Here is a 225,038-nt window from a genome sequence, read left to right on the forward strand (position 1 = left end):
AGACCTCGCGAGATCATATGGCTACGAGCAAACCGTTTGACTGGTTGGCCCTCTAAAAATAACGTAGTAGATAGGCTGAAACCTGCCTTGAATGGCCTATGTTTGGGTGACCTGCAACTTTTCCCCTTCATTTCCCACAAAGTCCTAGAAACTTTAAAAAAAGTGGTAAACGTATCTCTATAGCATTTGAAATGAAGCCTGTATAAGACATGAAAAAAAGACAGAACAAGTAGATCGTAGTTCATCTCTAGTAAATGCAACTTTTGAATATTGAGGTAGAAGGATACATTTCTGTACTTGCCTGGAGAGTTATCTCCCTTAATGTTATATAGTCCCACAACTATTTTTGACTTTTTAATGTTTCAGAAACATTTACTTTGCTATTTACTATTTACTTTGAAACATTTACTGTTTACTTTGACCTGTACTATAAACTGAAAAGTTGTACACATCTAAGAAATTGTCCAGATTATTAGCAGCCATTCCTAATAACACTAAGGACAGTAGAATTAAAGAAATTACTTAAACATGAGGTGATTATTTCTCAGAAATTCAACATTCATTAATTCAACAAATATTTACAGAAGGTCTACTAGGTATTTTCAACTCTTGATCGTAGAGAGATAAGCGTAAGTAACATGGAAATTCTCTGCTCTTACCAGGTTTATAGTCTAGTATATAGTCTACCTTGGGGAGACAAATCAATAAATAATATACCAGCCAATGTGATTGGTGTTACAAAGAAAATAAAACTAGATAATTGATAATGACTGAGACAAGCTCATTAGAAGGATAGTTAAAGAAGTCCTGTCTGAGAATATCTCTCTTTCAAAGAGTAAGGGTAATATTGGAATTAGTATGGCCAGACAGGACGCCCTGCCTGCTATGTCTGTCTCCTGTGGTAAGAGACCAAATGGGAACTTGACTGGTATGATTATAGCAGTGAGCTGAAGAAATGAGTATAGATGACTTTGAATTCAAGAGACCAAGAACCACTGTATTGTGTTGTCATCCATGACACCTGAACAAAGCAATCATGGGATATTTTCATAGAAAGCTTCTGCCTCATTCCTTGTGGGCCTCTTAGAGCAGCAACAATTGTGTGAAGTGGGAAAATAACCACAGAGGATAGCACAGCAGCATAGCAGTCATACAGCTAAAGAGGAGCTTCCCGGTATAAACATCAGGAACACTTAACCTTTATTTTTCAGGAGACAGACTGTATTCCTAGAAAAATCCAAGAAGAACAGGCTACTGGTATTAAGAGAATTTAGCGGCTGAACAAAAGTAAAGAAGCTCATGTATAGTTTTCCTCTGTCTAGGCAATGTTTAGTTAGAATGGAGATGGAAAAAATAGCCTATTCACAACAGTGACCAAAAGTTAAAAAAATACGTAGGAAGGCACAGGATCTATAGGAACAAAATTATAAATTTTATTAAAGGACATAAACCAAAATCCAAATAAAAAAGAGTCGTGTTCCTGGATAGGAGGACTTAAAATCAGAAAAATGTCACTTTATGCAAAATGAAGGCAATTATAATGACAATCCTAATGTGGCTGGTTTTGCCCTACCCCCTGCCTGGGATGGGTGGATAGTACTGGGCAAGATTTTTTTAAAGTTCCTATGTTGAAGGATAACCAAGAAGATTGTGAAAGTGAAAAATAAAATTAAAGTGGGATTTGCTTTACCAAATGTTAAAATTCATTATAAAACCACTATAAGCAAGAGTGTGGTTTTGGCTCTTTATAGAGTACAGAAACAAATCCTAATAAAGACCATGATACATAACAAGGAGAGCATTTCAATTCATTGAGGAAATGGTGCTGACACAGTTGGATGTTCAGGGAATAGAGGGACCACAGAGCTAGTTCCCTGCATTATACCACATATGAAAAAATTCCAGACAGATTTAAATATAAAAAATGAATATATTTAGAGGAAATTTAGGAGAAAAGTTGTATAACCTTGAATAAGGAAGTGCGTCCTAAGCGATGTGGGAAATAAACTATAAAAAAGTCAGATACATATATTTTAAATAAAAATTATATAGCAAAAAGCATAATAAAAATTGGAAGTATATATGTAACACATAGACTAGTAAAAGGCTAATATTCCTAATATAAAAAGAACTCACATAAATTGACAATAAGAAGACAACCCCATAGAAAAATAGGCAAAGAATATGAATAGGTACTTTTCTACATGTTTTACACATAATGGATTTATCAAATCACCACAACTCTATGAGTGGATACCATTATTGTCCCAATTTTACAAATGGGTAAGCTTCACAGAGGCCAAATAATTTGAAGATTACTCCTTACAAAATGGCAAAACTAGTTCCTGAATTTATATACTTAAACACTATGTCATGCTGCCTCTTAGGTAAGAAATGCAAATGGAGAATAAGCATAAAAATATGCTCAACCTCACTAATCAATTAAATGTACTTTAAAGCAAACATGAAATACTGTTGTCTATTACATTGGCAAAAATCAAAAGAACAAACGTATTAGGGAGAATGTAGGGAAACAGGCACTCTTATTTTGATAACATGAGCCTGAATTGTCACAACCCTTGATAAAAGTAATTTGATCATGTTTATCAAAATTAAAAATATTCAGGACATTTTGATCCCCAGATGAAATTGTTCTATTTTTATTTCTTAGAATATTAGAATGTATCCATTTTTAGTTATTAGAATTAAAAGAGGAATATCCGTGATGTATTGGTGAGGATCACAGAACGATCTGTCCAGTATGATCCCATTTTGGCAAACAAAACACTGTTAGTGTATATGTGCACTTTTATATGGGCATTTTATATGTGCATACACCAGGCTGTTAAAACTGGTAACGAGAAAGGGAGTAGGTATGGGAAGACACAAGTATATTTTAAGGATGGGCTAAGATGTGAAAGAGAGAACTTTAACCAATTTTGTTTTTTCCTAACAGCCAAATTCTAGAAAAATAATTTGCCAGTGAGCCTGTGTTACTGTGGGCACCTTCAGAGTTGTGTTCCTTGAGTAGGGTATTAGATGATCACAGCTTGATGGCTTTGGGATTATCCATTCCTCTTCTTTTGGACACTGAACAGTTAGCTAACAGTAATTTCATTTCTTATGAAGACTGTTAACAGGCAAAAGGAGGTGCTGCCTTGTGGGAGCAGTTGGTTTACATTTTCATTTTAAATTTGTAAATGAAGTTTATATTTTATCAACTGGGCTCTTGTGAGCTTGATTAATGCATCACTCCACCAGGCCTGATCACCTCTCGGAAAATAATGAAACCAAGTAGGTGGACCTCCAAAGGGTCAGACTCTGGCATTGTGGCAACACTAATGAAGTCCTGTAAACTTCTCAAGGGCCAGGCATAGCCACTTTTATATTGTTTTTCCAATTCAAAGCATTTCAGTTCTTACACTCGGACCAATCTCCTAAATCCCCGCTCCCAGGCTGCTGAACATTCCTGAAGAAAAACCCCAAACCAACTGACACCTTTGCAAATGTATGGTTTCCAACTTCCGTTAACCAACCCTTCAATATGCCTCAGCAATCCCTTATTTTAGCCTCTCCTCTTCTTGCATTTTGTACCCCTCATCCTTGCTCTTAGCAGGAAACCTCACTTCATGCAGCACAAGGAAAAGGAAAAGCCATGAAGCTCAGTATCTTTCCTCACCACTGAACTACAACTTAAAACATGAGTCATCCTTAGACCTTCTCAGAGCATGAGGCAGGTCCAGGCCACTTCCAACTTGTGAGGATGTGGGCATTTTTGAATTTGGTATTGAGGAAATCATTTGCAAACACTGTGGTTTGTTTGTTAATTTTAAATAAAGTGTTTGCGTGATTCAAAAGTCAATGTGCATTTAGAGTATTCATTAAAATATCTACCTCCCATCCCTATCTCCAGCCATCTAGTTCCCCCTTCTATTCACAGCCACTGTTACCAGTTTCTTGTGTTTCTTTGAATCTTTGAAAAAAAAAATTCTAGCATGTAAAATGTGTGTATATACGTATTAACAGAAATGGCATCATAGGATACACATTTGCACCTTATTTCCCTTAATATATCTTAAAGACAGAGCCTCATTTATACAGCAGCAAAGTATTCCATTACACGATGTGCCATAATTTAACTTGTCCCCTACTGACAAATATATATGGTGATCTCAACCTTTTACTCTTACAATGCTGCAATTAATAACCTTGAATATGATGTCATTACACATGGGATTACATTTATAGGATACATTTTTATAAATGGAATTACTGGGCCAAAGGACATACGCATTTATGAGATATTGCAAAATTGCTTTCTGTACAGGTTATACCAGTTTACACCCTGTTCAGCAAGGGATGGAAATGCCTGTTTGTCCATAGATTCACCAAAGCCAAGTTATCAAACTTTTTAATCTTTACTAGTCTAAATTATATCCTTATTTTAATTTTCCTTTATATGAGTGCAGTTGAGCATCTTTTCATGCTTACAAGGCATTCCCATTTTGTTTTTTTGTGACTTGTGTTAAAACAAAATTACACTAAGTAAATTTAAAGATCAAATTGGCTTTCTTCAATGATTCATGAATTCGCAAACAGATTCATGTAGCAAACAGAAACGGGCTCTGAGGAGCCATACAAAATGGAAGGCTTCTGTAGGCAGAAGTGGGCGGAGGAAAAAGACATTTCTAACAAAGAGTAGATTGTTTCAGACAAGGTTACCTTCCTTTGGGGGAAGGGCAGGGATCCATCATGAAGATTGCTTCAGTAGGTAGTCCTGATTGGGTAATTCCAGATTAACTGGTTAAAAGTCACATTCCAGAGGCTGAAACACGAATTAAGTTTTGTTTTGCTGTCTTGGGAGCAAGTGACTCCATTTTGAGCCTGTTGTTCCTTTATTTCTTTATTTTTAACACGTATTTGTTCAAATCCTAGGTCCATTTTTCTGTTGATTCTTTTTCTTGATATGTTGGAGTTTATTAACTATTAAAGGGTAAGTCTTTGGTAGGATATAATTTGTATGATATAAACTTCCTCTTTTTAATATTTGACTTACCAATGATGGTTTTTATTATGTATTTTGTAATTTAATTTATGCTGCTGAATTTATCAATCTTACAGCTTCTGAGTTTTGAAATATGCTTAGAAAACCCTTCCTTCTCTTATGTTATTTTTAAAAATCCATTTTTTCCTAGTACATTTATAATTTTGCTTTTTAAATATTTGATCCATCTGGAATTTATTTTGACTAAGAAAAATATGGATCTATCTTTCCCCCATCTCCTCCCATTTTTCCTATCTAGTTCTAACATCATTTACTAAACAATCTGTTTTTCACTGATTTCAGATGGTTTTATTATACCTGAAATTGCATGAGAAATGTATTTCTCGTTCAATCCTGTATATTTCTGTGACTGCGTATGGTATGATAGAAAATATATTGGTCTTTATCCCTAGCTCCTGGCACAGAGCTCCTAAAACCCATGAAATTTTCATGGTGATAGGAGTATGTTTTGTTTTTCCTAAGGACCCCTTTTGACCACACCTGAGTGTATGCTGACTTTGGGGGCGGGACTAGATAGCTTCAGGATGGGGCTGGTCACCAGAAAGAGCAAACAGGTGAAGACAGGGTGGGCAGCTTTAGCTCCACCCCCTGACTCCTGGAAAGTTGGTTGGCAGGAGACTACATGAAGCTCCTTGTACCCCTCCCCCGTTACTTGCCCTGTGCTCTTCCATTTGGCTATTTTGAGTTGTATCCTTTATAAATAAACTGGTAAACATAAGTAAAGTGTTTTTCTGAGTTCCCTGAGAAGAATATCAAAACTGAGGGGGATGAGGGGTCATAAGAATCCACCAAATTTGTAGTCAGCTGGGCAGAAATGGGTAGCTTAGGCACCTGATTTGTGGTTGGTGTCTGAAGTAGAGTAGTCTTGCGGGACTGAGTCCTTAACCTTGGGGGTCTATCCTAACTCCAGGCAGTTAGCGTCAGAATTGAATTAAATTATTAGATATCCAGTTGGTGCTGGAGAATCAGAGGCTTTGGATCAGGTACAGCGTTTCCCTGAAAATAAGACGTAGCCGGACAATCAGCTCTGATGCGTCTTTTGGAGCAAAAATTAATATAAGATTCAGTCTTATTTTAACATATATAAGACCTGGTCTTATGTAACATAAGACCAGGACTTGTATAATATAATATAATACAATATGTACAACATAATACAATACAATACAATATAATATAATACCAGGTCTTATATTAATTTTTGCTCCAAAAGATGCATCAGAGCTGATGGTCCGGCTAGGTCTTATTTTTGGGGAAACACGGTAGATGGTTCTTCTCCTCTCAAAGGTTAACTTTTCTACTTCCACAGTCAGGGAGAGGTCAACACATGGTTGCTCCCTGGACAGTCCAAGAGTTTGGAGTCCCTGGGAGACTTATATTTTAGTTGAACACATCTTCACACAGATTCCTTTGTATATTTATTCACAGTTTTATTTTAAAAAGAAGCTAAGTGTTCCTGGAGGCGAGAGCTGGAGCAAACCTGGCCCTGCCAGCATGCCCCGCTCAGCAAAATACGCCTGCTGGTAACTTGACTGTCACTCTCAATGGGCAGATTAGTGAGTATGTTGTGTCTTAGGTTTGATCTTTGAGGAGTTTTACTAACCACCCTGAGATCCTTCACAAAGTATCTCCTCCAACACACACAATTCTACCTTTTGTTATATTTGTTTGTGATTTAATGCCTCTTCTTATACCGGTCATTAGTCTGTGCCCAGCTGGTTGTGTCAACATCAGAATCATCCTCTCTTGCTTTTCCCAAGTTCTTCTCCATCAATTATTCATTCCCCCCGCCCCTTCTATCTTCTCCTTACTCTTTGTGGTAGGCATGAGAATGTGCCTCTCAGACCTCCAGCTTCAGGAAACATAATTAACCTAGGGCCTCAGCTGCTGTGCTCTGAAATTCATTACTGTTATTTGTTCTGTGGCCACATTTCCCACAGGCTGCTTCTAGCCAAATGCTGAGCACATCAGCCAATAGCTGAGAACTGCTCAGATATCCGGGATATAAGGCAGGCCCATTCCTGGGATAGGAGAGACTCTCATCTGATGAATGACATTGGATCCAATGTGGGGAAGAGTCAAAAGCAGCCATGACAATGAGCAATTTTAGTCCCGACTCAAGTGGTCGACGTCTGAAACAAAAAATAATAGGCACAGAATTCCTTTTGAGATAGAAGGGCCCCTGACATCATGCAGAGTGACTGATTTTAACCCTGTAAGGCCAGGCAAGGTTAGTGTAAACCTGGATCAGGGCAAAAATAAACAAGTCTTCAGATGCCAGAACACCGGCAACCAGGCATGTGCATTCTTTCTCTCAAGAAAATGGATTACCAACTTTCTAAGTAAAGAACCACTAATTTTATCTAGAGCTGTGTTTCTCAAACATTAATGTGCATACAGATCACCTGGAGACCTTGTGAAAATGCAGATTCTAATCTAGTGTTTCTAACAGGAGGCTTGAAAGTTTGCATTTCCAGGTCATTCCCGTGCTGCTGGTCCCCAGACCAAACTGAGTACAAAGGATCTAGACAATCTCAAGAATACCAAATATACTGATTAATTGGTGGGGCAGGGAGAGGATCTCGTTCCAGAAACAATGGCATCATGTGGTTTCTTTAGCTGAACAGATATGTCCCCTTTAGGACACACAGACCCTGTGCCCAGTCATGTGACAAACACATACCAAGCGGTGACAGTATAGCTGTACTAGATGGAGGGAGGAGGGAGCACAGAGAAGAGGGAAGATGGTAAACACAACATATGAACGTCAGTAGAGTGTGATGAGAGTCACATAGCCCAGTTTTCAGACTAGTAGGGGAAGAATTCCAGAAGGAAGGGACAACATTGAGACAGGAAGTTGGTGTTTGACAGGCAAAGTGCCTGTGATTTGGGTGTGTCTGTGTGTGGGAGGTGCATTTAGGAAATAGAGATAAATACTTGCAGAGGCCAAGAGCAAAGGAAGAGCAACACTTAGTTCAGTAGTACTGGAATGAGAGGAAAATATGTCGAGGACTAAGGCCAGGGGGACAAGGCCAGGAAGGGCATTAGAGTCCATGTTTATGGTTCTGGACATTAGCTCAAGACATTCTAAAGGAAAGCACTGAATGGGAGTGACTTGATTTTAGTTTAGAAAGATCCCTCTGGCGGAACCAAGATAACAGCTGTGGGGATACAGAGAAATGTGAATGGACTTGAGAAATAGTTGCCCATATTTCACTGGTTTGACCCCAAGAAGGCGATGCATGAAACAACTGAGGAATGCTCAGACTGGAAGTCTGAAAGATGGCAGATCAGAGGAGGATGTCGGGATGAAAAGAGCACATGACTCCTATTGGAAGATACAAGGCCTTGCAGGTCTCTATGGATTGGTGTTAATGTTCTAGTGAAAGGCCTTCACCACAGAGATATACACTCTCTAGCATACCAAGTTTGATTCCTAGTTGTATTTGAAAAAAAAAAGAAGCTCTTCTAACTATTCATTTGGGAACACATCCTCATAGGAAATGTATTTGTCCATAACCTGTGGGTTGGTTTTGGTAGAGAGCTTGACCAGGCCTGCTTGACCAAGGCTTGCTCCACTAAGCTTTTAATGCTCCCAAATTTCTACTGACTTCGACCTTGAGTATGGGCATATCGCTCCAATGTTTGCCACCCATCACACCACGCACTCACACAGGCACCCATGTATGTGTTATTTCTGTTTGTCATCCTATTGACGAAATCAAACTCAACATGTCTAAAATCAGTTTCATCCCATTTACCCCCAAGCAATTCCCAATATTTACATCATTTTTGCTATAAATATTATCACTATTTTCCTTACCCCTGTAGCTTATAATTCATCTATTATGAGTCACCTTTTTTCCTTCTTTCTCATCTGCTTCTCCCTCCCCCACACCGCCCCCGACATATCTTAGTTTTAGGTAATGTTAGGTTGCAGAGACCTCCATGCTGTCTTGCTTTTTCTGATCTCTCCTATCCATTATGTATAATACTAGCATGATTTACATATTACCATTCTGGTATGTTTTATATTATAAATATCTCTCGGCTAGAATTTTATACAAATATATCAGAGTTGAAGACAATACTATGAGCAAATAAATTCCATCTAATCAGGGCTTGGTGGAGAGCGTGGGCAGAATCCTTAGTAGCTTCATAATTCTAGAAAAGTTACTTTGCCAGTCTGTGCAACCATTTCTTTATGTATAAAGTGGGGGCAATACTACCTACCTCACAGCATGTTATAAGCATTTAAAGAGTTAATATTTTTAAAGCATTTAGAACCATGCCAGACACTGTGGTAAGCCCTGAAATACCTAGAATCTGTATAGGAGTCAATAAAGAAACAATTTTGTCTAGAAAGAAAGAAAGAAAGAACATGGTTTGGAGGATCACTAGCTGAGGCCTTGAATGCAATGATATGGAGTGCCTGGTGGTGGTTAGTTAGGTTTGTGAGTAGAGGATATTAGATTAATATTGTATCTAGATGAACGTAGTAGTGGGAGGGCTGATGATCTATCCTCTTAACCAGAAACCTGAGCTTAAAACTATTGACAGAATGTTTCAAAGCCTTGATTTATTTATTGATGTTTTATATTCAAAACATTGGTTTTCACAGGCATTTGAGCCTACCTCAATGTCAATTAATTAGGTCTCAAGTAAAACAGCTGGCTCCGGAGGTTTACATTACTGTAGCTTGCATTTGTGAAAGTCACAATTTTCAAAATATGGTTAGTTCCAAAGTACATTTTTGATAAACTAGCTTGAATACTGCATTGTGGATAACAAGGTTAAATAAAGGTTCTAATAAGACAAACAGCGACAATTTAAATAAATCAGATGTTTTTGTCGAAGATTACTCTGTGATTTTCTCCAATTATTCATGACATTTCACCCATTCATATTGTGATCTGCTTTAATCGTGGAAGGAAAAAAAAAACCCTTGTCTCCTTGTTTATTCTTTGTTCTCAAGGAGATAAGCTGTTTATAAAGATACATTATTTGTTATTTAAATCACTTTTACTGAAGTTGTTTATTTCCTTGTTTCAGTTTCTAAAAATATTGCAACAATTGTAATGCTTCTTAGAGATGTCTATTCAATTCAGAGTGATTTGTACTGAAATTCTTTGCTAAATGGGCACAGGTGCTGATGTGTATAACATACTAGAGTGAGTCAAAACTAATAAATACTAAAAAAAGATAACAGAGATATATTTGTGTCAACTTTTGAAATCTGTGATTAAAAACATTTTTGACCTAAAGTCTGTTATTTGTAAAGGTCTACTTCTATATCTGCCATTTCATAAGTATTTAATAGTAGTAATAATAATAATAATGATAATAATAATAGTAAATTGGATAACACCAAAACTATAAGCAGAAAAATTGCATAATTTACATCCAGAAATCTTTCTTAGAAAATGCCCTTTAATCACTTTGCAGACTTTCAAGATCATAATTATTATATAAAAGTAATTACATTACAAGATAATTTACCTCATAGTAAAGTATCAAATTAAAGCTGAAAAGCAGTACTTGTAAACAGAATTACTTTTTTTAAAAAACTGTTGAACAGCAAAACAGGAAATTATATGTACTGCTTTTCTCTCTTTGCTATGCATAAAATTACCTCCAGAATAAATTTTGGTAATTTGACACTATAAAGCTACATGGTAATATAGCATACAGCTCTATATTACATGTCTTGCATATCAATCTACAAGCCTAAACTATGGCTTATCCTAGGTCATCAACAGGATTGATGTGAAATAAAACCAAGGGGATTTGTTATTTTAAGGGACAGTTGATTAATTCCAAGAACTAAAGCTTCAAAATCCAGCTGAGTTGATTTGGACTAAAGAAATGAAGCCTGATACCATAAATTATACTACGTATTCCTGCTGAGTAAGCCCTGGGTACTGCAAACTCAGATCTGTGGATGCACATCTCTCCCTTTGAAGTTGATGAGAATTGCTTGGCCTAAGTGAGATACATGCTGGGAAAATTGGGCCCTTACAATTGGTGTGTATAGACATTAGCGGTCTCATGACACTTTCCTTATGTGGTCCTTTAGTTTCTCCAATCTTGGTTTTGGCAGGAGACACTCAACTTTGGGATGTAACCTTGTTAAATTAGATATATGCCATGACTAGAAGATATTCATTCAGGTTTATCATCTAGAGAGTCTACATTGAGAACTTCTTTGCTATTAGTAAAGTTGGGTAAATAAAACTCACCTTGATTTAAAACTTATCCAAGTAATCTCCCCAAGATGTCCATTTGAAGACAAAACAAAACAAAACACAACACCACACCCAGCTGATTCGTTTGAGGTCTAGCTAGGCCAAATCACGGCTAATTCTGAGTGTAGATACCTGGTATAAGCACTAATACATATAAACAAATGAGTTAATATAATTTTATCATTCCATCTTTGAGTTTTGAAGACTGGCTGCATTTTAGGCCACTTTAGTTCCTCTGAACAAGCAGTCTATAGAACAACATTCACTCTATTTCATTGCCTGGATGCACTGTGTCAAATCCAACTAACCAACAAAATTAGGTTGGTTATGACCATCCTTGAGTGGCAGTCAAAATCCTATGTGGCATGGTTTACTTTTGTCTATATATAGATCTGATTTAAGGGCCAGTTGAAGAACTATCTCATTGAATAGACCAGCTTTCAGTCCATATTACTATTCAGTTAACTTCAAAAGGGGTAGTAGCTGTGTTATTTTGGGCAAATTACTTACTTTATTTCTCAGAATCATTGAGTCTTACTATGTAAAATGGCTTGGTTAAAATCAGAAGATCTTTAAGGTCCCTTGAGTCTCTAAAAATAGACTCTTTGGGTTTTAGTTCAAAGGAAGATCCTGAACTCACTTCCTTTCATGAGCACACCAAATCTATGGCTACATATAGAACAATATCCTTTAAAAATTATTTTTCTCATTAAGTCTGGATATCCACGTACATGAAGTTTATTTTTATTTTGTAATGAATGAATACTGAATACCTATCCAGTGTCAAACTTGGAACATTCTTGGAACTGCCCTGGAAATATTAAAATTCAATTACCAGGTTTTATAATTATTTTTATTGATTTTTTTTTTCTAACTTAAAAGAAGTATTAGAACACAGTTAGGAAATAAAGGGTGAAGGGAATGGATCTGTTTTCCAGTTTTTCCAAAAGAATATATATGGAGTGTGGGGACAGAGCCAGGAGTGCAGTTTCCAGGCTCTCGGCCTCACGTGGAAAGGTGCTGGCTCAGGTAGTAAATGGCCATCAACTGTGATGGGATGGCCATCAGCTGTGGCTAGTTAGCCATCAGCTGTAACCAGTGAGCCATTGGCCACTAATATAACTGCCGTGGCTACGCTAGCAGCAAAATGGGGGCTAGCAAGAAGATGGTGGCTGAGCCTGCAAGCGGCGGATTGCAGCTAGCAAGTGGGAGTCGGTTGGTTGGCAGCAAAGCGGACAGCAGGTCGCATGTCGTGTGAATCCAGCTGCCAGTGAGACTATAGTGGTATGACTCCCCCATCTATGGCTCCGTGGGTGTTCCTTTTTGGCCTCACCATGTCCTGCGTTCTTATGTGGGGAGCAGGAGCAGAGACCCCACAGGCCGCCCCACATGACAAATGGTGCAGCGAACAGGGTCTCCCACATGACATGGAGGTTCATGAAAACAAATGAGATACTTGGTAAATCATCTATGACATGTTTTCTGGGTCTAAATCATTTGAGTAATATAAGAAGATGGTAAGGTAGGTAGCAGTCGGATCTTGATTTTCTAAAAGTCCATAATAAAGAAAATATGCTTCATTCTGTAGACAGTAGGAAAGCAACGAAAGTTTCGAATCTGTGATGGGATGTGATCAAGTAGATCACATTTTTGGAAACAACTCTGACAGCAGGATGGAGCCAAGGAGAAGGAGGCAGTGCCAGTTAGGACATTAGCCCAGGAAAGACAGGAGGAAGACTCAATGATAGTAGATGGATTTAAGCCATATTAAGATGATAAATTCAATCATAGCTGGTGAAGGGTTGTATGTGAGTGGTGAGGCAAATAAATTAATTGAAGATGGCTCCGAGACTACAAATTTACATGTGGAGTTGGGGGAGATTAGAGTTAGTTGGGGGTTGCTGCTATTTTAAAAAGAAAGAGAGCAGAAGGGTATGTGGAGAAGTTATATAAGGAAAGCCTCCCTCACACTTCAACATTAGGGTAAGGGACATTTAAGAAGAAAACATATAGGTAAATGCAAGCATATTATCATATGGTTCAAGTTTTTTTAAAAAAGGATATCCTGATTAAGGGTCTTCAAAATTGGAAAACAAAAAGAACTAGTTATTTTTAATTTTTTTTGTAGAAAATAAGTAGAAATAAACTAAATATTTGAGCGTTGGACCTGACTTGAAATATTCTGTCTTTGGCCAGTCTCTAGTTATAGGTTAGACAATGTTTCGGTAAAGGAAATGGTAATTTTTGTTGGAAGGTTAACACGTATGTATTTCTTACTTATTAGAAGGAATGGACTACTTACAACAAATCTGTCTAAACTTTATATAAATTTATATTACTGAGGTTGGTATATCTTGTTTAGAAGTTCTATTTTCCATAGTTAATAAGGTACTTTGGCATATTTATTTAGCTTGTTGAAATTAAGTAATCTAAATTATACTTTTGGTTAGGAATCTTTAAACACAAATGTTGGAATTTAGAAGCCAGATATTTTCTTGTAGCTCTGAAGTGTTTTTGTTAAATTAGAAGAATATGTATTTATGAGGAACCATGTGTAATGCAAATAATGAATACATAAATAAGTGAAAAACAAGGGCTCTTGTAGTTGTGTTCCAACGACTTCTGCGATGTTGAATAAGATGGAGTTTTTTTTTAATCATCTTTAAAATGGGCTTAAAATATTAGGAACATCACTGATTTCCTGAAGCAGGTAGTCTACTTTTCTGCAGAAAGACTAAAACAGTAATAAAGTTTGCATTTTTTTTTACTAAGATTACTCATTCAGTCATCCAACAAGCATTTTTTGATTGTCTATTAACCTAGGCATTATTCTAGGCCCTGAGGATACAGCAGTGAATAAAACAGACATAAATGCCTGCCATATGAAGCTTAAATCTAGAAAGAGCAGTAAGAAGAGCTAATAAGTTAATAAATTGGTAAAGTGTGCATTATGCAGTGGTAAGTGTTGTGGAGAAAATAAAGCTGGAAAGGAGGAAAAGGAGTGCTGAGTGAGATTGCAGGATTGTAATTTTTACAGGTAGTTTGAGAAGGCCTTAGGTGGGAAACAGGAACAGCAAGAAAGCCAATGTGGTTGAACTAGAGGGAGGGGAAGGGAGAGTGGCACGAGATGAGATCAGATCGCTGGCTAGGGTCCAAGTCAGGAGGCCTTACAAGCTGTTTTCATAATTGAGTGACTGAGAAACATGCTGGCAGGAGTTAAACATAGACAGGAATGGCATGATTCAACTTAAAATTTCAAAAAATAAACCTGGCCGCTGTGTGGAGAATAGACTATAGGGGGCAAGAGTGGAAACAGAGACCAGTTGGAAGGAAATTGCAATAATCCAGGAGGTGCATGATGGTGATTTGAACCAAGGTGAGTGGTAGCAATGTTGGTGGTGAAAAGTGATTCTGGACACTTTCTAAGGTGGAGCCAATAATACTCACTGTATAACTAGTTGTGAGATGAGAGAGAAACAGGAGATCATAGGATGACTCTTCTATGATAAATGGCCTGAGCAACTGGATGGTCAGTTGTCATCTAGAGACATAGAGAAGGCTCAGATGGAGTAGCGCAAGTGGGAATCAGGTATTAGGGTATCCTCTTACCCCAACGGAAATGGTCATAAGTATAACAACAATATGAGGAAATGTGTCCTGGCTGGTTCATGCCAACGGCCTATGTCCTCTGCAGTTTATCACTGATAGTGGCCCAACGGCACCCTCTAAGATGGCAACCTGATCAATTTAGGGTTGGAAAATCATAGTGTACTAGACTGGAAAAAAATAAATCACCCATATTTATTATGGATTATCATCTCAGCTATTTAAATCCTATTTGAAATTCTGTCTTTTCTTTTAATGAGTTTCATAAATTCGCTACTTGAGGTGTTAAGGTTCAGTACTGCTTTCTTCTATTTATTTAAAAAATTTTCCCTACTTTTTTCAGGCTTTAGAGTATATTCCTTACTTCTGTAATTCTTAAATATCATTAATCCATGTTGTCCTCGGCTTTGCCTGGATTTTGGTCTTATTCCCTCTCGATTTCTATTTACAAGAGTATTTGATTAACTCTTTGTTATTTAATTTGCACATAACCTCTGTTACTAGCTAGGACAGACACCATCTTATTTTTATATATAAGGAAAACAGAAAGGGAGAGATTACGTTAGTGACAAAATCAGAACCCAAAACTATCTTCTGATTTCTATTTTCCATTGACCACTCTCTTTTCCATTTCATTATTTGTTTTATTTGTCTTTCTTTGGTTACTTTCAGTGTGGTTTTGTCTTTGAGATTAGATGCCAGAACTTGGCACTTTAGGGAGATTTTTAAATAAGGACAAGAGAATGCTTCCTGATTTTCTGATTTATTTCTATTAGTTTTTTGATACTGTTAAAATTTTCCTTTAGGTTATTTTTTGCTTTTTTATTTGATTTAGCAATTGCAGGAACAGCAGTAGCACACAATTGATGTTTTAATAAATTAGTTTATAGTGCCTCCTTAATTAGTGTTCTGGTCATAATGAATTCTCTTTAATACAACAAACGTAACCTGTTATTTCTCTCTAAGTTACCTTATACTTTTACACAATAAAGTTCATTTGCCACTTTTCTCTCTGCTTGCCTATCCATGAATGCTTATTTCACTTCCATAATTATTAAGCTGTTGGAATCCCTGATAAAAGGTAAATTTCAATGACCAAGGCAAGCAATTGTTTTCCCAGAGCAAACAAAATGTTACCTAGACCTCTCTCAAAGTCTTTTGAGTGTGATAAACATGTAAATCAAGGAAGAAACAGTTTGATTTTTCAGGTCTTTCAAAGTGTCACAACAAAAATTAGTAACACTAAATGAAAAAAAAAATCAACCATAGCATGGAGGAACAGTTTGTCCTATCAGACAATAGAATTAAAGACAGAAAACAATAAGTTTAAACGAACTTATTTTGAAAGATACAATCAAAATATTTTTTTCCATAAGTGGTTTAACAGAGTTAGTAGAGAAGTCTCCAAACTATTATACCATACTATGCTCTCCTTTTCCTGTTTCTTTGGAATCACTCTTCTATTGTGCATCAACTGCCTAACTTCCTGGAACTCTTTCTCGTACACTATTTTCATTTAGTTTCCATATAGCTGAAACTTGGCTTTCTCCTTCCTGTAGTCCAGACTTTCTTTCCTGTCTGCCTTAGCTCACTCACTCTATTCTCTGTTCTTGGAAGGTCATCTCCCATTAAAAGTTTCTAGAAGCCTTCCAGATTTCCCAGCTAAAAGTCCTCTCCTTTCACTGATTCCACAACACCTGGTAGAATCTTTTGTCGCTTTCTTCACCCATCTCAGTGGATTGCCAGCCTCTTCTGGACAGCAATTGGTATTCCCAACACACTTATCATAGTGCTTCAGTACACTTTTTGTTTAATAAAATTAGGGCAGATCACTTAGAAAGTCCTCTTTGGATACATTACCGCATGGCCACTTCATCTGCTCACTGTCCATCTTGGGCCGTTGGCTTTCCCATGTCACTTATAAATTCTTTCAAAACATTTGAGCGTATGTCATATTGAGAATGATTTATGCTATTCTAATACAGAAAACAAAAGGGGTAGAAGCACACTTCAGGTACTCTGCCAAAGACGAGTTGGGCGATGGAGGCAAAAAAATTGAGGCTACTATTTAGGGAGATGTGATGAGGTAAAAATGTTTCCTTAAAATATGAGGACCCATTGGCTTATGGCTTAGTAATCTTGGTCAAATACGCTAATCGAAAAGGCTCAGGGGTGGTTACACGTCATATATCCCAATTCCTTGAAAATATTTTGGGTTCGTCTGCAGCTGGAACTGAGCGCAGAACTGCCCAAACCCTAAGCCTAGAGCCGCTCACCCCGCCCTCGGCGCCGCCGCACTGCATGCTGGGAGTCGTAGTCCTGGCGGGCTGCTCCCGAAGGACAGAAGGGCACGCGAGTCCAGCCCGCCTCCAGGTTACAGGAGGTCGCTGTCCTGGGCTGCTCCCTTTCGTTTTCTCGCGCGGAGTCTTCCGTGAGCACGGTTGGATTTGTCTGTGCCACCGTCTCTCTTCAGGGTTTCAATAAAGTTTTCCTCTTCCTCCCCTTGTACGGAGCTCAAGATGGCGGCCTCCCGGTCGCCCTTGGTTACTCTGCGATTAGTGCAGAGCCGGCTGAGAGGGAGATGTTTTGAGTGCAGAGCCTGGGCCGCTGCTCTCGCTCCTCCGGCCACCGCCCCTGGGAACCCCTTTTGGAAAGGTCAGTGACTGTGCCATGAGTAGGCCGAGCCGACTGCAAATGACCGGGAAGCCTCGGTCAGTCACCCTCTCTTCTCGATCTCCCCCAACTGCCCTCCTCGTTTCACGGTTTTCAGAGCCCAGGTTCCCTGGAAAAGAGTTTCAGTTTCTCTTGCCCTTCTATTACTGCCTGCCGGTAAAGGAGTCCTGAGCACTGAGGGAGCTGGCCCAGAGTGTCATTTTGAGGGTCAGAGGTCGCCCCGGAGTTTGTTCCTCCAGGCTGTTAGAGAGCTAAGACCTGGTGAGCCCAGGTGTGGGAGTGCCCGAGTAGAAGAGATGCTAGTGTGGGGTTGGGGTCTGGGGACCCTTCCACCTTGCACTTTCCCAATGGTCCAGGCTGGTGACCAGGCACTGGATCTGAAAGCCACGCCTCGGACCCTGCGGGCCCTCGAGGACCTCTGGCTCTCGGGATTCTGGGAACAGAAGTCCACAAGCATTCGCAGATTGAGGAATGGACTCTTCGTGTTCTTTTCAAGTCAGTAGAGGCTTTAGTGGGGTGTGGTTTGTCACCGGGCTTGCTTCATTCATTCAACTGTTATGTGTTCATGAATGAATGGACGTATATTTTGAGTAACCAAGCCCTTAAGGAGTGGTAATTTTACTTCTCTATTTGTATATTCCCACTAAGCTGCGGGCTACTCAAACGCAAGAACGAGGTGTCATTGTTTCCTTAGATTTAGCACAGTATTTGGTGCGTGATGAGCAGATGTGTTTTGGAATGAATGAATGACGTTGTTCTTATTGTCTTTCCCATCAGCATTTATGCTTCCCCTTTTCTCATTTCCAAGCAACCCCCTCTTACATGTCTTAATAAATTGATTCTCATTGGCTGATTTAGCTAAAACTCCACCAGTCTTTGACTATTATCATCAATAGAGTTGAAATTACTACTAGAACTGTGATTATCATCTTAGGTTTTTCTGCAAAGTTTAGCATAATCCACTTCATTTGTAATGGAATATTTTGGTATCATAAGGTTTGGATCATATTATAAACTTTATTTTTAATTTTTGGAATAGGCAATAAAAGCAAGTGATACAAAATTCAAAAGGTGGAAGAAGAAATACAATAAAACATAACACTCTCTTCCACTCCTGTTTCCTAGCTGCTTAGTTTTCCTCCCAAGAGGCAACCTCTATACTAGTTGTTTACGTACGCTTGAAGAGACATTCTGTGTATGTACAAACATATAAATATATGTATTAAAAAAAATAGAAGTGGTAACACACACACTGTTCTGTTCCTTTTTATTATTTTATTTAGTGTATCTTGGAGATCATTCTATATCAATAAGTATAGAACTCTGCCTCATATTTTAAACGGTTAAAATAGAATTCCATTCTATGCATGGACCATAATTTATGAAAATTAGGATTTAAGGAACATCATCCTAATGACATATAAGATTTACTGAATTCTTATTCTATGTCATGCAATACTGAGTGCTTTCTACATAACATTATGCTGAGTGCCTTCTACATACCTTATCTCATTTAATTATTATTTGGGGGATGATGAATCCAAGATTGTGGAAGTTACATGGCTAGGTAAGTGGCAGAAATTGTGGGTTCAGGTAAAGGCTATACTTGGACGTACAACCGAACCTAAAGACTATGCTATTAACCTGTGCTCATACTGCCTTCTGCACTCAAAATTTTGCTGAGTGTAGAGATTTGATGAAAATGCAATTAGGATAGAGGTCAATTTAACTGTAACTAAAGATACTCCCTTCCCTCTTTAAATAAAAGAAAAATTTAAGTTGAAATGTTTAGTATTTAGAGTCTTACAAATTTTTCTATGACTTTCTTGATTTTTTTTTGGTTATTTACTGTTTATTTTTATATGTTATCTCCTTTTTTCATCTTTTCAAGTCTACTTACTACAGTGTAATGTGATGAAAGCAGTGGCTTCATGTTAAAAGAATAAAATAGATAAAGGAAAAGAATGAGGGGAAAGGAAGAGCGTGTTTTTAAATTTTATTTTGCATGTTCTTAACTTTGTTTTTATGTGTCATCTAAGCTTTAATGCCAGCCCTGGCTCCAAGACATTGTGGAAATTGGAACTGTGAAAACTTGAAGGGTCCTAAAATGCTGTTCATCGAAATCACCTGATTGCCTAACTTTAAACTCCTTAGGAAATACATTATGAATTCTATTTTGAGATAGGTGTATTTCCATTAATAAGATTATTAAAAATCGAAAGTGAAATTTGATATCTTATGTAATTTAAGTATATATGCTCAATTTTGATTTCACCCTTGTTTTCTTTGAGGTCTTAGTGTATCTTCATTTAATGCAACAGCTATTCAACCTCTAGACAGTTAAGGGGAAGTATTTTATTAGGAATCAGCGTGTCCATGGTGTGGGTGTTAAATGCCTCAAAATTGCTAATTCAGTTAAAGCCTTGTATTAAGTATGTGTGTGTGGGGAAAGTGAATGAAATTGAGTTCCAGCCCTTAAATAGCTCAGTCTTGGAAGGGAGATGAAATTACAATAGCTAACACTTACTGAGCCCTTTCTTTGTTCCAGGGAGTCTGCTAGCAGTTTCTCTCTCTCATAATTTAATCTTCATAAAAACTCGATATATAAAATTATTTTATGTTTGTTTTATAGATGAATAAGCAGGCATGGCCACTCAACTGGGATTTGAACCCAGACATTTTTGCCAGAACCACAAACTTAACCACTATGTTCCGCTAGCTACTTACCATAACAATGAACATTAATAACACCATGATCTAGGCCCATCTGGAATATTGAAGGACTACAGTGGAGAAAGCAGCTCTGCTTGGAGAGGGAAGGGTTTTTTAGCAAAAGTGTAGAAGGGAGCTGTACATAGTCCTAATTTGCTTATGGTCCATTCGTGAGCACAGCTAGAGATGAAGCTTGGAGGGTGGGCTGGGATCTGGTTAGAAGAGCCCTGTACACGTGTCAAGGCAATGTCAGGCTCAGTGGGATGCTGTTGGAGGTTTCTTAGGAAGTGGTCAGATTTTTTTAGCATGATTATTCTTGTGGCCACCTGAAAAACAGATCAGGAATGCCTGGGATGGGGTGGGGGTGGGGATTTGGAAGCAGGGTGATTGTTTAGAAGGAAGTGGTAATAGTTCAGGGGAAAGTGTTTTAGGGCCTCAGTTACTGCCCTGGTGAGGATGGAGAGCAGGGCAACTAAGGAGGAAATTCAGAGACATTGCTTTGATAGAATTGATAGGCTTTGGGAGAGACAAGGAAAGAGAGGAGTTAAGGTCAGTTTAGGTTTCCTAGTTTGGGTAATTTAATGGCATTGCCAAAGTACCTATCAAGGCAAACAAAACAAAAAGTAAGCCCAGGGCATTTTAGGGGGAGATCACATTTTGGATTTGTTATATTTGAGGTGTTTATGACGCTTCCAGGTAAATAAGTCCAATTAATTGTAGGAAATATGGGGATCTGGGACTAAGAAAGGAAATTTGAGGTGTTGGGGGCCCTGAGAATGGAAGAGCTTGCCTGGGAATATTTGTGGAGTGAAAAGGAGAAAGGACTGAGGTTGAGTCCTTGAGGAAAACTGACATTTTAAAGCTGAAGAATGGGAACTTGTCACGGAACAGTGAGGTCATAGGAGAACTAGGAGAGAAGCCAACGAGGAAAATGTTTCTAGGTTTTCTAAAACTGAAAATTAGCATATCTGAAATTCTATTTTATGTAAGCAAACCTTAGAATTTAAGTTTATTTCCTAGAGGCAAGGTAATGTGAGTCACATCTTGGGATTTCTTCTTCTTATAGTATCCTTCTGTATCTCAATGTTATATTTTTAGGTGTCTCTTATTAAATGATGAATCGTATTTACCTTTAGCTCCACAATCTCTTTAGTAAATGTCCACAGGAGATCTCAATTAGGTATTAATATGAGTAGAACTAATCTACCTTAGCCATATGAATTGGTATAATTTATTCATAGTATAGATTAATAGTTAAGAAAATGGGCTTTGGATGTTTATTTACCCAATTAGATGAACACTCTAAGTGAAACTTCGTGTTTTTTGGATCTCCGTTAACATTTATTATCATATTAGGAAAGAATGTTCATGTCTACTCCTGAGACTAACTATATAATGGTTGCTTTCCATTAATTTTTTTTTTTTAAAAAAACATAGCACAGCTTATTATATAAGCATAGCGAGTACCCTAGATGTAGTTCTAGAGTAGAGGATGGGGCAGATGAAATGGGTAGACCCAAGAGTAGAACTGATGGAAAGGAACTTCAAAGGGCCAGAAATGGATTATTGAGCTACTGTTTATTAGCACTACTTCATACCTTAAGAGCTTTATTCTCTTTGTTTAAGTAAATGATGACTATTTAAATGGTGTATAAATATTTTGAATTTGTCTTTTCACAAAAAGTACCACAGAAATAATGGATATTAAGGGTCTAGAAATTGGTAGTTCAGCGTTTGGGCCCAGTGCAGTATATGCTCTATGAATTCTCTGACAAAAGTTCATCTAGCTTCAGCTTGATTTCTTAGGTTACTCATGTTTTCTCTGACCTGTGACTAAGATTTGTTCTAATTTCTCCCTTTTGTATATGTCCGTTCCTGCTGTGTTTTGTCTTCCTTGCCTAAGATCTAAAGTCCTCCATTGAGGTCCCATTTCTACGCCTGCCCTACTGAAGGTACTGGAGGTACTTCAGGGTCTTTTTTTTATAACCTTCTTTCACTTCTTACTTCCTGCTTGTCCTTTCTTATTTCTTCTTTTCATCCAGATCATTCTAGAAGTTACTTTTTCAATACAGTATCTAACCTTATTCTTGACTAGGTGTGGCAGTTTTCAACAAATTTTAAAGCATAAATATAAAATTTTTAGAGTATTTCCTTCATAGCTTCTTAATGCAATTTATATCTTAAATGTAACTCCTGTAAGAGTCCATTTAATTTATTAGTTATTTTATTTTTAATATTTATTATATTTATTGGGGTGACATTGGTTAATACAATTATATAGGTTTCAAGTATACAATTCTATAATAAATCATATATATATATATATATATATATATATATATATATATATATAGTATTGTGTGTTCACCTTCCAAAGTCAAGTCTCCTTCCATCACCACATAATTGACCCCTCTTCTTCCACCCTCTTTCCCCCCTTACCCTCTAGTAACCACCAAACTGTTGTATTGGGTATATAAGTTTTTGTTTGTTTGTTGCTTTCAGTTTTACATCCCACATATGAGTGAAGTCATATGGTTCTCAACTTTTTCTGTCTGACTTATTTCGCTTAGCATGATAATCTCAAGATTCATCCATGTTGTTACAAATGGCAACATTTCATCTTTTCTTATGGCTGAGCAATATTATACTGTATATATGTACCACATCTTCTTTATCCAATCATCTGTTGAAGGACACTTCAGTTGTTTCCATGTCTAGGCCACCATGAATAATGCGGCAATGACCATAGGGGTACACATATGTAAGATTCCATTTTAAAATTCTCATTTATATATGTGTGTGAGGGTATAAAATTTAAAATAAATGAATAGAATGAAGAGATGTTACTTTTCTTTATCTTTTGAAGGAAAATAGATCCCTTACATCTCATTATTAAATAATGTATGAGCAGGGTGAATATTAAGGAGTTACTCAGTATGCTAGGCCATGCCTATAATTACTTCAGAATAGCTTTACTCAGATTTTTAGGCAGTATTCTACTGATTTGTTATCATGAAATTTAAAGTACTATTTCTTTTCTTTTGTTAAGTTACACACATTGGCACATTTAAGGTTAACTAGCTTCTAAAGGAAAAGAATGATAACCAGCAAGCATTTAGTTTTAATTTTCATAATTTTTCTACTTAAATCAAAAGCACCCTTTTAAAGTTCCTAAATCAGCCTTTTTTTTTTTTTTTTTTTTTTTATAAATAAAGTAAATCATCTCATGATGCATTCCTTGATGATGGCTTATGTTGTTTTTCTAAAGAAAGAATTTAGTTAAAATTTGATTTTCTTCTATTCTGTACTTTGTTTTTTTCATCACTGACTCAAACATAGGTCTTTAATGTCACTGGTAAATCTGACTTTTTGGTCATTGGTGACCATTGCAGTTTTCAAAAAGCAGCTGGATATTTGTCTTTTGGGTATGATTAAACATATTAGGGCATAAATGGGCTGCCTATGACCTTAGCATGGGCTTCTATCATTGTAGGAGAACATTTCTGGTCAGTGGCGACTGTTTATAGTTTGTTAAAATTAGCACATGTACAAATAACTCATGAATAATTGTGAACACAGTATTTGAATGGATGTTTAACAAATATGCATTAAAAATCTAATTACAGTAATGAAGTTTACAGCTGAAATTTTAATGCAGCCCTTTAGAAATATTAAATGTGCTTTTCCTGATTGTGCATTTTTCTCTCAGCAGTTGGGTAAACATTTTAAACTGGAAATCTAAATTCCTTATATAGTTTTGATATCATTTAACTAAGTGTGTATTCTTTTTGGCAACAATCTTCTTTCTTTTTGTGAAGAAGTGAAGCTCCTTTTATTCTATAACTGCTACTTGGACAAATTTTGATCGGTTTTTTTCTTAGGACTGGTGAACATATGGGACACCAGATGAATAATAAAATGTGACCTGGACAGACTAGATTGTGATTTTTCTTTTTAGATCTACTTTTATTTTCTTAATTTTTATTTAAAAAATTATTTTTAAATTACAGTTGACATTAACTATTATATCAGTTTCAAATGTACAGGATAGTGGTTAGACATTTATATAACTTAAGAAGTGATCCCCCCCAATAAGTCTAGTACCCACCTGAAACCAGACGTAGTTATTATAATATTATTGACTGTATGCCCTAAGCTGTACTTTACATCACTGTGACTATTTTGTAACCACCAATTTGTACTTCTTAATCTCTTCCTCCTTTTTTGTCTATCCCCCCAACCCCCTCTTATCTGGCAACCATCAAAATGTTCTCTGTATTATGATTTTGTTTCTGTTTTTTTGTTCGTTTGTTTTTTAGGTTCCACATATAAGTGAAATTATATGGTATTTGTTTTTCTCTGTCTGACTTACTTCACTTAGCATAATAATGCCTGGGTCCATCAATGTTGTCGCAAATGGTAAGATTTCATTCTTTTTTTCTGGCTAAGTAATATTCCATTGTATATATGTTCCACATCTTCTATCCAGTCGTCTATTCATGGACACTTAGGTTGCTTTCATATCTTGGCTATTGTAAATAATGCTGCAATGAACATAGGGATGCATATATTTCATCAAATTAATGTTTTGAATTTCTTTGGAAAAATACCCAGAAGTGGGATTGCTGGGTCATATGGTAATTCTGTTTTTAATTTTTTGAGGAAACTTCATACTGTTTTCCATAGTGGCTGCACCAATTTGCAATGCCACCAAGAGTGCATGAGGGTTCCTTTTTCTCCACATCCTTGCTAACACTTGTTATTTGTTGATTTTTTTGATGATCGCCATCCTGACAGGTGTGAGGTGATATCTCATTGTGGTTTTAATGTGTATTTTTCTGGTGATTAGTGATGTTGAACATCTTTTCATATGTCTACTGGCCATCTGTATGTCCTCTTTGGAGAAATGTCTATTCATGTTTTCTGCCTATTTTTAATCTGGTTATTTGTTTTTTTTGGTGTTAAGTTTTATTAATTCTTTATATATTTTGGATATATATTACATATATCCAAATATATATTACACATATAATATATATAATTATATATGTATATAATTACATAATTATTGGAAGTATCATTGGCTAATATCTTCTCCCGTTCAGTAAGTTGTTTTTTCGTTTTATTGATGGTTTCCTTTGCTGTTCAAAAAACTTTTTAATTTGATGTAGTCCCATTTGTTTATTTATTTGTTTATTTTTCCTTGCTTGAGGAGACATCCAAAAAAATATTGCTAAGAGCAATGTCAAAGAGTTTACTGATTGTGTTTTCTTCTAGGAATTTTATGGTTTCAGATCTTACTTACATTAAATGTATCTGTCTATTTATCTCAATACCATTTATTGAAGAGATTATCTTAATCTCATTGTGTATTCTTGCCTCCTTTGTCATAGGTTAATTGACCATATAGGAATGGGTTTATTTCTGGGCTCTCTATTCTGTTCCATTGATCTGTGTGCCTGTTTTATGTCAGTACCATACTGTTCTGATTACTATGGCCTTGTAATATAATTTGATATCAGGTAGTATGATAACTCCAACTTTGTTCTTCTTTCTCGAGACTGCTTTGGCTATTCGGGACCTTTTGTGGTTCCATATAAATTTTAGGATTCTTTGTTCTAGTTTTGTGAAAAATGCAATTGGTATTTTGATAGGGATTGCACTGAATATATAGATTGCTTTGGGTAGTAAGGACATTTTAACAATGTTAATTCTTCCTATCTATGAACATGGTATATGCTTCCATTTATTTATTTTTTCCTCAATTTCTTGTTTTATAATTTTCCTAGTACAGGTCTTTTACCTCCTTGGTTATATTTATTACTAGATATTTTCTTTTGGATACAATTGTAAGTGGGATTGTTTTCTTAATTTTTCTTTCGGATAGTTTGTTAGTGGTGTCTAAAAATACAATTGATTTCTGATTATTAATTTTGTATCCTGCTACTTTATTGAATTCATTAATCAGTTCTAGTAGGTTTTTGGTGGACTCTTTAGGGTCCTCTCTACATAGTGTCATGTCATTAGTTAGATTGTGTTTTGGTTTCATTCTGTAATACTGAATCAATCATTTAATTTGGTATTTCTGTTTTCTCATCTGTATAATGGGATTAATTATCCTCACTACTTTTCTTGCATGTCATTTATGAGGCTCAAATAATTTATTATATAAGAAAGTCCTATGAAAACTATAAGAAATGTTTTTTAAATGTGGGACTATGCTAGGAGTAATTGAAATATTAATGCTGAAATGCCAGAGGTGGTGGGTTCCAGTCAGTGAATAGAAATGGAATGATCTCAACACTATATAGAATTACTAAAACCATTTTAATTGGGGGAGGACTCACTTATATTAACAATGGCAAAGGGCTCGGTCTGATTTCAGTGCTTTGAATTCTAGAAAATACAGTTTTGATTTTTCTAAGATTGTTCAAAGGGCTTCTGTAGATAACCAGGGATGGTTTTTGTTCTCCTGCACTTAATTAACTCCTTTTCTCTGGATATTCTGAACATCTAGAGAGGTTCTTAGAAAATACAAATTATTACTTTTGTCATGATGTTTAAAAGAAAGCTGTTGAAATTTGATTTATAGTATGCAGGTAAGTCACTAAGGTAAAATATTTTCATTTATAAGATACTGCTTATGGATACTGTTTTCAAAGGAATTCAAGTAGTTGTGAATTATTTGCTGTGCAACAAGATATAAAGATAGCATTCATAGAATCATCGAATATTAGAGTTGAAGAGGACCTCTGGGTCATGTAGTCAAATGTCAGATGAGCATAGTATAATTTCTGCCTTAATTGTTTCTTTTTGAGGCATCCTATTCGTTTTTGGATAGCCCTAATTGTAGGTTACTTTTTCTCTGTCCTGTTGCAAAGTTTTGGTGGCCAAGTCATATTCATGTCTCACTTTAAGACTCCTAGGGCTATTAAGACAGGTCTTTCCAATTTGTATTTGATTAGTTATTTTTTTTCTATTTAAAAAATAAATTATTTTTAATTATAAAATACTATATGTACATAGAAAATGCAGAAAAGACAACTACTGTTGACTTTATTTATTATTTATTTATTTATTTATTTATTTATTTAAGGAGGGCGCAACTCACAGTGGCCCATGCGGAGATCGAACAGGCAACCTTGGTGTTATTACTAGCACCACGCTCTAACCAACTGAACTAACTGACCACCTGTTTGTTTTTAAAGTATACTTATTACAGTATAAGATTCATTTAGAAAATTATACAAATGATAAGTATAAAGCTCAGTAATTTTTTCATAAAAAAGAATAGATCTATGTAAATACAACCTAAATCAAGCAATAGAACATTCGTAGTACCTGGAAGCTCCCATTGTGCACCCTCTAAGTCACTAGCTTTTTACTCGCAGCAGTAATCAACTTCCTGATTTATACTACTACTGATTTATCCATTCATCTGTTGATGGACACTGGTTGTTTTCATGTCTTGGCTATTGTACATAATGCTGCAATGAATATGGGGATGCAGATATCTTTTTGAGGTAGTGATTTTGTTTTTATTTGCATAAATACCCAGAAGTGGAATTGCTGGATTCTGTTTCTTAGTGAATCGTAGGAATTCTTTATATATTCTGGATATGAGTTCTTTGGCAAATATATAGATTATAAATATTTTTTACCAGTCTGTGGCTTGCATTTTCAGTTTTTAATGGAGTCTTTTACTGAAAAGAAGTCTGTAATTTTAATGTAGTCCACTGATTAGTCTTTTTTTGGGTGCCCTATTTAAGGAATCTTTGTTTACCTTAGGTCATGCAGGTATTCTTAAATTATCTTTTAGAAGCTTTGTTGTTTTACTTTTCACATTTAGATCTATGATCCATTTGGAATTAATTTTTGTGTATAATGTTGGGTTGTGGTAAAGGTTTATTTTTTTTCCATGTTGTTTTCCAGTTGATCCAGGAATATTTTTTGAATAGAGATCTTTTTTCTGGGCTATTGCAGTGCCACTTTTGACATAAATCAAGTGACCATATATATGTGAGCCTCTATTTTGTTCATTGGTTCTATTCTTGTGCCAATATCACACTGTGCTAATTCTTTAGCTTTATAAGTCTTAATATGTGGCTGTATGTCTTCCAACTCCACTCTTTGTTCAAGATTGAGAAGACCTGAGCTGTCTGACCCATAGCCACTAGCCATATATGGAAACTGAGTACTTGAAATGTGGCCAATGTTACTGGGGAACTAAATTTTTAATTTTATATTTAATTTCAATTAAATATAAATTTTAAAAAAGGATACTTGATTCAGCTATTGGAAAACTTTTATTTTTAATATATTTGATTTTTTACAGCAGTTTTAGGCTTATAGCAAAATTGGCAGCTGCTCAGATTTCCTCCACACCCCCTGCTCCCAACACATCCAGAGCCTCCCGCATTAACATAAGGATTTTACTTTTTACATCCCCACCAGCAACATGAGAATTCCAATTTCTCTACATCCTCTCCAACATTTACTATTGTCTTTTTCATCATCAGCATTCTATGGGTGTGAAGTGCTATTACATTGTGGTTTTGGTTTGCATTTAATTTTCCCTAATGACTAATGATATTGACCATTTTTTCATGTGCTTCTTTAGCATTCAGATATCTTATTTGGAGAAATGTCTATGCAAATCCTTTGCACATTAAAAAAATGGGTTGTGTGTCTTATTATTGTTAAGTTGCAAGAGTTCTTTATATATTCTGGAGCCATGTTCATTATCAGACATGTGACTTGCAAATATTTTCTCCCATTCTGTGGGTTGTATTTTCACTTTGTTGATAATGTACTTTGATGCATAAAAGTTTTGATTTTGATGAAGTTTAATTTATTTTTTCTTTGGTGACTTTTGCTTTTGGTGTCATATCTAAGAAATCATTGCCTAATCCAAGGTCATGAAGATTTACAATTACGTTTTCTTCTAAGCATTTTATAGTTTTAGCTCTTACATTTAGGTTTTTGATCCCTTCCTACTGGGATTTAATGGAGATTCATTAAGTCTGAGTTTCACAGGTGATTGGGATATCCAGACAGGATTGGGCTTAGAAAATTCACATTAAGAGAGTAGATTGGGGATTGGCAAACTTTTTCTGTAAGAGGCCAGATAATAAATATTGTTGGCCTTGCAGGTCTCTGCCAAGTTTTGCATGGTCTCCGTTGCAACTGCTCAATTTTGGTATTGTAGTGTAAAAACAGCCATAGGCAATATATAAATTAATGGGCATGGCTGATTTGGCCTGCAGGCCATCGTTTGCAGAGCTCTGGACTACTAGATAAATATTCACATATATTTTCTTTTTTTGGCTTTGAATTTTTAAATATTTACATTTTAGAACCATCTGGAAACTACATTGTATGTAGTATGAGGAGATAATCTAATTTTTAATTGTCTTCCAGTTTTCCAAATGTCTCTTGTTGAATAATCTATTGCTTTCCACTGCTTAATTCATTTATCCAACAAATATTTATTGTGTGCTTTTATGCGAGGCATTGTGGTGCTAGGTTTACAGTGAATTAAACAGGTATGGGACGTTCCCTCTTGTAGCTTGCAGTCCAGTTGAGAGGGCAGAGAAAATGAACAGCAAATATATAATTTACAAGTTGGGTGATAAAAGAAAAGAACAATGATAAGACTTGGTGTGCTTTCCTCTTTTATTCTGTTAAATTATTCCATAAAGACTTCTTTTTGGAATATCTTTTCTACTCGTAGTCATTGATCTCTTTTTCAGTGTTTTAGATTTATTTTCACATCTGGTAGTCAAGATCCCCCTCATTGCTTCTTCATGATTTTCTAAGGACTTTGGATTAGGATTTTAGTAGGGCTGTATTTAATCTGTAAATTAGTTGGTGAAGAATTGGCAATGTTATAATGTTGTGCCTTTCTTTCTAATAACATTTTGTCAGTGTTTCCCAAATTTTCACTTCTGCCTTTGAGAAAGATTTCAGTTTTTTGATACAGATCTTACAAATTGATTGTTAATTTTATTCTTCTCTGTACTATACTTTCTGTTGTAATTGTAAGTGGAATCCCTTTATTTTTCTATTGTATTTTCCAACTGGTTATTGCTAGTATGTTTGAAAGATAAAGCTGTTAAAATATTTTTCCAGTATCCTTCTTCTTTGATTAAGAGGGGCCACAATCAAGCCACTGTATTTGTTCAAGTGCACAAGTGGCTTCCTGTTGCCTTCAATATTACATTCCAACTGCATATCACTGCAAGGCCCTGTGTTACCTGGTTCCTTTATATTTCTCTAGTAGCCCAACTCTTGCCCCTATCTGCCTTCCACTTTATATGGCAGCCATACTGAACTTGTTTCATTTTCTTTGGGGTGCTCTACTGTCGCTTTTCAGAGCCTTCTTTCAGGCTAATGCATCTCCTTCCCTTCCTTCCACCTTTCCCTGCCTGACTCCTCTTTTGTTCTCAGTTGAAACATCATCTCCTCTGAGGACCCTTCCTTAACTCCCTAGTCGAGGTTACTGGCTGTGGCTCTGTGATCTCTTAGCACCCTCCACTTCCCTTCCCTGCACACCCCACTTTTTATAAGTTGTTTATTCTTTTTTTTGTTGTTGTTGTATTCCTCCCCCCGCCCTCCTGCAGTGCACCTTTAGTATTTCGAGTACAGTTACACTGTCTGTCTAGCTCACCACTGGTTGTATTAAAAGATTTTAGCATAGAGCTTTGCACTCTATACCGTGTTTCCCCGAAAATAAGACCTAGCCGGACCATCAGCTCTAATGCGTCTTTTGGAGCAAAAATTAATATAAGACCCGGTCTTATTTTACTATAATATAAGACCTGGTATAATATAATATAATATAATATAATATAATATAATATAATATAATACTATATTAATTTTTGTTCCAAAAGACGCATTAGAGCTGATTGACTAGGTCTTATTTTCGGGGAAACACGGTAGATGCTTTACAATTATTTGTTGCTTGTTGAATTCTTCTGCTTAATAGGTTTGGAAGTAGCATTACGTTTTGGAACCTAAATACACCTTAGTTAAGTTTCATGTTGGTAGTTCCATCCCAGTTTTGCAGCACCAACGTCATCCTGAATCATGATTATGATCCAGCATTGGTTTGTTTTTGCGTCATCTTCATATTTGAGGGCTAGGTCACCATGTCTTCATTTAGTGCAAATATATTAATATTTTGTTCTCAAAGCTCAAAGAGGTGTTACTAAATCTTGTTTGTCAAAATTCTTAAAAGCCAAGTATATGAATACAAGGGCTTTTAGATTTATATGGAAAGGAATTTCTTCCGTCTAACTCTTCAACTTTGGGCTTTTAATAGAAAAGCTGTTGCTGCTGGTGGGTTTTGGAAGAGTGTGGAGGCAGGTTGACCGTAGAGAGCAGGCAGGGCAGAGCCTGGCAGGGCCTGAGGAGGATGGGGAGCCAGGAGGAGTGGATTGGTGGTTGCTCCAGGAGGCCTGAGTACTTAAAATGAGAGCGGCTGAGAGAGGTTTGTGTTTTGATTTTCTGTTGCCTGAGTGCAACAAAGGGGAGCCTGGCCTCACTGGTGTATGTATTATGGTGGTTTAAAGAGGGTGACGTCCTGCGGGGTTTAGAGTCACTTAGCTTCAGATCCTGGCTAGGTCATTCACTTAAGTTTTCTGACCTTTTGAGGTATTTTAGTTTTCTTATTTGTAAGGAATAATATCCCCTTCAAAAAATTTTTTTTGAGATGTAAGATAATATATAGAAAGAAAGTGCTGTTTGTGCACTGGGTGTGTAGTAGACATTTATTAGTTTTCTGTTTTCTTTATTTTTCAGAATTCTGTCACTCATGAATTTTCAAATGAATCCGAATTTTGCAAAGAAAACCTTAAAGTGTTAAAATGAAGATAAAGTATATAGCTTTTCTGGGTTACGTAAATACCTCTTATAGTCTGTTTATTTCATATAACTTCCTTAATTATTCCATTGAAGTAAACACACATAGTGCCTTAAAGTAGATTCATCACAAATTGTATCGAATACTTATTTCTGGGTATACAACTGTATGAATAATGAGTGACTAATGCAAAAACATAGTTTTCTTTACTTTGGAAACTTTAAATTTGTGCAGTCATGTGTCATCTTGCCTATCTTTATTTCTTTCCCTGGATCATAGGATATTTTTGAGCTGAGAAATCTTTACAGAATGTTTTTAAGCTGAACCCTACTTTATTGACAAGTTGTGTATAGTTTCTGCACTTTAAACCACATCTTTATTGACTTTGAGTATGAAGTTGGCATTTGGTTATCATTTAGTCTCAAGTATTAAAACAAAAAACATTAAGGACGAAGCAAACCTTTAAAATCACATTTCTTAAAGGGAAAATGCTTACTTTCTATTGAAACAGTATGGTCCACCATTTTGCTTAAGTCTCTAAAGAATATCTCTGACATACTTGTAACTACCTACCTCTGTGAAGAATTAGAAATCCATTCCAATTTAAAGCACCAAAGAACATGAAAGCCACCTAACCCCTGTGTTGTTATCACACTGGCTCTATGGAAACAGCGTCAATATAATTAAGCTTTATGACGTGTATTTGGGTTCTCCAGAGAAACAGAACCAATAGGATGTGTATACATTTAGAAAGATTTATTATAAGGAATTGGCTCACACAGTTGTGGAGGCTGACAAGTCCCGACATCCTCAGTTAGCAAACTGGAGATGCAGAGACTCAGGAGTGTTGGCGTGTGGCTCCAGTCCAAGTCTAAAGGTCTGGGAACCAGAGGAGCGACAATGTAGGTGTAGGCCAAAGACTGGCAGGGCCAAGACCCAGGAAGAACAGATGTTTACGTGTGAGTCCAAAGGCTGGAGAAAAGTGATCTCCCAGCTTAACCTCTTCCTCGCGGGAGGGCCAGCCTTTTGTTCTAGCCAGCCCTTCAACTGATTGGATGAGACTCACCCAGCTACTGGGGAGGGCAGACTGGGGAGGGCAATCTGCTTTCCTTAGTCTACTGATTCAAATGTTAGTCTCATCCAGAAACACCCTTCCAGACACACCCAGAATAATGTTTGACCAAATGTCTGGGCACCCCATGGCCCAGGCAAGCTGACGCATAAAATTAACCATCCCAACATATGTCAAGACCATGATTGTCTTCTGTGTGGCAACAGTGATTCCCCACATGTTCTTACGATGCAGCAGTCCAGGTACCCTATTTGACAAGTAAAAGTATAATACAAGCGCAGGAAGGAGTAAGTTCCTATCCTCATCTCCTTTTGAAGAGCATCACGGGAAACTTAGGCAGAAGCTGACTTTCCCTGAGGCATCATTGGCTAGGATGGTGATCACGGGCCCCACCTGCCATGGAGAATGACGTTACTGTGACTGAGAGTCAAAACGGTGGAGTCAGGAGATGGATCCAGAGGGTGTGACTCCAGAGCCCACACTCTTTCCACTGGAACATGCAGCTCCCCTGCGCCTGTGGGTACAAATGCTGGCTGCAGCACTACTGGTCGTGGGAACACGGACGGGTTACTTAGCCCTTCTGTGCCTCAGTTTGTTAAGCTTTAAAGTAGGAATAATGTTAGCACCTACCTTATACAGTGGTCATGAAGGTTAAATGAATTAGTATGTGCAAAGCGCTTAGAGAAGAACCTGGCACTTAGTAAGTCCTCAGTACAGGTTATCAGTTGTTTCTGCTGCTGTGATTAGCTGCACGATCTTGGTCAGTTTCCTTAACCTACAATACGAACTCTCTGGTCCAACTTACGTCTCTGAACTGGACTATTACAGTTTCCTAACTGGTCTCTCTGCTTCCACTTTAAAAATAGACATACTAATGGCTTTGTTGAGGTGTAATTCACATACCATACAATTCAACTTTGCATTCCTACCATCTTATTTTCTAGCGTAATCTTTAAAAAAATAAATCAAATTGTGTCACATCCCTGATCAAAGTCTTCTACTTGTTCTTAATCCTACTAATAAAACTCACAGTATTTACCATGGCTTTCAAGACTCTCCATGAACTGGTCCTTGCTCTTCTTTCCAGCTTCATCTTGTGACAGACTCCAACTTGGTCATTTAACTCTTTTTCTCCCTCAGAAAAGTGAAGCTTTTTTCTATTTTCACTTTAGGGTTTTTGCCAGAGCTCTTCCCTCTGCCTGGCATGTTCTTCTCCCAGATCTTCAGAGCCAACTCCTTTCAGCGTCCAGGTGTCAACTTAAATGTCACTTCCACAGGAAGGCTTTTCTTCAAAATCTGTCGGAGTCCCCAGTCATTCCCTAGCATAATGCTTCTCAAACTTTAATGTGCACATGAAACGTGCCATTAAGAAGAGCATAATTGCAGTTTAGTATATTATTTATTCATGCAGTGATATTAGTGAACTAGAGCATATTAGCATAGCCTGCAAGACTGCAGAACTTCAGAAGAATATTTTTGTTCTAAACTTCTCTCTTAAGATGAGAACTTAAAAATTGGGAGATATTGCTTCTTTCCCTGTCATAGTGCCCCAGCAAGCAAACATGGAGTATGTTCTAAAGCCTGCCAGACTTCCTGTAAGAAGTGTGGCAAGCACTAAACCCCAAAAGTGACACAGGACAAAAAGTGCGTGGAATCTCTGTATGCCCACAGAAAGCGGCCTTATGACAGGAAGCGGAGAGGCTGTGGTGGGCAGACTAGGCCGATTTTCTAGAAAAAGGCTGAAAGTGCAAAGGAGATTGTGCTGAGGCTTGAATGCATTGAGGCCAACTGCAGAAGTAGGGCGTGCTGGCTGTTAAGACGTGCAAGTATTTTAAACTGGGAAGAGATAAGAAGAGGAAGGACCAAGTGGTCCAGCTCTAAGCTTCACCTTTGGTTTTTATTACGAAGACAATAAAATCTTGTTTTTATATTCACGTCAAAAACAAACAAACAAACAAACAAACAAACAGGAGGGGGGAATCGAACTGAAAGCCTGAACTACTGAAAGCCTGGGGAAACTCATTTTTTTTTTCTGGGGAAAAATATAGAAGTAATTTTTAAAATACTATGTAGGCAGTTATCATAGATTATTCAGATTCTAGGACATCATGATGTCGATGAAATTTTATAGCAAATGGGCTCTGTTGTATAGTGGTATCTTCCTAAAACTTAGTTTAGGAGAGAGTGGAAATAAGGTAGAAAACTGACGTGTTAGAACAGCACAGACTTTTTGGGCCTCTAGAATCTTTCATTTATGTGTGTAGATTAGTGTGTGGATCTTCAGAATGGCATTTTCCCACTGTCCATTTGGAGTACAATAAGACAAATTAATACCAATCAAAATAATATGGCAGCAGCATCACATAATTTGTGTATACTGATGTAGGAAGAGATTTAATTTAGTGCAGCTTTGAGATGCCTTTGTGTTTCAATTTATACAGCTGCTATCCAGGCCTAAGCTGGCCAATCTCTCAGCCTTGAGTGTCTTGCCTGACTGATTCTTTCTTTCTCTCTCTTTTAAACATTGTATTATATTTTTAGAGCAGTTTTAGGTTCATAGCAAAAGTGAGAGGAAGGTACAGAGATTTCCATATACCCTCTACCCCTGACCCCTACATGCATGGACTGTTGGGTTCACTTTTGGTGTTGTACATTCTGTGCGTTCATACAAATGTATAATGACCTGTATCCATCATTACAGTATCATACAGAGTATTTTTACTGCCCCCAAACCCCCTGTGCTCTACCTATTCATCCCTCCTCCCTACTCTTACCCCACTTTGTCTACCACTGATCTTTTTACTTTCTCCATAGTTTTGCCTTTTTCAGAATGTCACATAGTTAGAAAATATCACCTTTCAGTATATAACATTTTCAAATGAGCTCTTTTACTTAGTAATATGCATTTAAGTTTTCCCATATGTTTTCATGGCGTGATAGCTCATTTCTTTTTAGCACTGAATAATACTCTATTGTCTGGATGGACCAGTTTATCCATTTACTTACTGAAGGACATCTTGGTTGTTTCCAAGTTTTGGCGATTATGAGTAAAGCTGCGATACTCATCCTTGGGCAGGTTTTTGTGTGGACGTGTTTTCAACTTCTCTGTGTAAATACCAAGTAGCATGATTGCTAGATCATATTGTAAGAGTATGTTTAGTTTTGTTAGAAATCACCAAGCTGTCTTCCAAAGCAGTGGTACCATTTTGCATTCCCGCCAGGAATGAATGGGAGTTCCTGTTGCTCCAGTCACATCCTCCTTTGTCAGTGTTCTGGATTTTGGCCATTCACATAGGTGTGCAGTGGATCTCATTGTTGTTTTAATTTGCATTTCCCTGATGACATATGATCTAGAGATTTTTTTCATATGCTTCTCAGTCATATGTTTATCTTCTTTGGTGAGGTGTCATTTTTTTTTTTTAATTGATAACTGTGCTAGGAATGTATCTGTCTCTAAGTCCCATCTTTATTATAAATTGTCTGTTAAAGTCTTTGGCCTAAGAGCATGTGAGATCTTGCTCCCCAGCATATGTCATCAGTTTGGCTCAAATAAACTCTTAAATAAATAAAGAAAAAGGTATTTGGCCCATTTTAAAAAAACAATGGTTTGTTTTCTTCATGTGTGTTTTAAGAGTTCTTTGTATATTTTGGATAACAGTCCTTTTATCTAATGGATCTTTTGCAAATATTTTCTTCCAGTCTGTGGCTTGTCCTCTAATGAGACATGGCATTGTCTTTTGCAGAACAGAAGTTCTTAATTTTTAAGAAGTTCAGCTTATCAGTTATTTCTTACATGGATTTGCCTTTGGAGTTGTAACTAACAAGTCCTCACTATACCCAAGGTCATATTAGTTTCTCCTGTGTCTCCTATGTTTCTCTTATGTTCTAGGAGTTTTATAGTTTTATGATTTACATTTAGGTCTATGCTTCATTTGAGTTAATCTTTGTGAAGCTGAATGGTCGGTGTCTAGATTCTTTTTTTTTTTTCATGTGGGTGTTTAGTTGTTCCAGCACCATTTATTGAAAAGATTATCTTTGCTCCATTGTATTGTATTTGTTCCGTTATCAAAGGTCAGTTGGCTGTGCTTTTGGAGGATGGTGATGAAGGCTGTGAAGCCACCCTAAGAGCCAGAGCTGTCTTATCCTCTCCTGTCCCACTTCCAGTTGCAATCAAATAAATGCTGTTTGTACTATAAAAACAAAAACAAAACAAAACAAAAAACTGTTGGCTGTATTTAGGTGGGTCTATTTCTGGGCTCAATATTCTGTTCCATTGAGCTCTTTGTCTATTATTTTGCCAATACCACACTGTCTTGATTATTGTAGCTGTATAGTAGATCTTGAAGTTGGGTAGTGTCAGTCCTCCAATTTAGTTCTTCTCCTTCAATATTATGTTGGCTATTCTGAGTCTTTTGTCTCCCCATTTAAATTTTAGAATTATTTTGTTGAGATCCACAAAATAACTTGCTAGGATTTTGATTGGGATTGCGTTTAATCTATAGATAAAATTGGGAAGAATTGACAATATTCAGTCTTCCTATTCATGAACATGGACTATCTCTACATTTTAAAGTTCTTTGACTTTGTTATTAGAGTTTTGTAGTTTTCCTTATAATAGATCTTGTACATATTTTGTGAGGATTATACCTAAGTATTACCAAATTTTGCCATGTATAAATGCATATTTTTTGCCCAAATTTGTGAGGGGAAAATAAGGTTACGCATTATACATGGGTAGTACTTATTCTGTATCTATTTAAATGTTTTTAATTTTTTTGTGTGTTCTTATGAGTTAAGAGTGTAACTCTAGAAATCAATAACGATATCCATATGCAGAATAATACCCTGGAATATGATAATATGTTTTGTTGAACTTATGACGAACTTGCAACGATGAAAAGTTCTTGGCTTTCTATGATGCGTAAATATCGTAAATTTGTTACTGATACATAAAATTTCTGGTACCTTGTATCTGTTCTTGTGTTTTGTAATTCTTTGTTACATAAAATTTCTTGTATTATCATATATTAAAAAATAAATGCTAAATTTATTATACAAAAAAAATGCAAAAACAAGTTCCTAAATGTAAACAAATAAAAATTTGAATTTAAAATTAAAATGCAAGATTTTTTCCCCTGAAAGTTCAGGCCAAAAACATGAGTGTGCATTAAACATGGGAGCACATTATACATGGCAAAGCACAGTAGTTCCAGGAGTTATTTTGTTGATTCTTTTGTATTTTCTACATAGACGACCATGTCATCTGTGAACAAAGATAGTTTTATTTCTTCATTCTCAATCTGCATACTATTTATTTCCTTTCCTTGCCTTATTGCATTTACTAGGACCTCTAGTATGATGTTGACAAGGAGTGATGAGAGGGAACATCCTTGTCTTATTCCTGATCTTAGTGGGAAAGCTTCTAGTTTCTCACCATTAAGTATGATGTTAGCTGTAGGCCTTTTGTATTTTGAATTTGATATGCTTTATCAGGATGAGGACATTCCCTCTTACTGAGACTTTATGTCATGAATGGATGTTGGATTTTTGTCAGATGCTTTTTCTGTACCTATTGATATGACTGTATGATTTTTCTTCTCTAGCCTGCTGATGTGATGGATTACGCTGTTTCCCGGAAAATAAGACCTAGCTGAACAATCAGCTCTAATGCATCTTTTGGAGCAAAAATTAATATAAGACCTGGCATTATATTATATTATATTATATTTATTATATTATATTATATCTGGTCTTATATTATATAAAATAAGACTGGGTCTTATATTAATTTTTGCTTCAAAAGGTGTATTAGAGCTGATTGTCTGGCTAGGTCTTATTTTCAGGGAAACACGGTACACGATCCACGATGATAGTGTATTCATCTAATTTATTTTTGAATGTTGAAGCAGCCTTGCATTCCTGGGATAAATCCCACTTGTTTGTAGTGTATAATTCTTTCTATGTATTGTTGGATTTGATTTGTTAGTATTTTCTTGAGAATTTTTGCATCTATGTTCATGAGAGATATTGGTCTATAGTTTTTTTTCCTTATAATGTTTTCTTCTGATTTTGGTATTAGAGTAATGCTAGCCTTATAGAATGAATTAGGAAGTATTCCTTCTGCTTGTATCCTCTGGAAGAGATTGTAGAGAATTATTATAATTTCTTTCTTAAATGTTTGTAGAATTTACCAATGAACCCACCTGGGACTGATGCTTTCTGTTTTGGAATATTAATTATTGATTCAATTTTTTAATAGATGTAGGCCTATTCAGATTGTCTGTTTCTTCTTGTGTGAGTTTTGGTAGCTTGTGCCTTTCAAGGAACTTGTCCATTTCATCTAGGTTATCAGATGTGTGGATTGAGTTCTCAGTATTCCTTCATTATCCTTTTTATGCCCATGAGGATTTATAGTGAGGTCCCTCTTTCATTTCTGATATTAACAATTTGTGTCCTCTCTCTTTTTTTTCCTTGTTAGCCTATCTAGAGGCTTATCAATTTAATTGCTCTATTCAAAGAACCAGCTTTTGGTATCATTGGTTTTTCTCTATCAGTTTCCTGTTTTCAATTTCATTGATTTATGGTCTAATTCTTATTTCTTTCCTTCTACTTACTTTTGATTTAATTTGCTCTTCTTTTTCTAGTTTCCTAAGGTAGAAAGTTAGATGATTGATTTTGGGTCTTCCTTCTTTTCTCATGTATGAATCATTGCTATAAATTTCCCTCTAAGCATTGCTTTTCCTGCATCACACAAATTTTGATATATTTATGTTTCCATTTTCATTTAGTTCAAAATATTTTTACATTTTTCTTGAGATTTCTTTTTTAACCCTTATGTTATTTAGAAGTGTGTTGTTTAATCTCTGCATATTTTAGAATTTTCCAGTTATCTTTCTGTTACTGATTTCTAGCTTAACTCCGTTGTAGTTTGAGAGCAGACAATTATATGATTTCCATGCTTTTATCTTTGTTAAGATGTGTTTTATGGTCCAGAATGTGGTCTTTCTTGCTTCTATATGAGCTTGAGAAGAATGTGTATCCTGCTGTTGTTGGATGAAGTATTCTATAGGTGTCAATTATAGCCAGTTTATTGATGGTGTTTTTGAGTTCAACTGTGTCCATATTGAGTTTTCTGTCTGCTGTATCTGTCCACTCCTGCTAGAGGGGTGTTGAAGTCTCCACCAATGATAGTGGATTCATCTGTTTTTCCTTAACAGTTCTGTCAGTTTTTGCCTCACATAGTTTAGTTTGATGGTTGGTCTGTTGTTAGGTGCATATGCATTAAGGATTGTTATGTTTTCTTGGAGAATTGGCTCCTTTATCATTATATAATTGCCCTTCTATATCTCTGATAACTTTCCTTGCTTTGAAGTCTGCTTTGTCTGAAATTAATATAGCTACTCCTGTTTTCTTTTTATTAGCATTAACATAGTATATTGTTTCTCTATGCGTTTACTTTTAATCTGTATGAGCCTTTATATTTAAAATCGGTTTCTTTCTTTTTTTTTACAGTGAAAAAATTTTGTATTTAAAATTAGCCATCTGTACTCAGTTTAGATGATCCCAATTTTGTTGGCAGTATCCAAAACATCATAGTCAGGAGCCAGTTGAACAAATGCCTTCTTCTCTCCATCAGGCCTGATGAGGGTGCTGACCTTGGCCACGTCAATGTCATGGAGCTTCTTCACAGTCTGTTTGATATGGTGCTTGTTGGCCTTGACATCCATCCACAATGAACACAAGTGTATTGTTCTCTTTTATCTTCTTCATGGATGACTTGGTAGTTAGGGGGAATTTGATGATGGCATAGTGGTCAAGCTTGTTTCTCCTGGGGGAGCTCTTCCGAGGATATTTAGGCTGCCTTTGGAGCCGCAGTGTCTTGGGCCTTTGGAAGGGGGGTGATGTCTGGATCTTCTTTTTTGTGTGGCTGTGGACGCCTTTCAGGACTGCTTTCTTTGCCTTCAAAGCCTTTGCTTTGGCTTCAGCTGTGGGAGGGGCAGGGGCTTCCTTCTTCACTTTTGGCGCCATCGTCGTGAAAAGCTAAAATGGATTTCTTGTAGATAACATATAGCTGGGTCTTGTGTTTTGATCCACCCTGACAATCTGTCTTTAAATTGGTACATTTATACCATTGATATTCAAATAAATTATTGATATAGTTGGATTAATACCTACCATATTTGTTACTGTTTTCTGTTTGATGCCCTTGTTCTTTGTTCCTGTTTCTGTCTTCTATTTTCTATTTTGTAGTTTTAATTGAGCATTTCATATGATTTGATTTTCTCTCCTTTCTTACCATATCAGTTATACTTTCCTTTTTTTTTTTTCCACTTTGTTTTAGTGGTTGCCCTAGAGTTTGTGATATATATTTACAACCGATCCAAGTCTATTTTCAAATACTACTACATCACTTCATGGGTAGTGCGAGTACCTTATGAGAACAAAATAATTTTAATTCCTGCTATTGTTTATCCTAATGTGGGTCTTTATTATTTCCCACCTAGAATAATAGGTTTCATAACCAGTTTCTCTGTATCCAAATTAATTTTACTTGCTGCTGCCAGTTAATCTTGAAACATAACTGCTGCGTTTTTTTTTTTGTCCCTCCACCTCCTAAAGTTGTTTAAAAAAACAACTTTGATGTTCCCTATTTCCCATGACATTACGCATTACATGTGGTAGGTACTCAATCATTTCTTGTATCAATGGTTGCATTTTGGAGAGTAGAGGGAGAGTGGTCAGAAAATGCAGGCTGGGGTCCTATTCTGGATTCCTTGGACCCCGGAATGAGGATACTATCTTTGTTGGGGATTCCAAGACTACCCCCAACTTTGGTGATTTGCTAGGAGAACTCACAGGACTCGCATGTAGTTGTACTCATAGCTACGGTTTATTATAAAGGATACGAACTACAGTCAGCAAATGGAAAAGACACATGGGGCAAAATCTGGAGAAAATTAGCCATGAGCATCTAAGAGTCTTCTCCCAGTGGTCACACAGGATATGCTTAATTCTTCCAGCAACAAACTGTGACAGCAGGTATGAAATACTGTCTGTTGGAGAAACTCATTAGGGACTCAATGCCTAGGGCTGAGGGTGGTATCATAAGCCTCTCTGCCCAGCATGTGCTGAAATTCTAGACTTGTAAAAGGAAGTTAGGTGTTTAGCACGAACCACATTGCTTGTACACGACACAAATATTTGGGCACAGTGAATCCCTCTTACCGTTTCTGGGAATGGTGGGCACCCTCTTGGAATCCCACCCAACTTTGCAAGCTGGCCTTTCTAAGGACAGTAGTAATCTCTGGCTTGCTATGTTAGCTCATTTCTGCACACTATTCATATTGAATGTGATCCTATAAGGTAGGGAAGTGACTTCAGGGGCTGCTTTGGAAAGGGAGGTAGTATGGGTGAGGGAATGAGGAAGATGTGAGAGGGCGGGACTCTGTGCCCCCCTCCCAATTTTCTCTTTAATAAATTTAGGATTCCATGGATGGTTTTATAAGAGGTACTGCTGTTCAAATTATGTTTGAAAACCACAATGAGATGAATTTCAAGCAAATTATTGATAAAATCACATTTAGATTTTAGCAAGGTCATCCCTGTAGTCGATGGATGGTTTAGAGATTGTAGTGGTGGCAAGTTTGGGGCAGGAGGTAATCAGAGCAGGGAGGCTAAGCCCCAGCTGTGGTGGTAATATGAGGAAGAAGACGGAATGGATTTGAGAGTATTTAGGATGTAAAATTCAGTAGCATTGGTGATTGGTTGAGATTCTGGATAAGGACTGGGGAAAGGGATTGTGGGATGGAGGGGAAGGAAATTAGTATTACCTTTGGGTTTCTTACTTGTTTGGCTCCAAAAATTAAAGGAGAGGGGGTGGAAAAGAGTGTTTTCCCTGTTTATGAGATTCTCAAATCTTCCAACACCTTTAAGTATCCAACAATTCAGTTCAATTCTGACACTATCTGAGTTGTAGCATCAGACCCCACAAGTGAAAGGGCCCAGTTCTACCAGACTGGCCGCATTGCAGATGCCAGCCGCAAATGGTCTGCCCCGGCTACCTACATTTCTGCATGGCCGACACAATTCAGGGGTTCCCACAAGCCCGACCCTCAGGTTCGATAATTTACTAGAAATGTCTCACAGAACTCATAAAAATATTACTTATGGTTACCAGTTTGTTATAATATTATAAAGGATACAATTCAGGAATAGCCAAGTGGAAGACATGTACAGGGAAAGGGATGGGTGCGTCCATACCCTTTTGTGGTGTTCCTCCTTCCCAGCACTTCCGCGTTCATCAACTGGGAAGCTTTCCAAATCTCATTGTTCAAGAATGTTTATAGCGTTTAATCTCCAGCCTCTCCTCCCCTCCTAGGAGGTGGGTGGGTGGGGCTGAAAGTTCCAACCCTCTAAATACTTGGTCTCTCTGGGAACCATCCCTGTCCTGAAGCTATCCTTGGGGCCCTATCCTAAATTACCTCATTAGCATAGCACAGGTGTGATAGAAAGGTGCTCATGATGAATAACAAAGATATTCCTGTGTTCAGGAAATTCCAGGGGTTTTAGGAGCCCTGTGTTAGGGATTGTGGACAATGACCATATGTATTTTTTCTTATACCACTCTGGTAAATATCTCAAATTGCTAGAAACCTTAATTGAACTCTCAATGTATTCCTCCAGTTTCAACACTGAACCCAAGCCTTGTGCTTGCTCCTGTGAGGCCCAGGATTCCAGGAGACTCTTAAATTCTTTTTTGTAGGCTGTAAGCCCCTGTATTAGTTAGGGTACAATTTAGGCCTCTGTAACAAAGATTCCCCAAAATACACTGCTTGAAATGTAAGGTAGAAGTTTATTATTCTTTTACATAAAAATCCAAGTAGGTGGGCCAGAGCTGGTTTGGCAGCTCTGCATTGTTGGAGAACTTTGCTCGGCTTTCGTCAGCATTCTGCCGTTTGTCCTCACCAGGTTGGCTCTTCTAGTGTCGTGCAGGAGACCCTGCTCGCTGCGTCATTTGTTGTGCAGGGGACCCTGCTCGCTCCACCATTTGTCATGCGGGGCGGCCTGCGGGGCCTCTGTTCCCACTCCCCACATAAGAACACAGGACATGGTGAGGCCAAAAAGGAACACCCACGGAGCCATAGGTAGGGGAGTCATACCACTATAGTCTCACTGGAGGCAGGATCCGCACGACCTGCAAGCTGCTTTCTGCTTCTCTGCTTGCCACCCAACCAACTCGACCAACCAGTGCAGCCGCAGCAGCTATATTAGTGGCCAATTGGCTAACTGGCCACAGCTGACGGTCAACCAGCCACAGCTGACGGCCACCCACCACCCGAGCCAACACCCCCCAACGTGAGGCGGAGAGCCTGGAAACTGCCCTCTGGGACTCTGTCCCCACATCTAGCTACAGTCACTGCACTTTCATTCCAGTCAGAGGGAAGGGAGGGAAAGGAAAGGGGGGTTGCCCTCGGCCTTTAGGGCATAGAAAGGCACACATTTTATCTCCCCTCCCCTCATTGGTCAGAACTGGTCTCATGGCTATCCTGGCTGCAAGAAGGCCAGGAAATGGAATGTTTAAATGGGTAGCCTTGTGCTCAACTAAAACTGCTATTCAGAAAGGGAGAACAGCTGTTAGAAGACAGCCCTGCCCTATCCCCACCTTTCATGGCTTATTTAGAAGTTTTTCCCCTCTCTTGGGAAAAAGATGGAAATAACATTATGACTTGATATTTTTCTAACGTAAGTAATTTTCATATTATTGAAACAAAGGAAACATGGGATTCAATGAAACAAGAGAAACACCGGAAATGTGCCTTCGCAAATTATTACTTTTTTTAAATATGTCAGTTTGCTGTTGTTTATTGTTGCTTCTAAAAAATAGGGAGTTATCCGCTCATTGAAACTGCCCCAGATAAGGCATGGAGTTATGACTGGACCTCACCACGGCCAATCATTTCTCTCCTAGGGAGACTGAAAAATGGATCAGAACACCACCCTGCTTAGAAATGGACATTGTTGTGTCCCAACTCTTTTTGTTCAACCTAAAGGTTATAGAAAAGGGAAGGAATCTCATAAGCAGAGGGCTAGAATCATGAGGTAATGTCTGAATGCTGTGTGGCTTTGGCTAGAAAGTAAAGGCGCAGTAGAAAACCTCGTGACTAGTCTCTACGTCTCTGCCTTGGTACTTAAGAAGCAGAATTAGGCCTAACTCACAAAAAGGCACCTGCTGTGGGCAAGAGCTGATGAACCCAGATGGCTCCTTTGATTCTGTGAAGGCAAAGCAGAGATGATAGCAGGTTAGGCTTTCTAGAAGAGGTGTTACAATTATAGCTATGGGTCTGGGGTTTATTCCCTTTTATTAAAATGAGACAACTATAAATATATTTATTGTATAAAATAGTTTTATATTATTATTTTATTAAAAATGATATTTACAACTGCTCAAATATATAAACTAGTAATTGATTAAAGGTTTCAAGGTGACCATTAAGAAACATATATGTAGAGCACTATGAAATATCTTTATTTAAGAAAGTCTAAAATTTTGCATGTATTTTTGTTTATAGGCTATGCAGTTCAGACATCGGAGAGTGTGCGTTCAGCTGCAGCGTCAGAGGCTTATACGAAAGCTTTGGCTGTTTGCCACGGACCGCTGGACCACTATGACTTTCTGATCAAGTCTCATGAGCTAAAGGACGATAAACATCAGAGAAGAGTCATACAATGTTTGCAGAAATTACACGAGGACCTTAAAGGATACAGTATAGAGGCAGAAGGCCTTTTTTCAAAGGTGAGATTTGTGTGATGCTAAAGATTGAACCAGTTAAAAGTGTAAGCATTTTATAAAATGGATTAAATGCAGCTGAGTACAATCATAAAACAGTTTGAACATTTCTCACTAGTTCCTTTACACAAGCTCTGTTGGATCCCCATATCTGACCTCTTGATGTCCCACAGCTTTCTTTCACCTGGGGTGGGGGGATTCACGTTGCTTCATGTTTAGGTAATAATTGGTGCCGTCCAGTCAAAACAAAAGCTTCTGTGCAATTCAGAGCTTTCCCCTTTCTCTCGCTCAGGCATGGCCCAGGATCAGCAGTAGACAAGGCAGGGTAGTTTGTTCTCCTTTCCCTCCTTCTCCTTTCTCTGTTTGCCTGGCTTTTCCAGGGCCGGAATGAGAGGGATGGAAGATTGGAGTGAAACAGCAGTCTCAAGTGAGCGGGTCAGGGCTTTCGGTGTCGTAGATGCTGACATGCCAGCTCTTTGTTGAGAGGCACATTGGTGGATTCTTCAGGACTCTCCCGATGTCCTCCCCGCTGCTCCATTCTTTAACCTCATATGACTCTAGGGAACACCTCGTATCACTGTATTCTGCTGGGACCCGTGGCCTTTGCACTTGGCCTTCTTGGGCGGGGTATTTTCAGGACAGCTTTAGCCAGGTCACCTTTTATGGTGTCCACTTAGGCCACAAGAAGCATCACATCTCCTTTCTCCATCCCCTACTGCACGGTAGCCTCCTGCCCTTGGACTTCTGCAGATAAGAAGCAGGCACCAGTCTGTCTTTGTCTTGTACGCTCCCTTGATCCTGAGGTCACACGTCAAGTTTTTCCATGAACTCTTCCATACCCTGCTTTGCTAGCTGCCTGTGGATGTCCTCACCTCAGCCAGCATCCAGCTGGGGAGGGGGATGCCATCCCATCCTATACTCAATCCTCATCTCTTGGATACTTCTCTTGGGGTGTCCCTGAGCTTGGCATGAGTTTATCTGGGGGAAATGCCACAGCATTTCTTACTCAGCTAACAACTTTCTACCTTGATCACTTTGGTTTTAGGACTGTTTTTGCCTTTTTTTTTAAAAAGTAATTCCTGCATGGATCTGACTAGTGCGTGCCTTCAGAGTGTAGGAGAACTTGTCTCCCCTTGTCCTTAACTTTGAGCTTTTGCTGCAATTTTGAGACGACAGGAAAAGCTCCCATTCCTTGTCCCATTTTATAAGTCAATGTCATCAGTGGTGGCATCTTCAAATTATGAAGGATATTGATAGTGATAAGGATTAGAATATGGATTTATTCATATTCAAATTTATTAGATTAGATTAATTTATTAATTCATAGTTTATTAATTCATAAATTATTAATTCATGGTTTATTAATTCATAATTTATTAGATTATGGATTTAATCTAAGAAACTAGTTTTCCCTAACTGGCCAAATCACCTCCCCCGCCTCTACTCCCACACACAAGTATTTGTTTACTAGAAGGTCTTTAGAAGAAAGGTACTGTATAACATGTGTTAATAGTACTTTATTTTAAAAGCCTACCAAAAGTAATTTTACTTTTTAGAAAGCACTGAAAATATAATTAAGCAGTTTTATTTTTATATAAAGAAAAAAGCATAGTGTTAACATCTTTTGATTAAAAGGATTATAGAGATTCACTCAGGTTACAGAAAGGAATGGAGATTTAGACTAAGACTACATTGGCACATAACAGTGACGGGCATCTCCGTGACATAGGCAGATCTCATGAAATTGAGCCGGCAGCGTCAGTGGCTCTGAAAGCTCTGACGACTTGACAGGTGCTGGTGGCAGGTGCCAGCTGATTCTTACTCCAGTGCTCTTCCAGTCATTACCTCCTCTTTTGTTCCTTATCTCCTGTGCCTATTTTCTCTTCTGTTCATTCTGCCAACTTCTAAATTCTCTCCCTGTGTCTGTGGCATAAATTCCTGAGTAAGAATCTGATAGGCCAACCAATCACTTCATCACTGTTTGGGCAGAGCTTTCACACCAGCTTTTTCAGATGCAGCTCGCCAGTGTACAGATTGGGTCTCTGCATAGGGGACCATCCAGGGCTCCTGTGAGCATGGCAGTTTCCTTCAGAAGTGGCCTGTGAGTGTAGAAGCCACTGTGATTGGCCAGTCCAGCGCAATGTTTATAGGAAAGGATGAATTATCCCTTTTGATGGCCAACCTTTCATCTTTTCCACATATTTCCAAAAGTTTTAGGTGAGTAAAGAACTAAAAAGTTTGGAAAATATAGATTGCTCGTGTATTGCATATCTAATTATAGTTTGCAATACAGGTGGTCTTCCAAATGAAAAAACAACTTGGTTATTTATGTGTCATAGCCAGGAAACAAGATGTTTTACTTAACTGGATTTTTTTGTTACCTGAGAGTTAAGTGACTCACATGAATTTTGTGTTTTGTTCCCTTTATAGTCCTCTCCCTTTTGGAAATAAAGTCTTTTTTCTTTCCTCTTCCCCACTCTATATCATCTCCGGGGTTTATTTTACTATGATCGGTGAACTTCCATCTAATCAAAAGTATCCTTTAATCATTAATTTGTCTGGTTGCCAATTCAACAGTGGTTTTTCTTTCTTTAAAATTATTGTTTGGCAAAATAAAACCAATGCATCCAAAAAAAGTATTATTGTTTGGCTTTCTTAGGAGTATTCTCCCACACTTCCAGCTTTGATTTCTAAATTGGCTATGATGGGTCTGCCTAATAAATAACCCTGGTTTTATTGTGTAGTTGTAATCTTTATTGTGTAGTTGTAAGTAGGACATTTGACATGTCAGGTAGTTTCAAATGTGTCTCATGAAACCTTGTATTTGTTAAATCCTAATGCGTATGTGAATAAATATTTAGTTGATAGATCAACATTTCTTTGTGGTAGTATTTGTCCTGTAGTTTTTTAAGCCTGCTAAATCTTCAACATTGAAAAAGACCCAATCATCTAATGTAATTTGAGTAAAACATCTATAAAAGCTTTAGTTTTTTAAGATTGTGAAGATGCCACAGACCTATTTCTTCTAAAAAATAAACACTGATATGCTGATTATCAGAGAAGAAAAGTTGGGCTATTAGGTTATCCAGTGATAGAAGAACTTTATTTATAGAATTCTTAATTTTGATTTTATGAACATTTGATTTTTTCAAAAATTTTTATTGGGGAATATTGGGGAACAGTGTGTTTCTCAGGGCCCATCAGCTCCAAGTCGTCCTTCAATCTAGTGGTGGAGGGCACAGCTCAGCTCCAAGTCCAGTTGATGTTTTTTTCAGTCGTTATCCCATGCGGGAATTGAACCAGCAATCTTGTTGAGAGCTCAAGCTCTAACCAACTGAGGCATCCGGCCACCCCTCCAGAAGCTCAGCGGCAGCTCATTATCTTCAATCTAGTTGCAGAGGGCGCAGCTCACTGGCCCATGTGGGAATCGAACCGCAACCCTGTTGTTCAGAGTTCGCACTCTAACCAACTGAGCCATCCGGCTGCCCCTGATTTTTGTTTTTAATGCAGATGTGTAAGCATTTATTACAGTAGACTTTTGTTTTTTCTCGGTTTACTCCTAAGAAATGTCTGTAATAAAGCTATGATATTAAAATAAAAGTCACCTTCTTCACAAGATACTAGTATTGTTAATTAATAAGGTAAAATTAGTGGCAGATTATTTGGCTGCTTTTACTTATCTACATAACAAGGTTTTCTCTAATAAAAATTTGGAAAAGTTACAAGCAGATGAACATGCTTATATGAGGAACAAACTATGAAGAATGAGCATGTGTGACGCTTTACTTTTGTTATCAAGTAAGACAACCAGGTTAATCTGACACATTTAATGTATGCATAATTGTTATTGTGCTGTGAGGTAATTAGGCATAAATGGTAAGTAGTTTATGTAAATCACTATAATTAGAATTACTTTTACACAGCCAAATCAAGCATTTCTGAAGTCAGGGAGGGAGAGAATTAAAAAAGAGTGTAGAGCTACTCTGAAAAATCTGTCTCCCTTAATCGGGGGTACATGGCTGCCAGGTTTTTTCATCTTTTGGGAGGAGACAGCATAGCCCGAGACCTGGGAATTGTGTGGGGTGGGCAGGTGGGGGTGGGGGACATAAAATTCCTTCCTTTTTGTCCTGCTCGCCACAAAATAATTTTCAGTTTTTCCCTATGAGAAATTATTATTTCCAACTTCTTATACATCCCACCATCTTGTATTTGGATACCTTTCCTCACCCTCCCAAGAACCATGCATACAACAGGTAGAAAAGAAGTGCCCTGCCTTCAATCCAGCTAATTCAAAGCCTTCGTGCTTTCCTTGTTCTGGCTTCTAGTGGCTGGAGGCTGTGAGTACGAAACCTGAAATGTGGACTCTATGGACCTTTCTCTCGGGAGATGATGCTTGAGGTCTGGATCCCTTCAGTTATTTATCCAAGATTCTTCAGAGAGGCCCCTCGGCAGTTTGCTGTTTTTTCCTCAGTTCCTTCCTTCTCCCTTCCAGCTAAGGGAATGAGCATGCTCTCTCCCTCCATTCCTCTTCTTAGAACAGGGATTGCCTATAGGTAAAGTAGAATGAGAAATGTGCATTAGGTAAAACTCTGATTCCTGGAACTTTTTCCTTTGGAAAATTGTAAGCAATGTTGAGAACAGAGTGGACAATATCTATAGCTATAATTTCATTAAAGACCAGAAATATTTCTAAATTATGTATTTTTTTTGTATCAAAGTTTTATGAAAATCAAAGCAAAAGCATTATGTCCTAACCTAGTGAAAGCATCTGCAAGGAATTGAGATTGGATGTCCAACTACATTGTTTTTTGAGAACTAACACATGCCAGAGACTTACTTAAATCTGAAATTTGAGAAACAGAGTGTAGTGGGCCTGCTTCAGACTCCAGAATAATTAGCCAATGTATTCAATTATATCTTAAGTTTTGTCATGGTTCCAGCAGGTGAAATTATGCTGTCAACCTAGATGAGGATGTTTTTAATAAATCCCTTAAAAACTAAATTTAAAGAAAGGGGCTATGGCCCCATTTTGTGATATTCAGAATTGGAATTTTATCTGTCATTATCAACCAAAGCTGATTACCTTGTTTATGGCAGCAGAATTATGTAGGCCATAAAGAGGCATCAGTAGCTTGGAATCTTTGATGAAATTATAGTGAGGTCTCTGGATCAGGGGTCGGCAGATATTTTCTGTAAAGGATCACATAGGATCGTTTTAGGCTTTGGGAGCCATATGATATCTGTCACAGCGACTCAGTTGCCATTGTAGTCAAAGCAGCCACAGACAATACATAAACAAATGTATTCCAGTAAATATTCATTTACAAACACAGGTGTGAAGCTGGATTTGGCCCACAGACCGTAATCTGACCCCTACTCTACATGACCGCTACTTGACAAGACTTGAGGGCTGGTGTGAGGCCATTATTTGTATTCAAGCTTCTGCTGGAACTGTACTTAGTCTAGCTTTCCTAGCTAATCTCCCATTACTTCCCTTTATATATGCCTGCCTGTAGTCAGTGGTACTATTTTATTCACTATTCCATTATATAGGCAAACAGGCAAATGGAACGAAATAGAAAGTCCCATACATGGAGACTTGATATATGATTGAGTTGGCACTGGGAATTAGTGGGAAAAAAGATCCACTATTCAAGAAGTAGAGATGAGACAATTGATTATCTACATTGAAATTACAATAAAATAAGCAAAAAATAAATTAGATAGAATTAATGCTCTAAATTTACAATAAAACTTTAAAATTTCTTGAAGAAAATACAGAGGAATACCTTTAAGTACTTGGGAAAAGAAAGCATTTGCATATACAAGATACAAAAGCCTGAATAATAAAGGTAAAGATGAATACATTTGACTATACTAAAATTTAAAACTTCTAATCAGCAAAAAGCACCACAGAAAAAGTGAAAAGGCAGACCACAGACTGGTAGAAAATATTTGCATCAAAAATAATTGACTATAGATTACTATCTGGAATATATAAAGAACTTCTACCAAATAATAGAAAAAAATTAACCCAGTAGAAAAATGGACAAAGAAGGGTCTGTTTTGGGGGGATAACTAGTGGATACCACAAAAATGGAAAAACAAATCAGAATGTATTTCTAAAATGGAGTGTTGCATAGCATAGGGATGATAAACTTCAAAATCAGGATTAACTCTGAGGAGGAGGGACACAGAAGGGGGCTTCAACTGTACCTAATGTTTTATTACTTAAATGTTGGAATAAATATGTCAAAATACGAAGATTTGATAAAGCTGGGTGGTAGGTAGGTGTTCATTGTTTTCTTCAAGTTAGCTTGTTTATAATATTCCATAGTAAACATATTTTTCAGTGTTATTCTGAGATATTTCAATAGGTTAGGTTTTTTAAAAAAAATCATTTTGAGGAAATTATCAACTTTTCTTGATAATATAATTCTAGACTCTACTATTCAGCATTTCCTTCTTACAAATAGACTGAGGAGGTTATTAACACAGTGCTCAGAAAGACAGGCATGGGAAATATCTTAGTAAGGTTTTCAGCAATGGAAGTTCTTTCCTCTTTCTGAAGTTTTGTAAGTTGAGTTTTCTTGGTCTTAAGTCTTTTTCATAAATGCCAGATGTTTCTGAGATATATATATATATATATATATATATATATATATATATATATACACACAATATGTAGGCATGTCTCCATTTAATACTGGATTTAATAAACCACACGTACGGCAATGTCTTGTCTTTTCTAGGTAACGTGCCCATTTCATGTACTGGGGAAATAATTAGCTAGTGTCTTCTTGTCATCTCAGGGAGAACTGATATCCCCAGAGTGGGCACTGGGGAAAGTGGTTCCATTGTGTAGCTGGGGAAAATAAATGATTTTCAGTTTTCCAGAAACATCTCTCATGCTTAGCTAGAAAATGTACTTCTTTATCAAGGACCCTAAGTTATTATACATAAATTCATTTCAACCAAAAGAGAGTTGGTCCTCACCAAGTGCTAGGCTCCATGCTGGGAGCCAAGGATACAGATGTGAGTAAGATTAATGGTTTCTGATTTCAGTGATACCTTATCCAGTGGAGAGAACAGTCATGAGCAGTTATTTATAACTCAGTGAATTAAGTAGGAAAATTCATGTGGGTATAAAATGCATATGAGAACAGTCTTTAAAACCCACTCTTAAAAGGATTTAAGTTGATTGTATTCTATACTGTTGTTTCACTTCTTATAATTCTCATAAAGAAATTTTATGAATCAAATTACTATTGATTTATTCTTGAAGAACCAGATTCAAAATGCGGATATATATGTTAAACTTAACAACATAAAACACACAAAATGCATATGGTATAAATTTATATATTTATTTAAGTTTGTATATATTAATTATTTGCTCCTGAAAAGGATCAATATTACTCACTATATTTAAAATAGTTTTTGAAGATTTGTTTTAAAAAGAAGCCAATTAAAAATTTTCAAGTTATTTTCAGATTTTTCTTATAGTTAAATTAAGATAAGATACTGCTCCAGGCATATAGAATGGCTTTGCCATTTCAAATGTTTTCCGATTTCTGACTTGTCATGTAGGAATTTCAGTATTACATAAATTTAGTATTATACCTGCAATAATGGACTGTTAATCATACTAAATGCAATATTTACTATCTAGAGAGAATAATAAAATGTAAATTGTGCACTTAATAAGATTAAAATTTAAATAAACTTTATACAACACCTCCTAGAATTATTATTGTACAAAAGTTCCATTTGTGTAAAGTGTACTACTTAAATAATAGCAATTTTTGAAAGTAATATTGAGAATTAAAAATTGCTATGGAAGAGAGACAAAAAAGTCTCAAGTTTCTGCTCAGGTTCAGGCTGTTCAGTAGTAGGTTTGTGTGAAGAGTGAATCAACTCTAGTAATTCAAGTAATTCTCTTACTATTTTCAGGATGTAGGGATGGTAGTGGAAAATCCAGCTCATAGGAAAGAAAATCAGGAAAACCTCTTGGTGGCTAGAAAAGTCCCTTGGCAGAAAGTATTTATGAAATAGGAAAACAGGTCTGCATTTTAAGAATTGTCCACGTGGATCCACTGGCAACAAGGACTTTGATTTGGAGGAAGAAGTGGGGAGGCAGGCATGGTAGTTGGCGTGAGAATCTGAGCAGAGGGGAGTGAGCAGATCTCAGGAGGCTGACCCGTGCGCGAAGGACAATATGTGTTGTATTTGAAAAAGCTGTGGAATGTCATAGATTGTGGTTTATATTCTAGTGCCTTCATTCTTTCCGTGAAGTCACCAATCAATTAATCTAATTCTGAATTGCTTAGATTTTCCCTTTTTTTTCAGTTATTTTTCCATAAAATCTAGGTTAGTCTGAGGTTCAGCGATGTACCTCATGAGCTCTTCACCAGATGCCTTCACAGTTGCTTTCCTGAAGATTCTCTATGAGGGTGGCATTTTTTGAGTTCCTCTTCATCACTGAAGCATCACAAAATACATCTCAGCGGACTCTCAGAGTTGTGCCCTGGTGGCTGTCAGCCTCCCCACGTGTCTGAGTGGGAGTGTAGGTTCCTACATCCATTTGCCTCTCTGTGGCTGTGTTGGTGGTCTCATTCCCTCTTTGGGGTCATTTCTTCGCTAACCTAAAAGAAACCTGGAAGGCTACTTGAGTTCTTCAAATTCAGAACCTCAGCCAGGTTCAGATGGAAGGATATTTTCCTCATCTTTCTTTTGAGGAAGTCCACATCAGTTTGGGAATTAGGCGTAAGTCCTGGACGTCGAGTGGGGAACTGGAGTAGATCATACCCAGGGTAGCTTCATCCTAACTAGTACAGAGTCAGATTAGGAGGGGCTGAACTTGGAAGGAGTGATTTGCTGAAGACATTGCCTCCTGTTGTTTGTCTCCCAGTGGCACCTATAGGCACCTATGCAAGCTTGTTGCTTGAATGCATGAGACATTAAAAAGTAATTTGCATCTTCAAATTCGGTTATAATCAGAAGTCAAGCCATTTCTTATGCTAGTTATTTTAGAAGTTTTAGCTCAAAACCCCCCCCCCCCCACACACACTTGCTAGTTATTTAGAGACTTAAATAGGCTTAATTATACTAGTAAACTGAACAAACTGTTGCATTTTAGGTTAAGAGGGTTCTTTTCATCTGCTGAAGGCATTTAGAAAAGATTTTCATTTATGGGTGCTAACATATAGTTCAGTTTTTAGTTTTTAAAGATCTTAGAAACCTGAGTGATATACTTTTATCAAAAAGTGGTCTATGTGAAGAATGATATAATGCTAGTTTTTAAAAGATGTGATTATGCTCAGCATTTCAACTGGAATCATTGTTTCTGATTCTGTCATTTTGGGAGATAATAATGGAATGGTGGAGAGAGTGGGGAGAAACAGGAAAAGTAGTAGTCCTGCCCTTGAAACAATTTGAAAATAACTTTCTTTTAACAGGACCACCCTTACTATCTATTTGTCCTAATGGAAATTCTGCCAGAGTAGCAGGTACATAGTAACCCAGAAAGGTGGAGAACATGCTATTTAATTTATAACTTTGATGAGAATCATCTTGGATTATTTTTCAACACTAGAATTTTAATATCATAAGGAACAAAGGATAAAATTACAATGATTCAATCAAAATATTTGGAATGATGGATGGCAAATGTTTACTCTGCAGTAGTTAAAGAAATAGTTTTGGTAACAGTTTTGAAAGCAGTTGTCTAAAATGCAGATATGCAGATACTTTTGGAATAATTTTAGATTCATTTCAAAAGTAAGAGTAATACAGTAATTAGTTACCGTGTCAAATTTGGTTTGGTATTTCCCCCAGCTTTTTATTTTGAAAAATTTCAACAATACACTTAAATCCACTAAGGGTTAACATTTTGTCACATTGGTTTTCTCTTTCTAAATATATTTTTTCTTTAATCATCTGAAAGTAAGTTACAACATCATAATACTTGACCCCTAGAAACATCGTTAGTATCTCCTAACAAAGATATTTTCCTGCATAACTATGAGTACTGTTTAAAATTTTTTAAATGACATTCTTTTGACACCTGCTGTTCTTATCAGCTTCCCTTTTGAGTTAGATTATTATAGTATATTTGCTACACTTGAGCTGCTCTCTCACTAGATATTGTCTTTTGATGGTAATGAGATGGGAATTTCAAGACCAGTCGAAGACTTTAGCATCCTTGTTAAATCAATGCTAAACTATATCCGGATATTATCCACACCATTTTCAGCCTTTAACTTTCATGGACTATTCTCATAATGTACTCTAATTTATAACTTTAATTTACATATGTAGCTATATATATCACTACGTATAATTCTCTATTTTTTCTTTTTATCCTCTGTCTCCTATCATTAGCCTTTTGTAAACTCCATGAAAGCAGGAACTACTTGTTCACCAATATATACCCATCACTGTATATTGTGTCATACCTATTTGTCTATCTACACATATAGAGGGTGTGAAAAAATGTATACACATTTTAAGAAAGGAAAACTGTATTAAAATTGTAATAATATATACTGGTAACAAAAGATAAATACACGTCACATTTGACTTCTGCAATTACAAGAGGTGCTCAAAGTGGTTACCATCAGCGTCCAGACACTTCTGATTATGATGAACTACTGCTTGAGCAACATTGACCAGTGTCCACTTGTATACATTTTTTTGGAACCCCCTGTATATATACATACATACATACACACACGTACACATACATACACACACACATATACATACTTATTATATTAGGGATAAAAGTCAATATTCTTTAGCTTGACATAAAATTCATTTGTTTGTTCATTCATGCCAGGCAGAAGTGACTTTGCATATGTGGCCTCAGTCTATCCTCTGAGCCCTCTCTAGCCATTTCTGCTCATACTAGGGTCACCATTTCAGCTTATTCTCCTGATTAGAGCGTCTTTTCTTTTCCTCCAGACTGGAATGACTTTTTCTATTACATGTCTGGCAAATGTCTACTCAACCTGCAAGCTCACAGACTATCTCCTGTCTATAATTTTTCCTTAATTACCTCATGCTTAGTTAATTGCTTCCCTTTTGGTTTCTTTAAGTACCTTATTCATGCTTCTCTAGCAGAGGTTTCCAATTTCTTGGCTCCTTGCATCCTAGCGTCTTTTTCACAGTGCTCCTAGGCCAAAAGAAAGACCTAACAGTTTCATTTATTAACTAACTAGATACACACCTAACTTACTAAGTGTGAATAGGTATTAAATAATTATTGCATGTGTAAATCCTAATAACCTAATAACTGTAAAATTAATTCACATACAGTGAAAGAAAATATTTGTTTCATTCTTAAGTAACCACAGTTACTTTACTAATGGGCTGTGTTTGCCTGGGGGGCAGTACACAATTTCTTAAATCTTATAGTCAGATTGGATACGCCAGTTTTAGTCTCCTGTTTCACACTGATTCTTGCACAGCACTTGCATTTTTTAAAAACATACCAACCGTTGAAAACCTAGCTTCGAAAATAAATGACATTTTTGAAAGGAATATAGACGGCGTCATCTAACATTGAAAATGTGAACTACCTGGAGCTAGTAGTTTTCCTGGTTCTTTAAAATCATTTAATTCATACATACTTGAATGTGTATTGCTAATAGACTGATCTGGGAACTTTTTTTAGCCACAGTCTCATTATCTAACTAAATTAACAGTGTTCTTTCCTATTATCTAATACTGTAGTTTAAAAATGTCATTTTACTAACGCTTGTTTAAATCTGAATCTAAACAAGGTCTACACATTGCCTGTGATTGTAGTGTCTCATAGTCTCTTTTAATCTATGGTTGGGCCCCACCTTCTTTTCTCTTTTTACCAGTGATTTGGAGAACTTTGTTTCTTTGCATTATGTTGTATTGAACATTTAGTGTCTGTCAGGCATTGTGTATTGCACTAGACACACAGTATACATTATATTCTATGCTGTATATTATATTATTTATGTTTTATTCCTCCTTCTGTTCTGAGTTCCTTGAGAGCAGGAACTCTTTTCTATTCATCATTGTATCCTCAGCACATAGCACAGAGCATATATAGTACAGAGTACATGCTCGAGAAATGTCTGTTGAATTGTACAGAAATGAAACATAGGTTAATCTGGTAAGTTTATTAATGAGAAACAGAGACTTAGGTTAAGGGGATTGTTCAAGGTTGTAGCAAAATCTCATGTTCTAAAATATTTGTTAGTGGTAAGAAATCTTAGTTCCCAAAATACAATTTTGAAATGAACCTCTGCTTTTCATTTAAATAGAAACCTAAATTGGATATGTATCCTATATTTTGGGTAGTAACAATGAGTGTATTTTGAAATGAATTAGAGAAAAGTTGCAAAGCTAAATATTATGATGTGCTTCTTGGGGTGTGTTACCTGAAAGGGCTTTCACTAAAGGTTTTCTGATAGTTCCAGTAATAAATCCTCAGAAAGATGGTGTAATGAAAACATTTTAGACTTTGGAGTCAGATTTTGAAATGCATTTCCATTTTGGTTTTGAAATCATCTATTCTGAGTCTTAATTTTGTCATCTAATAAATGGGCATGGCATTATTTCTTGAGTGGGAATATTAGTCCATGAGGTATTTTTTTTTGAAAAGAAGGTTTTGTGGTCAAATACGTTTGGGAAATGCTATCTGCATAGCTCTTCCTTGGAGAATCATAATGTTGTTAGTATAGTAAAGGCACTGAGAAATCCTGCAATAAAGAAACTTTTAGACTTTAATCCTGTGAGTCATTGTTTCTCCATCTTGAACACACACGCCTCTGTTTATATGAACACTCTGAAATATAGTATTGAAGGAATGTTTTATGCAGCATACTTTGGGAAACTACTTGCTTCACAGAAATGGTTTGATGGGAATGTAGTAAATGTTCCACCAAAGAAGTTAGGCTCTACCCCCAGTTCAGTCACATCTCCTGGATTCCGGCTTGTAAGAGAGTTTGCGCTCCTCTAAATCTTGTGCTATAAAGTTTCCAGTATGTAAATGTCTTAGGAATCTTATATTATTTTAGAATTTCCTTGGCCTTGGCTACTTTCTGTTCTAATATATTAAGAATATGTCTTTTCTCTCGCCCTTTCTGAAAGGGAAGTTTTAGGAGGTGCAATGGTTAGGAGCGTAGACTTTGGTGTCGGAAAAATAAAGAATAATCTTGATATTTCCCCAAGAGACGGCCAACCCATACTAATCTGGAGGTGGAAACAGGGAAAAGGTAGATTTATTCTTTAATCCTTTTTATATTCAAAGATCTTTTCTCTCTTAAGAATAGATACTTTCATAAATACTTTGCTTATATCGTGTTTCCCCGAAAATAAGACCTAGCCGGACCATCAGCTCTAATGTGTCTTTTGGAGCAAAAATTAATATGAGACCCGGTCTTATTTTACTATAATATAAGGCTAGGTCTTATATAATATAACAATATATAAGACCGGGTCTCATATTAATTTTTGCTCCAAAAGATGCAGTAGGGCTGATGGTCCGGCTGGGTCTTATTTTCGGGGAAACACATATTAGACCACAAACATGGCTAAGTGAAATATATTATGGCATCAGTTAGGATGCTTTCAGTTGCAAATAATAGAAAGCCTAACTGAAGCTGGGTCAAACAATACAAGTCATCCATGGGCTCACGTAGAAACCGGGCTTCTATGTGCTTCAGGGGCAGTGTCTGAGGGCTGTGGCTCTGTTTCTTTGAGATCATCTTGATTCTGCCCTCCTGCAAATCTTGGCTTTGTGTTCAGTGTGGCCTCTCTCAGAGTAGCAAACTAGCGTCGCATCTATGTGCCATACGGCCCGGAATATAAGAGCTTCTCTTTCTCCAAGCCGTGAACAACAGAACTTGGCTTGATCCAACTTGGGCCCTAAGTTCTCCCCTGAACCCATCACGCTGCTATGGAGGATGGAGCTGGGAGTGGGGTCATTGTCACCTGAAGAGCATTCTGCTGCTCAGTTGTGGAAAAGTGAAATGGAATGGATACTAGGGAGAGAAATGATGGTTGTATTTAAAGGCAACTTCCCAAAAGAAGAAAGGAATTTGAGGTATTGTTTTCTAGCAATATGGTGTTTGCACTGAACCCCCCACCCCCCGCCCCATATTTCATTAAGAAAGATCTCCTGTTCTAAGGCACTAAGAATCCTGTGGGCCTCAGACTAGGTCACCATTATTATGGCCACCATTAAAGTGCTTATCAAGCCTCTGTTTATGCGTGGCAATGGCGAAAGTAATAAACATAAGTAAGGCTGATGTGTTTTAGAATTAATGGCTATTTGAAAATGATGCAATTTTTTTTTTTTTTTGCAGTTTATGTGTCTTTTTACCTTTCTTAGCATTTCCCCTCCCCCCAAACAGAAATGTCTAACTCCATTGCTTTTAATGTGTCTATCTTTTCCCTTATGGTTTTTGGGTTTATGTCTTGCTTGTAGGACATTACACTTCAAGAGTGTAAAAATAATTCACAGAAAGACATTTATAAAGATGTTGATGAGAAGGCTTACAAGAGAAGTGAATCACTTGATGGGCCATGGTTCCTGAGAAGGTGGCAGGGGGGACTGAGATCCAGAAATTGCTAAAAGGTTGCATGGGAAGAGGGCTCATCTTCCTTTGTCACAGGAGGGAGCGAGGAAAGGATGGGTGCAGAGAGAGGGCGACTGTGATTCCATGTAGGAAGGTGAAGCTGTTCCAACCCATTGCCTTCTGCTTCATCTTTACGAGGCAGTAGGAGACATCTGCTGAAAGTGATGGGGGAAGTGTAGTTTAGCTTGAAGGGAGCCGAGAACTTTCTAGAGCATCACTGCAGAGACAGAGAGTGAACTAACCAAGGCAGCAGAATTGCTGACAATCTGGAGGAACTGGTGAGAGGGTACACTCTGCAGGGCTTTCAGACTTTTTTCAGCAATCTTCAGAAGTCTGGGTGAACATGATGGGAAGGTCAATACCTTTGTGTGAGATGTTTCTATTTTTAGGTATCCTTCCATCATTTATTTCTAATTTTATTACATTAGGGTTGGAGTACATTGATTGTTTGGAATTTATTGAGGGCTCTTTTAGGGCTTAGATATGGACTATATTTGAAATTGTGCTACATGTTCCTGAATACATTCTTGATTTGTTTGGTATAGAGTTTTAGATCCAAACTGTCTTGAGTGTACATGAATTCTGTTCAGACCTTTGAGGGGCGTGTGTTAAAAGGTGCTCGGTTCCTTTATTCATGGCGCCCCGGTTTGGATGGAAGCAGGTATCAGTAAGCACACGAAGTCTGCAGTCTTCGTTGTGAGCCAGTGGGTCTTGTGATTAGGTTTGCAGAGCAGGCAGGGAGCAGGAGCTCCTGGCGCTGTGCCCTGCACCCAGCAGATAAGCAAAGCGTTGTAGACTTGCAGTGGCTGCCCAGCGTCACGTGGCTCATAAGCAGCAGAACCAGAATTTATACCAGAGCTTTTGGATTCAACTCTAACACTCTGCTACTGTATCTTTTATGCTCAGCAAAGGTGGGTGACACGTGACCACTATCTGCCAGCGTCCTCCTTACGTTTCCCATCTGCACAATCTATATAGTGCACTGCCATTGGACTCATCAAAAACCCCTTACAGAAGGCATCATTCTACTTTATAAATTTCCTAAGGTACAAGTAACATGACAGATCTTACTCGGGTCACTAGAGAAACTTATTCACATCCACAGTTTCCAGTCTTTGTGTGATGTTAAGACTGTGCAGTTTAGGGGTCGGACACGTATCAGAGTCCTGGCAGGAAACAGTTCACAGCAGACGTTTCAAATGAAGACTGAATCAAGAGATCACTTAGGGAGTCATGGACAGGGCAGGCCTAGGGCAGCAAACAAGGCTTGGAGGGGTAAGGAGGAGCCTGAAAAGAGCTGGAGCGAGGGCATGGGGACCCGCTGGTCCTGGAGGGATGCAGCTGCACTGGAGACAGAGCGCTGAGCAGGGAGGGAACTGGAGAGAATGACCTGGCTGCTCCCTACCCCTCCCTCCTGTCTCCTGCTGGACTAGGTGCCTCCTTAAGGCTGAGCGCAGCCAGCTGCCAGCCAGCCAGCCAGCTCTGGGGTCCAGAGCAAGATGGAGGAAGCATCTGGCGAGGGGAGCCCGAGAAGAATACCCACACCGAGGAGCTGTGCCCGGGTGGAGTTCTCTGAGACAGAAGAAAAGAATTGCAGGAAATTCAAACATTAAGAAAGGAAATTTCATGGAACTGAAAAATAGGGTAAATTGTGAGAAAATATAAGTTAGGGGCATGTAAATGATGTGGGTTCCTGTGTAAGTGGGTCATCTTGAAGAAAACTACATGAACCTAACCCTCCCTGAATTCCCTATGAATAAAGAATTTAAAATTTTCTGTAACACCCATTGTATAGCCTTCTAAATAGTCTTACTTTCTTCATTCAGTCTTCTGGTTATCCCTTTAAAATATGGATTTTTAAATCCTATGCAATAATTTCAACAATTCTTAGAAGACTGAAATTTTATTAGGAGAAAACTGAGTTGCCTCTCCAAGTGAAAATATTTGGGAGTATTAATGTCTAGATAGACGATATCTAACATCATTAGAGGAATGTTCATTTTGTTTATCAATGTATTTAAAGTAAAATTGGCACCTCAAACAGTATTTATGCCATACCAGGTGTCAGTGAGCTTAGTTGTTGGAGGATCTTCTCCTGTGGAATTCTATAACAGGATCGCGTTATCTTCTAAATATTACTATAGAATATAATACAATATAACATACGTTATATATGTAATGTAGTATAATATTTGCCAAAGTCCTCTTTCAAAAATATATTGAGTTTGCGTGAGTAAACAGAAGATAGGACCCTGAGTCCTCTTTTTTTTTTTTTTTTTTTTAGCAGTATTGCGCTTTCTGTATCATCCTTTCCGCCATCTTTGTTCATTTTTTTTTTGCCTTGAACTTCATTTATTCAACATATATTGATTGTATCACGTGAACAGTACTAGAGTAGGCCCCAGACTATTCCTGTAAAATGTGTGAAGAATTATGAATTACTATGACACTCCCAGTTACCTAACACAGAATATTGCTTTCAAAAGATTTCTAATACATCGGACATACTTAGAGATTATTAGGTTCTGTGTCAGTTTTCCAACTTGAAGCTGTTCTAAAATTAAGAGCATAACACTTTTTCTGGCAAGTTGAAAACAGAGTAACCAGCATACAAGAATGGATGCTTTCCTTGTTTGTTTTCTTGACTGGCTACGCTACTGTGGTCCTGGAGCAGCCCTCCAGGTTACCAGGGCTTCCTTCCCAGGATCCTTTGTGGTTCCTGGAGGTTCTTTCTGTTGGGGAGGGTTTTTTCAGACCCTGTATGTATGAAATGTCAATTTTCCATTTTCACACTTGATGGATAGAGCAGATAGATTGAAAATCATTTTCTCTCAAATATTCAACTCTTTGTTGTTTGTGACCTGTTGTGGCACCCCCACTGCAAGTTCTTTCTGTCCCTAGTATCTGAAATTTCAAGTTTGTGACTTGGTGTGGGTCTTATTTTCCTCATTGTTTTGAACACTTAGTCTGTTCTTCCAATCTAGAAAGCAAGTCCTTCAATTCTGAGAAAAATCTTTGTATTATTCCTTTTTCCTCTATTTTCTCTTTCTGGAATCCCTTTGTATCAGGTGTTGGACCTCCTGAATTAATCCTATAATTTTCTTATATTTTTTCATCTTTTATTATTGCTGTTTATATTTGTTGTATTTTCTGGAACATCTCCTCAAGCTTATCTTCTAATCCTTTTTCTGAAATTTTATTTCTGCTACCATATTTTAAATTTCAAAGTGTTCTCTTTTGTTACTAATGTTCCCTTTTTTAAAAAATTGCATTTTGTTCTTGCTTTATAGTTTAAATAGCTTCTCTTATTTTCCCCAGCATATTAATTACATTGATTACCGTTTTATTTTTGAAGATTACCTTTGCTGTCAGTGTAGTCTGTTTCCTGTGAGTATTTCCCCCTGTATATTTGCTCTGGTCTCCAGCTTTCATCTTAGAAGATTTTTTTTTTTTTTTTCAGATCTGTTGATTCTTGGCTGTCAATTCATTTTAGTGTCTTTTCAGATACTAACAAGCTGATTGAAAGGTCCATCTTAGGTTTGTTGACTGGTGTGCTTTTCTGTAAGGTCATTTGGTAGGAACCAGCTCTATCTGTGGGAGAAACCCACATGTAAGTGCCTTTGGGCCTTTTTTTCTGGAGACTGTTCAGTTTCTTCAGAAACATTCTTCCAATCTATTGCTTAATGGGAATGAGCTAGGCTGCCATTGTTTGGGGAGCCCGTTTGGGAAAGAGAGGAAAGAATACATGGTTAGTAAGTGGTGGTGTAGGGTATGTAAACTTACGTTGTGTGATTTCAGAGCTCTCGCTTCCTCTATTGAAACTTCAGTTGGGCTTCCCAGCCTTTTTACATCAAGTTTTTCATATTTATTGTGTACAACACCCCATTTTAGTCCTGTATATGGCACAGTTAGGAACACTGTGTATATGGGGATATTTAATTATTTCCATGTTAGAGATTTATAATTTGTTCTTAATTTACAGCTTTTTTCAAGGAGAAAACCTCCAAGAGGCCTGTATGTTTATGGAGATGTTGGTAAGTGTGTTAAAACAAGTCCTGGGTAGTACAGCTTTTGCTCAGGGATAACTTCCATTTCCATCCTTCAATCCACTACCAACAAGGGAATAGGATGAGGTGAGATAAAGTACTGGGCGGGGGAGGGCGGTTATCTTAGTTTGCACTTTTATGTCTCAGAGGGTGTGCCTCGTTTAAGGCAGGATTAGTGAGCATGTCAGGGTGCAAATGTTATTTAAGGTATAAAGTGAGTTGATCCTGGGGAAGGAAATCACCTATAGATAGGTTATTAGATAATTCAGAATCTCGTTGCCCAGTGCTGTTTGACTCAGCTTACTACTTTTTTTTTTTAAAAAGCTGTTCTTTCTCACTTTTACTTTCCACTAATATTTTTACTCATAATCTAAGCCCTTATCCTCAATTTAGTTATTAGTGGACACTCTCAATGCATGAGTGATAACATTTCCTTGGTCTCCCATTTCTATACACTGGGCACAAAGATTCACATTTTCTTGGAAACTTCATGAGCTGTTGCTTACTTTCTAGATTTTCCTAATCAGTTGATGTCTGCTTCTTCCCTGACGTCCTTCTTGCTGAAATCATCTGTTTTTTTTGCTTTCCATTTTCTTTAAACAAATCTTTAAACCTCTCCTTGGTTATCCACATTCACTGATGTCATTAATGTGGCTTATACTTCACCTGGCCTTATGACTTGCCAATTATTTCTTATATTGGCATACTCAAAACTCACACTTACATGGAATGAGACCAGTTTTGTCCCAGACTAAGAAACAAGTTCCAGTCTCATCTACAGCCATATCAAAGCTACATTATGAGGGAGTGGTGGCCGAAGTTATTACCTTAGTAATATTTGTAGGACAAAAAATAAAACAGGAGTTGAAGAAATAGTGATAGTGCCTTACAGATAAAACTTCTCATCTTTAAGAAGAAGGTCCTCCCTCGTTTTCTGATTTGTTCACCGATGCCACTAAATTCCTGTTTTGCATTTACAGGTTTGGTGAACCTACTAAAAAGAGAATTGTGTAGTTCACAAAGGTGAATGATAGAGATTGCCCCTGGAATTCTTCAAGTTCTTGAAACTTACAGGTTTAAAAAATGTGAAAGAAGCTCAGACTATTCTGTTTTTTAGTTCATTGGCTAATTGGTATTATTTAGACCAGTGTATGCTTAGTTCTTATTCAGAAAGCATTTTATACCAGGTGCTTGATCAGTTTTACATGTCTGTACCTTTGGGCACTGCCAGCAGATCCCATCCTGTTGTCAGGTGTCTTTCTTTGCATCTTTGGAAACTTGCACTTCCTGTACCTTCACTTTCATGTTTAGTCATTGCTAAAACTAGCATCTTTGTTTCTCCGTTACCTCCATAAATGGAGATGGTTAGTTAAGCACAACTTCTACTTCTGCAAAATGACTTATTAAAAAAAAACCCTACAAAAGTTGTTGGATTTTAGTTTGAAAAATTCAACCATATTCTAAGTAATTGAAGAGAAGTACAATAAGCACAATTCATCTGAATACTTGAAAGAATTAGATGTGGGGCCAGCCCGGTGGTGCAGGCAGTTGGAGCTCCGTGCTCCTAATGCTGAAGGCTGCCAGTTCGATTCCCACATGCGCCAGTGCCAGATGGCTCAGTTGGTTGGAGCGCGGGCTCTCAACCACAAGGTTGCCAGTTCGACTCATCGACTCCGGTGAGGGATGGTGGGCTGTGCCCCCTGCAACTAACAACGGCAACTGGACCTGGAGCTGAGCTGTGCCCTCCACAACTAAGACTGAAAGGACAACAACTTGACTTGGAAAAGTCCTGGAAGTACACACTGTTCCCCAATTAAAAAAGAAAAGAAAAGATGTGATTACATGGGATAGTCACCAAGGCTGGGTGTATACCAACCTTTGGTTAGAAACATCTTTATAATGTAGAGGGGGAAGAAAGGGAATTCTGAAATAGGAAGTGAGGTGAACATTTTGGTGGCTATACTCAGTTTAGTTTAGAATGCTTACAAAATAGGTAATAAAAAATAGGTGAAATTCTCATTTTGGTGTGCTCTCTGGCTTGGAGAATAGCCTCCAAGTGCTTCACAAGCCCTTATTCTTTACTATTTTCCTTTTTTTAGACTTGGGAAACAGGTCTAAAAAACTCCTTATTCAATTTTAAGGAGATTTGATGGGAAAGAGGACGTCTGTTTCCTAGCGGGCCCCTTTCCCACTCCTTATTCCTGCACTTGGCTTGGGATCTGTCATGCCCACTTTATTCCCTTTTGACTAGACATGTTGAAATGACTAACTCAGGTGGACCCTCAATCCAGAGAACCCAGTAGAGTTGATATATAAACTGGAGAATTATCATAGTGTCTTAATGAAAACCGTGTTTTCATCAATAAATGCTTAGCACATCTCATGCAGAAGCCAAAAGCTGCAGTAGTAGTGTTTCGTGGCTTCATTTCTAACCTACCCCTGGCTCTAGCCGACTGCAATGATGATGACAGGGTTAATTATTTCTCAAGTACATTAGAAGAGAATAAAAGTACTTTTCTGTTTATCGGTCCCATTTCTGCTGTCTCCTGGTATAAGCTCACCCATTTCACATGGATAATTCTACCAATTAAGGTAAACTGGTTTTTTTTTTTTTTCGTTTGTTTTTTAATTGGGGAACAGTGTGTTTTTCCAGGGCCCATCAGCTCCAAGTCGTTGTCCTTCAATCAGATTGTGGAGGGTGCAGCTCAGCTCCAAGTCCAGTCACCGTTTTCAATCTCGGTTGTAGGGGGCGCAGCCCACCATCCCACGTGGGAATTGAACTGGCAACGTTAGCGCTCACGTTCTAACCAATTGAGCCATCGGCCGCCCCAAAAGGTAAACTGGTTTTAAGATTAGGAATTGGGAAGCAAAAGTTGGCTGGGCTTGGAGACCGTGATGGAGGACACCGTGGTCAGCGGTGCAAAGGGCACCACTACAGGGGACCCTCATGTAGTCATTTTTGACTCCCTAACTATAGACTTGAAAGTTAGAGCATAAAGCAGGTTAGGTTTTACAAATTACTCTCAGCAAGAATCGTCTTGAGAAAAATACAAGGTTTTACTTAGGATTCTGTAGAGACTAAAGCAAAATGGTACCACAGGTAAAATTTAGTGTTGTTTTCTTCCCTTTTGTCAATATTTCTTGTCCTCATTCTTCCATTCACTTAACAAATGTTTATTGAGCATCTGCCTTGCGCAGGCAGTGTGTTATTTCTGGGAATGTAATGATGAATAAAACAGATGCAGCCTTTGCTCACCCTGTTACAATGGCTTTGAAACACTTATGAATGTCACTCACAGTAAGAAATATCTTTTACATCCTGACCCAGTGTATGAGTGTACACACACACACCTGAAAAATAGTTTCACTGAAAGAAAACTTACCCTTATATGCGATGTATTTTGATATTTTATATTTTATTGCATTTAGTCTAGGTAACATTTTGCAAAATTGTACTATAAATATCAGAACCAGGATATTGATATTGTTACAATTCACAGATCTGATTGAAATCTCTCCAGTTTTACCTGCACTCATTTATGTGTGTGTGTTTAGTTCTATACAGTTTATCACCTGTATAGGTTCCTGTATCCATCACCATAGTCAAGACACTGAACAATTCTATTACCACAAGAATCCCTTGTGTTGTCCATAATTTTATAACCATGCCTACTCACCATCCATTTCTACGTCCTGGCAACCAGTAATCTGTTCTTCATTTCTAAAATTCTGTCATTTCAAAATTGTTATATAAATGGAAAGATATGTAATCTTTTGAGATTGGCTTTTGTCCCCTCATAATTCCTTGGAGATTCACTCGAATTGTATGTATAATTATTTCTGGAAATTGTTCACCTTACAGCTTCCTGGTGGCCATTCTTTGCCTCATATCATGGACTATCACCCTACACTTGAGCAGCTAGTATTCAGCCAAGGACTCCAGAGTACCCACATGTTGGTTTTGGGGGCTCTTTCATTACATAGCTTCCTCCTCTTTAGAACTTTGCGTTGCAAATTGCCCCTGTGTTGGACTCCTATAATTCGGATTTTTCTTAGCCCAGCTCAGCCAGACCTGGGTGTTTTACTTGGATTCCCACTTTCTGTGCATGAATCTGGAAGATGTCTTCATGCCAACACCTGGAGTGATTTAGAGCTCATCTTATTTTTCCCTTCTCTCAGGGATCAGAGCCTTGTCTTGCTTCTTGTCCAATGTCTGAAAACATTAGTTTCATATATTTCATCCCCTTTTCTGATTGTTTATATTGGGATATCAAGTCTAGGACCCGTTATTTTCACATGGTCTGTCAAAAGTTTTCTTTGTCCTGATACACACTGCTAAGCCTTTCTTACTCCAAGATTATGCAAATGTTCACACATGTTATCTTCTGGGTCTTTCATATTTTTCAACACCTTGGATTCATCTGGAATTAATTTTGATGTGAAATGTGAGGTAGGGATCTAGTTTTAGTTTTTGCAAGTGGCTGTACTTGTCTTTTGCAATTATTAATTTTTTTCATATACACTTATATATATGTACTTAGGTCTACTTAATTGGTTTAGTTGAGTTTTTTAAAAATCTGGTACCATTCATATACAACATCTCTAATTTTGTAATATGTTTTTATTATGTAGTTCTTCTCCCTTTCCTCCTTGCTTCCCTCAACCTTTATTAATTGCTATTTATCTTTTTTAAAGAATATTTTTGAAACCTCTTGTATTATCCATGTGGGTGAATTTTTAAAAGTGTGGTGGGTGTTTATTTTGTTTTATTCAAATGTTAAGTACCTTCTATTTTCTTCCGTTAATCTTAGACCTTATGTATCATGCCATATCAGTACACAGTGACCTATATCATTCATTTTACTGGGCATATACTGTTTTATTATGTGGATGTTCCACAATTCACTTAACTAGTTTCCTGTTGATAAGCATGTACATATATATATATAATATATATGTTATGTATCTATAACATACATTTTATATATATAATGTATATTTTTTTCTGAAAAGAAGAGAGACTTTATATTTTTTTAAATTAAATTTATTGGGGTGACAATGGTTAGTAAAATTACATAGGTTTCAAGTGTGCATTTCTGTAATACATCATCTATAAATCCCATTGTGTGTTCACCATCAAGAGTCAGTTCTCCTTCCATCACCATATATTTGATCCCATTTACCCTCTTCTACAACCCCTCTTCCCCTCTTCCCTTCTGGTAACCACTAAACTGTTATCTGTGTCTATGAGTTTTTGTTTCTTTGTTTGTTTGTCTTGCTCCTTTGTTGCTATCAGTTTTATATCCTACATATGAGTGAAGTCATATGGTTCTCAACTTTTTCTGTCTGATTTATTGCGCTTAGCATAATCTCAAGATCCATCCATGTTGCCACAAATGGCAGTATTTCATCTTTTTTATGGCAGAATAGTATTCCATTATATCTATCTATCTATCTATCTATCTATCTATCTATCTATCTATCTATCTATCTAATGTGATTTATATATCACATCTTCTTTATCCAATTATCTATCGAGGATACTTTGGTTGTTTCCATGTCTTGGCCACCATAAATAAAGCTGCAAGGAACATCGGAGTATATATATCCTGATGGATAAATGTTTTCAGACTTTTTGGGTAGATACCCAGGAGAGGGATTGCTGGGTCATATGGTAATTCTATTTGTAATTTTTTGACGAACCTCCATATTGCCTTCCATAGCGGCTGCACCAGTCTGCATTCCCACCAACAGTGTATGAGGGTTCCTTTTTCTCCACAGCCTCTCCAACACTTGTTATTATTTGCCATTCTAACCGGGGTGAAGTGATATCTCATTGTGGTTTTGATTTGCATTTCCCTAATAACTAGTGAAGTTGAGCACTTTTGCGTATATCTGTTGGCCATTTGTATGTCTTCTTGGGAGAAGTGTCTGTTCAAGTGAAGAGGAGATAGACTTTAGAATAATGTTAAGTTATTCCTAAATTGATTTTGGTTGGGATTCTATTGAACTTTGAAATAATTTAGAGAGCAAAAATATCTTTATAGTGTTGATTTTGGTTCTGAATATTTTAAAACCTTTTGATAGATAATGACAAATTGACTTCCTACCAGATGTATGTCAGAGTGCTTACAAGTATTTTCCCACATCCTCACCAACGTAAAAATGGTGTATCATTGGTGTTTTAATTTGTATTCCTTTTATTTCTGATGGAATTAAACTTTAAAAAATATGTTTAAAGCTATTATATTTTTGTATCCTTTGAATACTCATGTTTTTTGCACATTGATCATCTTTCCCCCCCGTTAATTCTGTATTGTTCAGTACTCTTTCATTTTTGGGGGGAAAAAAGGCAGTTGAATTAGCTGAACCGGGGGAGGAATTTAATATTTGGTTTAATTGTTAAGTAATGATCTGAGCTTAAGTAATATTTTAGGTGCTTCTCTCTGTGTCCCTCCCTTTCCCTTCTCTTTCATCTTTTGGTTGTGCTTTCCTTATTGTTAGCTTCATTCTTGGTAAGAATTTTTTGATGTTATAGGAAAGATAGCTCCTGGGATCTTGTAGATTGTACTCTTAAAAGGAGAAGGGATGATTCTCGTTCTCAGAATCCATACTAACTACCCCCACAGAAGCTGACCTAATTGGGTCACATGCCTGTGGCAGGGACAACCATAGTGTACAGGGTCATGGGGTATTTTTATTGGCCCCCTCTGTGATTGATACTCTCATAGAATCATACTAAGTATTAATAGAAATGTTTTCATAAGGAAGAGATTTAGGACAGACAAAAAAACATGTCCATTGTAGTTTCTAAGAGCTCTTTATATCTTAGAGATATATAAGTTTAAACTCCCGAGTTCATGAGGGCAGGGATTTTTGTCAGTTTTGTTCACTAGCATATCCTAAGCACCTGAAATAGGACCTCACACATGGTAGGCATTCAGTAAAACTATATTGAATAAGTGAATAAGGATATTAATTTTATTTATGGTGATTTTGATGTTCAGGAGATTGAATTTCTTTGAACCTTCTGAACATCAAAATCACCATAATAAAGATTAATGTAATCACCATAAATAAATGTAATAATAATAATTAATGTAATCATCATAAATAAAATTAATGTGGTTTCATGTAGCCTAATCTATCAATCTTTTCCTTTATGATTTCCTTTTTCTTTTCTTTTTTTTGTGTTTTTTGTTTTTCCCTTTTATATCTAGAAACTTTTTATATGATGGTCTTGTTATATTTTAAGCCCATTTTAATAAAAGCGTTAGCACAAAGATTACATTGAAATATATATTGTTCACTTTTTTGGTTAGATAATTTATGACTTTTTTCTCGATATGTAGGTATACTATGCTTTATGCAGCAAAATTTGAACTTTATTGATTTACCTTTTTTTTAAGGTAAATATAATGATTTAAAATTTGCTGCCACTCACTATATAAAAAATATTGTATTGAATATTTTTGTAAAATATTACTTTTCAATCTAACTGGCCTCTTCATTAAAAATCTGTTTAGTAAGTTATATTTTTAGGTACAAAAAACTTGCTGGCAATTCTAATTGCACAGGCCCAAGGTCACCTCATGGAATGGAGGAAAGCCCAAAAGATTTGCGACTCAGATCTCCCTTCCTGAGTTGCAGCTCCTGGGAGGAGAGCATGGGCACTGGCGGGTGGTGGGAGAAGCAGCAGGAAGGATGAGAGACAGGACCAGCCTGCTCTGGGCTGGCCTGCCGAGGAATGCTTGGTGTGGATCACGCTTGTGAACTGCCCGTCCCGAAAGCTCTGGGCTTTCTGCTAGAGAATAGGCTTTCTGTGCGTGCCCGTGTTAAATGCCCAGGCAGTTGACTCTTCAATTACTAATGCAATCATAGCGGTTAAAAGTTTCAGAATGTTGAAAATTAGATAATTTAATGATAAGGGTTGACTGTATCAGAATTTCAAGTAGGCCTCATTTTGAAAGACCTATGTTCTCAAGATTTTTCAAAAAGTGTTATAATTGGCAATTCTCCAGCTCTAACCTACATCTATTATTTATTTTCAGTATTTATGTTAGATAGTAATCTTTATTTTCTTCTTTTTCTTTTTTGAATTTTCCCATAGTGCCTAAGACAGTTCCTCATGCTTAGTAATGGCCCAATAAATAGTTACTTAATTACTTTATTTATACTGGTGCCTTTGGGAAGAGAAACAGAACAATGAATAATCTCTAAATCTTGTCAGTTTATGAACATAGTTCTTTGGGGGAAATAGCCCCTGTAATGTTAACTAAATGTTGTATTTCCTAAAAACAGGATTTTAACAGTAAAGAGTAATATCAACATTTTATGTTTAGCTAGTTTAACATAAAAAATAAACACTCCTTTCTAAAAAAGTAACATAGTCTTAAGCTTTCGAGTAGAAGAGTGTGGTTTCATTATCCCAAAGCTAATGAACAATCATTAGAGCAATCAGTAATACTGTTTAATAATATTCTTTTCTGTTTTTTTCAAGGTACAGGGAAAACAATGGTGATGGACATGTTTTATGCGTATGTGGAAATGAACAGGAAAAAGCGGGTTCATTTTCATGGTTTCATGCTAGATGTTCACGAAAGTAAGTTAATGATCTGGAAGAAGTAATTTTTCAGTGGGCAAACACTACACAATAGTTTTCCTCATCTTTTAAAATTCTTAATATTTTAATTGTTTAAAACATAGAATTTTGCTTAAAGTAAGATTTTATTTGGCTTCATTTGATTTGTGCTATATTGAAAGAATTAGTAATGTGTCCAGAGTTAGTCCTAGAAACAAATCAGAACTTCCAAATAAGAGAACAGAGGTTGCTGTATAAAGGTTAGGTATTTCCTCTTTCTATTAAGGATCAGTCAGAAATGTTAAAGTCTCACCTGTTTCAAGAAGTTATTCTTGATGAGGTCCTTTCTGCTGTGTCACCTTAACATGTTGGCATTCCGTTTGTACTTGTATGTATGCTTTATTGCTTTGCCAGTGTTCTTAAGTTATTTCATTTTTGCATTGTCTGCTGTCAGCTACACTATAACCTCTCCAGGGCAGAAACAGTGTGTTTTTATTCTAATACTGTCAGCATTTAGTACACATGTAATGAATGAAGTGGGACTGACTCTAGTGTATTAGGCTGTTGACAAGGGAACACCTTGAGTAGATCCACATAGGGCAGGACCACCTCCTCTGCCCACATCCCTGAAATTCTCAGGACTGTGCTGCCCTATTGATCACCTAGTGACCATCTAGTCATGCAATCACTATCACTTTGTCATCTGATTGCAGCATAGAGATGGTATGACCCACAAAGTATCCGTACAACCATGGGACTATAATCATATGTGAACAACTTATTTTTGAGTAGAGGAAAATACAACCAATTCCAATAATCACATTTGCTTGTATGTGGAATTTAAACTTCATTTTTATGTTTACACAGAAGTTTCATTTGAAGATTTAAAAAACATGGTATAGTTGTCTAAAATGTACTATTAATACAATAGTTGATTTTGTGTTCAATTTCATCCATTTAAGGAATACACCGCCTTAAACAGAGTTTACCAAAGAGGAAACCAGGATACATGGCTAAATCATACGATCCAATAGCTCCTGTAGCTGAGGAAATCAGCGAAGAAGCATGTCTCTTATGTTTCGATGAATTTCAGGTAAGGAAAGCTGTTTCATAGATGTAGCGTGGTATACTGAATGAAGTGTGAAGGTTTAAAGTTTGTTCCTGATTTTATCATTGTTTTATAAATTGATTTGACACACTATCTCTTACTATGCGATAGCACACCACAGCTTGCACAGGGCAGATATGGCCTGTCTGCTTTTATACGGTCAGTGGGAAAAGAGTAGTTTTTTATTTTTAAAGGGTCATTAAAAAAAGGAAAAGAAAATGCAACAGAGGCCATATGCAGTTTGCAAAGCCTAAAATATTTACTATTTAGACTTTATAGGAAAAGTTAGCCCACCCTGATATTCTACTCAATGGGTTCACATTTCCCCGCACCACAATGGAGATGATGTAATGATTACAAAACAGTGTCTTTAAAGATGTTTGAGTTTTAAGTGTTATGTAAAAAAACAAGTGATTCACACATTTCATTTAATCCTTACAACTTATCTGTGCTAAAGGGACGGAATTGTCTTAGTTGAACTTTTAAAGTTTCTTCTAGTTTTAAGATTCTTTGCAATGTGCATTTAAATTGGTAGTAAGTTATTTCCTGATCTTTATTTCCTAGGAGAGCAAATATGGCATGAAAGCAAACACTATGTCTTATGCTTATTCTATATCCTATGTCATGCCCAATGTAGTAATAATAATAATGATAGTAGAAACTGTAGGTTAAGAATTATTTCCTCTTTATTTGACTGCTTTCTTTAGTAGTTCTGAAATGTAATCGTTGATTTTTCTATAATGTTTGTCATAAAAGCGACTGATTATTGGCATGAAAATAGAAAAATCTACAAGTACTGAGTATAAGTTTAAAAATAGAGCTTCACACCAAAGCTTTTGAAAACTATTTCTGGAGTTGAGTGCAAAAATTCCTGTGTCTGATTGCCTAGAATAAAGGCCCAGAGAACTTCCAAGGGTAGAAAACTGAAAATCATGTGTGCCTGCTCTTTGCCCTGGGTGAGTCACATAGCGTGTTTCATGTTTGTGATGAAGTGAGGGAATTACCCTAGTTGAGTTTTAAAATTTCTTCCCATTTTAAGATTCTCAGAAATGATGCATTTAGAGTGGTAGTGTGTTACTTCCTGTTCTCCTGTGCTTGAAAACCTGGGTTAGTGGAAATAGGATGTGGTCAGGGCGCCTTTATCCCAAATGAGGCAGTTTGATCCACATAGCTAACAACAGTCTTGATTTAGAAGAGAAAGAGGAATTTTCGCCAGGAGTTGTGTTACACTGAACCAACTGGGGAGGAGAAATATTTACTTTCTCCCCTCAGTGTTAAGACAGCCTGGCATTCACCCTTCGCATTGCAGAAGTACAAAGGTCTTCAAAAGAAAGGCTTATGGAAAAGAGACGTCTCTGGCGGCTCTGAAAAGGTGTGTTAAGCCCTCCAGATGTGGCGCTGCAGACAGAGGAGGGCCTCATGTGGTCCTAAAAATACCATAGCAGCTAGTTGACAGTTGTGCCGCCTTCGACAACAAAAGTCAGGGATGAATCAATGAAGACCATCTCTCTTGGTTTCTCATTTATGAGTCTCTCAAATTATTTCTAAATAAAATTGAATTGGCACTGTTAAATTTTTGATTAAGTTAAAAGTTTTTAAAGTATGTCAATATCCAACCTTTGTAAAATGAATCATGGTTTACAACGTATTTTTACATCCTTAGTTCATTTAATTCTGTAAAGTAGTAATTATTACTGTCTTCATCATGTAGATGAGGAATGTAAAGCATCAGAATTGCCCATGTAGCATGTAAAAAATCATTAGCTTTAACTTAAAAAAATGTAAATGTTAAATAGTCAGAGAGATGATTGGCATATCGACATAATGACCATTGGCAAGACTATTTCAGAAGGTTAGGAAACAGTGGAAACCTGGCCGTGCAAAGGAGATGCTGAGAAGATTTATAACCAGCAGGGCCAAAGTACCCATTAGGCGCAACAATCATAGTACTTAGGGCCCATGATACTTTTAGGGTCCCATGAAAATATTTTAATTTCTTTTAAAATTTGAAGAAAAATGAATATATCAGTCATGAATCCAGCCTGTGTATGTCTGTATCTATATTATACTTGTCTTATACCAACAGTTATCAAATGTAATTTATGTATATTTACTTAATTGATCTGTGCTCCCAAAGATGAACGTGCCTAGGGCCCATGAAAGTCATAACGCTGCTCTGTGAGTGAGGTCCCAACAGAAACCTGTCTGCTTGCTCTGGGCATGCTCCACTGAGTTCAGATTTCAGAAGGCTGATACACGGGTGGGAAGAAGGAAACAAAAGCAACTATCAGGATACTAATGTTTGAAATGAGTTGAGTCTTGCAAAAGAAATGCAGGCAACAAAAAGGATTTTTCAACTTACATAATAAATAAAAGGGAGATCAAGGGGGAGACAGGCCTCTTGCTAAAAAATGTTGCTTGCTCACAAATAGAAAGGGATGTGATGGCGCTGTCTGTCATCACCTGCCCCATCCAGAGTTGGTTTGATGTTCATTCATTTACTCATTCATCCCAGTTGCTTTAAAGAGTCTTATGCTATACCAATGTCAAGTGTCTTGAACAGTTTTTGAGAATGAATGATTGCATAATGAATGAATGAATAGACAGGACCTTATCTGTTCCAGTCACATGGACCATGTCTGGACATCTGATCTATGAGTAGCTAGTCTACAAGCTTGTCAACAAACTTGGACATGTGTTGTGTAGCTTGGGGATTGGGCCAATCATATACTCTCTCTCTCTCTCATGTATTTGAACCAAAAGGCACAGAGGGCAGTTCCCGCTTAGTAATGAGACAGGACCAAAGAGTCACAGGAAGTAAGTGAATCACAGTACGGGGAGGAGTGGTAGGCTGCTCCCTAGACAGCAGCTGAACTCTCCAGAGCTACTTCTAATCCCGGGCCAACCTCCAGCTCCAGTTCCCCGGAAGTGTCATCAGTGCAGTTCCTGTCCTGGAGTCTTCTGTAAACTCCTTTCCTTTTAGCTGAATCTCCTGTTTCCTGCAAATAGCCTTAATGAGAGTGGAGCTATTCAACTCATGTTTGGCTCCTGTCTTCTATGTCAAGAAGGATTTCCCTGTGATCTATAAAAGACAACATAAATAGAAGTGCTGTGAGGAAATGTCACCTTCCTTAATATAAAATTTATCTCCAATGGAAAGAGAATTACCTGATGAACTAAAGCCCAAGAAATCCAGAGATGGGGTATTTACCCGGGTGCTTTTGGTTGCAGGCAACAGAAAACCCAACCTAAAAGGACTGAAACTTTAAGGCAGGGGAGATATGCTGCATAAAATAGTGTCGTGCCCTTGCTCAGACCCTCCTGCTTCCGCACCGACTTTCTCTCCTATACTTTCAGCCTTGCTCATTACTCCCTACTCTTTCCAATCTTACTTTCTTCATAGATTAGGAAACCATAGCTCATAGTGGGTGCTACACCAAATGCTTCTTTCTCACCGGGGCTCTGGAAGAAAATGTGTGCAGAGATGATAAAAAAATACTGAATGCCAAATCAATTGCTTTTATTTGATTCTGAATTTCAGTGTATCATTCTCGAATGTTAGTGTTGACAACACGAGAGACCCTCTTCCTGGAGCAAGGTGGCCTGAATGTCCTAGAATGAAAAATGTTAATAGTCTTGTCCTTTTATTTCCTCTACAATTCCAAACTTGGACCTTGGAGCTTACCATTTTATTCAAGAAAGGCCAATATCTGCATGTACCCATTGTTGTGACGAGCCAGAGAAAGCAAGCGTACAAGGGCAAGAATGTGCCCCCTGCAGGCAGAGGTGATCACTGAGCAGAGCCCGGATGTCCTGGATGGTCTGCTGCTGGTCTTAGAGAAGCTCCGCTAGGACACCAAAACTGGATTGTTACAAATCCCACTCTCTTCTTGTCCTCCTTTTCTAGAATTCAAAAGGGAAAGGGCTATCCCCAAATATTGTTGCACCAGCACTCAGATACCCAACATCCACACAATTTAGAACAAGCAAACCGATTTGGAACAGTATTCTCCAGATACTCATCAGAATTGTCCAGATCTTTGCACAATTATCTCTTTAATGAGAACTCTCCCTACACCCTCCTTAAAATTACAGTTTGCAATTGATCTCCACACTCCCAGTGCCCCTTACCTTTCTTTTTCCATAACATATATCACCTTTGAACATATATATTTACTTAGTTATTATGTTTACTATTCATTATACATATTTTTCCATATAAATGTAAACTTGAGACAGGAATCGTTGTTTTGCTAATTGATGTATCTCAAGTGTCTTGAACAGTTTTTGAGAATGAATAATTGCATAATAATGAATGAATGAATAAATAATCCTAGTAACAAATAATAACTATTGAAGTAGTCCCTCAACTAAGTCTCACTTCCCTTAAATATAGTAACAACCCACTGTTTTTTCCTGTTAACATGCTGAATTATCTTAACACTTTTGCCTAATTTAATAGGTATCTCATTGTTTTAATGTGTATTCCTTTAAGTAATAATATGGTTGAATTTTTTCCATGTTTGTTTACTTACTAATTAAAAGCCATCTTTTATGAACTATTGGTTTGAGGCAATGTCCATTTATTAGAATGCTTGCATTCTATCATGATATTCTGTAATATTAGCTACTGTTTACTGAGTGCTTTCTATGCTGTACATTATTATATCCACAGCTAAAATTCTATACAGCTATACATAAATAATATAGAATTATACTGACATGCATACCATACATAGATAATAGTCATAGTTAACATTTCTTGAGGATTTATTATATATATCATAACCATCTTGTAAGTACTGCCTTCATATAATGAGGAGATGAAGGATCAGAGAAGTTAAGTAACTAGTCCAAAGCTGCACAGCTGGTAACTCAGTTTGAATCCATCATCAGTCCTCTTATTCACTAGTAGTAACAGCTGTGTTATATGTTCTCCTTGGTATATGGTATCTTCTATTATGTCTTTAAATATATAGATCTAGAGCTGGGTGGGCTTTTAGTAGATGTTTTAATGATAGAACCTAAAAATTATCCTTAAGCCTATTAATCCTAGTACAACGCATTATTGATTTACTAGAAAAGAAGTTTTAGGCACTTTAATCTTAACGACAATATGTCTACAATCACCACTTTACTTTTAAAATTGAATCCTATTAGTAGTCTTGATTTTTAACTAGCCTTTAGGTGGTGTTGCTATAACATTTATTTTACTACGGAGATGAATGGGAATTGTGGCTGCTTAAAAACAAGAATATATTCTTTCTTTTTTGTGCTTTTGAATTTAAGGCATATTTAAGACTATGTTTTGGTAGCATCCTGAAGATATTAGATATTAGATTCTGAAGATATTAGAATACTGAAGAAAACCGATAAAAAAAAATGTTATTTCTTCCTGTCTGTTTTTAGGGAGACTGGATAGATGTTTTACTAATATGGTTCAAAAAAAAAAAAAGAGAGAAAGATTTCTGATGAGCAGAATATCATGCAAAATTCTCTATAAGCTATCAATATCATTTAAAAAATAGTTTTGACCGTTTTTATAAAACAGGAAAGCTATTAAAAGCTGCTAATAAAAAATAGGTGCTTATTTTTGTGCTAATACTAATTACTGATAATGCATGCTTATGTTTGTCACTCATTACATGGCACTGTACCAATCAGTGAATGACTGAGACTCAAGCACTTACACATGTAAATTAACTATTAGATTTTTTTTTTCTTTTTTACTTAAGTGAGTCATGATGGAAAGCAACTCTAGGTCATAAAAAAATCTTTTCTCTTTAATGCTAATGAAATGTCTCCACTCGCTGTATTAGCCGACTACCCTTATTGGTAATCTGTAGCCTTCTCTTTTGTTCCTGCTAGTAATGAAATGCTGGGTGCTGAAAAAGCCTGCTCTTCAAGAATGTGTAGCCAATTGTCTTCTGTTCACTTGTACTGTAAAATTATTGTTCCCCAGCAAAGTGGAACAAGTATGGGGACAAGTTCAAAAGAGTATACATTGGCACCCGACTACCCTGAGTGACTCCTGCTTTATTAATTAGCCATAGCTTCTCCAAGTTAATTTACTCTGATAGAGCAAAACCACTCCATAATACAAAAACAGCAGATGATAATTCAACCACAAGTCTTTATTGTTTGCTTTCACCGATTTTCAGTTTAAACCTTTGCACTGTGTTATAAGCTAAATGTCCCTTCACTTTTCTGAACCTTAGGGCACAAAAGCTGTTTTAAATTTTTTGGAAAACATCAGTGAGATGGTCAAATGACCATTTTTATTCTCTAAAATTGGGCAATGTTTAATTGATAACATTCTTTTTAAAAGTCGTGTATTGGGAATCTGATTTAAAAGTGCGGTTTCTTCTAAAAATTGTAAGCTCCTTCTGTCCTCTCATCACAAATGCCACTGGTGTTTAAGCATTTGAAAAGGGCCTTCTCTGTGAGTGTTTTTGCGGAAGCAAAATTTGACAGTGATTCTAAGCTCCAAATTAATTAATATTAGTACCGCTTTCCTTTTCATTTCAATCACTGCTTTGTAAGCTCCCAAAGTCTTTTTAATTTAAGAGCCTTCAGTAGTTTTTTAGTTAATGTTTTAAAATTATAGCCTGAGACAGAAAAGAAAGATCTGTACATTCCCATATCCTGGTCTTGTTTTGTTTTGTTCAAGTGGGAAGGAAATAATTGAACTTTTAAGTAAGATATCAGCTGTAAAGAGGAAAAAAAAGTGTTTGAGACCTGTCCACGCCAGGTTGTTGTTAGTTGTGTTATAACCAGTTAGTTGGTAACTTTTAGTATTTTGATCTAATTTGAAAGAATTCCACTAGTTTCTATGTACTCTAACATGGTTTAAAAATAACAATTTGATATTCATTGTGTGATACATTTAATGAATATGAGACAACTTTTATTGAGATTATCTAAAATGTGCTATTAAAGAAAGATCAAAACATTTTTACATCGGGAGTATCTAAAATCCATGTTATTATAGTCATACGGTGCAATGATTAACATCAACCTTCATAATACATTTATTTTTGAAGTCATCTTCCTTCCCTCCTTAATTTCTGCATTCCTTTGTGATTTTTAAAAGCTTTTTCAAAAGTCATCATTAAGCTTATTTGCTAATTGTGGATTTTTAAAAATAATTTTGGAAAACATCCATCGTTATATGTATCTGTGTACTTAAATTAGATGAAATAGTTTTATCTGCATGATGCATTTCTTGTTTTGTCAGAAGTCATTTTTTTAAAGCACTGTGTTAGCCATTCTTGTAAGTTTTTTTAATTTTTTAATTTTTGTGTGTGTAGAAGGAATATTTGTGTTTGCGAAGGTTCGCAGACGCTGGCTGTGCTGGAAGTGACTGCAGTGCCTTTTGATTATTCATGGACAGTAATAGAAGGCACTTAAAAAGAACAATGAAATTGCTTATTTTTGTGATGGGCCATCTGTTGAATTGTTTTGTGCAACAATTGCACAATAGTATCTATGTCATATCATTCTATTTTCAACAGCAGCTGATTATGTCTCACTGGCTACTTGTCCTTATTTCTAAAGTTCCATGACCATTTAAAGTCACCTTTTCAGCGACCTTTGCCAGAAAGGTATTAGAAATCTCAGAACAGCCTGTGTATTTTTTTCTCTCTCCGTTTTTTTTTCCTTCTTTTTTTTTTTTTTTTTTGGAGGCGAGGGACTGTGTTGGGAGTACTACGTAGGAGGAGGGAGTTGGTCATGTTAGTGCTAATTAATTAGACTTCCTAAATGTTCAGGACAATTATCTATGCTTTCCACCTGTAGTTCTATGAAAGAAGTTTATATAGAGCCATTTGATAATTTGCGTAGAAATGATAGGCTTGCAAAAAAGGAGAGTCAAGTTTAAAAGACTACTTACTATACAGCCTTTCGTGGTTTTAATTATCTACTCTTTTCTTCATGATGATAATTAGAATTTTTCTCTTGGAATTCATTTCCATCGTGTAAGAAAAAAAAAAGATGGGCCATTAGCAAGTTTGTTAGAGAAGTGAAATTAAAATAAAACAAATGTGTTGTTGTCCATAGGTCACTGACATTGCTGATGCCATGATTCTGAAACAGCTTTTTGAAAATCTGTTCAAAAATGGGGTCATCGTTGTGGCAACATCCAACAGGCCACCAGAAGGTAAACACAAACACTGTGTTAATCTCAGCGAATTAGGTGGAAACTAACAAGCTTTTAAAAATCCATAATTTTGTACTTATTTTACTGTGTTAATAAATCTGATGACTTTGCTTAGGATTAGTTTTATAATTCACTTAGTCTGAAAAATCAGTCGGTATTTGTATTTGAATAATGTTCGTATTCTTGGCAAGCTAAATCCAGGTGACTGCCTGTCTTTGATGCACTTGCTGTTTTTCTCTGAGTGTTAGATATGTCCTATGTGCATATCAAAGAAGGCAGGCATTTCTAACTGATTTTTATGGACCATAAAAGACACGCAATGAAATGAAAGGCAAAACTCCTAATTAAATTTTAGAAAAAGACTTACAGCTCACTTGCATAAATAGTTTCTAATACTTCATTTATCATTTCTAAAGCACTTGTGGCTTATTAGGAAATTTTTTGAGAAGTAAAATACAAGTAATATTTAGATAAAAATAACAAGTTTGAAATTTAGTATCTTTCGGCTCATCATGTGGTCAGTTGAGGTCTAAGGAACCAAAAATAATATTTTTTTGCATTCGTAATATTAATATCTTTCTGCCTGGAATGCTCTTCCACCAGATATCTGTAACGCCAAGTCTTTACCTCCTTTAGGTCTTTGCTGAAAAGTGACTTTGCCAATGAATCCTAGACTTATCTCCCTATTTGAATATCTCCCTATTCCCTTTTTTCTGTCACTGCTTCTCCTTACCTGCTCTATTTTTTCCCTGTTGCACATATGGACCCACCATATACTTTATTTACTATATTTATGGTTTATTGTCTGTCCCCTTCCGGGAGGCAAAAGCTTTGTGAGGGCAGTGACTTTTATTTCTGCTGTTCACAGATGTATTCTAAACATCTAAAACAGTGCCTAGCACATAGAAGGATTTCAGTAAATAGTCTTAGAATGCGTGTTGAATGGATGCGTATTTAAAAAGGGTCTCTCTGGCTGCAGTATTGAGAATAGACTGTGGGGATGAGGTTTCACGGTTAGAAGTTAGGAGACAATTTAGGAGATGGTTGCAACAATCCTGAGGGGAGATGTTGGAGCAGTGAACGTGGTGAGAGTGGTCAGATGCTGGATATATCTTGTAAGTAGAGCCAAAAGATTTACTGCTGGAATGAATATAGAGTATGAAAAAAGAGAGAGAGAGAGGGATAAAGAATGACTCAAAGGTTTTAGCCTCAGCAATTGGAAGCATGAAGTTGCTGTTTACTGAGATGGTGAAGACTACAGGCAAAGCAGATTTGGGGAGGGAGGTGAAAGTAAGGGTTCTGTAATGATGAGGCAGATGCATATAAGAGTTTGGATTTCAGTGGAAATGTTTGGACTAGAGATATAAATTTGGGAGTCATCAGTACTAAAGGAAGCTGGAAAGAGCAGCCAGTGAGGTAAGAAGAGAACCAAGAGTGTCTAGCGAAGAAAGGGAAAGTGGTACAAAAAGGAGGGTTGATCACCTTTGTTAAAAGCTACGAGGAGGTGAAAATGAGGGGGAGAATTGACCGTTGGAATTGGTCATATGGAGTTCATTGGTGAACCTGAGAAGAGCAAAATAATAGAGTGTGTATTTTTTTTAAATAAGCATGTCACATTGATGACATATTGAATTTGTAATCTAATACATACAGATCTTACTTTGTGAACTGCTGTCAAACTAGGTTGCTCTCATTCTTTATTTGTGTAGTTGATTTCTTTTTCTTGCTATTACATTTCAGCTTATTAGTTTGTCTGCATTGTTCCATTGAATTGATTTATGTTGATATATTTTTGAAGTATGATTTTAAAATAAATTATCTTTAGCCACCCCTATTAACTATGACATTTATAAACTTGATAATCATACTTCTATATCTTCAGCCGTTCATTAATTAAAATGTGTGAATAAATAAGACCAAGTTTAGACCTCTGTAGTATACTACTAGAGGCCTTATTTTAGGGAGCCATCAATTAATTAATACTTTTGGATCCAGTTATTCAAATAACTATAGTTATGTCTAACCTACTAGAGAATTATGAATGATTTTGTCAGATTCATTTGTTAAAATCCTTAATGTTAGCATCATGTGATGCATTATTGTAGCAACCCTATGAGCCATGGCGGTGAGCTTTTTAATATTAGATCATCTGTCTAAATGAAAGTGAGACTTGACTCTACACTAGCTGACTGGTTGACTTAACAGTGTCATCTGTATTACCCTAAATTATTCAGTGAAAAACTATGTTCATAAATAGCAAGATGCTAAAACAAGCCTGGAAGCCCTCCCCTAGCAAAGACTATTGAAAGGAAAATTGCAGTTGGCTGTTCAGGCTACTGCAATGTGGTAAACTGAGGCAAGACAACCACAAGGAGAGGTTAAGGAACATTCTGGAGCTCAGAGCTTTGTAGGAGTGAACAGACTTACAAGCCCACAAAGGTAGCAAGCAGAAATCCAAGGTGGGGCCACCCTTCTGTAGAAGAATGAAAATTCAAGGTGCAGAGTTACAAAAATTGAGCATTAGCCACAAACTTAAAGAAAGTCTTTTCTCAATATAAACTGTAGAAGAGATGCTTGTCATACACCAGATTTTTTAGCCATGACAAACAGTCATCATAAATATCTTAATATTTTAATGTAAAGAAGAGGGCATATCTGTATATATAAATAAATGCATATTTATATATAAATATAATTTTATATAATATAAAGAAAATTGCATATCTATCATTATGTAAATAATACATCTATTTATATATAGAAATAGAAATAGTTTTATAGGTGAAGAAATAAGACTCAGAGAGATAAAGTATGGATATAGGAAAAGGCAAAACTATAGGGCAAAGAATGGATCAGTGGTTATCAGGCTGGAGTGAGGAGGTGTTTGACTTCAAAGGAGCAACACAAGAGAATTTTTGGAGATGATGGAACTGTTTTATATCCTGATTGTGGTGATAGTTACATGTGGTAAAACTCATAGAACTGTACATCCCCCCAACAGTTAATTTTACTGCATGTAGATCAAAAGCAAATCACATGGCTAGTGAGTGGGAACACAGGGACTAGAACCTAGGTTTCGTGGCTCTTAACACTTTGCCCTTTATATTTTCTCCTTGTTGGTCATCACTGATCTTTGTGTACCCTGTCCCAAATAAGGAGTGTCCCCTTTTCCGACCATCAAAATGCATTCAGCTTTTACTCTAGGTAACAGATTTTAATTGAGAGCACCCAGAAAGGTGGTGGTTGTCGTTATTATTATTTATTATTATTATTTAAGGAGGACGCAGCTCACAGTAGCCCATGAGGGGATTAAACAGGCAACCTTGGTGTTATTGGCACCACGCTCTAATCAACTGAGCTAACCGGATTTTAAATAGCATCTACTTATTCTCAGAATGTTACAAGAGGTGGGGGAAGAAACTTCCTGGAGGAGGGCTGAAGCAAAGCCCAATGGCTGGAGAGAAAATGGCCCATTTGGGGAATTGAAAGGTAGCCAGTGAGGCTGGAGGGCAGCAAAGGAGGGGAAGTAGGATGCAGTGAGGTACAAAATGAATCTGGAGAAGTGAGAGCTAGACCTTATAAAGCACTCATTAGTGTTCTGAATTTTATTCTGAGAGAAATGAGAAGTCATTGAAGTGCTTTAAGCAGGGACTGACAAGATTGGAGTTGGAAATAATCACTCTGGTTATAGTGTGGAGATGGGTAATGGCATGGGGTGCAGTGATTTGGTGGCTTCTGGGAGACATGTTAGGAGGCTGCTGCAGTACACTGGGAAAGAAATGATGATGGCGTGGTGTAAGGCAGTGCTTCTCTACTGGGGTGCTCTTTTGCCCAGCAGGGGATATTTGGTCACGTTTGAGACATTTTCAGTTGTCACAACTGGGGAAGGGGACAAGAAGTAGGTGCTGCTACTGGCATCTACCGTGTTTCCCTGAAAATAAGACCTAGCTGGACGATTAGCTCTAATGCGTCTTTTGGAGCAAAAATTAATATAAGACCCAGTCTTATTTTACTATAATATAGAACTGGGTATCATATCATATCATATCATATCATATCATATCATATCATATCATATCATATCATATCGGGTCTTATGTTACTTTTTGTTCCAAAAGATGCATTAGAGCTGATTATCTGGCTAGGTCTTATTTTTTGGGAAACAGGGTAGTCGGTAGTCAGAGACCAGGGCTTCTAATAAAATACCCTATAATGGACAGGGCTGTCCCCTACAACAAAGAATTAACTACCCAAAAATGTCAGTAGTGCCGAGGTTGGGAAACCCTGATATAAAGTGATGCCAATGGATATGGAGAAGATAGATTTGAAAGATATTTAAGAGGTAAAATGGATAGTACCTGGTTATAGGTTGGCTATTGAGGAAATGGGAAAGGACAGTTTCTAAACTTCTGGCTGTACAACTGTGTGGGTGGTCGTGCCTGTCATTCAATAAATACAGAAAAATCTGGCGGTTAGAGGTCCAGAAGATATTGCCCAGCGTAGAAAAGCATGTATTTTTTTTTCTTCCTCCATTAATTTTTCAGCTTCTTTGTTTAAATTGTTTTTCAATTCATTCATCTCATTCCCTCCAGTTCTAGTTACAATACATCAATTTCATGCACCAGATAAGCTTGCTTTTAGCAACTAAGTAACTTAATTGTCAACTCACACATATGAATTAATTTTATCAGAAAATGATCAGAAACTTTAATAAATAATTTTAATAGACAATAATTGATAGGCAAGTCAACAACAGAAATTAGGAAAAGCAACATCAGAATTTAGGAATGTAGGAGAGAAAATAGTTGTGGTGGGGACTGGTCTGGGAAAGTCCTGTAGACGAAAAGAAAGGGAAGCAATACTTGAGGAGGTGACGGGAATAAGGTACCAAAGAGTGACTGCCTGTATGTCACCATTTTTTCTAAATTCTAACTCCTCCGCTGCTTGTGTCCATGGCCTCATCCTCCATACACCGTGTGGTTGTTGAAACCCCGAACTAGTGTCAGCTTACGATTGCTCCTCTAGCTTTTAGCTTCCTATTTGGTGGTTTCTAGGGATTGTTTTCCTACTTTCTTGCAAGCTCAAAAATGTTTAGTATATTTTAAACAACATCTCGAGCACAACACTTGTAGTGCTACTATTTTATATTTTCTAGGATAATCTGGCTAAGGCTCTTTAGAGAGGATCTTGGATCAGAGGAATGGGAAATTGCTGGAAATTTTTCAGAGAAAATAAATCTAGAGAGAGTGTGTATTCAATTTCTTATTTTTATAAAATCTCAAGTAAATTATTTATTTAGCAATTTTGTCACTTAGGTATATACTTTACATGGCCTATGTACATATTTTTACTTTTGGAAGATTATATTGTCAGGTCATTAGAAGAGCCAGAAACAAAAATCCACAATTAAAAACTCATACAGTATATGCTACTCACTTTTTAGGTTCTGAAATAAGATTTTGTTAATTCTATGATATTCTAGTAGGGGAAAATAATATTGTAAGATTTAAGTGCATGGAGACCCTAACAATAAATTAATAATAGACTGGTGGATTAAATTAATTAAAATGGAAATTAATAATTAAACTTAATTCAATCAAAAATAAGAATACATTTTTATGGAGAATTAAAATATGTAAGTTGAAATGACTATGCTTCTTTGACAGTGAAATGCAAAGTGCTAAAAAGAAAAATGTCCCCTCTTGACTGAACATAGAAGAACTTGAGAACAGTGCATTCTGGACTTTCTCATTTTTAATTTATTATTTGCTATAATGAAAATGCTACAGCTAGCATTAGCATGTCCAAGAATAATCTTGTGTTACTTGAATTATCAGGCAACAACACTATGAGATCCTTCCTCAAGCCAACCTACCCATAGTAGTAAATAAAAAGCTGGATATCACTAGAAAGTTGGCTAACATTTATGTGCGTGTGCACTAAATGACACACAATAATGTAATTAATCATATTAATATTTCTAGGCAGAAAAATCCAGTGATGTTCATGAAAAAAGCTGAAAGAGCATTTGGCAAAATTCAACATCTTTCTTGAAAGAATCATGCCATAAAATTTAAAAAGATGGATAGTTTCTTAACACGATACCAAATATATGTATATCAGTTCTGAAGTCAGAATTATGCTTAGTGGAGACACTGGTATTTCTGTGACAAGTGTGAGCAAGCTAAGGATGCCAACTATCACTTTTTAACATTGAACTACAGAACGGACAGAAAGATTATAAGAACAACTTGGTGACAGTGAGGGGAACGAAGGAAAAACCGTATATTTTGATTACAGGTATTCACCAAGATTTGTCATACCACTCCTTTTTCAAGGTTATGTAAAAAACAAAACAAAACAAAACAAAAAACTGAAACTTTAATATGGGAACAATAAGTAGGAAAGAGAAGTAAGTATCAGATAATTTCTGTTTTCTGTTCTTTAAAAAGCAGGAAAATACAGACTCTGAGATGTAGATCTAATCTGAAAGAAGACAATAGATTGAGTTGAAAACCTGTTTACTGAGAAATCAGCTGAAATAAAAAAGTTAAATGAGATAAGAAAAGATTAAATTAATTGAATTAAATAAATTAAAATCAGCATTAGAAGCACTAAAGTGTAGACTTGAAACTAAAGAAAATGAAATCAGTGATGTAGAAAAACAACTTAGGAAGCTCTGCCAGCGTGTAGAAATAGAATAAAGAAAATAAAATAATGAAAAAAGTAAATAAGTCTCCTGGAGGAAACAAGTCTTAATGTGAACTTATTCAAAGGAAATGTTTGAAATAAGAAAGCTGATTATAACAATGAATTGAGTGTAAATGAATAGTATTTGTAGTTACTGCTTGCTTGTATATTTGTAAATTTTGTTTCCCTTGGAGAGGAAGTGTACAGATCCGGAGTGACAGTGTCATCATTAGTGGCACTGATAACTAGGGAAATACACCATCAAGTATTTTAGAATTTAAGATATGCCTTCCACTTTTACAAACCTTTTGTTTGTAAAAACAAAAGGTCAGAGAAAAATATTCCTTATAGCAAAAGCTAGAAAGCAGAAGAAACAGCAAAAAGGATGAGTAAAAAGCATGAAACAAGATCAGACATGTCAATGACAGGAAATATAAGTGGGTTAAGTTTCCCTGTTACAAACTAAAACTTCTGCTATGGCTGAGTAATCTCCTAGCTGAATGACCTTCCTGCAGACAGCAACAATAAATTCTGGACAAAATACATAACACAATTATCTGAAAGTCCTAGAGAGTGGAAAAAAGCAGGCAGATTCTAGAGAGGAGACAAAACTTGGAAGAGGTCCAAAAGGGAGAGAATTTCCTGATTTTTAAATGGCTATCAGCTTTAGACGAGGTAAAGTCAATGCTGCATCAGGTGTCTGAAATTCTGATGGAAAACCTATAGGTATCTGGCCTGAAGAACCAGCTGACAGAGTTTGGGGCAAGCACTATTGCTGAAAAATGAAAAGTAAATTCCAGAGAGAACTAGATCGATGTAGCCCCAAGTTCTGTGTATAAATCTTGCCCAAATCTCTGGCTGACCTCTGAACCGTACATTTACAGGGTAGATTTCAAGGACAGGGTACTGATCTGATATTTGAGTTTGTAGTTTGAGTCTAATCAGGGCAATTTTTTTGCTAAAACAGAAATATCAACACTCTTCAGAAAATGAAACAGAGTCCACAAGGTCCAGGATACAATTCCAAAGTGACAAATGAGGAAAATATGACCCATCCTCAAGGAAAAAAGAAAAACCAAGATGAACCCCAATATAACATATTGGAATTAGCAGATAAGGACTTTAAAGTAACAATTATTACTGTAATTTTGTTGAGGAAATGAGGTAAAGAAAATATATTCCTAATGAATGAAAAGATAAGAAGTCTCAGCAGAGAAATAGAAACGATAAAAATTACCAAATTTAAGTTCTAGAACTAAAAAAGGCAAGAACTTATATAAAGGTTCACTTGATATGAGCTTAGTAGCAGAATGTGGATAACAGAGCAAAGAGCCAAAGAACTTGAAATTATCCAATGTGAAGAACAGAGAGAAAATGATAGAAGAAAAGAAACAACCTTCACAATTTGTAGGCTATAACAAGTATTCTAACATATTTCTGATTGGAATCTCAGAAGGCAAGGAGAGAGAATGGGGCAGAAAATCTTTTGAAGAAATAATGACTGAAAATTTTCCAATCTAGGGAAAGACATAAATTTACAGATCCAAGAAGCTCAGTGAACTTCAAGCAGAATAATACAAGAAAACCCTGCTTAGGCCTATTGGAGTCAAACTGCTAAAAACTTAAGGTAAAGAGAAGATCTAGAAAGCAGCCAGAGAAAAATGGCATGTTCTGATGACTTACATTAGACACTATGGAGACCAGAGATTGGAAAAACATCTTTAAAATGTGGGGGGAAAATTATCAACCTAGAATTTTATATCCAATGAAAATTTCCTTAAAGAATGAAGACCAAATACATTCTGAGCTCAAATAAAACCATTAGGTTGGTGCAAAAGTAATTGTGGTTTAAAAGGTTAAAAATAATTTCAAAAACCACAATTACTTTTGCACCAACTTAATAAAATAATTGATCAACGTCAGACCTGCACTACAAGATACTCTAAATGAAGTTCTTCAGGTACAAAGGAAATGATACTAGACAAACACTTGACTCCTGAAGAAGAAATGAAGAGCAGCAGAAACGGTAAATATTGGGGTAAATATAAGCAACTGGTGATTCTTTTTAATTTCTTAAAAATAGAAATGATTGTTTTATGTGAAATTATAACATTGTCTTGTGTGGTTCATAATGTGATTCATGACACCATGGCAATAGGATTAAGTGAGGAGTTTAGATGGATTTATATGGACACAAGGCTTCTACATTTTTTGGGGAAAGCAGTATGATATTAATTCTAAGCAGAGTTTGAAAATCTAAGGATACATATTGAATCCCTAGTATCACAACTAAAATAAAGGCCAATAGAAAAATTGAAAAGGAATTTTAAAATATATTCAAATAAACCAAAAAAGGCGGGAAAAGAACAGAGGGGACAAAAGTAAATAAAATAATAGACCTCACTATTAAATGTTAATGAACTAAACATTACAGTTAAAAGGTGGAGATTATCAGAGTGGATTAAAAATAATCAAGAGATGTAATTTAAATATAAACATAGATTGAAAGTAAGTTGATGCAGAAAGATAAATCATACAAACAGTAACGATACAAAGGCTGACATGGGTTTATTAATGTCAGATTAAATTGTCTGCGTCAGGCACCCCTGGTCCCTGTGACCCCTCCCAGGGAATGCTTGTCTGGGCTTAGCCTTTCTTCCTCAAGTCATAGCAGCAGTGGGCCTGTGCCTCTGATTCCTGGGCCATGGTACCGGAGTTTGTCTGCTAGGGATTACAGTTGTAGGTAAATCAAGCATGATATGGTGGTTTGTGGAAAATAGTTTTGAGCCTCAGATCAGTTCAATAGCAGGGCACTTTTTGTCTAGTACCAAAATGAGCTACATAAATTCCTAATGTGGAATATAGCTGCCCAAGAATGATATTTTTGTCTTATCAGAAATGTACTGTTATAGTTGGCTTCAGCTATAATCATTTATGATATCAAATAGAAGAAATATTTCCAACTTAAGGAATCAATTAAGAGCTCTTTGTCAACAAGGCCCATCTAATTAATTTTGTAGTTGACGTTGCAGGGACTAAGAGTGCTATTATCTCAAAAGGGAAGTTATGGAAAGAGATGCTAAGGACCACACTTACTCATCCATATGATTCTTGTAGAGATCAGTGCAAAAACCACACGGAACTTAAATGAATTCTTAAAGAACTTTGTTGAAGAATTCCGTCCACTCACACCAGCACCCCATCTGGTAATAATAAGGGCTTCAGACTCCCAAGACAACATTAATAATCAAAGTGAAAGCTTTTGTTGACTCACCCTCAGCCATTCGCACTTGATCATGAAATAGTTCTGAAAGTTAACAGAAGGGTTGGGGTCTTTGCCACTAGTTTTTGCTTGGCTGGTTTTGGGTCTTCTTCAGGTACAAAGCATTCCTAGAAATATGCAACTCTGTTCTCTCATTGAAGACTCCAGTCAAGATATTTAAGTCCATTGATGCCTATTATAAAAAGAAATCCTGGTACGAAAACTATATCATTGGTGTTTGACCTTGCTGAAAATGAATATATATGTATATAGATGGTAGTATTTTTGTAATCAAGATTTTATGTAACATTTTATAAAGTTTCTCTTTCATGGTTCTTAAAAAAAAAGACCCAATGGAGTCCATAATTTCCTAGAATTCTCATAACACAATATTAGCAAAGCAAATCTTGCAATATATAAAAAGGATAATACAATCATGACCATGTAGGGTTTATCTTAGGAATACAAAATTTATTTAAAGTCTGAAATCAATCAGTGTCATCTATATTAACAGAATAATGGATAAAAATAATATGATTATTTCAATAAATACAGATAAAACATTTGACAAGATCCATTCATTATTAAATGCTAGGGTTAGCATTTTGTTTAAAAAGCCCACCAAGTAGGAAAAGAAAAAAATTTCCTTAATCTGATAAAGAGCATCTACCAAACCATCTACCAAAACCCAGTAAATATGTTTAATGGTGAAATATTGAACATTCTCCCTCTCAGACAGGGAACAAAGCAAGGATGCTTACTGTCTCATTTCTAGTCAGCATAATATCAGATGTCCTAGTCATTGAAATAAGGCAAGAAAACAAAGCACATAAGTAATGGAAAGGAAGAACTAAAACTGTCTGTTTTTGCAGAAGACACTATTTACATCTGCAAAACCTCCAAATAAGTTCATAGAGCTAATATGTTAATTTAGCAATCACAGGTTACAAAGTTAAATGCAAAAATCAATGATATTTTGTATATTTGTAGCAAATAATTAGAAAATGATATAAAACAACTTTTTACAATAGCATCAAAAATATAAATTAGAAATAAATTTAGCAGAAAATCTGTAATACTGCTTCACTGAAAAATACAAAATATTGCTGGGAGAAACTAAGAAGATCTAAATAAATGGAACGATATATTTCTTGTATTGAAGCATTCAGTATTGTAAAAAGGTCACTTCTTTGCAAATTGATCTATAGATTCAGTGCAATCACAGTCATAACCCCAGCATGCTTTTTTTGGGGGGGGACAGAAATTAACAAGTTGATTCTAAACTTTATATGGAAATGAAAAGTACCTTGAATGAGCAAAACAATCTTTAAAAAGGACAACAAATTTGAAGGACAAACAATAGCTGATTTTAAGTCTTATGATAAAGCTACAATGATTAAGATGTATGGTACTGGCATAAGGATAGAACAATTAATCAATGGAGACTAATGATTTGGTGGTAGGCAAAGGTTTCTTAGACAAGTCACGGAAAGAAATACCATAAATAAAAATTGATAAATTAGACTTTAACAAAAATTTAAAACTTCTGCTGCTCCAAAAGCACCTTAATAAAATGAATAGGCAAAGCATAGACTGGGAGAAAAGATTTGTAAATCATATATTTGACAAAGGGATGGTATCCAGAATATATAAAGAAACCCTAAAAGTCAATAATAGAAAGACAAACAACCCAATAACAATTGGGCCCAATTTTGAAAAGGCACTTCTTTTGGCTAGTAGGTACATGCAAAAATGCCTTTCTTCAATAGTTATCAGGTAAATGCAAATTAAAAGCACAATGAAACATCATGCTATATACCCACCACAAAAACTAAAATTTAAAAGACTTGAAAAACCAAATATTTATGAGGATGTGAAGTAACTAGAACTCTCAGACACTGGATGGGATGTAAAGTGTAAGACATACTTTGGAAAAAAGTCTTGTACAAAAATGGTCACAGCAGCTTTATTTACAATAGCCAATAACTAGAAACAACTCAGATATTTATCAATTGGAAGATGGATAAACAAACTGGCCTATTCTATAAAATTGAATATTGTTCACAATCAAAAGTAATGGGCATGTAACAACATGAATGAATTTCAGAAACATTAGGCTGAGTTAAAGAAGCCATACACAAAAGAATGTGTACTCTATAATTTTATTTTTATGAGGTTTTAGAAAAGGTTTTATGGTCTCCTTCAGGGATTATAGGATATATCTTTAATTGACCACAGTTTACCTTCAAGTGACATACCACTTGAAGTATAGTGTAAGAACGTTAGGCCAGTATATACCCATTTCTCTCCTTGCAGTCTTTGTGCTATTGTTTTTATACATTTTACTTCTAAATATGTTATAAATCCCACAATATATTATTATTAATTTTGTTTTAAATAGTTATCTTTTAAAGAAGTTTCGATAATAATTTTAAAAGTCTCATATTCACCCACTTTTCTGGTCCTGTTGCTGCCTTTGTAAAGCTGCCTTTGAACCCCCACCCCTATCAAAATGACTAGCTTCTTGCTCTGTGTATTATACTTGTACTGTGTGTGTGTGTTTTTTTACTTACTATCATAGGTATGGTCTGGTTGTGTCTGTCAGCTGTGATAAGCCCAACAGGTTGCAATATAGTTCTGGAAAAGTCTACAATTTTTAACATTATTAAACTTTATCCTATTAAACTTTAACATTATTGACTTTATCCTAGGTATACCAATTACTGTCTAGGGATTCCCCAAATTATTTTAAAAACTCTGAATATTAGTTTATCTGGAAAATGTAGTTAGAAATATTTGCGTTGTAGGGTTATAATGATTTGTGTACAGTGCCCAGCATATTACCTGGATCTTAGCAGACATCCTGTAAATCTTAGTTCCTCCTTTTATTTGTCTTTTGTCTTTATCACTCATTTCAATGTAGACACATAGTAGGAATTTATGAATGTATGTTGAATTGAATATAAAACTATAATATACCATCAAATGGGAACATTTAATTAACTATATTATCTACACATTTAGTAAAATACTGTTTGAACTCCAATTAATTAAAAAAAAATAAACTAAGTAACTGTTGCTGTTTAAATTCTCTAAAGGTACCATTTTCTTTTAATCTATACCTTCTATAAAAGAAGAATCTCCTGGAAGGATAAATCACATTGGTTTCATAAAGTTATATAATTATTTTATGTTCATTTATAAGAAAGCTCCTTTTAATTACCTGTCTTAAAAGTTTTCCTTACTCTAAACCAATATGTATTTGTATAAATAAATGTTATTCACCCTGTTGGTTTTGACACTTGGGTTTTTAAAGAAAAGATCTGCATATCCATGTGCATCTCCAAAGTATTTCTGTAGTTCCTTGTAATTACTTTAAAAATCCTCTTTGCATATATTTCATCTTGTAAGTATTATTACAGTTATTCACTGTGGAGAATGTAGAGGTCCTTACACCAGTCTCAAAAAAATGAATGTCCCATAATTCCAGTATTCTATCTTATATATCAAGTGCTCATTTAGCTCTGTTCAGAGATAATTTAAAAATTGTAGGCAAGAACTTATGTTGAATTTTTGAATAGTGTTTAGTAAATAATGACAAACGTTGATATAAATGTATTATAAAATCTTTACGTCTAAGAAAAATAATATTAAGCAACCAATATTAAAATTTTTTGGTAGCTAAATCACATTTCAGGAGATGGATCTATTGCATTGATAATTAGCATATTATTTGAATTGCAAAAGAACCTCTTCAATTTAATGAGTACAGTCCTTTTTCACTTAAGTGTCCTATGAAAACTTAAAGGTTTTCAAGACAATTGAATTATGTTTAGAATTTTGTTTAGAAAATACTTTTCAGAGCATAAAGTTTGAACTATACATACTTGTAAAGGCTGTTTTTTTTTTTTAAGTTAACCCTTTAAAAAGTTAAATCTTGAACACTTAAAGGCATTGTTATTCTACTTTAACTTTGCTGATGAGTGGAAATCTTTTAATCAAGAATATTACAAGTGGGCCTTTACATCTCTCTTTGCCATTAACCTACGAAAAGGAACATGCTTGTTAAGTTACATCTCAGAGCCTTATATGCCCATTAAAGAGACATTACTCCATGAGTCTAAAAGGTTACCTTAACACAGGTGAACTTTCATTCGTGTAATATCTTAATTTTAATTCTATAACGTCGTGTTCTTTGATATTCACTAATGTTGTATATTCTTCCCCAATAATTTTTTTAAGACAATAATATACATTTTTTACTTAAAATTTATCGGAGTGACAATGGTCAACAAAACTACATAGGTTTTAAGTGTACAATTCTATAATACATTATCTAATGTATCGCATTATGTGTCAGTGAACCCAATAAAATTTAAAAGAACTTGTTGAGTCATAATTGACATACAATTTAAAGGATACAGTTTAAAAAATATTGAAGCATACGGGCGGCTGGTTGGCTCAGTGGATGGAGCGTGGTGCTCAGAACACCAAGGTCGCCGGTTCAAGTCCCACATGGGCCAGTGAGCTGTGCCCTCCACTATTAGATTGGAAACAACGACTTGGCTTGGAGCTGAGCTTCAACTAGATTGAAAAAAACAACGACTTGACATCCTGGAAAAACACACTGTTCCCCAATATTCCCCAATAATAATAAAAAATTAAATATTGAAGCATGTGTATATATATATATATCTGTAAAATCACCACCACAAACAATATAATGAACATTTCCATTGCACCCCAAACTTTCCTCATCCCTTTTTTCATCTTTCTCTCCCATCCCTGCCCCACATCCCCCTTTTATAGGCAGCCGCTGATTTTCTTTCTGTTACTATAGATTGGTTGGCTTTTTTCTAGTTTTATATAAATGGAATCACACAGTATGCTCATTTCTTTCTTTTTTTTTTTGGTTTGACTTTTTTTTTACTGCATAATTATTTTGAGATTCATCTATTTTGTTATGTGTATGAATAGTTTATCCTTTTTATTTCTGAGTAGTATTTCATTGTACAGATATGCCAGTTTATCCATTCACCTGTTGGACTTTTGGATTGCTTGCAGTTTTTGGCTATTATAAACAAAGTTGCAGTTCTTAGCTGTCATGAATAGTTATTATGAATAAAGGACAGGGTATTTTATTTTATTTATTTTTTATTAGTATCAGGTGTACAAAACAATGTGATAGTTAGACATTTATACCCCTCACAAAGTGGTACTCCCCGCCACAATCTACAACCCCTCTGACATCGTATATAGCTGTTACAGTTCAGTTGACTCTATTCCCTATGCTGTACTCCACATCCTGTGACTATTTATATATATATATATATATATATATATATATATATATATATATATATATATATATATATGTATATTTAATTATAGTTGACATTCAATATTATTCAGCTTCAGCTTCAGGTGTCAGACATTTACACAGCCCATGAAGTTGTCTCCCTAATAAGACAAGTGCCCATCTGACCTCCTATAAAATCTTTACAACTTTATTGATTATGTTACCCAAACTGTATTTCATATCCCTGTGACTATATTGTGATTACTAATTTTACTTTCTAATCCTTTTACCTTCTCCCCCATCCCCACCCCCTCCATGGCTGGTCAACTCTTATCAGGTATCAACATTTTTTCTTTCCCAGCAACTTGGTAATTACGAAAGTGAAAATACCTAACTTGAAACCCTACATTTCCCCTATTTTAATCATTCAAGGTATTGATTATAGGAAAGAAAACATTTAATTTTGAATTTTGAAATACTTACAGCCTGGTCAGCTTTATTATCTTTTATAATATACCTAAATAAAAAATTTAAATAACAATTAAAGCCTCTAGTGCTTAATTAACCAAAGAGCTTATGCAAATACTTTCTTCACTATAATGATGTATGATGAATATTTTTCTAAAGAGAATAAATGTTTCCTAATGATATTTTATTTCTGTAAGTAAATGTGGCGGTTGAATTCTTTCTTAGTTATCAAATTTTCTTTAAACATAGAAATATAGACAGAGTCCCATAATATGATACTTTAAGAAAAATTGAGACACACAAGCTAATTTGTGTTTTTTATTATTTAGAAAACTTTATACTGTTCTCATTTTTATAAATACTTTATTTTTAAAAATCTCATTACTGTATAGAGTTGACTTTTAAACGGAATATTTTATATGTAATAAAACTTCAACCTCTTGAGAGAATATCCGAAGTCTCCATTTTTAAAGAAAAATATGCAAAACTTAAAATTTGTTGCCCCTTTCCACCTGTTTTCTCTTGATAATATATGTGTACCTGTGTATGAACATACACTGTGACACATATGTATGTATAAAACACTATTTTAAGGCAATAAATACTACCTGTTTATGATATATAATTGTATTAAATTTGTGGCCTATTAAGAATGGAGTTTTGATTTTGAGATAATTTCTTTTAAAGCAAATTGGTTTTAATGTCATTTACCTTAATGCCAAATATATAATTTTGATACAAATACATGAACAGTTCTATTGCTGTGTTTTCTTAAAAGGCTAATCTCATTACACACTTTTAATTGTGTACTGAGAACTTGTATCATATGTTAAGAAAAAGAGACTATGACTCCTTTCCCAGAATTCTATATGTTCAAATATTAAACACTTTTAAATATATCATTTTCTTATGTTGGGTTATTATTTAGGATCATTTGTGGTATCTTCCAAATTTTTAAATTGCTTTTTATTGTACTTTAAAACTAATTTGATTGAATGCCTTTTGATCTTTCTGTGATTGTTGATGTTTTCTCTTATTAAGAAGATAATAAATTTTGTGTAGTAACAGAATAGAACCAATCCTGGTTATATTTCTTCTATTTTGCTCCTTTATCTATTTTATCAGTAGAAAGCTTTATTTGTCACACTAAAATATAAGCTAATATGATTTAGGTTAAGTAAAAAGCTAATAACAATTTTTTCTTTCAGATCTCTATAAAAATGGACTCCAAAGAGCTAACTTTGTACCATTCATAGCTGTCCTGAAGGTAAGAAAAATGACTTGTTTTCACTGACTAATATACTGATTGATAATCAGGGCTTCTATAAGATTGTCATGGTATAAGATGGCATTCCAGCAGAATTCATTTTGATATTTCAATTGTAATAGCCAAAGACACGAAAGGAGAAAATAATCTTTTTTTATATAGTGTTCATTAATGTGTTCACAGGAAAAATTACAAAATATAGTCTAAATTATTGCCTAACTGAAACATTTGATAGCTTACATTTTATAAATTTTAATTGGTAGTTTGCTCATAAATATTATAGTGGAATGTTTAAACTTATACATTGATTTCTGAAAAAATGTTTAATATTCCCTGTTTCCATCAGGTTAATGGCCATTAACATGTTTCCCCAGCTATTAAAGTTGCTATTCTAGAGTATCATTATTGCAAAAATATTCTAATATATTTAAATGTGATTGCCATCAAGTTATCATGAAATTATGTCAAGTTGAGGCACATAAATATTTTAAATATTTGTGTGTATCATCACTGCATAGAGTTTAAAATAGTCTTCGTTACAATATGATTAAGAATAAAATAGCCTTCCTCTTCACTGTTATTTCAAGTAAATTTTTACATGATTATTCAATAATTCCACATTTTACCAGTATTTATTGAGAAGCTACTATGTGCAGAGCGCTACATTGAGCATAATGGATTAAATAATCATGAAAGACTATATGTTTTTTTGCTTGTAAGTCACTTAACTAGTTGGGCATACACTATGCACATAAATACCTATAACAGAAAGCAAAATGTGTTAAGTACTGAAAAGAAGCATAATTATGTGCCAAAATATAATTCCCATAATTCTTAGGTATATAATTTTTCCGAGTCCATAATAACATATCTGAAGAAAAGATAAAGTTGTATTTTTAAAAATCCCCAAACCTCAAAAATTCTTACCAAGAAGAAGTTAAAAATATTTTATCTTCAAATATTCTAAAGATAGTCAGACAATCTTTTTGAAATATACTTTAGTTGCAGTTGTTGGTGTGAAACTTTATTCCCTGTCCTATACTTAGGAGAATTCTAACATCTGTTTCCTTGACCAATTTTAGGTTCCCAGAGGATTTTCATTTCTCTGAGATATTTATAGATGTAGGGAAAATTACATTTTGAAAATTATGCTGTTAGTAATTTTTTCCCCCTTTATATTCATGTTTTGCATTTGGGGAGAAGGTAGATTTGCAGTGTTTTCTCCATGCCAGGAATCCAAAGTAAAATGATATACATAGATGCTCAAATATAAACAGGAAAACTAAGAAAAATAGGTGATAAAAATAGTATCTTCACATAGCAAAAAATACACAAAATATAAAGACAGAAGTTTCACAGAATGAAACAAGTTAAAAGTTTCTCAGAGAACTTAGTAGCTGTACTGTGTTTTAATCCCAAACCTTCTTTTTTGGCCAGTAATTTGTTAAACTTCAATGTGTAATAGGCAACTAAATTGACCAAATTGAATTTAATTTTTTTTCCTTTTTTCACCCTTAATATTTTTTTTTTTGAGGAAGGAAAACCAAATTGATGAATAATCCAAATTTGGAATCAAACAAGGTTGAGATAAATAATACACAGTTTGAAATTAAACATGAACTGAAATTCCCAGCAAATTAAATACCAGATTGGATGAGAAAAGATCTAAAATGTCTCATGTATTGCAAATACTTTTAAAAAATTAATTCCAGGTATACAAAACAGCATAATGATTAGACATTTATACCTCTCACAAAGTGATAACCCCCAATAATCTACTACCCATCTGACACTGTGGATAGCTATTATAATACCCCTGATTATATTCCTTATGCTGTATTTCTGTATTTCACATCCCGTGACTGTGTGTGTGTGTGTGTGTGTGTGTGTGTGTGTGTGTGTGTGTGTGTGTATTTAAATTCAATACTAGTTTATATTAGTTTCAGGTATATAGCACAGTGGCCAGGCATCCATATAACTTACAAAGTGTTCTCCCTGTCAAGCCCAGCACCCATCTAACACCATACACAGTTTTAAATATTTTTGACTATATTCCCATCCTGCACTTCACATCCCCGTGACTATTTTGTAACTACCAATTTGTGCTTCCTAATCCCTTCACCTTTTTCACCCATTCCCCCCAACCCTCTCCCATCTAGCAACCATCAGTTTGTTCTTTGTCTATAAGTCTATTTCTGATTTGTTTGTCCATTTATTCTGTTACTTGTTTATTTATTTATTTGTTTATATTAGCTTCAGTTGTACAAACAATGTAATAGACATTTATACCACTCACAAAGTGATAACCCCTGCCCAGTCTACTACCCTTCTGGCATTGTATATAGCTGTTACAATACCATTGACTATATTCCCTATGCTGTACTTTACATCCCGTGACTATATATATATATATATATATATATATATATATATATATATATATACACACACACACACACACACATGTTTAATTATAGTTTACATTCAATATTATTCTACTTCAACCTCAGGTGTATAGTGCAGTGGTCAGACATCCACACAATCCATGAAGTGATCCCCCGATAAGTCCAGTACCCATATGGTACCCAACATAATCTTTACAACATTATTGATTATATTCCCCATATTGTATTTCATATCCCTGTGACTATATTGTGACTACTAATTTGTATTTTCTAATCCCTTCACCTTCTCTCCCATCCCTCCCCTTCTACCATCTAGAAACCATCAGTTTTTTTCTCTGTATCTCCGAGTCTATATCTGTTTTGTTTGCTCATTTATTTTGTTCTTTAGATTCCACATGAAAGTGAGATCATATGGTATTTGTCTTTCTCAGTTTGACGTAACTTATTTCACTTAGCATCATATTCTCTAGGTCCATCCATGTCGTTGCAAATGCTAAGATTTCATTCTTTTTTATGCTCGAGTAAAACTCCATTGTATAAATGTACCACAGTTTTTTTATCCAGTCGTCTTATCGATTGGCATTTCAGTTGTTTCCATATCTTAGCTATTGTGAATAACGCTGCAATAAACCAAGGGGTGCATATTTTTTTGAATTAGTGTTTTGGATTTCTTTGCATAAATACCCAGGAATGGAATTGCTGGATCATAAGGTAGTTCCATTTTCAATTTTTTAAAGAACCTCCATATTGTTTCCCGTAGTGGCAGCATCAATCTGCAATACCACCAACAGTGCACAAGGGTTCTCTTTTCTCTACATCCTCGCCAACACTTGTTGTTTATTGATTTATTGGTGATAGCCATTCTACTATGAGTGAGGTGGTATCTCATTGTAGTTTATATTTGCATTTCTCTAATGATTAGTGACATTGAGCATCTTTTCATATGTCTGTTTGCCATCTGTATGTCCTCTTTAGAGAAATGTCTCTTCATGTCCTCTGCCAATTTTTTAATTGGGTTGTTTGGTTTTTTTTGGTGCTGAGTTGTATGAGTTTTTTTTAAAACAAATTTTGGATATTAACCTCTTATCAGATGTATCACTGGCAAACATCTTCTATTCAGTAGGATGTCTTTTTGTTTTATTGAAGGTTTCCTTTGCTGTAAAAAAACTTTTTAGTTTGATATAGTCCCACATGTTTATTTTTTCTTTTGCTTCCCTTGCCCGAGGCTATATATCAGTAAAATTAGTACTAAAGGTAATGTCTGCGAATTTACTTCCTGTATTTTCTTCTAGGAGTTTTATGATTTTGGGTCTTACATTTAAGTCTTTAATCCATTTTGAATTTATTTTTGTATGTGGCATAAGAAGGTGGTCCAGTTTCATTTTTTTGCATGTGTGTCCACTTTTCCCAGCACCATTTATTAAATAGACTGTCTTTACCCCAATGTAAATTCTTGCTTCCATTGCCATCGATTAAATGACCACATAGGCATGGATTTATTTGGGGGCTCTTTATTCTGTTCCATTGACCTATGTGTCTGTTTTTATGCTAATACCATGCTGTTTTTATTACAATAGCCTTGTAGTATGATTTGATGTCAAGTAGCGTGATACCTCCAATTTTGTTTGTATTTCTCAAGATTGCCGTGTCTATTTGGGGTCTTCTTTTATGGATCCATATAAATTTTATGATTATTTGTTCTGGTTCTGTGAAAAATGTCATTGGTAATTTGATAGGGATTGCGTTGAATCTATATATTGCCTTAGGTAGTATGGAAATTTTAACTATATTAATTTGTCCTATCCATGAGTATGGTATATGTTTCCATTTATTTGTATCTTCTTTTAATTTCTGTCTTCAGTGTCTTATAATTTTCCGAATACAGGTTTTCTACTCCCTTGGTTAAATTTATTTCTAAGTATTTTATTGTTTTTGAAGCAAATGCAAATGGGATTATTTCCTTGATTTCTCCTTCTGATAGTTTGTTATTGGTATATACAGATGCAACTGATTTCTGAATATTAATTTTGTGTCCTACTACTTTACTACATTCATTTATCAGTTCTAATAGTTTTTTGGTGGACTCTTTGGGGTTCTCTCTATATACCGTGTTTCCTCCAAAATAAGACCTAGCCGGACCAACAGCTCTAATGCATCTTTTGGAGCAAAAATTAATATAAGACTTGGTCTCATTTTACTATACTATAAGACCCGGTTTTATATAACATAATATAAGACCAGGTCTTATATTAATTTTTGCTCCAAAACATACATTAGAGCTGATGGTCCAGCTAGGTATTATTTTCAGGGAAACACGGTACTATCATGTCGTCTGCAAATAATGTCAATTTTACTTCCTCCCTTCCTGTTTGGATGCCTTTTATTTCTTTTTCTTGTCTGATTGCTGTAGCTAGAACTTCCAGTACTATGTTGAATGCAAGTGGGCATTCTTGTCTTGTTCCTAATCTTCAGGGGGATGCTTTTAGCTTTTCCCCATTGAGGATGATGTTTATTCTGTTCTTTAGGTTCCACATATAAGTGAGATCATGTGATATTTGTCTTTTTCTGTCTGACTTATTTCACTTAGCATAATACACTCTAGGTCCATCTATGTTGTTGCAAATGGTAAGATTTCATTCTTTTTATGGCAGAGTAATATTCCATTGCATAAATGTACCACAATTTCTTTTAAAAGACTTTTCACATGTAACAAAATGTCAGCCTGTTGGAGTGTACACTAGACTGGTTTTCCTGGAGTTTTTTTGGTGGGCATATGAAGTTTCTCTTGTAAAGAAAGGTTGTAACATATTAATTAAATGACATTTTGCCTAGTTACATATACCAGAGTTACTCTTCTATTTTGGCCCATTTGAGAAAAACATATAGCAGAAGTCAGTCTTAAAACAAATTATCTTATTTTTTAATAAAAGGAGATTATAAACAAGATAGAAATTAATTTTGGGACAACACAATGTAAAGTCCATTTTTCCCTATATGTTCTCCATAAACCAAGTGATAACAAGTTTGTAATTCACTACAAGAACTTGTGATTTGTTGCTTGTAGTATTAAAAAATAACAAAAACTTATATAGGCTATTAGCAAACAGCATTTTCAGTCTGACTTATTTTGCTTAGCATTATAATCTCAAGATCCATCCCTGTTGTCACAAATGGTCCTATTCATCTTTTCTTACCACCGAATAGTATTCCATTGTGTATATATACCACAACTTCTTTATCCATTCATCTATCGAAGGACATTTTGGTTGTTTCCATGTCTTGGCCACTGTAAATAAAGCTGTAATGAATATTGGAGCACTCTTGTCTTTATGTATAAATGTTTTCAGATTTTTTGCGTAGATACCCAGGAGAGGGATTGCTGGGTCATATGGTAATTCTATTTATAATTTTTTGAGGAACCTCCACACTGCCTTCCATAGTGGCTGCACCAATCTGCATTCCCAACAACAGTGTATGAGGGTTCCTTTTTCTCCACAGCCTCTCCAACACTTGTTATTATTTGTCTTGTTGATGATAGCTATTCTAACTGGGGTGAGGTGATATCTCATTGTGGTGTTTATTTGTATTTCTCTGATGATTAGTGATGTTGAGCATTTTTCCATATGTCTATTGGATATTTGTATGTTCTCTTTGGAGAAATATCTCTTCAGGTCTTCTGCCCATTTTTCATTGGGTTTTTTTTTTTTTTATTATTATTGAGTTGTATGAGTTCCGTGTATATTTTGGATATTAGCCCTTTATCGGAGGCACTGTTTGCAAAAATCTTCTCCCATTCAGTTGGTTGCCTCTTTATTTTGTCGATAGTTTCTTTTGCTGTGCAGAAGCTTTTAAGTTTGATATAGTCCCATTCATTTATTTTAGCTTTTACTTCCCTTGCCTTTGGAGTCAAATTCACAAAATGCTCTTTGAACCCAAGATCCATAAGTTTAGTACCTATGTTTTCTTCTACGCAGTTTATTGTTTTAGGACTTATGCTTAAGTCTTTGATCCATTTTGAATTAATTTTGGTACATGGTGACAGATAGCAGTCCAGTTTCATTCTTTTACACGTGGCTTTCCAATTCTGCCAGCACCATTTATTGAAGAGGCTGTCTTTTCTCCATTGTATGTTTTTTGCTTCTTGTCAAAAATTATCTGTCCATATTTATGTGGTTTTATTTCTGGGTTCTCAATTCTATTCCATTGGTCTATGTGTCTGTTTTTCTGCCAATACCATGCTGTTTTTATTATTGTTGCCCTGTAGTACAAGCTAAAATCAGGGACTGTGATACCTCCAGCATTGTTCTTTTTTCTTAATATTGTTTTGTCTATTCGGGGTTTTTTGTGGTTCCATACAAATCTGATGATTTTTTTGTTATATTTCTTTAAAAAATGCCTTTGGGATTTTGATGGGGATTGCATTAAATCTGTATATTGTTTTGGGTAATACAGCCATTTAAACTATGTTGATTCTTCCAATCCATGAGCATGGAATGTCTTTCCATTTCTTTGTGTCTTCAATTTCTTTTCAAAATGTCTTATAGTTTTCAGCATATAGGTCTTTCACATCCTTGGTTAAGTTTATTCCTACGTATTTTGCTGCAATTGCAAAAGGAATTTTTTTTTTAATTTATTTTTCTGAGATTTCATTGTTAGTACATAAGAGTGCAATGGACTTTTGTACATTGATTTTGTAGCCGGCAACTTTACTGTATTCATTGATTGTTTCTAATAGCCTTTTGGTGGAGTCTTTAGAGTTTTCTATGTATAGCGTCATGTCATCTGCAAAGAGTGACAATTTAACTTCTTCATTCCCAATTTGGATGCCTTTTATTTCTTTCTCTTACCTGATTGCTCTGGCAATGACTTCCAACACTATACTGAAAAGCAGAGGTGATAGGGGACAGCCCTGTCGTGTTCTTGAACATAGAGCAAAGGGCTTCAGTTTATCACCGTTAATTATCAGGTTAACTGAAGGTTTGTCATATATGGCCTTTATTATGTTAAGGTATTTTCCTTCTATACCTATTTTATTAAGTGTTTTAATCATAAATGGATGTTGTATCTTGTCAAATGCTTTTTCTGCATCAATTGATATAATCATATGATTTTTGTCCTTTATTCTGTTTATGTGATGTATCACATTGATGGATTTGCGTGTGTTGAACCATCCTTGTGCCCCTGAGATAAACCCCACTTGGTAGTGATGAATAATCTTTTTAATGTATTGTTGTATTTGATTTGCTATTGTTTAGGATTTTCGCATCTGTATTCATCAGAGATATTGGTCTGTTGTTTTCTTTTTTTGTGTTGTCCTTACCAGGTTTAGGTATCACGGTAATGTTGGCCTCATAAAATGAGTTAGGGAGTACTGTCTCTTCTTCAATTTTTTGGAAGAGTTTGAGCAGGATTGGTATTAGATCCTCTTTGAAGGTTTGGTAGAATTCACTAGTGAAGCCATCTGGTCCCGGACTTTTGCTTTTGGGAAGGTTTTGGATGACTGATTCAATTTCATTACTGGTGATCAGTCTGTTTAGATTTTCCAGTTCTTCATGGTTCAGCCTTGGAAGGCTATATGTTTCTAAGAACTTGTCCATTTCTTCTAGGTTATTGAATTTGGTGGCATATAGTCCTTCATAGTATTCTTGGATGATCCTTTGTATTTCTGTGGTGTCCGTGATAACTTCCCCTTTTTCATTTCTGATTTTGTTCATTAGTGTCTTCTCTCTTTTTATCTTAGTGAGTCTAGCCAAGGGTTTATCAATTTTGTTAATCTATCAAAGAACCAGCTCACATTATTTTTTTCTATTGTCGTTTTGTTCTCTATTTCATTTAGTTCTGCTCTGATTTTTATTATTTCCTTTCTTCTGCTGACCTTGGGTTTCATTTGTTCTCCTTTTTCTAGTTCTTTAAGGTGTAACATGAGGTTATTTATTGGGGATTTTTCTTGTTTCTTGAGATAGGCCTGTATTGATATAAGTTTCCTTCTTAAAACTGCTTTTGCTGCATCCCCAAAATTTTGGTAGGATGTGTTTTCATTCTCACTTGTTTCTATGTATCTTTTGATCTCTCATCTAATTTCCTCTTTGACCCAGTCGTTCTTTAAAAGCATGTTGTTTAATCTCCATGTATTTGTGTGTTTTTCCTGCTTTCTTTTTGCAGTTGATATCCAATTTCAAAGCCTGTGATCAGAGAATATGCTTGGTATGATTTCAATCTTCTTAAATTTGCTGAGGTTAATTTTATGTCCCAATATATGGTCTATCCTTGAGAATGTTCCATGTACACTAGAAAAGAATGTATAGTCTGATGTTTTAGGATGAAGTGCTCTATAAATGTCAATTATGTCCATTTCATCTAATGTGTCATTTAGGGCTGCTATTTCATTATTTATTTTCTGTTTGGATGATCTATCCATAGCTGTCAATGATGTATTTAGGTCCCCTAGTATAATTGTGTTTTGGTCAATTTCTCCCTTTAGTTCTGTTAGTAGTTGCTTGGTATATTTCGGTGCTCCCTGATTGGGGGCATAAATATTGATGACTGTTATGTCTTCTTGTTGTATAGTCCCCTTTACCATTATGAACTGTCCATCTTTGTCTCTTGTTGCCTTTTTCACCCTGAAATCTGTTTCATCTGATATCAGTGTAGCTACACCTGATTTTCTCTGGATACCAATTGCTTGGAGTGTCAATTTCCACCCTTTCACTTGGAGTCTATGCTTGTCCTTGTAGCTGAGATGTGTCACTTGGAGATAGCATATGGTTAGGTTTAGTTTTTTGTTCGAATCTGCTACTCTGTGACTTTTTATTGGTGAGTTCAGTCCATTTACATTTAGGGTGGTTATTGATATGTGAGTATTTCCTGTTATTCTATCTTTAGTTTTCTGGTAAGGCTGTGTCTCCATAGTTTCTTTGCCTTTTTGTTGTTGTCTATTATTTCTGTGTGGTGGTATTCTATGATGTTTCCCTTTGTTTCTTCTTTTGTTACAGTATGCATTTCAGTTCTGGATTTTGTTTGAGTGGTTACCCTTAAGTTTATGTAAAAGAAAGTTTGATATTTAGAGTATTCCATTTTCTTCAGCACACTTACTTTCTCCATTCCCATATTCCGTTTCAGGCTTTTACTCTCCCCCTTTTTACGTTTGATTGCCACATATTGTCCCTTTTGATGGTGGTCGAATAGCCTCCTTTAATATTTCTTGTAGAGCAGGTTGTGTATTAGAAAATTCCCTCAGCTTCTGTATGTCTGGAAAGGTCTTTATTCCTCCTTTATATCTAAAGGATATCTTTGCTGGGTATATTATTCTTGGCTCATAATTTCTCTCTTTCAGTAGTTTGAATATATGGTTCCACTCCCTCCTGGCTTGTAGAGTTTCTGAAAGATCTGATTGTATCATCTGAAAAATCTGATGATATTCTAATGGGCTTTCCTTTGTAGGTTACTGTCTTGTTTTCCCTGACTGCTTTGAGGATTCCTTCTTTGTTGTTGATTTTTGACAGCTTCAATACAATGAGCCTTGGAGAAGGCCTATTGGGGTTGAGATAATTAGGTGTTCTATTTGCTTCTTGGATTTGAGGATCCAGTTCTTTCCACAAGTTTGGGAAGTTCTCATTGACTATTTGTTTGAATATTCTATCTGTTCCCTTCTCTCTTTCTTCTGCTTCCGGTATGCCCATTATTCTTATATTGCTCTTTCTGATGGAGTCAGAAAGTTCTTGTAGAGTTGTTTCATTTCTTTTAAATCTCAAGTCTCTTTCTTCTTCATCTGTATCATTTCCAGGTTTTTATCTTCGATGTCACTGATTCTTTCTTCCATCTAGTCAACTCAACTACCTAAGCTGGCTATTTCCTTCTTAATTTCTTCTATTGAGTTCTTAATCTCCAGAAATTCTATTTGGTTCTTTTTAAAAATTTCAATCTCTTTCGTAAAATGTTCATGTTGTTCTTTGATTGTGTTTCTGAGTTCATTAAACTGCCTTTCTGTGTTTTCTTGCATCTCGTGGAGTTTTTCAAAACTGCAATCTTGAATTCTCTGTCATTTAAGTCACATAATTCTATATCTTTAAGTTCATTTTCTGGAGACTTTTCACTTTCTTTCTGAGCTGTCTTGTTGCCTTGGTTATTCATGGCAATTAATGATTTATTGTTTCTCTTCCTAGACATCTACAGGAGTGGGTTCTGCAACAGGTTGTTGGGAAGAGGTCTTTGTTTTGTTTTCCAGTATGTGTTTGTAGAATGGTTTATTTTCTCTCCAACTGCAGCCTTTCTTTCACACTGTAGTGTTATGTTTTCTCTGCACTATTCCAGCTTCTCACACAATGGGGGGATTCCCTGGAAGGCAGGCTTCTCCTCTGTTAACAATTTGCCTGGTTCATAGGGCTCCGTGTCCCTGTGGGGATGCAGAGAGCTTTTGAAGTTCCAAAGCTCTTCCTGCACCAATTTCAGAGCCCGTGTGTTTCAGCAGTTCTGTTTACTCCTGCAGGGATCCGCTCAGATAGGTGGGGACATGGGACATGGGCGGGGTGAGTTGTGAGAGGTCGCCCAGAGCAATGGCGGCGACCACCACCACAACCAGTCCTGCTTCCACAGCTCCCTCCCCTTTGCTGGAACTAGTTGGGCTGCGAATCTGTGTCTGGAGACCACAGTTCTCAGAACAGCAAATATTCTGTTCTTTTGATCTGACACTGCTACTGCTCTGCCTCTAGCACCGGGCATGTGGGGGTGGGGCAAGCTCTGGGAGGATAGGGAGGGGGCGGCTAGTCTCAGTGCCTGAGGCTTCCATTCTCTGCGGCAGTGAGGGCTTAAACCACCGTTTTCAGCCTTCTTCCTTCAGTCTTTGCTCCGAGGTCTGTGCCGTGAGCATTGGGTTCAGCTGTGTTATATGCTGCCCCCTCAGCCCTGTGGGCCATAAGCAGAGCCCTAGCAGTCCGAGTTCTTTCCTCTCCCGCAGCTGCGGTGGTTCCGGGATGCAGCGAGCTCGGAGCACTGAGCTAGGTCTGCGTCCTGCACCCGCGTGGCTCTGTCTCCGCACTTCTCCCTTCCCTCCTCCCCAGCTCGTGCAATTTGCCCACCTTTAGGTGAATTCAGTAGTGAGACTCTTCTTTGTCTTGTCTGTCTGCTGTGCAGGGAGTTCTTTGTGTAGTCATAGTTGTTCAATTTGTTGTAAATTCCAGGGGAGGTTTCAAGAGGCTCACATCACACCGCCATTTTTATACTGTCACTCCCTTATATTTTTTTATGCCGTCACTCCCTGATATTCTGAGATTTATTTTTTTTTATCTCATTTTAATCTTCTTTCCTAAATGCATTAAGGTTATTTATTTATTTTTCTGTAAATAGCTGCATCCATGAAGTTTTGATATTTAGTATTTTCCCTATCAAGTTCAAAACATTTTCTAATTTCCATTGTCTTTTCTTCTTTAACCCTGAATTATCTATAGTATTTTTCTTAATTTCCAAACATATCAGAGTTTTGTAGTTATGCTTTTGTTACTGTTTTCTTAGCAGATGCTTAATTACATTGTGGTCAGGGAATGCATTCTATGTGACTTAAGTTTTTTCAAATTTATTGAAACTTGCTGTGTGGACAATTTTGGTAAATATTCTCCATATTCTTGAAAATAATGATTACTCGCTAGTTTTTGTGTGTGATATATATGTATAACACAACACATCCATTAAATAAGGCTTGCTAATTAAGTCCTGTTCAAATCTTTACTCTTGTATATTTTTCCCATAAGTTATTGAGAAACTTATGGGAAACAGCTCCCACTGAGATTGTGAATTTATTATCTTTATAAATCTGTTGTTGACCTTAAGTATTTGGAGGCTGTGTTGTAAATCACATACATATTTAAAATTATTAAATATTGCTGTGAATGAAACTTTTTCTAATTTATTATTATTAAGTAGTACTGCTCCTTTGTTTTAAGTATAGTCATAATTGCCTGGTAAAACATTTTTATCATGTGTGCTTTCAAATCTGTATCAGATAATTCTAACATCTCTTGTCATCTTGATGTTGGTTTCTGTTGATTGTCTTTTTACATTTAATTTGAGGTCTTCCTGGTTTTAGGTTTGAATGATTTTCAACTGAAACTTGGACATGTTCATAATTTATCATGAGACTTTGGATCTTATTTTTTAATCAATATTTTATTGTGGTAAAATATATATAACATAAAATTTATCGTTTTAACTGTTTAAGTGTACAGTTCATTGGCATTAAGTACATTCACATTGTTGTGCAACCATCATCATCACCCATCTCCAGAACTTTTTATCTTTTCAGACTATAAGTCTGTATGCATTAAGTAATCACTCCACATTTTTCCTCCTCCCCCAAATCCTATGAATTTGTCATTTCTAGGTACCTCATATAATATTTGTCCTCTTGTGTCTGGCTTATTTCACTTAGCATATGTCTTCAAGATTCATCCATGATGCAGCAAGTGTCAGAATTCCATTCTTTTTAAAGGCTGAATAATATTCTATGTTTATACAATTTTGTTTACCCATTCATCTGTTGATGGACATTTTGATTGTTTCCATTTTTTGGCTATTGTGAGTAATGCTGCTGTGGACATTTGTGTACAAATGTCTGTTTTAGTCCCTGCTTTCAGTTCTTTTGTGTATATATTCAGATATGGAATTACTGGATCATATGGTAATTCTATTTTTAATTTTTTTGAGAAACTACCATTCTTTTTTCCACAGCAGCTGTACCGTTTTATATTCCTGTCAGTTTCTCCATATTCTCTTCAAGACTTGTTATTTTTTGTTTGTTTGTTTCTTTTTAAAATAAATAGCCGTCCTAATGGGTGTGAAATGGTATCTCGTAGTTTTGGTTTGCATTTCTCAAATGATTAGTGATGTTGAACATCTTTTCATGTGCTTATTGGCCATTTGTGTACCTTCTTTTTAGATCTTATTTAAACTTTCTCTGTTAACTGGCTATTTATGGCATTGTTCTGGCAGGAGAAGCAGAGGCACTGTCTTATTATTGCTAAATATAGGTAGAAGTCCAGGTTCCCCATCAGTCTCCACTCACATCTGAGTACATGGGTTCCCATCTCCACAGACATTGTGGGGATGGGAGTGAAGCTCATTTTTCGCTGGTAGGGATGAAAATTTCATCTCCCTACCTGGACTTTCTTGACATTATTCTGGCAGGAGTGTTGGGATGCCTCATTATAGCCCTGTGAGAGTATAATTCTACACTCTCCTCAGCCTTTGCTGGAATGGGTGGAGGTGGTGCCACAGTTTTTTTCTGTGTTTGCTGCAATAGAGCAGTTATTGTTTGAAAGTGTTCTCTGTTATGCTGCCATTTTCCTGGTCCTTTGGCTAAAGAGAGCAGGCTTTTGTTGGAGCCTCATTTCTGTGTCCATTGGCATTTCTGGGTTTCTGGCTTCTTCAGCTCCAAGTCTGGGATATATGCATCAAAAAGAAACCCAGAGAACTCACCATTCTGTTGTTTCTCAAGTCTTGAGGTCCCTAGCTGCCCTTCCTTCCTTCTTTCCCTTCCTTCCTTCCTTCCTTCCTTCCTTCCTTCCTTCCTTCCTTCCTTCCTTCCTTCCTTCCACTTTTCAGTGTCTTGTTATGTTGTTTGTAGTATCTAATTTCCAGGATTTTAAACATTACATGGCAGTAGGAATAGGAAAAAGTATATATGCTCTGTCTTCCCAGAAGCAGAAGTCAGTTTATTAAAAGTACTTATCTGCTAATTCGATCATCTCTGTCATTTCTGCTTTTGTTTCTATGGTCTGATGTTTTTCCTGGTTGTGGGTCCTATTTTCCTGCTTCTTTTTAAGTTTAGTAATTTGTAACTGGATGCTGGACATTGTGGTTATTACATTGAGTCCCTGTTACTTCCTTTAAGGCTGTTGAATTTCATTTCAGCAAATGGTTAAGTTTCTTACAGATCAGCTTGATCCTTTTGAGGCAATTTTTAAAGCTTTGTGAGGGTGTCTAGAGTAGCCTTTACTCTAGGACAATTTTAGCCCTTCTAGATGTAACCCTTCTAGGCTCTCTACTGAATCCCCTTATGGTTCATTGAAGTCTCTCTACTCTGGCTGTTCAGAATGCTTCTATCTCCCAGCTTTGTATGGGTTGTCTTTCTCCATTCTTGTGGAGTTTCACCCTATGCATGTGCAATTTAATATCCAGCCAAAGATTATAGACGTTCTCTATGCAGATATCTAGAACTCTCTTTCTGTATAGCTTCCTCCTGTACTGAACTCTACCATGCAAATTCCAACTGCCTCACCTCCCCAAAACTCTGGTCGTTGTCTCCTCAACTGATTTAGACTGCTGTGCTGCAGTCTAGAAAGTGCCTTAGGCAGAAAGCCCGGGAAAATGTAATGCTTGCTTGCCTGATTTAGTTTCCACATCTCGGGGATTGCTATCCTTTTCTACTTACTATGTTATGTCTGATAGCAGATGTTTTGTATGTTTTGTCCAGTGCTTTAGTGCTTTAAGAAGCACATGAAGAGGGAAAAATGAGTTCCAACTACTCAGCCTTGGCCAAAAGTATAAGTCTCTTTCTTAGTTTTTAATTGTAAAGAAAAAGAAGGCAGGATTTTTTTTTATTGTAATTCAGGAACTCAGGACCATATTTTTCCAGAGATACAAAAATATAAATAGGATAACTATTAAAAAAATGAGTGATGGGCACATCTTTCTCTCCTATGTTTAGAGGAATCGCTAATTAAATGATGGTACAGTAGTTACATGGGGGGGTATAAATTCCCCCCCATCTTATTTGGAATGATATTTTCAAAACACTTTTGATAATGTAGTATAATTCTCACAGATAATGTGAGTGAAAAAAAATATGATGCAAGAGTATATGTCTATTATTCTCTCAACCATGGAAGGTGTAGACATGCTTGGAAAAATACTGGCAATAAGTGTCCCAAATGTAAATAGAACTTATTTCTGAATAATAAGATTGTAGATGATTTAAACTTTCTCTTTTAGACTTTTCTAAGATTTCTCGAATGATCTTATATTATTTTTATAATCATACCCATTTTTTAGCAGGTAAATTTTAGCCCACCCTTCTTAGGAAATCATCAAACCTGGGTAGGATTACCCATATTCAAAGTTTAGAAATCAGCACACTGCAAAATGGGTTGAACATGGGTCCAACGTAGAGAAACTATTATGAAATGAAATGGAATGGCAGATACAGGAAGGAAGAAGCTGGAGCAGACAGAAGAGGTAGACACGAACTAATAAGTAGAAGCACATGAAGAATATACTTTGGAAGAAAAACTGCCTCAGAAAGGGGAGACTTTTTCAGATAAAACTTTTCCATATTTTAAAAGAACTTAAAGAAGTTGTGGTACTAATGAAATAAGAGATTAGAGATAAAATAACTATAAGATTAGATGAAAAGTGAGCTGGCAGAGGTAAGAAAACAAACTGAGGGTGGACCCATTAAAAAAGTGAAAAGCATCTTAGAAAAAGCAAGTTCAAGAATCAACACTGCTGAAAATAAAATCAGTGATACAGAGACCAGACCTATGAAAAAAATGACATGAAATGAATAGTCAGAGATAAAAACTATTACAGAGAAGATGCGGATACGGGAAGCAGACAACAGAGTTCAAACATTCACATAATTCGTATTTCTAAAAAAAAGAGAACACAAAAATAAAATAGTAGAATAATACATTTTTCTGGTACCTAATTGAACTTCAAGTATAAACAAAGAACCCTACAATTACATAGAAAAAAATTCAATGAGAAAAAAATAAAGCTGGACTGAGACGTGTACACCACAGATAGATAGAGGAGAGGAGGGGAGAGGAGAAGGGAGGGGAGGGGAGGGGAAAAAAGGGGAGGGGCGGAGAGAGGACGGGAGGGGAGAGGAGAGGAGAAGGGAGGGGAGGGGAGGGGAAAAAAGGGGAGGGGAGGAGAGAGGACGGGAGGGGAGAGGAGAGGAGAATAGAGGAGAGGATAAGGTAGTTTTACTATATTAAAATTAAAAAAGAAAGATGTGTCTTCTTCTCAGCTATGCTGTCATAAAACTCTAAGCCAGCAGATTATATTTTTGGATATATGTTAATTTAAGAGCTATAGTCCTCATGAAGCTTCCTGAACAACTAATGTTTTTTACCACCAGACAAAATTAATAATTTATAAATGAAATATTATGGTAAGAAAACATTGGTGGTGATTATTGATTCTGATTAAATATTGTTTTATTCTGGTCTATAAGTCAGACAATAAAATTTTTATCATACGTGTGAACTTTTGTAATGAGTTAACTGCAGAATGCTCAAGAGTATAGTGATGGAAATCATATGTCAGCCAAGACTTCATTAGTAGGTATTGGAGAAAGTGGCATTTTAAGAGCTTGCTGGATAAATAGTGAACAGAAGGGAGGAAGTTTGGTGAACTAAAAAACAAGAAGGTGGTTTAGTGTCAATTTCAAATAATTCTATAACTTGAGAAATATCAGCTTTGTTAGGATGAACTTTCTTAGGAATATCTTAAATTTTGTATATTTAAAAAGAATAACATGTCTTAAATGTATATTCATTGAATAATATACTGTGTTTCCCCGAAAATAAGACCTAGCCGGACAATCAGCTCTAATGGGTCTTTTGGAGCAAAAATTAATATAAGACCTGGCCTAATATAATATAATATAATATAATATAATATATTATACTATAATTATTAATTTTTGCTCCAAAAGACGCATTAGAGCTGATTGTCTGGCTAGGTCTTATTTTTGGGGAAACATGGTACATTGAACATAAGCTCATGGTAAACATTGTTTAAAATTATTGTAGTTGAAAGGAAAAGAGGATCAATTGATAATTTCTTAGATTAGTTTCAACTGGCTACTATTATTGGCGTTGTTGATAAATGGATTGCCTGGCAAGCATTGCTGTTCTCATCTGATCAAGTTCCAGCAATCCATGATATTTTGGACAGGTGTTTTATATTTGGGTAAAAACCTATCTGTTCACTCTATCACTTACACTTACATAAACCATTTTGTTTCATTCATTCCATAATGAGCCCTGAAAGAGATAAATGCTATTCACAATTTTTAGAGTTAAAAAAATTCTCCATGTGAATTTCATTGACTTTCTTTTTATGATTTTCTTATCAGTTTAACAGTATGGACAAATCTGAAATCATCGCCCCATGGGAAATATTCCTGTGCAATGTTGTGGTAGTGTTTTTGCCACACAGTGAAAGATTCTGTTACCAGTAATGGAGCCCTTTAACTCTCATTCACAATCACATTTTAGCAAGCTTTTCTTTTTCTTAAGTTTTCAAAATTTCTGTTTAAATTAGTTAGCTGATTAATAGATTCCTGAACTGATAACTGTAAGCTTGTCAAAAATAACCAACAAGGCATTTTACAGTATAGTTTTCTCTTCGATGAATGTCAGATAATGAAATTGGAGAATAATAAGATGCTAATATTAAGTCTTATAAGTGAATTTTCTTTTTCTAGATACAGAGTTGTCCATTTGGAAAGCATCATAATCTGATTTGGTTTACCATCTGTGGGATTTAAATGTGCAACATATAAAAATACTTTATAATCTAAGGTTGTAACAGTTTTGTTATTATTACTAATTTTATAATATTTGCGTAACATTCAAGTAATGACTGTGTTTCTTTTACTTGGTTGTTAATGTTTCTCAACTGTTATACATCCTTTATCTAAAACTTAAAAAAAAAATTAAGCTGTGTATTAGCCGTTGTGTTTTTGTTTTCTGAGGACTTTTTTTCAAAGGAATCAACAATAACAGTGAACTCTTTGAGAACATCCCCATGGTGTGATCTCTACTTATAAACTTTAGAAAAATTGTTTATAACCCTTAGATAAAATGCTTCGGTGTTCAGCCTTTGTCCAGCTACCTGCGTTACGATTTATAGACTTGCTACTGTGTATTTGCCATTTTTTTCCTGAAACAATTTTCATTTCACTAGTGAAACTGATTCGTCAGTTTGATCATTACAACTTTCAAGACTAGAGCTTTCGCGGGGTTAAATAACCAGAATCAGCCTTTGAGGCCAGTGTCAGCCTCACTGGCCTCATCTGTGCTGTCACCTGAATCAGCCTGGCGGGGATTAACCCTTTGTTAGTGTGATAATGTCTTTACTTATGAGTTAGCTTTTTAATACTTAAGCGTGAAAGAAACAAAAGACAGAATAAAAGTAATAGACTGAACTCCTGAATTGAAAAAAGTTGTGGCTTTCCCCCACAAATCACTAAAGTATTCATTTGAATTATAGTATTTAATATTTGAAGCTATAAAAACAAGTATTTGACTTGTAAATCATTTCCATAATTACCAAGTTTCAGGCTAAATAAATTAAGGAAATCTACCCCAGATAGTTTCCTAAACTAACCCATTTCATGTATGTCTGAGAAAATATATTTAAGAAGATCGGCTGTGGTCACAGGCATTAAACTTTATTTGTGATGGTGTTTTGTTCTGTGTCCTTGACATTATTAAATATCTAGAATGAAAATTGTTGTGATTTAAAATTTAATTCTTGTCTTTCTTTATATCAGAATGTCCACCTTGTATCAGTCAGGACCTTCCTATGGAAAAGAAATTTTGGGTGAATGCCTTTTAAAATAATATTTTCTGTAGTTATCTTATATAAAATGAAGATAAAGCTTTCCTATGAAATATATAAATTATATACCTGTATTTGTATAATTATACAATTGCATATTTGTCTCAAACGAATATAGCAAGCTATTGCTTATACGTAAAATATGTACTGCTTAGGTCTTGAATTATTTTCTCTTAGAATAATAGTTATTTTTGGTTAAATTACCAGAAATCAATTCTCTGATAGCAAAAATGGTTTAAAGGAAGAGTATCTTAAATATGAATTAGTTGTTTCTTTGACTCATGAGATGAATTAGTTTAATTACACGTGGCAATTTTCTTAGCTGGTGATGTAATGTGAAATAAAATTCTCCCTTTCCCCTCCCTGAAAACTCAAACTAATTAATAGAACTTTTAAGCTCTTTGTCATAGGCCACCATGAAGGTCTGCAGAGAAGAACTTTAATCCAATAAACATTTCATTTAGATCATGAAAAGAAAGCGTGAGGAGACGCTCCTGTATGAGAGGGTGTTACTATGATTCCAACCATGAAGAGATGTGAAGAATTTGCCAAATTAACTAAGAGGTCCTCATATTTAAAGCATAAATGTGTCAAAACTAACAGAATAATTATTTAATTTGCTTGAACTCTATATTGAGAAAACTCTAAAAAGCCACAACTGTTTTCTTCAAAGCCTTCACTGTTGGGCTGGATGGACAGGGCAAAGGGAGGTTGTGAGAAATCCAGATAGCAAATAACACTGGCCGAAGCTGGTCAGAAAAGGGAATAGATAATTAGACGTAATTAGCGTGTATGAATTGTTGTCTCTCTGCCCTTAGCTTGAATAAATTTTGAAGGAAAAACCCTACTGGTGAAAATCCTTTGATGTAGGAAGAGTCATTGTGGCTTGGCAGCATAAAGGCAGTGTTTTATACTTCTTACATAATGGTTGTGATACAGAAAGAGTGAATGGACTCTGCACCCCCCGTCTGCTTTATAGCAAAGACTTTTGGATTCTCTTGAAACAAAATGCATCACAAGTTTTCAGTTGTTAGTAATGAGGTAGCGGACCTCATTATGCTCAGAGGAAGCCATCTTTAGCTTTTGTTTAAATCTTAAAATCAGTTTTTTTTCTTTTTGGAAAATCTGTTTTCTTAAATCAACACTTCTTTTCCCTTTTTTTTTGGCGTGTAACTCCAATAAGAGAAAAGAATGATGATCAAAGAAAGCTAAAGGGAAGAGTTAAACAAAAATTACGACATAAAAGACCTACATATTTTTTGTGTTTTTAATCTCATACGAAAAAGATGCTTGCTACATTCCTTTTTGCCTCAGATCAGTAACATTCTAGTGAGGTTATTTTTTATAATACAATGTGTAAGAAAATATTTAGGAAATGATTTTAGATTGGTTTTTGAAAGAACTTATTTTCAAAATGAAATCACATAAAGTAAATTGCTAAATATGTTCTTATTTCACTGTAGTTAAGTTTTTAAATGGAAATTAGTTTGGCTAAAAATATTGCTCAGTAGATTTACCATAAACTTTACTTATTTGAGGGACATAGTGGGAATATAGGTTTGGGAACCTAGCTCTGTGTGGATACTCTGTATCTACTGCTGGGAAGACAAGAAATTAATCTTGAGAAAGCATTACATTTATTTTGAAATTTTCTAAGACCTGAAACAATAAATCACCTAAAATTTACTCTGGTAGTTGAGTTATGTTCACTTTGACTATCTATGTTTTTTTTAAAAAGAGAAATTAGATATTTCAAAACTCTAAAATAAATCATACATTTTGGTGTGTGTGGGGGTGTGCTACAACAGTTTACACGTTATCATCAATATCAAAATAGTGTCTGTAGGTAAGTTTTATATTTCTGATAAATTTTCGCCGTCTTCCATCAGCTATTTTGGAATTATATATTTTTAAAAACCTACCCTTCAGATACTGAAGTACTCAGATCTCCTTCTAATTAATATTCTTAACATATTTTAATTATAAGACTCTCTTCAGAAGTCATCAGTGATCCATTCCTTAATGTGTAATCTATGATCTATTTTTGTAAGTGTCGCTTTACTTTAGTGTATTTTTATTCTGACGTTTTGATTCTGGATAGACTTCTTTCAAACTGCAATGCTCTGAGATACTGTTGGCTACTTAACCCATTTTGCATATTTGCCATTTGTAGAATAAAGTAGCCTTTTATACTTGAAGTTGATTTGAACTCTGAAAGGCAACACCTGAACATCTCACAAAACTGGATAATTATGGCTGATTGTGTTTTTCAGGTATAGGTCACAGGAAATTCATTTGGGGTAAAGTATGTACAAAGCTAAGAAATATGCAGATTTTCTGTTGTAGGATTGTGTAAAAATTATTTACAGTTAATACTTGCATAAAGGTTAGAAAGGTTGATGAAGTGATATTTAGTTTTGCTTTACTATTCACTGCATGTCAGAATGTAATTATGACTGATTCATGAAACTGTCTTAGAAACGAACCATCTTTATTAAAATGCTGATCAAGATAAGAGCTGACAGTAATAAAGAATAGAACATTTTAGTCGTGTTGCTTTTGAATGATTGCTAATTACCCCAGAGGTCATGTATAGTGCTTGGTAGGATTCATTGACATTATTTCTTTTAAGTCTGCTGTTTCAACAACATCTGAGCATGAAGACAAACTGTGCACATCCAACAATAGTTTGGCCAAGTTTTTGAGGCTTCAAGATGTCTAAGAAATCTTTTTCTGCCATAGTAAATTTAGCTTCGTTCTCTCAAATATTAGGGGTGCTTGGTACAAAATACTTTGTATATTCATTTAGTATTGATCATGTCTGCACTTGCCATTTTTAAGTTGGTGCTAAATAGTATACATGTGTTGTGAGACAATGTCCTCTTTGAATATACACACAAACATAAAATTAATAAGAACAAAATGTGGATTGGCACTTAAATTAGAATCCAGAGAAAGGACTTCTTAATGTATAAGCATAATGTACTCTTACTATCAGTGGTCCGTATTCAACTTGTTTTTGTTTTTGTTAAATGTGAACTTTGTAGTTTGTCTCTTAAAGACATGTGGATGTCCTTACAGTGTCTTCCTCAGCCAGTAAGGAATAATGATTGCCAGAATTCATTTATTATAAAGGTATAATTGATTGAATAAACTCTGACAATGTCTAAAGTAACGTAAATCTTTAAAATTCTTAACAACTGAAAGTATAAGAAACCATATTCACATCAGACATATTTATGTGGTTTCCATGATATCGCAGAAAACATAACGGGTTAAGAAGGCAGTCTTAGCTCTTTCACTGACTTTGGGCAAGTCTCTTGAATCTGTTTGAGTTGACATTTCTTTCTCATCTGTAAATGATGGGATTTGACTACAAGATGGCTAAGGCTCTTATTCTGCAAATCTTCAAAATGATTATTTCAGAAGTTTACTTGTAAATTATTTCTTTTGAACTATATAGATTTCTCTCGCAAACATTGTGCTAAATGTGATGTTACAGTCCTAGGCTAGCCAGTCTACAAAAGCCTAATTGCCCCAAGTAGCACAACTGTTACACCTCTGTAAGGTAAATAGCAAAGAGCAATATTCGGATTCCAACGTGCATTTATTAAGTGCTTGGTCACCAGAGTTACAGTGATGAGTATTGTCCTGAGGTGAATCCTACCATCAAGGAAATCAGGATGTTCTATTAGAGGAAATAGACACCAACAAGTAATTTTCATATAGTATGGAAAACATACTACGATAGGATGAGTAAGGAGTGATTACCTGGGTATTGGGAGATCACAATGCTAACAATTATGTGAAACAGCAATATATTAAATTAAAACCACAAATCTTAAATAAGTTTTTTGTTTTCTGTAACGCTGGTGATAGTGGAGGATAAGTGAATGAAATGGAAATTGATGTGAATTCTGAATGGACTCCTGTATGTATCTACAAATTTCAGAGGTTGATGAAACTTTGTTTTCTTTATTTAAATGTATCACTGCCATCACTCTTGGTTTCATAACCATGATTATGATTTTGTTTTGCAGAGGAAGAAAGCTAAAAATGGTTTTAGTGTATGTGGGAGAAGTTACCTGACATACAACTAAATGAGTTATGAATAGTGAGAGCTGAGAAATACAGAGCAAAGCATATGTAGAAACTCTTTTTGAGAGGGAAAAGCATAGTAGGAAAGGGGCTGTACTCTAAGTTATAAGCAGAGGTTAAGAGAGCCTGTTTAACAATGAGGAATATACTCACTGTATGTGGAAAGCAGAATGCAAACATAGGGTGATAAATGTGAAGACATTTTATAATTCGGGGAGTGCCTGTAAATAAGGATAATCATTCAAACTCTTTAACAATTGCTACAGCCTTGACAGACCAATCAGGACAGATACTGGGCTGTGAACACTCAGTCACACCGTACTGGTGTGTGCTAGTGAGTACCCGCCTTGCCTGTAAATAAAAGTGTGTGTGTGTAATCAGAAGGTGTTAGAGTTTGAAGGAGCCTTGGAAACATTTATCCCTCCACCTTGTTGTACAGTGGCGACAATTGAGTCTCACGCCTAAGGTCATCTTGCCTAAGCTTGCCCAGCCAGTGGCAGAGCCAGGTCTAGAACCTAGACTTCCTGCTTTTTGTTGAGAATCCTTTCCACCAAACCTGGTTGCATGATGTGTGTGTGTGTGTGTGTGTGTACAAGCACGTGTGTGTACGTTTTAACATTGCATATTCAGTATATTTATACATTATAATCTTACTATCTTTGGGTAGAATTAATTATATTTGCAATTGCTTTTATCAATAAGGAACTCTTTATTATTTTTTTATAAAAGTATAATCTACCTTATTAATCTACCTTTAATGATACACAATGATAAGTTAAATATAGTGATATCCACATCTTGTTTTAGCTAATAGCTTAGAATTTACTCTTCAGATCTTTTATCAGAGATGAGAATAAGTTGCAAGAGACTGAATTCATCTTCTTTCTCTTCCTCTTTTCATCTTCAGATAAAAGTGCTAATGAACAGTGAAATGACAAAAAGTTGAGCAAATACAATGAAGAAAGAGCAGAAACAGAGTTTAGAATATTTATAAATGCTATCCTGGATCTAAAAGTGTTAATGACCAAGTCTCTGAAACTAGATGGGGTATTTATAAAGCTAAATATTTTGTTGAGGTTTAGTTTTTCTTTATTATTCCAGCAGTTGTGATTATAGTATGAATAAGTCACATGCATTTTGGACTTTGTGTATTTCTAGTATGGATTTTTTTTTTTTTTAGATAGAAAAGTTATTGTTTACCTCTGCTCATTTGTGTAGAAGAAAGACAAATCTTGTGGGTAAATTTACTGATTTGAAAAAATAGATTTTGTAAAGCTGCATATATGGAAGGAAGTTCCTGTCAGTCTGGAGATGTATTGCATAATTAGTTCCTTTAGTGGGAGAAAGTGAAAGCTTACAGGAGCGGCAGTTATGCACTTGGTAGCATGGTTATGAAAAAGACTCTTGAAAGGTACATGTATCAACTTCTTTCCAGTCTGTGATATGTTATTCTTATGTTTTTCTTTTCTTTTTTTTAACCTCAGGGATGAGGACTCTGGTTTTCTTGCCGAAAGTAAACAGTAGCAGAATAGAATATTAATTAAAATTCTGTTTGTTGTGACAGAGCTGGAAATGTATAATGGCTGTGATTTCAATAAGACAGCTACCAGCTTTTTCTAAGCCCCAGTATTTGGGGACAATATATGGAGTTTTCTAAAGTCTTTCCTTTTATAAAATGTCATGAGGTAAATGAATGCATGCTAGGTTAAAAAAATACAACCATCACATAAATATATGTAATAAATATCAAAAGCTCTCCCTTCACTTCTTTTCCTTTCCCCATTTCCTCCCACCCCCCATCCCGATCTCATTTTCACTTCCCTCCTCTGGAGTAGCCACTGATAAAAATTTAACATGGAGGAGTGATATCAGCATCATGGCTGAATAACACATCTCTTGTTTGTGTGCCCCTCCCCTGAAACAATTTGGCATCCATCCATAGACAACAGTGCCTTTGTGGGAGCTGTTGGACCCAGCACCACACGCCAAGGGATCCAGGAGGAGGCTCGCCCACCCACAGGTCAGGTAATATGCATACAGACCTTGGCCTGTGAACCAGCTCCAGCCCCTCTTAGCCATGGTCTAGGAGATCCTGGAAAACCCACTATCACACACAATCACCCTAGGGTGAGAGAGCCTTTGTGGATGTCCAGGTTTCTAGTGGAAAGGTTCCAGCACACTGTCGGAGTTTGGACACACTGGAGAGGGTCAGAGGAACATCTGCATTAGTCATCCCCAAGGCAGCACAACTGAGGGCCAAGAGAGATCTTCTTGCCCTGTGATTTCTCCCCCAGGGGAAAGTAAGAGCATGTGAGTAATCGCTTGGCTTCCCCAGCTGTGCAGGATGCTGCCAGAGTGGCTCGTTTCTCGTTTGCACCACCCAGAGTGCTGACTCATGAATTGCATGACTGGTGGGCAGGAAGAGGCCGGGAGACAGCAGATAGGACTCTTAGAGGACATTAAAGGGAACTGCTTCATGGACACCATCAAGAAGCCCACCCATGAGCCACTGGGGACACCTTGCCCACAGCTTCCCCCACCTGGCCAAAGCGCATCCTCAGCCCTGTGCACACCTCTCACTCACATGCTCTACAGCTGGTACCCTGTATATGCTTATGATGGCGGTGGTGAGAATGCGCTTTGGCAGATGGCTAGTGAACATGCTCTGGACCAGGGACTGACCACAAACTTGAGCTTTACTGTCACCTTTGGAGAAACAAAAGGGAGGCTGTCAGCACTTGGCCTGGTACATTGCAGGATCAAAAGAAGGCATATAAGCTTAAGAATTCTGCCATAAGAGGGAAGAAGAATTGTGGATCAGGTGTGTCCATAGAAGGTCTGAGAAAGCTTCAGAATCCCTAGCAGGGCTGATGGAAGGTATTTATCTTCTGAAAGCAATTAGTAAAGACTAGAGGAGGGGACTGTTACTTCAAATGTGAAGACAGCAATGCAACACTTCAAGGAACATGAAAAATCAAGGAAACATAGCACTGCAATAATTTTCTAATAACCAACCCAAGGACATGGAGATCTGCAATTTACCCCTTAAAGAATTCAAATAGCTGTTTTAAGGAAACTCAGTGGCTACTAGAAAATACAGAAAGACAATTCAACAAAATCAGGAAAACAATAAATAAAATGAAAAGCTTAACCAAAGGATAGAAATCATAAAAAAGAATCAAACAGAAATTCTGAAGCTGAAAAATACAACGAATGAAATGAAAAAAAATGCAATAGAGCATCAACATCATCATCCTTGATCAAGAAGAATCAGTGAGATTGAAGACAGAGACTTTAAAATTATCCAGTCAGAGAAGAACAAAGAAAAATGAATGAAAAAGAGTGAAGAAAGCCTACATAATCTATGGGATACCATCAACAGAAATAATCTGTGAATTATTGGGGTTCCAGAAGGAGAAGAGAGTGAAAGGGGGCAGAGAGTTTATTTAAAGAAATAATAACAGAGAACTTCACAAATCTGGAGAGAAATTTAGATACTAAGGTCATGAAGCTTATAGATCATCAAGCAAACTCATCTTAAGGGAGAATCTTAAAAGCAGCAAGAGAAAAGAAACTTGTAACTTATGAGAGGCCCCCATAAGACAGTCAGTAGATTTCTCAGCAGAAATTTACAGGCGTGGAAAGAGTGAGATGATATATTCAAAGTGCTGAAATTAAAAAACAAAAACAAAAAATCCTGCCTACCAAGAATAGTCTATCCAGCAAAGTTATCCTTCAGAAATATATGAGGTCTGACAATTAAGTTTCGAACTTACACCATGCACTTACATTGGCACCACTGTACAAACAGCTCGGTGAGGTTTCATAACCTTGGTATATCAGTGTCTCACAGCTGTGTTCCTGTCAACATGGGGCGGTGTCTTGCTGAATGGCATTCATTATTGTTGTGTGCCGTTGTGAGAATGTCTGAACTTGAATTAGAGCAACGAACAAACATTAAATTTCTTGTTACACTTCGCAAGAGTGGAAGTGAAATCAGGGACATGTTAATCCAAGTTGATGGGGATAATGCCATGAAGAATATGGCAGTGTACAAATGGATTAAACGTTTTCCTGAGAGGGGAGAACGTGTCACTGATGAAGAGAGGTCAGGGTGGCCAGTAACGAGCAGAACTGATGAAAACATTGCAAAAATTCATCGAATTGTGAATCTAAATCATCAGCTGACTAAGAAGCATAGCAGACCAAGTAAACATCGATAGAGAAACAGTTAGGAAAATCTTGTGATGAGAAAGGTGTGTGCAAAAATGGTCTGGAAGGAGCTCTTGCATCACGACACTGCACCAGCTCACACAGCACTGTCTGTGAGGGAGTTTTTATTTTTATTTTTATTTTATTTTATTTATTTATTTTTTTACAGTTTTCTCTTTGAACTCTGTTTTTTTTTATTAGTTTCAGGTGTACAAAACAATGTAATAGTTAAACATTTATCATTTATATCCCTCACACAGTAACAACCCCTCTCCCCCAATCTACTACCCCTCTGACATCACATACAGCCATCACATTTCCACTGCATCTATTCCTAATGCTGTACTCCACTTCTTGTAAATATATATATATACATATATATACATATACATATACATATAAATATATGTATGTATATATGCACACATATAATATTATAGTTGACATTCATTATTGTTCAGCTTCAGCTTCAGGTGTACAGTGCAGTGATCAGGCACTGTCTATGAAGGAGTTTTTAGCCAGTAAACAATTAACTGTATTGGAACACCCTCCCTACTCACCTGATCTGGTCTTAATGACTTCTTTTGGGAAGATAAAGGAAATATTGAGAGGAAGACATTTTGATGACATTCAGGACATCAAGGGTAATACGATGACAGCTCCGATGACCATTCCAGAAAAAGAGTTCCAAAATTGCTTTGAAGGGTGGACTAGGTGCTGGTGATGGTGCATAGCTTCCCAAGGGGAGTACTTCGAAGGTGACCATAGCGATATTCAGCAATGAGGTGTGTAGCACTTTTTCTAGGATGAGTTCACAAGCTGAGGTGTCAGACCTCCTATCTGCACACCCATATTTATGCAGCATTATTCACAATATCCAAGACATGGAGACAACCTATGTGTTCATTGATGCATGAATGGATAAAGAAGATGTGTTATGTCTATACAATGGAATATTTTCCAGCCATAAGGAGGAAATTCTGCCATTTGTGACAAAATAAATGGACCTTGAGGACATTATGCTAAGTGAAATAAATATGACAGAGAAAGACAAATGCCATAGGATATCACTCAAGTGGAATCTATAAAAGCTGAACTCAGAAACAGAGAGTAGATTGGTGGTTGCCAGGGCTAGGGAGTGGGGCAAGTGAGGGAAATGTTGGTTGAAGGGTATAAACTTTCAGTTATGAAATAACTAAATGCTGGGGATGTAATGTACAGCAGATTATATGTATAGATTGTAATTATTATGGTGTATTAATACTGCATTGTATACTAAAAGTTGCTAAATGAGTAGATCTTAAATGTTCTTATCACAAATAAAAGAAATGGTAATTATATGATGTGATGGAGGTGTTAACCAATGCTACTGCGTAATCATTTTGCAATGTGTTAAGTGTATCAGTTGTATACCTTATTCAATGTTATATGTCAATTGTACCTCAATAAAGATGGAAAAAATTAATGTGTATCTTTTCAAGTATTTTTCTGTACATTTATATGCATAGATATCTCTATATATGCCTAAACGTATAGTTTTGTTTTATAAATTAATGGTGTGATAGTTTCATCTTAATCTGAGTTGTGCTTTAATCCCTTGGAGATATCCTGGGGCTATTTTGATATCAGATATAACTATGTCATTTTTCTAAATGGCTGCTTTGATTTTCAAATAATCTGCTAGTTTTGTATACTTAAGTTTATCCTAGTTTTTTACTTTTCAAATAATGCTTTAAAAAAAACACCTGTCTACAAATGTATTTTTAGTCACATGAGTCAATGTTTCTGTAGGATAGACTCCTAGAAATGGAATTTCAAAGGTTCTGTGCAATTAAAGCTTTGGTAGGTTTTGTCAAATTACTCTTTACTTGTATATTCGCTAACATTGAAAATTAAATGGTGAAAGTGACTTTACAAATAGCAAGATAATATTTTTTAAAGAAGCTATATTAATCCTTCTAGAACACAGTACGGTGTAAATAAATGACAAGAAATCATGTAGAGTTGAGGTATGATGCTCTGGGAATTTTGTTGGATGTTGCTTGTACATATTGAATCAGCAACAGGTTACTGTTAAATCATAATTACCAAAGTATTTACAGGTGGTGGAATTTTTGAATTTTTGTTTTATGTCTCATTCTGAACATAGAAGGTATGTGTCGTGCCGAAGAGCACATGGTCTGCAGACCTGAGTTCAGGTCTTCTGTCCCCTAGGGGCTAAATAACTAGACAAGTAGAGATCAGAATATATGATCTTTATGAACCATAAGTCAATAATCCTATCTTCAAAGGTTGTTGTAAAAATTAAGTGCTTAATAAATGGTAGCTGTTATTTTTATTCTGTGACAGTTTATGAAGATAATAATTAAACATTTATCTTCTGGATTAAATGGCAGTGGGGTACCTTCTGTATAACAAATAGAAAACACAAAAACTGTGTAGCATCTTATGGCTCACCGTGGGTTACCACTTTTCTAATGAACAGAAGCATCTTTTCATATAAACATTGGGATTCTTTGTTTTGTTTTCCAACCCTCTGCCAAAACCATTTGATAGTATAAAGACAAGACTTCATTCTGACTTGCTCAGCATCTAGGCACTTTGCTATTTAGGATGCAAATTGGTATCATAGATCATCCAAATTAATTAAGTATTATCAGGAAGCCACTATGTTAACGGCACCCAAGGTGGACAAAGTCAGTGTAGATTCTTATTCTCCACAAGTTCCTACTTGCTGATAGCCTACAGATGATAAATACCATGCTTGACTAGAGTCCAAATATATTCTAGAAGTCAGTGTGTTTAAGATAAAGAATACAGAAGAGAAAGTAAGCCACTGGCTTTCTGAACAAGACCTCTAGTAACACAGTAGCAGTTGCCACAGGCAGATGTTTCAGCTCTCCTGATAGATGGTGGGAGTGGGAGTGCGTTTGGAGGGCCACGCATGGTTCCATCTCAGACAGAGACCCTACAACTGTTGTGCTGGGCTTCAGTGCTGAGTTTGATCAGGTGTGCCACCAGATGCTGGTGCTTTGCCTTTTTATTTTTTTAGAGCTACTTTGAAAATAATTTTAGTGACATATCCAGAAAGTCATTATGTCAGAGGAATGTTCCAAATCATAGTGGTGCTCAAAAGATAAGGATGTAACCTCATTGACAATTTGAGATGTGAGTTGAAAACCTAACTCTATAAACTTATGGTCGTCTGATGTGAAATGTTGAAATCTTTTACTGTAGCAGTTTGTAGTATCTCATCACCCAGGTCTTTTCCTATCCTTTCTGTACATTCCCATAGTTTGTTTTTTTCTCTAGGCAAATTTGTTCCAAGTTCTCTAATCATACTACTCCAGCTTCAGAACGTTTCTCCAGCCCACATTAAGTTTATCAATCCTTTGTTTCCTTAGTACTTTATTTTTTTACTTTGGTCAGTCAAATAGGTCTTGACATCTCATATGCTTTTATGTCTTTTACCCCCATTGTAGACTAATGGTGATTTGCTTTTCATCTCATTTTATCCAAACACAAACAGGAAAGGCATCGATGCTACCAATCTCTGGCTCTGTGATTCTATGATCGGAAACACTAACCCTGGGTGGTCTCATGGCTTTAATTACCACCCGTGGTGGACATTGTGGTTATTTTCCCAGAATCCATTTCATCTTTCTGCTATTGTTTAGTAGCCATGTGATTTGGAAGGAACTTGTCAGAGATGGGGCTCATGATTTTTAACCCTGGCTGCCCATTAGAATCACCTAAGGAGCTTAAAACAAAACAGACAAAATCGGCCAACCAAACCTTCCCTGTAAAAATGTCTGAGTGGGGTCTGGGCATCAGTATGGTCCAAGTAGTCCCCAGCTCAAGCTAATGTGCAACCAGTGTTGAGAACCACTGGTCTACCAACCATGAAGGTATTTCCACCTTCCCTGCCGCTTGCATTGGTTTAGGAAACTCAAGCCTAAGCCAGTTGGTTTGTGCCATTCCCTAGGCAACATGAATTGGTTGTGGGGGGTAGAAGGAGCCTAATCAGCCCAGCTCAGCACTTTTGTTTTATGGATGTGGAAATGTTCTGTGTCATCTCTTTGTCATGAGGAAACCCTGCCTTGGGATGAAACTCACACCCTGGCTGAGCTTCCTGTCGCAGCTGAGCCTAACAAATGCTCTCTCCTGGACCGTACTTTAGTTAGCCTCCTCTGAGCCCTGCTCTCTACTAGGCCTCAGCTTTGGCCTGCCATGTCCATGTTTGTCCATGCTGAGTCCAGTTTTAGCAAGAATCCTGCTACCTCAGTTCCCATTTTGTCATAAAAGCTCCTTAGGAAAGGGACAGTACTGGTTGCCTTATTCCTATAGTTCCTACTGTATTGCCTCACACCAAGCTCCGCGCATAGATGATTTTGTTAGTTATTCATTCAGTTGATCAGTGGTCACTGAGCATTTACCATGTACTGTGTTTCGGATACTGTGCTAGGGGCTGGGATCACAGAGACAAACATCAGACGTGATCTTTGTCTCATAGCACTTACAGGCTTGAAACCCAAATCTGTTTCTATTATTTCATTCCTGTAGGAAACCTTCCAATCTGGAAACTATGTGGCCTCTCTGGAGCTCTATGAATTGTGAATTTACTGTGTCTTCCCTCCCAACTGTGGCTGCACAAAAAGTCAGATTTGTGGCTCACCTTACAAGCAAGTGTGTATAGGTGTGCCTTTTAGCTTGAGTCCCGGCTTTTTAAAAATCTCACAATTGTTCTTTTCTGTTTTACTGTTTTTAAAAATGCCTTCCTGGATGCTTTTTAATGGAACAAGAATATTAGCAATTGTAATAGTTTGCTAGGGCTGCCATAACCAAGTAGCACACACTGGGTGTCTTAAACAGCAGAAATGTAGTTTTTCACGGTTCTTGAAGCTAGGAGTCCAAGGTCAAGGGGTTGACCAGGTTGATTTCTTCTCAGGCATCTCTGCTTGCCTTACAGATGGCTGTCTTCTCCCTCTGTCTTTACATGCTCCTTCATCTGTGCATACTGTCACCTCTTTAAGAGCGTTTTCTCCATACACAGTCACATCCTGAGGTACTGGGGTTAGCACTTCAACATATGAATTTGCAGGGAACAATTCAGCCCATAGCAGTTATTAAAAAAAATTACCCTCCCTCATACATTTCCTCAACTGTAAAATGGGGATTAAAAAACGATTCCCTTTCTCTGTGTATGATTATTGTGAGGATTATCTGAGATAAATTCAAATCAGTTGCCTAACACAATTGAGTCAATAATAGACATTTTGCAGTCATTAAATATGTTCTTCTGCTTTTTGGGAAGGGGAAAGAAATTCTGAAACTGCTTGATTAAAAAAAAGGGATACAAATCTTACCTACTAAGGTGATAGTGTGTAGATATTTTATTTTATTGAGGAATATTGGGGAACAGTGTGTTTCTCCAGGACTCATCAGCTCCAAGTCGTTGTCCTTCAATCTAGTTGTGGAGGGAGCAGCTCAGCTCCAAGTCCAGTCACCGTTTTCAATCTTTAGTTGCAGGGGGCGCAGCCCACCATCCTATGCGGGAATTGAACTGGCAACCTTGCTGTTGAGAGCTTGTGCTCTAACCTGCTGCGCCATCCTGCCGCCCCTCTATCAGTGGTGGATACAATACAACAATCAATAAACTACTGCTATACACAACATGTGGATAGGTGAATCTCACAAACATAAAGGAACCCACTCACAAAAGAATGCAAACTGTATGATTCCACTTACATAAAGCTCCCCAAACAGGCAAAATTCTATGGTGCTAGAATCAGGATATTGGTTACCTTTGGAGAGGTAGAAGAGGATACCAGGGAATTTCAGAGGTGATGTTCTGTTTCTTGATTGAGCTGGACACTTACAATTTGTGTACTTTTCTGTATTTATGTTATACTTAAATTATAAAAAGCTTAAAATGTGAAGAAGTTTATGTATTGAATTTTTATATATCATTGCTTAAGTTTAAAAGTAATAGCACATGATTATTTTAAATGAGACGGAAGCAATTATCTTAGAATATATAGCTGCTTCAGTATGTATTAATGTATCTAAATGTATACCTGCCTCCACAAAAAAAGGACACACCCACTGAGTCTCCCACCGTTTTTTTTTTGGTTCAGTATCTTTCTTGTACTCTTGCTTGTCATTTAATTACAGAATTGTATTCTTAGCAAACAAAATAGTACCGTATGCAGTATAGCTTTCCTGTATTTAAATCTAAAGTTACTTCTCTTATAGAACTTCTAAGATATCAAAAATAATCAAGCTTAGAACTATCTGTATAATATGACCTCTCTCTTTCTCTCTCTCTCTCTCTCCATCTTTCTCTCTTTCTTTCTATCATCTATCTAGCATCTCTATACGTATAGGAAAAACTTGAAAGATATAAGCTACAAGCAAGCTTTTTTCTGAGAAGGGGATAGATTTTTATTGTGACTTTCATACTTTTAATATTTGAATTTGTTTACAATGAGCATTTAAGATACAATTTATCTTTAAAAAGATAAATTTTAAAAGAATTAAGTAAAAAGATAGATCTTAGTTCTTTAAAAATTTTATTAGAACTAAAAAGTCTCAACCACGTTTTCCTTTTATACTTCCTTATTAAAAATGTATAAAACCGGGACCGGACCGGTGGCTCAGGCGGTTAGAGCTCCATGCTCCTAACTCCGAAGGCTGCTGGTTCGATTCCTACGTGGGCCAGTGGGCTCTCAACCACAGGGTTGCCAGTTCAATTCCTCGACTCCCGCAAGGGATGGTGGGCTGTGCCCCCTGCAACTAGCAACAGCAACTGGACCTGGAGCTGAGCTGCGCCCTCCACAACTAAGATTGAAAGGACAACAACTTGACTTGGAAAAAAAAAAGGCCTGGAAGTACACAGTTTCCCCAATAAAGTCCTGTTCCCCTTCCCCAATTAAAAAAAAAAAAAAGAGCTCTCTGTATAGCATTATTTAAAAAAAAAAAGTATAAAACCAATGTTGAATATTGCCAAGAAAAACTCCATTGTAATTCTTTAAATTCCTATTTAATATAATCACTTAAAGACATAAAACTTTGATTTATGTTGCTTTGTTCTCTTTTTCCAAATTTTCTATAGTAAGCAATATTACTTTTATAATAAAGAGTATTTAAGGTAGGCATCTCTTTTTAAACATGTATTGGGGTGACTTTCATTAATAACATTATGTAAGTTTCAGGTGTACTATTCCATAAAACATCACTTGTATATTGCATTGTGTGCTCACCACCTAGAGTCTACTCTCCTATCACCATGTAGTTGACCCTGTTTACCCTCTTCTACCTCCCCCCTCCCCTCTTACCCTCTGGTAACCACTATACAGTTGTCTGTGTCTATGAGTTTTTTGTGTTTGTTTGTTTTGTTTCTCTGTTGCTTTCATTTTATATCCCATATAGGAGTGAAATCATGTTTCTTGTCCTTTTCTATCTGACTTATTTCACTTAGCGTGATATTCTCAAGATCCTTCCATGTTGTTGCAAATGGCAGTATTTCATCTTTTCTTATGGCTGAGTAGTATTCCATTGTGTATATATACCACATCTTCTTTATCAAATTATCTATCACAGGATACTTAGGTTTTTCCATATCTTGGCCACTGTGAATAATGCTGCAGTGAACACAGGGATGCATATGAGTACATATATCTTTATGGATAAATGTTTTCAAAATTTTCAAGTAGATACCCAAAAGAAGGATTGCTGGGTCATATGGTAGCTCTATTCTTAATTTGTTGAGGAACCTCCATACTGTTTTCTATAGTGGCTGCACCAATTTACATTCCCACCAACAGTGTGTGAGGGTTCCTTTTCCCCCACAACCTCTCCAGCGCTTGTTATTTCTTGTCTTGTTGACAATAGCCATTCTAACAGGAACAGGTGTGAGCTGGTATTTCATTGTGGTTTTGATATGCATTTCCTAATAGCTAGTGAAGTTGAGCATTTTTTCATATATCTGTTGGCCATTTTTATGTCTTCTTGGGAGGAGTGTCTGTCTGTTCAGGTCCTTTGCCCATTTTTTAATTGGATTGTTTTTGTTGTTGAGTTGTATGAGTCTTTTGTATATTTTGGATATTAGCTCCTTATTGGAGGTGTTGTTTACAAATATCTTCTCCCACTTGGTTGGTTGTCTATTTGTTTTAATGATGGTTTCTTTTCCTGTGTAGAAGCTTTTTAGTTTGATATAGTCCCATTCATTTATTTTTGCTTTTACTTCCCTTTCCTTTGGAGTCAAGTTTATAAAATCTTCCCTGAGACCAAGGTCCATCAGTTTAGTACCTATGTTTTCTTCTATGTATTTTTATTGTTTCAGGTCTTATATTTAGACCTTTGATCCATTTTGAGTTAATTTTTGTGTATGTTGTTAAATAGTCTAGTTTCATTCTTTTGCATGTGGCTTTTCAGTCTTCCCAGTACCATTTATTGAAGAGACTTTCTTTTCTCCATTGTATGTTTTTGGTTCCTTTATAGAAAATCAGTTGCCCATATACATGGGGGTTTATTTCTGGGCTCTCAATTAGTCTGTGTGTCTATTTTTCTGCCAATACCATATTGTTTTGATTGTTGTAGCTTTGTAGTATAACTTACAATCAGGGAGTGTGATACATCTAGCTTTGTTCTTTTTTCTCAGGATTGGTTTGGCTATTTGGCGTCTTTTGTGCTTCCCTACAAATTTCATGATTTTTTTGTTCTTTTTCTTTGAAAAATGCCAGTGGGATTTTGATAGGGGGGGGGATTGCATTAAATCTGTATATTGCTTTAGATAACATGACCATTTTAAATATGTTCTTCTTCCCATCCATGAACACGAAATATCTTTCCATTTTTTTGTGTCTTCAGTTTCTTTCAATAATGTTTTGTAGTTTTCAATGTACAGGTCCTTCACATCCTTCGTTAAGTTTATTCCTAGGTATTTTATTATTTTTGTTGCAATTGCAAATGAAATTTTTTTCCCCTGAAATTTCATTGTTAGTATATAGGAACACAGTGGATTTTTGTACATTGACTTTGTACAACTTTACTGTATTTATTTATTGTTTCTAATAGTTTTTTGGTGGGACAAATCTTTATTTTTTCAATTCTTGCTCACAAGCTTGATATGTTGTGGTTTTAAAGGATTTTCTCCACAATATTTATTGTTCTTTTGTTCCATCTAGGAAGGGAAAAGCCAGAGTAGAAGCTATATAAAGTTATTTTGCGAGATGGTTATTTTTCTAATGGTATTATTCAGAATTGCTAAAAATATACACAATAGATCTTGAGGAAAATGCAAACTGCTGAAATGTGGTTCTTTTAGTAGAGCATTTTTCCTTCCAAAGTTAAAAGCCTTTGACTCTTGAGTATGTTCCCAGGGGTATGTGAACTTCCCTCCTTTTCCTCCCCAAACTTCCTAATTACATTTTCAGATTGTGAAATTGTATTTGTCCTTTGTATACATAAATATACAAACTATTTTAAAATAAAATTTCATTTGGTGGCTGATTAGTTTTATGCATTTGAAGTGAGTGATGATAAGAGGTCACAGGTCTTGCAAATATCCCTGGAAATTAGGAAATTACTTAGTGATCATGTCCTTATGACTAGATTCATTCTCACTTGGAAATATCTTAGCTTTCACCTTCCTCCACCCTTCCGCAAAGTGTTTTGACGAACCTAGTTTAAGGAAATAAAATCTGAAAAACTGGAGGTTTATTTTTCTTTAAAAATATAAACCAAGCTCGTGTTAGTATTTTTCAGACAATTAAGAGCTAACATCTAAGGGCTTGGTTATAGTTCTTTTGCTGCTGATTAGGTATTCCTCAGTGGTGATTAGGGAATGTACAAATGCAATCATTTGGTAGGGCTTAATCACTCAGATGAGAGAGAAGTTAGTTACCCAGAAAGTGAAATTGAAGCTTGTATAACTTCCATTAACTTTATTTTTTTAATAGCAAAAAAAAAAAAAGAATAAAAATTTTTGACTAAATTAGGATTATTGAGTCATATAAGATAAATTGTAGTTTAAAAGAAATAGAGAACCTGGGGAAATACATGAATATATTGCTATACTATTTCTTATATTCGTAATGTCTGTGGTACAGATAGCTTATGAATAATTTGCTCTTATCATACCAGGACAGATTTCCCTCAGAGAAAGGGAGTACGAAGTGCTATTTAATCAAGTGCCTTTCCTTTTTCCTTTGAAATGGGTGGCCGAGCACCCCCTATTATGGAAAGGGGGGAGGAAGAATCTCTTTTCCCAGGTTTAGTACTTTACTCAAAGTTGAGAAGAGAGACATATGGCTGTACTTTTGATTTTTTTACAGGTCATTCAAGGCAAGAGGGACTGGAATGCATGTATATGGGCAATACCGTAGATTTTCCTGGTGAGATGGGTTACAGGGCCTGAGTTCTGAGAAGGAGGCCTGGGGAGTGGGTTTGAACAACTCAGAATGATGAGCTAGGAATGTCTGTATGGGGGGCCGACTGGCTGTTCGGGTCCAGCACCATAGGGTGGCATGATTCTGTTAGGCTAAGGGGCTGTTCTCCGCGTGTCATTCACAAGCTCAGCTTTTTAGGCTTCTCCAGAGGACCAGCCTCTTCTTGGGGATTATTTTATGCTAATCAGATTCACGATTGCTAATATATAGTTGACCCTTGAACAACACGGGTATGAACTGCATGGGTTCACTGTAAGTGAATTTTCTCCCCCCAAAAATACTTTAGATGTATTTTCCTTATGATTTTCTTGATAACTCTTTCTCTAGCATACTCTTGTAAAAATACAGTATATAATACATGCAAAATATGTGTTAATTGACTGTTTATGTTATTGGTAAGACTTCCAGTCAATAGTAGGTTATTAGGAGTTAAATTTTTGGGGAGTCAGGAGTTATATGAGGATTTCTGACAGCACATGGGTTGGCACCCCTAAATCCCACGCTGTTCAAGGATTAACTATATCAATCAAAATGCTATTACCTACCCCAGCCTTCCAGCCCAGAATCCTGGGTCTTTATTCCTAGGGTGACCAACTGTCCCAGTTTGCCTAGGATTGTCTTGGTGTTAGCATTGAAAGTCCTACATCCAGGAAAATCCCTCAGTCTTGGGGAAACCGCAGAGTCCCAGAAGGATGGTTGATCACCCACTTTACTTCCCTGAGCCTGTAGCAGCTACATATGGGACGAGGGGAAATGCATTCTCACTGCCACTGTGTCCCTGCAGTGCAGATGATAAACGGCCCTCAGCCCTTGCATAGCAGTACAACCCAGGATGCAATTTCAGGGAGGAAGAATGTTGCTGCATCTCAAATGTGCCCAGATAGTACTGTTCTGATGATCTGTTGCTGTGTAACAAATGACCGCAAAATTTAGAGGCTTAAGACAATGTTACTTCATTCTCTCTCCTGGTTTTTGTGGGTCAGGGATGTGAGAAAGGCTCAGCTGCCCGTTCTGGCTCCCTTAGCACCATAGTGGCTGTCACTGGGACAGGTGGGGATGGTCAGACACCTCTGTCTTGATATGTCAGAGCCTCTCCAGGTCGACTCTGTGTCTGGGCTGCTTTAGGCTATCTCATGGCACGGCTGCCTCCAGGCAGTTTGATACCTACCTAGCTGTTCAGGGTTCCAGAGCAAGTGTTCCAGCCAGTGAGTAAGAAGCTAGTTCGAATGTCACCTAGGATATTATTACATAGCATCATTTTCATAGTAGTCACAAGATTCAAGGGGTGGGGGGCATAGATCTTATTTCTTGATGGTTGGAATGTCAGTATCACAACACATTGGAATGGAGAGGTTATGCAGCCATCTTTGAAAAATACAGTCTGCCACAATTACCTTGGCCCAAAAATGCAATTTTCATTAATAAAAGTAGTGAAGTTGTTAAAATATAATTTTTTCCCTCATGAATTTTTATAAAGCAATTTTCATTTTGAATGGAAACAAAGATCAGTCTGTAAATTTTTTTCAGTTGTTCTGAAAACCCTTGCTCATCATTGTTTTACTGGAATGAATATCTATCTATCTATCTATCTATCTATCTATCTATCTATCTATCTATCTATCTATCTATCTATCAGGTATATGCCCCCCATCAAAAAAAAGCCAACTGACCAAGATAGGTATAGCAAAAGTTCATATGCTTTTGTCATAAGAATTTTAGGGGCTGTGTGTGTGTGTGTGTGTGTGTGTGTGTGTGTGTGTGTGTTGTGTGAGTTTCTATGCACATATGCTGCCTAGGATGGGGGAAAAGAAAGGAAAGAGTAATTGGGAGAAGAGAAGGACATCAGTAGCACAGGATGACTCAGGTTGAAAGGAGGTGTTCTCAGCGAGAAAGAACTCTGAAGACTTTGATGGCTGGAGAGAAACTAAGGGACAAGGGCAGTGGCAGTCATTTAGAAGTGAAGGGCAGGTATACATATAGCATCACTTTAATATGATCATCTGATTTAAAACGTGGATACAAATGTTCTGGCCCAACTCTCTTAGACTGTCTCCCACTGTGATGGTTAAGCCCCATGAATTACTCTTTCTGATAAGTTTCCAGCTTCTCTTACTTCCAGGTAATGGAAATTTGGATTTAAAAAAAAAAATTGTAAAGCAGTTGAATGGAGAATTTGCTGACAGCATTGTGTTAGCAAAGTTTCAGGAAGGCATGCTTCAAATCTTAATTTTTTAAACTGATTTTTTTTGGCTTGATATGTGTTTACTATTCAACTTTTATGATTCTTACATGAATTCTATTGTTTTGTCCTAAACTCATTATTTTATTGAGGAAAATTTCAAAAATTAAAAAATTTTTATAGCAGAAAGATTACAACTCTAAGCCAACACTTGTTTAAACATATATTTTATGTGTTTGGATTGTAGAAGTACTGTAACACGGTCCAGCTAGACTCTGGGATAGATTACCGGAAAAGGGAACTTCCTGCTGCAGGAAAACTCTACTACCTGTAAGTTTCTTTTATTTTTTTTAATTTGCTAAGATTACTATCTAATAATAAATCAGGAAAAGATGAGAAAAACGAGCAGAGTAATTATTAGAACATGAGAGGCTAGTTCTGAAGCCTGTGAGTTTTGAAATACAAAATGTTATAATATTAACTTCTTTGAACTGTTTTTTGCCGTTCACATTTGCATGATTTATAACGTGTGATTGGATGAAACCCTAATTAGTTTTTGGGGGAGGAGTGATGACAGATGGTTAGAAAGTAATGAGTATCCTCTTATAAGACACTCTAATATTAAGAGAATATATTGTGCTAAAGTAATTAATTATTTGTGGACATCTTCTGACAAATGTGCCATTTCTATTCCCTGAAAATTGTTGCCTTATTTTGTCAATCTGTTTATATTTATCATTGTTTATTGACTTCCATATATAACTATTAAAATATGTATACACAAGTACAAGTGAATAGATTTTGTCTTTTTTTATTTTTTTTATTTAAGTATAGTTGGTATACAATTTATACTGTGTTATATTAGTTTCAGGTGTACAATATAGGGATTTGACATTTTTATACCTTACAATGTGATCACCTCACTAATTCTAAATATCACCTTGCAAACTTATCACAATATTAATGATTATATTCCGCTTCCCCTTTTTTCTTTTAAAAGCAAAAGCTTTCCTGAGTAGGACCAATTTGTAACAATACGTGTCTTCAGCACATGTAGTTAATGCTGAGAAACAAACATAGTTTGTTTTAAAATATCATTTATGAGAACCTAAAAAGGAAAAAGTGCTTCAGAAATGCAAACTGTTGTTTAGTGTATGCGGCCAGTGTTTGGCACAGGGTTCTTAGTAAATAGATCTGTCTAAGGGCTAATTGTGATTTAACTCAAAGGCATGTTTCTGCTAATTTAAATTTTGATGACAATGTGCATGTGAGAGTTTCAGAAAACTTCTCGTGTCGCCACCTTGTAAGTAGAAGGACTCTACTGTTTTTGAAGCAGAAATTAGCTAGAAAAACCACATAATTAAAATTGCATCCTTTACACTACACCAAAAGGACTAGTTTATTATTCAGATTATAATGATTATTTATAGGAGGTTCTTCATCTGTCCTTAAGTACTGTGTCTTTAAAGTACTTTACAATTTTAAAAAATTCTTATAGCGCTTATTTTCTTCTTTAACTTGTCCCCACCCCTAGTTTCTTTTATATTTATGTTTTCTGGACTCTTTATTTTCCTGATATTCGCAAACTTTTCCTGATTCTTTGCTACCTATTTCTTGATATTCCAGATGTATGCTATTTAGAAATTAATTTATTATTATTCTCTTTATTCTATTAATACAAAGAAGGTAGTCCTTGTTCCCTCTTTTCTCATGAAATATATCTGTATGTGGAAGAATTAAAAAATGTTTTTAAGATTATTTATTGTTTTCAGTTACAGTTGACATTCAGTATTATTTTACATGAGTTTCAGGTGTACAGGATAGTGGTTAGACATTTATATCATTTAAGGAGTGATCCCCCCAATTAGTACCCACCTGGCACTATACATAGTTGTTGCAACATTATTGACTATATTCTCTATGCTGTACTTTACCTCCCTGGGTTAAAACATTCTTCCAATGGGAAGTTCCCTAAATAAAGATAGTAGTGTGGGTCTAACTCATATTTGTTTCATAATGCTAGAGCAGTCTCGGTGGAATTTACACATGACAAGGCTGTTTTGCATGGAGTGTAGCTGTTTTCTCTCTGACCTATCTTGTGTTACCCCTTCCCCTTCCTGATAAAAGTCATGCAGTTCTAACACAGTTAAATTCAGGTTGTGCTTAAAACATGCACTAGAGGAAGACAGAATTTAACAATACCCCAGAGTCCAGGAAACTAGAATCTACAAAGGATTCCATGAAACTCTGAAACAGCTTTCTTAAAATACAATCATTTAATCCTCAAGGAACATAGATTTGGTCATGAATTTAGCATCAAAAGGGCTTCACCTATGGTAACAAAGAAGAGAGAGTTTGGGGACACACCTAAGTCAGCCAGAGGGTAAGGCAGACATGAGCCCCAAAGGAGAATTGAGAATTAAAATCATCTCAGAAGGGGGAGAAGAATACTAGGTACCAAGACGAGTTGCTAAGGATATAATTTATATTGTTTCACATGAGACTTTGGGTAGAACTTCTTTTATGACAGAGTTAAAAAATGGCCCGGGGTCATGTTAACGTTTCTGATTGAATTCTATTTCTTTTTATCTTATAGGAGAACATTAATTTTCACCTACCACAGATTGTAATGTGCCATGCTGTATGTTGCCCTATAAGCAGTGCTTATTTTATTACCCTCTGCTTAAACATTTGGAATTGGTTCCTGAATATGCAAGTTCAGACTACCCCCTTGTCAATTTCACTAGCATCCCAAATGCCTAAAAAGAAAAACAAAAGTTCTAGCTTCCCCCCAGGGGAACACCAGGCACTATCTCAGAATTTCATATAAGCAGAATCCCATATATGATCTTTAACTAAATAGAAGTATTTTATTAGTCTAAATTTCCAAAAGCCAATTAAAAATGTCCCAAAACACAATCCAAAAAATATCAAGAATTACTAGAAATTTAAAAGACAAGCCAAAATTTAACATGGAACAACTTCTATGGTTTATAATATTGTCTGGTTTATACAAGAACGAATTCATACAAGGCATTGTATGTTTGTATGTAACCTATCTCATTTGTAGTTTTATATTCCACTACATTTAGAAATCCTAGAGTAACTTTATAAAATAGATTCCAGATGTTTTTAGCCTATCCCAAGAAGTTTTCAATCTCATATAAAACAAACTCAGAGAATTTAAATTAGCAAGTTACAAGCCACAGAGAGGAGTGCAAACACCCAAACTTTTGCATCGATTAAAATACCCCATGCGTGTCCAGTTTTTCATTCTGTTGTAACTACATAGTCTCCCCAGAGATGAGCACAAAGTCATTTTCTTGCAGGTTGCTTGGTGGATTGGGCTCCATAAGATCCTCATGTGTGGAATATAGTTTGCCTAAATCCAAACAGGGCAACCAAGCACCAGGCTTGGACTAGTAATTTACTTTGAACTGCCTGGTGTTTGTCAAAAGTGGCCCTATCCCCTGCCTTCCAGAGAATTTAACTGCTTCAGATTTGCTCTCTGCTCAGGGGCAGGTGACACTACAAGTTACCATTTTATATATGCAATGAGCATCTCTTTTCAGACAGGAAACACCTGCTGAAGGATGCATGAGTATGCCCCAGGCCATTTACTGTCACTTCTGCGAATGGTTACGGTTCCCTGGGGATAGGAAGTCAGATCACCCTGGACCCACCCTCTCTCTCTCTCTTCCTTTTTCATTCAGAAACTGAGTAGGACAATTTTTCTACTAAGTGTGTTGAAGGAACTGGGGTTAGGGGGTGGGGAGAGGGTTCCCATGCAAACACCATATCTCCATCATACTCCCACACAAGCACCTCACCATCAGCATAGAAGCCATGGCCTCAGTGGAAGGTTTTGAACAGAACTAAAAGGGATAGGGGGAGGTGTTGGAACTGGGATTTGATTTTACCCAGCTTAGAAGCGAATAGGTTTACCTGTTCTTGTTTCATGGATGCTGGCAGAAGACACGAGAGACCTGGGTGAGAGGCAGGATTTTATTACTCTTGGTACAATCATGTTGTGTTGATTCCCTCCTTGCCCCCTACTCCCATTGGGGGGGTGAGTTTTGCTGAGGGCCCAGATGGACGCCTGCATAGGCAGTGAACTGTGTTATAGGAGAGGAACGCCGAGTTTGGAGAATATGCTATTGTATAGCCAGAAGTAAGCAAGCTTGCTTTTTGTCTCCAGGTATGCATTGCCTCATCCCTTCAGGTTTCTTGCTGCAAACCCAACCTTGAGAAATGGTTAGGGCCTTGCATTCTTGGCATACTCAGCAAGATGTATACTTGTAGGTGAGGGAGAGACCCAGGGAGGGGCTCCCTCTCCCAACAGGAGACATTTAGCAGGTTTTTAACCTTAAAGAAGCCAGACTTTCTCCCTTTATTTCACTTGGCTCCTATCCACTTAAGTCATCCACTACTTCAACAAAATTACATCTGCACACATTATTCAGTTAATACTTTAGTTAAATTGTTTAAAGACTATTTCAATTCCATGTATATGGGAACTATGGATCATACTGAAAATGATGAAAAATGTAAGTTACAACTTTTCAGACACAACCCCAACATTCACGTTTTTACCTGGTAATGTAGTACATCTGTTTGAACAGATTTTAAAAAGAAGTTTCTCCTTAAATACTTTTATCAGTGGAAGTTTCATGTATCAAGTACTCTTAATCTTTTACTTGCGAAACATCTATTCCAAATAAGGAATCATGTCTGAGAATATACCTTCGAACACCATTTAAAAAATAGTCTGTTGATTAAAAAAAACAAAAAACCACACAGCTTTAAAGTTATAGCTCTGTTTTAAAAGGTCTGTGAAAACAAAGACTGGAACTCATATAAGAAATGGAAACTTCCTCAAAATAAAAAACTTCTTGTTTCTTTTTTGTGATATTCCCTATAAACATGCTCCTACCCTCAACGGAGAGAAACAGATCAATGAAAATTTAAGACATTTTTTAGCTCGACTGTTACATGTTCTCATACCTAAACTTTGGTAGGGTTCTATCTTCTGCCTGGAAAGTTGCCACCCTCCAGTTCAGCAGAGTCTCTAGGACATTCCTACCCCCGACCCCATCATTACCATTCCAGGTGTTTCTGACCCAGACATTGGATCTATAGTTTCAGTCTTAGTTTTTCTTACCAGTTAGAGTACCAGCCCCATCATTTCCTGTTTCTGTTCCCACTGAAGAACCTCTGAGACATCTCCCAATAGAAACAACATGAGAATTGTTAAATCTAGCCCCATTTCTATTAGACTGTAATTTGTTTCGGTTCTATATACTGGACTGTTTATAGTCCCCTCGCAGGCTGTCTGCATACTCCCTTGAAACAATCTATTTCTCATCATCTGCAACAAAGTTTTAAAAAACTTATGCTAACTATGGATGTGCTGTGCTCCTTTCTCCTTCAGTTCCCTGAATTCTCTCATGGATCTTTTACATTCATATCATTCCTACTTCTGACACTAGTTTGCATGGTGTCACCATGGAACTGTGATGGTATTAAAAGGTAAATACCCCACAGTTCAAGAATGTAATATATTTAGCTGCAAAGGATACAGAAACATTGGGAGATAGCTGCACAGAACAGAACAACATAGCGTGTTCTCATTTGCAGTTGTAAGTTCTTCTTGCCTGTGAGCGTCCACTAGCCAACAAACAGAGCAACTGACCAGAACAAAGATCCCATCCATCACCTTCGAATTCTTGGCGAGTCTGGCTGTGTGCCTGCCTGCTCACCAGGTACAGTGACCAGGTGCAGACACTGAGACATGCCTAGTTTATTATCAATTAGTGGGAATCAGAGGTCAGTGTTACATCCTTCACAACACTGACACTAGGCCTTCCTGAAATCTATTCCTCAGAGGGCAAGGGACCGACTTTCTGCCCCTGGAAATGAGAGAAACTGTCTAGTTTCACGGGGGCCAGGCAATTGATCTGGTCTGTCTTTCAGTCTGGGGAAGGGAGGAAGATTGTTGGGGACATTTTTGATGTTTACAGATTAAATTTTATCCTTCTTAGCATCATGACGCAGAACATACAGGTGTAGCTACTTACGAGATAATTATATTCATAAACAAAAATCTTTATAGTTAAAATAATAAATGTCTAGGATGTGCTTCAAAATAATTTATGGTGAGGGCCTTGAGGGAAGGGATAGATGAAACAAGACTGGCCGTGCATTGAGTGGGTGGATGTTATACCAGGCTTCTTAGACTATTGTCCCTCTAGGTATGTGCAATTGTCTCTCTATATATGTACATATATGTGCAATTTTCTATAATGAAGAGTTTTTTTTTAAAAAAAGGTACAAAATCTTCTTTTTTTTTTCTGATCACGCAACTGAAGGTTTTATTCATTCTGTTGGTCTCAAAGAAACAGCTTTTGTTTTATTGATTTTTCTCTACTGCTTTCTGTTTTCTATTTCACTGAATTCTGCACACTTCTCTTTATTATTTACTTTCTTCTGCTTAGTTTGGATTTAATTTACTCTTCTTTTTCTAGTTTTTAAAGATAGAAACCTAAGTCCTTGGTTTTTAAACCTTTCTGCTCTCCTTACATAAGCATTTTAATGCTATAAATTTTCTTCTAAGTACTACTGCTAAGTGCGTCTCATACATTTAAAAATTTTTTTTAATTTTTATTTTTTTTAGTTAAAGTTTATTGAGGTGACAATTGTTAGTAAAGTTACATAAATTTCAGGTATACAATTCTGTATTATGTCCTCCATAAATCACATTGTGTGTTCACCACCCAGAGTCAGTTCCATCACCATGTATTTGATCCACTTTACCTTCATCTACCTCCCCCCACTCCCCTTACCCTCTGGTAACCACTAAACTATTGCATCTCATACATGTTAATACGTCATGCTTTCCCTTGTGATTTTTTTTCTTTGACCCATGGGTTATTTATTGTTCAGCTTACAAGTGTGTTATTCAGCTTGCAAACATTTGCTGATTTTTCTATATATCTTTCAGTTACTGATTCCCAAATTTAATTTATTATGGTCAAAGGACCTATGTTGTATGGTTTGAATCTTTTAAATTTTTTGAGACTTGTGTTATGACCCAGAATATGATGTATCTTGGAATATGTTATTTGTGCACTTGACAAGAATGTGTACTCTGCTGTTGTTGGTAGAGTGTTTGTTCTTTAAATGTCATTTGGGTCAAGTAGGTTGACAGTGTTATTCAAGTCCCCTGTGCCTTTACTGATTTTTCCCCCTACTTTTTCTCAATTATTGAGATAGTGGTGTTGAAATTTCCAATTATCGTTATGGATTTCTGTGTTTCTCTCTCTGTAAAACTTGGGACTTGGTTGGGTTCCCTCTCCTGGTTTCCTGGAGGCTGGACACTCTCCCCAGGTAGTAAATTGGGGCTCACCTCATTTGTTTCCCTACCCTTGGGGATCACTGTTCTCTGCTTTCTGTTATCCAATGTGTGAAAATTATTGTTTCATATATTTTAGACAGTTTGTAGTTGTTTTAAAAAGGAGGGTAAATCTGGGCCCTGTTTCTCCATCACAGCCAAAAGTGGAATTCTCCAATCCATAATTCTAAAAACTGGTAAATAAAAGGAAAGAATCAAGTGTTTTTCCTGCCTATTTTAAAAGATCTGATCCTTGTATAACGAAAAATAGTGGATGAGGGAATCTTATTTTTATATAAGTTTTCTAGATAACAAATGAAAAAAGAATGAGAAAATTAGAATAGGTTTAAAATATCACCATTTTGCAAATCACTCATAATTTGCATCTAGTTAATGATCATAAGTTCTACAATAATTGCTACAGAGATGGAACCTGAATTTGATTAAGTTATAGGAAACATTAGGGGCAAGAATATGTTAAATGACATTATAAGAGTATATTCATCAAAAGTAGATTGTAAATTTTTAAAAATTACATGACTAAATTGCTTTTTCAACAAATAAATAAGAAAAAGAAAAGAGAGATGGAAAGGGAACCTATAATTTAAAAAAGACTTAAAGAACACATCCACCAGTTTCAGTGTATGTGGGTCCTGAACTAAGCAAACTGTAAGAAGAGAAACAAAAACAAAACTATGAGACAATCAGAGAAATGCAAACACTAATTGGTATGTCCTGACACTGGAGAATATTGTTAACTTTGTTAGATGTAATAAGGATATTATACTTATTTTTAATAGCTTTTATTGAGATAAAATTCACATGCTATGTAATTCCCCTTTAAAGTGTATAATTCATTGACTTTTAGTATATTCACAGAATTGTGCAACCACTACCACAATCCATTTAAAAACATTTTTATCACCCCCAAAAGAAACCCCACTTCCCTGAGCCATTGCTTCCTTCTCCCCACATCTACCCCTGCCCCACAACCAGCCTCAGGCAATCTACTAGTCTACTTTCTGTCTCGATAGATTTGCCTATTCTGGGTATTTCATGTAAATGGAATTATAACAAGATGTGGTCATTTGTGATTGCCTTCTTTCATTTAAGATAACGTTTTCAGGATTCACCCATGTCGTAGCATGTATCAGTACTCTATTCCTTTAAATTGCCAAATAACAATCCAGTGTATAGATATACAACTTTTCTTTCTTCATTCATCAGTTGATAGACATATGGGTTATTTCTTCTCTTTAGCTATTGTGAATAATGCTGCTATGAACATTCATGTACAAGTTTTTGTGTGAACTTATATTTTTATTTATCTTGTATAAATCTAGGAGTGGAATTTCTGGGTATGTTAATTGAGGAATTGTTTTCCAAAGCATCTGTACCATTTTATATTCTCACGAATACTATATAAGCGTTCCCATTTTTCCACATCTGTGTCAACACTAGTTGTTATCTGTCTTTTTTATTATAACCATCTGTATTAGTTTCCTAGGAATGTTGTTACAAAGTACCACAAACTGAATGTCTTAAAACAACAGAAATTTATTGTCTCACAGTTCTGGAGGCCAGAAATCCAAAATAAAGGTATGGGCAGGATCATGCTCGCTCTTAACCTTTAGGGGAGAAGCATTCCTTGCCTCTTTTAGCTTCTGCTGTTTGCTGTCAATCCTTGGTTTTCCTTGGCTTGTAGAAGCGTCACTCTAATCTCTGCCTCTGTCATCACATGGCCATCTGCCTATGTGCCTCTCTTCTCTTCTTATAGGAACATTAGTCATACTGAATTAAGGGGGCCCATCTACTTAACTAATTACATATATAATGACCCTACTTCCAAATAAGGGCACATTTTGAGGTACCGAGGGTTAGGACTTCTACATATCTTTTTTTGGGGGGAAACACAATTCAACCCAAACAAAATCCTAGTGAGTGTAAAATAATACCTCATTGTGGTTTTTATTTTGATTTCTCTGATGGCTAATGATGTTGAGTATCTTTTTGTTGATATTCGTATATCTTCTTGTTGACTATTCTTATATCTTCTTAGGAGAAAGGTCTTCAGATACTTTGTACAGTTTTGAATTGGGTCCTTTGCCTTTTTATTATTGGAATTTAAATCAACCTTTTGTTTCTGGGATACATCCCACTTGGTCATGGTATAGAATCCTTTTTATATGTTGCTGGATTTAGATTGCTAGTATTTTGTTGAGGATTTTTGTGTTTATATCCATAAAAGATATTGGTCAGTAGTTTTCTTTCCTGGTGATGTTTTTGTCAGGTAATACTGGCCTGATAGAATGAGTTGGGAAGTATTTCCTTCTCCTCTATTTAGATTTTCTCTTTCGTCTTGAGTCAGTTTCAGTAGTTTTTGTCTTTCTAGGAATTTGTCCATTTCATTTAGGTTATCTAATTTGTTGTATGCATTTACTAATAGTTTTCCTTTATTATTCTTTTTATTTCTGTAAGGTCGGTAGTAATGTACTCTTTATTGTTCCTGATTTTGGTAATTTAGTCTTCTCTTTTTTTCTTGGTCCATGTAGTTAATGGTTTGTCAATTTTGTTCATCTTTTCAAGGAACCAACATTTGATTTTGTTGATTTGCTGTATTTTTCTATTCTCTATTTCATTAATTTCCACCTTAAACCTTATTATTTACTTCCTTCCACTTGTTTTATGCTTAGTTTTCCTTGTCCAGAGTCTTACGGTGGAAGGTTAAGTTGTTGGTTTGAGATTTTTCTTCTTTTTTAATGTAGGCATTTACAGCTATAAATTTCCCTGTAAGCACCACTTTACCTGCATCCCATAAGTTTTTGTATGTGTGTCTTCATTTTCATAGTCTCAAATTATTTTCTAATTCCCATTTTTATTTCTTTTTTTGATGCGTTGGTTATTTAGGAGTGTGCTGTTTAATTTCCACATATAAGTGAATATTTTTTAATGTAACATGTTAATTATTTTAATGACTTTTTTCATTATATATTTTGGGGATTTTTTGAAAGCATTTATCTCTATAAGAAGTATAGGAATGTCTGAAAAGTCTGAAATTCAAAATGACACATTGTATGGTGCTGTATGTTTTGGTAATTCAAAGGTCAGTAATGGTGATGAATCTGTCCTCTAAGGCCACCTATAGGAAAAAGGGCACTATGGCGAAGAACTATTATAGTTGGTTCTCAAAAGGAAATGCATAGTAGTATCTTTCTCATAGAACATCTGCTGGTATTTTATGATTGAGCAAGGCTCTGTAACTTATAACTATATGTTAGTAAAAACTTATAACTGTATGTTAGTAAAAACAAAAATTTTCTACTTTAAAAACACAACTTTCTACTTTATATTCTGTAGAGCATAGTCAGGTAAACTGTTTATTTTGTCTGCCTATTTGACATAATTTAAATGCACATTTAAATATCTATTACTGTTGTGTTAACTCAAGGACTACTGAATTAAAATTAATATCAAGGGTTTGAAAATGTTTAAAACACCACTAAAAAGTAGTTCGGCAGCAAAAGAAATTCATTTTGTACAGATTTCAATATCAGGTTCCATCACTCAGCTCAGCACACCTTTTATCTTCTATTCCTTTATAAAAGTGTAATTCAACAGTAGCATATCGCAGTGTTTTCTAGCAGGCCAGACAGGACCAGAAAAGAGCTGGCCCACCATTTCTAGCTAAACACATTGACAAAGTATTCAACTGTGTGGCTGTACTTACCTAGTAACGTGTAAATAAGGTATATACCCAACATGTACAAGAGTAGATAATATGTATACTTATAAAAGTACAGAATAAAATTTTTAGATTTCCTTAGAATTCTTATCTTCTTCTTATTTCATCTTCAAATAGACCACATTTATAACTAACGGTCAATCTTCAACATTAGAAAAACTGATCTGGCAAAAGTCCTAGGTCTTTAGTTACTTGCTGTGTACCTTATTTAGCTATTAAATCTCCCTGGCTTCTCTTTCCCAGGTGGATGTGACCATCTTCTCCTTGAAGAAGAGTTAGAGCTTACTTTTTAGCTTCTTTTTCATTTTTATTTATTTTTAAAAATCTTCAATCACTATAGCCTTTCTGAAATTTTACGAAAAAGAAATATTTTTGGATCTACCAGCTTGCAATTCTACATGTTACATCACTGATTTATTTGGGGGGAAATGCAATATATAAATTTGATAGAAATTTTATATGGAGTTTGTAGCTGAGAAGAGGGGGTGAAGGTCTGGAATTTGAGAGCAAAAGGTGCTATATCCCACCTTCTGCATTATACACGGGTCAAGATTAATGGAACCAGGTAAGTTACTCCCCAGGTGATTGAGAAGGGTGGGAAATTTAGAGACTGAAATGGATCTCTGAACAGTCAATTAAGCCTTTGAATGATTGAGAAGAAGATAAATACTAGGACAAAATCCATCTTAACAACTGATTCCGTTATGTAAAACAAGCCTACAGGATTTGAAATGCAACCAAGTCTGTTTTATATTAAGGCAAGTATAAACCAACTTAATCTTGGACCTGCCTCCAGCCCCAGATTATGTTTGGTATGAGCACAAAGAGCTGTACAGCATGAATGCACAAGGAATCAGTAGTGAGAAGGCTCACTGCCAGGAGAACTTGGCACACGAACTCGAAGAGGAAGGGGAAATTTCTCCTTCGTTGAATCAGTGTTGGCTCTCTAGAATAGAGAACATGGAGAGAGAGGGACCGAGGAAAGCCAACCCTATTCTACTTGTTGATACCTTAACAAGCTGTTGATTTTTAAAAGGGAATGAAGGGGCAAAGTGTGGGTAGCATTCTGTTCCCCTGAGTCAATCCTAATGAAGTGGGAGGTTCTTGAAGAAATTAATTTCCATTTAAATTCATGAGTGACCCTCTTCTAGAAACCTCCACTTGTTTGGGAATTTTTGTTGAGAATTTCAAATGATCCAGCAATAATAAGGTCTTTTTTTTTTTTTTTTTTTTTTTTGACGTATTCTATTTCTTGAGTCTAAGTTTTATGTTGAATGCCTGATTTCCGCTTTAGAAATTTTCTCAAAATTGGAATGACTGGTTACTTTCGTCTCTGTTTACTAATTTAATATGGAAAAATAAATCATGATTCTCATACTTCTGAAGGAGTCAGACTTTTAATCCAGGGTACTGAACTCACAGGATTTCTGTACAAGTTGATGTGATATTTCCCCGCAATGATATAGTGGTCAATTCCACGGCTTTTCTGACTTAAAGATACAGTGGTCCTAGCCAACAGAAAATAGAAACCTGCCCCTCCACTATGGTTTCTGAGCTTAACAAAAGGTGACAGAAGCAATGAAATGGGTGGATTTTACCAGGGCATTATAGATAAAGGAAAAAGAGTCTGTGCTCTGCATGGGCCCCTGACATGACATCCCAACTCCCAATAAAAAGCATTTGAGAAGAGTGACTGCTTCTTCTTTAGAAATGACTGTAATTGTCTTACTGTGGTCAACTTTTTATTATCTCTGGGCAGATTTTCTGTTTTGCATCTTATCTGCACAAAGGACTGCTATACAGTAGCATCCCCCCAGTGGAGCAATTACCCAGAATTAAAGGAAGTCACTTAAATTCTTTATCTCCTACTCAGTTGTAGAAGCTTATATTTCTGTCTCCCCTCATGAAAAGAAAGGAGATACAATTCATAACATCTGGGCTTAATTCCTGTGTTTTCTCCTCATCATTTTGATGTTACCCAAGTCACCTTTCCTTAAGATATGGCTCTTTGTGGTTACAATGGAACAACACAAAGCTGAACAGAGCGTTTTCTTCCATGCTATGTGACATGATATTTTTGTAGCCTCAAAAGAGAACTCTGAAGTTAGCTCTGAAAAATCATGTTTAACTTACTGCCATCTTTAGGCTGTAGCTTTTCCACTCATCTGCTGTTGAGTAGCAGGTTTTGTCCCTTCCTCAAATTCTATTGGTTAGCCTGGAATATTTTTCAGTTAGGTTTGTAATGAGTGTAATTTAAATCACTATTTATATATTTTATAATCTATATCCTTGTATGTTTTTTTCAGTACATTTCTTTCTTGAATATGCCTAATGCTGACCTTAGGTTCTGTGTCCCAAACACTTATTTATTTATTTTTTGAACTAGCTGACCCTCTTTAGAGCTTCACAGGCTTGGTTGTATTTCTGAGTATAGATTTTTAGTGTAAGGTAGTGTTGCTGTATTTTAAAATAGTTTTATTGGAAAACTGACAAAAGGGCCCTGGAGTCATAGACTCACGTCTGGTACTCCAGTTTTCTCTATTACAAAAATACCATATTTTTTTCCTGTTTTGAAGTTAAAAGCATTTCTCTGACTGAAATTTTTACCATCAAGTTGTTTCTTGAAATTTCCTACTTAAAAAAGTCAAGAGATTTCAGGTGTTTTGAAGAACGGATTTCAAAATTTTCTGTATATTATAATGACATATTACTAAGAAAATCCTTCTGGATTAACTATTGCATTAATTAAATTATATATGTAATTTTTACGCCATGCCCACTTCCAAAACAATATGAGGCAACTTACATTAAAATCACTTGTAGTACATCGACCATATCACTAAAATGGAAGAAGAGATGGAAAATACGAAATGTTGGCCGGGATGTGGAACAAGCGGAAGTTCTTATAACTGCAGATTAGAGAGTAAACTGCTACAACCACTGTAGAAACCAGCTGGGCAGTATCTACTAAGCTGAACATAGATCTGTGCTGTGAGCAGAAATTCTGTTCCTAGTTCTATACCCAACAGCCATGTATACATAAGTTTACCAAAGGCTGTACTAGAATGTTCATAGTAGCACTATTCAGAGAAACCCCGAATTATAAACTACACAAATGCTCATTGTTAAGGATTGAATTGTGTCCCCTAAAAATTCATAGGTGAAGCCTTAACCCTCAGTGAGCTTGTATTTGGCTATTGGGCCTTTAAGGAGGTGATACTGAGTAAATGAAGCCAGACTCCTATTAACTAGGGAAATGAGCTTATATGAAGCTATATGTACCCTAACACCCAACTTGAAAATGATTTATACTCTTAATAATTTGATCAATGTCAGTGCAAAATGACATTTTCCTGTGTCTGGAATGTTTGTTAGCCAGCGAAGATCAGAACTATTACTTAAGGTAACTAATGCTTTTGTTTAAAAAAACCTTTAATTTAAAAAATGATAACTTTTACATTTTAAATATTTGAGGTATTTAAATTTTAAACTAATTTTATTTTGCATTTATTTGTTTGTTACTATTTCCCTCTTCTAATTTTTTCTCCTGTCAAAGTCTAAATCAGGTAGTTCTGATAAGGGGCTAATAGCCAAAATATATAAAGAACTCATACAACTCAACAACACAAAAACAAACAACCCAGTTAAAAAATGGGCAGGAGACCTGAACAGACACTTCTCCCAAAAAGACAAACAAATGGCCAACAGATATGTGAAAAAATGCTCAACTTCACTAGCTATTAGGAAAATGTAAATCAAAACCACAATGAGATATCACCTCACCCCAGTTAGAATGGCTATCATCAACAAGACAAATAATAACAAGTGTTGGAGAGGCTGTGGAGAAAAAGGAACCCTCATATACTGTTAATGGGGATGTAAATTGGTACAGTCACTATGGAAAACAGTATGACCCAGCAATTCTTCTCCTGGGTATCTACTCAAAAAATCTGAAAACATTTATCCATAGAGACATGTGTGCTCCTGTTCATTGCAACTTTATTTACGGTGGCCAAGACATGGAAACAACCAAAGTGTCCTTTGATAAATGATTGGATAAAGATGATGTGGTACATATATACAATGGAATACTACTCTGCCATAAGAAAAGATGAAATACTACCATTTGCAACAATATCTTGAAAATATCATGCTAAGCGAAATAAATCAGAAAAAGTCAAGAACCATATGACTTCACTCATATGTGGGATATAAAAATGAAAGCAACAAATGAATAAGAAAAACAAACAAGCAAAAGCTCATAGACACAGACAACAGTATAGTCGTTACCAGAGGATAAAGGGCTGGGGGGAGGACAAAGAGGGTAAATGGAGTCAAATATATATGGTGATGGAAGGAGATTTGACTTTGGGTGGTGAACACACAATGTGATATATATTTATTACAGAAATGTACACTTGAAACCTATATAATTTTATTAACCAATGCATCCCAATAAATTTAATTAAAAAGTCTATATAAGGTAGAGATCATTTTTGCATGTTATTGAAATATATAATCTTGTCATAGTATGTTGGTTTATAATATTGATAAGCCATGAATTTATTATATCATTTTACAGAAAACTGCTGAAACTTTTAGTATAACCCTATGACAAAAAAATGACTCACTGTTTATTATTATGGACACTCATTATTATTTGAAAAGAAATAAATTATTGAGATAAATACAGAATACTTTGGGATTCCAGGACTTTTCAAGAATAATATCTTTGGGGGTTTAGAAACACTCTTTCTGGGATTCGCCCTGATTTCCCAGCTGTGTGGTTACCCCCACCACCCCTCTGGTTCTTCATGACAGAGGGCATGCAGTTTTTCTATAGGAATTTTAGGTGCCATGAGCAATACTACTGTATTGTCTTCAATGTGAAATCTGTAAAAATAGTTAACTCACCCCATGTTTCTCTCATCTCCCAAGTGTCAGCTCCCTCCTGCTTCTGCCTGCTTCTGTTCGCCATGCAATCCCTTCAGGTCACCTGTGTTTGTATTTTGTGCAGAGTTTATAGCTGCTGTCAGCAGGAGGACCAGTTAGGGCAGAGCTTCCCTGGTCCTTTTAGCAGCAGAACTGTGGTGGTCTGATAGAGCAGACCCTCTAATATCTTTCTGAGAGGCTGCATGGGAGCTGTGTTTTTTGAGGGTTCATCTGTCCAAAAATGCTTTTATTTTACTTGATTAATAGTTTTGGCATGGATAGTTTGACAATAATGTTCCTTAGAAAAATTTAGACACTATATCATTATTTTCAGTTGGTTAGAGCAGGAGTTGTCAACAACAAGGTTGCTGGTTCAATTCCCGCATGGGATGGTGGGCTGCACCCTCTGCAACTAAAGATTGAAAACGGCAGCTGGACTTGGAGCTGAACTGCACCCTCCGCAACTAGATTGAGGGACAACGACGTGGAGCTGATGGGCCCTGGAGAAACACACTGTTCCCCAACATTCCCCAGTAAAATTAAAAAAAAAAAAAAAGCTGATTGGAAGTTTTGTGTGCATACATAGGGTTTTATTGATTGATGGGCATTACTGGAGGGTGATAAGGTGGCAGGTCAGATTTACATCAAAGAGCCCTCAGATGTCAGTATCTGTACGTCTTCCTTTTGGCTACTCACTTTCGTCCAATCCTTCTGTCTACTGCCTGGGATGGAAGGTTGGCTGATGGGCTCTGGATGTTGAAGAGGGAGGGACTGCTGGTTTCACCATTCAATGTCTAGGTTTTCAGTGGTATCTCTGCCCCTTTCTGCATTGTTAAAACTATCCCAGATGGTCAACTCACTGTTTTCAGCTAGAGTGGAGGAGGTGCAGGAATCTGGACTTCCAGGTACAGGGAGAAAATCTAAGGAACTACCTTTGTCTTATGTTCAAACATTTTCCAGCTTGACCCCTCACCCATATCTCTGAGTTTACCTAGTAGTGCCGAACCTTTGAAGGGTTTTGGGTTAGAACTGGTTTGCTTTGCTGTGGCTCAGCACCCCGCCTTTCATGTTCTGATTTCTCAACACACTAAAGTCCTGCTCATCCAGCTACTAAGGAAAGCAACCAATCTTTTCTTCCTCTAGACTCCCCCAATGTTTCCAAGTGATTCTCTTAGAGAAACTTTCTCCCGTATCACTTGCCTTTGGGGAGGGTAAAGACCCTCTTCTTTCCTAAGGGGAAGGGAGGGGGAAAGACTCTTATCACAAATACTAGATTCAAAGGGCAGTGACTCCTGATCCCCTTTCTCCTCCTTATAAAGACACTGTGATGGGGTAGGGGCATTTGGAGTAGGGCTGGTTCTCCTTCTCATTTAATTATTGGGATGGGAGTCTAGATCCAGTCATTTGTAGCTCATAGGGGGTGTTCTTTAGAATTTGAGGGTACTTAGCACTTAGAGCCATCAACTTGGGGCCTCAATTGCAATTCCAGGACAAGAGGGAAAGTTGCACTCAGAAACCACATAATATTCCATTGCACGTTTGTATACAAATATAGTTTACCAAATTCTCCATCGTTGGGCATTTAGGTTTTTCAAAAATGTTTTTGATGTTAGCAGTGACACAGCGCTCATCCTTGCAGTCATTAATCATTGTTATTTCTGTAGGTGAGATTCCTAGGAGTGGAACAGCTGGGTGATGTGATATGCATGGTTTTAATACTCTTGTTATGTATTATCTGGTTACCCTGAAATCTTGTACCAGTTTTACACCCTCCCAGCAGTAGTATATAAAAGGGTTCTTTTTTCCGCATACCTATGCTTGCTCTGAGTATTTTATCTTTTTCTTTATCTCTGCTGGTTTGGAAAGAAGAAGGGCATCTCATGGTTTTACTTTGCATTTGTCATTACTAGTAAGAATGAACAATTGTACATATGCCTCTTGCCTACTGAGCTATTTTTTTTAATGCAATTTGCCTGATCAAGTCCTTTGACAGTTTTTTATTGGGATATTCCTTTTTTTTTTTAATCCGTTGGAGTTTTTTTATACATTGATAATATTGTCTGCCATAAACGTTGCCATTATATTTCCTTGTTTGAAATGCCTATATATTTTATGTATAATATTTTCTGTAATACATAAAATTTTAATTTTTATGTGTTCAGATCTTAGATAAGTGACTATTCTCTGAATCTCAGTTTTCTCGTCTGTAAAAATGGGATAACATATATTACATGGTGAGGTGGGGGTGGTGTAGGTAAATTAACTGCTACATAATAGTTGCTCAACCAATGATAGCTTTAGTTATTCCCTGTGTGACACATTAAAATAGTTAAGAATCATCCAGAATTTTTACTAGAATTACAAACATACTCAAAAATACTTAAACCAAATATGAACCTGGGTAATAAATAAAACTGTATCTTTTAGGCTACTCTAGATAGGTAAGTTTTAATTTTTCTTTTTACTTTTCTAATTCGTATCCTTAAAAAAAATTATTAAACTCTGGTTGATGAATCCTCTTAAGAGTAGGAAAACCTGAAGCATGAGTGAAATGTGGGAAGACTAGTGTTATATTATAAGTCATTTGTTAAGGGATTATGAATACATTTCTTTCTGGTGAGAATTTCTTTCCTAGCATTCTTATTTATTTCATATCAGTATAGATACATCTAATAAAACCAAATCACACAGTAGCCGCTTTTGCTTTTAAGACAATCTGAAGATAAGGTTCCTGTCCCCAGCAGGTCAGTAGAACTTACTCCCTGAGGTCAAACGCAAATTGGCTTAGATGAATAAGTGTTTTTAATTGTAAGTTACATAAAGTGTTTTTATGAATATTTATTTTTAGGCCACTTAACACCAATACATTTTTTAATTTTGCCTGTTATGACTTCTAACTTTTTATGATAACATAATATAATTCTTATAAGATACAGTTATAATAAAAATAATTGTGTAATTTCACCCATAATGTCACCAGAAATGAAATCACATATAGTGATTGATGTAGATAAGTATGGCCTGACTAAAGTCTAGTGGGCCACATTGTAATATAGTATGTTAGAGCACAGAGTGAAAAAGAAATCACCACTGAGGAAGTTTGTAAGCAATTGTTTATTCACCAAATATGCTTTTGGAAATGTAACTGTCTTTTGTCATGGTAATTTTTCAGAATTCAGTTTTCTGCCTCCATAGGGTCCTTAGCCAGCAGACTTCCTGGGGGACTGGTGTTGCTCTCACCTTTCTATATCTCTTAAAAAGTAGCTCACTTCTCCCCCAGTTGTGCGTGTGTCCACCACCACTGCAAGGTGGAGATGATTCCAGATGAATTCCCGAGAATGACGCAAAGCCATCTAAACATATTTGTGCTCAGCATGTATTGACAGTTACATTGGCTTGTATGAGTTCTTTGTACCTTTAAAATTGTTTTTTGTCTCTGTAATCATTCTTTCTGTAGTATCATTTCATTATCTTAATATGGCTCTTCTCAAATGTCATACAAAGCTTTTTATGTAAGTCAAATAACATTGCCCCTGCAAAGTTAACCATTGCAAATGATGTTTTTAAGATCCTTTGAGGTGGAGTGGTTATTACTTGGAATATGACAATTCCAAACCCTTCATAATGACTGTGTGCTTTGTTGCATTTTAAAAGCATTTTCTATAGAACAGTTGAAGAATTAAGTGCTTGTGTGTTGAATGCCTGCCACCTGGTAAGCATCTCAAGGGAGAAATTAGTTTGGTTAAGTTTAAGCTTAATCTAAAGAGAAAATAATTTGTCATATTAGTTTTCAATAACACTTTATTAAGATGGATATCCAGAACTGAGTTTAATTGCTTCCAGACATAGGTAAGAGTGATTTGTGTGTCAAGATTAAGCATATTGGTGGGGCATCCTGTATAAGTTTGTATGAGGAGTTGAAATAGACTTACATTTTTACTTGAAGTTCTTTTTTTTAATAGCATTTATTTCTTCTGCCAGTTATTTTATTTTATCGACTGTTAATTTGTCAACCCCTCCTTTAAAAAAAAAAAAGGTGAGAGGAAAAAAGGCCATATTATTATCACATTTATACATGTGGGTTCCCTAAACCATATGGTGATTTCTAATTAGAATACAAAAGATTCTCTGATGAGACTAACTTCTTAGTAGCTGCAATGGTGGGCATCACAGAAGGGGAGAGTTTTCTTGAATTTCCGACAGGGACACTTTTGAGAGAAACTGTGTGGTTTATAATTGTCCTAATACTCAAAGTCTGATAAAGTTATTGATGTGCAGATCAAGTTGGTATTTCGAAGCTGGTAATTTAATTTTGGATGTTTGATCCTCTCAGCCAGTGGCTTGACTTGATTTTTTTTTAAAAAAAGCAGCTTCAATATTTAATTTCACATGTACCCTCTCAGTAGAGATTTCAAAGGATACTTTGGGGGATGCTTGACTGCCTTGTCTGTTTGCTCTTGTTTTGCATGCAAGAGAGAGCCAGAAGCCTTTCTTCTCATTGTGTACACATAGTATTAATGGACTTACTCTGCCTGTATCGTCTCATTACTGGAAACAGCCAGAAGCACAGAAGTCTTTCAGTGTATGCAAATAAGGCAGAATCATCTACCTGAGAGTTAATATTCTCTGCTTTTAAGTGTATTCTAAATCTAATGTTTGTATTTAGAGCATAACATCCTGTTCTCTTTTTTTCTGGGCAAAAAGCTAAGCAGGCTCTGGCAGCTGTTTGATGTTGGCTTCAAGTGTTATTAATTTCATATTCTATTATTCTTTTCACTGTAGCACAAGTGAAGCTGATGTGGAAGCTGTCATGGATAAGTTGTTTGATGAGCTGGCTCAGAAACAAAATGATTGTACGTAAGTTAATTTCTCTTGAAAGAGAATACATTTAGAACACAATGCCCAATCTCCACTGACCAATTAATAAGTTCCATTGCTGTATATGGGTTGATGCCACGCTCAAGTGGCAGTCATTGTATCAGCATTTTGTCTAATTTATGTGTTGAATCATGTGCTATTATTCATCAAGCTATGCATTTCCTATCTGTAAGAGATGAATTTTATAGTAATTATCCAGACAAGATTGAGTCTTTGTTCATGTTCCCATAGTAACTAGACCAAGGATTCTAAAAGTGCAAGGCAGAGAGCTGCGGCTGAATAAAGCCTGTGGAACCATTGCCGACTGCACATTTGAAGAGCTATGTGAGAGAGTAAGTATCCAGACGCGTCCAGACTCCTTGGCATTTTCACATGTTAAAATTCTTCATATTTTCCTCTCTGCCTGTTTCAGATTTTAAAATACTATTCACAGAGTCAGAACTGATTTCAAAGTCTCATGAAGGGAAATACACATACCATGTGCTTTTTATAGATATTGGCACACAATTTGCACTTAGGAGGACTCAAAAGCAAAATTAGAAATACTGAGAGAACTGTTAACTGTTGCTGGAAGCAAAATTAATATCAATTTTAGGAATATTTTGTAAAAGCCAAGCATAAGAGAATCTTTTTTTAATTGAGGTGAGGGTAGTATGTGGGGAAAGGAAGATGAAGTAATATTACCATGATCCAAGGAAGTATGACATAAAAGAATTTTCATGCCTCGTTCTCATTGCCCATCTATTATTGTCATATTATCTGACCGATTGGGGCCAGGGTCAAAGAAAGTGAATTTCTGTAATGGCAACATCTACATTATATAATAATGTATTCAACAGAGAAAAAATGTATATACATACATTCATATAAATGAGAAAGACCTTAATTACAGACTCATTATAGATATGAATTCTGTCTTTTAAAAGCTCTGGAATTCTCAGTACTCAATGGATATTCAATATATTTAGACTGAAATAAATCCAAATTACACAGAACTCTAAGTATAACATCTCAATTGTCATGTATAAATCATCATTCCAGCTGACCTCTGATTTATCTTGACTTTTCAGTAACTAAAAAAGAATTGTTTTTCAGTAGGAGGAAGAGAAAGTCTTTATTTATACCTGCCAGCCATTTCATCAGTACTTTTCTTAAAGGCTAGTGACTTAATTACTTCTATCCAGAGAGTTGAATCCAGTCTACAAATTGTTATTATAGAAATAAAGCACTTTAAAACCAAAAAGTTTTGGGATCAAGTAGGATCCTCTGACAGGATGTAACGTCAGTCTCTTTCAGTGGAAGTCATTCTGGGTGATAGGAATCCTTTACCTTCCTACTGCATCAATCTTATCAAGGTCCTAGATAATCTAATATCTCCAGACAAAATTCTATTAAGGCTTCCATTTAAGTTTTATGTGCTTTGCCAGAGAAATAAACTTGAGAAAAATCTTGTGTTTCCAAAAGATGAAGCTCCTCCTCCTTCCACAGAAGGGCCCTAGTGAGGAGGAACGGGGTAGGACCGACTTGTATCTTGGGTACTATAGCAAAGATGGCCTTCTGGAGCAGGTACTGAGTAGATACAAATATTTATCTGTATTTTAATGTGTTCATTATTTCAGAAGACTTAGTACCAGGAAATGGCTGTTAATTAAGGACCAAAATCTACATAGTGTACTGTCTGGGGGTAGTGGGGAAGAACATTAATTGGGACTTCATGTTGAAAAATGGAAATAACGCATAAAAATAAGTGCCTCTATCTTATTTGACAAAAATATGGATTATAATAGCAGCTATGAGCTAAATTCCTAGAATAGCAATGATCAAATTACTATTTATTTTTGACATAACCTTCTTGACACAATTTTAGGTTGATAAATTAGTACATCCTACACTTCATGATTTGGTTGTTTGGTTACATAGAATATCATTTATATAAAGATATTTAAAGAGTTCATCAGTTTTTTCAAAATCTTTAAATTCATGAATATTTCAATTACTTTCTTTTAAATTTTTCGTGGTATATTATCCTTGTTGATGTTTTTTCTCCTTCTACAAGTTGGCGAGATCTTCATTTTTCAGTGGTTTTGCATGGATAGGTTTGCTTTTTATCTACATTGTAATTATGGAATGTTTACTGCATCAGACGAGCACTGAATGACCGACAACAGACACCGACCTGATGGTTGGGGTTACGTACTAGTATTAAGCTGTGAGGGATGTTTGAGGAAGGGCTACATTTTTAAGTGTTCTGTTCATTTGTGACTATTTTCTTGTTATGATAATTTTATATTTCTTTGCAACTTTAAAACTGTGGCAATGCAGATATTGAATACTTGCATAGTATTCAAGGACTCTTGAAATCATTCAGCTCCATATATAACCTAAAACTCTTAATGAATTATAATGATCTTATGAGCCAGGCTAAATAGTTGCCAAAAACCATTTAGTAAAGAAAAAACAAAACAAAACACATTCAACCCAAAGTAAAGAAGCACTCATCTGATGTGTGTGGGACTCTCCAAGCTTTGGATCACCTATCCTAGTTTTCTGGGAGGTTCTCGAAGCCTGAGGCTCATCCAACCACAACTCCTGACGCCATCATGAAAAAAAAACTTTGGCAAGAAGTGGATGGGTAGATAGTGTGTAACAATTATTTTTGAGCCATGGCTCCTCCCAAGAAAAAATAATATATTTATAGGTTTATATATATTAAGTAGAAACTTCTCTATTAGTGTCTTGATAGACATAGGAAGATTTTGATGCCATAAGCAAACTAAAAGAGCCCGTTCCTCTCTTACATCTCTCTCCCTCCCTGCTCCAAGCATGTTACTATAGATCTGGATCCCTGCAGGTTAGCATTGAGCCTCGTGGTATCTCTGGGATTCTCTTTCTTTGCAAATCTATATTCAACACTGTCATGTTCAGAGAAGCAGTCCCAATTCGTAGACCCTATAGCAACTGCATAATAATAATAGAGAACATTGCCATGTATCAGGCATCATTCTAAACACTTTTTATATATTGAACTCATCTTATCCTTCAAGTAGGTATGCACTATTACTGTCCCCATTTTATAGGTTGAGAAATTGAGGCACTGAGATCTTAAGTTACTTTCCCAAGATCAGTAAGTGGCAAAGCCAAGGTTTTGAGCTCCTTGGTAATCTGGGAATCAGATTCTCCTCTCTTAGTCACTACACTATGTCTGAAAGTGTTCTGGACAATTTACATTCAATTACATCAACTCTTTCATAGAATTTTGGTTCTACCATTAAGTACAATCAAATACTCTGTGAATTTCCACACCTGACTAAGCTTTGAGCCTTTTATGAAGCATGCACCTGGCTGGGGAACAGACATTTCTGAGAGCCCCATGTGTGCTGAGAACCTTAGTACATATGAGTAACTGTCTGACTCATGTATCTTGGCATACCCACTGGGAATGAGCACATCTTCTGACCCCTATGCCCACCTGAAGGTTGTCTAGGGCCTATACCTCCAGGCTAGAGACCTCAAGCCTTAGACAGCCTCATTCCTTTACTCCTTTCTAAAAATATTATTTTCCTCCCTGCCATGCTATGAAAAAGGTTGGGAGACCCTGTTTTAGAGAACTGTGGGAAGGTAGAGTTTTAGGTGATCTTTGTTACCTGTCACTCCCTCCATATCAGAGTAGTGGCAAAGGAAAGTGAAACAGATTCATCTTTGTGCACATGACATGAACTTTCAGGTTTCCTTTCCTTACCTTTACACAGTTACTGGGCTTAATTGGAGGGGAGTGAAAAAGTCAGAAATACGGGTACCTGCATCTGTGGTTCTCAGTGTGGTTCTAGGGTTCTTTGAGGTCAAAACTTACAACAATACTAAGACACTACTTACCTTTCTCACTGTGGTTGCATTTGCAGTAGTGGTACAAGAGCAGTAGTGGGTAAAACTACTGGACCTTAGCTGCATCAAGGCAGTACACTAAATCATATTGTATTCTTCATTGCCCTTGTTCTCACAGCGGAAAAAAAACACACCCAAAAAACAGTTTCACTTCAGAATGTTGTTGAGGAAGTGGTAAAATAATTAATTTTGTTAAATCTCAACCCTTGAGAGCATGTCTTTTGAATATTCTTCATGATGAAGGAAGTACACGTAATGTACTTCTGCTGTATACTGAATACAATGGTTATATTGCGGAAAAACACTTGTGCAATTGTTTGAGGCTCTAGCTGAACTCGCCACTTTTCTTATAGAATGCAATGTTTTACTTGAAAGAATGTCTGACAAATATGGTTATTCGGGCTTGGCAGATATTTTCTCACAATGTTTGACAGACGTTTTCTTGAAAATGAATGAAGTAAGACTGTCACTTTAAGAAAAGCAACTGAAAGTATTTGTTGCCAATGATAACATTTGAGCAAACAAGTGAAAATTAGAATTTTGGAAAACACGTTGCTGCCCCCATGAACTTGATAGCTTCCCAATTTTTATACATTTTTTTTCTAATAAGATTCATGGTGATATTAACAAATGCAAAGTTTTGACATAATGTAATTAAATGTGTCAACATTTGGAAGATCTACATAACTCATTGAACCAATATTTTCTAACAACCAATGCATACTCTTACAAAATCATGCATGACAAAAACCCCATTTAAAGTACAAGAAAGGCTAATGAATTTTAATATAACATAATTTTAAAACTACTGTTTCAGATCCTGCATTGCAACTAACATTTAAAAAACTATTCTTCCTTGTCTAAATACACATACCCAAAGGTTAGAGAAAATCTGGACAGTTAAACTTGATCTAAGTAAAATGAGTTTTAGTTAAAGCAAAAACAAAAACAAAAGCAAAAACTATTCTTGTGAAGTTTTAAACAATTTTAAAAATAGACTCTATTTTTTAGCACAGTTTTAGGTTTACAGAAAAATTGAGATGATAGTATAGAGAATTTCCATATACTCCCAAATTCAGTTTCCTATTATTTACATCTTACATTAATATGGTACATTTGTTACAATTAATGAACCAATATTGATATATTATTTTTTATTGTTTTTCAAAGATTTTTATTAAAATATAGCTTGATATATTATTATTAACTAAAGTCCTTATTTCGTTCGGATTTCCTTAGTTTTTACCTCATGTCCTCTTTATGTTCCATGATCCCATCCGGGATACCACATTACCTTTAGTTGTCATGTCTCCTGAGGCTCCCCTCGGCCGTGACAGTTTCTCAGACTTTCCTTGTTTATGATGACCTTGACAGTTTTGAGGAGTACTGGTCAGTTATTTTGTAGAATGTCTTTCAACTGGATTTGTCTGATGTTTTTCTCATGAGTAGACTGGAATTATGGGCTTTGGGAGGAAGACTGCAGAGGTCAAGTGCTATTTTCAAATATCATATCAAGGGTACACACTATCAACATGACTTCTTACTGTTGGTGTTAACCTTGATCACGTTTGTCTGAGGTAGTATTTGTCTGGTTTTGCCACTATAAAGTTACTCTTTTCTGCCTCTTTCCATAGTGTGTTTTTTAGATGGATGTTCTCGTTGAGTTTTCATTTAGTATCAAAGAAAAGTATCCATAATTATCTGATAAGGTTATTAAAACACTTTTCCCTTTTCCAACTGCACATCAACCAAAACAGCATATCACAATAGATTGAATGTAGAAGCAGATACCCCTCTCTGTTTTATTGAGCCAGACATTAATGTGATTTGCAAAAAATGTAAAACAATGCCATTCTTCTTATTAAATTATTTTCATTTTGGAAAATATAATTATTTTCATTAAAATGTTATTTATGTTAATTTGATGTGTTGAATGTAATGGTTTTCTCACTGTTCTTTTAAGTAAATTAATAAATATTTAAAACGTTTTTCAGTTTTAATTTCTAATACAGTAATGTTAGGAGAGATAAACCCACAAAAACAAAAGCTCTTTATGTCCCTCTATAATTTTTAAGAGTGTAGAGAGATCCTGAACCAAAAAGTTTGAGAACCACTTATTTTAGGGTTAACTTCTATGGATCAATAATGAAAGAACCCAATTCAAAGAGAGCAAGCAGAAACAGAATTCTAAAGGCTTAATGAGTAAACTGACTATACCTAAATTTTCCTTATTGAGAAATGTAATTTTTACACCTGCAGAAAATTGTTTCCTCAACTGATAACTGTGCTCACAAGTAACTATCTGCAAGAGTAGTTTGTTATTTATGTCATAAAAATAATGACAGGTGGCCAGGTGTGTTCATAAAAAGTCTGAGTAGAAAAACCTATCAGTTGATGCATATGCATGGTGTATACGTTGTTTACTGTCAACTTCTTGTTCGTTAGCTTTTGTCTTTGGTTCTTCGTATTCGAGGAAAGGAGGTCCATCAGATACACTTTGACCTTCATCTGTTTATTAATCTTGATTATATCATATTAGTTTACGTATCATTAAACTGTACCAAACAGTATCTCTTGGGTAGTTGTTGGGAAATGTTTCCCTTCTCTTTCTGTTTTACGCTTTATTTCATTTCATGTATTTCAAGTGAACCCACTTGTTGGAAACTACTTCTGGTTTGTGTCCTGCACTCAGTACATTTTCAGTACTAAAGGATAAATAGCTTTTATCCCTACTATTTGGCCAAGAGTCAAAGGCTGATGGTGTTTGGATGTCACCAGTGATGATTAGCATCAGGGAATAAGGACAATCACCAGAGCCAAGGTGGCCCTGGAATCTTTTTGGCCCTTTGCCTTCCCAGTAGCAAAACCATTCTTACAGCATTGCTGATCTGGGAGGTCCATTTTCCATATGCTGACCTCTGGCGATACTATATCCAAATAAGGCAGGCAGGCAGCCTGGCAGAAGCATAGCGGACAGGTAGGGCAGAAGTGGGATTGCAAGGAGCTCAGTAGAGAATGGGTCAGATTCTTGCAGGGAAGAATGTGAATCCAGTGTCAAAAATGAGTCCCTAAGTCTTTTTGCCCTCTTTCTGTCTTTCCCTGCCCACATTCCTACTCAACCCCTAAGCTCAAGAGTCATAGTCTTAGTCTTCTTTTTTTTAATTAAAGTTTATTAGGGTGACAATTGTTAGTAAAGTTACACAGGTTTCAGGTGTGCAATTCTGTAACACATCATCCATGTCTCACATTGTGTGTTCACCACCCAGAGTCAGTTCTCTTTCCACCACCACATATTTCATCCCTTTTACCCTTATCTACCACCCTTCTCCCTCCTTAGTCTTAAAAGCACCTTGAAAATCATCTTATGTAACCATTCAACCAATCCTGAAGCCTCCTACAAACTCTGGTCATCCAGTTGCCTTGCAATGCCAATTTGGGGGATGCTGTTGAATGTGCAGTAAGGAATATATGATGTACAAAGTTAGCTGTAAAATTTCAACATACATACCTTGACCTAACCTTTTGATATGGGCCCTCAGTATTATAAGAAAAGTTTTTGGAATAAAATCTCCTAATTGACCTATACCATAATTTGATTTTAAAAGGTAAGATGTATACTAGTAATTTTTTTTACCTTAATTTATTTAATTATTCTGAAATTTTTTAAATAAAAGAAAACTATGCAAGGTTGGAGGTTGAACTGAAGCATCACTTTTTACTAAGTGTTGCCAACGATGTGTATCTTCCAAGGAAATAGCTATATATTTGGTTAAAGGTTGTTGATGTGTTTTGTGTTTTACTATTTTGAAAGAAAGGGAGAAAAAAAAAGACTTAGAGAAAAGCCCACAAAAGAGGGGCTACATTAGAAATTTGAAAACTGTAGCCACTTAGAATAAATGTAGTCACTTCCATGACAAAAGGGAGAGTGAAGAAGAATCAGAAGGAATGGAGAGAAACTGGGTTGAGAGATCACCTTCCTACTTTATTCACGTGGGCAGTTTTCTGGGCAGTTTTCTGTGACAGGACGCATTGTGAGGCTGAAAGTCAGTCTTGTTCAGCTTCTGTTCCCACATGAGGGCAAGAACAGATCCTTAGGTGTCGCGGTGTATGGCTACAGATTTTAAACTCTGCGAGCCATGGACGTCTCATACTCAGCTGCCTAAAGCTTCTCTGAGGGAGGAAATTTGCTTTCATTTTCTGTAAATGTATTTATGTTGTGCTGCTAACTGCTATGGTTGAAAATGTGTTTGGTCCCTGTCATAGGAGAGAAAGTGCCTACGGATTCCCAGAGGGTCTTGAGAGAAGAACAAGTGTGCTAAGAACTGTTCACCTTCATTAGGTTCTCTGTCTAAGGAGTAAAATTCTTTTGAGATCGGGTCTAGTAGTAGAAGTAGACACAACTTCTCATGTTTCTTTTTAAGATCACTTCTCTAAGAAAGTATGATAAACTAATATTAACATTTGTTTCAGTCTTTGGGAGGAATGTGTCATTTACCTGCTCAGACATGATTAAGAGGTATAAATTAAAATTTTTAACATTAAAGTGGTCATTAGCTTTTTAAAATTAGAATTTGTTTTTAAAGTAAGTAGTCTCACTTGGATTTAATAATAAATGTATCACAGCCCTAAGTAATAACTAGGACTATTCTCCAAGCAGAGGACCTATATGATGAAATCATTGGTAAAGTGTTGAGAAAATGTAGGGTAACCAATTAATATGACTATAAAATACTTCAAAGTTACTTGTTTGATTTTTTTCAAAAATAGCTTTAATACTGCTGGCTTATCTAATGCTTACCTACCAAATGGCTCTTTTTTTTTTTTTTTAATAGAAAATAATTTTTTATCAAGTAATTCTTTGATTCATAATTTTCAAGTTTTTCTGTTTCCCATCATAAAGTACATGATTTGATATACTTCATTGTACCTTTCCCTTAGATTAGGTCAGTTGACTCATAATTAGTAATTACTTAGTATCTTGCTAATTAGAATATTTAATAAGATGTAGCCAATTGGCTGTATTAGTTTGAGATGTATTTTATAGGATATAGTTTTAAGAATTGTTAGAATATACTACTTTTGTTTCTTAAAATAACTTGCAGATGTTGAATCAGGCAAAAGATTTTGAGAAAAAAACTAGAAATGAGCTATAACATCAAGAAATTATAAGATTTCCATGTATTTTTAGGGTCAAATATTACTTAATTCTTTTATTACATAACAAGAAATATATGTTATGTAAGATATCCTCCCCAATATTGTTACATTAAGTGGTCAGCAACTGTTTCTTAAACGCTTCCGTATCTGTATGCCACTATGTTATGAGGAATATAAAGGAAGCGTAAGAAGTTATTTTCAAAGAGTTTACAATTTAATAAAGGAAATAACATGAACCAAATAGCTGACAGTGTAATAGAGTAGAAAGAGGCCCAACTGAGTCAAGAGCTATGAATTCCAATCATTATTCAGATACTTTGTAGCTGAGTGGCCTTAGGCCGGTCACTTAACCACTCTGGGTCCAAGTACCTCATCTGTAAGATGTATGACATAATCAGCTAATTTCTGTCATTCCTTTCAGCTGTAATAGTCTATTGGAAAGAGCTGTACTTACTAGTTAAGTACATATTGTGAACGCATCATGAATTAAAAATAAGGATAGTAAAGATTGGGAAGATTCTGAGGAGACATGAGATTTAAGGAAGAAATTGATCTTGACCTTGAAAGGTGAGTAGAATTTAGATGAGCAGAGTGGAGGTATTTCAACCATGATCTGAAGCCAAGCACTACATGTTTCAGGAAGAACAGAAAATACTTGCCTAATGAGAACAGAGTGCATGTTGGAGAGAAATGGGAAATAAGAATGGAAATCTCAGATGCTCCATAAAAACCAGGCAGAGAAATACAGACTTTTTACCCTGATCCAGAGTCATTTTAAGTTTTGAACAGGAACGTGGTACCTAAGGTAATGATTTAGGCAGATGAATGGGGTAGTGTGCACTAGGAAAGTTTGTAACTTTCCCCCTCATGTTCTAGCAAATAATATCTCCTCTTGGGAATACCCTTCTTTCAGGAAGGAAACTTTATTAAATAAACCAACATACTATATCTGTGTTTAAGTTACCTTTTATGTAGGGTAACAGAGAGAACCCTACTCTTTCATATTTTATGGCACTTCTCCCTAGTCATTCAACAGATATTTACTGAGTGCTTAATGGAAAGCTGGCATAGTTCTAGGTGCTATAGCGGGTACCAAGATGAATAAGAGTCAGTCTCCACACTCACACAGTCTTAATTTAGAAGAGAAAATGTGTGAAGGATGGCTGTTTTGTCATTCCTAAGAATAGGGGATCATGAGGGCAACCTTTGTGATCTCTTCCTCCTCTGTGGTTTTGTGTTTTCATGAAAAACACAGAGGTAGGAAATTACAGAGTTTATTCAGAGAAGTGAAGGCTCAGGAGGTTTCTACTTCCATTAATGACAGAATAGCTCCTATATGACCAACCCACCTATAGATCATAATTATAACTCTGGACAAAATCTACAACTATCTGGAAGGTACGTTTGAGCAACCAAAACCAAAGGGAATGTGGAATGCAGTCAACACTTGGAAGAAAGGGTTGGCACTGGTGAATTTCTTATTGTTCTAGTTTTCTTTTTTCTTTTGCCTGAGGGCAGAGCACAGTTGGCCTCATATGGGACATCTAAAACATCTGTGCTGTTCCTGCCTTCAGGAACCAGAGGAGAGTGGCCATAGCAGCTGGAAAATAAGAGGAGAAATCATTGAAGGAGAGAACAGAGGAAGAGCCCAAAATTCTCCATAGAAATTCTGCCCAAATCTTGGCCTAACCTGTGGACTACACGTGCATGGCAAAGGCTAAAAAACTGAACAGAGACTTCAGTTCTTGCCCATTACAGAGGAGAGTTTGGAGTTTGACTCTAGCCAAATTATTACCTGCTAAAATAGCAACAACAAAAAATCAATATCCAGAATGCAATCCAAAATTACTAGATTGATGCAGACAGAGGAAAATCGGACCCATTTTAAAACAGAAAAGATAAGCAACAGAAACTGATCATGAGATGACATAAAAGTTGGAATTAGAGGTAAGGGTTTTAAAGTAGCTTTTATATCTATCCTCAAGATTATAAAGGAAAACATACTATAATGTGCAAACAAATAGGAAATCTCAGCAGAGAAATTAAAGCTATATATAAAAAAAAAGAACCAAACAGAAATTCTAAAATTGAAAGTTAAAAATTCTAGACCTAAAAAATTTTTAAGTTCACTGTATGTACTGTAATATCAGATAGCAGATGACAGGAGCATCAGTGAACTTGAAGATAGATCGATATAAATTATGCAATCTGAAAAATAGAGAAAGATTGATTAAAGTAAAAACAAGAAACAAAGCTAAGTGATATAAACTATATCAAAAGTCTGCCTGGGGTCCAGGCGGGAAGGAGAAAGAATGGGACAGAAATTTTATTTTGAAGAAACAGTGACTAAAATTTTTCCAAATTTAATAAAAGATGTAAATCTACCATTTTTAGAAGCTCAACAAACCCCAAGGAGATACAAAGAAAATCACTCCTAGGCACGTCAGTCAAACTGGTGAAAACCAAACATAAAGAAAATTTCAAAGCTGCCAAGGTCACGATAATATGATTTATAAAATTCTCATCAGAAGCAACAGAGACTTGAAAACAGTGCAACAACATCGTTAATGTGCTGAAAGGAAAGAAAAGCCTGAAAATCCAGAATTTTCTTTCCAGAAAATTTCAGAGTCATGGCTGGAACTTAGATGATATGTAGGAGAGTGGTGTGTGCTCAAGCAGGATAGATGGGTTGAAGTCAGTGTAAAGGGGCTTGTATATCAGGTGATAGCATTTGGATTAGACTCTTTATCAGCATAAAACAAACTAGTCATTATTTTGTTAACAGATCTGTTTTGAATAATCTGGCAAAGATGAAGAGATTGGCCCTGCTGCTACCATACGCGTATATAGAGCCTTTGTGTACATTAGATGAAACTGCTCCTCAAGATGGGCAAGGAGCTAAGTGAGCAAATCATGCCTTTACGTGGAACAAGGGTGAGCCTTCCTAGGGGGATTCTGCCCTTCACCAGGGAGCATGGCTTGGCAAACAGCACCGACTAGATTTCGGCTCCTAAGCGTCCCCCCTAAACCAGGTGTACATGATAGATTGGAAAGAACAAGGTGAATACGAGAGAAATCTATTGAATTAGATGTAGAGAGGTCTCAAGGTCAAAGACAAGCCATCGAGAGCTCTGACATTTTCAGTTTGATGACCAGAGGAATGGCAGGACTCTTAAGAGAAATACCTGAAGTAGGAGAAGGGGGCTTACAAGCAATCTAGAACTGAAGACGGAAATCCAGGACTGAAGATGTAGCTCTGGCAGTCATTTATACAGATGTGTTAGTTTGGAATCAATGACAACACCTGAACTGACATCAAAAAAGGAAGCGATGAGGGGCCCAGGTGAGGTTGCAAAACCTTATTATGGGAGTGAGTGGAAACGACAGCCAGGGTCCTAGTATAGCTGAATCAAAGGTAAGGTACCATCAAAATAATGAAAATTTCCCACCATTTTACTGAATAATTTTACAACATGGAAGCAATTTACGAGACTGGTAACATTTTGGGATTTGGATGGTACTTTGTACAAGGACTTCATAGGTGTGTAAACCAAGCCGCTGCTCTTAATCACCTAACATTTCTGCTTTTCAGCCTTCATGTAGATGGAAAACTCTGTAAACTGTAAATTATTATTCACATTTACATGGAAATATAAAATTATCTTTCATACCCCTTTTATCCAGTCCTATTGAGAAATAATTGGCATCCATCACTGTATAAGGTTTAAGGTGAACGGCATGGTGGTTTGTTTTACGTATATTGTGAAATGATCACCAATAGGTTCAGTTAACTTACATCATCTTGTATAGATACAATAAAAAGAAAAAAATTTCTCCTTGTGATGAGAACCCTTGAGATCCACTGTCTTAACAATGTTCCTCTATGTCACCTGGCAGTGTTAACTATCGTCATTATGTTGCGCATTACGTGCCAGTACTTACGTATCTTATGATTGGGAGTGATTATATATTGACTACCTTCCTCCAATTTCCCTTTCCTCAACTCCCTGCCTCTGGTAACCACAAATCTGATCTCTTTTTTTTTTTTCTGAGTTTTGTGTTTTTTTGTTTTTAGATTCCACATATAAGTGAGATCGTATAGTATTTGTCTTTCTCTGTCTTATTTCACTTAGCATAATACCTCCAAGGTCCATCCATGTTGTCACAGATGGTAGGACTTCCTTCATTTTATGGCTGAATATTATTTGTGTGTGTGAGTGTGTGTGTGTGTGTGTATACACACACACACACACACACAGAGGGTGCCAAAAATGTATACACATTTTAAGAAAATAAAACTGTATTAAAATTGTAATACTCAATATATACCAATAACAAAAGATGAATACAAGTCACGTTTGACTTCTGCAGTTACAAGAGGTGCTCAAAGTGGTTACCATCAGCGTCCAGACACTTCTCATTACGGCAAACTACTGCTTGAGCAACGTGGATCAAAGTGTCCATTTGTGTCCATTTTTTCGCACCCTTGATATATATATGTATGTGTATGTGTGTATATATATATATATACACACACACAACTTCTTTATCCATTCATCCATCAATGGACACTAGGTTTCTATGTCTTGGCTGTTGTAAATAATATTGCATACCTTTTGGTATTGTCATCTTTTTCTTGAACTTTCTGCATTTCCATTGTGTTCTAATACAAATGCAAATTGTTAATTATGCACATCATTCTGAACCATTGCAGCCTTTGAAATACGTTTCCTAATCTCCCCCTTCACTGCTTTATTAAAGCCAATGATGCTTCAGGCTACTTCCTTCAGACCAAATTCCATTTAATTCCTTGTTCATAAAATAGATTTCTACTTCCCTACATTGGGCAAATTCCTTCTCCTTTGAAAATCCACCTATTCTAAGAATTCCAGTCTCTACGTTTAGTACTATGCAACTGATGAATGCTTAGTATATACTTGTTAGCTAACAAAATTAAAAGAAGCACTGCTGTTTAGTATCTGAAGTCCTTAACTGATATTTTATTTCTCTGTCTCTTTTGCCTCCTATTTAACTAAAAGCAAATTAAATAACAAATAAGCTTTAAAAAGAAATTGAAAAATAATTTTAACATGTATTTATTATAACCTTACTTGATTCTAAGAAGTATTTTATATGTGTCTGTGTATACAGACACACATCCACACACAAATAGAATTAATTTAAAAAAAAAAAGGAGGGCAAAGGGAAAATAGAGACTACTTAAGTTTGAAAGACGAGAAAAGTTATTATAGTATACATCAGTCCATGTCATAAACTTCTACAAACTTCTTAAAATTGAACAATTAAATCAATCCTGAGCTTCCTCTCAGCCAAAGAGGGGAAAAGATATTCAGTAAGTTAGATGATAGAAGCCAATCAGTTACTCAGAAGAAGCGAAGATTTTTCTGGCCCTTGAGCCTTTCATGAAAGGACTTCCAAAGCATGCCAGCACACAGTTTTCTCAGCACCAATCCTGCTGCCAATATACGTTTGTATTATACAGATTGTACAAGCTGGGGGCATAATGACAGGGTATGAACTAATGCTATAGAGGTCAAAAAAGTGCCTACAAGTAAGTTTTTCTCCTCATTATTTGGCTGGATCTAGAGAAATAGTTTTAAATGTTTAGAGATTGGATAGACTCACATTCAATCTTTTCATGAATGCTATATCTTTTAATAAAAGTTGGGCAGCAGATAATTCAAGGTTGTCCTTTTGGCCAGAAGATGGAGTGAAGAATTCTGTTAGTCTTACTCAGTTTGAAGGGTTTGGCCCTTTGTTTATCTAGAAACAAAGAGAGGTATTCAACCTTGCTCTGATTCACTTATTAATTTCTTTAGGATATGAATTAACATTTTCACCCAGTATTTCCATGATTTGGAAAGCAGAAGAGTGGGAGGAAGGATAAGGACTCTGATATCCTCTTCTTTCCCAGCTCTGGTTGGGCTTTTCAAATACCCAACTCTTAAGAGGATGCCATTTGTCCCCAGTGAACTCTCACAAGGAAAAGCAAAACAAAAATAACAAAACCTCAGCACTTGTAAGACTTTAACATGTTCAGAAGTCATCATTCTTAAATTTAAAGGCAGTTCTTTGCTCTGGTACAGACATTTTCTCTTTTCTTTTTAGTGTCCTGAATGTCAGTTTTTCATGCCTCTTAGCTCTGAATTCCAAAGGAAATGGAAATTGATTGACTTTTCATTTCATATGCACATGTAGGAACAGTAGCAAAGGGTGTAGAACTTCATCTTACAGTGTGGGTACTCTTTAAAATTTCTTCTGGATAGATCACAAAGCAGTCACATTTGTAAGGCTTTCCTCCCACGGAGATGTAGCAAATACTGCCCTCTGCCGAGGGGATACTCAGGATGGCTGGATCATGTTAATGACCAATTTCTAGTCTTCAGTTACTGGTTTCAGTGATTTGGGTAGAATTTTGTTACTAATTACTTCATCATTATACATTCTTTTTCTTTTCTTTTTAAAAATTTATTAAATTAATTGGGCCATATACATTCTTATTAAAATAATTATATTCAAAATAGAAAATAAAAGGACAGAACATTTTAGCCTTGGGCACATGCATTTATTACTTTCTGTGGTCTGTACAATCAGATATCACAATGCCTGAGGCATTAATAATAATGTTTAAATCTCTATGCATTTTGAACTAGCTAAGAAAATCTTCTTTCCAATGCGAAATTAGAAGAGGATTGTTATAGCATTATTTTAATAAATGAGTTTGTTAAATAATTCTAACAACAATTGGGCTATTTTTCTTCCCCTGCCAATATTTTTGTTCAATATCTGTTGGATTGCTAATATCTAGATTAGTCATTTCAAAGCACTAGCTGTTTGTGCTGCTAAAGTAAAATTTCCTTATTCTTTATTATTTTAAAGAGTTAATTATACATGGTTAATTAACAGTGGAGGATCACATTAAACTAAATACCTTCCAACTAAAAACTCCTTAAAGAAACTAACCAATGAAATTGTTCACACACACACACACACACACACACTTGTAATAGGCATGTTTTTGAAAAGCGTCATGCAATCTGTATTCCTAGATATGACGAATGTGGGTTCACGTATTAGGCTAAATGCTCATATCCTGCACTGATCAACTCACTTGTTTTTCCGTTTTTCTAGAACCTGCTTTGCTTAGGATTGGATTGAAGCCAAATAAATTTTATCAAGAGAGTCATGAGAAACAAAACCTAGCAATCCAAAGGGCCCCCATGGCTTCTTATAAAATCTAAAGCTTAGATTCTCACTACCTTAATTCAGAAACTTTAGACCCTGTGAGAACTAGTAGGAGGGTCTAGCCAGGTTGAATAATCTCATGGTGAGAGATTCTGGGACGTGGTTAACTGCCATCTGTGCCCATTGAAGGCCCATTTTCCTCACTCAGCCTTACTACCAAAGAAGTCCTGTTTGTCATCAACTCTAGGCTACTTCCTGACTGTCCCTCACACTATAGTTAAGTTGAAAACTTCGGCTAAATTAAAGTACCTTGGCAGGACTTTCTAATTCTAGCAGTATTTGGAGTCTTGCTGAGTGGTGGGCTCTGAGCTACACTCCTCGTAACTCATTCACTGTTACTGATTCTGTTGGTATGGTTGAACCCAGTTTACCCCACTTCCAAAAGGAACAAGTCTTGACTCTCCTGAAATCTCAGATGTCTATTTAATAATTGGATGTCCCATCCTAGTAAAATGCCAGTTAATTGTTTAACAAATTATAGTCTGGTTTACTCAATCTCAGGTGGCTAATATAACCCATTCCACTGAATTTTACCATCTCACGGAGATTCTTTTGCTGTTTTTATCATTGCCTTGGAGTTAGTTATGTTGATACTTAACATTTGGTAATGATTATTAAGAATAGTGATGATGCTAAAATAGTGATTTCCTACTTCATATTCTTCTAATGTTGTTTTTTGAACCTACCTCAACATTTTTCATTTTGGTTTTCTATGCTTCAGGCTATACGTCAAATGTTTTTATGCCAATTGTTGGAGTTTTCCACACCCCAAATGAACAGGAAATATTCCTAGGAATAAACCCAGCACGATACTTTTCACATAGTAAGCACTCAATAGATCTGGTTTGATGTGGCTTGTGTTTTGTGATGGTTGCCAGTTCCAGGATCTCCAGAATTAGATGTCTGTAGAATTTGTAGATCTATTACACACATAAAGTTGGTCGAGTGGGGATGGGGAAAGGGTGCAATTGCCTCTGGTTTGCCATGTTGATTTTTTTTGTTGAGTCATTTTTTTCTGCAAACTCACTGTTAGAATAAAAATGACACTCCCCAGAAGAGTACTATATTAACCATTATTATGTGGCCACAGAGGGGATAGAGAGTTTAGTAAAGATCTGGTAGATTTGGGTAGAACTAGCCTCCTCCCTTTGAGAGTAGATAGGTAAAACTTTTCCTCAGCACACCAAAGAACACCTTCTGATGTAGAATGGTGAGATGTGGTAGTATCTTCTAGAATGGTGAGGTATTTCCCATCTGGGTGTTATAGACTTCATATTAATGAGATTTCTCATATTAAGGTGCCATATGACCAATCTTGGGAAGGTATTTACAAATATACACATTTCAGTGCTCTGTTTTTTCTAATTATTATCTTTAATTTGGTGCACATGAAGTTGTTGTAACATCAACTGATATGTTTTTAGTTTGTTTTGAAAAAGACACATTCATCCTAATTCCATTCAAGCATTTCTTTTTTCTCTTAAAAGGTACTTCTCTCTAAGATAGGAGGTATTGTCATTTCTGTGTAAAGAAAGCAAGATGCCACACATACTTGTTTAATGTGGAGCTATCAGGGTATCACTGCAAGGAATTCATAAAGAGGAGTCTATACAGATAAAGAGTAACCCTTACGACTGTATAATCTAGACAGCGCTTGAGATAATAATCATGCTACTTGAGCTGAAATAATGGTGGCAGAACAAGCGCTAGCCAGGCAGAGAAAAAAGACATTCAAGCTGACAGCTCATTCGTGTGTGCTGAAGTGGATCAACCGCTCATCGCAGGGCAGAAGGCAGCCTGGTGGTAATGCTCATGCATTTCACACTGGTGTGGCACTGAGAAGATCCCCACTCATGGCACCAGGGTCAAACTGAAGCAGACAGCTGTGTCGTTTCTCCTACAGGAGAAAGAAGACAGCAGGCAAGCTCTTTATTCCTAAAGTTTGTTAGAGAAACTGTGCTACGTATAATCCAGCTGTATACTCTTGGTAATTAAGGAAAACAAATGCTCTTTGCAAACTCATTAGAGATTTAAAGTTCTTTAAGTTTTCATCAGGTTTCCACAGCAACAAAGAGTTTCAAACAATAGTCGAGAATGCGCAAACCATCGAATAAGTGGATTTTACTTGTTCCTGTTTGGAAAATTATTCAGATAACCAGCCACATCAAAGACTATTAAACTTTTTAATTGCTCAGGTAGGAAGATGGGGAATGTCATCATTATCTATCATAAGAAGAATCTGCATTAGATAATGCTACTTGAATTTTGGGCTAGAATAAGATACTTAAGGACGCTACTAACTGAAGTGCCATTTAGTACTCAGATAATCACATGCTTCAATTATTCATAGGACACAATGCATGAATTTACAATACTAATTGTGGTTTCAAAAAGTGTCTTATGCTATCTTTTACTTACATAGGAGGGTCGACCAATGCAAAACAAAAGTATAAATGTTTGCAACTGCCATAGATAGCATGTGCATGCAATTGGGTGGTATTTTAGTGAGGTCAAAAGAGTGGAGAAATGTGTCTTCTTCGTGTTTTGCAAAGTTCTTGTACGATTTAGCACAATACCTTGTATTTATTAAGTATTCAGTAGTTACAGTTGATTTTTAAAGAAGACTTGGTGATAGTGTATTAATTTATTCACCAGTCTTGTGTTATGTAAGACTCTGTTCCCTGGTCTGTCCTAGGTGCTTGGCGGTAGGGACACAGACGTGAATAAGATAGCACTGACCCTCTGGGCCTCAGTCTTATACACTGGAGTGAGGGTGACAACTGCAAATTTAAATAGAACTGTGACTTCTCAAGCTATTGAGTATATGAGGTCGGACAACTAAGTTCGTGAACTCATCCTAGAAAGAGTGCTGCATACCTCATTGCTGAATATCACTATCGTCCCCTTCAAAGTGCTCTCCTTGGGAAGCTATGCAGTGACGCCAGCACCTAGTCCATCCTTCAAAGCAATTTTGGAACTCTTTTTCTGGAATTGCCATCCGTGCTGTCGTCACATTACCCTTGATGTCCTGAATGTCATCAAAATGTCTTCTTCTCAATATTTCCTTTATCTTCCCCAGAGAAGTCATTGGGGGCCAGATCAGGTAGTAGGGAGGTTGTTCCAATACAGTTACTTGTTTACTGGCTAAAAACTCCCTCACAGACAGTGAGTGCCATGTGAGCTGGTGCATTGTCGTGATGCAAGAGCCATGCATTGTTGGCAAGAAGTTCAGGTTGTCTAACTTTCTCACACAGCCTTTTTCAGCACTTCCAAATAGTAAACTTGGTTAACTGTTTGTCCAATTGGTATAAATTCATAATGAATAATCCCTCTGTTAACAACATCATTGCAACAAGTTTATAAACTTAATTGTCAGACCTCGTATGTTGAATATTTTACTCATTCTCTCCTCATTATTATTAGGGAAGGGGCAGGGGATAAATAGTGGAAGACCAAACACAGAGTATACTCATACTTTGTTTGGAATCAGTAAACATTTGCAACATTGTTTCCCTACAACATCATTCTGTTTTTCCCTTTTTGTCAATATGTTTTGTTTCTCCCCCGTCAGAAAGCATAGAAAAATCTAAGAAATAAGACGATATAACAATACCTCTAAGTCTATCATTCAGACCATTTAGAGATAATAGTTGTTAGCATTTTTTATATATTTACTTAACCTTTTTCCTGGATATATATTTTGAGCAAAACAGATACCTTAATACAATTATAATTTTGCATTATGCTTTCTAACATAAGCATGTTTCCATATCATAAAAATATTTCATAAACATCATTATTTGTTGGCAACATATTATTCCATTATATTAATGTGCCATGGTTTATTGAACCTTTCCTCTGTTATGTTTTAAAGTTGCTACTTGGTTCACATAATTATAAAAAGGACTTGTATATAGCCTTTGGTTGAATTTCTGGTCATATCCTACAGATTGATTTCTAGAAGTGGAATGATTGGGTCAAGTTTATGACTACTTTTAGGGCTCTTAATACAATCCAACACATTTTTTCCTGGAACAACTGAACTAATTTACTCTTCCAGCAGCAAGGGATGTCTCATTACATGCTTGCCAGCATTGAATAGTATAGTTTATTTTTCTTTGCAAAATTGCTATATAAAAAATGATATATCATTTTTATTTTGTCTTTCTTTGGTTACTACTGACCTTGATTATATTTTGTTTATTAGCCTCTTATATGTTCTTACATGTTTTTTGTTCCATGAATTGTCTATTAAAATTTATATCTATTTTTTGTTGGAATGCTCTTATAATTTTAGTTTTGCTGCAGTCAATCCTTGTCTGTCATTTTCTTTTTCATGTCAACTTGCTCTCTCCCTATAGCTTTCTGCTTTATTCAGTTGGGTCCATGTCTTCTTGCATTCTGTAAGCAAGGCATATAATTTTCTGGCTTTTTGTTCTTCTAGTGCTTATATACAATAAACCATAAGTTTTATTTTTGGAAATAAGGTTTATACTACACCATAAAAATTCCAAAATTGATTACAAAAGTAAACATAAAATAAATGACAATATATGCATTTACATATATTTGTCAATTATATAAAATCAATATCTTGCTATAAAAGCTAGATCGTATTTTTCTACATGTGCTGGACTTCCTAATGACTTCTAAAATATGAGCTTTCTGTAGTAAATCTCTCTGTAGCAAGTATAGTGTGTTAGTTATTGCTGCATAACAAATCACTCCCCAGATTCAGTGTCTTTAAAATAATAAGCATTTAATTAACTCTTACTTCACATGCCAAAGGAAAAATACAAGCATTTATTATTGTTTTCATTTACAGGTCAGCTGGGAAGTTCTTTTGATCTTTTTTTTGCCCACTTATGCATCTGCGCCCAGCTTTGCTGATCTTGGTTGGGCTCTCTCATCTGTTTTGGTGAGCCAGCTGGCTATAGGCTGGCCTAGGATGCTTTCTCAGTTTAGAAACCCACCCGGCTCTCCTCATGTTCCCTCCTCCTCTGGAAGGCCAGTCTGTGCTGCAATAGAGTGAAGTCAGATTTAATCCCAAATTTCAAATCATTTCTTCTTTTAAAGGAGAAAATATATGTTCAGCTTACATTTTATTTCATTTTTAAATCTCCCTTTAAAAATTCTACTTCTATAGAATTAAAAAACTTAAGAGGAAAAAAAATGTCCATGTTAAAATTCGTATTATGATCTCACACAGATGCGCCATAAATGATAAGATGCCCATTATAAAAATGACCTCCAAAAAAAAGCATTATTTTTTCACTCTTTAAAAGTAATGTAAGTTCACTGGGGGGGGGGGGGGGGGAATCCAAAAAGTATAACAAAGAAACAAAAGTCATCGTTTAGTCTACCACCCAAAGGTAACTGCTGCTAACATTTTGGTCTACATCTTTTTAGACTTCTTCATATATATACATATATATATCCAAAAAATGTATACACATTTTAAGAAAGGAAAAAACTGTATTAAAATTATACTAATATATACCAATAACAAAAGATGAATACAAGTCATGTGTATACATTTTTTGGCACCCCTGATACACACACACACATACACACTAGGATATGCAACAAAGGCTTGCCTTGCGAGTGGGGAATTTGACTAACGAAGAAAAAGTGGGATTTTTTTTTTGTAAGTGTTTTAATTATTTTCAAGATCAATGGGTTTAAAAGAAGGAAGAGACCTGCTCTCCAGGCTGTGTTGTGTTTTATTCATACATTCACTCAGTAATTCATTAAATATTAAGCACTTTCTCTGTGTCATGTACTGGGTTAGGGGCCGGGAGCTTTCCCCTGCAAGTGGTACTAATGGTATTACCATTACCAGACGTGTGGGAGAGAGAAGGCCTGAGGCGGAAGCCATTTTTGTCGTCTGTATACTACCTCATGGAGGTCTAAGGCGCCAGGAGGGCAGGTATTTTGGTGGACCACAGACAGCAGGAAGGACCAGAGAGAGAGGCTTTTGCCTCCTGAGCGGCAAGACAGAGGCAGACTGGAATCGGTTGAACTGTTTTCTTACTTAGCCTGCTTGGCTTCATGACCTGAGGAAAAGGTTATTTAATAGTTAATAAAAGAATAGCTACTGTTTATTGTCTGTTGTATGCCAAATAATGTACTATGCACTTACCATTTCATTTACTTCTCACATGAATTCTGTAAATTAACAACTAACATTCTGAGCACTTACTATGTGGCAGCCACAGTTGTAAGATTTTACATGCAGTCGATACATTGAATCCTTGTGACAAATCTGTGAGACAGGTCCTGTGATGGGGGAAACGGAAGTTAGAGAGACTTGCTCAAGGTCACATAACCAGAAGTGACAGACCAAAGCCTCTACTGTATTTTTGCCCACAACTGTTTAACGTACTTAATTAATGAAAAATGGTGTTTCTGATTAATAAGAAATCCCCATCTGTCACCAAATTCAGTTCTGAGAGTTTGTCACTTCTTGGACACTTGAACATTGACGCCAGTATAAGAAAACATACTCTTTAAATGTTTATTAAAATTAAAAAATATATTTTTTGAATTAATCTTAGTGGAGTTGATTTCTTTTGGGAAGAAACTTCCTTCTTCAATTAATACATTTTATTTTTCTTTCTCATGTTTTTAAAGAAATAAATAATATTGCTCTCTCTCTCTCCATGCACTACATTGGGATTTCTTTGGCAACTAATAACTTTTCCTTGTTTTAAGGACTATCTTTTTTATTGTGGTAAAATAATACATAACATAAAATTTCCCATTTTAATAATTTTTAAGTGTACAGTTCAGTGGCGTTAAGTACATTCCCTTGTTGTGCAACCAGCCGTGACTATCCAGCTGCAGAACTTGTTCATCATCCCAAGCTCTATATCCATTAAGAGCACCTCCCTGTTCTCCCGAATGGCTATTATTTTTCTTTTTTAAATTTTTATTTATTTAAGTGTGTTTTTCCAGGATCCATCAGCTCCCAGTCAAGTAGTTGTTTCAATCTAGTTGTGGAAGACGCAGCTCACAGTGGCCCATGTGGGGATCAAACCGGCAACCTTGTTGTTAAGAGCACCGCGCTCTAACCAACTGAGCTAACCGGCCACCCCCAATGGCTATTATTTTTAAAGGAGATAGATAACTATATTAAGCTTAGTTTTCTTTATATGAATGAGCACATAATTGTTTTAGGAATGTGAAGGAAAAGGATATTTGCTAATATAATGGCAAATGCAGAACCTCCTGACAAAGGTATATAATTTGTAAAAATAGCTGAGTGGGCGAAATTCTGATTTTCAGTTGCCCCCGGCACTTCTGTGCACTTCTGATAATGATTTTCCTTGGGCATGTAGTTATACTGATAGAAATCACATCCACGCATAAAGAGTGAGCTTAATTATACATAACTACATGCCTCAGATGAGGTTTTACATTTTTTTACATATACTTTGTTATTTATAAAAGATGAGACTAAATTCTAACTGATCTCAAAAAAGTAGTGTGACTCACCCTCAGAGTATGAAAGTCTTACTGGATGAGTTGTCCATTTTGTCTGAAGATACTATACCTTGCCTTCCCCTTTCTCCGGTTGGGAATTGTTTTCTTTACATGGTGATTCCACCCTCGCATCTGGTCCTTGTTGTGACTATGAGACAACACAAAGGGAAAGCACAAAGGCTATGTAGGGTTTTGGATGTAGTTGGTGGTGCAGAAAAACGAACTGGTCCTATTAAAAATACACTTCTTTACATCCTGAACTCATTTGTACGAGCCTAATCATTTAAGCTCAAAATAGTAAAAATTAAAAGCCGTCAAAATGGTTTGATTATTAATGTATGCCCCAGGCACTGTGCTAAATGCTTTTTACATGTATAATTTCATTTAATCCTCACAGTCCTATGAGATAGGAGTCAAATTCCCATTTTACAGACTGGAAAACTAAGGAACAGAAAGATTACATAATTTGCCAGAGGCACACAGTTAATAAGTAACAGACTGAGGATTCAAACCCAGGCAGTCTAGAGTCCTTGCTCCTAGCTACTGTGTTACACACACTTCTGGTCCATATCAGGCTTGAGAAGTTTCCTTTGTAAGAGATTCAAGGTTAAACCAACCAACCAACCAAACAGACAGACAAATCTCTCATGTGGCTGCCATGTGGCTGAGGTGAGCGAGGGTGTCTCAGCGAAGGTCCGGCCCTGGATCTGGTGGTGAAAGCTCTCTCGCCAGGGAGGGAAATGGAAAGGCAAGGGTGATCTCCTTCTTCCCCCGTGTGCTATCTGGTTGGTGAGAGGAGATGGGGAAGGGACATCTCTAGGTAGACTTCCAAAGGAGTCAGATCATTCTTTGTTCTCTCTCTCTCTCTGGTTTTGTGACCCTTTGCCCTAGGTCTCCAAATTGTTGCCTCCTCCTAAGAAATGGTCTCTCTTGAAAGGACCACTTCTCCAGAGCTTAACTCATGTTTACTCTTATTCCCACATCACCATGAGAAGTCTTTCCTGAGTGTAACTGATTCAGCTGGTTGTTAGGATCGTGGTAGGAAATTAATGGGCTCCAAGGTGGAAATGACTCTCCCCATCCTCACAACTCCCCAGTTCTCCCCGGAAAATAGCCATGCCTACATTTTTGAAAGAAGTTTTAATGGAAATGACTCCCCAAGTGAGGGAGACATTTTTTAAAATTATTTATTTTTTTCAGTTACAGTTGACATTTGGTATTATTTTATGTTAGTTTCAGGTGTACAGCATAGTGTTTAGACAATTATATAATTTATGCAGTGATACTCCCAGTTAGTCTAGTGCCCACCTGGCACTATACATAGTTATTACCATATCATTGACTATATTCCCTATGCTTTACTTTATATCCCCATGACTATTTCGTAACTTTCATTTTATACTTCTTAATTCCTTCACTTTTTTCACCCAGGAGGGAGACATTTTTGAACAGGGAGGAGTGTTGATGGATTCTGCCAGAAATTGAGGAGGCTCAGCGCCTGTGTCCCAGGGGTGGGTCACAGTGATCCCAGAGATTTCAGAGGGACCTCAGAGTAGAACCTGGCCTGCTCAGTCTCTGGTCTCTACACTCTGGCAGGGCCAGAAATGCTCTCCTGAGCCCTGCTCATGGTTGTTGCTCACAGATACAATTGTCCACACATAACTTACCATGAGGAGAGGTAATGTTTCCTGGGAATATTCCTGACCCCAAAGAACATGTTTGCAGATAGTTTTCATCATTTTTGTGAGTTCAATTCATGTTTCAGGAACAAACGCTTTTATGTCTGTAGGTACACCTTTGTGACTATTTTTGTAGACCTTGAGTGCCCTACACCCCTCAAATCAAGGGGTAGCATGCTTCCCCAAATTATGCATGAGGTCTCAGTCTACTTAGGGTCATTTACTGCCCCCCACCCCTGTATCTCCTGTAGAGGTTAGCGATATTTACTACATTACTACATTGAGGTACTTGAATAATTATACCTCAAATTACGTGAAAAATACTTTCTGAGTTTCATACTGAAGCATAGTCTTTATTTCAGAATGGTGACATAATAATAGTCAGCATGTCATTGTAAGATGCCTCCATTTAACAGCAGTGCTGGTTTGCAGCTGAGTCCTAGGAAGGATTTGTTAGGAGAGGGTTAAAGTTATGTCAGATAAATAAAAAGACGAAGACCGGATTTAGAAGAGTGGCCTACAAGATACCAACTGAGGTGGCTAGAGCTATTCTTTCACTCCCCAGCACACTTTCGGATTCTTTTCTGGCCCCTTTTTACATTCTTGTTATAATATAGTATACACCATCTTAACCTCGTCTGAAAACACTGCCCCATTTGGTCAAGTTACCCCAAAGCTACCACCTGGGTCACACCATGACAAGAAAAAGAAGTGTTTTCAAATGAAACTAATCCAAGAGCAACCAGAATTGGCTTATTTTAATTTTCTGTCCTTCATTTAATTTAATTATAGCCCCTTGGAGCCAGTGACTACTTGGAGTTATCAAAGAATTTTGATACAGTGTTCTTGCGAAACATTCCACAATTTACACTGACAAAAAGAACCGAAGCTCGAAGATTCATCACTCTCATTGATAACTTTTATGATTTCAAGGTAAGGATATAGTGCATTGTCTCAAAATTGAACGTTTCAGACTGTGGAGCCAGATTGCCTGGGCTGGAGTGCTGGTCTACCACTTAGTTCACTTCTGTTCCTCAGTTTCCTCCTTTGTAAATCGGGATATTTTTTACTTCAGAGAATTGTGAGGACAAAATTAGCCAATCCATGTAAAGCATTTAAAAACCATGTCTTGGTACAAGCTGAGTGCTGTGTAAGTACCACTAGTAGCAGTACTCGTAGTAGTGACAGTAGGAAGTAAAACTCCCTTCATAAGACACTCTGCTATATTAATGATTCTGTCATTCAACTAGACATATCATGTGCTTTTTCTATGATGACGTACAGCACAATGCCTTACCTAGACTGAGTGCTCAATGAATATTTGTTGCATGAATAAATGATTGGACTGATAAAATCATGAATGAATGAATGACTACAGGACCCTCAGTATTGGATCTCTCTCTCCCTATGACCCAGAAACCCCAGAAAGTAGCATCTTCCCGTCTTGTTGTTGTTGTTTTTATCTGTGTGCTTTAGCATGAATTGCCGAGCCATTGTCCGTTCATCAGAGGCAGTACAGCCTAGTGGTTAAGGCTGTGTACCTGGAGGACCAGCTTAAGCGCTGGAGATTCACTGGCCTCCTGTAGACAAAGGGGGAACATACACTTGTTGTGAGGATTACATGAGCACGTAAAGCACTTAGAACATCTTGTGGCATATTGTGAACTTTCAATGGAGGTTAGCCACTATTAGTACATATCTGTAAATACAGAGTTATGGTAACAGTGTAAGTGCAAATTCAAATTAGAGTTAATTGAAATATTTTACTGTCAGATACAAGTTTTCTACCTATTCCTATACAGAAATAGAGCTAACAGTGATTCTAAAACTGAAGGGACTTTAGAGGGAGGGGGAAAGTACCAAAATCTGCTAGGAGGGAGAGGTGAGACTTTTATGTTACATTTATTTATTCATTCAACAACCTTTATCATGCCGACCACAGTGCTAAACGCTAGACAATCAGTGACAAGCAAAGCCAGAAGTAGTGCCTACCTGCTATTGTCAGAGAAACATTAATTAAATGTCCACAGAACTAAATGTAAAGTCACCACTGAGGGACAATCTCTTGCAAAGAGAGAAAGGAGTATAGTAACGCAGAGCAGACTTACCTTGGTGGGCTGGGATGGGCGTGGACATGGGGAAGTCCTGCTGAGGACCACCCGTGTCAGAACCATCTGGGCTCCTTAAGATCTGGATTCCACAGCCCACCCATCTGACAAATGAGGACCTGGAACCTGCATGTTCACAGGCTCTTCAAGTGCTTCTTAAAATGCTGAGAAGTGGTGGCTGAACTCCAGTGCAGGGTGAAAGGGGTCACCAGGGTGGGGAGTTTGTAGCAGAGGCCCTGCGATTGGCCTGAGCATGAAGGGGAGCCTCCCTTAGTGAGTGACCTCGAAATCTGCTGTGCATCCCCCTAGGGTCCACATGCATGTGATCAAGGAGTCAGGGGAGTCAGGGCAGAACCATAGCTTGGGAATGAAGTCCTACCCCGTGTCTGCTGGGCTACTCATCCAGAGACTCTGCTTCAAAATAGTCACATGGGGTCCGGAATAAAGCGAGTGAGCCTGGAGGTGGCACTCTGTTTTCAGAGGGCTAATGCTTCAAGAACAAAGTGACAGAGGGACATTGGTAAGGGGTTCTTAGAAAGCAGGATTGATAAACTTTTCTTTTTTATTTTTCAGCTAGGAATACCTTGAAGAAAGCTTATCATCCCCACCCCCAATCCTATCTCACCCCCACTGTTTCGCTTCTTAATTACAGAGAAAAAAATTTTTTCTAGCAATGTGATGGAATACCAGAACCACTCTCCTAACATTTGCTTTAACTAAATCTCACATTTAGAGTTTAAACTCTTTTTTAAAAGAGGAGTCGAAATTATCTTATTTCAGAAATTGGGAGCATTAAGCAGACATTATTCTAAAATATATTCGTGGAAATTTGTGAAATTATGGTATTTCCAATTAAATAATGAAAAAAGTGTCATTTGTGATTAAAAAGATTTATAAGAGGAGGTAGAAGGCCATTAGGAAATGGAAAAGCTAGTCCCAAATGTCAATACATTATTTTAAAATATTGGCATATTTATTTAAATAATGATTTTAAAAGGATAACTGTGAATCCTGGAAACAAATTCAGGACTCTTTAAATATCAAGAAGAGTAGGTTTTGTATTACTAGTGGATGTAAAATTTATAAAAATATAAAAGCTCTTTCCAATATATGATCCCATATACACACTCAAACACTTGTGTAATCGAGAAATATTAATGTAAAACTTAGTCTTTTTGAAGAATGTTTTGGCATGATGCTGATATAAATGTGCATTCTAGAAACTCAGGGTGTAATTAGAGTAGCAATGCACTGAACTTAGAAGTCCACCGATCCAGCAAAATGGTAACCTCTTTACAGTGAGTCTGGGGGGTGTCTTTGATGTGTACAGAGACAGGCTCCAAACAGCTAGGTGTAAATGTCAACTTTGGGGTGTCATTGAAAGACCATTGGACTTAGAACCGGAAGAGCTGGGCTGGCATTACAAGCTGAAGCCTCTCCAGGCCTGAAGTTGCCCAAGAACAGCTTTGCTCCCTACTTCACAGGATAGTATAAACTGTGGGGAAATATTTTGAAAGGTACTGTGAAGTTTAAGAATATCACTTTAAAAGGATCCAAACTATTAGGAAAAATATGGGCATTTTAAAAGCAAATATCTAAGCTTGGCGTTTGTCAAAACTCTGTTTGACAGAGTTTTATTCTGTGAGAGATTTGTGCTTACCTTCAACTTGTGAAGTGTCAGGAGCAACACATTTACACGTTTTCCTGTTTCAGGTGCGCATAATTTGCTCCGCATCGGCTCCTTTATCAAACTTATTTTTGCATCAACATCATGACAGTGGGTTGGAGCAAGGCAGAATACTGATGGATGATTTGGGGCTGAGCCAGGTAGGTGATATTACCATAATCTTTTTTTATTATAAAACAGGTTAATTGTTCTTGGTTTGATACGTGGCTACATTTTGAAAAAGGAATGCAAGTATATATTTAACCATTGATGTGCTGCTTTCTTCTAAAGCCAATCCAGCAGACTTGCTCTCAAGATCACTAAATATAGGGAATCACAGTCTTAGAATGGAAGGAATCTTAGCGATCATTGTTGCTTATGTCAAAAACAAAGGCAAGATAGGTGAACTAGTGGGCAGGCGACGGTCACACCGCTGACGAGAGGCAGCCCAGAGCTTATTCCATCACACTAGATGTGTAGAGTGCACGATGCAGTATCCAGGCATGCGGGCTGGCTAGTCCAGGACCATGGCGAGCCTAGCAAGGTCCTTGGCTTACAAAGAAATCCCAATTGAAAAATTAAAAAAAAAGATGGGGGGAAAGGTGAAGGGGAGTAAGAGATTCAAATTTCCAGGTATAAAACAAATAAGTCATGGGGATGGAATGTACAGCATGGGGAATATAGTCAATAATATTGTGGTAACATGGTACCGTGTCAGATGGGTGCTGGGCTTATCATGGTGATCACTTCTTTAGGTCTATAAATGTTGGATAACTATTGTGTATGCCTTCAACTAATATAATATTGTATGTTAGCTATATTTTAATTAAAATCTTTAAAAAAATAAATATTATCCAACTATTAAACAGAAAAAAAAAGAAAAATCCCAAACTGCATTCCGTAAACATTTATGGAGCACCTGTGGGTACCAGGTTCGGCACACCAGGACCAGCCAGTGCTGGCCCAGTTCTCCTGGTGCTTGGGGGCCGGTGATTCACCCCATGCCAACCAGAAGTGACTTTGTGTTTCCTTCTTCTGTGTAAATATAAATAAGCACTATAGGCTGTATTTCTCAATTTTAGACAATTGAAATACTGGTTAATGTTGTCTGACACCATATACAAAAATTCCCTCAAAATTGATTAAAGATTTGAATATGAGACCTGAAACAATAAAACACATAGAAGAACACACAGGCATTAAACTTATGGACCTTGGTCTCAGAGGGGTTTTGTGAACTTGACCCCAAAAGCAAGGGAAATAAAAGAAAAAATTAATGAATGAGACTATATCAAACTAAAAATCTTTTGCACAGCAAAAGAAACCATCAACAACAACAAAAAAGGGCAACCAACTGATGGGAGAAGATATTTGCAAATGATTCCTCCAATAAGGGGCTAATATCCAAAATACATAAAGAACTCACACAACTCAGCAACAAAAATACAAACAATCTAATTATAAAATGGGCAGAGGACCTGAACAGACAATTTTCCAAGGAAGACATACGGATGGCTAACAGATAGATGAAAACATACTCAACGTCACTTGTTATAAGGGAAATGCAAATCAAACCCAGAATGAGATACCATCACATACCTGTTAAAATGGCAATTATCAACAAGACAAATAATAACCAGTATTGGGAAAGATGTGGATAAAAGGGAACCCTTATACACTGCCAGTAGGAATATAAATTGGTGCAGCTGCTATGGAAAACAGTATAGAGGTTCCTCAAAAAATTAAAAATAGAGCTACCATATTACCCAGCAATCCTTCTTCTGGGTATCTACTGGAAAATTTTGAAAACACTTATTCATAAAGATATACGAGTACATACCCCTATGTTCACTGCAGCAATATTCATGGTGGCCAAGACATGGAAATAACCCAAGTGTCCTTCGACAGATGAATGGATAAAAAAGATGTGATACATATATGCAATGGAATACTACTCAGCTATAAAAAGGATGAAATATTGCCATTTGCGACAACATGGATAGATCTCGAGAGTATTATGCAAAGTGAAAAAAGTCAGAGAAAAGGACAAGAACCATATGATTTCACTCATATGTGGCATATAAAGCAAAAAGCAACAAATGAACAAAACAAACAAATTCATACAGACAGAATGGTGGTTACTGGAGGAGAAGGGGGCGGGGGGGACAAAGAGTGTAAAGGGGGTCAAATATGTGGTGATTTCAGGTGCTGAGCACATAATAAAGTTACATATGTTGTATTCTGTTGTACACCTGAAATTTATATAATGTTATTAACCATTGTTACCCCAATACGTTTAATTTAAAAAGAAATATTAGTCAAAAACTTAAAACTATATACGCTCACCCCCCAAAGGAAGGGAGCCCCATTCTTCCAACCCCAGAGATAAAAGGCTATTTGGAATGAGAAAACAGTTCCTTATTAACCTGAAGAGAAATTATGCATTTTTAGGAGTTTGGGAAAATGAGGCCAATAATTCTCTAAAAAGCAAACTTTCAAAATACGATTACATGTAGAAATACATAGCTGCTTATAAACACATGTTCTGAGGCCTTTTGAAATGGTGGTTTCTCTAAGAGCAATACTTACATCCAAATAATGTCTTTGACAATTTGAAAGAATACACTTGAGAAATGACATCCTCTCCATTTTTAAGTCCTTTAAATCATTGGCTTTTAAATTCTCCCCACCCCGTACCCCCAGGGCATCAGAGTTCAGATATTAGGCAAACTGAGGTCAGCACTTGGGGCTAATGATATATGAAGAAATCAGGGCATGTGACCGCAGGGTTGTGCGGTTTTACAGTGAGTCAGTGGGGAACATGGACACAGGAGTCCAGAACTTGCCTCTGAGAGTATAATAGCAAACCCCTAAAGTAAGAGACAAAAATTCAATATCCACTTCGCGGCTGTGAGCCCCCGTTGGTGTCACTAGTCCCAGGCTGTTTACTGCCCTCACAGAGGGCTCCCCAACGGAATCCTAGGTAGGAGGTTAGTTAAGTGTCTCCGCAGCTGAAGACCAGAAGTCTTACCAGAGTGAGCTCCCAGGCCGTCTCCAGGCCCCACAGGAGGCCCCTCAGCCATCCAGTTTGGAAAAGGTTCTTCAGAGGTTTGTCCTCAGGGCCTCCCTTCAATAGTGTAATCCTGTCTGTGACCCTCAGAGGAGGGTGTCAGCCTCTTCGTAATTTGCCAGAACTACTGTTTTTTTGTCGTTAATTATTTCTGGAATGCACTTTTGGAGAAAGAATTCCTTTTTTGTCTGGAATGTCCTTAAGATTTTACAGAGAACTTGGATCTGAGCAAAATTTTTTCATATTTGGATTTTTGGGTGTCATGTTAGCTTTAATTATTCTAGTGCTTTCCTTATTGTTTTCTCCCTGGTAATTTGTTTTAGTTATTGATTATTGGTTTAAATTAGTTGAGTCTCTAGTCTAATTTAAGAGATTGTATATGAAAAAAAAATTCATAGAACATTTTATAATCCAAACACATAAACCTAAAAAGTTTTTTTTTTTTTTTAACCTGCACTTAAATTTTTATTTGTGGTGGTTTTAATTGGTGCTGGGTTTTTGTTTTGTTTTTTGGCCATCAGGACTCGGCGGAAGGACTTTCCATGTTTACTGGAGAAGAGGAAATCTTTGCATTTCAGCGCACGATTTCCCGACTCACAGAAATGCAGACTGAACAGTACTGGAATGAAGGGGAGAGAAGCAAGGCATAACCATCACTTTTGCATGAATAAAACTCCAGACAAATGATTACCGCAGGGAGAACTCTTTATTATGGGACTTGAAGGAATCATTTTCTCATCATTAATTATGTACTTTGTCCTCTGGACCATTGTAATCTAAAATTGCCGTCAAAGATGGATTAGTAAGTTAAAGCCATTTGTATAGGTCTACTTTTTGCCTCTTTATTTGGCCTAATTTCTGCACCACAAAATTAAAATCAGCACTACTGAAGATTAATATAGGAGCAGACATTTGGCTTCATAATAAGCTACCTGAATGAATCTTGAATACACACACACAGTAAACGCAGGGTGTCTGGACATCTCCGAGCTCTGGCTACATGATAGAAAAATATATATCTTTTATGAGAGGGGGAAGAAAATCCCTTCATTTCAATCCAAAGCAAAGAAAGTGTTCTGATCTTATAAACTAAAGCGAATAACATTTTAGAATATGGGCTTATACATGGGATTTTTGGGAGCTCTATATCATACTAATCTCCCAGGCCTTCAGGTTTCCACACAACAGAGAATATATTTTTCACCCTGAGGTCAAGTTTGGCAGCCAGGACCTGATCTCCAGCAGATACAGAGTGGCCTGAACAAATTGAGGATTATGACACCAGAGAATCAGGAGCAAGAGTGTCAAATTGCAACCGGACAAGCAGATCCCCCAACCCTGACAGCCAGAAATAGGACAGATACCAGGAATGGGGACCAGTGAGAGAGTGTTGGGAGGGGACAGAGTCCTGGACACACCAAGGGCAGAGTGGGCTCCTGCTTCCCTGAGCCTAGCAGGACTGCAGTGGACAGCGGGCTCCTTCCGCTGCTCCTACGCGTTTGCTCTGGCCACTCCCCAACCTTGCCTCTGCTTCAGCAGTGAGATGGACCTCGTAGTAACCTGGAAAAACACTTGATGAATCTACTTAAATAAAATCCGATTTGTCCTTCACTGAGGTCATTCTTTGATTCATTCAAATACAACCTGACTTTGCTATTATTGTCACGGAAAGGATCTTGGTTGAGGTTGTTATGAAAGTCTAAATCCCTCTTCAAGAAAAAAAAGAGAAAAGAAAAAAATGCGAAATTCACAAAGTCTTGTAAAAATCAAATATTTTGGGGGGGGGGTAGACACAGCTGAGTCAGTTCAAATAAATGAGTACTGTCATCAGCATAAGGAAGCTCATTGAAACTGCTTAATTTATAAATGAGTAGTCTATCCACATTAGTCTATTTTGAACATTAACCTAAGTTAAGCAGATAAATGGGTATGGTACCTAAGTACAGAGAAATGTTTAAATCAAGGCTTCTGAAACTTAATTGTGGTTTAAAAATATTTTTATTGAAGTAAAACAGTGAGTTCAAGAAGAGGTTAAATAGGTTAAGAGGGAGAAAGGATGGGAAATAACTACTGTTTGCCAAATTTATTGCTAGACATTTATCTGATCTCAGGTAAGAGTTAATTTAGAAGAGTTAATATAATCATCCCTGTTTATACACAAGGAAACTGAGGCTTGGAAATGTTAAGTAGCTTAACCTGAGATTCAGTTTACAACACTCATGTCCTATATTTTATACCATACCACCTCTATAAAAAAAGAAACATTTTTAATGTTGATTTTTTTTTAAAACTCAGTGAAGGTGAGTTTACAACAGAACCATTGCTTTGAACTCAATAAATATAAAATGTTTAACTTTATTCTTTCAATCTTAGCATTTTGCTTTTCACATTTCTTTGATAATTATGCCATACCTTCCTTAAAAGGTAGTGTGAATGGATGGACAGACAGACAGATGGACATCCTGACTGATAGAAGCAGGAACTGTCCCTGAGTGTGTGGGAGGATGTGACACAGTCTCCCACTCCCGTCCTGTTGTAAAAGCTCATTTGAGGTCAAGTCTTTGGAACTCGAATTTCATTTTTCCATGTAAACAATAGCGTGATGTTAATTAAGCCCTGGCTTAATGCACAGAAGCCTGTGGAATTCTCACTGTAGCTGCCCTGTAATTTTGGCGTTAAAAAACTTAAATTCCTTTTGAAAGATTGTTGTATATGATTATGTCCCCACTATTGTCTCAGCCCCCCACCCCCTCTCTGGGCCTGGTGGGCTAGGCCATAGTGGCAGGGATTTTCTGAGCGGGCAGTGGAGTTTGCAGGGACGTGCTATGGGTGTTTGATGTCGTGACCTATGTACCAGGAAGAGAAAGGAGGGAGCTTCATGGAGCTGGAAATGATACATCTGTATCCGCATCTCCTCTCTACAAAGTCTGTTTCATAAAACAGCCTGCAAGAAAAAGAAACAAACGTCTTGAATAGCCATTACTAGGAAACAATATGGTAGCTCTACTAAAAGAAAATTAACGCCAAAATGAAGCGTGAAAAAATGACCCCTACAGTGAAAAGCCGTGTTTAATTCATGTGTGTTTCTTCCGAGTCCTGCCCCATTCCATCCTCAGCGTTCCAGCCTTTCTCCAGCGTTGCATGAAATCTCTCAGCAAATGCTGTTTTGTGAAAGCTTTGAATTTATACTTGAAGATGGAGGTTTGAGCTGAGTATTGCTGTGGAACATTCACACTCACCCAGAAACTCAGACTGAGGAAGTATTTATAGTCGGAAAAATGACAAGAGTGCCCTCTGAAATGACCACTAACCCCCAGCTTAGAAGAAATTACGTAGAGAAAATGGGAAACTTTTCTTAAAAAAAAAAAAAAGGAGAAAAACATGATCACAGCATTATACTTGTATTTCTTTAAGTGGTGGATAGGCTTATTTGTCAACAATAATAGTGAAAAGAAAAACGTGGTGGACTTAAAGAATTTTTAACCTGTTTTGATGTTTCTAGGGCCCAAAAGACTAGTACCATTCTAATCAAATTTATGCATTTTCAGTGGGATTTCAAATTTTAGTCATAAAACAATACTTTAATCTTCCTGAAGTATATTTCCTGTACATACAAGTGTGCAAATAGCGTAATTTTAAAATCACTTGGAATTTTGAAAAAAAATGAAAATTTCACTTATAAAATATATAAATGGGTATGTTCATATCCATTTATTTATTTGACATGAAGAAACACATAGTGCTTACTGTGTTTTGGGCATGGGTCTAAGTGTTTTATAAAAAAATGATTTTGATCCTTATAACAATCCTATGAAATAGGTACTGTTACCACCATTTTACAGTCAGGGAAGCTGAGGAACCAAAAATGGGAACAACAACGTACTGAATGCTACGACACATTGGAGTCAGCAAAATCAAAATATGAACCTATTCAACTTTCGATGTACCTGCTTCGGTCCTGAAACCAGTCTCCCTACTCCAAGTAACTTGAACGTACACTTGCAACCCTTCGTCTTGGATATAAACCCCAGAGGGATTGGGGTCCTAGGGGCTGACATTTGGGTTGCTGATGGATTGCGGGCATCCGTCTGGGAGCAAGTCTGTAAGGGATCTTGTAAATGGTCTTTATCAGATCCGCTAACTTCATAAGATATCACTTGCTGGTATAGAAAAGAATTTTCTTTGGAGATGAGTGTACCACTTTTTCTTAAGGCAGAATTAACATTCACTTTCCCCATAACACTTCATTTTCCTGGGACAGAAAATAAAAATACTAAAATCTGTCCTCTTATTGAGTGAGGACTGCACAGCTTTGCACTAGAAACCTCACATGATGTTACCTCAGCTGGTCACTCAGCCCAGTCACGTGTGTCTACTGACCTGTTGTCTGTGATGGCCTGAAAGTGCAGGAGGACACCTGTCCGTCTTTCTTGCTTGCTTAGGAAGTCTTCCGGCAGTTGTCCTGAGAGGTGTCCTCTCTCGGGGCTGTACATTCAGGTCCCAGCACTTGAATGCTGGTCCTCACGGTGGTGCCTGCTCTTCTCACCCAAGTGCAGTAGGAAGGGCTCAGGCTCTGGGTCTGCCACCTTTGCTTTGTGACCTTGAATTAGTGCTCTGAGCCTCATTTTTCTCATCTGTAAATGAGAACGATACCCATTTCATACAGTTAGTCTGAGGATAGTTGGTGAAAAGCACTTTGCAAATGGTAAAGGATTAAATGAATGCTATTTGGTATTGATGCTGATGATTATGACCAGAAAGCAACAGTAAGTTTCATGCTTTGCATGATAGCCCCTTGAGGAATGCAAACGAGTAGATGACACTTCCCAACCCAATCCGGTTCCTAGCAGAAGAGATTCATATTAAATGGCTGGACACCAAGGGCACCGAATATTGACTTAATGAGATGCTGCGAAGATTATTAAATTCAAATCCATCCTTTCAGGATTCTAGCGAAAATGGATTGTTTCCTGTTTGGGAAGCATCAAAGATTTTGCAGAGAGAGGGCACCATCTTGTGGTCAATAGGACACAGTGACAGGAAAAAAGAGTCCAAGAATCACACAGGGTTGGACAGTGGTTCTCAAAGCGGCATGTTATCCCCAGGCCTACGTCCCACCCCCAGAGAGTCAGACGCAGCTGGTCAGATGTGGGGTCCCAGGATCAGTACTCATTCGTGCTCTCGTGGGGTTCTCACATGCAGCCAGGGTTGGTAACTGCCAATCGATCGGGAGCTCTTGCCGGTGCCCACACAGCCAGTAGGCACAGAGAGCGAGGCCTACAGCGGGGTGTCCTGACTCCACACCCCAGCGTTTCCCAGGAGCAAAGGCTGCTGCTGGGCGTCCTGGAACCCAGGCATCCCAGGGCCTCCCAGGGCCTCCCGCTGCCTCCCAGCACCTGCTTCTCCTCCTTCCCTAGACTCTCCTGCCTGTCTTCTCCACCCCTGCTGACAACAACGGAACAGCTAACCCAGCGGCGCTTTCTTCTTTACAAAGCACTTGCCCCCAACCCTATCATTTCAGCCACAGCAACTCGAAGGGAGGTGTGATTATCCCTACATCCTATGGGGAAACGAAGGCCCCAGGTAACATAGCTGGGAAACACTCTGCTAGACCCGGATCCTGTGCTCCCAGGCCTTCTGCTGCTCGGAAGCTTTAGCACTTTGCCCCCTCAGCACCGCCCTCTCTCTCCTCTAGCGTCAACGAATTCATACTTTGTTCTCCCCCTGCCTGTTCCTTCTGTGAATGCTTTTGGCTCCTTTTCCTTTCTCTCACCCACTAAGTTCTTTCTTAGACCCATTAAAAATGGTAATTATAAAAACAACACCAACTACTTTTATACGTATCATCTTCTTCCAATTCTTTTCTTGATTTCCACAGCTACAGTAAATACCACCTGGTGCTAATACTCCCCAAATGTGTACTCCTGTCCCTGACGCCCCCAGTCTCCTGTTCTGCACTTCCAACTGCCCACTGGATCTCTCTTCTTGAATGTTCTTTAAACTCAGTGTGTCTAAAACGGCACTGATCTCAACCCAGTCTTGCATGCCCGCAATATCTTCTGCAATGATATTGTCCCAGGCACTCATGCAGCTGCAATACTCTATGAATTGACAAGGCCCAGTGACAAGGGCAAGAAAAGAAGGGACAGACATTAAAAATCACATTGCTGCATGGTTGAGAATTGGTTCAAGTAAGTCTCAGTGCAGAACAGGACTAGGTGGATGGTTAGTTATTGGAATGAATGGCAAATCTGACAATCTGAAGATAGGAGCAGTTTGAGCAAACATGATCCAGCACTCTGGGCCCGTCCTGAGTGTCTCTGCACTGCCTGAGTCAGGTCTGGAGTCTCCCCAGTACTCATTATCCCCCTCGGGCTGAGGATAGGCCCTGGAGCCTTACAGACAAGGCCGGCCTTTGGGAATGCAGCAGCTACTGTGTTTCTCCGACAATAAGACCTAGCTGGACCATCAGCTCTGATGCGTCTTTTGGAGTAAAACTTAATATAAGACCCAGTATGATATGATATGATATGATATGATATGATATGATATGATATGATATTTTATATTACATTATACCCGGTCTTATATAAGACTGGGTATTATATTATGTCCAGTCTTACATTATATAAGACTGGTTATTATATTGTATTGTATTATATTATATTATATTATACACCAGGTCTTATATCATATAAGACCTGGTCTTATATTATAGTAAAATAAGACCAGGTCTTATATTAATTTTTGTTCCAAAAGACGCATTAGAGCTGATGGTCCGACTAGGTCTTACTTTTGGAGACACACGGTAGTTCTCATTCCTCTTCTTCATTCTTTGATTTATTGAATAAACATTGTTTAAGTGCTTGTTATGGTGAAGCATTCTGCTAGAAGATATGTGGAATATAATGATGTAAAAGCTTTAAAATAGTGGGATTTTTAATAAGAGAATCTAAATGTTGATTATATTGTTATTTAAGGAAAGCTCACCAATTTAAATTGATATGAAAACAAGACTGATCTAAGAATGAGATCCTTCTTACTGGAGGGACCAGCTTTGTCTGGAGTATTCAGCTTCCTCCTGCCCCTGGTAGTACCTTCTCCATAGTCTGGCTCAGGCAAGGGGGAGCCATATTTTTTGATTTTCCCCAAATCTTAGCTAAGATAAAGACTTTGTTCATGTTTGGGGGATACAGATAATAAACTCAGAGAATACTTGGGATCTAGATAACCTGGCTAATAATATTTAATTTGATGATTGGCAGCATGAATCTCCCCTTGTTGCAGCACCCCTTCACGTGCCAGACACCTCCTCTGTCCCCTGCCACATGACGATACTCTCATAGACACAAAAATAGCTCCAAGAGCTTCTCTGGGAAGAGCAAGGAAAAGCACCCCCTTCTCTAGCTGGGGTAGACATGGTTAGAGCTGCCCATATCCAGTTTTCCTCTCCTTCCAAGCTTACAGGAGGCTCACACTTCCTGGCTTCTTGGTAGTTAGGCAAGGTCATGTGACTAGTTCTGAGCCATTGGTTGCGAGCAGAAGTGACATGTATCACTTTCAAGGTGACACGTGTCACTTTCAAGGTGAGGCATTTATTAGCTGGCTTCAGACCTTCTAGATCTCCCGTCTGTTGCCATGGAAAACTTGAAAATATCATGTTGAAACAGATACACCCAAGATGAAAGTAGCCTGCAATGCTGAGCCACCACGTGGAAATCCATGGTGAAAGTTGCGTGAACAAGAAATGAAATGACATTCTGATAAGCCGTGGAGATTTTTGTGGTGTTTGTTATTGCAGCATAATCTAGCCTATCTTGACTATATACCAGCCAATCCCCAGGCCAACTCTTCCCATTTCTGTTTCTTGTCTGAGGACCTGATTCTTCCCTGAGAATTGACACTAAGCATGGCTTTTCTCTTCAGCTTTATCTCCAGATCCATGCAGTGTGTCCCAGGGAGGGCTGAGCAATATCACTATATCTCTATGTCCTCCCAAACCCCAAACACTCATACATATGCTATAACTGTTCTCACCATCCCCACCACATTCCTTAACTTAAAATACTTGCTTACTTCATTTTTGTGCTCTTGGTTACAGTGAAGACATTAGGTGTATAGGTTTAAATTTATGCTATGACTTTAAACCCATCCTAGAGAGCACTCAGGTGGCCAAGAAAGCTGCTTCAAATTATTTAATGCTTGGCATTCAGCCACCAGTTGTTTAAAACTTTAAGTAGCTGCAAGTTACAGAAACCATCTGCTCAACTATAAAGTCTGCACCCAGAGAAAACCATTTTCAGACATGAAATAATGCAATCAAAGAACAAAGGATAGGGCATACAATCAAGCAGGACCGGAGCACGTGCTAATCCTATCTCATACGGAATCCATTCATTTCGCTCATCCAGTGGGGTAGGGATCCAGAGGCAAGCTGAGGAAGGGCCAGGGAGGCAAGTACAGAGCACTGGTTAGGAGTCAGGAGTGTATTTGAGGCTCCGTATTGCTACTAACCATATATAACCTTGTCACATAACCTTGGATAAGTGATAAGTGCCAACAGGGCAGCTTGCCCAGGTGTCCTATAGACACCCAAGGCACTCAAGTCAGCCAGGAAGTTTAGTAAACGGCAGAGAGAGAACAGAGCAACAGACATTGGATGCTGGGGAGAGGTGCTGGATGACAAGATCCGTTCCCTTCCCAGGAGAATAACTGAGTATAGAGAAAGCACTAACACAGGGCAGAGTGTGATAAACCTCATGAGAAATTACTAAGTGCTCTGAAAATTCAGAAGAGGGAGATATAACGACTTAAATCTTATTCTTCTGAATGTTCAGAGAAAAATGGGATATAATTTGGTCCTCCTATACTTAACAGTTCATCTTTAAAACCCAAAATTTAGGGTGCGTAGTGTAAAAATTGCTATCATCAAAATGTGCCCCTTATTTTGCACTAATAATCTGTCATATTTTTAACCCAACTCTATAACATGCGGAATGTTAAATTCACTTGCTAAAGAAGTATCAGTTGATTTCTTTTGATGAGAGTAACATAGTCTGTAGAATTAAAAATGATTGCTTATACTTTTGTGGTACTGACATAATCAGATTTAAGAGCACAAAAATAATCCTCAAACCATGATAGTAACATTATGTTTGGGGCAAAATAGACACCCTGAGTATGGGTGAGCTACACCCTCGCATTAAGTCCCGTGCCATGTAGCCCCTGCTGTGAAAAGAGGGCCGGGAAGGAGCTCTGAGATGTGGCTGGGAGAGGACCGCAGGGGCACAGAGCAGAGGGGTGGGGTGTTTACACGCAGAGCTGCTGTCACAGCACGAGTGGCAGGGTTCCAGGGTGGCCTTCTGATGCAAGCTGAGAGCAGGTCCTTCTTCCTGCTGGAACTGGTATGAGCAGCTCCTACAGAGGTCCAGGGCACAGCTGCTTATTTGGGGCTGAACTGGATTTGCAAGCTTGCGTGTGACCTCTAGGCCGCCTTGTCCCATGGCTCAGGAAGAGCTTTCTCCTCCAAGGCTCTGGGCTGTCCCCAGTTTGTGCCTCTGAGTTTCAGCCCCTTCAACTCTGCCTCAAGGCCAGAAACGGAGCTCCACGGTTGCCGGGGTGGGAAGAGGGTGTCGTCATACCTGTTCTCTACCTCATAGCCTGCTTTTGCCCCGTTGTTTTCTGCAGAGCCTAGCTTCAGTTTTCTGCTTTCATCCGTCCTCTTTCCAAGCTCCACAGGTGGTAGAATGGAACTGAACTGGGACCAAGGGACACTGGCTATCTGGCTTGCCCTTAGCCACCTTTCTAGTTTCATGGTCAGACAGCAACAGTCACGTGACTCTTCCTCAGGGAAAGGTGGCAGCCACAGGGAGGCGGTGTGGAGGATGGCGCCCTCACTTGGCCATTCACAGCAATGAACCCCTAATACTATGTTCAGGTGTTACAGATGCCATTGACCTGGCTAGTTTGTAAAGACAACACCGTTAAATAATAGGATCTTTATGGCATTTTGTAAATGACATGGTGGGGGATAGAGGTGGCCGTAAAAACGTTTGTGCCACAGAGACTTTTGGATTGCTCATGGCAAGTGCTTACAAGAATCATTGGACTTAAAGATGAGTTATGCACTGTTCTTTAACAAACAAATAAAAAAACTTAATCTAAATTTGCTGGCTTTTCCTGTGATAAGTGGTTTAGCATGTTACTAACCAGTATTTTTAAAATCAGTATTTTCAAAGGAAGGGTGATTTTTTTTTTAACAAGACAGAGAAAGAGACAGCCTTACAACAGCTGTAACTGTTGCTATAAAGAGCACATTTTGAACCTGTCTGGGAATATTGTATCATGACATGGTTTGTGGTAAAAAATGATGTTAAGTGTCATTTATAAAAACTGTCATATCTATACACTTAAAAAAAAGTTTTAAAGTCTTCCAAATTAAGGGTTTGTTTTTTTGTTGTTGTTTTTTGTTTTTTTAAAAAACACATAAAATACCTTTTGGTGTCAAGAAGAAGAAAAAACCTTTGCATAAGTGGTGGATAGAACTGAAAAAGTAATAATAAATTAGTAAGTACAGCCATTAATATAATTTTAATAATTTGAATCTACATGTCAGTATCTTGCTATGACAGCCATTAAAACCACGTACACACATAGGTTAATAGGGGAGGGAGGTGGTAGATGAGGGTAAAAGGGATCAAATATATGATGATGGAAGGAGAACTGACTCTGGGTGGTAACACACAACGTGATATATAGAGGATGTAATACAGAATTGTACACCTGAAATTTATGTAACTTTACTAAAAATTGTCACCCCAATAAACTTTAATTAGAAAAAAACAACAACCAAGTATACAAATAAACTTAAGACTAGGCCTTTGAATCATAAGATTTTTATTATTTTATTTTTTGCTTTTCTTTTTTTATTTTATTAAATTTATTGGGGTGACATTGATTAATCAAATTATATAGGTTTGAAGTGTACATTTCTATAATACATCATTTGTATATTGCATTGTGTATTCACCACCCAAAGTCAAGTCTCCTTCTGTCATCATATATTTTGACCCCTTCACCCTTTTCTACCTCCCCCTCACATCTCTTTCCCTCTGGTGACCACCATACTGTTGTCTGTCAGTGAGTTTTTTGTTATTTGTTCGTTTGTTCATTTGTTGCTTTCTGTTTCATATCCCACATGAGTGAAATCATAGGATTCTTCTCCTTTTCCATCTGACTTATTTTGTTTAGCATGATACTCTCAAGTTTCACCCATGTTGTTGCAAATGACACTATTTCATCTTTTTTATAGCTGAGTAGTACTCCATTGTGTATATATACCACATCTTTATCCACTCATCTATTGAAGAACACTTGGGTTGTTTCCAGGTCTTGGCCACTGTGAATAATGCTGCAGTGAACATAGGGGTACATATATCTTTACGAATAAGTATTTTCAAATTTTTCAGGTAGATACTCAGAGGAGGGATTGCTGGGTCATATGGTAGCTCTATTCTTAATTTTTTGAGGAACCTCCATACTGTTTTCCATAGTGGCTGCACCAATTTATATTCCCACCAGCAGTATATAAGGGTTCCTTTTTTCCAGATTCTCTCCAACACTTGTTATTTCTTGTCTTGTTGATAATAGCCATGTAACGTTAGGTGGTGTCCCTAAACTAAGATTTTTTAAAGAAAATAAAGCATTTCCAATCACAATCTTTTTTTAAATTCAGGTGTACTTGACATATAACATTATATTAGTTTTAGGTGTACAACATAATGATTTGATATTTGTATATATTACAAAATGATCACCACAATAAGTCTAGTTAATATGTCACCATACATAATTATAAAAATCTTTTCTTGTGATGAGAACTTTTAAGATCTACTCTCTCAGCAACTTCTAAATAAGCAATACAGTACTATTAACTATAGTCACCATGCTGTACATTACATCCCCGGTCTTATTTATTTTATAACCATAAGTTTGTACCTTTTGACTCCTTTCACCCATTTCACTCACCCCCACCATCACCAATCTATTCTCTGTATCTATGAGGCTTTTTTTTAAAAAAAGATATCATTTATCAATGAGATCACACAATGTTTGTCTTTTTCTGTCTAATTTATTTCACTTAGCATAATGCCCTCAAGTTGCATTCATGTTGTTGGTAATAATACACACACACACACACACACACCACAGTTTCTTTGTTCATTCATCCATCAGTGGACACTTAGGTTGCTTCCATATCTTGGCTATTGTAAATAATGCTGCAGTGAACATGGGGTGGGGAGTGCATATATGCGTATCTTTTCAAGTTAATGTTTTCATTTTCTTCAGAAAAATACCCAGAAGAGAAATTACTGGGTCATATGGTAATTTTATTTTTTAATTCTTTTTAAGAAAACTCCATACTGTTTTGTAATAGCAACTGTACCAATGTACAATCCCACAAACAGCATAGAAGGGTTCCTTTCAATAGTCATTCTAACAAATGTGAGATAATATCTCATTGTGGTTTTGGTTTGCTCAGCACCTTTTCATGTTGACCATCTGTATGTCCTCTGGAAAAATGTCTATTCAGTTCCTGTCCCCATTTTTTTTTCGAATTCTAAATGTATATATGTACTCTTTGATCCATTCCAGTACCAAGTATTTACCCAAGGAATACTTTGCATACAAGAAATAGTATGTATAAAGCTATTCATTACAGTGTTGTGATTGAAAAAAAACACAAACCTGTAAATACCTTGAAAAGCATCGATAGAGGACAAGTTAAATAAATTATGGTTCATCCACACAATGGAATGTCATGAAGCAGATAAAAATTAAGTAGCACTTATGTACTCAAAATGGAAAAATCTCCAAGATTAACTGAATAAAATGGAAGGTGTGCAGTAGCGTAAACAGGAAGCCTCCATTTGTGTAAAGAAAACAGGAACATGTGTGTGTAATGCACAGGATATCTATGGAAAGAAATGCAAGAAACAGTGCCTCTGAGATGGACAACTGGTGGAACGGGATTGAGGAGGGAAAGAGGCCACAAGTCTGTTGATTATCACAAGACTTAACACACAATTACATAGTAAGAATAGTAACTAGTTGCCCACTTTCTCCACTTCTATTCAATAGTGCTAGAAGTTCTAGCCACAGCAATCAGACAAGAAAAAGAAATAAAAGGCATCCAAATCTGCAAAGAGGAAGTAAAATTGTCATTATATGCAGATGACATGATACTATATAGAGAGAACCCTAAAGACTCCACCAAGAAACTATTAGAGCTGATAGATGAATTTAGTAAAGTAGCAGGATACAAAATTAATATTCCCCATTTTTAATGAGATCATTTTTTTTGCTATTTCCAATCACAATCTTGAGAGAGTAAAGCTTTTTGAATCTTACTAATAAATAAAATAACATAAAACTTAACTATTTACAATTTTACTTTTGTTTCATCCTTAGAATTTTTGTATTATAGTGTACATATATGTTGCTACATTAGTATAGATCTGTAATTTGTATATAAATATGCATCATGTTTATTGATGGACGTATGTGATGAAAAACATTTGGAGACTACTAGTGTCATGGACTAGTGTGGCAACCCCCCTGGCATCTATTCCTTTTCTTCCATCAAAATTCAGGGTCCAGTTTTCTTTGGAGAATGCCCCCACGTCCTTTGTGGCAGTTGTATGTGCTCTGTAAAACTGGTCCCACCCCAACTCCAGGAGCAGTCCCTGTTTAGCTTAAGTCTGTCAGAAGATCCCATCCCCCTTGGGCATTGTGGCTGGCTTAGGGACAGGTGTGGGATCAAATCTGGTCCTCTCAGAGATAGAGGGAAATATCTACCAAGGGTTTCTGACAGGCAGCTTCCTCGATCTTCCAGGCACTCCTAGAAGAGAGACCCTGTCTTTCTCTGGACTATGTACCATACAGATAGAGGCAAGGCCTGTCCTGGCATTGCTACAGTGAGCTCTGAAGCCTGGAGGTGCTGCCAACATACAGGGGGGGCAGAGTAGAAAGAAACCAAGAAATTCCTTTTATTTTGTTAGTGTTTTATATTACTCAAAACGTGAAAAGTCCCAATTAAAAGAAGAGTAGTAAAATTTAGCTGGACTATGGAACAGATACATCATATCTGTTCTGGAATATGGGAGGGCTGAATTGCTGGTTAAATTAAGACTTATTCATTAAGTCTTTCCTGAAACTCTGCACATCAGAGCAAAGTTGGATTGATGGGTGGGTCCAATTCTCAGGGCACCTCATCCAATTTCAGCAAAAGCTCAGCTTGCTAAAAGTTGGCACCTGATATTTTCTGCCTCCTTTTTTGGTAACTTTACCATGCTATGGGGACAGAGCCCCAGAGAGCAGTTTCCAGGCTCTCAGCCTCACGTGGAAGGGTGCTGGCTCAGGTAGTAGATGGCCGTCAGCTGTGGCTGGTTGGCTGTCAGCTGTAACCCTTGAGCCGTTGGCTGCTAATATAACTCCGAGGCTGCGCTGGGGAGTGGAATCGAGGGGAGTTGAGAGTCGTAGGTCATTTGGCAGAAAAGCGGACAGCAGGTCGCACGTCGTGTGAATCCAGCCTCCAGTGAAACTACAGTGGTATGACTCCCCTACCTATGGCTCCGTGGGTGTTCCTTTTTGGCCTCACCATGTCCTGCTCTTATGTGGGGAGTGGGAGCAGAGACCCGGCAGGCCGCCCTGCGCGACACGTGCTCTCAGCCAATCAGTTTGTTTTTGCCTATTTTATACTAAGGGGTAAATGAATTATGGGTCCAGTGGATTCTTCCTCCCTAGGTGTGTATTGCAAGGGACAGAAACTGATTATTCAGGGAGCACGGCAGATGAAAAATGGAATTAGCATGTATGTTCGCTGCGCCGCCACAGGGTGGCAGGAGGAGATCAATAAACACAGGCAAAGACCTGTATCCTCCGTGCTTTGCAGAGGACGCGCTGGGAACGTTCGCTCCTCTTTGAGAAAACCACAAGCTGCCCACACCAGGTCAGCTTGCCCTCTGGGTAAGTTAGTATGGAGAAAAATACTTCTCTTTTATCAAGAGTTCCCTGTAAAACAATAAGAGGTGCTGAGGGAAAAAAGTAGATGCTTGAAGTATGACAGTGACGGTAACTGATAGGGAGGGTACGGTATCTGTTTCTGCTGCTTCCTCTCTGCCTCTCTTTCTCCAACTGCAAAATAGCGGTTCTGGATGTGACCTACCTCATTGTGATACAGCAGGAAAGAGATAAGATGAATAAAGTGCCCTGAGAGTCGCAGAGGAAAGATATTTTTCTAGAAAGATTGGCATGAGTGCACCGTGTGCATCCGACCCTCCCAGAACCTTCTGGGCACATATGACGTACCCCCGTGTTTTGGTGACTGTGGACCATGCGATGGTCTCAGAATGTGCTTCTCCTTCTGACATTGTCTTCTCCTTAAGTAAGATAGGGACACCAACTGAGTTACAAACGCCTGCCAGAAAGAGTTGCTTCTTGAAAGAGGTGGCAGAGGCAGAGGAGAAAGACATATTCTTTGTAAGGGAGGCTTCTGGGAAGGACAGATTTGGAGCCAGGTGCTGTGCTTCAGGTCTCAGCCTTGTTCTGATCAGGCCTGATTCTCTCCCACGTGGAAATGAAGGAATGCATATCTCGTAGGCCTCTCCTAGGCTCAGCAGAGATGATGGGAAACATGAATGGTGATCGGAATAAACTTAGTACGTAACTTGCTTGGCAGTTCGAGACTGTCTCTTCCCCGTCCTGTGTGTTGGATTTCACCCTCTTCTGAGGCTATCTGACTGCCTTCACCCGGGAAGCTGGAAGTCAACCTGCTTAGAGATTCCTCATGGCATTAAGTGTGGTTGTGGTGGGGGCACTGTCTCTGGCCAACTGGTCGGCCAGTTTTGGCTTCTTTCTCTGTCCAGTGAGGAACTTCATCCTATTTCATAAATATCATTGTTATTTCTTGGCATCTTAAGCTGTGAGATGAGCAGCATAACTGGGATCACTGCATGTTTTCATTTTAACCAGGAAATTCTTCTGGAGGCTTCGCCAGAGGTCTTCCTGTTCCCATCCGGACCCTCCACATGTCTCACATATGGTGGCAGGGAGGTGAAAATTAAAATGAGCTGTAGACGACTCTAGAGTTACTAGGATGAAAGCACCAGGGGAAAAGGCTGAGTGCTCAGGCCCCGGCAAGGAGGTTCACTCGTGGGGCCTGGTTTTCTCCAAGTGCAGCCAGGAAGCAGTGAGACTGGCTCTTGGGAAAACTGGAAAATCTGGCCTAAGAACAAATCCTTCTTTAGTCAGAGCCCAGTTTTCCGGAATGGGCACTGGGAGAGTGTCTAGTGGTTCAAATGAAAGGAATTTGAGAAATAGAACTAAAGTGAAGACGTGTCATTGGTACAAAACAAGTTTGGAACAAGGGGGCATTGGTGGAGCTTTGCTCTGGAAGTGCTGAGAAGGCTGTAATCAAATGGCGAGCCCAGCTGCTGGCTCGCCGAGTGCAGCCTGCTGTGTGATTGAATGCGCGCAGGGAAGCCCTGATGTTGGCCATTTTGAACGGATCCAGGGGACAATGGCAGCTGGCAGCAACGAGAGCGGGGAGCCCCCAGCAAGGGGGTTAATGATGATCCACAGCAACCCCCGCAGAGAAACTGATGTCAAACAGCATCTCATGGATGCTTCCAGCAAGGACGGCAGTGGCAAGGGCTTTCAGGAATGTTAGAATAGCATTTGACTCAGGACGAAAAGTAGATCAATCCACTCTGGTTAATTGCAGGGTTCACACAGGCGAAACAGTGGTGCCGATACTGACTGAGGCCTCCCTTGGCAAGCCCCAGTTTCACTTCCCAAGACTTTTTTGAAAAATTACACTTTTCGGAGAAAAATGCTCTGAACTTGGGTCTCACCCCTGAGGTGATTGATTTACTTTTCAGCAACTATTCAAGTTTTTAAAGTGATACAAGATTAGAATGAGGGTGGTGGTGCTGGTGGTTATAAAACCCAGAGTAAATTTTAAAAGCTTCATTATGTAGTTTATCTCTTTTTAAAAAAGGATTTTCCCCCCAGCCGAATCTTTCCTGTGACAGTTGTTACAGGCCAACTAAGGCAGAAGACCAAAGACATCAAGCCCATCATCCACTAACACAGATTCCCTTTGCTGATGAGAATGTGTTGGCGTCTTTCCTTAGCCTCATCCCAAAAGAAAAGGAAGCCAGGGATCTAGGAACTGGGATAATCAGCCATCAGTCAGATACAAAATATCCACTGATATCTTTTGCCCAACCTTTCTATATATGAGGGCCCCCCTTTTCTTTAAAGATTTTTATTCCAATATAGCTAAAATACAATATTATATTAGTTTCAGGTGTATGCAATAGTATTCAACACTTATATACCTAAAGAAGTGATCACCATGTTAAGTCCAGCAACCGTCTGACACTGTACGGTGCTATCACAGTATTATTGATTATATTCCCCATGCTGTACATTACATCCCCATGACTTATTTGTTTTATACCTGGAAATTTAAACCTCTTATTCCCCTTCACATTTCCCCCCCTTTTCAAAGGTTTTCAATTATAGTTGACATTCATTCAATCTTCTATTAATTTCAGGTATACAGCATAGTGGTTAGACATTCATATAATTTAAGAAGTTGTCCCCCTGGCTAGTCTAGTATCCACCTGGCACCATACATAGTTATTACCATATTATTGACTATGTTCCCTATGCTTTACTTTACATCCTCATGACTATTTTTTTACTACCAATTTGTACTTTTTAACCCTTTTTCCCCTTTAACCTTCAACCCCCTTCCTGTCTAGAAACCATCAAAATGTTCTCTGTATCTATGAGTTTGTTTCTGTTTTGTTTGTTTTGTTCTTTAGATTCTACATATAAGAGAAATCACATTGCATCTGTCTTTCTCTGTCTGACACACTTCACTCAGCACAGTACCCTCCAGGTCCATCCATGCTGCTGCAGATGGTAAGAACCCATTCCCTTCCCTGGCCAACTAATATTCCGTTGTATATATGTATATGTACCACCACCTCTTTATCCATTCATCCATTGATGGACACCCATGCTGCCTCCACATCTTGGCCATTGTAAACAGTACTGCAATGAACATATGGATGCACACATCCCCTCAAGGTAGCATTTTGGGTTTCTTCTGATAACTATCCTGAAGTGGGATTACTGGGTCCTTTTGTGTCTCTTGTTACAACCTTTGTTTTAAAGTCTATTTTGTCTGGTATAAGTATTGCTGTGACTACTTTTTTTATTTTTCTCATTTCCGTTTTCATGAAATAATTTTTCACTCCTTTACTTTCAGTCTATGTGTGTCTTTTGATTTGAAGTGAGTCTCTTGTAGGCAGCATATGTAAGGGTCTTGTTTTCTTATCCATTCAGCCCTCCTATGTCTTTTGATTGGAGCACTTAATTTGTTTACTTTTAAAGTAATTGTTGATAGATATGTAGTTATTACCATTTTATTCATATTTTTTATCTTCTTTTTTTCCCCTCTTAAAGAAGTCCCTCTATGATTCCTTATAATACTGGTTCAGTGGTGATGAACTCCTTTAGCTTTTTCTTGTCTGGGAAGCTCTTTATCTGTCCTTCGATTCTAAATGATAGCTTTGCTGGGCAGAGTAATCTTAGTTGTAGGTCCTTGGTTTTCATCACATTGAATATTTCCTGCCACTCCCTTCTTGCCTGCAAAGTTTTTGTTGAGAAATCACCTGACAGTCTTATGGGAGCTCCCTTGTAGGTAACTAACTGCTTTTCTCTTGCTGCTTTTAAGATTCTTTCTTTGTCTTTAATCTTTGGCATTTTAATTGTGATGTGTCTCGGTGTGGGCCTCTTTGAGTTCATTTTGTTTGGGACTTTCTGTAATTCCTGAGCTTGTATGTCTGTTTCCTTCACCAGCTTAAGGAAGTTTTCTGCCATTATTTCTTCAAATAGGTTTTCAACTCCTTGCTCTCTCTTCTTCTGGGACCCCTTTGATGCGAATGTTGGTGCGCTTAATGTTGTCCCAGAGGCCCCTTAAATTATCCTCATTTATTTTATTTTATCTTTTTCCTTTTTCTGTTCTATTTGGGTGTTTTCTGCTGCCTTGTCTTCTAAATTGCTGATTCCCTCCTCTGCTTCATCTGATCTACTGTATTCTTCATTTCCATTATTGTATTCTTTATTTCTGACTGGTTCCTTTTTATGTTTTCTATCTCCACTTAATGTTTCCTATCTCTATGTTGAAGTTCTCCCTGAGATCATTGAGCATCCTTACAACCAGTGTTTTGAACTCTGCATCTGGTAGATTGCTTGTCTCCATTTTATTTAGCTTTTACACGGGACATATTTGTTTGGCTCCCCATTTTGGCCACCTCCCTGTGTTTGTTTCTATGTATTAGGTAGGGCTGCTATGTCTCCCAGTCTCAGTATGAGTGGCCTTACGTAGTAGGTGTGCTGTGGGGCTCAGTGGTGCTGTCTTCCTGGTCACCTGAGCCAAGTGCTCCAGGTGTATCCCTTGTGTGGGTTGTGTGTGCCCTCCTGTTGTAGTTGAGCCTTGGTTGCTGTTTGCACACCAATGGGAGGAATTGACCCTTGGGCTGATTGGCTGTGACAACTGGCTCTGACTACAGTGGAGGAGCTGTTGTGCAGCTGCTGACCCTATGGCGCAGGATTCACTTTGGTGCCTGCCTAGTGTGCCCTTTGGTTGTATCATCCCCTGAGGCAGCTGGGTGATGCTCCAGCTGGGTCCGAAGCTGGCCAGTGGGTGTGCCAGCTATGGGGCTATGAGGGCCCCCTTTTAGTGTCAGAAGGAGCCAAGGTCTCTCCCATGATTGTGGCTCTCCTTTGTTATCCATTGATTGAGAAAAATTCATAATAAGTATTTAAAACAGAACCTAAATACTATTCAAAAATAGTCACATATGGATATGTGAGATCTTATTTTTCAATCTTAGGCAATGGTTAGAGGATATTGGCAGGTGCCTTTGTAACAGCTCCTGTAAACCCAGGAAGGGAAGCAGCTAAGACATATCCCCACCCTTGAGAAGACGATCATCTAATGTTTAAAAAGGGGCCTACACAAGGTGTGACCCCCCATAGCCTTGGCATTAGCATAGCACTGAGAGCTTTGGGACAAGGCAGGCCATTTCTTGGTACTTGACACAGTATCCTCTACCACGAGGTCAACTCTGGAAGCGTTGCTGAATAGCTAAGGACTACTGAGGGGAACGGAAGGAACAGAAGGTAGCTCTGCAGCCTGACATGCCAGCAGCCCCCAGGGAAGCCAAAAAGGGAAAAAGTAAGGTGGTGGGTATCCGTTTCTCACCCATCCTTCTACCTCAGGACCTTAACTCCACGTTGGCATGCCATCGCCTGATATAGAGGTGAGGACAGTTCTCCTTTCTACCCTCTCCCACTCAAACAGTGACTGTAAAGACCAGATGCCCTGTGGCCGGAAGCTGACCAGGACCCCAGAGCCCTGCACATGAGAGGAGCAGGTGGCTGTCTAGTGGCTCAGTGCTTGGGATCTTCCTTGAGAACCTCTCCAAGGCCAAGCCTGCTGGAGAAATGCAAACCTTGTAGCCGGAAACTTAGTCTGAAGTCCTTTTGGCTTATTATAGGCTCATTCCAGTGCTTTGAAAAATAGAGTTCACCTTTCTACCTAGAGATTAGTCCTCTTCTTCTGGATAGTTTAGAAGGAAGTGATAAAGATGATAAAAAATAAATCAGCAGCCTGGTGCTCCAAGACCAGCCAGTGGTCAGAGTTTGCTTGATGGAGGGAGGGGGGAAAGTCTGTTTCCCATCCCCTGCTTTCTGGGGAGAGATCAGAAGAGCAAAGTCTTCTTTCTAAGAGGCAAGGAGTTGTCATATGAGTGCAGGAGGACACCCTGGCTAAGCACCAGAGAACACAATGGAGCAAACTAAAATTTTGTATTTTATATTTGAGTTAGGGACATGGTGGCAACTATGGGGAGGAAATGTAATTGGGCCATATTCATAACAAATCACAGGCCACCAGGAAGTTTGGTAGAGCCCAGAGCTGGACGCAGGTAAAGAAAATCAAACTTCCCAAAGAACACTTCTAAAACATACTAAGGGAAACTGATAGAAAGCAGGTGGTCTTCGAGTAATGCCAACTCAGCAGAAATAAGGCTCTCCCGGAGCAGTAGATTTTCTCTGGTTAGAAGCCAAGAGTCTGGTGACTTTATTATAATATTTTTCTCTTCTCCTTTGCACTCAGGAGCACTTGGCATTCTTTAGCATAAGGCCATGATTATATTAGGTACCTGCAAAAGGCTTCAATAAAAATGTCATTTGGTGTAGCTCTGATTATTTGCTGATTCAGTAAAAGGTCAGCGCCTGTTACCAATGGCACCCTCCATGGGCAGGAACTGTGGTTTAAATATTGACTGTCTCAGTGCTCAGTGGTATCACAGGTAAGGGAAGATTCCAAAGATCAGTCTATCTTTCGTCCCTCCTCCCCTTCTGTCCTCCCTCTTCCCTCTCTCCTTTCCTCCCTCCCTCCCCCCCTTCCCTCCCTTCCTGCCTTTTACATTTTTTTTTCCACATTTAATATTATTTTATATTAGTTTCAGGTGTATAGCATAGTGGTTAGACATTTATATAATTTAAGAAGTGATCCCCCTGACTAGCCTAGTACCCACCTGGCACCACACATAATTATTATAATATTATGGACTACATTCCTTATGTTGTACTTTATATTTCCACTGCTAATTTGTACTTCTTAATCCCTTCCCCTTTTTCACCCAGTCCCCCAACCCAGCTCCCATCTGGTAACGATCAGTCTGTTCTCTGTATCATACTGTTTCTGTTTTGTTTGTTCGTTTCTTTTGTTCTTTAGGTTCTACATATAAGTGAGATCATATGGTATTTGTCTTCCTCTGTCTGATTTGTATCACTTAGCATCATGCCCTCTAGGTCCATCTATGTTGTCACACTTCCTTTTACATTTATTGCGTGACTGCTATGTGCTGGAGATACAAAGACAAATTAGACACAACCCCTGGCCTTATTAAGCTTCCAGTCTAGTAGGGAAACAGCAAAGATGGCCCTTGTTAAAAAAAGGAACTACATCTAATGGTTAAAAATAGGTAAATCATGAAGAAATAACAAATGCCCACAAACCTGTAAAGAAGGGAAAACAAAATAGTTGTCATTTTATCTGAGTCTCAATGATATGGGCCAGAAGTTTTGTTTGTAAAAGGGTACAAACAGAAAATGTCAGGTAAGTGCTTGTTGAAGAAATTAATTAACACAATTACAGATGCTAGTGCTACAAATTGGCTCTGAGATTCTAGTCTAGCCCTTTCCATTTTCTAGGAGAGGAATCTGAAACTTAGGAAAGTCTAAGGGCCTGGAGCCGAGGATGGAGCAGAGAACAGCAGCCACATCTCCTCGTCTCTGTGCTTTCTCCCACGTTGATCCCTGGCCTGGGCATTCGACATGCAATTTTGAAATTTTATTTGTTTATTTTAACCTCTTTATTAAGGTATGATTGACATACAAAAAGCTGTACGTATTTAATGTGTACAACTTGATGAATTTGGAGATAAGTATATACTTGTGAGAGCATCATCACAATCAAGACCATAAACTTATCCATCACCTCTAGAAGTTTCTTTTCTTTTCTTTTCTTTTCTTTCTTTCTTTCTTTCTTTCTTTCTTTCTTTCTTTCTTTCTTTCTTTCTTTCTTTCTTTCTCTTTCCTTCCTTTCCTTCCTTCCTTCCTTCCTTCCTTCCTTCCTTCCTTCCTTCCTTCCTTCCTTTAAATTATTTTCTTTTGTGGTAAGAGGACTTAGCATATATCCTCTCAGCAAAATTTGAAGTATATAGTACAGTATTGTTAACTCGGCCCTATGCTGTAGAGTAGATCTCCAGAATTTGTTCATCTTGCATAACTGAAACTTGGTCCCCTTTGGCTGACAACTTTCCACAACATACAATTTTTTTAAAAGGGAGTGAGACACAATCTTTGACCTCAAGTAGCTCAGCATCTGGGAGGGACAATCCCATTGCAGAAGGACTAAGGCTACTGCCGAAAAAGAAGGAAGTGGGTTTCTGGGCATTAAGTGAGAGAATAAACTAGTCTTAAAAATGTTTAAGAGGAATCCTTTATACCAAGAGAAACGTGGTTCTGCTGCGTTAGTGCTGTGTGGCCTCCCATAATGTTCCCTTCAGGCAGTGAACGCTGTCAGCTCAAGCAGCGGGTGTGTGAGGTCAGAGCCAGGGCCTGGTCCCCAGTGGGGCTTTCACGGGGCCATTGGCAGCATATCTTCTACCCAGCCAGCTGTCTTCCAGATGACAATGAAGGGACACACAGATGAGGATGGAAAGTGTACTAATGTGGAAAGAGCGTGGTCTTTGCAGTCAGCGAGACCTGGGTTCAAGTCCCAGCTCAGTCCGGGCCTCAGGGCCTCAGCTGGGAAACCTCCAGGCTGCGGCTTCAATTTCCTTATTTATGAAATGGGGAGAACATCATCTCCTTTATAGGGCTGTTGTGACTCAATGATGATTAAATATTGTGGTTTGATGGGGAAAGGCCCCCCAGGGATTTGTAGGGTGCTATTAATGTTCTATTTCTTGACCTGGGCGTTAGTTATAACTGTGCACTGCTACATGAACTGTAAACTGTTCTGTGATTTTCTGTAAGCATGGTATATTTCTTGATAAAAAAGTTTTTGAAAAAAGGAGCTAGGATTACCAACCTCATAGCTACAGAACAAGTGAAAAATACGGATCTTTTCAGATATTTTAAATGCCTCTGTTTCATATTAGGTAAGTTGAAAGATTGAAGGTTAATAAACATTTTAAAATATATGTATGAGAGAATGAAGCAGCATTAGGTGGGACCACATTTAGGACCTGTAGAAGGAATTTTCCAAGTCATCGAACATTCTCATCTTCTGCGTGTTTCTTCAATCCAGAAGTTAAGCAACAATTGCATGGGACTTTTGGCCTGCCCTAATTTCAATATTAATGTACTACAATAGTGAAAAAGTGGAGAGGGACTAACTTAAAACATATATAGACAAACTAGTTCTTATACTCTTGCAAAAGGGATGCAATTCTAATTGTTCACTTGGGGGATCAGTTTCAAAAGAACAGTTTATTGATAATATTGAGTTTATAGGGGGGAAATAGTTCTGAGTAGCCATTTCTTTTAGATTGGGCCTCATGGAATTCTTTCACCTGTGGTTTTTCCAGATCAGGTCTGATTCTCTATTTGGCAAGTAAAGAAACTTGATTTTGGCACTTAATCCAGAACACTGGGGACAGTTGACAGTGGCTTTTGAGGCCACTGACCTTCTCTTAGCTGTTGGGCCCTCCTCTGTGCTGCCTGTCCCCTGGAGAAAGGCTGGCCTGTGCAGGCCACTGTCTGTCCTGTTTCTAGGCTCCGTGTAGGTCACAACCCTTCCCATTGGTTGTCATGACAACGCCTTCACTCTTCAACAACATATTTTTGTGGCACAAGTGAAAAAAAGGGGTGGGGGAAGCTCTAACCTCATCTTTTTATTTGTTGGTAAAATCTCCACAAACCCCAAAAGGAGTTCCACTCGCTGTAGCAACTAGAAAGTCCTGATCAAAAGTGACTGGGTTTGGTCAGTTCCCTCCACGTTGTGGCTATTGTGACGCTGCAGTGAACACGGAAGTGCAGATAGCATTTTGAGATAGTTCTATTTCCTTTGGATCGATACCCAGAAGTGAGATTGCCGGGTCATAAGGCAGTTCTATTTTTAATGTTTTGAGGAACCTCCATACTGTTTCCCAGTGTGGCTGCACCAATTTACAAGGGGAGAGGTTCTTATGAGCATAATGCTCATAATCTTGGACAGGCCGGAAGCTTTATCGCCTCTCAGCTCCTGCACACTGTTGTTTGATGGATTTTCTAGGAGCTTGCCCACTTCCATGGATCCCACCTTAACTTTGCTTTTGGTCTCTGGTTTTCTTGCTTTCTTGCCAGCTCAATGATGCATTTTTTTTTTTTAAATAGTAAAAAATCTTATCCAGCTTTAGTTTTCATCAAGAAGTTTGTTTCAGGTATCTACTCCACCATATTAAATTGAAGTACTTTAAAAATGAGGTTAGATAATGTATAATCCATTGCTAAGCAGAGTTGAGTTACAGTTTCTCCAGTGCTTCTGTTCCCTTCACTTTCTATTCAGAACAAATCTCCATCCTCCGAACACCGTACAGTGGCTGAGGGGCAATGGTGTATACTGGCAACTGAATCTCGGGGGGGGGGGGAGGCTTGATTGATAGCATTTGCCAAATTTCTGTGGGGTAAATACTCCCACAATGGTCTATCTCGAGCTACCAATTTGATTCACTGAACAAAGAGTTGGGCAAAGGTGTGGACAGTTGCTTCTCATGAACTGGCAGGAGCCACCGTAGAGGTAGAAGACACAAGTTATCGCGGCTAAGTCAAATGTCTAGAGGTCAGGCGGACCCATACATGAGGGATGAGGGCCTACTGAGGAGGAGGAGAATGGAGAGCACATATGGCTATGGTGCCAGAATTACCAGATCTTCTAATTTTTCAAGAAGAGTTAGAAATCTGGCTGTGGGGTGAAATCTCCTTTTTTTTAAATGTTGGCAATTGACTCAATAACTGTAAAAGCACATGAGAGAGCCAAAAAACCACCTGATGGGGCAGATTTGGCCAGACAACCACCAGCTTTGGACTGGTTGGATGAATGCTTGGGCTTGTGTGTGCTTATCTGGTTCCAGCCCCTTTCTCTAGGCCAAATGGCCCACGGATTCTGACAGACCTCAGTTCAACTCCTGGGTCTGCCCACTCATTGTGTGAACCAGGGCAACACCCTATAGAATCAGAGAAATGGTTCCTGCTGGGTTAAGTTGTTTTACGGCTAAAATGAGATATTATGTGTATGGGGTCTGCCCCTTTATGTGTAGTTTTCTTATGGATCTATCATCATTCTCATTCTTAAGCAGCAGCCAGTTAGTCATAGCTGAGCGCAAACACAGGAGTGTGCAGAGAGATCTCTAGCTCAGTGTTCTCAATCTTCAGTGCCTTAGATTTATCTAGAAAACATTTAAAAGAATATCAAAGCCACACTCTACCCTTAAAGATTCTAATTTGGTTGATCTAAGATGGAGTCTGGGCATCACTATTTTAAAAAGCAGCTCCCTTAGTATTCTAATTCTAAATGCTTTAGATTTATAATCTCATTTAACCCCATCCTTCCAACAATTCTAGAAGGTATTATTCTCATTTTATGAATGAGGAAATGAGGCTCAGTGGTTAAATAATAATCATGGTCTCACAGCTGGTAAGATCACACGTTTTAGGCACGGCGAGAGGAATGAATCGTGGGAGACCAAGATTGGTCTATTAGAATCTATTTGGCGTGTCTTGGGCTGCCGGAGGTCAGGCTAGAAAAGACCATAACCTCCCCAAGCAAAGAGGGGTATGGAGTTTTATAGGAGGGGTAAACGAGGCTGTTCCTCCTTCAATGCTTCAGGGGGTTTTCACTGACAAAGGGTTTCAGGGCAAGACGAAGCCCTCCAGCTGCACACTCTGGCCCCAGGTTGCCATCCAGACCCCAGGCCCACTGGTCACAGGCCCCTAGGAGGTAAAGCAAGATGGGATCAAGACAAGATGGCTTTTACGATAAGGTTTCTGCTCCTGGCCTAAATATGGCTTAATGTATAGAGCATATAAAATGTATTATATATGTTGGATTGAGGTTTGCAAAACTAGTTGTTTACTAGTAGGGACAGGACTATGGCCACACATGTGTGAGACTGATCAAAGTGAAAGTAAACATGTTTATGTTTAGAGTATATACATGAAAGTAAACATGTTTATGTTTTTGTGTGAAACTGAGCCTAACAAAATTGAGTGATAAACACCTTCACCTAAGAGGTAAACAACTCCTGGCAAACCACTTCTGGTTCTCACCTAAAAGTAAACAAGGAAGAGGATTAAAGCAGAACTCCAGAGCAATGCCTTGAGAAGTCTGACCGGGCGCTCCGGCTAAGACCCTCTACAACAGGGGTGTCAAAACTTTTTTCAACGTTTTTCACCAAGGGCCATATGTGGTAAAATACATAAACAGCCGGGCCACTCACTTGAGGTGAAGTATGTATTGCCTCACCTGGTTTATTTAAGTAAACTAAATATATTTTTGGAATTTGCTGCGGGCCAATTAACAATGAATTGCGGACCGCAGTTGGCCTGCGGGCCGCAGTTTTGACACCCCTGCTCTACAAGGTCCAAGCCACGATACTCCGGGACTCTCTGAAGTTCTTCCTTGCAAGACCAGCTTGCCTCAGACCCATCGTGGGCCCAGTCACCTCTCCCAGACCAGGAAACTTCTCCACCTCGATCAACTCTGGGACTTGGTTCGTTGTTAAATTCTATTCTATTCTGTATAACCTTCTGTACTTACCAGAGCACTGGCCTCTGGAGGGACATTGGCTTCCAAATAAAGTTGTTACTCTATCTGATCTGTGTGCCAGGACTTTGTTCCCCACTCGCGTCACGAGTGCCACACAGGGACGTAGGGCCCTGCGAAAGGGTTAACATCCCCTTGACTTTCAGAAATAGACTGAAGTGTGGCGACTGCCTTTCAGGTGCCAGCCACACTTAACAAGACTTAACCTGAGAACCTGAATTCTTAACCCCCATGCCAGCACTACTGTACTGTGGACCAAAAAAAAAAAGTGTTCTATGGAAAGTAATCTCACAGGGTGATCTCACCATAAATTCCTCACGGGGCAGGTCATGGTGGGAAGGCACGCCCCAGGCATGTAACTTTTTAGTAAAAGGTTTATCTTTGCCTTAAGTCAGCCTTGTCCATTGTTTTTGTGCATATAGGTTAACACACCTTTGAAATAAGCTATAACCACCCTCAAGAAAGCACGTAATCTGTTAACTATCCTGTAATCCAACCCCAGCCTTGCTTTCTTCCAACTCCGTGTTATCTTCCTTATATTCCCTTCTTAATTTCAAATGCATGAAAGAAGTGACAAAACTGTTTTCTCCAGATCATTTGAGATCTTGCTCCCTGGCATATGTCATCAGTTTGGCTCAAGTAAACTCTTATAAAAAGTCTCTACAGACTTGGATGTTCTTACGTTGACAATGCCTACCTCCTAAAGTCTTTGTGATAACTTAAACACTGCAAAAAAAGTGTTTAATTCAGGGACTGGAATATATTAAGTGACAAATAAAAGTTACCTATCATTATTAGCTCAGAACACGAAAACAAATTGCTAACCACTTTCTCTTAATTATGCAATTCCTTCTCAGGTCAATCTTCAACCTTTTTTGGATCCCCTACTTTTTTCTCCCTGTAAACATACAGAGTTGCCCTCCAAATGAACCACAGGGCAGTCACTGTAATCACCCTAGGGGAGGCTGAAATGGGTTCAGAACAGGCTTCCTCAAGCTGCTGTGCCATGTGAATTATTTTAAGTTGAAGGCAGTGGAGACCCGATGGGCTCACAGGAAACTTCTGCCCCTTCCTTCCCATACATATGTTAATTTAATTTGGTTATTTTCTCTTGTTAATCTGTCTCAAGTAGATTTAACTATTAGACCAGCTGAAAGAACCTAGAAAGGTAGAGGAAAATTTCTTCCTCCCCACAAGGCTCTGCCAGAATGTATAGCACCTAAAAGAGGCAAAGAGAAAGAGAGAAGACAGGAGACCCAGAAACTCTTGAGAGGGTGGTGATGAAACCTGCCTGGAATGATATCCTGAAAGACAAGCCAAAGCTCGAGTGTTCAGTAAATGTTTTCCATGTAAGTAGTTTGCTGACGAGTGGGGAGTCAGAAGAAGGAACTAATGAGGGTGTCAGACAAAGGAAAGGGGGCAGCTCTAGACCTGAATATTGGGGATCCTTTCTTTCCAGCTGAGTCACGTATTTGTTTGGAGGCTTATACTGTATTTGCGTTTCTGGGCTTACATGTTGAGATGGGTGTAGAAGCGAACCCAAGAGGGAAATGAGCACTTTGCTGACAGGCAGTGAGCTCAGTCCCCAGTGTTAGGGTTCTGGGATCAGAGGGAGTATGGAGCTGACCTAGGTGCAAGGACTGAGCAGGGACACAAGTGCTGAGTGTGATGCCCTCAGAGGCAGAGCCCTGGCATCTACTACCACACCCCTCAGAACTACATGTTTGAAATGGTGAATCTACTCAGCTAGTTCAGGTGAAACACTAAAAAAATTTTGTTCTTCTAGTGACTGAATTTACAAAATGGAGTGGACGATTTGCACCTTAAATCATGTAGAAATAATTTTTAAAAAATCATGTAGAAATAAACGGTATTATAAGAAGTGGGGAAAGTTTTGACCAAAAATTCTACCTCAACAACCATAACTTACTCAGCTTTCCTATACAAAAAAGTTGAGGTTTGAAATAAAGGTGGGAGGAAGAAATGGAAAAGGACCAAGGAGACCTTTAAGATCAAAACAATTTCAGGCTGAAAGGGAACAATCACCGAGATTCAACCTCTTTTCAAAGTTTTGCCATAGGGACAAATTACAAGGGTAAATTCTTTGGGTAAGATGCACATTTACCAAGGCGAATGTTTATAGTCACTGCCATTTGAAGTTTTGATCCTCAATTCATTTGAAACTTACCCAACACTATATGTACGACCTCTTGTATTTGCCTTGTACTGTTTTTAAACTTAAATTTTGAACTTTAAAAATACTGTATGTCTTATTCCCCCCAACTAATACTGTAAACTCTTTGAAATGGCTGTATCATGTCCCTGCCCCCATTCTTCACCAAGAGGGTCACAAGGAGCTCAATTAATCTACTGAATCTTGAACTCCTCCAAGTTTTTTGGAATGCCCTTGGGCTATGCATTCTGAAAATAGACACTCAACATCATGTTTTTAGTAAAAATCTAATGACCAAGAGCCCAGCCAGTGTAAACACATTCTTTCCACATCTTCACTTTAATGACAAAAGATTGCTTAGATTTAGAGAAGGAAAGGGGTGGATTTCTTTTACAGTTTGTTTAAGTACTAAAAAGAAGCAGCTGAGAGTTCTTTGGATTTTATGAGGTATCAGGGTACAACAAGCCCTGGGTGATCTAGCTTTTCGGTTATTGGTGCAAAGCTGAAGACCATACTCAGAGTAATATGGGTTAGCTCCCCCCTCTCCCCGCCCTCCATGGGCACTTGAAGCTGAGAGTTGTCTTGTACTTTAAGGTCCGTCCTGCCAGGCCATAATCCAAACGCAAACTCAGGGTTTCTCACCGGGACAGGCCCACAATGAAAGCAGAGGAGCTGCATGGAAAGGAGCCACATGCAGAGGCGCAACCCCCAGGAAACGTCCGAGACTCCTTCCCCAGAGAACCCCTTACAAAGACAACCCCAAGTAGCAGAAGCTCATTTGAACGTGGGCAGAGCTGTAAGCCGAGGAGACGGGCACATATGGACTGGGAACATAAGGAGCAAGGGAGCGAGGGCACAAACCACGCAGGGTGAGAGTCCACCCCGCGGCCAGGATGTTGTGTACCAGCGAGTATGTGAGCGTCTCAAATCTGCTCCGGAACTGGCGGCCGCACAGCCTGGCTTGGCACTGCCTCCAGGTGGAAGAGAAGCAGGTGGCTTTATTTTCTGAATGCGAATGAGGGAGCCGAGCCCGGGCTTAAAGAAAGCAGTGTTCCGCGGCGGGAACACCTCATCATGAGGCTCGGGCAGAGCGCGAAACTCGCAATGAGGCTTCCTGGCCAGAGCCGCCGACTGCACTGGAAGCCCGCAGTGGGAACAGCCTCGCTGGCCTGGGAGCAGCGCCACGGGAAGCCGTGGAGCGGGCCCCGCCGCGTCCCCCAGCCAGCTCCGGCGGCCCCAAGCGCCAGCCACTCTGCCGCGCAGCCAGCACAACATTCCATTTGAAAGTAACACCCACGTGCGCTGGTAAACAAGCGCGCGCGGTTGGCTGTGCCGCGCGTCCTGGGCGAGCCTGTGCGGCGCGCTCCCGCCCTCCTCCCGCACGTGTCTGCCAGCTCCGCCCGCGCCGCTACAGCGCTGCCCAGGCTCCTCCCCCTCGGGGGGCGCGCACCGCCCCCGAGCCTCGAGCTCAGCCACTGCCGGGCCCTAGAGCGCCCCGCATTACCGGGCGCGCCCCGCAGAGTGCTCTCCAACTTTCCTCCCTCGACGCCACCTCATCGCGGCGGGACCCATCGCCCTAGGTTGGCTCCCTCTCTCTCACCACTCCTGCCTTCTTACGTCCTCCTCCTATTAACTCTCCCTCCTTAAGCGCGCGAAGGATTGGTTTCTGGTTTTTCCCCTCCTCCCTCTCGTCCTTACAATTTTACTCGATTGTTTATTATTTGCTGGGGGGCGGGGGCGGAGAGGGGCGTCTGGGGCCTGGAGACTAGTGGCCGCGGCCAGTCAGCGCTCGGCGTGTCTTTACGTGTGAGCAGCGCAGCGAATGGCGACGCGGCGCAGAGCTCCCAGGTCACGCGCGTGTGGATACAATGACATCATCTGTTTGTACGCGTCGAACTAGCTTGGTGCAGGGGCGGGGCCGCGCGTCATTTGAGTGACGGGTCCTGCGCAAAGCCCGGAGCCTGGAGTCGGCCGGGTGGGCGGACTTCTGCGTACGCTGGGTTGTACCTTTTTGTGTATCCGAGTGTTGCCGAGCCCGCTCTAGACTCTAAGGTATCGCCAGTGACTTGGAAGGATTTCAGGAATAAAAGAAAGATATTGATAAAAGTGGAGTTTTGGTGGGCGTGTTGCATGTAGTGTGCATTCTTAGTACACAAATGATTTAGCATCTGCTTATTGGATACAGACTTCTAAAGATGTTTTTCTAAACCTAAAGGAGTTTTTCTTAAGTCAAAAATGCACAAGTAGACGTTTGCCGTCACTTACAAATTAGAATCAAATTATTTCCCATTCACAGCTGTTCAAAATCTGCTCTTGCGTTTAGGAATGTGAATAATTTGCTTTTTCCGGTGTTACATTTCTCCCCTAGTTTGCCATGAAAAGTGAAACACGATTGCGGTTGAGCGTCCTGGGTAAGAGACTCAGTGCAAACCTCTTAGTGCCTGATCAAATCTGAGGGCATCAGCTTATCGAAGTCCTGAAGGCACCAACATCTTCGCTTGTCTGCATTTCCACGCCGAGGTAACCCTTGCCATCTGCGGTCAGCATCTTATCTGGCGTGTTACCTGGTGTCCGGTTCTAATGGGGAACCCGACACCAGGGCGGGTCCAGAGCCTGGCGGACGGACACGCTTGCCGGGGACCCCGGGAGCCAGGCT

At 37.2% G+C, this 225,038-nt stretch overlaps 1 protein-coding gene and 1 pseudogene across 3 annotated transcripts; one reads left to right on the forward strand and one right to left on the reverse strand.

The window, feature by feature from the left end:
• Positions 1–17,205: 17,205 nt before the first annotated feature.
• On the forward strand, positions 17,206–210,748 carry AFG1L (AFG1 like ATPase). Of its 3 annotated transcripts, none has more exons than XM_019735074.2 (13): positions 17,206–17,571; positions 45,809–46,032; positions 64,630–64,681; positions 73,194–73,295; positions 74,237–74,367; positions 82,441–82,540; positions 99,468–99,526; positions 139,742–139,824; positions 160,341–160,411; positions 160,668–160,768; positions 186,698–186,838; positions 189,727–189,840; positions 193,271–194,360. In XM_019735074.2, the coding sequence occupies exons 1-13, from the start codon at positions 17,436–17,438 to the stop codon at positions 193,397–193,399; spliced, it is 1,443 nt and encodes a 480-aa protein (XP_019590633.2). In that variant the 5' UTR covers positions 17,206–17,435; the 3' UTR covers positions 193,400–194,360. The 3 variants fall into 3 exon arrangements, with proteins under 3 accessions (XP_019590633.2, XP_074189473.1, XP_074189472.1); XM_074333372.1 differs by lacking the exons at positions 17,206–17,571; positions 193,271–194,360 and adding exons at positions 17,922–18,084; positions 210,644–210,748; XM_074333371.1 differs by lacking the exon at positions 17,206–17,571 and adding an exon at positions 17,922–18,084.
• On the reverse strand, positions 40,793–41,267 carry LOC109449135 (large ribosomal subunit protein uL23; annotated as a pseudogene).
• Positions 210,749–225,038: the final 14,290 nt, after the last annotated feature.

The sequence above is a fragment of the Rhinolophus sinicus genome, linkage group LG05 (assembly GCF_036562045.2).
Source record: "Rhinolophus sinicus isolate RSC01 linkage group LG05, ASM3656204v1, whole genome shotgun sequence".
Lineage (NCBI taxonomy): Eukaryota > Metazoa > Chordata > Mammalia > Chiroptera > Rhinolophidae > Rhinolophus > Rhinolophus sinicus.

What these genes read in the sequence shown, in the direction of transcription:
- AFG1L (XM_074333371.1), top strand. Translation starts at nt 17,937, where the DNA reads ATGGTCCAGGCTGGTGACCAGGCACTGGATCTGAAAGCCACGCCTCGG. An exon ending in GTATGTTTATGGAGATGTTG is followed by an intron (nt 64,682 to 73,193) that starts GTAAGTGTGTTA and finishes GTTTTTTTCAAG; the next exon opens with GTACAGGGAAAACAATGGTG. An exon ending in ATCCAACAGGCCACCAGAAG is followed by an intron (nt 82,541 to 99,467) that starts GTAAACACAAAC and finishes TTTTTCTTTCAG; the next exon opens with ATCTCTATAAAAATGGACTC.